Source organism: Pleurodeles waltl, chromosome 4_2, assembly GCF_031143425.1.
Source record: "Pleurodeles waltl isolate 20211129_DDA chromosome 4_2, aPleWal1.hap1.20221129, whole genome shotgun sequence".
NCBI lineage: Eukaryota > Metazoa > Chordata > Amphibia > Caudata > Salamandridae > Pleurodeles > Pleurodeles waltl.
Genome location: NC_090443.1, coordinates 313785205 through 314073562, shown reverse-complemented (window position 1 = coordinate 314073562; position 288358 = coordinate 313785205). Strand labels below are relative to the sequence as shown.

The 288358-nt window shown below is 46.8% G+C and overlaps 1 protein-coding gene across 1 annotated transcript; it reads left to right on the top strand.

Annotated features, from left to right (window-relative positions):
* Nucleotides 1–107956: 107956 nt before the first annotated feature.
* Nucleotides 107957–287103, top strand: ADSL (adenylosuccinate lyase). Its single transcript, XM_069231275.1, has 13 exons — nucleotides 107957–108173; nucleotides 175984–176187; nucleotides 176584–176628; nucleotides 183023–183102; nucleotides 239945–240116; nucleotides 267290–267336; nucleotides 269547–269637; nucleotides 270276–270345; nucleotides 270693–270840; nucleotides 272235–272325; nucleotides 285022–285111; nucleotides 286694–286870; nucleotides 286964–287103. Exons 1-13 carry the CDS (start codon nucleotides 108024–108026, stop codon nucleotides 287048–287050), a joined length of 1452 nt encoding a protein of 483 aa, XP_069087376.1. The 5' UTR covers nucleotides 107957–108023; the 3' UTR covers nucleotides 287051–287103.
* The last annotated feature ends 1255 nt before the right edge of the window (nucleotides 287104–288358 follow it).

Below are 288358 nucleotides of genomic sequence, written 5' to 3'. Positions count from 1 at the left end.
TCCATTCTGGACCCCTTGATCAAGGTGATCTTCAGATTAATTTTTATACTTTTCCCATCCGTAAAATTTTGCAGGGATAGGAATGCTGGGCGTATTCAATTGCTTCATTTTAGCCAAGCCTAAACAACTACTTTGTTGTACAGTTTAATTTTAAAATATCATTTTGATCAGGTATCAGGCATGCTCTAAATAAAGCATCCTTTCCCCTTATTTGCCAATTTTTAGTTCCCTACACACTTCTCAAGTCTATCGACTTCAGCCAGTAATCATAGCCTTCTATAGCTAACCGGGAAACAAAGGAATCAGAATAAATTAATTTTGTGCCTGCCAATAAAATATGTTGACTTTCCATCACTGGCAATTTAAAATAATATAACTCAGCATTTTTAACATTGTGCCCAGAGAAATATGCAAACTTTTCAGTATACGTTTTGGAACTCCCCATTGGTGGAGTCGGACAGTGTTCCCACTGTGTGTAATTAAAAATAATCTTTGGGGTACTTGCTCTGTGATTACAATGATGTCCATAATAATTATAACAGAACATTTCTCCATAATTTTCTTTTGGATTGATATATGTCTTTATTTTCAAATACTGTATAATACTTCAAATCAGATATCATAGAATCAACTGTTTTCACATCCCAATCATCAGAAACGTCTCCGGTGTGATTACATCGGTAATGGAAAGTTTGAATACATATGGAACTCGAATGACCTACGTCGGGCAATATATCTCAAATAATACTTTATCCCAAACAATCCCATCAGGAATTGGTATAGCAGAAATGTTCAATAGGGACAAATCTATGAGGACTTTGTGAGAAGATAAATGTGGTTTTAGGACCTCATCCACCAATTCAACTGTAGAGTGTTCAGGAAGGTAATGACCCTGTATCAGTAAGAAGAAAACAACAAACCCCAATCCAGAGGAGGACGGCAAGTACAGTTAATAAAAACCATATATAGTTCCATGGAAGAATGAAATAGTTAATTTTGAGCCAAATTATCAGCTTACGTGCTCTTGACAGTTATGTTGCAGTAGAAGCAGATGAGTCAGTGAAAGGGTCATTGATGTTGGCAAAATATGCAGTAGCAGTTTGTGCAAAAACTGGAGACGTGTTTGGATGAGGAGAACTTGCAGAAGACTCCCTCAGTGGTTTATTGTAGACTATGCCATCTGCTTGTGTAGAATTTGAATAAAATCGATCAATATTATTGGTTTTATTTGTAGTGGTAGACGTTAGTGGAACCAAAGAAAGCTCATTTGCCACCCTCCCCAAGCTCAAAGAGGTGTCAGCATTGCTGCTTTAAACCTGTAGAGGAACATCCTGGTCTGTAGTGAGAGGGATTCGGGTACTACCTAGGAGTTTCCTAGGTCTGCTGTGCAGGATTGGCTTGATATTGTCAATGGAGATGAAGTGCCGATAAAGACTTGCAAATCATTAATAACAGTTTGAGCGTCAGCCGAACATTGTGGCCAAACCCATAGAAATCTAGAGCATGAGTCAACAGTGACTAAGATGTATTTGTATGCACTATTAGGTGCTAGGGGACCACAATGGTCCAAGTACATACATTGTAATGGTTTGTCGGATATTAAGAGGGTTGTCTGCCGTGAGCATTTGACGATGAATCCTGTTATTTGCTTTTGCAGATGTCACAACAAAGGACATACTGTTTGGTCTGTTTGTAGAGACCTGGGCACCAGTAACATGCCTGTAACAATGATATCGTAGCCGCCACGCCAGCATGGGCAAGAGCAACCCCCTGATGCGATGCTTTGATCAATTCTGGTTTTTGGTCTTTATTGAGAATCACACGATTACCCACCCCTGGTATAAATGCTAGGGCTGTATTGAGGCATGATATGCAGTAGGAATATTTAGCAGGATATGATTTTGGTAAGGGTGTGCGTCAGCTGAAGCTTTAACAGCTGTCAGTGTTTCATCATCCAATTTCGTTCTAGAAGTAGTTACTGCAGCAACAGAAGCTGCAGCTACTGCTGATTTGGCTGCGTCCTCACCCAAGGTATTGCCTGCACCATGTATTCCAACACCCTGATGTGCTAGTGTGTGTACTTCATAGACATTGGGTAGCGTTTCCTTCAGATCGTCTACTTTCCCCCACAGAAGACTGTATTTAATGGTGTTTCCTTTTTGAATCTCTGAACCCATTCTGGTGCCAGTAATGCAGATATTCATTGAGGGACTGGACACAGTAGTACACGTCACTGACAATCAGCGTCATCTGCTCAGGATCCGTTTCTTCCAGTGCCATCACCAGAGCCTTGAGCTCTGCAAGTTGTGCAGTGCAGTCCCCTAGGGTCTGTGTGTAAGTATGTTGTGGATGAAACTGCCATCTTTCATGAATCCACTCATGAATGCGCAAGCAGCGGAATATTGATGTTTGGTGCCTAAAGCCGGTTGGGCTGAACCATCAGTATACAAAATTGTCTGATACTGTTCAATAGGCAATGGGTTTGCTGGAACAGGATATTCAAGTTCGTACTGCAAAAACTCTTGGGTTTGTAATTTTGAGTCAAAACTGTAGTCAACATCTGTGGCCATCAGAGACATTGCCCATTGCTTCCAACGTGGATGTAATGCTTTAGCGTTAGGAATGCTAGCTTTGGTAACAGCCTCAAGGGTTGGAATGGGGGATACGACAATTATGTGTTTCCCCTTGGCCAGTGGTCTCTCCTTGATGACAGACATCTGAACAGCAGTGATAATTTTCTCACTAGGAGCAAAGCGTTGTTCTGCTGTAGAGTACAAATGTGATTTATATGCAATCAGGACAGTCTCACCCTCGTTGAATATTACATAAGTGAGACCAATGGCACCAGCAATTACTCTGATTACTAGGTGTTTTTTGCTGTCCATTGTATGTAGGTGTTTTGCTTCAAGCATGTCTTTTTGTAATGTTCTGAGAATGCGTAAGTGTTTGACCGTCCAGTATTTGCTGGTAAAGTTAGGACGTATCAAGTCATATAATAGTTTAATGCATTGTGCATAATCTGGAATCTACGTTCTGCCAAAATGTAAAAAGCACAAGAAAGACTGGAGCTTTTTCATTGTGTTTGGAGGTTGTAAGTGTGTGCATTTTTTCAAAAATTGGGACGCAAGGCTCTTGCCTTCATCCAAAGGTTTGTATCCCAAAAACAGGACATTAAGGATGGCTATTTTTGTTTTTTTTTAAATTAAATTTGCAGCCGAATTCGTCAAATCCTACAATAATGCAGGCTACCCATCTTATATGTTGCATGAGTTTGTTGTCCGTAAGGTAGATATCATCCACAGAAACTCCAGACGAGCGTTGTGAGTCCTTTCTTGGTTTCACGTACTCTGTTTGCTGCTCTGACCGCCCACCTCTCCCACTATGTTTTCCTAGTGAGTCCTGAAAGGAACAAGATTGGCATGTATCGGTATGTTATATCTGTCAGGCGTTTTTATATTATCTCTATTTCTAAGATTATATCTATTTTGAGGCGTCTCCAAATACGGAGATTCTCTCCTTTCTTATTTAGGTGTTTGTTGTTTTTTATCCCAGCGCTTTTTGGAGCTTTCAGGTGCTTGCTTAGTAGAATCTGTATTAGATCCACCTTGTAATTGTGGTTTTATTTGTCTGCCCCCCAGACTATCTTGACCAATATTGGAGGAGGTCTCAGCGATAATCTTTGGCAGCTCACGTTCTTGATACTGTACAGGAACGTCCCAGAGCTGCATGCACACTGCTAATGCAACTGCTTCCCCTTTAAAATTACTTAGTATGATTGAGGACACAGTGGCAAAATTGACCATTAATTGCATCCCCAAGTCTAGGGCCTGGGCAGCCCTGTATGTGTCTTGAATTTGTTCCGGAAGATTGACAATTGTTGGTGTACCGTGTGCAGTAGTATAGAGCGGGGCAAATATCGTGCCCGATATCTTGCATTTATCTACTGTGGGAACCATCCCAAATGCCAAGCACATAGTGAGGGTTCTATGTTTGTCCTGAGGACCCTATGGGAAAAAACTGCTTTCAGTCCATTTATATTTTGAGCTAACCAAAATGGAATTTACTCCCGCTTGGCGGGTGCTTTACCCATGATGGAATGTACAGTTGCAGGGTTAATATCTGGCATAACTGCATGTTGTTGCGCGCTGGAGCAGCACGTGCTGGGTTAGTATTTAGTGTTTGCAGTACAAACTGTACTAACAGTCTGTATATTCCAGTAAGCTCTGAATATAAGTGGTGAGCCTCAGCTACCGCTAAGTTTGCTGCATCAGGGTCCCGTGTATATGTGGCCAATAAAGGCCAGGTTGGGCCATCATTGCTCAGAGGACCTAACCTTACGTGTGATATTGTATGTGGTAGGGCGCCATCAAGCCAATTATTATGGTCTTGATAAGATAAAGGTATTTCTAAATATGCATAACCTCTGTATTGTGCAGGTATGTTTGCAGGTATATAGTGATGACATGTAGTTGTGGTCCCAACAACTGCTGGAAAAGTGACCCAAGAATAAAATGTTTCTGTTCTGTAGGCTGGATGAGCCTCAACAGCATAATGTGACTTGACCTCCCTAGGTCGTTAGGAGTGCAGTAAGGGGCGGTCGCATATTTACTGCAATTGTTACCTGTTCCGTATTCGCCTTGTTAATGGTGTTTGCTCAGAGATAAGGGCACCAAGTGGGGACTGTTCAAGCTTGAACAACCTGCAGCTTTAGATAGGTACTACCTACTTAGTTGAGAAGGAAATCATAAATACCACAGACGTCTCCATATATAGTATTGAGGTATCTTTAGCCTTCAGTGAGACTGAGATACTTAGGAGAATCAGAAAATTAGTGCCTGACCAAACATTGACGGCGCCATGTCGCTTAGGTTCTCACTATCCTATTGAGGCTACTGGATTTGGTTTGCAGAATTGCATGGATTGTGGGGTACTAAGTACAATTACACACCATGTGACACCTGTCAGCCTAATCTGGGTGTTCCGGCTAACTAGCAGCACCTCATCTCTGCCCAAGAACAGGGATGATTGTAGCAACTGCACACATGACAAGAAAGTCTTCTCAGGGGAATCGTGGTCGATCAGATCTGGTCCCTTTTTCTCAGTTACCTCAGTCTCACATAGGCAAAGACAAACAGAGGCAGAATATATAATTAGGATGATAAAACACATTAAAAGCAAAAGGATGACAAGGAATGTGAAACACAAAAACAGTCCCACCATACTGTCACTAGGAGTGATATATATAGTTTTCCTAACTAAGCTATGTTAGATCACAGCATAATAAGCCCTAATTTGCTCTTTGGGTTCCACCCCTGTGAAAACATCATCCCTCATAGCTGAGCAAGGAAACCTGTAGTCTAAAGAGACACCATCCCCATAGAGGCCAGGGATTCGGTAGTCTAAACAAGCAGCTGTAGTGAGGCAATCAGTATGCAGTCGTGGTTATCTGGCTGGAATCTCCCTCTAACGTATATGGGACAAAGGAGAGTTTTTTATAATAAAACAGTTGACATTCTAAGAAAGGGTACCCACGTAGGAATGTGTATGTTTCTGTGAATGTTGGAGACACAGCGTACCACTTTCGCCGACAACCCTATTTGACTGCAGCCTTGAAGAAAGCACAAAGTGAAATAAATGTCCTGCTAAGAATGTAATGCTTTCGTATGCAAGAGATCAATTAGATAGAGAAAATAAAACAATACCGCAAATGTGGCTATTGCTAGGAAAATAAAGCAATACTAAATAAAATGTATCTGGGCTAAAGTGCACAACTGCAGGCCTAGTTTACTAACATAACTTGGCTAAAATATGGCTAAAATAGCTATACAACACAAGTGCAGCAGTCCATGACTGTAGAGCCTCTCTTTGCCGGTTCCACAGTGCAGCAGGGCAGTCCTTCTTTGGTCCTTCTTCCAGTCCAGTCGAGATCTGAGTTCAGGGTGCAATTGGTGCACTACTTATGCACAGAAAAGGCCCTGAGGGTAGGATGTGGTTGGTAGCTAGGTTTCTTCCCACCTGATGACCACTTCCTGCAAAGTGTGGCATCTGGGCATTCCAGAATGCACCATTCTCCCCACTTCCAGTATGGCAGGACCCCTCTCCTGGTGTGTAGAGCTCCAAACCCCAACCCAGAGGTGTGGCTACGGAGGGGCCTAAATGGCCCTCAAAAAGAGTTTTGGCCACTAGTTTCTCCTCTCCGGTCCCTAGTCCAAGCCTACCAACACAGCTCCCAGAGTCTTCCTCTCCCCGTGTTACCATGCCCACATAGGGAGGGGCGGAGTGACGCAGAGGAAAATGAGAGACGCATGACAACTTGGTCGGTCATACCCTGCACCGCGCGAGGCTGGAAAGGGACCTATGAATGGGTAAACAATTCCCTTTCTGGCTATTGGCTAACAGAAACTATGGTAAGCTGCAGATCATGTAAATCCAGCTAACTGATTCAGGTCACCTTTAAAAATGACAATCGGCAAGCCACCGTAGGCTTCCAGTCAACTGTTCCAGGAGGTTGGGGCTGGTAAAATCATCGGCGTTTCTCCTTGATAAAGTAAGTACCCCGTAATGGGGATTCCAGGGGAGGGGCAACTTTTATCAGAGTTTCATCAAGGCCACAGATAACTATCAGGGGCACGGTAACTGCTTAGTGTTACTACAGCATCCTGTAGGCTATTTTGTTTATTATCTCTTAAGGGGGCCATTCAACTTAGATGCCAGAGTTGTGTAAATCTATGTGAGCAGATACCCTCACAGTTGCTAAATGACCGGGAGTGAACAGGGGCTGCTTCTTCCTTGTCACAGTTCATTCTTATTTTTTGCCATTTTATCTAGAGTGTGACTACTGGAGATGCCCACCCTGGCAGACCATGTGGTGAGTAGGCCAGGGACTATAGGTATCCTACCCAACAAATACCTTATACATATTGTGCATGTTATGTGTCATTCACATGTATTCTTGATACCTGTCCATGCATGTGTGTGTGCTGTTTTCTTCATGTGTGTAACTCACTGATTTTAAAATGTAAAATTCAAAAGTTAAAATTAAAACTACGGTGTCTCCCAGAGTTTGAGTCGCTTCTCTCCTGTTTACCTTTAGATTGGGCAAAGGAAATGTGGATAATCAAGCTCTCTCACCCTTCCTACCATTTATCCGTTTTTCAGTTTGAACGGATTGTACTACCGCAAACTAACAAAAAGTGTCAGGTTGGTCAGCTACTTGAATATTCTATGTCCTATGTCCTCCGCCCTAACATAATTTTTAGGTGCAGGAACTACTTTGCAAGCCCTGAGGAATGCCCAAGACCTTTTTTTATCACTAAAGGGCAGAAACATGTCGGCAGGCAGTATTATGGGCTATGGGTATTATGGATATGACTGGGCATAATACCCCCCCAAAAAACCACCTTAATACCCTGTTGGTATTATTTTAATCATATCCTGGATACTACCTAATTAAAAAGGACACTCTTTGTGGTTTATCCTGGGATATTTTTACATTTACATCTGGATCCGAGATTCCTGTCCAGTTAGAACTCCCTCAAGATAGCCTCACTTGAGGTTGAGTCCACCCTGGTAGTATCATCTTACCAGGGTGGGACAAGGTGGCCGATGATGAAGCATGCCACATTACGTGAGTGAGCCCACCTTGTCCAAATCTATGGGATGTCGGAGGAGCCCTGAATAGGAAGGGCATTGGAATAGACTCTCAAAAAGAAGAGTTGTTAGGGTAAGTTATGTTGGAGAACCACACATTTTTCTGTTGGTAGTGTTTTCTTGAGGCTTGTATGGCTCTCCAAATAAAAGCTTTTTTGTCCTCCATTTCGGTTTTGAGCCTAGTGCCAGCCTGACAAATTAATTGTGAAAAGCATATGTTAATGTCATTAGGCATTTCTGTGTAGATTGTTATTATTCTTTATGAAAGCATTCAGTTATATGTTAAATGGAATTTCACAGATTACTATAGGTGACAATGGTTTTGGTGTTGGTTACCTGTTTGACAAACCATGGAGATAGGAAGTTTACTCTTAGAATCCTTGTTAGGCCCTCTTAGGAGAGATCATTTTTCGTTTAGCTAACTGTAATTTTGTATTCCTTTCTAATTTTATGACTGTGTGTCTGATGGATTCCTTGCAGAAAAGGTTATGCTCTAAACTGTGGACCTGAGCTGATTACAGTAATAAGCTATATATCTGATTGGTGCACTAGGAGTGTCTGATACCATAAATCTGGTCTGCCTATTATGAAATGTTATGACAAAGGCAGTTGTTCTAGCTTATTTAATTGTGAAAAGCATTTGTTAAAGCCAGTAAAAAATCAAAAGCAATCACATTGTGTTACAGGCTGTAGGCAGGTGTTTTGTTATATTTAACCTCAGAGATTACTGTAATAGGAAAGGGTGTTGGTATTGGGCACCCACTCTGACAAACGCTGAGGAGGTTTCACTCTGATGATTTTAGTCAGGCCCTGTTAAGAGGGGTTGTATATTGTTTGGCAAGCTGTGTTTCTCATCATATTTGTAATTGTATCATTGTATGCGTGATGGTTTCCCATGTATGTGCACTTGAATAGGCCAGTGTTGGGTAAGGTGTAAAGCAAGTGGTAAAGGGTAAAGGTTTAATTGGTTTACCGAAAAAAGTCATGCAAGATTTTATTGGTTTTATCTGTTCATTTTTTAATGGTATGACAATGCCAGTGGCATGGTCTACTTATTGTTAAAAGTAAGTGTTAAAGACAATGGGCTTTTAAGGATCAATAGTCATTACAAAGTGGTAAGCTGTAGGCAGATATTTGGTACAAGGAATTTCACAGGATATGGTAGTAGGCATGGGTTTTGGTGTTGGTGAGCCACCCCAGCAAATCAGAGAGAAGATATGCACTATAATATTCGTTGTTGTGCTCTCCTAGGACAGATAGATTTGTGTTTTGCTACCTGAACTTTTGTATTAATGTTTAACTTTTATCACTGTATACGGATAGTTGCTTTTTGGAAAGCTTACGCTCAGTATGAAAGGCTTGAGTTGGTTATGGGTATCAGCCAGTGATAAATACTGCAGGCATAAAGCACAACTCTGTTTTCCCCTCTACCTTCCCAGCACAAGCAGTGTCTCTGTGCATCACATCTGATCAGGCAAGCCAAAGTTCTCTATCAAGAGCAAAGAGTTGAGGCAACAGTGGACAGCCCTGCCTAGTACCTCTACAGATAAGTAATGGGCCAGAGAGCACACTGTTATTCTGCAGTTGGCCAGATAGGGCAGAGTAGAGAAGCTTGACATGTTGCCGAATTCGAGGTCCAATTTCCATGCGCTCTAGAACTTTGTTGAGCAAAACAACAGAAGCAAGTGCCTTTTCAAAGTCCACAAGAAGGAGAGCACAGGGGTCATGCATGCAATGAAGGTGAGCCACTGCTAACTGTAAGCACTTAATGGATTCATAGGTGCTATGGCCAGGCAGGAAGTCACATTGACCCGGGTGAATAAGAGAGGGCACCACCTGAAGGAGCCTATGAGTGAGGGCATTTGCAAAAATCTTAATTTCTGAGTTGATCAAAGAAATGGGCCTGTAAGAGGAGCATTGATCCATGGGACACCCCGTTTTATGAATGACCACTGCTAGAAAGTGGGTCTCCAGTTGGCAGAGGTATACACCCTTGTTCAAGTAGGGACCACAGTCCTAGTCAGGGTCAGTCCCAACACAGTCCAAATAATCCTGTGCTCACCCTCTGGTAGCTTGGCACAGAGCAGGCAGGATTAACTTAGAAGGCAATGTGCAAAGTATTTGAGCAATAACTCATACAGTAACACAGTGAAAACACCACAAAAGTACACCACACCACTTTGGAAAAGTAGATAATCTTTATCTGAAAACAATTAGGTCAAAATAGCAAGTATACAATGTGTACAAGACAAGATTCAATTTTTTTAAAAGATTGCATCCCAATAAAGCGCTTAGAAATGTAATAGCTCCAACATCGTTGACGGAGTTGTTTCCAACAGTCCGACACCACTGGTGCCGTTTACAGAGTTACATGGACCCCCAGACACAATACCTTTGAAAACGATGAAACAACGACGTTTCACATCGTCGGGGAAGTGTGGCGTTGCAGGAGCCAGTGCGGCATCAGTTCCTTACAGTGACTGGCGAGGTAAGGCTTCAGTTTCATCTGGTTGCAAGAAAGCTGATGCAGCATTGGTGGCGAGGCGTCGGTTCCTTGTGACCCAGCGGGGTCGATGAATACAGTTGGTCAAGACGTGATGTGTTGACTTCACAGTATTGCAATCACACCATAGGATGTCAGCGGCGACGTCGGACTTACGTTGCAGGTCGCAGTTGTTGCGTTCAGAGAGGAGCATTCAGCGGTGCGGTGTCAGCCAGTAGTATTGGTGCTGGAGTCACTGAAGTCAGTGAACTAGCTAGAAGCTAGTAGATGAAGTCTTTGTTGGCCCTGAGACTTCAGAGCAGGAAGCATCTCAATCCAAGCTCTTGGAAAGCACTTGTGGAGGAAGGCAGAGGTATTCCAGCAGAGTTAGGTGCCAACAGGCAGAAGGGCAACAAGCAGTGCAGCAATCCTTCCAGAAAAGCAGTCCAGATGAGTCCTTTGGGCAGCCAGGCAGTCCCTCTGAGAAAGTCCAGGTGTAGGTCCAAAAGTGTCCGATTTGGTGGGGTCAGAGACCCAGTATATATACACCCAAAAACGCCTTTGAAGTGGGGGTAACTTCAAAGAGTGGTTTTGAAATGCACAAGTACCCCTTTCAGCCCTGTTCTGTCTGCCAGGATCCCTGTGGGGCGTTATCAGTCCTTTGTGTGAGGGCAGGCCACTGGCCTTTGAAGTATAAGAGAGAACCCCCTTCACCCTTCCTGCTCAGGAAGACCCATTCAGTATATAGATGAATGCATATGTGACTGAGGTGGTCATTCCGAGTCTAGTGGTCTTGAGACGGCCAGACTCGGGGTGGTAGCGGACCGCCGCAGAAGTGGCAGTCCGACTGCCCCATTCTGACCGTGGCGGAGCCGCCACGGTCCAACCAACGACACCACCAAACTGCAGACAGCCTGCAGCCTGGCGGTTGTAATCCACCAGGGCAGCGCTGCCCTCCGGACTCCGAGTCCCCATCTGCCAGCCTTTCCATGGCGGTTTACACCACTGTGGAAAAGCTGGCGGAATGGGGGTGGCAGGGCTGCCCTGTGGGCCTCTGGCCTGCCCATGCACTTGGCATGGGCACTGCAGGGGACCTCATGCACATCCCCGTCACGCATTTCACTGCCAGAATTACGGGCAGTGAAATGCGGGACGGGTGCTGCTGCACCCGCTGCACTGCCACATTGGCACCGGCTTCATTCCAAGCCAGCGTCAATGTTAAGGCCCTCTTCACCGCTGGGGCCAGCGGGCGGAAACACTGTTTCCACCCGCCAGCCCTGTGGTGAAGTTGAAAGATGTCCGGCGGTGTCCTGGCTACACTAACAGTCAGGTGGGGGGAATGAGTTTGGCGGGCGGCCACCTGAGTGTCCTGTGTTTATGGCTGTCTAGGTGGAATGCACAAGGGGAGCTGTCAACCGGCACAGAGCAGACGTGGATTTGAGACCGACTGTAAGGCACAGATGGCAGTAAGTGCAGAGAAAGGCCCACTTTCTAAAAGTGGCATCTAGGAAGCTGGGTCTGTCTATACTATATCAAAATGAAATATAGTGTGTGCAGAGTCTAGGGGTTCCCCAGAGGCTTAGCAGAGGCTAAAGTAGATAATACTAATGCTCTCTTTTGTGGTTTTGTGGTGGAGCAGTTAGGCTTATCAGAGGTTAGTGCAAAGCATTTGTTGTACATACACAGACAATAGAAGAAGCACACACTCAATGACAACCCCAGACCAATGTTTTTTGTATAGCAAAAATACGTTTACTTAATGTATTTCTAGAACCACAAGATTCAAGTTGCAGGTAAGTACTTCAATAGATTTGTATTTCACACATATATCAATAATACTTTTTTGAAATCAATAAGTTATCCAGTTTTTGAAATATTGGCAATTATGGGCCTGATTTTGACCCTGGCGGACGGCGAAAGCCGTCCGCCAAGGTACCGCCGCTGAATGACCGCACCGCGGTCAAAAGACCGCGGCGGCCATTTAGACATTTCCTCTGGGCCGGCGGGCGCTCTCCAAAAGGGCGCCCGCCGGCCCAGAGGAAATGCCCCTGCAACGAGGACGCCGGCTCAGAAATGAGCCGGCGTAGTTGCAGGGGTGCGACGGGTGCAGTTTGCACCCGTCGCGTATTTCAGTGTCTGCTTAGCCCTCTTATGGGGGCCCCTGCCGTGCCCATGCCATTGGGCGAACCGCCAGGAACAGGATGGCGGTAGGGGGTGTCAGAATCCCCCATGGCGGCGCAGCAAGCTGCGCCGCCATGGGGGATTCTAAGGGCAGCGGTAAACCGGCGGGAGACCGCCGGTTTGCCTCTTCTGACCGCGGCTGAACCGCCGCGGTCAGAATGCCCTGCAGGGCACCGCCGGCCTGTCCGCGGTGCTCCCGCCGACCCTGGCCCCGGCGGTCTTAGACCGCCGGGGTCAGAATGACCCCCTATGTGTTTTAAAAGTTGACAGTGCAATTTTCAGAAATAGTTCCTGGAGGGAAGAAATGGTAGTATGATTTACAGATAAGTACTTGACTTACAGTTCCAGTCTCCGGAGGTTAGGAAGTCCACAGGTCGGGGTTCAAGTTAACCCCAAACACCCACCAGCAGCAACATGGGGTCGGCCAGGTGCAGAGGTCAAAGTTAAGGCAAATTTAACATGGGCTCCTATGGAGACTTGGGGCACTCGGAATCAGACCTGCCTGCAGGTAAGTACCCACGACTTTGGAGGGCAGACCTGGGGGGGCTTAGAGGAGCACTGGGGGACTACAAGTAGGCACCAAACATACACCCTCAGCGACATTGCGGCGGCCAGGTGCAAGGTGCAAACAAGGCGTCGGGTTTCCAAGGCTGGTCTATGAGGGGACCCCGGGGGTCACTCAGATGCTACAGGCAAGATCTAGGTGGTCAACTTGGACAAACCACAGGCTTGGCAAAGAGGAGGGTCGCCTGCAGAATGCAACTGCACCGGCGGTCGGGGTCTCCAAGGTCTGGGGGCTGCGGGTGCAGTGGTCTTTAAGGCGTCGGATATCTTCGTCCAGAGCTTTCATTGTCAGGGGGTCCACGAGATTCACACTGCAGGTGCCTTTGTGGGGGACAGGAGAGGTCAGCCCAGGGTGGGCACTTGCTTGGAATCGCCTAGGGATCCTCTCTAGTCAGTTGGGCCACCTCGACGCGCGCCGTGGGTGTTGGGTGCAGAGTAGTCAGGACTCATTCAACCGGGGTGGTGATGGAGTCCTTGGGTGTTGTTTTTCTTAAACAGGGCTGCTGTCCATGGGAGTTCTTGGTCCTTTTGAGTGCAGATTCTTTGAATCAGAAGACAGGCTGGTAGGGCTGGGGCCAAGTCCAGTTGTCGTCTCCCTTCCTCTCTGCTGGGGTTCAGCTTAGCAGTCCTTCTTCTTTCTTGTCAGGTTGCCAGAAATCTGATGACTTGGGTTCAGGGGAGCCCTTAAATCCTGGATTTAGGGGTGTGCCAGAGGGCAGTAGCCAATGGCTACTGTCCCTGAGGGTGGCTATATCCTTCCTGTGCCCACTCCCTTTGGGGAGGGGGCACATTCCTAACCCTATTGGTCCCTGTCCTCCAAACTATGATGGAGGATTCTGCAGGGAAGTGGGTCACCTCAGCTTTGGATACCTTAGGGGTGGTCCTAGCTGGGGTGGTCACCCGTCCCTGCTTTCCCTAATTTTCCCGCCGGACTTGCTGCCAAAAGTGGGGCTTTGTCCACGGGACGGGCAACTCCATTAGCTGGAGTGCCCTGTGGCACTGTAACACGAGGCTTGAGCGTTTGAGGCTCACAGCCAGGTGTTACAGTTACTTCATGGGGAAGGTGTGAAGCACCTCCACCCAGGACAGGCTTTGTTTTTGGCCACAGAGAGCACAAAGGCTCTCAATCCATGTGGTCAGAAAGTCGTCTGGAAGTGGCAGGCTTGCACAGACTAGTCAGTCCTGCACTACCAGCTTGGCTAACATACATGGGGCATCTCTAAGATGCCCTATGGGTGCATTTTTCAAAAACTACCACACTGGCATCACTGTGGGTTTATTGTGCCGAAAAGTTTGATACCAAACTTCCCAGTATTCAGTGATGCCATTATGGAGCTGTGAAGTTCATAATGATAAAACTCCCAGACCATATACTCAAATGGCTACACTGCACTTACAATGTCTAAGAATGGACTTAGACACAGTAGGGGCATATTTCTCATACAGCTATGGCCCAACTGTGGTATAGTGCATCCTGCCTTAGGGCTGTAAGGCCTGCTGGAGGGGTGACTTACCTATGCCACAGGCAGTGGTATGTGGGCATGGCACCATGAAAGGGGTGCCATGTCGACTTTGCCTTTTTCTCTTTCCCAGCACACACAAGATGCAAAGGCGGTGCTTGGTGCAGGGCATGTGCTTGGTGAGGGGTCCCACAGGGTGGCATAACATATGGTGTAGCCATATATCATAAAATACATAAAAATATAAACATACCTCTGGGCCAATGCTAAAGAACTGATCAGTAATGATCCTGGGGACTTTCCGTGGCCACAGGGCCCTTGGTCCCATGGGTACCTTTTACAAGGGACTTAACTGTGTGCCATGGGTGTGCCAGTTGTGGAAAGGTACAGATTTTGGGAAAGAACACTGGTGCTTGGGGCTGGTTAGCTGGATCCCAGCACACTTTCAATCAAAGTTGGCATCAATATGAGGCAAAAGGTATGGGGGGTAACCATGCCAACAATGGCACTTTCCTACATGACATTTCTAAAACAGTAATATTAAATCCAAATTCACCAATAAGCTGGATTTTCTATTACCAATCTGGCCATATTAAACATGACACGGCTACTCCTTTCAGATCAGAATCTACCACTTAAAAGTATATAAGAGCAGTTGTAATGCTGGCGTATGAGAGGAGCAGGCCTTACAGTAGGGGAAGACGAATTTGTGAGTTTTCCCCTACCAGGACATGTGAAACACATAAGTACATGTCCTGCCTTTTACTTACATAGTGCCCTGACCTATGGGTTACCTAGGACCTTCCTTAGGAGTGACTTATATGTAGCAAAAAGGGGAGTTTAAGGCTTGGCAAGTTGTTTTAAATGTCAAGTCGAAGTGGCAGTGCAGACTGCATAGACAGGCCTTGCAATGGCAGGCCTGAGACATGGTTAAGAGGCTACTTTTGTGGGTGACACAACCTGTGCTGCAGTTCCACCAGTAGCATTTAATTTACAGGCCCAGGACACCTCTAGTGCACTCTACTAGACACTTACAAGTAAATTAAATATGCCAATTGGGTAGGAACCAATGTTAACATGTTTAAGGGAGAGAGCACATGCACTTTAGCACTGGTCAGCAGTGGTAAAGTGTGCAGAGTCCAAAAACCAGCAAAAACAGGGTCAGAAAATTGAGGGAGGCTGTCACAAAGTTGAGGTTGACCACCCTAAAGCTGTCAGGTCTAGCAACCAGTAAGATGGCTATATGGAGTTCTGAGGGAATGCGGCTTTAGTCGCATCCTCTGTATAGAGGTCTAAAAGATGGCAAATGAGTGTATCACAAAATCTATTGTAATATTCAATGTGAAGCCATCTGTTCAAGTGTTTTGCCAGAGTTCATCTTGGTCAAACATCCCCCATTTCGTCCACTGTGAGAGATAAGTCATCTAGGATAAGGAGAGCAATGACAGGGGAATATCCACCAGAATTGTTCTAATTTGGTCTCACTGAGCTCACAATTGGTGAGCATAAAGTGAACATCAACGCACACTGGAGTGATCCATGATCTCAAGGTCTATATTGGAGGTCATCTCTCTGGTAACCAACAAGTGGGGTAATTTAGATTTTTTCCTGTGTTCATAAACCATTCTAGTAGAAGCCCTCCAGCAGGGATGGACCTCCTCAAGGGCAGGACTTTGTGAATTCCTCTCAGATAGTCACACAATAGTGGGAGTAGCAAAGCCTGAAAGGGCCATTAACTGACTTGATGGGGGTGGAGCTAAGCACAGCCCCACTTGCATCTAAATAGGCTGTGCTCTACCACCACACAATATGCTTAACAACCATGTATTGTCAGTGCAGCCAGCTAGGAGCCAAGGCAGGAGAGGCAGGAAACTCCTGGAACTTCAAAAAGCCTTTCAGGAAACTTCTTCCGCCTTCTAGGAGCAGGGCACCAGGGTAGAAATATAGAGCTCTAAGACCCACTCTTCAGTTCACTGGACCTGCAGAAAGACTCTCAGCAGACTGCCTGCTGCTGTGACCTGCTGTGCACTCTGTCAGATTGCTGATGTACCTTTGCTGCGTGGAGTCTGCCTTGAACCCTTGGAGGCCAGCACTGCTGTAGAGCCCTGCATCTTTACCTGCACCCAGGACTTCAGAAGTTACTCCAAGGGCTGGTTTTACTGGCCTCCTTTTCAGAGCCTTAGGGACATAACAAGCTCCCACCATCTTGAACCTGCACCTGGATTCAGCCTGTGTAAGACCTGACCCTCCCCCCAAGTGGTCTCCATCCACTCCTGGACCCTTGGTGTGGTGCTAAAGTGCCTAAATGGCCATTTTCTAAAACTGAGGACTTGCTATTTTGAATCTTAAACTTTAAAAATCCATAACTCAGGTTCTATTAATTAGATTTTGATGGTTTTGGTGTCAAATAATGTATTAAAATTCACTCTATTGTTTCTAAATTGGTTTTAGATGTTATTGTGTGTTTACTGTTTTTGTGTGCTGTATAAATACTTAACACATTGCCTTTAAGTTTAGCCTGACTGCGTTTTGTGCCAAGCTACCCAGGGTCAAGCACAGGTTAAATTATTGACTTTTTGAGGTTCACCCTGCAAGGGACTGTGGCTGTTGCCTGACCAGGGCTCATAACACTAGTCAACCAACTACCCATTTTCTCACATCATCCAACAAAACCCAATTACATAAAGCAACATAAGAAACACAACAGGGCATTAGTGATGGACCTCCCCATATGTGGGGTTTGGGATAATGCAACATCATAGGTGTTAGTATGTGGGATCAAAGGGAGCATGTGTATGAGTACATTCGCAGCAGTACTATGGAAATTAGCACTTTCTAATCCTCTTGGGGAGCCATGAAAGTCAACTCAAGTGTCCTGTCTAAAGCTCTCTATCAGGGTCTCTCAAATCAACTTCTGTGGAGCTTCCCTGGGCAGGGAAGTGTGAGGTTCGCCATCAGAGTCATGTTGAGAGAGACTCCTGTCAATCTCAGATGAGTCATGGAATCTCTTGAGCTAAACACGGCCTCTGCAGGATCTCTTTCTCCTCTATGATTTAGGTTGGGAAAAGCCTGGAGTTGGCCGAGTCTGCTGCTTCAACAGGTCTTGGCGAGGGGTGAAGCTGTGTAAAAGCCCCTTTTTTCAGATGCCCTTCCCAAGCCTCCTCGAGGGTCTTGAAAGTGGCCTCATGTATTATCAATCACTTTCCTTTTAGCTGGGAAAATCAGCATATATTGTAGGTTAATGGCCCGCATTCTATTTAACAGCATCAAATGATTTCCTTCCTTGTTGGACATTCTCAATATAGTCCTGTAAGATCTTGATGTGTGTGAATTGAAATGGTAGATTGCCAGTCTTGAGAATCCTTGTTATTCCCCGGTAGGAGGGATATCATTTTGCTTTGTAATGTTATACATTTGTCTGTATGCCTGATGGATGCCTTGAGGAAAAGCTTTGCTTACTACAGTAGTTCTGAGTTGGTTATGGAGTCAAGTCAATAATAAGAGCTATAGGCTTCATTGGTGTGCAGGGAAAGTTGTGCCAGACGCCATATATCTGGCCTGTTTATTATGAAAAGTTATTACAAGGGCAGTAGTCCTTTCTTATTTATTGTGAAAAGCCAATAGACCTACAAAAGGGGATTGTTATAACATTATGCTATGGGCTGTGGAAAGGCATTTGGTTACATGTAATCTCACAAATTACCATAGAAGGCAAGGGTTTTGGGAGTTGGGCACCCACTCTGATAAGCCCTGTGAGTAGGATTTCACTGTGATGATATTTGTTATTCCCTGTTGAAAGGGGTTGTATATTGTATTGTCTACTGTCTTTTTGCAGCCGTTTATAGTTGTATAAATGTATGCTTAATGTTTGTCAGTTTAAACATACTTCAGTTGACCTATGTTGTGTGCAATGTCGAGTGACTGGTGAAGTGTAGACGTGTGTGTGATTTGTTTAGAATGAAATGTAACTCCAAACAGCAAGCAGGCCTTACTTTTAAGATGTGGGTTATTACACAGTACTGAATCATGTAGGCAGGTATTTTGTCACACAGAATCTCACAGATTACTGTAGTAGGCAATTGTTTTGGTGCTGGTGACCCACTCTGCCAAATCGTGGGTATAGAAGATTTGCACTGTCAACATCCTTGTTAGGCTGCCTTATGAGAGATAATATTTTGCTTTGACAACTGTAATTTTGAATACTCTGTAATTTTATTATTGCATGCCCCCGGTTGTCTTGTGAGAAAGCTTACTCTGAGTACAGGAGACCTCTGTTTGGTTATGCTGACTAGCCACTGATAACAGCCATGGGCCTGCTTGGCTCACAGGGAAAAATATTTTCATTACCTCAGGTCTGATCTGAAAATTATGAAAAGGTATGAAAAATAGAGTAGGCCTAAAATAGCGATTGTGAAAGTTAAAGTCAATAGGCAGTCATCTGTGAATTGTTTGTTAAAGCCTACAGATTTTGTTATACGGAATTTCTCACATTATCTTTATAAAGAAGGATTTTGGTGTTGGTCACCACCCTGAGAAACCTTAGAGGGAAAAAGGTTTGCACTGTCATAATTTTTACTAGAATCTCTTTTTGCTGTCTGTCATAATCTTATAATAAAAAACATTACATATTATATACATCCATATCTATAAATTTATATCCATATAGGTACCTGGAGAGCCATTGAGTCAGCTATGTTCTACCACTGTTCTATCTGAATGTCATATACACTCTGCTTCCATCCACAACAGCGTAACTGGATGGTAGTGGCATCTTGTAATTATTAATAGTCGGGCAGGCACAGGTGCCTACACACACCCATCCATATTCTCACAAGGGTCCACACATATGCACACTCATTATTCACAAGCACACACAAGCGCACAACCTTGCACACTCATGCAATTACACATATATTCATACATGCACACAAACATGAAAAGAAAAGTCCTTAACAGGCTGAGGTGGTGACTGCAGACCCAGCAGGAGAGGATGCAGAAAGCAGTAGAAGGAGCTGAATACTTTGAGGAGAGATGGGAAAACTAAAAGATCCCTCTGCCTTCTGCCATTGGCTGACCATGTAATGAGTAAGCCAGTGAGAGGAGGACCTTCCCTAACTCATCACAGAGTGAGATGGGGTCACTGAGAGTTGCTGACCACCCCAGTCTGTGACGAGGCGTCACTGATAAACAGTCTTTCCTGGGCCACTTAGAGTTTAACCCTGCAGCTCCCTGGTGACACTCCCCTTTGTCATGAGGGGGAGGTTATTTCAAGACTTAGCCAGGCTGATGAGGTCAGGCTATGAGGGCTGTGAAATCCTCAGCCCGCAAAGCTTGGTTCAGGCTGCCAGGCACCTGTCCATTTAGCGCATTTAAAGCATCTAACACAATGAGAGTACATTATGCTTACTTTGCTCAGTCTCACAGACACTTATCATGCTTTTCAAAATTAAGGGGGGGGGTGAAGCCCCAGTGCCCATAATGACAGGCTGCCCCTGCTGTATGAGGTAATGGTTCATTCCACATCATTCAGTGGCTCTCTTGCCCTTTGAATGATGGCGGTTATTACAACCCTGGCGGTCGGTGTTAAAGCAGCGGTAAGACCGCCAACAGGCTGGCGGTAAAAAAAATGGAATTACGACCGTGGCGGAAACCACCAACAAAGACAGCCACTTTAACACTCCGACAGCCACAGCGGTACAAACAAACAGCTTGGCGGTCACCGCCAACAGACAGGCGGAGGACAATGTACCGCCCACAGTATCACAACCTACCAATCCGCAACCTTTTCCGGGGTGGATTCACTGCGAACAAAAACATGGCGGAAACAGGACTTCGAAGGGAAAACGCTCAACTCAACACACCCCACGAGGAACCAGGACGCCATGGAACCGGAACTCCAGATCCTGCCAGCCCTTATCTTCTTGCTCCTCTACCAGGAGCACGAACGCCGGCGGCGAAGACAACGGTGAGTACTGCACCTACGACACAGGTGAGGGGGGAGGGAAAAAACAGGGACACACACAAGCAACATGCAACACCCCCACCCCTACCCTCACCAACGACAACACACACACTAATACAGCATGATACATTACACCCCCCAAGCCCCCCTGGAAGAATGCAAGGACAAAAGGAAATGAGTGTAACCATTGTAACATATTAAAATCCAGTACGCAAAAATATATATACACTATAAACAAAATATACACCAAGAATAGTAGTCCAGGTAGTGCTCCGTTGAAGTCCGTGGAACACTGGGCCCACACGGTATGGGGGAGGCCCACACTCAATCCCCGAACATGACGGAGAGAACACTGCAGGGGCATCAGATAGCAATAAAACAGGCACCTCAGGGGGAATCGAAAGGGGGGGCCCCTCAGCCGGTTGAGTGCACGACGCCAAATCCACGAGGGGGCCACATGCCCACTGTTCCATCCTGGGGAGTGCAAAGCCACAGTCTCTCAAGTCTCTACAGTGGGTGGGTTGCCCACTGTTCCATCCTGGGGAGTGCAAAGCCACAGTCTCTCAAGTCTCTACAGTGGGTGGGTTGCCCACTGTTCAATCCTGGGGAGTGCAAAGCCACAGTCTCTCAAGTCTCTACAGTGGGTGGGTTGCCCACTGTTCAATCCTGGGGAGTGCAAAGCCACAGTCTCTCAAGTCTCTACAGTGGGTGGGTTGCCCACTGTTCAATCCTGGGGAGTGCAAAGCCACAGTCTCTCTAGTCTCTACAGTGGGTGGTTTGCCCACTGTACAATCTTGGGGAGTGCAAAGCCACAGTGTCTCAAGTCTCTACAGTGGGTGGTTTGCCCACTGTTCAATCCTGGGGAGTGCAAAGCCACAGTCTCTCTAGTCTCTACAGTGGGTGGTTTGCCCACTGTTCAATCCTGGGGAGTGCAAAGCCACAGTCTCTCAAGTCTCTACAGTAGGTGGTTTGCCCACTGTTCAATCCTGGGGAGTGCAAAGCCACAGTCTCTCAAGTGGATAACAGTCTCCACTGGTTCTGGAGGGGGCTTTGTGCCCAGAGTGCTTCATCCTGCCAAGGACTGAGGTAGTGGATGTGATACTCCACTGGTCCTGGAGGGGGCTTTGTGCCCAGAGTGCTTCATCCTGCCAAGGACAGAGGTAGTGGATGTGATACTTCACTGGTTCTGGAGGGAGCTTTGTGCCCAGAGTGCTTCATCCTGCCAAGGACAGAGGTAGTGGATGCTTTTCTCCACTGGTTCAGGAGGGGGCTTTGTGCCCAGAGTGCTTCATCCTGCTCGGGACGGACTCAGTAGCGTCAGTGCCCTTGGCGCTCATGGGCCAGCGGCGCTTGTTGCGGCAGTGTCATTGGCAGTGGTGCTTGTTGCGGCGGTGCCCTGTTCAGCAGTGCTTGTTGTGGCGGTGCCCTGTTCAGCGGTGCTTGTGGCGGCGGTGCCCTGTTCAGCGGTGCTTGTTGCGGCGGGGTCCTTTGCAGTGACTCAGCTGCTGGCGGTCCTGACTGGCCCAGCGGGGCTGATGCTGGCGGTCCTTCATGGCCCAGCGGGGCTGGTGCTGGCAGTCCTGTCTGGCCCAGCAGGGCTGGTGCTGGCGGTCCTGTCTGGCCCAGCAGGGCTGGTGCTGGCGGTCCTATCTGGCCCAGCGGGGCTGGTGCTGGCGGTCCTGTCCTGGGCAGCTGGGCTGGTGCTGGCCTCCTGGGCAGCGGGGATGATGGCGGTGGCCTTCTGGGCAGCAGGGATGATGGCGGTGGCCTCCTGGGCAGCAGGGCTGGTGCTGGCGGTGGCCTCTTGGGCAGCGGGTTTGATGGCGGTGGCCTCCTGGGCAGCAGGGCTGGTGCTGGCGGTGGCCTCCTGGGCAGCGGGGATGATGGCGGTCTTCTCCACCGTGCTGCTCTTACAAGACTTGCTGACTTTCTTGTGGCCCTTCCCCACCTTGGAAGGTGTCGCAGCAGACTCCACACTCCCACCTGTACCCTGGGAGCGGCTTTGGTGGCTGGAGTCTTCCCCCTCTCCCGCCGGGCACTGGCCAACTTTTGATGCTTGGCAGGTGGGGGACTGTCCGTGCTGTGGCTCCGTGCCACACTGGCTGCCCTGGTGGCCGGTGCAATCCAGATTCCGGTGACTGCAGGCACCACTGGTCCCGGAGATGTTGTGGCTGAGGTGCTAGGTTGGGACCTGGAGAGTCGGGCCCTAGGAGACGGACAGGGTGGGCAAGGTGAGGGAAAGAGGTCAAGGTTGGACAGGAAAAGTTTCTTGGGAACACTGGGACAGGTAGCTGGAGGGGGTTTGGGAGTGGAGAAAGAGGTTGTGGTTGTAGGAGGTGTTCGTTTGGTGACTTTGGGTGAAGGTGCATGCGCTGGAGGTTGTCGTGAGGTGGATGGCTGTTGGGTGGGTGGGTGCCTGCGTTTGTGTATCTTGGGAGGTGGCGTCACAGACACACTGGGAGAAGGCACAGGGGACGTGTGAATGGCAGTGGGGTGGTGACTGCACGTGAGCGGAGTGTGGTGGTGTGTGTGCTGGTGATAGAAGTAGTGGGTGTAGATGTAGTGCATGCAGGTGTGAGTGTAGACGAGACTGGGAGGGAGGAGGGAGATGACGAGGAGGGGGACACAGTGGAGGCAGTGGATGTTGGTGTGTCTGCATGTGTGTGATGCTTGATTGGGTGCCTGTGGGATGTGTGGTGCTTATGTTTGCCTGAGCTTCCCTTATTCCCTTGTGTGTTGACGTGTGTGCATGCTGGTCTGAAGGTGTGCTTGGGATAGGCTGAGGTAGAGGGGATTGGGTCTGGGTGGAGGAAGTTGGAGGGGGGAGGCTAAAGACAGGGACAATGGCTGCCATCAGTGCTGAGGCCAGAGTCTGAAAAGCTCGCTGAAGGGCCGCCTGACCAGAATGAATGCCCTCCAGGAATGCATTTGTTTGTTGCAACTGCCTTTCTACACCCTGGATGGCATTCAAAATGGTAGACTGCCCAACAGTGAGGGACCTGAGGAGGTCAATGGCCTCCTCACTGAGGGCAGCAGGGGTGACTGGGGCAGGGGCTGAGGTGCCTGGGGTGAAGGTGATGCCCACCCTCCTGGGTGAGAGGGCACGGGGCAAAAGCTGAGGGGCTGCTGGGAGGGTGGTTCTGGTAGGGGGGGGGTGGCGGCTGTACCTGTAGATGTGGGGGGCACAGATGTTGCCGCCATCACAGGGGAGCTCCCATCAGAGGGCGAATCCGTGTCAGTGGTGTCAACTCCTGTCCCCGCCGTGGAGCTCCCCTCGCCCTCTGTCCCACTGGTGAACTCCGACTCCGTTGTCTCGCCCTCCAGGGCCATGTGGGATGCAGCTCTCTCCTGCTCCGGTGCCACTGCTCCTCCGCCTGATGATGCTAATGCACACAAGAACAGGGAGACCACAAAAAGTGGGGGACGACAGAAGAAAGACATGTTGAGTGCATGCATTACCGCTACTGTTGGCGGACACAACAGACACAGAAGCCCCCTGCACTACGCCGCACACTTGGGCTCCACTGTTCAATCCCTGGGACATGGCCTACAAGGCTATGGCCGACATCTGCACACATGGATGACACAGGAGCCTGACTAGGTGTACTTGGCACTGTACACAGGTGGGGTGGGGTGCCACAGGGTCTGCCAGAACAAGGGGACCTAACTAGCACACTCGCCCTGGCCTAGGGAAACCCACAGCCCTCCTCCCCCACCCAGACACCTCCACTGCACGCAAAATCAGCAGAATGAGAGTGTACTCACCCCCTTGTGGCTGCTGTGATGCCCTCAAGCGCCCATCCAACTCCGGGTACGCCACCGCCAGGATCCTGAACATCAGGGGGGTCATGGTGCGATGGGCACCCCTCCCACGTTGGGAGGCCATCCCCAGCTGGGCCTCCGCCATCTTCTTGCTCCAGCGGCGAATGTCCTCCCATCTCTTACGGCAGTGGGTGCTCCGTCTGTGGTAGACCCCCAGGGTCCGGACGTCCTTGGCGATGGCACGCCAAATATCCTTTTTCTGATGGGCGCTGACCTACATGAATTGTACAGGGGGAAAAGAAAAGTTATTACCAACTGCACGTCACAGTCATTGGCCCCCATCCCTGCCCTTGCCATGTGGCACATGCACTCACCGTCGTTTCATGCATGCCTCAGTCTCCCCCCCCATCTTTCATCTGCCCCACTCCACACAGGCATTGCCCATACGGCATGCTCCCAGTGTACTTACCTGTTTGTCTGGAGGACCGCAAAGTAGTGTGTACTGGAGGAGGACCCCATCCACGAGTTTCTCCAACTCCTCCGATGTGAAGCAGGGGCCCTTTCCCCAGACGCACAAGCCATTGCCTCTTCCAGACCGAGGTCACAGCAGCACTTGCAGTGTAGGTCCTCTCCTGTCGAAGATCAGGTATCGAGTGATTGAACAGATAGAAAATGACGGTCATGTCCGCGGCGGTGCGTACCGTCACCGCAAGCGTACATCGTCATTGGCACCTGGGACCCATAGGGTCCAATGTTAACCAATGCAGAATTGCGCCGCGGTCTTCGACCGCCTACTGCGACGGTGTACAACGCCAGCGCAGTTATCTCAGATCCCATTGTCCCACTTTACAGGTCAGGCAGCCGCCATTTCAGGGGCCCACATGGCTTTATTTTTAACTGCGTCACACATACCTAGGCCTTGCCTCAACACTCATACAGGCCAAATTTCGGATTAGGATTCGTGTTCAGTGTAAGCTGTGGGTACATACCTCTGAGTTGGTTGACTCTGTGCTCGCTGTTGTCCTTCATAGGCACCGTCCGCTGGGACATGTGAGGAGATGGCGGCATCCTCTGGTGTGCAGACCGCTGGTGGACCTGTCGACAATGGAGGAAAGACATGTGATCATCACCTACAGGCTTGATCGTGCCACAATCCTGGAACTGTGTACCCAACTGGAGCCAGACCTGATGTCAGCTATCCGCCATCCCACAGGAATCCCCCCTCAAGTGCAGGTGCTGTCAGTACTCCATTTCCTTGCAAGTGGGTCATTTCAAACAACAGTGGCCATAGCATCAGGGATGTCCCAGCCTATGTTTTCCAACGTGTTGTCCAGAGTGTTGTCTGCCATTCTGAAACACATGCGGAGCTACACCGTTTTCCCTCAGGTGGAGGATTTGCCTACAGTGAAAGGTGACTTCTTTGCCCTGGGACATATCCCCAACATCATAGGTTCCATTGATGGGACACATGTGGCTTTGGTACCCCCCTCAGGAGTGAACAGGTGTACAGAAACCGGAAGAGTTATCATTCCATGAATGTGCAGATGGTGTGTTTGGCAGACCAGTACATCTCCCATGTTAATGCAAAATTCCCTGGCTCAGTGCATGACGCTTACATCCTGCGGAATAGCAGCATCCCTTATGTGATGGGTCAACAGAGGCACCGTGTGTGGCTATTAGGTGAGCACCTGGAAGCAAGTCAGTGGGAATGGTTGTCTGGGGATATCCCTACAGGTTAGTGTGTGTCTAACAGTTGTCCCTCGCCATTTTCAGGTGACTCTGGTTACCCCAACCTGTCATGGCTACTGATCCCAGTGAGGAATCCCAGGACAAGGGCAGAGGAACGCTACAGTGAGGCCCATGGGCGAACTCGGCGGATAATAAAGCGGACCTTCGGCCTCCTGAAGGCCAAGTTCCGGTGCCTCCATATGACAGGTGGATCCCTATTCTACTCACCAAAGAAGGTGTGCCAGATCATCGTGGCCTGCTGTATGCTTCACAACTTAGCTTTGCGACAACAGGTACCTTTTCTGCAGGAGGATGGTCCAGATGGCAGTGTTGTTGCAGCTGTGGAGCCTGTGGACAGTGAAGATGAGGAAGCAGAAGAAGAGTACATCGACAATAGGAACTCAGTGATCCTGCAATATTTCCAGTGAGACACAGGTAAGAATACAAACCTGCCTACTACATATACTTTAACACTACTACCTCTCTACTGTCTGTCGTTTTCACCCAGTGTATGGTCACTGAGTTGTCACTTTCCCTTACAATTTCACAGATGAGGGTCCCACTGTGTGATATCTGCTTTGTTTCCTCATGGACTAGAGCTGTGTGACATAGGTATATTGACATTACATTTGAAAGAGCATTTTGACACTGTAATTGCTAATACACAATTTCGAGATCACAGACTGACTCCAGATTGTTTTGTGCTTCAAGGGTGTTTATTTAAGTGCTCAATATTGGAGGGGGTTGTGAAATGGTGAGGGGTGATGGTGGAGGAATGTCCATGGCAGAGTCCAGTCTATTAGTCTCACAGGTGCATTGTTCAAAGGGGCATAGGAAGTGGAGCTGGGGCAGTTTAAGGATGGACAGGGTGACAAAGTGGGACAGAAGGATGACATTCAGGGTGGTCTCATTTCTTGGCGGGGTCTTGGCATCGTTCTCTGTCTTTGTCCTGGATCTCAGGCACCGTTTGCGGGGTGGTTCTCCCTCTGCAGGGGGTGGGGTGCTGGTGTGGTGGTCCTGTGGCAGGGCGTCCTATCCACTAGCGCCGGCGGAGGTGGTGGGCAGTTCATTGTCCAGGCTAGTGTCAGGGGCCCCTTGTTGTGCCACAGTGTCCCTCCTGGTGTTGAGTACTTTCTTCAGCACCCCTACGATGGTGCCCAGGGTGGAATTGATGGATCTGAGTTCCTCCCTGAAGCCTAAATACTGTTCCTCGTGCAGGCACTGGGTCTCCTGAAACTTGGCCATTACCGTTGCCATCGTCTCCTGGAAGTGGTGGTAGGCTCCTATGATGTTGGAGAGGGCCTCGTGGAGAGTGGGTTCCCTTGGCCTGTCCTCCCCCTGTCGCACAGCAGCACTCCCAGTTCCCCTGTGTTCCTGGGCCTCCGTCCCCTGGACCGTGTGCCCACTACCACTGCCCCCAGGTCCCTGTTGTTGTTGGGGTGGTGGGTTAGCCTGGGTTCCCTGTAGTGGTGGACACACTGCTGATTGACGTGTCCTGGGGACAGAGGTATGGGCCCGCTGGGTGGGTGCTGTGCTGGTGTTTCCAGAGGGGGGAAGCTCTGTGGTGGCCTGTGACTGTGTGAAGGGAACCGACTGTCCCGAGGTCCCCAATGGGCCGGGCTGGTCATCTAGATCCAGTAGGACAGAGCTGCTGTCATCACTGTGGGTCTCTTCTGTTGGTGGTGTGGACATGTGTGGACCCTCCTGTCCGGTGACATTGGGTAGGGGCCCTGCAGGGGTATAAAAGGATGTTTATTACATCTGTGTGTGCCATGGTGTGCAATAGGTGGGTGACCGTGTGACCGTGTACCCCAGTGCTTGCATTCCTGTGTGGGACCTTGTGTGATGGTGGTTTAGGGGGGTGTGTGGGTATTCGCAGTGGCCATGCTTTGGGGAAGGGTGTCCATGCTTTGTTGTTGCATGCATGGCTTGGTGTTAGGATGTGTGGTTTGTGATGTTGGGACATTTGTGAGGAGTTGGAGTGATGGAGGTGAGGGTGGGGGTATGTGATGGCATGCAGGTAGGGTGGGGAAAGTAATAGTAAAGATTTGACTGACCAGAGTCTATTCCTCCATCTACTCCTGCGAGGCACTCAGGATGCAGAATTGCCAAGACTTGCTCCTCCCATGTTGTTAGTTGTGGGGGAGGAGGTGGGGGTCCGCCACCAGTCCGCTGCCAGTCCGCTGAACCGCAAGGTGCTGTCTTGAGACCACGGAACGCACCTTCCCCCGTAGGTCGTTCCACCTATTCCTGATGTCATCCCTATTTCTTGGGTGCTGTCCAACTGCGTTCACCCTGTCTACTATTCTGCGCGCCATAGCTCCATCTTCCTAGCTATGGAGGTGTGATGCACCTGTGATCCGAATAACTGTGGCTCTACCTGGAAGATTTCCTCCACCATGACCATGAGCTCCTCCTCAGAGAACCTGGGGTGTCTTTGCCGTGCCATGGGGTGGTGTGGGTGATGTGTGGGGTGGTGTGTGTAGTGATAAGTGGGGTGATATTTAGTGGTGTGTTGTGTGAGGTGCGTGGAAGTTATGTGGGTGATGGTATTGTGTGCCTGTGGATGCTTGGTGGTTGTTTGTGGTGTCTCTCTCTGGCCTTCTCTCGGTTATTTTGTCGTAGGGGTTTGTGGGTGATGTGGGTGTGTGCTTTATATTGTATTGGGTGTGTGGGAGTGGTGTGTGTATGTGTATCAGGTGTGTGTATTTTGAATTGTCCAATGTGGCTGTGTTTTGTAGATGTGTGTGTATTTTGAGCGCAGCGGTGTGTACCGCCAATGGAATACCGCGGTTGAAAGACCGCCGCGTGGATTCGTGTGTCGTGATAGTGTGGGCGTATTTCTGTTGGCGTGACGGTGGAGGATTTGTTTTCGCCAGTTTATCACTGACCTTTGGTGTGGCGGACTTGTGTGGGTGCCTCAATTTTGGCGGATTCCGAGCTGTGGGTCATAATAGCTGTGGCGGATTTCTGCGGCCGCGGCGGTGTTGGCGGTAAGCGGATTTTACCACCAATGTTGTAATGATCCCCTATTTTATTACACATGCACATCCAGCTGCAAATGACTCTGTTTCAGTGTCAGGGCTAGTTGGCCATTCCTTTCATTTTCAATTTTCTCCATTTGTAGTTCCACTTTTATTTACTTGCGTCACCTCTTTTTATGTTAGTGTTTCTTAAGAGGATACTACACCTCTCCAGGCAAGGCTGACGGGTCGCTTGCCTGCTGCTCATTTAATCTGTATTGCGCAGCATTACACATGGCCACTTCTTATTAAATCAGGAAGCCATTATGGAATGCTTTTGCTCATAGTGTGTCATTAATTTACCATTTCAAGATGCTCATTACAAATGTGAATGGCATGCTGGACTTCGAAGAACAGTAGGCTATTTGCAAAACTTCTGCCAGACAGACACCCGCTGCTATGATTAGTTTTGTACTGCAAGCATATGCTGGTTGTGTTTAGTAGGCAGCATGTTATATTTTTTCAACTTATAGTCTTTTAATTTATAAGCATATGATGTTGTGTTGTTTCTATTTTGTTGTAGTTCTGTCAGAGGGTGACTGCATGCACAAGTTAGTGGATGGATAAAGGGATGCATGAGGGCATGTATGATGACGCATTGAGTGCCTAAAGCCTTCAATTACGCAAAGGTAATTTTCATTCATAAGCCACACTGTTAGAAATGGGGTCTCTAGTAGGCCTGGGCAGATTTCCATTCCGCAGAATTCCACGGAGTGGATTTAAAACTCTGTGGAATTCCATGGAGGGGGAGTTCCATGAGCCACGGATTGGCACCATCTCCTGAATGTGCCCGATCTCTGAAGCGTTAAGCAGGGTCAGCCAAACCTGACACTGCTTAGTGCTTCCGAGATCAGGCACATTCAGGAGAGGGCCATAGGTAGTGAAAGCTGCCATTTGAGGCCTCTTGTGCACCAGTGTACTGCACTGTGTTCCGTGTGTACTGCACACAGGGCAGGCAGGTGCACAAGAGGCCTGAAATGGCAGCTTTCTTTTCCTGTCTATGGCCCTGGCCTGAATTCATGGTTCTTCTTGTTTTTAGGCTAGCTTTTACTCCCAAGGGCCCAGGAACTGGAGTGGGCACCACTTGGCAAGTCGGGGTCCTCAGCAGGAGAACCCTGAGGCTGGCAGGTTAAGTCTTTGCTGTCCCTGAGGCTTCTTAACAGGTGGCAAGCTAAGTACAAACCCTTGGAAAAACTTCACAAGTGGGATACACAGCAAAATTGAGTCTTTGTCCACTCCAAAGCAGAAACAGCAACTGCAGGCCAACCCAGGAAAGCACACACAGCAATGGGGCAGTACTCCTCCTCATAGCTCTACAGCTCTTCTCCTTGGCAGAGGTTCCTCTTGGTCCAGAAGTGTTCTAAAATTGTGGGGTCAGCAGTCCAATACTTACACCCATGTCTGCCTTTGAAGTAGGCAAACTTCAAAGAAAAGACTTTGTAGTGCACAAGACCCTGCCTCTCTCTGTCCTGGCCCCAAACACACTCTAGGGTGTTGGAGACTGTATTGTGTGAGGGCAGGCACAGCCCTATTCAGGCGCAAGTGCCAGATCCTCCTACCACTTTAGCCAAGGAAGACCCATCAGGATATGAAGGACATACCTCATCTCCCTTTGTGTGAATGTCTAGAGTGAATTCACAAACTGCCTGTAGGCGGGTGTCCGACACCGCGCCTCCAGACCTACAACAGCGGCAGCGGAGGAGACTTTCTTCCGTCTCCATGACGCGTTGTCATGGAGACACATCGGAGCCACGTCTCGGGGAGAGGCCGGACTTCCGAGTTATCGGCAAGGAAAACGCCGAAACCCAGGTTAAAAAGGACGCCACGGCAAAGACGGGGAGAGAGGGCGAAAGGAGTCACGGAAAGGAGGAAGGACTCTCGACGGCAGCAGAATCAAGACGAAAGGAGCAGCACCCCTGCAGATACCTGGAGGAGGGAGAAGCACTGCAGAAAGACGAGGAATCCCGCCACGATCCAGGAGGATCGTGGCTTAACAAGGTACGGGGATATTTCAGGGCCAACTACACTAAAGGGGCAGGAGGGAGGGAAAAGGAGGGAGAAGGAACCGGGGAGGGTAGAAGGGGTACGGGCGGTTTTTGAGGGGGAACTGGGGAAGTCACACTGCCCATCCATTGCCTGGCACTACCCTGGCACCGTCCCAATAGTCAACCACCACAAAACCCCTCCCCCCCCTACCTACACCAACCCCTATCAGCTTTTCCCTCACAACCCTCCCTTCTGGTAATAAAAGACAGAAATAATACTTACCGTCCCACTTACCGTGTCTTGTCCTCTGATTCTGTCGAGGATACGTGCCCCAGGAAAAACCGCCAGTAGAACGACCCTGAAAGACAGAAGGAATCACTGAGGACCTACAGACACCATCGGACCGACACCCAGAGACTCCTCAAGAGAAAAGAAAGACAAAGAGCAGAGCAGTTGCAAGACTTTACGTTTTTTTGGGATGTCTATTTTTTTTTAATTATCTAATAAAACCCTGGCCTCGGCCTTATAAACCCCCAAACACTGGATCTAAGCCTCTGTACTAGTAAGCCCCATATCCACGCCCCGCCACAGTGGTGTCAGAAGTGGGATTTTTGTTTTGGGGTACTGAGGGGCTAAAAATGTGTTTTTTTTTCTCTTCCTCTCGGCCTGTGCAGTGGTATTACAATCATGGAAGAGAAACCCACCCTCGAAGACATGATAAAGCAATTGGCAGAGGGTCAACGCCATCTCCAACTTGTCTGGGAGGCACAACAAAGGGAGGCCAAAGAAGATAGAGAGGCTCTTCAAGCCGCACTGAAAAGTCAGGCCACTATAATGGCCAATAATCAGTTAGTTCATGAGACCGCTATGCAAAAGCTGACTGATACGATTGCTGCCAGTAAGGTACATCCTAATGTGCCAAGTTCGGTGTTACAGAAGTATCAAGAGGGAGAGGATCCCAACGCCTTTTTTACGAACTTTGAAAGGGTCGCCTCATCTGCTCAATGGCCGGAAAATCGATGGGGCCAATATATAGCTCCTCTCTTAACCGGTACTCTCCCGTCAGCTTATCAGGCCGCCAATCCGGGAGGGACCACTCCCTATTCTGAAATTAAGAAGAGTATATTAGAGCGAGTGGGACACGATACTGAGTATTATCGAACCAAGTTCCGTAAAGTAAAATGGGGACCGCAGGAAGATCCACGTACATATTACTACCGCGTAAAAGACCTAGGCCTGAAGTGGCTGGGACCCTTAGGGACTGAACGAGAAGATGTGATCAAGGCCGTTATTCTAGAACAATATCTAGACTCCTTACCCTTGAACACCCGGAACTGGATCAGACAACATCCTAAGATCGACACCGAACTAGCAGTTGATCTGGCCTGCGCCTATCATCGGTCCGTAGATGTAAAAGGCCAACCTTCCAGACCCCTAGGCAAGCCCCCTACAACTCCTCCTCAATATATACCACGACGAAACCCAGAGGAGCCAAGCTCGTACTCTCGGGGAGCAGAGAGAAGCCCCATGCAACAACCTCAATGTTTCAATTGTGGGGAGTGGGGCCACATAGCCAGAATCTGTCCCAAGAAGCGTGAGGGAATAGAACCTATGGAGATAGGGGTTACTAGAGGGAGAGTCTTGTGCATTGGGGCGGGTGATATATCCTTTAAACAACCCCTACGAATTAGTGGACAAATGGTCATGACGTTGATTGACTCTGGATGTAGTCAGTCAGTAATACGTCGAGATATACTCAAGTCAGTCGAGTCGAAGGCAGAAAACTGGGTTACAATCTGTTGCATCCATGGGGATCGAGCTCAATACCCCCTTGAAGTAGTAGAACTAGAGTGGAACAATAATCATGATTTTCTCGCCATGGGAATCATGGACAACCTGATCGAAGAATGTATTCTTGGAACTGACTATCAGAGATTTACTGACATTCTAGACCAAACTCGAAAACCCGACCCTATCGCTGACTGGTGGGGTGTAGCCCCATTTCGGAATACCCCTATTGATAGCGTCCCCGAACGGAAAAGACTAACTAGGAGGGAGAAAAGGGTTGAAAAACAGAAGTATGCTTCTTGTCCGGAACAGTTGGAAGGGGAGAAGATAGTAGCCACTATAACCAGCGCCCCAACATCGTTTAGGACAAGCCCACGCGAAGACCCCACCCTCACGCATGCATGGAGAAATGCCAAAACCGACTCTGACGGTGAGGTAGGCCCTCATTTTATTGTACATAAGGACTTACTATATCGAGTATCTAGGACTGTAAATGGGGAAAAACGACAACTAGTAGTCCCTGAACCCTACCGGACTCAGGTATTATTCCTCGCTCATAACCAACCAGGAGGAGGTCATTGCGGCCGGGAAAAGACAGAGGAGTACTTGTTGAGACGTTTTTACTTGCCCGGAGTATATGCCCAAATTCGAAGATACTGTATGCAATGTCCTAATTGCCAACTGGTAGAGCCAGGAATCACCAGAAGAGCTCCGTTATATCCGTTACCAATTATAGACACCCCATTTAAAAGAATAGGTATGGATTTAGTCGGACCTCTTTTACCGTCTTCCAAGGGCCATACCCATATTCTCGTGATAGTTGATTACGCTAGCAGATATCCGGAGGCCATTCCCCTTACCAGTACTACCACCAAGACAGTTGCACAAGCCATGATATCATTTTTCTCGAGGGTTGGTTTTCCTGAAGAAATCCTTACCGACCAGGGAACCCCATTTGTTTCTGGGCTCATGAAACAGATATGTAAGGTCCTAGGAATCACCCAGATAAAGACATCGGTATATCATCCACAAACTGATGGTTTAGTGGAACGATATAACCGCACCATTAAGACCCTTTTGCGTAAAATAGTTAATGACTCAGGTAAAGATTGGGATCAAAAACTACCACTGGTCCTGTATGCAATCAGAACACATGAACAATCATCTACTGGGCATAGTCCGTTCGAAGTGGTATTCAGAAGACAGCCTCGCAACTTGCTAGACATGGCGGCAGAATTATGGGAGGAGGAGAATGATGAGGAGAGACCCCTTTTAGATTATATTCATAACCTAAAGGCCCATCTCCAGACGGTCTGGGAAGACGTGAGACAACACTTAGAATTAGCTCAACAAAACCAAAAGGCTGTCTATGATCAGGGTACTAAATTGAGGGTTCTTCACCCCAATGACCAGGTATTGGTCATGCGACCCACCTCCGACCATAAGTTGCTAGCAAAATGGCAGGGGCCATACCGCGTAATAAAAGCAGTCACCCCCGTTACTTACCTGATCGAAACAAATAATAACCCTAAACGGACCCAGATCTACCATATCAATTTGCTAAAGAAATGGGAAACCCCGGCGGACGAGAACGACCGTCCTGCTACGGGATGCATGATAACCACAACCAACCCCCTAGGGTTGGAACTATATCCCACTTTACAGCCGTAAAAACAAAAACACCCTCATATCAATGACTCCTTAACTAGTACAGAGAAAAATCAACTTGGTACGTTAATCCGAAAACATTCTGGTTTCTTTTCAGACCTACCTGGGCGCACTACTCTAGTTCAACACCATATTAGAACCCCTGAAGGACGTACAGTACGCCTACGTCCTTACCGAATTCCAGAAGCAAGAAAGATTTTGATAGAGGAAGAGATAGCAAAGATGCTGTCCCTAAAAGTCATCGAACCGTCCAGCAGTCCGTGGTGTTCCCCGGTTGTTTTGGTCCCAAAGCCCGATGGCTCGGTCCGGTTTTGTATAGATTTCAGGAAACTAAACGAGATATCTCTTTTCGATACTTATCCTATTCCCCGAGTAGATGAAGTACTAGAGAAAATCGGACAGGCCCGTTACATGTCCACTATTGATCTTACGAAAGGATAATGGCAGATTCCCTTAGCCCCACAAGACAGAGAAAAGACAGCATTTACCACCCCATCGGGTTTATATCACTTTACAGTCCTTCCCTTTGGCCTTCACGGTGCTCCGGCTACATTCCAGCGATTAATGGACCGGCTTTTACGTCCCTTCCAGGAATATACCGCTGCTTACCTTGATGACATTGTCATCTTTAGCTCAACCTGGACAGAACACCTCTATCATTTAGACCAAGTGTTCTCCGCCTTGGCAGAAGCCGGACTCACCGCCAATCCCTCAAAATGCACCCTAGGGCAAACCCAAATCGCCTATTTAGGTTATGTCATTGGTATGGGAGTTCTACGTCCTCAAAAAGACAAAGTAGAGACCATTAGACAGATACCACTCCCCAAAACAAAGAAAGAACTCCGGTCCTTCCTGGGGTTGGTCGGGTATTATCGTAGGTTCATCCCACAATACTCAACCATGACAGCCTCTCTCACTGACCTACTAAAGAAACAATATCCAACGAACTTACCCTCTTTTTCTCCCACCCAGCTAAAAAGCTTCACATTGCTTAAAGAGGCCCTTTCAACCGAACCCGTACTGCGGTGTCCCGATTTTTCTAGACCTTTTCATCTGTTTACAGATGCTTCCAACGTCGGACTAGGCGCCGTCCTAGCCCAACCTGACGACCTGGGGTATGATCACCCCATTGTTTATGTCAGTCGCAAGCTACTGCCTCGAGAAACCCACTTTCCAACTATCGAAAAGGAATGTCTTGCCATAAAATGGGCAGTCGAATGTCTCCGGTATTATCTCTTGGGTCGTCCTTTCATACTTTATACTGATCATGCCCCGCTAACGTGGTTGGCCTCCCATAAAGATACCAATTCCCGAGTGTTGCGCTGGTTCCTTGAACTCCAGCCCTTCACCTTTCAGGTCCGTCACATCCCTGGGTCCAGCCTGTGTCCCGCCGACTTTCTCTCCCGTTGTCCGGATTCTACGGGCCTCTACCAGTCCCGTTCATGGGATGGGGTGTGTAGGCGGGTGTCCGACACCGCGCCTCCAGACCTACAACAGCGGCAGCGGAGGAGTCTTTCTTCCGTCTCCATGACGCGTTGTCATGGAGACGCATCGGAGCCATGTCTCGGGGAGAGGCCGGACTTCTGGGTTATCGCAAGGAAAACGCCGAAACCCAGGTTAAAAAGGACGCCACGGCAAAGACGGGGAGAGAGGGCGAAAGGAGTCACGGAAAGGAGGAAGGACTCTCGACGGCAGCAGAATCAAGACGAAAGGAGCAGCACCCCTGCAGATACCTGGAGGAGGGAGAAGCACTGCAGAAAGACGAGGAATCCCGCCACGATCCAGGAGGATCGTGGCTTAACAAGGTACGGGGATATTTCAGGGCCAACTACACCAAAGGGGCAGGAGGGAGGGAAAAGGAGGGAGAAGGAACCGGGGAGGGTAGAAGGGGAACGGGCGGTTTTTGAGGGGGAACTGGGGAAGTCACACTGCCCATCCATTGCCTGGCACCACCCTGGCACCGTCCCAATAGTCAACCAAGACAAAACCCCTCCCCCCCCTACCTACACCAACCCCTATCAGCTTTTCCCTCACAACCCTCCCTTCTGGTAATAAAAGACAGAAATAATACTTACCGTCCCACTTACCGTGTCTTGTCCTCTGATTCTGTCGAGGATACGTGCCCCAGGAAAAACCGCCAGTAGAACGACCCTGAAAGACAGAAGGAATCACTGAGGACCTACAGACACCATCGGACCGACACCCAGAGACTCCTCAAGGGAAAAGAAAGACAAAGAGCAGAGCAGTTGCAAGACTTTACGTTTTTTTTGGATGTCTATTTTTTTTTTTATTATCTAATAAAACCCTGGCCTCTGCCTTATAAACCCCCAAACACTTGATCTGAGCCTCTGTACTAGTAAGCCCCATATCCACGCCCCGCCACACTGCCCAAATGTCAATCTGACCTAGACGTGTATTCGGCAGCCAGACAGAAGCCCAGAATGGGTAACTAAGAACATGCCCACTTTCTAAAAGTGGCATTTTCAAACTTACAATTTAAAAACCAACTTCACTAAAAGATTTATTTTTAAATTGTGACTCCGGAGACCCTTAACTCTATATCTCTATCTGCTCCCAATAGGAAATTAGACTTAAAATGTATTTAAAGGCAATCTCATGTCAACCTATGGGAGGGATAGGTCTTGCAATAGTGAAAATCGAAGTTGGCAGTATTTCACTATCAGAACATGCAAAACACATCCGTACATATCCTACCTCTTAAATGCACTGTGCCCTACACAGGGGGCTGCATTGGTTCTACCTTAGGAGTTGCTTACAAGTAGTAAAAGGGAGGGTTTGGGCCTGGCAAGTGAGTGCACTTGTCAGGTGGAACTGACAGTTTAAAACTGCACAGACACTGCAATGGCAGGTCTGAGACATGTTTACAGGGCTACTCATGTAGGTGGCATAATCTGTGCTGCATGACATCTGGTAGCATTTGATTTACTGGCCATGGACACACGTGGTGCACTGTATTAGGGACTTACTGGTAAATCAAATATACCAATAATAGATAACCAATCATAATCACAATTTACACAGGGCACACCAGTAATTTAGCACTGGTCAGCAGTGGTAAAGTGACCAGAGTACCAAAACCAGCAAAAACGAAATCCAGCACAGTCAAAAAAACAGGAAGCAAAGGCACAAAAACAGGGGAAATCACGCCTAAGATGCCAGGTCTAACACACACCTATTGGTGTTGTCAGTGCTTGATCTCAATATTTTTTACTGGTCTGGACTTACAAATACTGCCAGGCCGGTAAAAAAAAAAACAGCCAGATATCAGCCCTCACTATAGGAAGCAAATGCCTTGTCAGTAAAGAAAGCAGTGGGAGCCAGAGAAAATGGGCTTTCTACAGACAGGCCGGTAGACGTCATTTAAGTGGGTAAAGCACGAAGAACTAACAATCAAAATAAGTAAAATGAACCAAAACCCACAATTAAATGCTAGTAGCATTCCATTTGAAACAAAAGGTACTTAAGTGACTAAGCAGCAAGAAATAGGACTTGTATGCTCCAGCTAGTGTATATATACAGAGAGATTTTCAGTGACTGGTTAGTGCTTGTAGTTTTGGTTCCAAAGCATGGTGAGAATATAGTTTGCTGTTCCTATTCTTGGTTGCCATTGTATATAAATGCACGAAAGAAAGCTAACTGGAGCCTCCACTCTTTACATAAAATCTGAAAAGGAAGGGCCTTCTCTATTCTAAGCCCTAACCACATAACTTCAGTTCATGGAAAAATCACCTCTCTTTGACCTGTTCTTTGCCTTTGTATCAGTGAGTATAAAACTGACAGGTATTGTTGAGTGTCTACAGGAACTCCAAGGAAAGAAGGAACTAATTTCGTGTAAATAATGCATTTTAGTGCTGTGATGTGGATACAAATGTGTTATCCTAACCCTTGACTTGTAGCGCTTGGTACGCTTGGTTGCTATACTTTGCTCTGCTTCCTCCAAGGCCCCTTAATGGCTAGCCAGACAGTGTTGGGCTCAATGTCCCACCCTCCTTCCTGCAGGCAAAATATATTCAAGGTTGGCAGTCTGAATGATGTTGCCTGATGACATGTTTAACAGTGAAAAATCCATACATATACTGATTGAAAGAATTCATGAACACATGAGCACCTTGATGTCAATTTCAATAGGTGACCTAAAATAGGCGTGTTGTGAGAACCTTTTATACAGAAATACAAGTTTAGACTCAGGCAGCAAAATCAAGAAAAGATCTCCAACAAAGGGCTCCTTTTCAGGGGTCTGTTGGGCTTTGCAGCACCTTTCCAAACAAGGAGGTAGCCCAATGATGAAGCATGCCACCCCTAGCTGTGGGTTAGGGTTCTTGCGCCGATATTTCCAACCCTAGACCAGTTAGGTTACACGATTGGTATTAATCTTAACTCTATATAGTAACAGCACATTGTTGTGCTAATCAATATAGATATGGAAGTGTATGTGCTGGACCTTGATTTCAGCTGGTCCCTTTTGTTATATAGTTGGTTAGTTCACATATTCAGCAGAATGTTATTTGTTGGTAAGTTAAACCTTTGGATGAAATACTTCGTTATGCAAAGTACTGCAGTGATGAATTGGAGATGAACTGAAAAAGATCAAAGAAAAGTTCATGTTGGCACAGACAAAATTATCAAAGAAGGGATTTTAGAATGGCCTGCAAATACAGGGTTTTATCCTGGTAGTGGTGCTGGAATGTAGGGAGTCAGTTTACAAGACGAAGGACAAATTATACGCAATGCGAATGGTGTCCTATAAGAAAGAGGTTGTGGTGTGCTGATGGATCTGAGTACTGGAATAGACCTGGTGACTCTTAAAAGGTTCAATCTGTGTCATTTCAGTAACAAGTTAAATCATTGGAAATGGGATTGGAGATTTAGGGCCAGATGTAGCAAACGGTTTGCGAGTCGCAAACGGCGAAAATCGCAGTTTGCGAGTCGCAAACCTGAGTTTGCTATGCAGAAATGCATTTTGCGAGTCGGGACCGACTCGCAAAATGCATTTCAGAGTCGCAAATAGGAAGGGGTGATCCCTTCCTATTTGCGACTCGCAATGCTATGCAATTTCATTTGCGACCGCGAAAGCGGTCACAAATGAAATCGCAGTTACCATCCACTTGAGGTGGATGGTAACCCAGTCGCAAACGGGAAGGGGTCCCCATGGGACCCCTTCCCCTTCGTGAATGGAATAATAAATAATTTTTCAGAGCAGGTAGTGGTCCTATGGACCACTGCCTGCTCTGAAAAATACCGAAACAAAAGGTTTCGGTTTTTTTTCTAAGTGCAGCTCGTTTTCCTTTAAGGAAAACGGGCTGAAGATAGAAAAAAAAAACTGCTTTATTAAAAAGCAGTCACGGACATGGTGGTCTGCTGTCTCCAGCAGGCCACCATCCCCGTGAGTGCCCATACTTGCAATGGGGTCGCAAACTGCCAGTGCAAAATATGAAGATGTCAAGACCTCAAAATCCAGGTTTCCCCCAAGCCCTGAAGATGCAGCAAAATATGGGAACCCCAAGGTTTAATGCAAACCAAGCTCCTAGTGCTAATCCAAGCCCCTTTACAATCCATGAGAAGTTCCAACAGTTCCTGGTCTTTTACATTTCTGGAGACCATGGGTCTGACCAGTCACAATAACGGTGCCTTAGAGGATAGGAAGATTGTATACTTGGCGCAGTTTTAGATGTAAACCAAAGTGAGATTTTTGTGGATGGTGAAGTGAATGGCCAGAGAGTGTCCTTTTTGATCAACACTGGTGCTACTTGCTCTTATGTATGGACAGTGGAAGTTCCAAACTTACTCCTCTCAGGACCTACTGAGTTGTACTCCTACTCCTGAGTTGTGGGCATTTACAATAATCAAATAGTGAACCCTGTGCATGTCATCTAAAGTTCCTGTAAGGATATTTTTTTTTTAGGAAGAACCTTCTGTTCGTGGTACGTGATTCAAGTCCAGTTAATCTCTTTGGCGGGGATTTTCTCTGCAAGCTTCAGAGCCCATGAGAATAACATTCAAACGGAATACAGAGAATCCTCGAACATCCAAGTATAATCTCTTACCAGAGACTGTGGCTGGAATTGCCCAAGTGATTGAATCTATGGAAGAGCAAGGAATTTTAAAAGAGATCTTGGGGAGTCCATGTAATTCCCAATAACTGGCATAGAGAAACCAAATTAGAAGTATAGAATTGTCCAAGACCTAAGAAAGATCAATAATATTGTTTTTCCATGTTGTCCTGTGGTACCGAATCCTGCCTTGATTTTATTTCAGATACCCTGTGAAGCCAAGTGGTTAACAATGATTGATTTGTGTCAATCATTGTTGTCCATCACATTGGACAAAGAGAGTCAATTTCCACTCCAGTTCCAAAACAAAATTAGGCATGGTGCTGAGTTCCACAAAGGTATACAAAGACTCCTTTGATCTTCAACCAGATCTTGAAATTGAATCTGGAGACCTTGAAGTTGCCATGTAACTCAGTCCTAGTTCAATATATTGACAACTTATTGGTGGTGTCAACAACTAAAGAAGCGTGCAAGTAAGGCACTATTGCCCTGTTGAATTATTTAGCTGAGAACTGACATAGAGTCCCCTAGTGGCAAAGCCTTTAACCTTTCGCATGCCTTGGACAAGGTGACCTTGTCCAAGGCAGCGGTTTCCGTGTGCCTTGGACGAGGTGACCTCGTCCAAGGCACGGGAACTGGGGGGAGCCCCTGTGCACCCCACCCGCCCCCCCAAGGCGGGGATGGAAGGGGAAGCTCTTCCCCTTCCACCCCCGACCCCCCCCGGCAATCTGCGCTGCCGGGACGCCATTTGCTTCCAGCGCGTCGAGGGAAGAGGACTTCCTTTGGTAAGTCCTTCCCTTGTTGGGGGTTTTGGGGGGGGGGAAACAGACACGGGGGAAAGGAAAGGGTTTCTCCTTTCCCCCTGTGCCTGTTTTCACTAGATTCCTGCTCCACTAGACACCAGGGATTTTTGGGGGTATGTTTTATTTGGGGGCGACCCCTTGGGCAAGGGTCTATTTTATTTAGTGTTTCGCCCTCCCCCCCCGGGGGCAGATCGCCGATTTTTCGGCTGATCTGCCCCCGTGGGGGGGTGAAATCCACTAGACACCAGGGATTTCTTTATTATAAGTTTATTTTGGGGGCGACCCCTTGGGCAAGGGTCGCCCCCCCTGGGGGCTATTTTATTTAGTATTTCGCCCCCCCCCCCCCCCCGGGGCAGATTGCCGATTTTACTTTTATATGTTTATTTTGGGGGCGACCCCTTGGGCAAGGGTCGCTCCCCTGGGGGGCTATATATTTTTTTCTGTTTCGGCCCCCCCGAGGGCAGATCAGCCATGTTTTTGGATGATCTGGCCCCCGGGGGCCGAAGCACACTAGGCGCCAGGGATTGTGTGGTGTGTGTTTGGGCAAGGGTCGCCCCCCCAAAGTGGGGAAAGTTCGTATTGGCCATCTCTGCCCCCTTTGGGGGCAGATGGGCCTGTTTTTGTAGGCCCATCTGCCCTCAAGGAGGGCAGAAACCACCAATACGCCAGGGATTTATTTTTTTTCCCTTTTTTTTGTTTTGTGCTGGGGGTGCCCCCTTTGGGAAGGGTCGCCCCCTAAAGGGGGCACAGAGCTGTTGCCCATTTCTACCCCCCTTAGGGGCAGATCGGCCAATTTTGTTTACGCCCATCTGCCCCCAAGGGGGGCAGAATCCACTTAGGTACCAGGGACAATTTCTAAGTTCTTGGTGGTGGGGTGTTTGTCAACTGGCGAAGTATTTGTGATTATAACAATTTATTTCTTATTTTTCTTCCAGTTAAACGCTTTTGCTTCCTTTGCTGTGGATCCTTGCGGTTTTGGCAGTAGTTGTCATGTGGTTTGCATAGTTGCATGTTTTAGGTAAGTGAAAGCAATTTACTCCAAAGGAGTATTGTTGACATGCATGAATGACATGTTTGTAGGTGGTGTACTAAATGCAGTATTGTGTGTGAAATTGTCCTTAGATTTGAGCACAATGATATTTGTGTTGTCATATGTCTAATTTGCTTTTTTCTTTTTAGTGGGATATCATTGGTGATTGCTGTGTCTGTGCAGAGTAGTTGCTTGGTGAGTAGCTTTTTCAGGCAAGTGAGTGGTATAGTTTTTTAGTACATAACTCTTTGTGATAAAGCTACACTTTGTTTATTACTTATTTTAGTGCTAGTTGTTGTTGGCAATCCATTTGTTGTTACTGAGGATCATGGCTAGCCGCAGAGTGACCGCTCAGCAGGTTGTTGGCATGCTCTTTGAGTTGTCTTCAGACCATGATTACGAGACTGACTCTGCATCTGAGGCAGAGGAGGAAGTGGGAGATTCTGGAAGTGAGTTTTCTGTCCGAGAGTATACTTCTGATGAGGAAGCTACTCTCAGTGCAGATGAAGGGCCTGTTATAGAGGAGGACATTGATGTGCCAAGGGTGCAGCAGCCTGGGGCTGAAGGGTTTCCCATTAGAAGACCTGACACCTGGATTGCCCCAAACATGGAGCAGCCACAGTTACCTGCATTTACTGGTCTCCCAGGGTGTAGAGTCAATACGGAAAACTTTTTGCCTGTCCATTTCTTTCATTTGTTTATGGACAATGTATTTTTGGAAGAGATTGTGGAGCAGACTAATTTGTATGCAGAGCAATATTTGAGGGACAACGCTGCCAGACTTAAGCCTCAGTCTAGAGCTACTCAGTGGGTTCCCACATATCTGGAAGAGATGAAAAGGTTTTTAGGTTTGACTTTTTTGATGGGGTTGATCAGGAAGCCATCACTGGCTTCTTATTGGTCTACTAGTCCCTTGATGGCAACGGCTATATTTCCTGCAACTATGACACGTAATCGGTATTTGCTTCTTCTTCGTATGCTGCATTTGGTAGACAATGCTTAAGCCTTGCCACGAGATCACCCTGATTGTGACAGTCTTTTTAAGATTAGGCCTGTCCTTGATCATCTTGTAGATCGGTTTTCAGAGGTCTATGTTCCAGGCAAAGAGATAAGTGTGGACGAGTCTTTGGTCCTTTTCAAGGGGCGTTTAGTTTTTAAGCAGTACATTCCTAGTAAGAGGGCATGGTATGGGATTATATTGTATATGCTGTCAGAAAGCAGTACAGGATATGTGTATAATTTCCGGGTCTACACTGGTAGGGATTCCAGTATTGACCCTCCTGGTTGTCCGGCCACTTTTGGAGTTAGCGAAAAAATTGTGTGGGAACTTGGTAGACGGCTGTTTAACAAAGGTCACCATTTGTACGTAGATAATTTCTACACTGGAGTGCAGTTGTTCAAGGAGTTGTTTAGAGTGGACACTGTTGCTTGTGGCACAATCCGTTCTAACCGGAAAGGCTATCCAAGGGAGCTTGTCTGTAAAAAACTTGAGAGGGGACAGTGCAGTGCCTTGCGGAATAATGAGCTGCTAGCTCTGACATTTTCAGACAGGAGGGATGTGTACATGCTGCCTACCATCCATGATGAGAGTACTTCCCCTGTGACTGTTTGGGGTCAGGTTGCGGAAGTGCGCAAACCTGCGTGCATTTTGGACTACAATAGGCACATGGGTGTTGTTGATAGAGTAGATCAGAGGTTGGAACCTTACACTGCTCTTCGTAAGTCTTACGTGTGGTATAAAAAGTTGGCCCTACATTTATTTCATTTGGCAACTTTTAATGCTTTTATTGTATTCAAGGATTGTTCACCTGAGTCAAGGATGACATTTGTTAAATTTCAGGAGTCGGTGATAGAAAGCCTTATCGTGGTGGAACAGGCAAGAGTTCCTAGAGTAGAAGTGGTGGAGGATGTGGCTAGATTGAAAGATCGGCACTTTCCAGATCACATTCCTCCCACTCCCAAAAAAGACTTGCCCACAAAAAATGTAGAGTATGTGCCCGGAGATTAATCCGGAGGGAGAGCCGGATGTACTGCCCCGAATGCCCTTCAAAGCCTGGGCTGTGTGTGCCCAGCTGTTATAGAAGTTACCACACAAGGAAAAACTTTTGGGAAATACAGTGAGCGTAAACTGTCTGTTTTATATTTTCATATGTTGAGTTTCACGGTTGGCATCACTGTCATGTATTTAGTTAGAGCTTTTGTGTTTGTAGTTTTGTACTTATTTTATAATTAGTTAGTGGTTTCTTTGTTGTTTATAAACCAAAAAAAAGTGATGGCGGTGTGCGTAGGGTGGCGCTTGGCTGGCGGTGTGCTTGGGGTGGCGCTTGGCGGGCGGTATGGGTGGGGTGGCGCTTGGCTGGCGGTGTGGGTGGGGTGGCGCTTGGCTGGCAGTGTGCGTGGGGTGGGGCTTGGGGTGGCACCAGCCAAACGCCAGTCCACACACTCATCAGCTGGTGTGATTGCTGAATCAGGCATGTGGGCGTATGAAAGTGATGGGCCCTTGACTGGCGCTGTCTGTCGATGCGAGTCTTGTAATGTGCTGGGCCCGTGGCTGGCAGCGTGAATGGTCTTGTGCATGTCATGTATGAAAGGTGTGTGAATGGACTGTAAAGCGGTTGGTGCCTTGTCGTGGCTTTACAGCTCACGAGCTGTGAGTCATTGGTTCAGTTTTTTGGCCTTTCAGTTATTACCAGTGCATTTCACTCTTATGAAATCTCTTGTTAATAAAATTTGATCTACTGAACCATCACTCACCCTCATGCCAAATCCAACCAGTATGTGTGGTACAAATGACAAAACCTGCTCCGCTGGAATCAGGCGTCGCAGCACACTTGAGACACGCTAGGTGTCTAAGGTGGGACCCCGATGATGAAGCATGCCACCAACTTGGTTGGTGGGTGAGGGGTCTTTTTCACATAACCTAAGTGCGTTTCTTTTCACAATTTTAGTGTTTGGCACATCACAGACATATGTGGACACATCAAAATGATATATTACAAAACTACCTGTGTTTGGGGGGGAGGGGCCACCTATGTTTTTGGTCCTGGGTGCGGGCTTCATCTAGGGAAACCTACCAAACCCAGACATTTTTAAAAACTAAACACCCCAAGGAGTGCAGGGAGAGGTGGCTTGCGTGGATCCCCCAAAATTTTATTACCCAGACGCCTCTGCAAACCGCGAAATTTGCTTAAAAAGGCATATTTTCCTGACTTTTGTTTGTACGATCACCGCTCCAGCACAAAATTCCTACTCCCCAGCGTTCCCCTCAGTCTCCCAAGTAAAATGACACCTCACTTGTGTGGGTCCCCAAAGCAGAGTCAGCCTAAAGATGTATAAAAGAAGAATATGTCCTTATCAACTCGCTGTGCTATCCCCTCTACAAGTTTTTGGCCTTATTCTGTTGCAGGCACCTGGCCCACCCACACAAGTGAGGTATCATTTTTATCGGGAGACTTGGGGGAACGCTAGGTGGAAGGAAATTTGTGGCTCCGCTCTGATTCTGGAACTTTCTGTCACCAAAATGTGTTTTTTTTAGCTAAATTTTGAGGTTTGCAAAGGATTCTGGGTAACAGAACCTGGTCAGAGCCCCACAAGTCACCCCATCTTGGATTCCCCTAGGTCTCTAGTTTTAAAAAATGCACAGGTTTGGTAGGTTTCCCTAGGTGCTGGCTGAGCTAGAGGCCAAAATCTACAGGTAGGCACTTTGCAAAAAACACCTCTGTTTTCTTTCAGAAAATGTGATGTGTGCACGTTGCGTTTTGGGGTATTTCCTGTCGCGGGCGCTAGGCCTACCCACACAAGTGAGGTATCATTTTTATCGGGAGACTTAGGGTAACGCTGGGTGGAAGGAAGTGTGTGGCTCCTCTCTGATTCCAGAACTTTCTGTCACCAAAATGTGAGGAAAATGTGTTTTTTAGCCACATTTTGAGGTTTGCAAATGATTCTGGGTAGCAGAACCTGGTCAGAGCCCCTTAAGTCACCCCATCTTGGATTCCCCTAGGTCTCTAGTTTTAAAAAATGCACAGGTTTGGTAGGTTTCCCTAGGTGCCGGCTGAGCTAGAGGCCAAAATCTACAGGTAGGCTCTTTGCAAAAAACACTTCTGTTTTCTTTCAAAAAATGTGATGTGTCCACGTTGCGTTTTGGGGCATTTCCTGTCGCGGGCGCTAGGCCTACCCACACAAGTGAGGTATCATGTTTATCGGGAGACTTGGGGGAACGCTGGGTGGAAGGAAATGTGTGGCTCCTCTCTGATTCCGGAACTTTCTGTCACCAAAATGTGAGGAAAATGTGTTTTTTTAGCCAAATTGTGAGGTTTGCAAAGGATTCTGGGTAACAGAACCTGGTCAGAGCCCCACAAGTCACCCCATCTTGGATTTCCCTAGGTCTCTAGTTTTCAAAAATACTCAGGTTTGGTAGGTTTCCCTAGGTGCTGGCTGAGCTAGAGGCCAAAATCTACAGGTAGGCACTTTGCAAAAAACACCTCAGTTTTCTTTAAAAAAATGTGATGTGTCCACGTTGCGTTTTGGGACATTTCCTGTCGCGGGCGCTAGGCCTACCCACACAAGTGAGGTATCATTTTTATCGGGAGACTTGGGGGAACGCTGGGTGGAAGGAAATGTGTGGCTCCTCTCTGATTCCGGAACTTTCTGTCACCAAAATGTGAGGAAAATGTGTTTTTTTAGCCAAATTGTGAGGTTTGCAAAGGATTCTGGGTAACAGAACCTGGTCAGAGCACCACAAGTCACCCCATCTTGGATTCCCCTAGGTCTCTAGTTTTCAAAAATGAACAGGTTTGGTAGGTTTCCCTAGGTGCCGGCTGAGCTAGAGGCCATAATCTACAGGTAGGCACTTTGCAAAAAACACCTCTGTTTTCTTTAAAAAAAATTGATGTGTCCACGTTGCGTTTTGGGGCATTTCCTGTCGCGGGCGCTAGGCCTACCCACACAAGTGAGGTATAATTTTTATCTGGAGACTTGGGGGAACGCTGGGTGGAAGGAAATTTGTGGCTCCTCTCTGATTCCAGAACTTTCTGTCACCAAAATGTGAGGAAAATGTGTTTTTTTAGCCAAATTATGAGGTTTGCAAAGGATTCTGGGTAACAGAACCTGGTCAGAGCCCCACAAGTCACCCCATCTTGGATTCCCCTAGGTCTCTAGTTTTCAAAAATACACAGGTTTGGTAGGTTTCCCTGGTGCCGGCTGAGCTAGAGGCCAAAATCTACAGGTAGGCACTTTGCAAAAAACACCTCTGTTTTCTTTCAAAAATGTGATGTGTCCACGTTGCGTTTTGGGGCATTTCCTGTGGCGGGCGCTAGCCTACCCACACAAGTGAGGTATCATTTTTATTGGGAGACTTGGGGGAACGCTGGGTGGAAGGAAATTTGTGGCTCCTCTCTGATTCCGGAACTTTCTGTCACCAAAATGTGAGGAAAACTTGTTTTTTTATCCAAAATTTGAGGTTTGCAAAGGATTCTGGGTAACAGAACCTGGTCAGAGCCCCACAACTCACCCCATCTTGGATTCCCCTAGTTCTCTAGTTTTCAAAAATGCACAGGTTTGGTAGCTTTCCCTAGGTGCCGGCTGAGCTAGAGGGCAAAATCTACAGGTAGGCACTTTGCAAAAAACACTTCTGTTTTCTTTCAAAAAATTTGATGTGTCCACGTTGCGTTTTGAGGCATTTCTTGTCGCGGGCGCTAGGCCTACCCTCACAAGTGAGGTATCATTTTTATCGGGAGACTTGGGGTAACGCTGGGTGGAAGGAAATGTGTGGCTCCTCTCTGATTCCAGAACTTTCTGTCACCAAAATGTGAGGAAAATGTGTTTTTTTAGCCAGATTTTGAGGTTTGCAAAGGATTCTGGGTAACAGAACCTGGTCAGAGCCCCACAAGTCACCCCATCTTGGATTCCCCTAGGTCTCTAGTTTTCAGAAATACACAGGTGTGGTAGGTTTCCCTAGGTGCCGGCTGAGCTAGAGGCCAAAATCTACAGGTATGCACTTTGCAAAAAACACCTGTTTTCTTTAAAAAAATGTGATGTGTCCACGTTGCGTTTTGGGTCATTTCCTGTCGCGGGCGCTAGGCCTACCCACACAAGTGAGGTATCATGTTTATCGGGAGACTTGGGGGAACGCTGGGTGGAAGGAAATTTGTGGCTCCTCTCTGATTCCGGAACTTTCTGTCACCAAAATGTGAGGAAAATGTGTTTTTTTAGCCAAATTATGAGGTTTGCAAAGGATTCTGGGTAACAGAACCTGGTCAGAGCCCCACAAGTCACCCCATCTTGGATTCCCCTAGGTCTCTAGTTTTCAAAAATACACAGGTTTGGTAGGTTTCCCTGGTGCCGGCTGAGCTAGAGGCCAAAATCTACAGGTAGGCACTTTGCAAAAAACACCTCTGTTTTCTTTCAAAAATGTGATGTGTCCACGTTGCGTTTTGGGGCATTTCCTGTGGCGGGCGCTAGCCTACCCACACAAGTGAGGTATCATTTTTATTGGGAGACTTGGGGGAACGCTGGGTGGAAGGAAATTTGTGGCTCCTCTCTGATTCCGGAACTTTCTGTCACCAAAATGTGAGGAAAACTTGTTTTTTTATCCAAAATTTGAGGTTTGCAAAGGATTCTGGGTAACAGAACCTGGTCAGAGCCCCACAACTCACCCCATCTTGGATTCCCCTAGTTCTCTAGTTTTCAAAAATGCACAGGTTTGGTAGCTTTCCCTAGGTGCCGGCTGAGCTAGAGGGCAAAATCTACAGGTAGGCACTTTGCAAAAAACACTTCTGTTTTCTTTAAAAAAATTTGATGTGTCCACGTTGCGTTTTGAGGCATTTCTTGTCGCGGGCGCTAGGCCTACCCTCACAAGTGAGGTATCATTTTTATCGGGAGACTTGGGGGAACGCTGGGTGGAAGGAAATGTGTGGCTCCTCTCTGATTCCAGAACTTTCTGTCACCAAAATGTGAGGAAAATGTGTTTTTTTAGCCAGATTTTGAGGTTTGCAAAGGATTCTGGGTAACAGAACCTGGTCAGAGCCCCACAAGTCACCCCATCTTGGATTCCCCTAGGTCTCTAGTTTTCAGAAATGCACAGGTGTGGTAGGTTTCCCTAGGTGCCGGCTGAGCTAGAGGCCAAAATCTACAGGTATGCACTTTGCAAAAAACACCTGTTTTCTTTAAAAAAATTTGATGTGTCCACGTTGCGTTTTGGGTCATTTCCTGTCGCGGGCGCTAGGCCTACCCACACAAGTGAGGTATCATGTTTATCGGGAGACTTGGGGGAACGCTGGGTGGAAGGAAATTTGTGGCTCCTCTCTGATTCCGGATCTTTCTGTCACCAAAATGTGAGGAAAATGTGTTTTTTTTAGCCAAATTTTGAGGTTTGCAAAGGATTCTGGGTAACAGAACCTGGTCAGAGCCACACAAGTCACCCCATCTTGGATTCCCCTAGGTCTCTAGTTTTCAAAAATGCACATGTTTGGTAGGTTTCCCTAGGTGCCGGCTGAGCTAGAGGCCAAAATCTACAGGTAGGCACTTTGCAAAAAACACCTCTGTTTTCTTTCAAAAAATGTGATGTGTCCACGTTGCGTTTTGGGGCATTTCCTGTCGCGGGCGCTAGGCCTACCCTCACAAGTGAGGTATCATTTTTATCGGGAGACTTGGGGGAACGCTGGGTGGAAGGAAATTTGTGGCTCCTCTCTGATTCCGGATCTTTCTGTCACCAAAATGTGAGGAAAATGTGTTTTTTTTAGCCAAATTTTGAGGTTTGCAAAGGCTTCTGGGTAACAGAACCTGGTCAGAGCCCCACAAGTCACCCCATCTTGGATTCCCCTAGGTCTCTAGTTTTAAAAAATGCACAGGTTTAGTAGCCTTCCCTAGGTGCCGGCTGAGCTAGAGGCCAAAATCTACAGGTAGGCACTTTGCAAAAAACAGCTCTGTTTTCTTTCAAAAAATGTGATGTGTCCACGTTGCGTTTTGGGGCATTTCCTGTCGCAGGCGCTAGGCCTACCCACACAAGTGAGGTATCATTTTTATCGGGAGACTTGGGGGAACGCTGGGTGGGAGGAAATTTGTGGCTCCGCTCTGATTCCAGAACTTTCTGTCACCAAAATGTGAGGAAAATGTGTTTTTTAGCCACATTTTGAGGTTTGCAAAGGATTCTGGGTAACAGAACCTGGTCAGAGCCCCACAAGTCACCCCATCTTGGATTCCCCTAGGTCTCTAGTTTTCAAAAATGCACAGGTTTGGTAGGTTTCCCTAGGTGCCGGCTGAGCTAGAGGCCAAAATCTACAGGTAGGCACTTTGCAAGAAACACCTCTGTTTTCTTTAAAAGAATTTGATGTGTCCACGTTGCGTTTTGAGGCATTTCCTGTCGCGGGCGCTAGGCCTACCCTCACAAGTGAGGTATCATTTTTATCGGGAGACTTGGGGTAACGCTGGGTGGAAGGAAATCAAATCAAATCAAATCATTAACATTTATAAAGCGCGCTACTCACCCGTGCGGGTCTCAAGGCGCTAGGGGAAAAAGGGGGGGTTATCACTGCTCGAACAGCCAGGTCTTTAGGAGTCTCCGGAAAGCGGAGTGGTCCTGGGTGGTCCTGAGGCTGGTGGGGAGGGAGTTTCAGGTCTTGGCCGCCAGGAAGGAGAAAGATCTCCCACCCGCCGTGGAGCGGCGGATGCGAGGGACAGCAGCGAGTGCGAGGCCAGAGGAGCGGAGGAGGCGGTGGGGACGTAGAAGCTGAGGCGTCTGTTGAGGTATTACGGTCCCTTGTCGTGGAGGGCTTTGTGTGCGTGGGTGAGAAGTCGGAAGGTGAGCCTTTTGCTGACTGGGAGCCAGTGCAGGTGTCTCAGGTGTGCGGAGATGTGGCTGCTGCGGGGTATGTCGAGGATGAGGCGGGCCGAGGCGTTTTGAATGCGTTGCAGGCGATTTTGGAGTTTGGCTGTGGTCCCGGCGTAGAGGGTGTTGCCGTAGTCCAGGCGGCTCGTGACGAGGGCGTGGGTCACGGTTTTTCTGGTGTCGGCGGGGATCCAGCGGAAGATCTTGCGGAGCATGCGGAGGGTGAGGAAGCAGGCGGAGGACACGGCATTGACTTGCTTGGTCATGGTGAGAAGAGGGTCCAAGATGAAGCTGAGGTTGCGGGCGTGGTCTGTGGGGGTCGGTGCGGTGCCGAGGGCCGTGGGCCACCAGGAGTCGTCCCAGGCGGACGGGGTGTTGCCGAGGATGAGGACTTCCGTTTTTTCAGAGTTCAGCTTTAGGCGGCTGAGCCTCATCCAATCTGCGACGTCCTTCATGCCCTCTTGTAGGTTGGTCTTGGCGCTGGCGGGGTCCTTGGTGAGGGAGAGTATAAGTTGCGTGTGGTCGGCGTAGGAGGTGATGATGATGTTGTGCTTGCGTATGGTGTTGGCGAGGGGGCTCATGTAGACATTGAAGAGTGTCGGGCTGAGTGATGAGCCTTGGGGTACGCCGCAGATGATCTCGGTGGGTTCTGAGCGAAACGGAGGGAGGTAAACTCTTTGGGAACGGTTTGAGAGGAAGGAGGTGATCCAGTCCAGGGCCTGGCCTTGGATTCCGGTGGAGCGGAGGCGGGTGATTAGGGTGCGGTGACAGACGGTGTCAAAGGCAGCCGAGAGGTCGAGCAGAATGAGGGCGACTGTTTCACCGTTGTCCATCAGGGTTCTGATGTCGTCAGTGACTGAGATGAGGGCGGTTTCAGTGCTGTGGTTGGTTCGGAATCCGGTTTGTGAGGGGTCGAGCAGGTTGTTGTCTTCCAGGAAGGTGGTCAGCTGTTTGTTGACGGTCTTCTCTATTACTTTGGCTGGGAAAGGCAGAAGAGAGATGGGGCGGAAGTTTTTCAGGTCGCTCGGGTCAGCCGTAGGTTTCTTTAGTAGGGCGTTGACTTCGGCGTGTTTCCAGCATTCGGGGAAGGTAGCAGAAGAAAAAGAAGAGTTGATGACGGTCTGGAGGTGCGGGGCGATGATGTCGTCGGCTTTGTTAATGTGTGGCTCCTGTCTGATTCCAGAACTTTCTGTCACCAAAATGTGAGGAAAATGTGTTTTTTTAGCCAAATTTTGAGGTTTGCAAAGGATTCTGGGTAACAGAACCTGGTCAGAGCCCCACAAGTCACCCCATCTTGGATTCCCCTAGGTCTCTAGTTTTCAGAAATGCACAGGTTTGGTAGGTTTCCCTAGGTGCCGGCTGAGTTAGAGGCCAAAATCTACAGGTAGGCACTTTGCAAGAAACACCTCTGTTTTCTTTAAAAAAAATTGATGTGTCCACGTTGAGTTTTGAGGCATTTCCTGTCGCGGGCACTAGGCCTACCCTCACAAGTGAGGTATCATTTTTATCGGGAGACTTGGGGTAACGCTGGGTGGAAGGAAATGTGTGGCTCCTCTCTGATTCCAGAACTTTCTGTCACCACAATGTGAGGAAAATGTGTTTTTTTAGCCAAATTTTGAGGTTTGCAAAGGATTCTGGGTAACAGAACCTGGTCAGAGCCCCACAAGTCACCCCATCTTGTATTCCCCTAGGTCTCTAGTTTTCAGAAATGCACAGGTTTGGTAGGTTTCCCTAAGTGCCGGCTGAGCTAGAGGCCAAAATCTACAGGTATGCACTTTGCAAAAAACACCTCTGTTTTCTTTCAAAAAATGTGATGTGTCCACGTTGCGTTTTGGGGCATTTGCTGTCGCGGGCGCTAGGCCTACCCACACAAGTGAGGTATCATTTTTATCGGGAGACTTGGGGGAACGCTGGGTGGAAGGAAATTTGTGGCTCCTCTCTGATTCCAGACCTTTCTGTCACCAAAATGTGAGGAAAATGTGTTTTTTTAGCCAAATTATGAGGTTTGCAAAGGATTCTGGGTAACAGAACCTGGTCAGAGCCCCACAAGTCACCCCATCTTGGATTCCCCTAGGTCTCTAGTTTTCAGAAATGCACAGGTTTGGTAGGTTTCCCTAGGTGCCGGCTGAGCTAGAGGCCAAAATCTACAGGTAGGCACTTTGCAAGAAACACCTCTGTTTTCTTTAAAAGAATTTGATGTGTCCACGTTGCGTTTTGAGGCATTTCCTGTCGCGGGCGCTAGGCCTACCCTCACAAGTGAGGTATCATTTTTATCGGGAGACTTGGGGTAATGCTGGGTGGAAGGAAATCAAATCAAATCAAATCATTAACATTTATAAAGCGCACTACTCACCCGTACGGGTCTCAAGGCGCTAGGGGAAAAAGGGGGGGTTATCACTGCTCGAACAGCCAGGTCTTTAGGAGTCTCCGGAAAGCGGAGTGGTCCTGGGTGGTCCTGAGGCTGGTGGGGAGGGAGTTTCAGGTCTTGGCCGCCAGGAAGGAAAAAGATCTCCCACCCGCCGTGGAGCGGCGGATGCGAGGGACAGCAGCGAGTGCGAGGCCAGAGGAGCGGAGGAGGCGGGTGGGGACGTAGAAGCTGAGGCGTCTGTTGAGGTATTCCGGTCCCTTGTCGTGGAGGGCTTTGTGTGCGTGGGTGAGAAGTCGGAAGGTGAGCCTTTTGCTGACTGGGAGCCAGTGCAGGTGTCTCAGGTGTGCGGAGATGTGGCTGCTGCGGGGTATGTCGAGGATGAGGCGGGCCGAGGCGTTTTGAATGCGTTGCAGGCGATTTTGGAGTTTGGCTGTGGTCCCGGCGTAGAGGGTGTTGCCGTAGTCCAGGCGGCTCGTGACGAGGGTGTGGGTCACGGTTTTTCTGGTGTCGGCGGGGATCCAGCGGAAGATCTTGCGGAGCATGCGGAGGGTGAGGAAGCAGGCGGAGGACACGGCATTGACTTGCTTGGTCATGGTGAGAAGAGGGTCCAAGATGAAGCCGAGGTTGCGGGCGTGGTCTGTGGGGGTCGGTGCGGTGCCGAGGGCCGTGGGCCACCAGGAGTCGTCCCAGGCGGACGGGGTGTTGCCGAGGATGAGGACTTCCGTTTTTTCAGAGTTCAGCTTTAGGCGGCTGAGCCTCATCCAATCTGCGACGTCCTTCATGCCCTCTTGTAGGTTGGTCTTGGCGCTGGCGGGGTCCTTGGTGAGGGAGAGTATAAGTTGCGTGTCGTCGGCGTAGGAGGTGATGATGATGTTGTGCTTGCGTACGATGTTGGCGAGGGGGCTCATGTAGACATTGAAGAGTGTCGGGCTGAGTGATGAGCCTTGGGGTACGCCGCAGATGATCTCGGTGGGTTCTGAGCGAAACGGAGGGAGGTAAACTCTTTGGGAACGGTTTGAGAGGAAGGAGGTGATCCAGTCCAGGGCCTGGCCTTGGATTCCGGTGGAGCGGAGGCGGGTGATTAGGGTGCGGTGACAGACGGTGTCAAAGGCAGCCGAGAGGTCGAGCAGAATGAGGGCGACTGTTTCACCGTTGTCCATCAGGGTTCTGATGTCGTCAGTGACTGAGATGAGGGCGGTTTCAGTGCTGTGATTGTTCGGAATCCGGTTTGTGAGGGGTCGAGCAGGTTGTTGTCTTCCAGGAAGGTGGTCAGCTGTTTGTTGACGGTCTTCTCTATTACTTTGGCTGGGAAAGGCAGAAGAGAGATGGGGCGGAAGTTTTTCAGGTCGCTCGGGTCAGCCGTAGGTTTCTTTAGTAGGACGTTGACTTCGGCGTGTTTCCAGCATTCGGGGAAGGTAGCAGAAGAAAAAGAAGAGTTGATGACGGTCTGGAGGTGCGGGGCGATGATGTCGTCGGCTTTGTTAATGTGTGGCTCCTGTCTGATTCCAGAACTTTCTGTCACCAAAATGTGAGGAAAATGTGTTTTTTTAGCCAAATTATGAGGTTTGCAAAGGATTCTGGGTAACAGAACCTGGTCAGAGCCACACAAGTCACCCCATCTTGGATTCCCCTAGGTCTCTAGTTTTCAAAAATGCACAGGTTTGGTAGGTTTCCCTAGGTGCCGGCTGAGCTAGAGGCCAAAATCTACAGGTAGGCACTTTGCAAAAAACACCTCTGTTATCTTTCAAAAAATGTGATGTGTCCACGTTGCGTTTTGGGGCATTTCCTGTCGCGGGCGCTAGGCCTACCCTCACAAGTGAGGTATCATTTTTATCGGGAGACTTGGGGTAACGCTGGGTGGAAGGAAATGTGTGGCTCCTCTCTGATTCCAGAACTTTCTGTCACCAAAATGTGAGGAAAATGTGTTTTTTTAGCCAAATTTTGAGGTTTGCAAAGGATTCTGGGTAACAGAACCTGGTCAGAGCCCCACAAGTCACCCCATCTTGGATTCCCCTAGGTCTCTAGTTTTCAGAAATGCACAGGTTTGGTAGGTTTCCCTAGGTGCCGGCTGAGCTAGAAGCCAAAATCTACAGGTATGCACTTTGCAAAAAACACCTCTGTTTTGTTTAAAAAAATGTGATGTGTCCACGTTGCGTTTTGGGGCATTTCCTGTCGCGGGCGCTAGGCCTACCCACACAAGTGAGGTATCATGTTTATCGGGAGACTTGGGGGAACGCTGGGTGGAAGGAAATTTGTGGCTCCTCTCTGATTCCGGATCTTTCTGTCACCAAAATGTGAGGAAAATGTGTTTTTTTTAGCCAAATTTTGAGGTTTGCAAAGGCTTCTGGGTAACAGAACCTGGTCAGAGCCCCACAAGTCACCCCATCTTGGATTCCCCTAGGTCTCTAGTTTTAAAAAATGCACAGGTTTGGTAGCTTTCCCTAGGTGCCGGCTGAGCTAGAGGCCAAAATCTACAGGTAGGCACTTTGCAAAAAACACCTCTGTTTTCTTTAAAAAAATGTGATGTGTCCACGTTGCGTTTTGGGGCATTTCCTGTCGCGGGCGCTAGGCCTACCCACACAAGTGAGGTATCATTTTTATCGGGAGACTTGGGGGAACGCTGAGTGGAAGGAAATTTGTGGCTCCGCTCTGATTCCAGAACTTTCTGTCACCAAAATGTGAGGAAAATGTGTTTTTTTAGCCAGATTTTGAGGTTTGCAAAGGATTCTGGGTAACAGAACCTGGTCAGAGCCCCACAAGTCACCCCATCTTGGATTCCCCTAGGTCTCTAGTTTAAAAAAATGCACAGGTTTGGTAGGTTTCCCTAGGTGCCGGCTGAGCTAGAGGCCAAAATCTACAGGTAGGCACTTTGCAAAAAACACCTCTGTTTTCTTTAAAAAAAATTGATGTGTCCACGTTGCGTTTTGGGGCATTTCCTGTCGCGGGCGCTAGGCCTACCCACACAAGTGAAGTATCATTTTCATCGGGAGACTTGGGGGAACGCTGGGTGGAAGGAAATGTGTGGCTCCTCTCTGATTCCAGAACTTTCTGTCACCAAAATGTGAGGAAAATGTGTTTTTTTAGCCAAATTTTGAGGTTTGCAAAGGATTCTGGGTAACAGAACCTGGTCAGAGCCCCACAAGTCACCCCATCTTGGATTCCCCTAGGTCTCTAGTTTTAAAAAATGCACAGGTTTGGTAGCTTTCCCTAGGTGCCGGCTGAGCTAGAGGCCAAAATCTACAGGTAGGCACTTTGCAAAAAACACCTCTGTTTTCTTTCAAAAAATTTGATGTGTGCATGTTGCGTTTTGGGGCATTTCCTGTCGCGGGCGCTAGGCCTACCCACACAAGTGAGGTATCATGTTTATCTGGAGACTTGGGGGAACGCTGGGTGGAAGGAAATTTGGGGCTCCTCTCTGATTACGGAACTTTCTGCCACCAAAATGTGAGGAAAATTTGTTTTTTTAGCCACATTTTGAGGTTTGCAAAGGATTCTGGGTAACAGAACCTGGTCAGAGCCCCACAAGTCACCCCATCTTGAATTCCCCTAGGTCTCTAGTTTTCAAAAATGCACAGGTTTGGTAGGTTTCCCTAGGTGCCGGCTGAGCTAGAGGCCAAAATCTACAGGTAGGCACTTTGCAAAAAATACCTCTGTTTTCTTTCAAAAAATGTGATGTGACCACGTTGCATTTTAGGGTGTTTCCTGTCGCGGGCGCTAGACCTACCCACACAAGTGAGGTATCATTTTTATCAGGAGACTTGCGGGAACATAGATTAGCAAAACAAGTGTTATTGCCCCTTGTCTTTCTCTACATTTTTCCTTCCAAATATAAGAGAGTGTGTAAAAAAGACATCTATTTGAGAAATGCCCTGTAATTCACATGCTAGTATGGTCACCCCGAAATTCAGAGATGTGCAAATAACCACTGCTCCTCAACACCTTATCTTGTGCCCATTTTGGAAATACAAAGGTTTTCTTGATAGCTGTTTTTCACTCTTTATATTTCAGAAAATGAATTGCTGTATACGCGGTATAGAATGAAACCGCACTGCAGGGTGCAGCTCATTTATTGGCTCTGGGTACCTAGGGTTCTTGATGAACCTACAAGCCCTATATATCCCCGCAACCAGAGCGGTCCAGCAGATGTAACGGTATATTGCTTTCGAAAATCTGACATTGCAGGAAAAAGTTACAGAGTAAAACGTAGAGATAAAATGATTTTTTTTTCACCTCAATTTCAATATTTTTCTTTTTCAGTTGTTATTTTCTGTAGGAAACCCTTGTAAGATCTACACAAATGACCCCTTGATGAATTCAGAATTTTGTCTACTTTTCAGAAATGTTTAGGTTTCTGGGATCCAGCATTGGTTTCACGCCCATTTCTGTCACTGACTGGAAGGAGGCTGAAAGCACAATTTTTTTTTAAAATGGGGTATGTCCCAGTAAAATGCCAAATCTGTGTTGAAAAATTGAGTTTTCTGATTCAAGTCTGCCTGTTCCTGAAAGCTGGGAAGCTGGTGATTTTAGCACCGCAAACCCTTTGTTGATGCCATTTTCAGGGAAAAAACCACAAGCCTTCTTCTGCAGCCACTTTTTCCCATTTGTTTTTAAAAAACGACATTTTCACTGTATTTTGGCTAATTTCTTGGCCTCCTTCAGGGGAACCCACAAAGTCTGGGTACCTCTAGAATCCCTAGGATGTTGGAAAAAAAGGACGCAAATTTGGCTTGGCTAGCTTATGTGGACAAAACGTTATGAGGGCCTAAGCGCGAACTGCCCCAAATAGCCAAAAAAAAGGCCTGGCACAGGAGGGGGAAAAGGCCTGGCAGCGAAGGGGTTAAAGAGACTTACGCACAAAGATGTGTCTGATCTGCTACCCTGAGAGAACGAAAGCAAGAATGTCTTCCTTGAGCTATGTGAAAGTCTCTGCTGTGCCCCAGCTTGAGGAACGCCAAATTATAGTAAAGAGTTCATTCTATTTTGCAATGAGAAAGAAGGGTGCGCTCACACAAACTCATTGTGATTCAAAGAGGTCGGTGGCTTACTTCTCAGCCACTCTTGACCCAGTAGCTGCTGGGTTGCCTCAGTTTGTGGCAGCATTCAACAATGTGAAGGAATTGTGATACAGTAACTTTTCACAGTGACGCTACCCCACTCTGTAGAAATCCTATTGAGTGGATTTAGAATGCAGCACATGAACAACAGACGTCTTTCCAAGTATGAGCAAGTCATACTGGCAACTGAAACCACTGCATTGAGAAGATGTTCATCTCTCAATCCTGCTATGCTGTTACTGTTGCCTTATGCTGAAAATGATGAGGAGGGATTTCACCATGACTCCCTAGATGTGATAGAACTGTGTACCAAACCAAGGCCCGACATCAAAGATGACCCTCTTGAACAGCCTGATTGTGTACTGTTTGCAAACAGCTCTTGTTTGAGAGATGAAAAAGGGAACTTGAGAGCAGCCTATGCCTTTTGCACCTTAGAATATGTAGTGGAAGCCTCCTGGTTGCATTATGTAACCTCTGCCCAGGTGGCTGAATTGTTTCCTCTTACTAAAGCTTGCTATTTGTCTGACTAATTAAGAGTCATCATTTACACGAATAGCCAGTATGGCTTTGATGTGGGGCACAATTTTGGCCAACTGTGGTCACAGGGGGTTTGTGACATCTTCTGGGTCACCTATACCAAAAAGTAGCTATGTTATGCAACTGCTTGAAGCCTTGCAAATGCCCATGAAAGTAGTGGTTGTCAAATGCACAGCACACAGGAGCTGAACTGATTTTGCCTTTACCGGCAATTAGCATGCTGACAAATGTGCCTGATATTGCACTCATGGGTCCTGACCATTCAATGGAGATTTCACACATGAATCTGTATGTGAGGCTGCCATGAACTTGTTGTTGACAGTTGCAGATATGTGGGAGGAGCTTAAGGTGTTGTAGGAAGAAGCACCAGAAAGTGAGCAACAAGGTTGGGTCAGAGCAGGGTGAGTGTAGAATCAGGGTGAGATTTGGTTTTCAGTAGATGAAATACTTTTCCTGACAGATGGCTTACTGTCACTCATGGTCAGACACTTTAATGGTCCCACGCATACAGGGACACCAAGGTCTGCTTGTCCAGGCAGAACCAGTTTAATCCTTGTTTCAGAGTGATGGATGAGAATCTTTGCCACAGATGTGTGACTTGTCAACTGTTAAATGTTGGAAGAAGTACAGCAATAAAACTGAGTCATATGGGGAGATTAGGTGCTTTTAACCGCATGCAGCATGATTTTCTTGGAATGCCTGTTTACAATGGGCTGCTGTATATTTTAGTTGTGGTGTGTATCTCCTTCTTTTGGGTGGAAGCATACCCTACTCACAGAAATGAGAGCCTTACTGTAGACAAAGTATTGCGTTGTCAATTAATTCCACGTTTTAGGTTTCCACTTTCTCTTGAGTCAGACCATAGAACTCATTTCATAATGAGGTCCTTAAAATGCTGTGTGTAGCCTTCCAAGTGGACCAGAGGCTGTTCTGTAGTTACTGGCTTGAAGCATCAGGGACTGTTGAACAGACCAATGGTACACTGAAATCCTGTCTTGCCAAAGTATCTGTGTCTACATCACTTAAGTGGATGGATGCATTGCCTTTAATTCTGATAAATCTCTGAAGTAACACTGACTGGAGGACAAGATTGTCTCCAAACAAGAGCCTCATGGGGAGAGCCATGATAATGCCCGCTGTGCCTGTTGATGTGCATGTGAATATTTCACATGATATGGTTCTCGATTACTGGAAAGGACTGGCTGATGTGGTGCGTTCTCTCTCTCACTATGTCGTAGCAGCAACTGCCCTTTGGAGCAAGCAGCAGCACCCCAACCTTGGTACTGGCAACTGTGTACAGATGAAGAAGGATGTCAGAACACTGTGCCTGGAATCGGACACTGGTGTGGCCCCATTCAGGCCATCCTAGTTACCAACATTGTTGTGAAATATGGCAGTCACCTAATTGGGTGCATGCATCTCACATTCAACGAATGAGACAAGCTAGTGAAGATGTGGAGACCACAACCACTTATTCGCCGAGTTGAACTCCTGATCGCCCTGAAGGAGTGGGGTAGAAGAGTGCACCCAAGCATCTCAAAGTCAAGACGAGGCGAGTGCCAAACCTGTGGTAAATGAACCAAGAGTAACCACTGTAGGAGGATGGCCCTCTATGTAGTGTGCAAAGCTAGGCATACTGTGTAGGGGGTCCAGGCAACCACACGTTAATTTACAGGGGTATAAACTAGACAACCTAATGCTCTAATTTTTACTGTAGTTTGGTCGGGCAGTTGGGCCAGTCTTGGAGAAGGGCAAAGCATTTGTTGTACTCACAGCATCAATCTTGTAAGTCAGACACTCAAAGGAATAATTTGAGACCAATTTATAAAAATACTCCAGATTTTTATGTAATTTTTAAAACCAAGATCATCAAAATTGGTTAAGTGCTTTTTGAGATATGAATTTCTAAAGTTTAATAAAAAAGTATTTTTTGTAATTACGCACCATAGGAATCAAAGGAAGATAACCTTTAAAAATGCATATAAAATTGTACAGTATGTTTATCAAGTTCTTCTTATGCAGGTTGGTGGAGGCTGTCGGTGGGCACACTGTGCCAGCTGAAGAAGTTCAGGCGGCTCCTGGTTCCGGCGGGAGCAACAGGGAAAGGTCTCTGGAGCTGGTGCAGGGCCACTGCGGGGGTACCACTTGGAAAAGCACTGCACAGGCAAGTTTAAAGGTAAATCCTGGGGGTCCCCTTGGAGTGTCAAGGTTGCAAGGGTTGGGGGACCTTTAGGGCACAGATGGTTCTTTGGTGAAGGGCACAGGGTGGCCGGGTGCAGAGTGAATCTGTGAGGCAGGAGCTGTGCGCAAGGATTCCTTCAGAAGCAGGAGGTAGGTCGGTTCAAGGGTCGATTATAGGACAACGGGGGCACTCTGGTTGGAGGTCCAGGTTCTTTCTGAAGCCCCTCAACCGGGTCTTTCTCCTGGTCCTTTTACAGTCCCAAGTGGGCTGTCTTTCTTGGTGTCTAAAGTCAGGTGAGCAATACCCAGAACATTAGTATGATTCAGCCGCTAGAGGGCGCAATGTCACCAATCTTGGCACACTGACAGGGTTTGTCCTTGCGGTCATTAGTGTGAAGTTTGGTCCAGCCGCAGTATCGGGTTCCGGAGTTAGCATCCTGTCAGTAAAGTGGACCTCAATGGCTTGTTGGTTCCTTGTGGTTTTAGAGTGGTATCTCCACTCTGGAGGGAGTTCTCTGGTGATTTGCAAAGCCTGGAGGTCCTCTGGGGTTCTTTTAGCATTTTTCCAGTTGCCCAGCAGCTCCTCAGTGGTGATTGCCGGGTCCTGGGTGTAGCAGGCAGGGTTTGGCACCTTTTTTTGGTGCAGCAGGTCCACAGTTCTCATGCCTTGGATCTTCTTGGTGCTGGTCTTCTTCTGTCAGTCAAATCTGTTTTCTTGGTCTATGGATGCCCACTAAATACTGTATTTAGTGGGCGTTTGGTCATCTACCTTCGGGTGGCTAAACCCAGTAAGTAACTACTTCCGGTGGGCAGAGATCACTTCCCTACACCTATTCTGCTATTTTCCTTCCATCGAAGATGGATGAAAATGAAATGGAGAGTCCACCTTGTATTCATCACCTTAGGGGTGGTGCATGCCAGGTAGAGCCACTCCCCCTGTCCTTTGTTTGAATTGCCCACTGTTGCTCCTGCCAAAAGTAGGGGTTTGCAATGGTGACGACCATTGGCTGCAAGCAGCAGGCTTGGAGGTCGAGTTTTCCAGGCAGTAAGCCCTTTAAAGCTCGCCAACAGGGCAGTGCACATTCCTGAGGCAGGGGGTGTTAGCACCTCCACCTAGCAAAGGCTTTGTTCTACATCCCAGAGACCAGAGGCCCTTAACCAAGGGGTGCAGATTTGTGTCTGGAGGTGGCAGGCTGGGTGTGGCTTGCCAGCAACCATGTCAGCGTAGTTAGCTTTTGCAGGGGGTACCTCTAAGGTGACCCCTGGGTACATTTGGTAATAAATTCAATACTAGACCAGTTTGGATTTCATTCTGAGTTGTTTGACACCAAACAACCCAGGGTTCAGAATGGCCATCATGTAGCTGTGAAACTTGTATTGACCAGTGTCCCGCACATGTATTAAAATGGCTGCTCTGTTTACTCGTTATGTTGCGGTCTTGGCTAGGACACATTGGGGGCATATTGTTCATGCAGCTATGCCCTCTCAGATAGTATTGTGCACCCTGCCTTAGGGCTGGAAGACTTGCCAGAGTGGTGTCTTACCCATAGTGCATGCAGTGTATAGTGGGCAGGACATACAGGCAGTGTGACATGTCTAGTTTGCATTTTAGGTTTGCATCAGGACACTCAGCCTGTATATGGCAGTGATGGGTGCACCTGAACACATGGCAGTACTGCTGCCCTCCAGGGACTACCCTTAGTACGTCCTGCTCTGGGTACCTAAATACCATTTACTTGGGACATATGGGGGCAGCTAAAGGTGTCTCCAATTGTGCCAATGCATCATAACAGTTTAGGGGAAGAACTCTGACCCAGGGAACCTAGTTAGCATGGGCCCTGGGCATTAACATCCTCTAGACTACATCACATCCAGGCAAAAAGTGTGGGCTAACCATTTGAAAAAGAGGCGTTTTCTCACAACCACATTGAATCAAGCTAGTGAATTGGTAAATGACAGTTCAAATACAGGAGAAAATCAAAACAGTGTTACCAGAGGAGATCTCAGAGGAGAAAGGTGGCCATGGAACAGTGAGAAACTGAGAACAAGTGTGTCAGATGAACGCATCCTGGAGACTGTCAATAAAGAACCTAGGCCAGGCTAGCAGAGTGACAGTGAAGATGAGCAGCCAGTAGCCCAGAGATCAAGGAGAATAATGGTGCCTAGTTGAAGGTACTTAGCCCCTGAATGGACATACTTTGTTGAAAGTGAATTTGACTTGGACTTTGATGGATTTGGGGGTCAACAAACAGTGCCTGGATAACCCTCATGAATAAGGCTACCACAGTGAAGACTGTTTGATTTTTTTATTTTCGTGGTAATTCCCACTACAAGCGAACTGTACACATGAACTGAGCATTTATTGCCTTTCTGACATTTTCTCTTGGGCCAAGGCTCCTGCAGAAGAGTAGAAGCTTTAGAAGATAACATAGGTTTAGGGATAATTCATGAAGTCAGTTGTGTAAAAATGTACTTGTATGGGAAATGACAGGGTTAATGAACTTTGCACAAGTAGAAATCATTTTGCTTTAAGTTTTGTGTTCTTTTTAATGTCTGACTTTGGAGAAATTATGTTGATCTTTCGAAAAATCAATGTAAAAGTAACGGTGGCTATAGTGTTTATTGTCATAATAATTTTTATGATTAACTTACTAATAGCTAGGACTACCCCTGCAGAAGTAGCTCCTGTTAAATTCAATCCTGATCCCACATCTACCACTTCACACATAGTGGAGCAGCATAGATGTGACTCCATGATTTTGCATTGAGATGCTTCAAAGGGAAATTTTACAAGTAACGTATTTTTTAAAATTTGTTTCACAAGTACAGTAGCTTAATGAAAGGCAGGGATTACTACATCTGCACACATTTACCAGCATCCGTGGCGGAGTTTATGACCTACCACCACATTTTCCTTGCTTAAGAAATTTATTATAGTAGTACAGTTAAGACCACAGCACCCATAAAAGTCAATATCATATAGTGTGACAGTAAGAGCTGGTGTAGAAGGTCCGAAGTGTATATTACAGGAGTCTTCTTGATGTTCCAAAGGATGATTTATTTGAGTTCAGTAAAACACAGCCAACACGTGTTTTGTCACACAGTGACTTTTTCAATGCTGTAGAAAGATATATTATACATAAGCGAAATGTAGGTCGCAAAGCTTATTTGTACAGAAACGTAGATGCCACACAAATTTTGCCATGTTAAAGATGATGAGATGGATGGATTATAGGTAAGGAAAGGTAGACATAACCTCAGTGGTTCGGGTACGAAGAAACAAAAAAACACCCGTAGATACGAAATATAGTGAAAATTTCAGGTTAACTGTTTCAAAACATAGCCAGATATAGGCCCTCATTCTGACCCTGGCGGTTTGAAACCGCCAGGGCAGAGGGCCGCGGAAGCACCGCCAACAGGCTGGCGGTGCTTCATGGGCAATTCTGACCGCGGCGGTAAAGCCGTGGTCAGAAAAGGGCAACCGGCGGTTTCCCGGCGGTTTACCCCTGGCCCAGGGAATCCTCCATGGCGGCGCTGCTTGCAGTGCCGCCATGGGGATTCCGACCCCCTTCCCGCCAGCCTGTTCCTGGCGGTTTACACCGCCAGGAAGAGGCTGGCGGTAACGGGTGTCGTGGGGCCCCTGGGGGCCCCTGCACTGCCCATGCCACTGGCATGGGCAATGCAGGGGCCCCCTAACAGGGCCCCATAATGATTTTCAGTGTCTGCTTTGCAGACACTGAAAATCGCGACGGGTGCAACTGCACCCGTCGCACCCCTGCAAATCCGCCGGCTCCATTCGGAGCCGGCTTCCTCTTTGCAGGGGCTTTCCCGCTGGGCCGGCGGGCGATCTTCTTGAGATCGCCCGCTGGCCCAGCGGGAAAGTTAGAATCACCGCCGCGGTCATTTGACCGCGGTGCGGTGTTTGGACGGTTTCCGCCCGGAGGGCGGCGCCCGCCGGGGTCGGAATGACCCCCATAGTGTATAAATCACCAAACCGTGTGAGAAGGGCACAGTGCCTGGATAGTCAGACATATAGGGATGCAAGAACCGTGAAGAGTTAAAGGAGATGCACAGTGTGTAAGATAATCACCCCATATTTGCAAGACCTACCTATATAATGCATGAACATTTACCATGTCCATCTGAATAGTGGTGTAGTAAACTGTAAAAAAGTAAAAAAGGAAAAAGAGGAAGGAAAGAAGGGGGAGACAAAATGTGATGAGTAGTGGTCAGAAATGTTGGATAAAACTGAGTAATATTAATATCCATAGATTTTGGATATACAAATATATATTAATGTCCTGATGAATACCTGTTATCTAGTCACATTGGACTAAGAGACCCATATGTGGGTAGAGCACGAAAAGTAATGGTAGTTCTAGTGAGTATATCTTCTGTAAGTTGAGTCAAATGGTAGTTCAGTAAGGTGTAGATCAGCGGGCCATGATAAGTCCTATTTTAAGAGCAGAAAATATAATATATATTTTTTAAATGGAATTTGTAAAAATGTATGTAGAGCTAGTTTAATAAGCTAATATTTTGTTATTGCTTGGATAAGGTTTAACAAATGTTGGTGATCAATAAAGTCATTTAGGAACAGGAGTCTGAATTAGGGGTATAGCGAGCTCCGGTATCACATATGTATCAACAGAAAAATAAAAATAAAAACCAAATAGTGTTCTCCTATTTCAAAAACTGTGACAGGTGTAGTTTGCCAGAGAACAGAAATCTGTTTAAGGAATTTAGCAAAAGCCAGTAACAATTATGTATCGGCTTATTTAGTTTAGAGTGTTAGGAACACCCCTATATCTATCCAAGGATAAAAAGAATTCTAGCATTCGCGCTAAGAATTTTTCAATTCTATTAAGGACACGGAGGCGAGGATTATGCTTCTCTTTCCATGCTTTATTTTTAACAGCAGCCAATGAACATCATGGAAAGTAAAAAACTACATGACCCAATATTAGTCATAACACGTGATCAACCATAGAGGAGGAAGCCTATAAAGTGTTGAATCACACCAAGCCACTCCTCTTTCTTTGTCTAAAATTCAAAATTCAAAATCAAAATCCAAATTTCGCAACAGAAAAAACCAAAGTCTTAATCAAAAACTTGTAAACGAAATCTCAAAACGCAGACGAACTTGACTGGAAGAAGAACAAAATCGCGGCAGATCGCATTACTTCTCATCATTTCCTAGAAAAAATGAAAAAATCCAGGCCATAAAAACTGAATAACATAAGAAATACTTATATTACTAAACAATAGGGTGGGATAGCACTGACGTACAGTAATTTGTACATAATATCAACAAAATACCATGACATTCCGACATCATATATATACAGTGCGGTGGGATAATCCTCGCCTCTGTGTCCTTAATAGAATTGAAAAATTCTTAGCACGAATGCTAGAATTTTTTTTATTCTATGTCAGGACCGGAGGCTCAGATTATGCTTGTTCAAAGCTGATTCACAACTACAGATGCTATATCAGCAATAGGTTTATAATAAAAAGTTTTAAACGTAGAAGGTGAAGACCAATCTGCTGCTTTTAAAATGTCCTCTAAACGAGAACCTAAAGCCAAAGACTTCGATGCCATAGCACTTCTTTCAGAATGCGCACCAAACTTAGAAACATCAATACCTGCTTCACTCAGCAACCAACGCATCCACCTAGCGAGAGTGGCTGAGGAAACAGGATGATATGGTTTAACTAATGAATTGAGTAATTGACCCCCCATATCAGAACAAAATTCTTCTGTACTTACCTCGTAAGCTTTAAGACATTGTACCACACAAAGCTTGGGGTTGTCCACAAAATAGGGGTAAGTCACGGACTTCAAATTGCATTTAGTCCTACGCGAAATGGCGAAAGAGACTCCTTCAGAAGAAAAAAACTCTCCCCGCCAAATCTAGAGCTCTAACATCTGAGACTCTCTTACATGATATCAAACACAATAACATGGAGAGTTTAGCTGATAATTGTTTCCTAGACAAAAATCTATTAGCAGGCCAGGATTCTAAAAATCTAAGAACAACATTAACATCCCAAAGGGACGAATAACGGGGGCGAGGGGGATTAGCTAACCTGATACCCCTCATTAATTTACACACAATAGGGGACTCACCAATGGGTTTACCCTCTACTGGTAAATGCCCTGTTGAAATAGCGGACCTGTAATTATTAATAGAACGGTATGCCAAACCTGACGCTGCTAAGGAGGAGAGGAAATTCAGGACCAGACAGCTACCTGCTGAAGAAGGATCTGCACTCCTAGAACTACACCAAGCACTCCATCGCTTCCACGCCGAGGCGTATCTCCTGTGAGTACTGGAGGACCAGGAACCTGCAATGAAGTCGGAAGACTCCTGCGAAAGTCCTGGGATGACCCATCTTTGCCTGAAAGACGCCAAGCCATCAGGGATAGCTTGCCTGCCAGGATCAATGGATGTAACAAGCCCTGAGGGTCCTGGAGGAGATTCTCCCGGAAGGGAAGAAGGATCGGATGGTCGCAACTCAGTTCCATTGCTATCGGAAACCAAGCTTGCGATCTCCAAAGGGGCGTCACTAGAACTAACTCTGCTTGCTGACGCCTGATCTGGGCCAAAACCCTGGGAATCATCAAGAAAGGAGGAAATGCATAACTCAGCTCTTGAGACCAGTCCTGAAGAAACGCATCCGTCTTTGATGCCTCTGGATCTGGCCTCCAACTGAAAAAACGTTTCATCTGCCGATTGAGGCGAGATGCAAACAGATCGATCGAAAAAGGACCCCACTTCGCAGACAGAGTTTGGAAAACTCTGGGATGTAACCTCCAATCGCTGAAATCTCTCAGGTCACGAGAGTTCCAATCAGCCACTAAGTTGCTGGCCCCAGGGAGGTACTCCGCCACCACACAAATCCTGTGCTGAAGACAGAAGTGCCATAATTCCTTGGCTATTTCCGCCAGAATGCGGTAACGAGTTCCCCCCAACTTGTTGACATATCTCACTGCCGAGATATTGTCCATGCGAAGAAGAATGCAACAATTCGCTCTGATGGGGGAAAGACTCTTGATTGCAAAAGAGCCTGCTAGGAGTTCCAAGCAATTTATGTGGAGACTCAACTCCGAGCTGGACCATCTGCCTCCGGTGGACACTGAGCCGCACCGGGCTCCCCAGCCCCAACGACTGGTGTCGGACTCTATCACTACATCCGGGAGAGAGCTGAATATGGCTCTGCCGTTCCAGGCTTCCATATGATCGAGCCACCAATGCATCTCCGCACGGGACTCCTCCGACAAGGGAACTTGATCTGCATAACTGAGACCCTTCTGAAGATGCGAAATCTTCAAACGTTGAAGGTCTCGGTAATGCAAAGGACCTGGGAAAATCGCCTGAATCGAAGAAGATAGCAGGCCCACCATGCGAGCAATCGCTCTCAGGGAAACAGTCTGTTTGGATAATAGAGACTTCAATTCTCTCTTGATTGACCGGATCTTCCCCGAAGGAAGAATCAGAAGAGCCCGTAAAGAGTCTATCTGGAACCCCAGAAAGTCTATCTGATGCAAGGGAACCAGAACGGATTTTTGGGCATTGATTATGAAACCCAGACTCTGAAGTAGAGACACCGACCAATTGAGGTGGTCTAACAGAAGGTCTCGATCTTGAGCCATGATTAAGATGTCGTCTAGGTACACAATAAGCCTGACCCCTTGGGAGCGAAGGAATTCTACTACTGGACGCATAACCTTTGTGAAACACTGAGGGGCGGAGGACAGGCCAAAGGGGAGGATCTTGTACTCGTAATATTCGGTCTCCCAACAGAACTGAAGGAACCTCCGATGTGGAGGAAAAATAGGAATGGTCAAGTAAGCATCCTTTAGATCTAGGCGAACTAACCAGTCTCCCTCTTGGAGAACATCTCTTAGTAAATGGATACCTTCCATTTTGAAATGACGATATAGCAAAAAAACGTTGAAGTCTTTTAAATTTAGAACTAGGCGCGAGCCGCCCCCTTTCTTGTCTACCAGAAATATTGGACTGACAAACCCTGAAGGGTGAAGGGGAACTCTGATAACGGCACCCTTCTTGAGCAGAGCCGCAATTTCTGCGGAAATAAGACTGTGTTCTTGATGGGAAAAATATCCCTGCCTGGGAAGGCATGTTTGATAAGGGGTCTCGTAAAATTCTAGTTTGTACCCCTGTACGGTCTCTAAGACCCAAGCATCCGATGAAATTAGATGCCAATTCTCCAAAAACTTCTGAGTTCTGCCCCCCAAAATTACTTCTGAACTCAAGACCAATCTCACCTGTGGATCCCGACTCCTGGGAGAAAGATTGTTGTCCTTTGGCTCTTCCTCTGCGGAATCTGCCTCGACCATACCTACGTCTAGATGGGTAGAAGGTGGACGAGGAGGGGTCGTAACCCTGATAACCCCCTCTTCCTTGTTGGAAGGATCCACGATGGGGGCCTTGCTGATTGAAACGGGCGAAGGCTCGCCCTCTGTAGCGTCCGGCCCCTCGAAAAAGTGGACGCAGCACTCTCCGGATGGATCCTTGTGCCTTGTCCAGACTGGCATAGGTGGATACGAACTTAGCAAGTTCTTTCATGAAGGGCGAACCAAATAGTAAACCCTGGGCCACAGGGCCTGATTCCGATGCAGCAAGGCCCGCCAGTTTGGGATCTAATTTCATCAAAACCGATCTGCGTCGTTCAGATGAGATAGCGCAATTAGCATTGCCCAAGAAACATAGTGCTCTCTGAGCCCAGCCTACCAGAATATCCGGATTAATGGGGTCACCCGATTCCTTGGCTTGAAAGGCCAATTACAGAATCTTAGTTAGAGGACCGGAAATGTCTAAAAGTTTATCTTGACATCCACGCCAAGCGCGATCGATACCCTTCTTAGGATCCTTAGCCGATTTTTTGAGGAACGTAACAAGGGTAGGATCTAACTCTGGAGTCTCTGTAACCTTGGATGGAAAATCAGGTCTGGGACACTCAGACATTAATCTAGATCGAATATCCTTATCAAACCCGTGTCTGATATGGGCTTCTACATAATCTGCCACCTCAGGGGGTGGTAACCACAGGGAGGATCTGGGGTGTACGATGTCCTCTGGCTCGAAAGTCAACACCTTAGGGGTAGGGGCCTCCTGGTGGTGGGCTTTCTTCTTGCATTTACGAGGAGGCGCTTACTCCTGCTCGGAAGAGTGGTCAGATGACGAAGAAGAAGAAGCTGGATCATCCACAGCCTTCTTTTGCGATCCCGCATTGTAATCATGCTCTTTAGCCATATTCCTTATAAGGGATTGGAAATCCGCAGCATGTGGATTAGAAGGCTGTTTTGATGGTTGTGGGCCTGCCGCAAAGGAAGGATCTTCCAAGGAAGGGGCGCCCACGGGCGCTGACCAAGCTTGTTGATCAACCAAACCTAAGAGGTGATGCTTAATGGAATGAATGGCCTGAACCAAGGCCTGATTAACTGAATGACGCACACCCGCATCTAAAGCATACATTAAATCCTGGTCAAAAGAGCCAGCAGTATCATCAATATAGTATAAGTCCTCGGCTTAGTCATCATAGCCAGCCATACTGATGGAGAAAAACAGTATAATCAGTATATAATAAATCAGAGCAGTAACCAATTATCAGAATTTTAAGATGTGGAGGGAGCAGCCCTGAAGGGGTTAAAGACCCTTAAGCCAGGCACAGCCTGAGTTAGAATTATTTCAACCCCAGTGTTCAAGCACTGGGGCGTAAGTGGGAGCTGAGCCGGTGGAGGAACTTCAAAGGGCTTAAAAGCGCTAAAAACGCTTTGAATTTTATGAGGCAGGGCCTCTAATAAAGTCCTCGTAATGAGGGGGTTAATAGCGCATATGCGCTCAAGTCGCCCGAGGCAGAGCCTGTAGAATTTGCCCTCGAGTGGAAAAAGGGAAGGAAAATAATTAATGAATTATGCCCCAGCCGCGCTCCGGTATGAGCGCTGTAAGTCGGGCCCCCTGGGGAATACACAAAAGACACGGGCAGCGCTCCGATCGAGCGTGTGGAGAAGGGAGGATTAATGCTCCGATATGAGCGTAGAATAATAGGCGTCCCGGGGAGGCGGAATTCAAAGAACGGTCTAGCAAGACCGGAACAGGATTGCTGAAGGCTTTTTACTCGCGCTGTGGCCACGCGAATAAGAGAGGAAACAAAAGTAACGTAGACCCATAAAACGCGCTCACGTTGAGCGCGGGTCATAAAATTAAATCGAAAGAAGTGAAAGGAAGAAAAGAACCTCACCGGCATAAAAGGGCTGTGCAGAAAGCGCTAGCCCTCGCTCCATTGCTCCCACTCCACTGCTGAAAAGCGTTCCAAAGGACGCTTGTAAGGAGGGGAAAAGCCCGCTCCAATACGTTAAAATGTAACAGTAAGAAAAAACGAAAATCACACTTATCTGGCTGCGAAGCAGCAAAGAAAGAGGAGTGGCTTGGTGTGATTCAACACTTTATAGGCTTCCTCCTCTATGGTTGATCACGTTTTATGACTAATATTGGGTCATGTAGTTTTTTACTTTCCATGATGTTCATTGGCTGCTGTTAAAAATAAAGCATGGAAAGAGAAGCATAATCTGAGCCTCCGGTCCTGACATAGAATAAGGAGCAAGTCAATTTCCTTACCTGCGTCATCGTAACACCTTCGTAGCAGTAAATGGTAAAAAACGCCGTGAATTGCGGGGTTATTTAAATGGTTTCTCGTAAACTAAATAGAGAACGGACTCCGCATACGTGACCGGAACGTTGCGATTGACGCCAGCCGTTTGTTGTGATATCGAGCTTTTGCTCATGTTTATTATAGTATAATCCTTAGTTTTTACATCATGAAGGTCATTTTGAATGTTACTTTTCAAATTATGATTCGGTTTTGTCTGAAGTTCCTATGTATAAACATTTGAATTCTCGTTCTAATGCCAAATATATGGACTCTGTGTGGTACTTTTGCAGACCTCCGATTAAGCTTGATACTTCCCATGCCCATTGGCAGATTTTTTTTATTTTTTATAAAAGACTTAATTGAGTTTTGTATAGAATGAAACAACCCCAAATTAAACCACCAGCATGTAGCTTCCAACCACTATAGCTTACAAACAATTGGTCGTGCTCTCCTCCTCACCTGATTCAAGAAGTTCAGGGGGGAGGGTCCACCCCGCTCAGTAGTTAATAATGGAGCCCAGCTCCATGAGTATGGAGCCTCTGATCCGGCCCTGAACACTGCCTCTTTTGACAACCTCCTTGAAGGGGAAGGCCTCTGAGTCCGGCAGGCCCCGGCTGACTGATTAGCGAGGCAGCCCCTGTCAAACGAGTATGGCATCCCACAAAGCAGCGCCATGGGGGGGCATGTGGAGGAACCAAAACCCTGATGTGATCTCCTCAGTGGGAGAGCTCCTCTGGGCTCAAGGATGATTAAGGATGGGTCGGAAGATCAGGAGCTCTGATGAAGATGACTTTGGCCATGCCCCCTCCCAAAGACAGGATTTAACATTCAAGTTAATTGAGATTGAAAATAATTTTATGGATGATTTAGAGGACAGGAGAGAAGAGATTGATTTGAAGGTGAAAAGTTAGTAAACTGATTCAAAGGGTGCTTGGGGAAAGGAAGAGGAGAAATACAAGACACCTGAATGACAACCCATATGAGGATAGAAGAGAATGCTTATAATTTCCAGGGGATGTGGTGGAATGAATATCCTAACAGATTTGATGTTTTGGGTTACACATATCATTTTTTGCAAGAAATTCTCCTAACATTCCTGGAGTTTAATACTCATGTGGAAATAATGCTTATTTCAAGCTTCCTGTAAATTGGATAGGGAGGTGCTATTTAGCTTTAGGTTTCCTAAAGTATAGCATGCAACTAATTTAAATAATTGTGGAATTACACTTCCTGGGAGAACTAAACGTAGTAGTGCTTCACAGATAGCAGAGAGATATCTTTGGTGCTATGTTTCCTTCTGTAGGGGTAGTTTTCAATGGCCTGAAGATTAGAAAGCTTTCTACTTTAGTTGATAGGCGTGCCACCAACACTGCCAAAGTATATGAGAAATGTCACAGGGTTGCCATAAGAACTGAAAGAACTGGAAGTGACAGGTGACTGGGAGGTGACTGGGAAACAGTTTTCTGCTATAGGTAGTTGGCTTAGTAATATTTCTGGTGGCCTTCTGGAGGCTATCTCAAGACCTGTTTGTGTGATTTGTTCTTTTGCAATGGTGAAGAAATTTAGACTGATGAAGGCAAAGAAGACACTAGAAGAAAGTAAGGGTACAAAGGGGAAGAGGGAAGAAGTAAAGTTGCAGGATGAGCAATGTAAGATTTATGATGCGTTGATTAGATTTATGAGAGTTGAAGAACTCCAAGCATAAACAGCAGTGGATAACAACGAAGTTGTGATGCAGAAACAAAGGTGATTCAATGTATTATGCGATGGCTAGTCTAGCCAATAGAGGGGGAAGTGAAGATGCAGAATTTTATATATTTTAATTTAGACTAACTATTTGATGATCCGTTTGTTAACATGTGGCTATATATGTATACTGAAGGTGCACTTCATATTGCCAAAGTATAACATTTTGTTTTACAGTACATTCATCTTTAACAAAATGTATTTTCCCAATCTTATCTTGAGTGTGAGTAGGCTTCGAATGGCTTTCACTCTTAAAGTAAATGTTTCTTGCAGAATGTTTTCATGTTTTTCTTTTAATTTCAGGTGCAAGATGTCATGTGCTAGCTACTTAGAAGAGTAGTTCACTGTTTGCCTTTGGAGAATGTTAGAGTGGATAGTACTACCTGACAGTTGTTTGTGATTTACACTCTTCATGGGAATGAGAAGGATCCTTCTGTACCAGACTGTTTGGACCGCCGATACATTTAAGATCATGCAGCTGTGTGTGCCTTTGTTCGACAAAGGGAATGAGGGGAGTTTACCTGATCGAAGAAGACAACGCATTGTGGTTTGTCCCTGCAGTTGGGGAGCTGGTTGGAAGGAGTTTTGAGTGAAAGAGAATGTATTAATTTTTTGTTCTTTTAACAGACAGGTCAGATTCTATGTCAGGACCAGAGGCTTCGGATTATGCTCATCTCTCTCTTTACTGCAACACACAGCAGCCAATAAAAACACAGTAAAACAAAAACTACATTTCCCACAATAACAGAGCCTCACAATGACCCTATAATCAGGCTCTACTCTCCAATATATAACATAAAGCAAGCAAAGTCCGTCCTCTTTCTTTGCTGCTTCGCACAAGACATAAGTGCCACAATCTGTTCACTATTATTGTTGAAGGTTATCCTTTTTACGGTGATTGTATTTCGAGGCGCAGCAATTTGTCTTCAGGCACCCTGTTTGCTTTGTGTTCGGCGGCATTTGCCACGTTGCCGAGGAAACAGTCCTTTCGACCGTGACGGCAAAAACCAGTGGGGGGCCTCAGGGGAAGCGTGGCCTCTGCTGAGCAGTCTGCTTTCTGCCGCCGCGCTCGCACCTAACTTGGGTTTTCGAGTTTGTGAGTGCGCGATCGTCAGCAGTGGCAATTTAGGAATCCTGTTGCTCCCGCGCTCCCCATTTTACGCCTGTAGGTGGCTGTAATAATACTAGACAGAGCTTTGCTCGAGTGGAAAGTGGTGTCAGGCCCCCTATTCCCCTATATTTCCAAATAATTCACCGGCAAAGGTCTCCTTGATCTTTTTGACACCAGGGTTTTCCCCCCCTTGTTTGATTTGGCAGCAGTGTACTGTATACTGGGACCTCAGATTGATTATTACACTGCCATCATGGCCCATACAGATGATTATTATGGGGACTATGCTGAACAGCCTGGCCAGCACATGGAGGAACGCCTAGTGGAGGCCCTAGATTTTCATGTGCAGGACTCTGTAAATAAGGCGTTAGTGAAGGCCTTACGTCCTTTTGTGCAGCCTATATTTAATTTTGGCCTCAGATGATTTCGCGCAGGCTTGGGGAACCCCACCCCAAATGAGGTCAATTTAAATGAACCTGGCCAGTCAGATTTTGACCCTTTTGAGCACACCATAAACGCGGTGTTAAACAACAATGAATATAGTGCTTTTTTTAGTCAGGGAGCTGATCCAATGACGCATTCAGTGCGCAATTCCACTGACACATCTTCAACTTCAGATTCTGAGGACAAATCACCTTCTGATAAACACAGGGACAAGCTCAAATGCAAAATGCGCCATTCTGAGAACTTAGATCCTTTTCCCCCTCCAGCAAAAAATCTCCTATTTGATCCAGATTATATAATACATCCCAGGTCCTCAGAGTTGACTCCTTGTCCTGAGGTGGCTGCTTACGTGCAATCCCCACTCAGAAAAAGTTTTGAAAAAGACATTCGTAGCACTCTACGCTCAGAGTGTCCACGCCCAGCTCTCGAGGGGAAAGTAGCAGAGACCCCTGAATTAGACCCGCACATGAAGACTTTTCTTAAGAAATTTTCTAAGGATCCGAAGAAGGGTATTGACAGGCCCTGGCGGGGATGCCAGGATAAACTACTGGATATTTCCGGCCCTCTAACCAAAATTCTTCATTTGGCAGTCCAGGCCAAGGAATCGCAAGAACCCATTGACCCAAACATTTTGCTAGAATGGGCTCAAAGGGCCATTTGCCTGTTAGGTAACGCTAACTGCTCGAAGTCCACGGAACGCAGGAAGTCGTTTTTATTGCGCATTGACCCAAAACTTGCAGAGGTGACCCCAGCGGATGCTGGACCAGCTGCTAAAAGCCTTTTGTTTGGCAACAGGTTCATCAAGGACCTTGCTAAATATGTCGCTACCTTTTTGGCATTGGACAAGGCTCAGACTTCAATTAAAAAAGTGTTCAACAGTGGCCTTTTTCACACGACCAGGCATTTCAGGGGTCAAGCGTCCGGCCGTTTCACTTCCCAGACCTCTCGCCCATACCAGAGAGGTCGAGGAGAGTCCAATTACCAAGCTAATTCCAACTTCTATCCAGACAAAGGTCGTGAATACAGAGGCCGCAACCCTAGAGGACCTCACAGAGGAGGATACTACAGTCAAAACGCCTCTCAAACAGGTAAAACTCATATCTTCCAGGGATGTTGTTCTGGGGGGGAAGAGTGAGTCTATTTGCTCAAAATTGTCTTTTGATTATGCAAGACGCTGGGGTGTTAGACACAATTTCAGGTTATCATCTAGAGTTTTATTCAGAACCCCAACAAACCAAGATCCCTCCTCCTCTCAGTTTTCCCCATCAAGAGACAGTTTTCATAGATCAAGAAATAGAGACCCTTTTTCAAAAAGGCGCGATTGTTGCTTCTCATCATCATCTAAGAGGTTTCATAAATACGATTTTTCTGGTCCAGAAGAAGGGAGTTGGGGGTCACGTTTAGTTCTCAACCTGAGACATTTCAACTAATGGATCTTTTACCACCATTTCAAGATGGAGGGCATCCATCTTCTCAGGGATCTCTCAATGGAAAGATACTGGATGGTCCGTCTGGACCTCAAACATGCGTATTTGACCATTCCTATAGTTGCCCCACATCGCAGATTCCTTAAAGTTTTTTGGAGAGACCAATGTTAAGAGTTTTCCGCTCTTCCTTTCTGCCTTTCTTCAGCCCCCTGGTGCTTCACCAAGGTAATGCAACCGGTAATGCAATGGTTAAGGGAAAAAGGGGTTCATCTGAGTTTATTTAGACGACATCCTCATCATGGCTCAAGAGGAGCGTCTTGCTCGTCTCCATCTTTCATGGACAATGCAGCTCCTGCAGGATCTAGGGTTTATAATCAATGTGGAGAAGTCTCAGTTACAACCAGTCCAGAATATAGAATTCTTGGGCTTCCGGATAGACTCAGTCTCAACTCTGTTGAAACTTCCCTTAACCAAGAGACTAGCTATAAAGAAGGAGTTGAAGAAAGCTTTGTCTGCTCATTCGATTTCCTTGAGGGTACTTGCCCGATTGGTGGGCCACCTAGCATCATCTATTCAAGCCATTTCTCTGGGGCCTCTACATTATCGTGCTCTTCAGAGGTTTAAGATTCTTCACCTTCGCAGGGATCTGACTTACTCCGAACTGATTGTTCTGTCTCAAGAAGTCCAGACGGAGCTTTAATGGTGGCTGAATCATATGGACGCTGTAAGGAAATGCCTCCTTGGCATGGTTAACCCCTGACTTTTTGCCTTTGCTGATGCTAAGTTTTGATTTGAAAGTGTGCTGAGACCTGCTAATCAGGTTCCAGCACCAGTGTTCTTTCCCTAATCTGTACTTTTGTTTCCACAATTGGCACACACTGGCATCCAGATAAGTCCCTTGTAACTGGTACCCCTGGTACCAAGGGCCCTGATGCCAGGGAAGGTCTCTAAGGGCTGCAGCATATCTTATGCCACCCTGGGGACCCCTCACTCAGCACAGACACACTGCTTGCCAGCTTGTGTGGGCTAGTGGGGATAAAAAGACTAAGTCGACATGGCACTCCCCTCAGGGTGCCTTGCCAACCTCACACTGCCTACAGGTATAGATAAGTCACCCCTCTAGCAGGCCTTACAGCCCTAAGGCAGGGTGCACTATACCATAGGTGAGGGCATAAGTGCATGAGCACTATGGCCCTACAGTGTCTAAGCAAAACCTTAGACATTGTAAGTGCAGGGTAGCCATAAGAGTATATGGTCTGGGAGTCTGTCATGCACGAACTCCACAGCACCATAATGGCTACACTGAAAACTGTGAAGTTTGGTATCAAACTTCTCAGCACAATAAATGCACACTGATGCCAGTGTACATTTTATTGTAACATACACCCCAGAGGGCACCTTAGAGGTGCCCCCTGAAACCTTAACCGACTACCCGTGTAGGCTGACTGGTTTTAGCAGCCTGCCACACACCAGACATGTTGCTGGCCACATGGGAAGAGTGCCTTTGTCACTCTGTGGCTAGTAACAAAGCCTGTACTGGGTGGAGATGCTTCTCACCTCCCCCTGCAGGAACTGTAACACCTGGCGGTGAGCCTCAAAGGCTCACCCCCTTTGTTACAGCACCCCAGGGCACTCCAGCTAGTGGAGTTGCCCGCCCCTCCGGCCACGGCCCCACTTTTGGTGGCAAGGCCGGAGGAGATAATGAGAAAAACAAGGAGGAGTCACTGGCCAGTCAGGACAGCCCCTAAGGCATCCTGAGCTGAGGTGACTCTGACTTTTAGAAATTCTCCATCTTGCAGATGGAGGATTCCCCCAATAGGGATAGGAATGTGCCCCCCTCCCCTCAGGGAGGAGGCACAAAGAGGGTGTAGCCACCCTCAGGGCTAGTAGCCGTTGGCTACTAACCCCCCAGACCTAAACACACCCCTAAATTCAGTATTTAGGGGCTCCCCAGAACCTAGGAACTCAGATTCCTGCAACCTAAGAAGAAGAGGACTGCTGAACTGAAAAACCCTGCAGAGAAGACGGAGACACCAACTGCTTTGGCCCCAGCTCTACCGGCCTGTCTCCCCACTTCTAAAGACACTGCACCAGCTACGCGTTCCACAGGGACCAACGACCTCTGAAGCCTCAGAGGACTGCCCTGCATCTAGAAGGACCAAGAACTCCCGAGGCCAGCGGCTCTGTTCCACAAAGACTGCAACAAAGGAGCAACTTTGAAACAACACGCGTTTCCCGCCAGAAGCGTGAGACTTGGCACTCTGCACCCGACGCCCCCGGCTCGACTTGTGGAGAGCAATCATTTTAGGGAGGACTCCCCGGTGACTGCGAGACCGTGAGTAGCCAGAGTTGACCCCCCTGAGCCCCCACAGCGACGCCTGCAGAGGGAATCCCGAGGCTCCCCCTGACCGCGACTGCCTGCTTCAAAGACCCGACACCTGGTAAAGGCACTGCATCCGCAGCCCCCAGGACCTGAAGGATCCGACCTCCAGTGCAAGAGCGACCCCCAGGTGGCCCTCTCCCTTGCCCAGGTGGTGGGTACCCCGAGGAGCCCCCCCTTGCCTGCCTGCATCGCTGAAGAGACCCCTTGGTCTCCCATTGATTTCTATTGCGAACCCAACGCTTGTTTGCACACTGCACCCGGCTGCCCCCGTGCCGCTGAGGGTGTACTTTCTGTGTGGACTTGTGTCCCCCCGGTGCCCTACAAAACCCCCCTGGCCTGCCCTCCGAAGACGCGGGTACTTACCTGCTGGCAGACTGGAACCGGGGCACCCCCTTCTCCATTGAAGCCTATGCGTTTTGGGCACCACTTTGACCTCTGCACCTGACCGGCCCTGAGCTGCTGGTGTGGTAACTTTGGGGTTGCCCTGAACCCCCGACAGTGGGCTACCTTGGACCCAAATTTGAACCTTGTAGGTTATTTACTTACCTGCAAAAACTAACAAACACTTACCTCCCCCAGGAACTGTTGAAAATTGCACTGTCTACTTTTAAAATAGCTATATGTCATTTATGTGAAAACTGTATATGCTATTTTGCTATTTCAAAGTTCCTACATGAAATACCTTTCATTTGAAGTATTACTTGTAAATCTTGAACCTGTGGTTCTTAACCTGTTGGGTGCGGGAGTCGGCCACTGGTCGACGCCCACACACCCTCCCTGGTGCGGGTCACGACCAGTGCCCGACACCAGGAAGGGTATTAATAAATCCTCGGGTGCATCGCACCCGAGGATTTATTTTTTTTAAAAACCTTCCCCCGGGAGACACGGAAGCTTCCGTGTCTCAACCCCGCCCCCCACCCGCCCCTTTGTGACGTCAAAGCGCCGCGAGGCGCGCTGACGTTTCAAAGGTGTTTTCCCCATCAAAGCAGGAAGCAGCCTTGCGGCCGCTTCCTGCTTTGATGGGGAAAACGGCCTTTCCCACGTTCGGGAAGGCCTCGTAAGAAAGGGGAGACACTCCCCTTTCTTACGAGGCCTTCCTGAAAGTGTTTCCTGGCCCCCGGTCGCAGCTCTGCTGCGATCGGGGGCCAGGAAACACTTTCAGGTTTCCTGGACCCCCGATCGCAGCACAGCTGCGATCGGGGGGCCAGGAAACACTTTGAAAAGGCCTCGTAAGAAAGGGGAGACTCTCCCCTTTCTTACGAGGCCTTCTGAAACTGTTTCTGGCCCCCAATCGCAGCACAGCTGCGATCGGGGGCCAGAAACAGTTTCAGAAGGCCTCGTAAGAAAGGGGAGAGTCTCCCCTTTCTTACGAGGCCTTCTGAAAGTGTTTCCTGGCCCCCGATCGCAGCACAGCTGCGATCGGGGGCCAGGAAACACCACTAGACGCCAGGGATTTCACTTTGGGGGGGCGGCCCCCTCGGAAAACAGGCCGCCCCCCCCGGCATAATTTTTATTTTTAAAAAAAAAGGTAGGTGCCCCCCCAGGGGATTTTTTTTTTTTTTTTAAATAAATAAATAAAATTACAGGGGGTCGCCCGTGGGCAGGGTGACCCCCTGTGGGGGCAATATTTTTTTTTTAGATGTTGTAGGGTTTCCCTGGGGGCCATTTTGGCCCCAAGGAAACCATACAACAACTAAAAAAAAATAGATATATATAGATCTATATATATCTATGTAGATATATATCTAGGTACATGGATATATCTATAGATATATCTATGTAGATAGATATATATATATATAGAGGTAGATCTATATCAATCAGAGAGATTTATAAAGCGCGCTACTCACCCGTGAGGGTCTCAAGGCGCTGGGGGGGGGGTGGGGGGAGGGAAAGGGGCTGGGAGGTTCACTGTTCGAAAAGCCAGGTTTTGAGGCCCTTCCTAAAAAGAAGTAGGTTTTGGGTCTTGCGAAGGTGGGTTGTGAGGGCGTTCCAGGTTTTGGGTGCAAGGTAGGAGAAGGATCTGCCCCCGGTGGTGGTGTGTTTGATGCGGGGGACAGAGGCGAGAGAGAGGTCAGCTGAGCGGACGTTTCGTGTGGGGGTGTGGAAGGTGACTCTCGTTGAGGTAGGCAGGGCCTGTGTTGTGGAGTGATTTGTGTGCGAGGATGAGGATCTTGAAGGTGATCCTTTTGTCAATGGGGAGCCAGTGGAGGGATTTGAGGTGTGGAGAGATGTGTTCGTGTCGGCGGAGGTCGAGGATGAGTCGTGCTGCTGAGTTCTGGATGCGTGTAGTTTGCGCTTGAGTTTTAGAGTGGTGCCAGCGTAGAGGGCGTTTCCGTAATCAAGCTTGCTGCTGATGAGTGCGTGAGTGACAGTTTTTCTGGTCTCTGTGGGGATCCATTTGAATGTTTTTCAGTATACGGAGTGTGTTGAAGCATGAGGAGGTGAGAGCGTTGATTTGTTGGGTCATCGAGAGGGAGGAGTCTAGGATGATGCTGAGGTTGCGTGCGTGGTTGGCGGGGGTGGGTGCAGGGCCTAACGTGGTGGTCCACCATGAGGGGTCCCAGGTGTTTTTGTGTGGGCCAAAGAGGATTATTTCGGTTTTGCTTGAGTTGAGTTTCAGGTGGTTGGCTGTCATATATATATCACTTTTGTCAATATGTGTGTGGTTTCCCTGGGGGGAAAAGGGTCCGACTTGTCTAGTGGCAGTTTTAGTGCCATAAAGAAGTGCAGAAGGTTTATATGCCTACTGCAAAGAGCAAATCTGTATTTTATGTAAATAGCGGAGTACATTAGTAAAGTCTATGGAGAGATGAAGGGCACTTTTGCTGGGTGGTAATGAGGGAATCCGAGGAGGAGGGAGTGGGAGCACCAATAATGATTGTTGGACTGGGCGCAGGAGGTGCTAAAGACTGTGACGAATGGTATGTGACAAGGTGTTTTTTGAGTGTCTTGAAAGTACGTGCTGATTGAGGGAAGAAGCGCAGGTAAGGTGGCCTCTATTGTTGCACGTATCTCACACACCATCGATTTTGTGACTGTCTACGTAGGCTAGTGTTTTAGAGCAACAGTTTAGCCAATAGCAGAGATGGCATCTTGATGGATGACTGCTGCCTGCACTCGGGTTATAGAGGACCGCTCTGACATAGGATCAGGGACTGAGACATCAGATACTGAGACAGCATCTGAGGGATAGGACAATGGCGCAGACTCTGGGAGTGATTTTTCAGTCAGAGGAGTCCCATTCGATAACTCCTCTTCCAGTACATTATGAGGGAGGTGATGAGGACAGTCCTGCTGTCCCTTCGCAAGCTGTTCGTGCAACTGGGTAATAGTGGGTTAGGCCAACCCAGAGAGCAGGTGAATGCGGCGGCAAGCAGAGAGAGAGTGCTCTCTTGGGAGCTCCCCAATTTAGTTCAGCCCCAAATTCCACCACCCAAATCATATTGTGGAGATATCAAAATTATCTATGGCAAAACAAACTGGTTTTGTAAGGCAGGCACCTGTGTTTTTGGTCCTGGATTCGGCGGCCATATAGAGAAACACACTAAACCCAAACATTTCTGGAAACTAGACATTCGGGGGAGTCCACAGAGGTGTGACTTGTGTGGATTCCCCAAAGTTTTCTTACCCAGAATACCCTGCAAAGCTGAAATGTTGAAAAAAAACTCAATTTTTCTCGCATTTCGGTCACACAAACTACAGGAATATGCTGGGATCCACAACATTCCTACCACCCAGTGACTCCTCACCTGTCCTTATAAAAACACTACCCCACTTGAGTGCCTACACCTAGTGCCTGTGTCAGGAATGGATCACCCCAGGGTCAACAGCTGCCTCACGTAAGGACCAACATTGACCGTTGTGTGATCTATTCATGTCGCAGGCACCAGGCCTAACCACACAAGTGAGGTATCATATTTATCGGGAGACTTGGGGGAACGCTGGGTGGAAGGAAATTTGTGGCTCCTCTCAGATTCCAGAACTTTCTGTCACCGAAATGTGAGGAAAACTTGTTATTTTAGCCACATTTTGAGGTTTGCAAAGGATTCTGGGTAACAGAACCTGGTCCGAGCCCCACAAGTCACCTCATCTTGGATTCCCCTGGGTTTCTAGTTTTCAAAAATGTGCTGGTTTGCTAGGTTTCCCCAGGTGCCGGCTGAGCAAGAGGCCAAAATCCACAGGTAGGCACTGTTTTCTATGAAAAAATGTGATGTGTCCACGTTGTGTTTTGGGGCATTTCCTGTCGCGGGCGCTAGGCCTACCCACACAAGTGAGGTATCATTTTTATCGGGAGACTTGGGGGAACGCTGGGTGGAAGGAAATTTGTGGCTCCTCTCAGATTCCAGAACTTTCTGTCACCGAAATGTGAGGAAAACTTGTTTTTTTAGCCACTTTTTGAGGTTTGCAAAGGATTCTGGGTAACAGAACCTGGTCCGAGCCCCGCAAGTCACCCCTCCTTGGATTCCCCTAGGTCTCTAGTTTTCAGAAATGCACAGGTTTGGTAGGTTTCCCTAGGTGCCGGCTGAGCTAGAGGCCAAAATCTACAGGTAGGCACTTCGCAAAAAACACCTCTGTTTTCTTCAAAAAATTTGTATGTGTCCACGTTGCGCTTTGGGGCGTTTCCTGTCGCAGGCGCTAGGCCTACCCACACAAGTGAGGTATCATTTTTATCGGGAGACTTGGGGGAACGCTGGGTGGAAGGAAATTTGTGGCTCCTCTCAGATTCCAGAACTTTCTGCCACAGAAATGTGAGGAACATGTGTTTTTTTAGCCAAATTTTGAGGTTTGCAAAGGATTCTGGGTAACAGAACCTGGTCCGAGCCCTGCAAGTCACCCCTCCTTGGATTCCCCTAGGTCTCTAGTTTTCAGAAATGCACAGGTTTGGTAGGTTTCCCTAGGTGCCGGCTGAGCTAGAGGCCAAAATCTACAGGTAGGCACTTCGCAAAAAACACCTCTGTTTTCTTCCAAAAATTTGGATGTGTCCACGTTGCGCTTTGGGGCGTTTCCTGTCCCAGGCGCTAGGCCTACCCACACAAGTGAGGTATCATTTTTATCGGGAGACTTGGGGGAACGCTGCGTGGAAGGAAATTTGAGGCTCCTCTCAGATTCCAGAACTTTCTGTCACCGAAATGTGAGGAAAACTTGTTTTTTTACCACTTTTTGAGGTTTGCAAAGGATTCTGGGTAACATAACCTGGTCAGAGCCCCACGAGTCACCCCATCTTGGATTCCCCTAGGTCTCTAGTTTTCAAAAAGGCACAGGTTTGGTAGGTTTCCCTATGTGCCGGCTGAGCTAGAGGCCAAAATCTACAGGTAGGCACTTTGGAAAAAACAGCTGAGTTTTCTATAAAAAAAATAGGATGTGTCCATGTTGTGTTTTGGGGCATTTCCTGTCGCGGGCACTAGGCCTACCCACACAAGTGAGGTATCATTTTTATCGGGAGACTTGGGGGAACATAGAATAGCAAAACAAGTGTTATTGCCCCTTATCTTTCTCTACATTTTTTCCTTCCAAATATAAGAGAGTGTGTAAAAAAGACGTCTATTTGAGAAATGCCCTGCAATTCACATGCTAGTATGGGCACCTCGGAATTCAGCGATGTGCAAATAACCACTGCTCCTCAAAACCTTATCTTGATCACATTTTGGAAATGCAAAGGTTTTCTTGATACCTCTTTTTCACTCTTCATATTTCATCAAATGAATTGCTGCATACCCAGTATAGAATGAAAACCAACTGCAGGGTGCAGCTCATTTATTGGCTCTGGGTACCTAGGGTTCTTGATGAACCTACAAGCCCTTTATATCCCCGCAACCAGAAGAGTCCAGCACACAAAACGGTATATTGCTTTCAGAAATCTGACATCGCAGGAAAAAGTTACAGAGTCAAACATAAAGAAAAATGGCTGTTGTTTTCAGCTCAATTTCAATATTTATTTATTTCAGCTGTTATTTTCTGTAGGAAAACCTTGTAGGATCTACACAAATGACCCCTTGCTGAATTCAGAATTTTGTCTAGTTTTCAGAAATGTTTAGCATTCCGGGATCCAGCATTGGTTTCACACCCATTCCTGTCACTAACTGGAAGGAGGCTGAAAGCACCAAATATAGTAAAAATGGGGTATGTCCCTGTAAAATGCCAAATTTGTGTTGAAAAATTTGGTTTTCTGATTCAAGTCTGCCCGTTCCTGAAAGGTGGGAAGATAGTGAGTTCAGCACCAGAAACCCTTTGTTGATGGCATTTTCAGGGAAAAAAACACAAGCCTTCTTCGGCAGCCCTTTTTTCCCATTTTTTGGGAAAAAACTAAATTTTCACTGTATTTTGGCTTTTTTCTTGGTCTCCTCCAGGGGAAACCACAAACTCTGGGTACCATTAGAATCCCTAGGATGTTGGAAAAAAAGGACGCAAATTTGGCGTGGTTAGCTTATGTGAAGTTATGAAGCCCTAAGCGCGAACTACCCCAAATAGCCAAAAAAGGGCTCAGCACTGGGGGGGAAAAGGCCCAGCAGCTAAGGGGTTAAAATAAACTAAGAAAATATATTTTTCTATACAAAAACCTATTGGCCTGGAATTGTCTCTGAGTGTGTGTTCCTCATTTATTGCCTGTGTGTGTACAACAAATGCTTAACACTACTCCTCTGATAAGCCTACTGCTCGACCACACTACCACAAAATAGAGCATTAGAATTATCTCTTTTTGCCACTATCTTACCTCTAAGGGGAACCCTTGGACTCTGTGCATACTATTCCTTACTTTGAAATAGTGCATACAGAGCCAACTTCCTACAGACGCATAGAATGGCAAGGCGGTTTTTGCCTCACTTCCGGAAGTGGTCATAGAATCAGATGCCAGCAGATGGGGCTGGGGAGCCAGATTTGGTCAGATAGAGACAGGGGGACGGTGGTCCCCAGAGGAACTTTAATTGCACATCAATTGCTTGGAACGTCTGGCAGGTTCTTTTGCAGTGACGTTGTCCCCTTTCAAATCGAAGTGTTGCATTCTTCTGAAAATGGACAACATTTCAGTGGTTCGATACATCAACCGTTGATTGGACTCAGTTTTCAAGGAGATTGGTTCGTTATTATGTTCTCTTGCCATGGACGTGCAAAGAAAGAGGATGGACTTTGCTTGCTTTATGTTATTTATTGGAGAGTAGAGCCTAATTGGAGGGTCATTGTGAGGCTCTGTTATTGTGGAAAATGTAGTTTTTGTTTTACTGTGTTTTTATTGGCTGCTGTGTGTTGCAATAAAGAGAGAAATAGGCATAATCCTCGCCTCCGTGTCGCGAAAGCTAGAAAATTTTAGATCCTTTCCTGACTTTACGAGGAGAGACCCTTTCTCCAAATCTGCAGACCTCTTTTACTTGAGACTTCATATTGCTTGTTCTTGAGTTACACTTTTGAGTGCAAATGCGTTCTCATTGTTCTGAACCTTCACTTGGTTCAAAATTAGAATTTAATAAACTGACATCTTCTGCTTAGAATTTTCTGCATTTCACTTTAGGTGCTCTTAGTCTAATTTTAGGGATGTTCCTTTAAGCAATTGAATTTTTCTCTGTTTTGCATTTGGCATTACTCATATAATCTATGCTCAAATATTAATTTGTACTCTGTTGGATTGATTAATCATACTGAAGTTGAACGATTTAATAACAAATGATTAACTAATTTAATAAAATTGTAACTTGACTAACCTGCTAATAAAACTCTATGGTTTGATACCCATCCTCTTTGTCGTTCTTGTGAAACCACACTGTATTTTTAAATTAACTGAAGTGATGCAAGCACCCATATTATATTCTCAGCTGAAATCTTAAGGGAAGAACGTTTAGGCCTTCATTTTGACTGGCCACCTAATCTCAATGGTGCAGGAAACTGCTTTTACTGGTTCCATAGGAATTGTAAGATCTGCTGAAACAGTGTTGATCACTTTACTTTCATGTGGAGATTTCAGATGCTGAAAGCAGCTGCAGTCCCCAAATGACAATACAGGAGAAATGCTGCATTGCTTGGGGCACTGAACCCAGTTTTTCTGATTCCCTTGTAATTTCTGATTTCTTAGTGGTCCCTCAGGGTCCAACTCATAAAGGACTGGATTTCCCCACATCTAGAAGTTACTCATACTCCCAGTATCAGGAACACCAGGGTTGGGGAAATTTCGGCTCTGTTTTTGTGCCATTTGCAATGGTCAAGTGGCCCAAGCTGTGTTAGAAAAGGAACAGGTTGTACTTTAGGAGTGTTGGAGCAGTTAATACACACTCTATGTTGTTGGTATCATAAAATGCCTTCACACAATTTAAAATCCTCTTTTTTGCTGCTTATTCAATCATCTAAGTAGCATTAATTTACTCTTACTGTACTATTGTAAAAAAAAAAAAAAAACTTTATTATGATTTTATGGTGATTTCCATAATCCCTTTGGGCTCACCACTTCAATTCTCGACACCCAAAGGGAGCGTTCTAGATGTTGGGAAGCAGAGCCCTCTGCCGCTTCAGGACAATTCCTGTCCTCTCTCTACCTCGTCACCCGTATGCGGCACATGCATCAAGAAACTCAACTTTTATCAGGAAGGCAAGCCATGCTAACTTAGCAGGAAAGAGTGTTTCCTTTGCCTGCATTCGTTAGCCGACTGCCTGAGGAACTAAAATGTGTTTCCTGTATGCCCTACAAGCTGGGCAAGTAAAAACATTAATACAACTGCTACCTGAGGGGCTATTGAAATTCTGTCACTCAAGTTTAAATGTCTGTGATTCCGAGACTCACCTGACTGCAGCCTGTTTTTTGAGGTTGCACCACCATTGTGCTCCACAAGAGTGATAGTGGTGAACTTTTTCCACCCATAGCTGAAAGTAGCCGCCCCTCCGGATATGTACTACAACCAAGAAATTGAAGAATACCTCCTTAGATTCCTCAGTTACCCACTCCATGAGTAGACCCTTCAACCTTTTATGTGCAAGCTGCAGAATTATGTCCTACACATGCCCCTGACTGTTCTTCCACTTGACCCAGCACTCACACCCAAAGACGTCCCTCATAAAAGTGGCTAAGCCGTAGTGCAGTTGGGCAAATAGCCACACACAGCGGCAATGGCACACATCTCCTAGGCCCTGGCCATGCTTTCAGCCCTAGACCCTTCCACCAGTGGGTCTGCTACCTCATGACACCACAAGATGATGATACAGATGAAACCCACACATTGGACTCAGGTGATTCTCATGTTCAACATCCAAAACAACGTAAACAGAACTCTCTGGGCCTTTCAAGCCCATTCTCCTCTCAGTACCCTCCTGTAGGAAAGTACCATCTTACCAGGCATGTTACCCCATTTTTACATGTATGTCAGTTTGTTTTTGCCTGTCTCACTGGGATCCTGCTAGCCAGGGCCCCAGTGCTCATAGTTTGTGGCCTGAATGTGTGTACCTGTGTAGTGACTAACTGTGTGACTGAGGCTCTGCTACTCAGAACCTCAGTGCTTATGCTCTCTCTGCCTTTAAAATTGTGACACTAGGCTGGTGACCATTTTCACCAATTCTAATTGGCACACTGGAACACCCTTATAATTCCCTAGTATATGGTACCTAGGTACCCAGGGTATTGGGTTTCCAGGAGATCCCTATGGGCTGCAGCATTTCTTTTGCCACCCATAGGGAGCTCAGACAAATCTTACACAGGTCTGCCACTGCAGCCTGAGTGACATAACGCACACTTTATTTCACAGCCATTTTACACTGCACTTTAGTAACTTATAAGTCACCTATATGTCTAACCTTCACTTAGTGAATGTTAGGTGCAAAGTTACTACGTGTGAGGGCACCCTGGCACTAGCCAAGGTGCCCCCACATAGTTCAAGGCAATTTCCCCGGACTTTGTGAGTGCGGGGACACCATTACACGCGTGCACTACATATAGGTCAATACCTATATGTAGCTTCACAATGGTAACTCTGAATATGGCCATGTAACATGTCTAAGATCATGGAACTGTCCCCCCATGCCAAATCTGGTATTGGGGTGCCAATCCCATGCATCCCCGGGGCTCCACTATGGACCCCTGGTACTGCCCAACCATCTCTTTGGGCTTTTCTCTGCAGCTACCGCTGCTTCCACCCCACAGACAAGGTTCTGCCCTCCTGGTGTCTGGGCAGCCTAGTCCCAGGAAGGCAGAACAAAGGATTTCCTCTGAGAGAGGGTGTTACACCCTCTCCCTTTGAAAATAGGTGTTAAAGGCTGGGGAGGAGTAGGCTCCCACAGCCTCTGGAAATGCTTTGAAGGGCACAGGTGGTGCCCTCCTTGCATAAGCCAGTCTACACCGGTTCAGGGAACCCCCAGTCCCTGCTCTGGCGCGAAAATGGACAAAGGAAAGGGGAGTGACCTCTCCCCTGTCCATCACAACCCCAGGGGTGGTGCCAAGAGCTCCTCCAGTGTGTCCCAGACCACAGCCATCTTGAATCCAGAGGTGTGAGGGCACAATGGAGGCCTCTGAGTGGCCAGTGCCAGCAGGCGACATCAGAGACCCCTCCTGATAGGTGCTCACCTCACTAGGTGGCCAATCCTCCTCTGAGGGCTATTTAGGGTCTCTCCTGTGGGCTTTTCCTCAGATAACGACTTGCAAGAATTCACCACAGTTCCTCTACACCTCTCTCTTCGACTTCTGCCAAGGGTCGACCGCTGACTGCTCCAGGACGCCTGCAAAACTGCAACAAAGTAGCAAGAAGACCACTAGCGAAATTGTAGCGCCTAATCCTGCTGGCTTTCTCGACTGTTTCCTGGTGGTGCATGCTTTGGGGGCTGCCTGCCTTCATCCTGCACTCGAAGCCACAAAGAAATCTCCTGGGGGTCGACGGAATCTTCCCCCTGCTCCAGCAGGCACCAAACTTCAGCGTCACCAGTACTCTGGGACCCCTCTTATCCTGACGAGCGTGGCCCCTGGAACACAGTGACCCACACTGTCCAGTGGTCCAACTGTCCAAATTTGGAGGAGGTAAGTCCTTGCCTCCCCTCTCCAGACAGTAATCCTGTGCACCGCGTGAACTGCAGCTGCTAGGGCTTCTGTGCACTTTTGCAAGGAATTCCCCGTGCACAGTCTAGTCCAGGTCCCCAGCACTCTGTCCTGCACTGCTCAACTCGCTGAGTTGACCTCTGGCTTCGTGGGACCCTCTTTTGTAGTGTTGAGATGAACACCGTGCTCAGTCTTCTTGAACCCGTGTTCAAGGACTTCTGCGGGTGCTGCCTTCTTGTGCGTGGGCTCTCTGTGTTGCTGAAGGCCCCCTCTGTCTCCTCTCCCAAGTGGCGACATCCTGGTCCTTCCTGGGCCCGGGCAGCACCCTTTTTCTTCAACTGCGACTTTTGCAGCTAGCAAGGCTTGTTTGCGGTCTTTCTCCAAGGAAACAACTCTGCACCCTCCAGCACTCAGTGGGACATCTTCTGCACAAAGGAGAAGTTCCTAGCACCTTTCGTTGTTGCTGAATCTTCAGCTTCTTCCATCTGGAGGCAGCCATTTTACACCTTCAGCCGGGGTTTAGTCGGCTCCTGCCCCCCCCCCCCCCCCGGACACTTTTGTCACTCTTGGACTTGGTCTCCTTCCTTTGCAGGTCCTCAGGTACAGGAATCCGTCTTCAGTGCTTTGCAGTCTGTTGTGGTCTTTGCAGAATCCTCTATCACGAGAATAGTATGTTTCTGGATAAGTAGTAGCATTTTACTCCTACTTTTCAAGGTCTTGGGGTGGGGTATCTGGGACACCCTTAGTGTTTACTTACACTCCCAGCGACCCTCTACACACTACACTAGCCTAGGGGTCCATTCATGGTTTGCATTACACTTTCTTAGTATATGGTTTGTGTTGCCCCTAGGCCTATTGCCTATTGTGTTCTACAGTGTTTGCACTACTTTCTTACTGTTTTACTTACCTGATTTTGGTTTGTGTGTATATTTTGTGTATTTTACGTACCTCCTAAGGGAGTATATCCTCTGAGATATTTTTGGCACATTGTCACTAAAATAAAGTACCTTTATTTTTGAGTAACTATGAGTATTGTGTTTCTTATGATATAGTACCTATATGATATAAGTGGTAAAGTAGGAGCTTTGCATGTCTCCTAGTTCAGCCTACGCTGCTCTGCTATAGCTACCTCTATCAGCCTAAGCTGCTAGAACACTTCTAATCTACTAATAAGGGATAACTGGACCTGGCACAAGGTGTAAGTACCACCAGGTACCCACTATAAGCCAGGCCAGCCTCCTACACCTCCTAACCCCATAACATTCCTGGATTTCAACCTAAAACAGTTGAACTCCCTTGCTTTACCAACTGGGCCTCACTTCCCCCTGTTGCTATATTCACGTCCGAATCAGAAAGAGCTATTATAGAGATGTGCACAATTGTCTCTGTTCTGAGAGTCCCCCGACCTGATATTCCTGACAAAGTGGTGGAAACACCTGAACTACATCCAAACCGGGCAACCTCTAAAGATCCTAAAAAAAGGGATTGAAAGCTCCTGGAAGGCTTGTCAAGAAAAAGACCTCGACCTGCCCCGGCCTCTATGCAAAATACAAGAAATGGCTATACTGGGCAGAGACACTAGCTGGTCTGTGGACCCAGACACCTTAGCGGGCATAGTGTTTACTAGGGAATGCAAATTGCACTCTATCACTTGAACGCCAGACATCTGTCCTTATAAGGATAGACCCTAAACTAGCTGAACTGGACACCGCAGATGCAGGCCCTTTTGCCCAACAGACTACTCTTAAGGGACACGTCTGTAAAGACAAATTTGTCCATACTTTTACTGCCCTCAACAAGGCTCAGTCCTCACTCTCACTCCACCAGGTCTTTCACAATTACAACCTTTATGGCCAGGCCAGCCGTTATAGTGGGCAATCATCTGGCCATGCACATCTACAAAGCTCTTCCAGACCATTCCATGCCAGAGGCTGCGGTTCTGCAGATTCCCCGAGAAACACCTTCTATCCCGCCAAAGCTCGCAGAGGACACTACCTATACAGAAGGGGATTCTTACATTCCAAAGGAACTTAACATGCCGGATGGAGTACCCAAGGTAAGCCTCATTTAACCATTGTCAGTTATTTTTGGGGGCAGGACAGGACTCTTCGTGTGTAACTGGCAGTCCCTCCTAAATTACCTCTAGGTATTAGAGACAGTAACAGGCTGCAAGATCGAGTACTATGTACTCCCCATCAAACCAACCCCCTCATCCTATTCTTTTTTTCCAACAAGATCAGAGCTTTATTTCAGGAGGAGGTCCCCCAGCTTCTACGGAAAGTGGCCATTTGCCCCTCTCAACCCAAACCATAAGGGTTTTGCAGTAATATTTTTATAGTGACCAAAAAGAGCCAAGGTTCTTGTCTAATCAACCACCTGAAGGAATTAAATGGTTGGATCCTCTACCGCCATTTCAAAATAGAGGAGTTCGACCTCCTCAGAAACAAGGATTGGATGGTATGTCTTGATCTGAAGTATGTATAATTCTCTATCCTCATTTTCCTCCCTCAACGAAAATTCCTCCAGTATGTCTGGGACGGAAATTGGTACAAATTCAAAGTCTTTCCTTTTGGTCTGTCTTCCGCCACTTGGTGCTTCACCAAGGTGCTGTGTCCCGTTGTTGAAAACTTACATGCCAGGGGAGTAAGACTCATCATCTATCTCAACAATATTCTTCTGATAGCTCAGAAAAGGCTCTGGTTGTTTACACACAGGAGTAGGATGATACAACTGCTCCAAGAGCTAGGTTTTCTAGTGAACAAACAAAATAATATTTTTTCTACATCACAGCGTATAGAATTTGTACGTCTTCAGATTAACTCCTCAGTGGCGCTCCTATTGCTCCCTCAACAGAAGTGGAAGGTGGTTCAGAAATGTTCGGAATATATGGTGTGGTTGTGCGACCACATCAAGTAATATACTTGTCAACTCCTTTAGGTCCAGTAGGTTTTGTCTCTAAAACCCTCAGCTCAACTCTGGGTAGCTGTGGCACTGAGCAGGAAGGCCTATTCAGAGGAATAAGTGTTAAGCATATAAACAGCACCAAAACAATTGAAGAAGAAATCAACACAACGCTTAAGAAATCGAACACTAATTTATAAAAAGAGACAGTATTTTTATAGGAATTTAGACACTAGAATGAAAACAATCCACTGGATGGTTCTCAAACATAGATTTGACAAGCAATAATAAATCAAAGGAATTTCACTCAACCTTAAACAAACCTTGGCAATGCCAATAAATTGGTCACAAAAACATTTTCAAAGAAAACATAGGCAAGTAACAATGCGGTCAGTTAAAAGTACTTGGGGCAACAACCTTGGCAGGGAGCTAGTCATGGAGACCAGCAAGGTCCTCAAGAACAGTTACCTTCATAAGAGAAGCAGTTCTTTAGCAGTTCTAGGAACTTTATCCGCATTGAAATGGATTTCTATGGGCTGGTCCTGATGCAAGGGATGCAGAAAATGCTGTAAGGATGCTGTGGATGGTGTACAGTCAATGGGGATCTTCCGGTAGGGATTCCTCATCCACAAAGATGGTGAGAACTTCCTGATTTTAGGGTTGACGTCCCATAAGTCCTCTTCAGTTTGGCCGAAGTCCAGTCAACAATGGATAAGTGATTACCTGGTGTCGCGGTCACAGGAAAATTATTCCTGGGTCAATAACTACTCTTCTGAAAGTCCTAGTAACTCTCAGACAGCACCCTCCGGCTCAGCGAACTCAGGTGCAGTTCTATGCTGGGCCTTGGTCCTTCGTGCTACATGGCTGGGGTGGTAGTGACTTGAAGACTTTGAACTACCAACTTGTCCCAGCAGGCTTCGTAAGCTGTTGTGTCCCTGTGCTGCGAACAGGAGGTCAGTCAGCTGGTCCTTGCAATTTTCTTGGCTTGACTGGGCTCTAGGAGGCGACTTATCCTTGAGCAGGAAATGGCAGGCACAGTCTCTCTCTCTTTGCTAGCCACCAGGTGCAGTAGGTGTAGTCCTTGTCAGTGCAGCCTTTCTTAAATGGTCCTTCAGTGCAGCAGCGCAGTCTTTCTTCCAAGTCGGTTGAGATCTGAGGTCTGGGTGCCAAGTGTATCCCCTAAACGCTCAGAAAGTACCCTTGGGGCAGGATGAGGTTGGTAGCCAATGCGCTACCAGGTTCCTTCCCACCTGGTGACCACTTCCTGTGGAGAGTGGCATCTGGCTATACTGGGTTGCACCTTTCTGCCCACTCTCAAGATGGCAAAACCCCTCTCTTGGTGTTCAGACATCCCTAGCCCACCCCTAGTGTGTGGCTACCTCGGCACTACCCGCCCCTGGGGAAAACGGTTTGGCAACTGGCTTCCCCGCTCTGCTTTCTATGCCAGCCTGTCTATCTCAAATATGGGGCAGCCCTCCCGCCTGGTGTTACACATCCACTCTTCAAAGGCAGCTTCACCTTTGAAGCCTGCCTTTTGGGGCTAACACCCAAGCGGCTTCCTGTAGGAGGAAGGTAATACCTTCCTGACCTGCAATCCCTCATTGTTCTCTCTCCTGAGAGTTGTTGGCATGTCTTGTGGAGTAAGCTCCATGTGTGACTGTGAAGGCACAGGAGTTTTGAAGCCAACAAAGTGGCAGCTATGCTAGAGGTGCACACTGCAACAAGTTGCATTAATTTCAACTTCAGCTACAAGTGGGGCTTAATGTAACAAGTTGTTTGATACATTGGAGTACCAAATTTGATTGCACCATTCAGGAGTTTGCACAGATGAGGGGTCACCATTTACCCTGTCCTCACCATTTGGGCAACCAAGTCTTTCCACAGAAAAAAATGCAGTTTTGCATGTTTTACTGACAGGACATGAAAAGTATATGTCCTGCCTGTGTCATGTGTTGCACCCTGCCTTTAGGGCTCGGTAAAGCAGCAAGAGTGGTGACTTGCACACATGTCAAGAGGAAGTGGTTGTTTTGCCTTTGCTCTCAGTGGCAAAGCCGGGCTAGCAGTGCACGACTGCTCTACTAGTCTGCAGTGTCCGACTTGTTTTACTTGGGGGGCCCCAGGGTGGCACAACCAGTAATGCAAGCCCTGAGGTACCCTGCTAACTTACCTGCCCTGGGTACCAGGGTACCATTTATTAAGGACTTACAGGTAAGTTAGCCATTTCCAGTTGGGTACAGCCAATTAGACATACACTTTAAGGCTAGGGCACTGGCACTAAGGTCTGGTTAGCAGGCCTCAGCAGACTCTCAGAGTCGAGAAATCAGCAGCCTCAGTCAAAAAACTAAGAGGCGCTTTCTTACAAGAAGGAAATTTGATCAGCTCTCCACAAGAACAAAGTCTTGAGAGTTCTTGCTAGTGGATCTACTAGCATTGTCAATACAAATGGTTTATCCTTCCATGTTACACTACAGAGTTCTCCAGCAACTGCAGCATCTTCAGGGAGGTATCTCTTTTTCATACATAGTAAATCTGACTTCGGAGGCCAAGTCGGAGCTACAGTGGTGGCTAGATGACATGGCTGCTTATAGGCAGGGGCATCTTCAGCTCCTGTCCAGACATATGTCCACTGGAGGGCGTTGGGCTCCAGAGGAAATGGGTCTACACATAAACCGCCTGGAACTCCTTGCAGGTTCATTTGTGATACGAACACTAGCTTCTCACAAATCCAGTAGCTATATCTTGCTGAGAATGGACAATATCTCAGCAGTCCAATACATAAATAGACTGGGAGGGACCAGATCCAAAGACCTATTAGAAATTTTGAAGGGCTTCTGGCACTACTGCCTCCTCCACCGCATCTTGGTAACAGTGGAGTACCCCCCAGGCCAGAACAATATAGCAACCAAATTGAACTCGAGGTATTGCTGAGATTCCACTGAGTGGATGCTACATCTGACAATCTTCCATGTTCTTCAGGATCGATGGAATCCGTGCTATACGAATCATTTTGCATCTTGCCTGTCCACTCAGTTGAAGAGGGTCTTCTTTTGGAGGCTGGATCCAATGGTCCAAGTTACGGATGCCTTTCGCCAGGATTGGAATAGACCACTACATTATGCTTTTCCCCCATTCCTACTGATCCCCAGATTATCAGCCCAGACTCATAATCAGAAAATGGAACTAATCCTGATCACCCAACTGTGGAAAGCTCAGCCATGGCTCCCTGTTCTTCTGGCGATGTCTTGCGACTTTCCAGTCCGGCTTCCTCTACTTCTGGATCTCCTCTTAGACCCAATAGGCCTTCAACATCCCTTGATACTGCAAGACTCTACATCTCATAGCTTACCACATTTTAGGAGCTGCTGGTTCTTGCCAGGCCTTTCAGAAAAATCAGAATATTTCCTATTCCGTCCTTGGTCCAACGCCACTCTTAAATGATACTCCTCAGCATGGCTGAGATGATTTAGGTGATGTAACGAATGGGTCTGGATCACCTTTGGGACCCCATTACCTTTGTCATAAAATTCTTGACCTAGACACCTTCCATGGATGTGAAAGCCCTGTACTAAACAGGTAGGGTATTTCCCTGAACAAAAGCCTTTTCAAAGCAGATCACGTACCTGTTTCCCTGGCAACCCCAAACTCTGCAATGTACAATGTCTGAAAGAATATGAAGGCCGCGCAAGAGAACTGAGACAATCCAATGGCGGTCAACTATTAATCTCTCTTCAGAAACCTTTCAACCCAATGCCATCGGCCACATGGTCATTATGTGTAAAATGGCTGATGGCGGAAGCTGGTATGGACACCAGTAATTTTGGCCCTTAGTCAGTAAGAGGAGCTACAGCCTCAAAGTCATACCTTTTATGGTCCCAGCTACATTACATAATGAGAGCAGCAGAGTGGTCTACAGATTCCACTTTGGAGACGCTCTATTACAAGCCAATATTAGATGCTGCCTTAGTAGTGTTGGAACAGCTTTGAACAAGCATAATTTGAAACCTTTGGTCCTGACATAGAATAAACAATCTCTGCCTAACATGTCCAGAATTTTCAATTCTAATAAGAACTCAGAGGGGAGGATTATCCCACCCTGAGGATTTGATTCAAACTGCTATTATAGTTTGTATTAATGCTATGACCCACCCTGATACTGTTATGCAGTAATAACTGCAGTCTGCTACTTTTAATTGTTTGGGAATTGTGCATTTTACTTTTGCTTCTTCTGGGCAGTGACCAGAAGCAATGACAGAGGCCAGCAGAAAGGCTAACCGCAATCAGAGTCTGATATCCTGTGGGTGAGTCCAATTCTGTGTCGGGACCGGAGGCTTCAGAATATGCTTTCTCTTTCCTTTACTCACAAAACAGCAGCCAATAAAAACACAGGCAACACGAACTGCGCCATGTACAATGAACATCGGCGCTCGTTCCTCATGGGCTTAGACCCTAAGTTAGCTGATTCAGCAACAAATGAGGCTTGGCCCCTAGCTAATGGTATGCTATTTGGTGACAAGTTCGTCCTGGGCACATATGTGGCAACACTCACAGCACTGGACAAGACTCAATCATCTATAAAGAAAGTTTTTGACAATGGTGTTTTTGCCCCTGCTGGACGCTTCAGGGGTCGAGCGCCTGCCTGAAGTTTCCAGGCCTTACGAATTCCACATCACAGAGGCAGAGGAGATTACTATGGTTCCTCAAATGTCTACCTCAACGGCTACAGAGGTCTTGGCCGTGACTCTAGGTGGTTCCGCGGAGGCGGTTCCAATCAAGATGCCAATTCCACAGGTAAGAATTATTCCCTTTTCAGAAGTAATTTTGGGGGACAGGATTCAGCATTTTCTTGAGGCATGGCAGAGGATCACACAAATTCCATAGGTGTTAGACTGTTCATGGTTTCCACCTAGAGTTTTATGCTATGCCAGTTCAGAAGGTCCTCCCCCCGTTCTTTTTTTCACTCGAAGATCGTTATTTCATAGACTAAGAGATTTCTGCACACCTGCAGAAAGGAGCTGTGGTAGAGACTTCACCTCATCTTCATGGGTTCATGAGTACCATATTTTTGGTGCAAATGAAAGGGGGTGGGTCTCGTCTTGTGTTGACCCTCAAACAGTTCAATTCTTGGATTGTATACCGCCATTTCAAGATGGAGGGTATACATCGTCTAAGAGATTTATTAAGAAATGGCGATTGGTTGGTTCAGTTGGACCTCAAAGATACCTACCTTTCAGTGCCAGTGTTCAGACCTCACAGATGATTTCTTCAATTCCAATGGGGGCTCCTATGGTTCGAGTTCACCGCGCTGTCCTCTGGCCTGTCCTCAGCACCTTGGTGTTTCACCAAGATTCTGCACCCGGTGGTCCAGTATCTGAGGGAAAGAGGTGTAAGACTTATTGTTTATGGCACAAGAAAGAGACATGGTCATCTCAGTTGGAAGCTGCAGTTAATACAAGATCTCTGGTTTATCATCAACGCCGAGAAATCCAGCATAGTGCCATCACAAAATATCGAATTTTCTGGTTTTCATATAGACCCGGTCAAAGCCCTGTTATTGCTTCCTCTAGCCAAGTGAATAGCGATCAAGAAAGAGTTTAGGAGAGCCCTTGTCTCTCTGACTGTATCATTGAGGAAGTTAGTACGGTTAGTGGGTCTTCTTGCATCCTCAATTCAGACCTTATTTCCAGGGTCTTTACATTACAGAGTGCTTCAGAGGCTGAAGATTTTGCATCTTCAGAAGCAGCTACAATACTCGAAGTTGATCTTGATTTCGGAAGAAGCCAAGACCGAGATCTCTTGGTGGCTCTTCCACATGGATGCATGGAATAGCAGGGCGATTTTTTCCTCAGTCCCAGACATTTGTGATAGAGTCAGATGCCAGCCGATGGGGCTGGAGAGCACGTTGTGGCTCAATGGAGACGGAAGGTCATTGGTCCCCAGGAGAACTGAATTACTACATCAATTGTTTGCGATCAGATCACTCTCTCCACGCAGAACACATTGTTGTGTTCTCCTTCGGATGGACAATGTGTCAGCAGCCAGGTATTTAAATCCCCTCAGGGGGACCAGATCTCGTCTACTGGTGGAAATCACAAAGGATTTTTGGCATTATTTTCTGCATCACCAAATTACGGTGATAGAGGAATATATCCCGGGTCGTATCAATATGACAGCAGATTGGAATTCTCGATTCCTTTGGGACTTCGGTGACTGGAAGCTCAATCTACAGATTTTCCGAGCTCTTCAACAGCAATGGGGAAGTTGTCAAATAGACTTGTTGCCTCCTGGATGAACAATCAAATTCTGACTTTCTACAGTTGAAGGCCGGATCCTCTTGCAGCTGGGACGGATGCGTTTCTTCAACCTTGTTTAAAGGGCCTTCTATATGCCTTTCCCCTATTCTCCATGATTCCGCAAGTCCTGGCCCAAGTACTACGCCAATCGGCGGGATGATTTTGGTGATTCCATACTTGGGTAAATGTTCCGCATTTTAAGGTTGTTATGATTCTGCATAAAATTGAAGGGTACCAATGTATTATTTTTTCAATCTTATGAGACTGGATATTGCTTTCAGGGACCGACATGATTCTGCTGTATTGGTAGTGTGATTAGATCTGGATGTGGGCTATGCTGCTGAAATGTTTTGTGAATGGTGCCTTGTATATTTTTTTATGTATTTTAATCTGACTTGTATAATATGTTTTGTGCTTTTATGGCATTTTGCCGAATAAAGAATCTCTGACTAACTGACTGACTCCATATTGGAGAGCACAACCTTGGTTCCCTTTAGCAATGACTCTCTCGTGTAAATTCTCAGTGCTGTTGCCAGTTGGCGAGGATCTTCTGTTGAACCCAGCAGAGCACATCCTCTTATTCTGCAGGGTCAATTTTCTAGCTGACTTGGCATCACAGGGTTTAGCTTACAGGACAGTTAATAACTGTAGTTCAGCTATCTCAGATGGTCATCCTCATATTCAGGGCAAACCAGTGGGAAAACATCCATTTGTTTGTAAACTTCTAAGGGGTATTCGGATGGTTCAACTCCCTTAACAAAGTATTCTTCTTTATGGGATGTTAATGTGGTCTTACGTTTTATCAAAAGTTGGCCTTGTAATGAGGATCTTTCCTGCAAATAACTTTTGGCGAAGCTCACAATGTTGCTCTGTTTACTTTCTTGTAGAAGTGTTTCGGATGTCGGAGCCTTGGATCTAACAGGTAGAGTATTTACTCCCTCAGGGGTTTCCTTTGCCATTACCAGACGTAAAAAAACATCTTCACGTTGTATTGCATACCTGTCTTTTCCCCATGACAAAAAGTTATGTGTTGTACAATGCATTAAAACTTATGAAGATTGTACGCCAGAATTCAGACAGGATGTTTCTGGTCAATTACTAATTTCTTTACAGAAACCTTTTAGACCAGTTACTGAAGCAACCTTGGCTCGTTGGGTCAGATGGTTATTGGTTGAAATGGGTATAGATAGTTCTATATTTGGAGCTCACTCTGTTAGAGGGGTTATGGCTTCTAAAGCTTTTTCAACTGGGGCGAGATTGGGGGATATTATGGCTGCAGCTGATTGGTCAAGTGATTCTACTTTTAAAGTGTTTTATCACAAACCAATTGTAGGTGTGGTGACAGAGGTGGTCAATAAACTTTCAACTAGCATAATCCGAAGCCTCCGATCCTGACATAGAATTAAAAAAATTCTGACTAGCGTGTGAAGAATTTTAGATTCTATTAAGGACACAGAGGCGAGGATTATCCCACCCTAGATATTTATGCTATACATGCAATGTATATGTATGTTGTGTGCAATGAAAGTCATAGTATTGATGGATTTACCCATCCCGTTATAAGTGTGGATGTTAGCTTTGTTTTTTAATTTCAACAGGGGTGAACACATCTGCTTCGTGAGATCAATTCAGCTGGGTCACTTTGTCTGAGTTCAAGAATCCTGATCTTCGATGGAGTTTGGTGGAAGAAACTGGATTTGTTTTTCTGGCAGTGTTTCCGGAATCAGATGATTGGATCAGCTGTCTGCAAGTTGTTGAATAGTGACTTTCTGTTCTTATCGTTAAGGCAAAGAAAGAGGACGGACGTTGTGGCTGAGACTTTATGTATCATTAGGAGAAGGGCCCTGATTGGTCGGCATTAGGTTATCATGGGACATGTAGTTTAAAGTTTTCTGTGTTTTTCTTGGCTGCTGTTTTGTCAGTAAAGGAACGAGAAAGCATAAGTCTTACCTCTGTGTCCTTAATAGAATATGAAATTCTTGATGCGCTAGCTAGAAAACGTTTAATTCCTAGGCACTGCTGCAGGAGGACATGTTGTTGTTATCCTGTTGTGACGGTTGATTACAGTTCAATGGACTATGGTTCTGTTATAGCAGTTCAGCCGATAAGGCACAGAAAGTAGATTCAAAATGGTGTTGAGGCATTTTATGATACCCAAGACATGATGATTGGTGGAGAGTGTGTGATGCCATACAGGAATGATGGAAAATGTAGTTTTTGTTGAAGTTCTTTTAATTGGCTGCTGTGAAAAGTACAATAAACAGCGAAGAAAGAGAAGCCTAATCCTTGCATATGACTCCTTAATAGAATTGAGCATTTTTGAAGCATTAGCTAGAAAAAATTTATTCTAGACCATTACACACAACAAAATAGCTAATTTCTGATATTGCTGTCATCAGATGTCATCCCTATTTTGTTCTACTCACTAATAAAACGTCACTCGTCACACACAATGTTTTGAAATGTTACACATAAGTACATTAAACATGGAAATGTCATACATAAGCAGTCTGAAAACGTGACAGGTGAGGACGGTTTGTCGCTCTGGCTTTTAGGCCACATCTCCTTTAATGTATTTGGTATTTGACTTTCAACTAAGCGACAATATATAACCAAAACAACAAAGGAAGGCATAATAAAAAATGTTCCAGCCATCGCGTTTAGAATTTTAACTTCTATTAAGGACACCGAGGCAAGGATTATGCTTCTCTTTCTATGCTTTAATAAATTTTAGGAGCCAATAAGAAAGACTTCTTTATAAGAACTACAAATCCCATGAACCCACCATAACACATGAACAACCATAGAGACCAGCCCTATAAAACTTTCACGAATAAACGTCTTTCTTTTCACTCTTTTCACATAGACACAGTTAATGCACTGATGAAGTAAGTGTCACACAAAATAAACCTCAAGTCCAGAAAAAACAACGAAACTTCCGAACCAGGACGAAGAACGTCTCATCAACGAAGTGGAAGAGGAAGAAATTCCAAGAAGAGATCCAGGCGATGAAAAGTCAATCATTTGTCCTCTTGATCTAAACCAAGAATGAAGAAAAGAAATATAGCCATAAACACTGTCTTATGTACAAATAAACAGAGTTAAATTACACTTTCTTTTTTTTTTTTTATAAAATATAATGTTAATATCAGGGTGGGAAATAAATTGCAAGAACCACATCAATCATTATGCAAATATATATACAAGGAATCAGGAAAGATGTAATGATGAAATTTCAAACAATGGGTGGGATAATCCTCACCTCCATGTCATTAATAGAATTGAAAATTCTAAAAGCAATAGCTAGACATTTTTTCATTTTATGTCAGGACCGGAGGCTCTGATTATGCTAGTTTAAAGTCTTGCCATTACTATTGATGACACATCCAAAATAGGTTTATAATAGAACTTTTTAAAAGTGGAATCAGAAGACCAATCGGCTGCGCTCAAAATGTCTTCTAAACGAGAACCAAGGGCCAAAGATTTTGATACAATAGCACCTCTCACAGAATGTGCGCCAAATTTGGATACATCAAAGCCAACCTCTGACAAAATCCATTTCACCCATCTAGCTAGAGTTGCCGAAGAAACTGGTCGAAATGGTTTCTCAAGCGAAATAAACAGTTGCCCCAACATATTGGACTGAAATTCAGCAGTACTTACTTCAGAATCCTTCAAGCTTTATACCACGCAGAGCTTGCTATTATCTGGAAATGCTGGCTAAGATACCAACCTGGTATTGCACTTAGTTCTTCTAGATATGACAAATTAAACACCTTCAGGGGAGAAGCGTCTCCCTGCTAAATCCAGAGCTTTAACATCAGACACACGTTCACAAGATATGAGACAAAGTAGAATGGTAAGCTTAGCAGAAAGCTGTTTCTTGGAGAGATATTTATTGGAAGGCCAGGAATCCAAAAACCGCAGAAAAATATTAACGTCCCAGAGTTCTGAATATTTGGGTAAAAGGGGGTTTAATATCCTAATGCCCCAAATTAATTTACAAACAACAGGTAACTGACCTACAGGTCTACCGTCAATGAAGACATGGCCGGCCGAAATGGCTGAGCGAAAATTGTTAATAGAATTATAAGCCATCCCTGAGGTGGGCAAAGAAGCTAGGAAATTCAAGATCAAGTTGCAATCGGCATTAGAGGGATCTGAACCCCGTGAAGTACACCAACGACACCAGTGTTTCTAAGCTGAGGCATAATGTTTATTTGTGTTGGGGGCCCAGGTTTGATTGATGAATCCTGAACTTCGCTCGAAAGGCCTGGGAGACTCCAGTTTTGCCTGAAAGTCACCAAGCTAGAAGAGACAGTTGACCTGATAGGATCAAATGATGAGGAGATCCCACCGGATCCAGAAGGAGGTTCCAACACCAGGGCAAGAGACTGGGAGGAGCACAGGCCAGCTCCATAATGATGGGGAACCAAGGTTGGGCTCTCCAATATGAGGAGATCAACACCATTTTGGCTTCTTGTCTCTGGGTGTGCTAGGACCCTGTGAATCATTACAAATGGAGGAAATGCATAGGAGAGGAATGGAGGCCAATCCTGGAGGAAAGCATCTGTTGCTCTCGCTCCGGGATACGGACGCCAACTTAAGTACGCTGGGAGTTGAGTGTTCAGGCTTGAAGCGAAGAGATTGATGGTGCACGGACCCCACTTCCGCATGACAGTCCTGAAAACTCGAGGGTGCAATCTCCAATCGCTGGCATCCCTCAAATGACGGGAGTGCCAGTCCTCTATCACATTCCATTGACCTGGAAATGTGATTCTGTAGACAATATTGCCAAAAGTCTTTGTCATGTGTTCCTCACAATTTGTTCACATACCGAACCGCTGAAACATTGTCCATCCTGAGAAGAATGCAACATCTCGCTTTGCCCACTGTGAAGCTGTGAACTGCAAAGGAACCTGCTAAGAGCTCCAGGCAATTGATATGTAGTGAAAGCTCCTCCTGGGACCAGCGACCCCCAGTGGAGATTTGGCCGCAACGAGCACCCCAACCCTATAGGCTGGCATCCGCCTCTATGACTAGGTCCGAGGAACAAGGGAAGATGGCTCTGCCGTTTCATGCTTCCATGTGAGTTAACCGCCAAGAGATTTTGATTCTCGCCTCTTCTGACAGGGGAACAGACTGGGAATAAGACAAGCCCTTGTTCAGGTGCATGATCTTCAGACATTGAAGAGACCTGTAGTGCAGGGGGCCTGGAAAAATCGTCTGAATAGAAGAGGTTAGCAGTCCCACCAGACAAGCCAGGGACCTCAAGTATACAGTCATCTTGGACAAAGCTAGTCTCAATTCTCTCTTGATGTTCCTCACCTTCACTTGGTGAAGAATCAATTGAGCCAAAGGCAAATCCACCAAAAAACCTAGGAATTCTATAGATTGTGAAGGGGTTAGAATGGATTTTTGGACGTTGATAACAAAACCTAACTCCTGAAGGCAAGAGATCGCCCATTCCAGGTGAAGCATTACCGTTTGGCGAGACTGGGACATAATTATTATGTTGTCCAGATAAATGATCAGACGAACACCTCTGGCTCTCAGACATTCCACCACCGGTCTCATCAGTTTCATGAAACACCACGGAGCTGACGACAGACTAAAGGGAAGAACCTTGAATTTGTAAATCCTTCTTTCCCACTGAAAGTGGAGGAAGCATCTGTGGGGAGGAACAATAGGAATGGACAGGTACGCGTCCTTCAGATCCAGACGGGCCATCCAATCTCCCATCAGAAGGACGTCCCATAGTAAATGGATCCCCTCCATTTTGAAATGCCGATAAAGAATCCACTGGTTGAATTCTTTCAAACTGAGAACCAATCTTGAGCCGCCACCTTTTTTGTCTACCAGAAAGATGGGGCTCACAAATCCTCAAAATGCAGATCTGTTTCCTCTATCGCATTCTTCGATAGAAGAGCAAGAATTTATTTTTTAATGAAAATCTGATCTGAGGGGGAAAAATACAGCATGCTGGGGGGAGTTAGATTTCTTTCAGTCCCCCCATCAACTATCTTGAATCCCAGAATGGACTCTAAAACCCAAGGATCGTTTGAGAGTTTTTGCCAATAGTGGTAGAAAGGTTTAGTGCGATCCCCTAAAGAAGCCTCTTCCCACAGAATAATTCTCACCTGCAGGAGAGGAATCCTGGATGGCAGCAGCTGTACCACTGAACCTTCCTCTACTAAAGCAGCCTCTGAAGGACCATCTTGAAGGGTAGAAGGTGGAGGCTTGGTCTTGATGGCCACCTCTACCCCTGTGGCCTTGGAAGCTGTCTCCGGTTGTATTTTGATAACCGCTGCTGAACGATCGCCCCCTGAAGCGTCCGGCCCAGGAAAAAAGAGGTTGAAGGGCTCTCTTGATCAAACTCTGAGCTTTATCCAAGCTGGAAAAGGTGGCGACTAATTTAGACCGCTCTTTAAGAAACTGGGCTCCAAATAAAAGACCCTGAGCTGTAGGGCCCCCTTCTGAGGATGCAAGATCTGCTAATTTAGGGTCCAGTTTCATCAGGATAGAACGGCGACGTTCATTTGAAATAACGCAGTTGGTATTGCCCAGCAGGCAAATTGCACGTTGTGACCAGCCAGTAAGGGTATCGGTATCTACTGGAGTGTTAGATTCTTTCGCTTAATACGCTAGTTCCAGGATCTTTGTCAAGGGTCCTGACAAGTCTAAGAGTTTATCCTGGCAGAATTTCCACGCTCTATTGATTCCCTTCTTACGGTCTTTTGTATACTTCTTCAGGTAAGTCACCATGGATGGGTCTACTTCCGGAGTCTCTGCTACCTTGTCAGTGAAATCCGGTCTGGGGCATTCAGAGTGTAAACGTGCACGCACCTCCTTATCAAACTCTTGTCTAATGTGATCTTTCACATTGTCTGGTACTTCAGGGGGAGGTATCCAAGCAGTAGATCTGGGATGGATAATTTCTCCCGGTTCAAAAGTCAAAAGTTTTGCCTGTTTATTGGCAGAGGTATGATGGGTTTTTGCCTTGCGTTTGCGTGGTGGTTGCGAGTCGCCTTTGGACGAGCTTAGAGATGAGGCAGCGTCGGAATCATCCATTAACCCATCTGTACTGGGTTCTACAGGCATACTTTAGGGGTGTTCAATAGTCAAAGAAGCTGCTAGTCAATCATGCCCCCGGCGGGGGGAAGCCAGTGCTTAATTTGTGCTTGTTGTTTCCGGTGCTGAGCACCGGCACTTATTTGTGAGGGCTGGGGCTTATTCTTCAGCCTCAGGCATTTGCTGCGAGCAAAAGACACATATGGGAAAGATGGAGGAGCGGAAAAATGAAAAAGCGTCACAAAGGGAGAAATTAGAAAGCTGCAGGAGTGAGATGAAGGGGCAGTGAGTGGCTGTAAATGGATTGAAGAGGCCAGATCTGGCTTCAGGATTATGCCAACTCAGTATACTGTGCTCGCACATTCAATTGCTGCAGCCGTGAGTTTAAGAGGAGGGCTTTGGGCATGGCACCTTTTTATTTACAAATTAAGCACTGGGGGAAGCCAGCCTTGTTGTTGAGCAAACCTGGGAAGGTGATTCTTTAAGGGGGTTATAGCCTTAGCTAATGCATCATTAATGGTCTGGCCACACCTGCGTCCAGCGCCTGCACACGATCTTGTTCAAACAAACTAGTGTGCATTTCTTCAAAATAATAGTTCTCATCCCCCTCTTGATATTCTTCATACATGGTTGGTAAAAGATTACTCAATCTGTCCCAGATTAAAATGATGATCACCACTGTGGAAAATGGGAAGGCTTAAAAGGGGGAGCCTATAATATAGAACCGCAAATCAGGTGAACAAATTTGATAGAATGTGGAGGAAGTACCTGAAAATAGCTCTAGGCCAAAGCCTCTAATAATTGTACAACCCTGACAGGTCAGTCTGTTAGGGCGTTCAGTGGGAGCAGGGAGGGGAGGGGTTGGGAGGGGAGAGCCCCATATGGTGTAAGTGCCTTCAGGGAGGTAGGTAGGCACAGGGGTACACTTGTGTCCGGTCGCACTGGGGAAACTCGGAACGTGCGAGTCAGCAAACCCTCAATAAAGAGGAAAACGCTCGCTGCGTCGCACGTACTCCGAAACGAGTCCTGCCCCTATGAACATGAAAATAGGACTGTGCAACAAGGCTGCGCGGTCCCAGCTCCCATAAATGAACCTTCTGCTCCACAAAAAACGCGGGCGGCACGCCGCAACTGAAGCGTCTGTCAAATAAGCAAAGATAAGGAAATAAGCAGCGCGCAATTATAAAGACAAACACCAGCAAAAACGAATATATAGATATCGCGCTAAGGCAAAATGACAACTGGCTGTGGAGCAGCATAGAAAGAGGAAGAGACTTTTATTCATGAAGGTTTTATAGGGCTGGTCTCTATGGTTGTTCATGTGTTATGGTGGATTCGTGGGATTTGTAGTTCTTATAAAAAAGTATTTCTTATTGGCTGCTGAAATTTATAAAAGCATAGAGAAGCATAATCAGAGCCTTCGGTCCTGATATAGAATCCATGCCTCCGTACTTAAGATAATTAATACTGAGTAGTAGAAACTAAGAAATCTTGTATTCTGATCAACGCTCAAATTGGGAAGTATAATGGAAAGCAATTTCAAGATGGCTTTCAACGCAGCAGTTTTTATGATGGTTTAATTTTTATTGTTCAGTCCAGTTTTGCTCAATAGAAGAGTCGCGAGAAGCATGTGTGAAGATTACCGCCCCTACAGTTCCTACCATGTTTCTGCAGCCCTAACAAAGATGGCCGAAAGTAAGCAGTACCTTCGCTCTCACGATCATCTTGGATCAGGTTGCGCGAGTCCCTGGCAGACACTTTGCGGAGACACGCCCTTTTTCAGAGATGGTGGGGGCGTGGCACATACTGCCCCTATCGTGGTTGTCCGTGCACATTGCCTTCTACCATGGCGGCCCAGGAGGACGATGAACTGAGCCGGTACCGGTCTCCTCTAGTGTCCCGCTATGCGAGTCGGGACATGGCCTTCAATTTCAGCGAGAGGCGTAAACATCGCGCATGGCGTGTACTCTGGGCACAGCTGGCGAGGGCACAACGGGTAACTAACCAAAGCTAAGGGATTTGTTTTTGGGATCGGAAACATCGGATGGGTGCCGAATCTGGGTGTTCATAAGCACATGTGTTAAGGTCTCCCCACTTATACTCCTTTGCTTTATAGACAGCTGCAAGTTGCATTCTATAACATGTAGTTTCAGTCCTATGTGGCAGTGCAATGGGCCGTTACAAGGCTGCTTGATGTTCTGCTTAAGTGGCTTTTAAGTAATGGCTGTGACTTGGAGTCCGTCATGCGTCCCCTCCACTTTCGCCAGTATCTGAATGCAAGATGGAACCTAAATGTTCACAGGCGTGATCGTCCCCCCCCCAGCAGCAACTACCAAACTAAGTTTATTGTCCATTTATTGTATAAGGGCCGGCTTTGTGCACATGTATGTTTGGCAGGCTGTCTCGGCAGAGACTCCCACTCTGCGTTGGAGCGCCCTGGCTTGGCGCTCCGACCAATCTGAACGCTGCTGTTATGCTGGCGTTGATTCAGGTAAGTGTGTGTGTGTTTTTTTTTTTTTTACATTAAAATATTTTTTCTCCTCCCCGTGATTCCCGGCTCCCTTAAACGCGCTGCGAGCCGCTCCTGTATGTCCATTCTCAAAAGGAGAATTCAGCACTTAAAAAAAATATTAAAATGTTACCTAGCGACTTGAATAATCCATTGGACCTAAACACAATGCACGTGACCCATAAACTGGACTCCAATGGTGTAATCCTAAGCAAATATTTTATTCAGTCTCCTTTTTCGTAACTACCACGTATGCAAGCACCTTGAAATATGTGACTTCAGCATGTGTGCTGTTAAAAACTCTTTTGTTTGATTTAATAGACTAAGCTTTTGCACCATGTATAAAAGCAGCCCACATATAGGCAAGGTCATTGGAATTATGTGGTGAGAGTGACTAAATTAGGCGGCATGAAAAGTTAAATTATGCTGCATATTTTTAAATGGTATTACTTCATTATTTTGTAATGTTTGCACGTGATGATAGTGTCCGGGATACGTTTTACCTCATGAGTACCAGTATAACAACCAAATACATAAATAAGCAACTGGAAGATGGACAGTTAACCACCTTTGCTAAGGGTTTTCTAATACATGCAAACACATATTGCCATGTTTCTCGTAACGTTCTCAGTTAATATTTAAAAAGTCTCACTTTTAATATATTACCAAAGCAGGATATGGCAGCCCACTCTTGAAGAAAAGTGTCCCTTTTTGACAGGGTCACCCCTCCTTTTTGCCTGGTATGTGATGCAGTTTTGACCGCAAGTGCACTGGGTTCCTGCTAACCAAGCCCCAGTGCCAGATGTCTTTCCCTAAAACTGTACAATTAATCCCCAATTGGCAACATCTTTGGAGCCCTGTAAGTCCCTAGTAAATGGTGCTCTTAGTACCTAGGGCATTGGCACCCTCATGGTTCCCCAAGGGCTGCAGCATGTATTGTGCCACCCTCAAGGATCCCTCACCTAGCACACACCGACTGCCATTGCAAGCTCTGTGTCTTGGTGCAGCTAAAAGTGAAAACACGACATGGCACACCGCCTGTGCACCTTGCACCCTAACACTGCATGCAATATATGTAAGTCAACCCTAGCACAGGCCTTACAGCCCTGAGGAAGGGTGCATTAATTTGCATGTGAGGACATATCTGCGCGAGCAAATATGCCCCTGTTATGTCTGTCGATTCTTAGGCATAGTGAGTGAAGAGGGATGCCATTAGTACATGTGCTGGACACTGGTCATTACGAGTTCCCCAGCTACCTACATGAGCAGATATGTCCCTGCTATATCTTTGTCAATTCTCAGACATAGTAAGTGACCAGGAAAGCCATTTTAAATGCATGTGCTGGACACTGGTCAATATGAGTTCCCCAGCTACATGATAGCTTAACTGAAGATAGGAATGTTTGGTATCAAACAGCTCATATTAATAAACCCTCACTGATGCCAGTAACTGATTTATTAATACAGGCACCTTAGAGGTGCCCCCTGAAAATCTACCAACTACCAGAGTAGGGACTGACCAGTTTTAGCCAATCTGACACCGTTAGATACAAGTTTGATCTCTTAGAGTGTTGACCTGTGCTCTTGGGTGGTCAGTCACAAAGCCTGCTCTAGGAGAGGTGTTTTACACACCCAAACCAACATGATGGGCTGTAAATCTGCATTCCAAAGCAGATGGTTTTAAAGAGGCCTACTGTTCTTGGTATGCAGATCTAGATTCAGTCCTAGGAGAGATGCAGACCCCCTGCCCCACGGCCCATTTGGCACCTGGACAGGTGGGAAATCTAGTATTCAGGGCGGTGTCTCCACCCCTCATGTCAGTCCCTCCCCTAAGGTGCACTGCCTGATGTGGACACAACTTTTAACAAGCATTTGCAATGCAATGGACCTCACGTTTGCTTGAGTTAGAGCTATTATCGTTGTAAACTCCTAACCAGACTTTTCTTGCCATATAAACTGAAAATGAAAAGATAAACAGTTTCACATAGGCGAGCCGAAGGACGTGAAGCAAACACACAAAAGGAAACAGAAGTTAGCTTGCAACTTATTGGCAAAAGTGCAATTATCCATGTTACCGGCAAAAGTGCAATTATCTATGTAACAGGATCAATGTCATGCAAAGCGTACGAGAACGCGCTACCTACCAAACAAAGTAGTCCAGAAACCATACGGAAAACATGGAGCCTGGTATATTTTCAGTAGTTGGCCGGTGCGCTCGAGTAGGGCTAAACACCGGAAACGGCATGCCGTATGCATGCCTTTCACTAATCAAATGAAGTGAATTTTAAAAGGCAAGTCCACGAACCAACCAAAGTGATGGGTGTGGTTACAAGCCTGTAGAAAGATAACAACAGGGGCAGAGCGCTTTGCGCGCTCGACCCTAAAAATCAGCCTTCTTGGTGTTGTCCGATTTAGGAACTCTGTGGCAAGGTTATACCCACCTCTCACAAGAAGTTGCCATATAGGGGTGTGTAGTGACCCCAGGGGTAAGTAGCCCATTGGCTACTAACCTACACTTCCCGAAACAGCCCTAAATGCAGTATTTAGGGGAGCCCCTGGCACCAGGAAAGCAGATTCCTGCTGATCTATGAAAAAGGACCGTCAGGAGACAGTGAAACAAAGAAGCACCTGACTTGGCCCCAGCCCTGCTGACCTGTCTGCTTTTCCTGCAGATTTGTGCCAAAGTAGACTCGTCCTGTAAGCTGCTGTGCTTTGAAAAGCCTAGGAGGCCTGCATGCCTTCAGCAATGACCAGGACCTCTATCCCTGCTGCTTCCCAGCATCTTGCAGGCACCCCAAGACAACTGCAAGGACTCCATTCCACAGAAAACCCGACACCTAAAAGCACCACTGCAGCCGTGCTGCCTAGGCCAAGTTGAACTGGAACAGCGGTGCGCAGGTGATACCCCCAGCTTTCGAGAGACAAACCCCACCTTCGACTTGCCCTCTGTGGACTCACCGGCCCCACCTGCAGCCTCTATCCGCAGGCCCCATTGATTGCGAGTGCTCCCAGTGGCCCTTGGTTCCTACTGACTGGATCCCCAGTCCTCACTTGCACCATCTTTTTGGCTGGACCGATCCCCGTTGACTAACATTGGGCACCTTACAATGTATTACACATCTGCAGCCTGCCGCCTGGTTTGACTGGTTGATGTGGTTTTGAGCCTTGCCCAATACTCACAGTAAGTCCAGGAGATTGGTCCTGTAAGTCACTGTACTATACCTGAATGCAGTACTTGTTTGTCTCACCATAGGATAACATTGCAGCTTTTCAGAAATTGCACTGTCGACTTTTCAAAACTGTTAAGATTTTTCTTGCAAAACTTACTTACCTGAACTTGTTGAGTCTGGTGCCAAAACAGATAGATATAAAGATACTTATTTTTTTTGTCAGTTGGTGTGGTTTTTTTGATTGAGCTGTGTGTTTCATTCATTGACCGTGCGGATATTTGCAGATGTCTAACACTCATCTCTGGTAAGCTTAAGGCTGCTCGACCACACTACCCTGAAAAAGAACACAATGGGATTGCTAGATCAAGCCCCGTCCACTAGTAAGGGAACCCCTGGACTCTTTGCACAATATATCTAATTTTGATACATCATATAAAGAGCTGACTTCCTACAACTGTCATTTGGAGAAAGCACATTTTCCAGTCAAATGGTCACAAGCTTTCCCGCTAACATGCAGGTTTACTGATAAAACTACGTAGCGTACAAACAGAAAAGTTTAGGGTTTCAGCAAATATTCATCATTTGCAATTCACCAGGTAAAGTGTTTTGATTTGTTTTGATACTATTAAAATATTTGTTTCTATATTACTTCAGAGTTACAAAAAATGTACTTTCCTACCTACTGATCTAATCTGAAACATTTGTATAGTTAATTAACAAGCTATTTAAATGTTGTCTGTTAGGAAAATAACTGACATGCTGCAGTGGACCCAGCTGGCATTCATAGATGGTACTGCAGGAGCCAGCATTTTTTTTCTTACGTCGGTGCGATGGGCACCCACATTTCAGCTTTTTTGGGGGCCACAGTGGGAGCCCCAGCACCCCATGGCTCTCCTGACGAGCTGTAGCACTTAAAAAAAATTCTGGTAGGCACCAACACTGCTGGCTCTGTCGTGGGTCCTCAAGCTGCACCATTCTGGGTGTTGGTGGGAGCCGGCAACATTCCTTGGCTCCTGACCGAGTGGAAGCAGCATTTTTTACTACTCCCACCATATGGGAGCCAAGTTGAATCCCCTATCATGAAGAATGAGTGCAGGGTGTGACCCTTGGGTATGCTCCTCAGGACACTGTACAGTATCCAGCTTCAGGGGATGGGGTCCCTGGTGCCGATATCGCCAAGGGTAGGGGAGGCAAGTTGCCCTCCACCATTTCACTTTTAAAATAAATTCGGCCCTGGAGGACGGGGTCCCCTGGCTGTGTGAATTCTCAAGGGAGGGGGGCCCATGGCCCTCTCCCCTTTTACTATAATTTGGCCTCAGGAGGAGATAGGGTCCCCAGGGCCTCTAGAGTCTCAGAGAAGAGGGCTTCACTCCCACCCCCCTTCAAATGTATATCGGTCCCAGGGGATGGGGTTCCTGGGGCCTCAGGGAGGCTGAGGGAAGGTGGCCGCATGCCCCCTCACCCCTGATTATTGATTCAGCACTGTGTAATGGGGTCCCCTGTGGCAGCAGAAGGCTCGGGGAGCGGGGCCTTGCATCCCTGCCCTTTGTATTAAATTGCAGGCCACAGGAGATTCGGTCTCCAGTGTCAAAATCCCCTAGGGGAGGTGGGGCTCCACGCGCACTACTCACCCCAAATAACTATATGTATTGACCCCCGGATCCTGGTCCAACTCAGGGGTCATATAAAAAGAACTGTAAGGATTATTATTTTTTTAAAAACATTTTTGTAATTTATTTTTTTGCTACAACCCCACTGGATTAAAGCAGGATCATGGGCAGAAGAAACATTTTTAAAAACAAATTTGGCCCCAGACCTCACAACAAGGGTTTGGGAGGCAGGGCATCACTACAGTGCCACCGTATCCTATTTTTATTTTTTTAACATTTTCAGGACATGGGACTAAGTCCCTGAATCCTGTAATGTCTGCTGCAACTTTTTTGTCATCTTGTTGCCGGGCAATCAGATTGTTGCTCCGTCAGTACCCTCACTCTTGTGGGAGTAAGATGGCGTTGCGGGCAGAAAAACCTATGTTTGTTGTTGCTTGGTGGGAGCATTTTTTTATTTTTCGCCAAGCTGGAACAAACACAAAGTCTGCTCCATGGCGCAGAGTGCCTTGGCATCAAATGCAGAGGCACGAGTACAGTCGGACTTCTAATCTGTTTCCCTGCTGTACTGATGCTAGAAGGGAAAAAGATCGAACTTTTGCTGCCGCTGGCTGCAGCAGCGTTAGTAGCTGCTCCCTGTGGGTGGGAGCAATACCAGCTCTCACTACATGCGGGGGCCTCAGGGTTCCCTCTCACAACCTCCTACAAGGGTACAGTCCATGAGTGATATCATACGTGAGGTCATAAGATGTGCATGGTGGGGATGCAAGTTGTAGTTCACTTTGGCAATTATAACTGGTCAATGTTTTTTTTTTTCCAGTTCAAAACGGTTGATGTCACTGACAGATTCACCTAACTACACAGTTACTGTAACCTTTGTTTTTTTCAGTGAATTTCTAAGGTTTTCTTTTAAAATAAAAGATAAAACATCTTTTTATCACACCTAACTATAATGTTACTGGAAAGGCTAGTAAGGGAACCTGTCAGGTGACTGATTTGGTCCTTTTAGAAATTGCTAAGAAACCTCCTTCTGTAGTAAATTACGTACCAGCCAGGTCTAGATCTTGCACATCTGAGAATGGTTAACAGGAAACCAAACAAAGTTACAAGCCCAGTTTTGCAGAAAGTTTTTCCATAGCAGGAGAAAGTAATCAGACCAGGATTAGAGGCATTTAAATACTACAGATTTATCCTACAATGTTGAGTATCTGGGTTTAGGAGGAGCAGAACATCTGATGCCACAGACCTGTTGGCTATTGTAAGATAGACCTTCATAGGCTAAAAAGGCTAGAACATTTAAAATGCATATTAAATCTGTTGCCACAGGATCCAGATCTTGTTCCAGGCACCTGCCAGATCACCTCTTCCAGGCCCATTTTGTATTGTCTGTGAGTCGAGTCTGACCAAGCTGTGTCAGTGAGGATGAGAGCCTGTCTGAAATGCCTAGACACTTGCCAAAGTCTCTGAAAAATCTGCATGCTTCCAGTTGCAATTAGTGAACAATGACTTTTGAATGAGGTTGTCCCAGAGGGTCCAAAAGCAGATCCAGAATCTGAGGAAGGAGTATTGGTGATTTGCAAGATAATTCCAGAAGAAAAGGAAAGAAACTTTGAGTAAGGTCAAGATCAAGAGTAGTTCTGCTTGTTGTGGTCTGACCATGATGGCTATCTTTCAAAAGCAGGGAAAAGTGGGAAAGGCATTGTTCAGTCCTCTCCGACTCTGGCGAAATGCATCCATTGTTGTTACTAGAGCAGGGGTATAGAATTTAATCAAATACCTATTTGTCCGTGGGACAGGTTGCTTCTTAAATCTACTTGTCCTGTAAAAAAAAGCTACTTGTCCCTTTGGTGCTATCTAGTTTGGCGACAAATTATGGGAGCAATCTCATTACGTAAGAGCTCTGATAATAGCCTCTCTGATTATGCCAGGGCTACTACTATAGTAGTGCTTGAATAGTAGCAATTTCAATCCCTACAATAGCAATTTCCTTATTTTTCCACCTTTTCGTAGATCCACATACTGGGGCTGGAGGAAGCAGTAAGCAATAGTTCCAGGGTTGGAATGCCCTTGAGTCAGCAAACCTACTAACTTGCATGTTTTAAGGATTTTCACCAGCTCTTCTCTAATCTTTTCCCATCCTGAGAAAGGTTGGAAATTTACTCCTGACAATGGCAGAAGTAGAGGTTCTTCCAGGGTTGGTAAAAAAAAAAAAGTGGTTGGAGGGAAAGTGAACTTGTAAACGATCAAAAGATTTTCACTTGAGCAAATCTACACATGCTTATTTGCTAGTGCTAAAATACAGTTGACAAATTATTTTCTAGGAGTACGATTTCCTGGTCTACTTCAGTAAGTTCTTGTCAATTCATGAAAGCCACTAATTCAAAGACATATGCCATTGGTGTACTTTTGTGACTTTCCTTAAGAATTGGGTCGCTAATTAGGTCTGGGGTTAACCAAGACATTTTGTTTTTATTAAACTTCTATTTCTCTCTATCCTTGGGTTGGCTTTACTGTGAATGATCATATTCTGCTCTTCCACCAGGAGCTTATTGGCACACAAAGTAGTTTTGTTCAGTGCCAGGAACTACTGTGGCAATCAGTGGTGTAACAAAACTGGAGAGGGCCTCCCTACAAAGAACATGGAGCCCCCCCACCTTCAGATTCATTTAGGGCAGGTGCTGTGTTGAGTGGGCCCCCTTGGAGGGGTCCCCCCACACCACAGGGGTTGTGGGGCCTTTGTTACACCAAAGGCGGCAGTGTATGCTTTTTGAGACCAAAAATGTTTTTTTGGTTTTTGCCAGTGTTCGTTACAATGGTGAGAGCCATGTCAAACCAAGACTCGCATTGACGAAACTAAAAGATTCGCAACAAATGTCAGATTGGCTGGCTTTGCCAGAGCTTGTATATTTTCATGCTTCCCATAATCTTGTTGAAACTGGTTACACTGAATTTTCATTAGGAATACATTTTGGCAATACTAGCGTGCATCAACACATTTTACTAAATGACGATTTAAAGAAATCACACCTTAAATTTCATAGTAGCGAAATGTTTTTTTTCCTACTTGCATTTTTTCTTGAACGTTTCATTTTGAAAGCAAAGAATCATCACTCTTGCTTACAAGCTTTTGCAAACATTTGCATCTAATAGGGAGCTTTCTGGGAGCATTATACTTTGCCTCATATTATTTTTTTCAAAACAAATGTGTACACTTCTCTTTTTTTTTTTTTAAACTGGGGTTACTGTCAGCAGTGCAGTATGACCCTTAAATGTTTATGTACAAAGCTCACCCTAATAAGACTTTTAATTAATGAACCATAAATACAAGTTCAAACAGCATTAAGATATGAACATGCATATTACCTCAACTGTAGACAGTTACATTATCTGTGAAGTGGCAGCCAAAGGGTTTATGCTGCAGGGGGTTGGGCCTTCTTATCACAAGGGTTTGTTGCCCTTGAACCCAAACAATATGTCCCGGGTGTTTGGCTATAGGAATTCCACATCCATGTAGAGGATCCACTTCTAACTATAAAACAAGGCTAACTGGAACACCAGACATGATGCATTGTATATAAGGCTCACAGTTTTCAGTTTTTACAGATTTTTGCAGATAAATATTTATTTTTAAAAGCAGAAAAATACAGACAATTGTGATTCTTGTTACTCTCCATGCTGTCAATCATGTACTCGAGGCCAACAGCTGAGCAGATACAAGCATGAGAAGTTAAAAACGAGATGACATTTCCTTACATACAGAGACATGTTCGTCTATATATTTGTATATAATGTTAATATTTATCTGTGGGTGTAGTATTTTGTTGTATTTGAGTGCTTAATTTGCTAAAACGCGATAGGCGTCAAATTATGTGTGAATGCTGGTCAGTTAAGTAAGTGTGGAAATATACAATTGTTCGACTACATTTATTCTTAAAACACAAAATAATTATGGATAAATATAAACAAGATGGCCAAAAAAACAAATATTGATAAATACAGATGTAAATGCTTAAAAAATGTATACCATAAAACGAGGAGCCCTAATTATCTTGGAGAATAAAGATGAATTCAGTTTCCGTTCTCTTGAATCTCTAAGGAATTGAGAGTTCCAGTCTGCTATTGAATTGTTTGCCTAGAAAGTGCATGACTGTCACTGAGGTGTTCGGGGTCGAACAGTAGTGCCAAAAATCCTTAGCAATCTCTGCTAGAAGGCGTGATCTCGCCCTGCCAGGACAGTTGACATATCAACTGCTGAAATGTCAATTTTTAAAAGAGTACAGCAACTGACGTGCTAAAGGGTGAATGAATGGATCACGAAGAATCGTGTCAAAAGTTCTAGACATTTGATATGGAGGTTCCATTTGTCTTTAGACCATCTGCCCTCTGTTGATAGTTTGCCCCTTTTTCCACCCCAGCCAGGGTGATTGGCATCTGAGTCTATAACCATGTCCGAAACAAGGCGGAAAATGGCCCTCCCATTCCATGCGCCCAGGTGATCAAGGCATCACTGTATCTTTTGGCAGTCCTCTGGCATTAAAAGCATCTGCTGTGAGTAAGACAGACCCTGTTAGAAGTGACAGACCTTGAATCTGCAGGGCTCTGCAACGATTTAGGCCCCTTAAGACTATTTCGATTAAGGAAGCTAGCTGGCTGACAAGTCTTGCTAGCCAGCGAAGGGTTATGAATCTTTCTTTAGGACTTTGAGAATCTCCTGGTTTTTGTTGTTGTTTTTTTTAAAATAGCTCTGGCCTTGTGACCTAGAAGGGTAGCTGCAATAGTTTATTCTGAATTCCAGAAAGGTCATTGGTCTGGGTGAGCTCAGTAACGATTTGGGATAGTTCAAGTCTAAACATAGAGACTCTGAGAAAGATATAGTCAAGTTCAACTGCTGTTTCAAAAGGAGTTGGTCTGAGGACATGAAAAGATGTTCCTTAGGTATATAACCAGATGAAGCCCTTTGGCCCACAAGAAATCTATAACCAACTTGAGTAGCTTGATAGAGTACCAAGGCGCTGATGAAAGTTCACAGGGCAATGCCAGAAACTCTGAAATAATCTGTTGCCACTGAATTGAAGGAAGAAGCAATGAGGAGGTAAAATGGGAACCAATTGATAGGCGTCGTTCAGGTCTGACCAGACCATGAACTTGCCTTCTCTTGGGAGGTCCCTTAACCAGATTATTACCTCTACTTTGAAGTGCCTGTACAGGATCCAGGTGTTTAATTCCCAGAAACTGATAATTAGGCCAGAACCTTCACTTTTTTTGTCCACGAGAAAGACATGGCTGAAGAAACCTTGAGGGCAACTGGGTGCTATAGCTGTTTTCTTGAGTAAGTAATCCTTATGTACATGAGGCATGTCAATGCAGATGGGAAAATAATTTGCCTGGGTGGGAAAGTTGGAACCAGGAAAGCATTAAATTTGGACTGCTTGGAGAATCCATGTGTTCTGTGTTATTTGCTCCCAGACGTGGAGAAAAAAACCTGATTCTGTCCCGAGGTCTTGAGTGAAAGAAGTGGGGAAGCTTATCTTGGAAGTCACTTATTGAAGGCTAGCTTCGGAAGCCTCCACTTTGGAATCTGCCTCTGTCATTGCTGGCTCATGAAGGAATGAAGGGGGTACCCCTCTGGTTTTCATTCCATAAAAGCTGTATCAAGTTCCTTCAGTAGGCTAGAGCCTGGTAGGTGAAACAGCTGGTGGAGCGGCTCCTGCCTCTGCCAACCCTGGTTAAAAAGCAAGGCTGGAACACTTTTTTTCAAAGCTGATTGAGCTCTGTCCAAGGAGGTGAATGTGTTTATGAAACTGGACACCTCCGTGATGAGTTGGTTGCTAAATAAAAGACCATCTAGATAGGCCCGCCTCACTGTTTCCAGGTCATGTAATTACTGTACAGGGTAAGGAGGATGGACAGACAGGTTCTGATGATGAGGCACAATCACGTCCTCGGATGGGATAATCCCCACCCCTGTGTCCTTAATAGAATTCGAACTTTCTGTTACAAAAGCTAGGACATTTTATATTCAGTGTCTGGACCAGAGACGAGTATTATGCTTCTTCAAAGTGCATTAACCCAAAGATGCCATGGAATAAAGTGGCTTAAAGTAAAAGCTCTTAAAGACAGAGTCTGAAGACCAATCTGCTGCATTCATAATATCTTCCGCTGGGCACTCAAAGTTAAAGTTTTTGGGGCCCTAGCCCCTCTAGTGGAGTGGGCGCTGAACTCCTTAGTGTTAATTAATGCCAGCTCCTTGCATGACCCACCTCACCCACCTGGGGATCGTCGGAGAAGAGACCGCTCTGTGAGGTTTTGTAAGCACAATGAGAACCTGACATTCCCCAATGGGCTATAACTCCTCCACCATAGTCTCATAGGATTTAAGGCATTTAACCACACACAGCCTCAGGTAACTCTGAAAAGCTGGATAAGAAATTATTCTGGAATCTGTTTTTGTCTTCCTTGACAGATAAAAGGTAACCCTCTCCAAGGTGAAGACCCTGCCCATAATATCCAGAACTCTGACATTGGAGACTCTGCAAGCAAGATATCAAGCATAAGAGAGAAGCCGATAATTGTTTACAGGAACAATGCCTATGACTCGTCCATGAGAGGAAAGATTCAGCAGAGTTTTCACGTCCCAGAGAGACGAGTTGTGAGAAAAGGCCTTTTTTTGATATGGTTAGCGCCCTACTTTTTGCCTGATGTATGATGTAGCCTACAAATTGTAGTGCCCAGGGCCCCTGCTAACCATGCTCCCTGGGCCAGAGCTTTTTCCCTAAAACTGTTGTGATGCATTGGCACAATTGGATACACCATTAGCTACCACTATAAGTCCCTAGTAAAAGGATACTTGGGTACCCAGGGCAGGTAGGCCGCTGAGGGCAGCAACACTGATTGTGCCACCCTCTAGGGCAGGGGTCTTCTAACTGGGGAGCGGGCCACCCTAGGGGGGCCTCCACTGATCCCGGGGGAGGGGCAGGCCCTGGGCAAAAGAAGCATTATGCAGATAACAGTGCTTTCGTTGTAAGCAGAAAATCGTTTATTGCATTTTTTAAATGGTAACAGAACTTAACTGAAATGTTTCAATAAGCCTATACAAATTTAAACAATGGCAACTTAATTGAACATTGTGAAATATTCTGAGGGGGGGCTGACAACTTCCGCCCACCCCACCCCACTGAGGGGGGCGTGGCATTAACAAGTTTGAAAACCACTGCTCTAGGGCCATGCATCCAGATGCACCCAGCACTGCCACTGCAGGCTGAGTGTCCTGGTCAAAAAACCTAAAACACAATCTTGACATGGCACACTGCCTTTGTGCCCTGTACACCGTACACTGTATTTACTATGGGTAAGATAGCCCTAAGGCAGGGTGCACTATATTATATGTGAGGGCATAGCTGCATGACCAATATGCCCCCACTGTGTCCTTGCCAAATCTGGGACACAGTGAGTGAGCAGAGCAGCTATTTTAATACATGTGCTGGACACTAGTCAACACGAGTTTCCCAGCTACATGATGGTAAATCTGAATCCTGTGTTGTTTGGAATCAAACAACTCAGAATGATAAATCCAAACTGGTACCAGTATTAGATTTATCCCTAAATGTACCCAGGGGTCATTTTAGAGGTGCCCCCTGCAAAAGCTGAATACCCTGGCAAGGTTCCTGACTGGTTCTATCCAGCCTACCACCTCCGGACACCAGGGCACTCATTATGACTTTGATGTGTGGCCCGCGTCGGGATGACAGTCTATGCGGCCACCCATCCATGGGCCCTATTACGAGTTTCCCGCTGGACCAGTGGAAGGCTCACCACAACATTGACACCGGCTCGTAATCAAGCCAGCAGCAATGTTGCGGTGCATAGGGTGCGTAATTCGGGCAGTGAAAAGCGTACCGGGGCTGTCCTTGGGGTGGCCCGTGCACTGCCCATGCCAAGTGCATGGGCAGAGCAAGGTCCCCCATTTGGCCCCGACACCCCGTTTGCACCAGCCTTTGCATGGCGATCTAACCGCCATATAAAGACAGGTGGAATGGAGATTCGTAATCTGGATGACAGCGCTACCCTGATGGATTGAGGCTGTCGACTGGCGGTTCTGGGGGTCGGACCGTGGCGATACTGCCACAGTCGTAATGTAGCGGTCCAGCTGCCACCGGGATTGTCAGTCTTAAAACCACCACACTCGTAATGAGGGCCCCAATCTGCAGACCTTGGGGGAGAGCTCTGTCCCTCCGGTTTGTAGAACAATTCCCTTCCTGGGTGGAGGTGCTAACACCCATCCCTCAGGAATATGCACTGCACTGGAGGCGAGCTTCAAAGAGCTTGCCGCCTTGGAAACTCGACCCCCAGCCTGCTGCTAGCAGCAGCAGATGGTCGACCCCCTTTCGCAGACCCCCACTTCTGGTGGGAGCAAAGGCGGGAAACCACACAAAGGGTAGAAGGAGTGGCCCCACTTGGCATGTACTACCCCTGAGGTGTTGCCTGCGAGTTGGAAACTCCATTTAATTTTCCCCATTCTTAGATGGAAGGAAAATAGCCGATCAAGGATAGGGAAGTGACCCTTCCCACAGGAAGTGGCCACTATAGTGGGTGTAGCCACCCAAAGGTAAGTGTCCCATTGGACACTACCAGGTTCCCCCTAAAGCAAGCACTAAATACAGTATTTAGTGGGCACCCCTAGACCAGGTAATCGAATTCAAAGGATACAAAGAAGACCAGCACCAAGAAGATCCAAGGCACAAGAACTGTGGACCTGCTGCACAAAGAAAAGGCGCCAAACCCTGCCTGCTGCACCTAAGACCCGCCACTGAGGAGAAACTGGACAACTGGACTGACCTCAAGAACCCCAGAGGACCTCCAAAGTTTGCCAATCGCCCAGAGTGCCTCCGTTGTCCTGCAAGCGACCCTTGAAATCATTTACCTCCAGCTCCAAAGGGCATCTTTGCGCACAGCTCCAGACTCACCGTTTTGCTCGGCCGCCAGGTGCCCTGCAACAAAGAACCTGCTTTGCCCTAAGGGTCCCTCACCCCTTGCGACCTCAACCCTCCAAAGGGACCCCAAGGAACCACCTCCAAACTTACCTGCACGGCCCTTTTGCAAGTGGTCCCCCACAGTGTCCCTGCATCAGCCGCCTGAACTTCTCCAGCTGGCACAGTGTGCCCTCAGACGACCTTGACCAACTTGCAAAAGAAGAATTTGGAAAAGCAACTGTGTGATTTTTAAATGTATTTTTAAAGGTGACTCACCATTGATTCCAGTGGAGCGTAGTTACGCACAAAAAGACTATTTTTATTAAACTTCAAAAATCCTTATCCCAAAAAGTACTTAACCAATTTTGATAATCTTGGTCTTAAACATTATACAAAAATCTGAGGTATTTTTATAAATTGGTCTCATGTTATTCCTTTTAAATGTGTTGAGTTGCATGGTTGATACTGTGAGTAAAACAGATGCTTTTCACTTCTCCAAGATTGGCCTAACTACTTGACCAAGCTACCTTAGAAATTAAAGCATTAGGTGATCTAGTTTTTACCTCTGTAAGCCGTGTGGTTGCCTGGACACCCTGCACAGTGTGCCTAGCTTTGCACACTACATAGAGGGCCAACCTCCTACATGAGTAACCTGGATCGGGGGGAGAGGAGAGACTAACTCCAAAAAGGAGCTTCAGATTGAGCTGATGTTCACCCACCGGGTGACCAATCGAAGGATGACCCTCTGATGACTACTTCCATAATGCAGGGTAGCTCACAGAAAAATTGATAAACCGAGGTAACCCCAAAAAACTGGTGAAATCAGCTGCTAAAAGAGCCTGGTTTACACCCAGAGACACTTCTAGTCCCAAAAGTCAAAACAAAAGAAACCCCTCTGTGTCATTACATACGGCCTGAAGGCCAACAAAATCCGGTCAATAATAGAAAGGAACTGGAAAATTGTCAAAGACTTAGGTGTCACAAAACCCCTTTTTGTGTTAAAAAAAAAAAAGCACGCAGTCTGAAAGACCAATGGGTTAGAGCAGCCATTACACAAACAGAACTGAAAGGGTTGAGAACAATGTTACAGCTACCAGCCGTTCAAGGCCGCTATAGATGTTGCAAATGCCTAGCATGTAAATATACACAAGACTCTAAAGAAGTGACAATAAAGGTACATATTCAGAGAGATCTTTCCAATTGCAATACTAAAACTGTCATTTATTGCATATGATGTCCTTGCAACAAAATCTATATTGGACAAACCTCCCAACAGGTCAAAACTTGCATTCTGCAACATCGATCAAGGATTAAATGTGCAATTAAAGGAGCTCCGTTGGTGGAACACATCGTATATAAACACACAACAGAGGATATTCGTTGGACAGTATTGGCTGTGGTACGATCCAAACCAGATGGACAAGCAACACCGGACAAACTTCTTAAACTGGAAGCAAGACTGATAGAAAAGTATCAAACAGCCCGCCAAGGGCTCAATGACATTGACGAAATATGGACATTGATCTAATAATAGGAATACAAAGCTTTCTTTCCCTGTCGTCTTATCCTAAACATGTTGGCATTACAATGGAAAAGCACAATGTATCATTCATGCATTGAGTGTACAATATATATGAATGTAACTGTCACATTTTTGATGATGTTTTTCTCCACTTTTTGACGTTTAACCCTGGAGCAATACCACTGTCCAGTTTCAGTAGTCACATGCCAGTAATGCACCAAGTCACACATCTTATAACAATAGACACACCCCCTGGGACACGCATATAATGCAAACACCGGTATGTCGTTACAGAGAAGACATTTCACAGAATAGCGGGCCAACCTGGCAGGCTCTAGCGACTCATGTGTCTATTTGATTTCTATAGACATTTGTTCACTGTCCCATAGGCAGGCATCCCATGATAATTTCACCGTGATCGTGCGCAGGGCCACATATTAACCTGACCAACTGGGGATACGTTACGACCCCCTCCAAGATGGCCTCCATCTGGGGCCGCACATTAGTTTCCCCATAATTTTGCGCGCGCCGGTCTAGGCGGCAGCTACTTAATGAGCAGTGCACTCGACCGGCAGACGCGCTTCACTGAAAGACGCCGACTAGCCAAGACAACACGCTGTCTCAGTCGGCCCCCTCTGGGAAGTAGAATACACGCGGACAAGTGCTGCTGATCCCAGCGAGGATCGCCTGTGACAAGTAAGTTTCAGTTCCCCCGACGCCCCTTACAATTCCCGACAATGTGCTTTGATGCCAAGACGCCCAAGAGTTCATACATGTTTTCCTACACTAGGGCTATTGAATCGAAACGGTCGTGCCTAAGTTAATGACGCATCGCAATAACAGCCGCCGCTTCCCGCGGTGAGAACCACCTATAACTTTTCCGGTTTAGTGAGTAGAAACACTTTCTTTTTCCGACGTCTGCTCCATATAGAAGTGCCTTCAAGTTACTAAACAATTCTTTTTTTATAAAACAGGGCATTATAAGACGCTGCGTTTCCCTGCCTGGAGACTGGCTGTAGCCATGTCAAGGAACCCACCCATGCATGTCCTCCTCACATTCACATAGTTTGCATGATTCCGGCCAGCATGTATACCCCCCACGTGTTGCACAGTTAGCACCACGCCTATCCGTAAAAGGTTTTCCGTCACAATTTTACACAAGACAATACTGCGTGTCCCACGAGGTGCTGCAGCACTGTTAATAGGGAGATAAAGGTGTTACCCTAACACATAGTGTACATAATAGAGCCATTTAGCGTTTTTTAAAATTTGGAGTCTAGCAATTCCCTTGTTTTTAGCTTGTTGTCCTTTTTTCAATCTTTGTAGAGGCCACGTTGTCCCTTGAGAGTCCTGATGAGGCCCAGATTGGAGAGGCCGAAATGCGTCGACACACACCTTGGCGAGATTGGGTTCTTGATTTGTACTCAATCCTAAAAAGAATTTGCCTCACATGGATAGATACCTCTAAAAAATACACAGGTATTCTAAAGAGGCGTATACACGAACCTTCAATCATCACACTGTAGTGGATTACAAGCACAAATACTAGCTGTAACCACTATTTCCTGCCAAAGAAATTGAGTTGGGGACAGTCCCTGTTTGACAGTCCATTTTGCTTCCTAGGCTCCAACAAGTCTGTTGTTGCCCTCAAAAAATATATTAGGCTATATGTAATGTTATGTTTGTGCTATGTGTTGTTATTTGAACAGGTATTGTCATAAAATAATTGTTTTATGAGTCACTATGGTCCTTGCAAAAGTTATTCGTAATACATTTTGGAAAGTAATTGAACCACAAAGGAAGTACTTATCACGTTTCTTTGAAAAAATTCAGAAAATGTATCCGACCTTTTTGACCAACCCTTTGTTGCTCTATGTTATTGAACCCAGGTAAGGGTTATTGGGTTTTCCTCTTTTGTAGACAAACACCTCTGATAGCGCAGAGCAGAAAGTGTTGATCGCTCTGTAGGCCATGCCCTCTGTGGCTAGAGAGATGTGAAAGTTCAGGATATAGTCCATGAAAGACCCCACGGGATCCAAGTTTTGGTGATGACACCAGCACATCTATCTGAACCAAGCTGATTGATACCGCTTAACTATGTAACCTGCCCACGCTTTGGGCAGGAGGGCCGCAGCTTGGCTCAAAAGGCCCGAGACATGCCAACATCCCCTGTAATCCCCCATGCCATTAGGGACAGGGACCCCTCCAGTTCTAGGTGGTGGGGATTCCCAGACGGATCCCTGAGAAGATCTGGAAACAGTGGTAGACAGATTGGTGAATCCCAGGAAAGTTCCATCAGAACTGGAAACCATGCTTGAGATCTCCAAAGAGGGGTGATCACCACAACCACCGCCAGCTGGCTGCGCACATGGGTCAGTAATTTCATTATCACGAAGGGAGGAAAGGTGGAGCCTTTCCCCAAGATTGCTGGAATACGTCCATAGCCAGTGCTAGGAGATCCAGTCTCCAGCTGAAGAACCTGTCTAGTTGGTGGTCCAGGCGAGAAGCGAATAGGTCCATCAAAATGGGGCCCCACCGAGAATTCAACACCCGGAAGACAGATCCAATTTTCTCGCAGGTTACGGGACTGCCAGTCTGCCACCAATTTGACTGAACCTGGGAGGTGTTCTGCTGTCACTGAGATCTGGTGCTCCAGACAATACTTCCGGGTAAGTCTGACAGAGTCTTGGAGCGCATCCAACCCCCCCCCCCCCCCCCCCACCCCCAGGCGATTGATGTAACGGACCGCTGCAGCATTGTCCATCTTGAGGAGGGCATGGCAATGAACCTGGTTCTTCGTCCAGCACTGGACTGCAAAGGAGCCGGCCAGGAGCACAATTGATGACCAGAGAGCCCTAGATGTCGGACCATTTTCTGTCGGTGGAGAACTCCCTGCACCCTATCCAATGCCGCTGGCATCTGACTCTGTAACAAGATTGGGATAGGACCCGAAAATGGTGCGACAGTTCCACAACTCTAAATGCTTTGGCCACAACTGAATTTCTGCTCTCGTCCATAAGAGGGATGCTCTAAGAGTAAGTCACCCCCTTCCGCACTTGAGGCGCTGAAGAGCCGATGATGCAAGGGACCGGGAAAGAAAGCCTTAATGGAAGACGAAAGGAGGCCTAGCACCTGGGCTATCTGTTGAAGAGATGTCATTAGCCTGTTCAGGACAGGAGTGAGCGCATGTTGAATCTTGGGCACCTATAAGGAGGGAAGGGAAGGGAGGCTTGGACTGAATCAACCACAAACCCTAGGAGTACAAGGGACTGTGAGGGGAACAGCACCAACTTCTGTGCATTGACGAGAAACCTCAAGGATTTGAGAAGGGAAACAACCCACTGGAGAGGGAATGTCAAGATTCTCTGATCTTGGTGCATCAAGAGGATATCGTCCAGGTAGACGATCAGACGGACGCCCCCGGGCCAGAGGAGTTCCAGCACTGGGCGAAGAAGTATGGTGAAACACCACATGGTGGAAGATCACCCAAAGGGAAGGATCATGAACTAGTAGTATATGTGGTGCCATAGGAACTGGAGGAAGCACCGAATAGGGACTGTAAGTTAGGCATACTTTTAAATCCAAATGCACAAGCCAGTCGGGAAGGAGGAGGTTGCGTAGGAGGTGAATGCCCTCCATTTTGCAGTGGCAATACACCACCGATTTGTTGGAAGTGTTTCAGGTTGATGACCAGGTGCTTTTCCCCATCGGGTTTGTCCACCACAAACAGGCTGCTGAGAAACCTGTGAGGATGGGGAGAGGTAGGGACGATGGCCCCTTTGGACAACAACTTCCAAACCTCGACCAAAGATGATTAGTCTTTGGAGAAGAGAAGTGGAGGAGGTGCTTTCTATTTGGTCAGGGAGTCAGTGAACTCTGTCCGAAGCCCCTGGACTGTCTGCAAGATCTAAGCATTGGAGGTCAAGGATTGCCAATTGTCAAGAAACTGCCATCCTGACCACCACCCCCGCCTTACATCGGAAAATGGAAGTACACTCACCATGTGAGACTCCTGGTTGATGCCCACTGCAGGAACCCCCTCTAGAACCTCTCTGCCTGTGGTACCCACAGATAGATTAAAATCCTTCGAACCTGGTGGAATTCTGGTGATGCTTGTGTCGAGGGGATGAGGCTTTGGGAGAGACCTGTTTTGTTGCCCGCGGCAAGCCGAGTGCCCTCTTCCATGACTGGCCCCGGCAAAAACTTAGGGAGTAAAGATCTTTTTTTATTGACGATTGAGCTTTATCCAATGAATTTAATGTGGCAACGAATTTACTAAGCTCCTTAATGAATGGGTCGCCAAACAGGACCTGCCTCCGAGGTAGCCAAGTCCCCCAGCTTGAGGTCGATTTTAATCAGGAGAGATTGTCTCCTTTCTGTGGAGAGGACAGAATTGGCATTGCCAAGAAATATAATGGCCCTCTGTGCCCAGCCCGAAAGGGTTTCAGGAGAGATCAGTGCCCCAGACGCTTTGGCATCCTCTGCCATGTCCAGGATTTTTGTGAGAGGTCCTGCTAAATCCAGGAGTTTGTCCTAACAGGAGCACCAGGACTGGTCGATCCCTTTGATGGAGTCCCTAATGTATTTTTCTAGAAAGATTGCCATGAGTGGATCTATGTCCGTAGTCACTGCCACTTTGGAAGCAATGAGCGCGGAGACTCCGCTGTAAGACGGTTGTGAACCTCCTTGTCAAGAGTCTTCCTTAAGCGCCCCGACACGTAAGTGGCCACCTTCTCTGCCGGAACCCAATCTGAAGGGCGTGGGGGGAGGAGCCGATCCGGATCCTACATGTTGGAGTCTGGAGGTGTTGAGGGCTAAAAGCCATCCACGTGACGGAGAGGGAGTGAGTCAGACTGTGGACACCAGGGTTTGTGGGCTCCAGATGCCCGTCTGAGGCTAGGGAATCATCTGCGTGAGGGGATTGAGAGGAAGAAGGCGGATTCTGGGCAGGTATGGGAGGGAGAGAAGGGCCCGCCTTATCTGTGGTTGGTTGTTCAAGGAAGGTACACTTAAGACAGGCAAAGGCATCGAGATCGACGCTGGCGTGCTTCTGTGAAGGTAAGGGTTTCTCGGGTACACGCGCAGGCTGGAGGGGAATAAGCCCCTTTGGGTCTGCCCTCTGGTCGAGGGGTCTAAGGCATTGCGCCGCAAGATTTATCAACTTGCGCTCCAACAGCGCCCTTGCTTCCGAGACAGCCTTGTGGAAGGAAGCATCCATGATGTTGCAGAAATGTTTGTCAGTGGGGAGGTAAGTAATGGCTTCCTCCTCTGAACATAAATCATGAATTTCTTGCATAGTGAGGGCGTATGTAAATAGCGGCAGAGCCAAATATGGGGGCCCATGGGCAACAATACTTGAGGGAAGCACTGCTGTCCTAGTGTCATAGGGCCCAAAGTAAACACTGGAGGCAGGCAGAACTGACCAATAGGCACGAGAGAGGCCTGAGTGGTGTCCCCCCTAAAGAGAAAGGGCTAAAATGCTCCAAGCACAAGGCACTTTGAGATACCGACCCTGGCTGGAGTGTAGATACGTGGACTGGGGCCGCAGAACCCTTGGTAGGCGGCTTGCTGCAACCAGGCACAAGGCCATAAGCCTCAATATACAGACCCCTAGATGAGAGTGGAGCAGCCAATGATAAGGGTCTCCAACCCAGTTACGTAGCCTGAGAAGGCATATGCCAACACGCACACTTGTGCGAACAAAAGAAAACAAGTGAAAGGCCCACACGGGCAAATACTGACCCTGTTAAGGGCTTCATAATGCAGTCCGACAGGGCAGTCTAGAGAGTGGCTGTGGGCGTCTCTACAGGCAGGTTGGTATAATGACTCTCCATGCAAGAGTGTGAGTGTCTCCGCAGAGACGTGTCTGTACCCCACATCGGTTTGAGGCCTGCACTGCACAGCCCCGATTTGTCGCAGGGAGACGTGACCACTGTGTAGAAGCAGTCCCACTTTTGCGGGGAGACGAGCAAGAAAAGTATGCAGTACAGAAAAAAATAGTATCACGCAATAGCAATAACGATGGGGTCGGAGTCCAGTGGTTATCTCATGGCTAGGAGGAACAGCGAAGAATGAGGAAGGATCTGGAATGACGAGGATCCATATGGACTTGGGACATTCTGATTGGTGGATTTGTTCTGATAAAATCTAGCTTGATATTCATGGGAGTTCTAGTTTGTTTATGTTATAGCTTCGGTTGAATTAAAGCGAGGAAAGAAAGCATAATCTTCGCCTCCGGTCCTGACATAGAATCAACATCTGCCTCAACAGCCCCAGAAAGGATGTCACACTTTCTGCAGTAGCTTTCTCTTCATCCGAGACTTCAGCCAGAGATTCTAGGTCCTTTTTTTTCATATTTTCCAGAGCATCTTGCTTTGTCTGTGGCATCTTTCTTTTCTGCGGGCTGAAGCAGAGGCTCCGTTTGACAAAGTGGAAAGGGGTTCATGAAGGAATGCAAAAAAAGTTTTTTTTTAGTTGATGGACTATAGGGCCCAGAGAGGTGCTGATAAATTGTTGGGCATACTTTTGCAGATCTTGATCAAGCACTGGATGGTCTGAGCCATAGAAGTTGTCTTGCGCATTATCCTAAGTGAGTTCAGCAGGCACATTTATAGGAATGCTTTATGTGACGTAGTGATCCTCTGAGATTTTGGCCAATTCAGGTGAAGTCTCTGGTTGATACACACTAATTATTCCCAGGGCAGGGCTCACTTCTGCCTCAGATGCCACTGAACAATAAGAGGGGGTTTCCCTTAGCAAAGCACAATAACTGCAGGTACGTATGATTTATAGATTCACTGAAAAAAATAAAGGTTACAAGGACGTTATAGATATGTTGATGTTTTACCCATACTAAACCATAGAAATTCTGCAGTTAAGCTTATAGCTATACTTTTGTTAAGAAACTAACTTGTGGCCTAAAGTTACATAAGAGCATGAGTTATAGTTTCTTTAGATGAGTGTAGCTGTAAGTATAACACTACCTGCTGACTTTCTATGGTTTTGTATGGGTGAAACGTCAACCTAAGTATAAGTCCCTGCAACCTTTGTTTTTTTCTCAGTGAACTATTTTTTTTTTTAAACAAAGTAATATCTAATTACCGCTTGTTAATACAACCAACACTGTGCAAGGTCTTTGGCTGTGTGCTGAAGGGAATGGCCACATGCACCCAACTCCATGCCATGCATGGCCTTTAGCTGTGCGCAGTGGATTTTAGTGTGTGTGTGTGTGGGGGGGGGGGGGGGGGTAGGGTCTTTTTTTCCATTGTTTTTTGGATCCGCTAACCCTTCCATGTTTACATGGAGGGTTGCATTGGGTGCTGCGATGGATCTGCGGATTGTGACCCCAAAAAAAATAATTTGGCCAGTTTTTCTCATTGAGGGGTCCCTCCGGGCCCCTCCATCTCTGCTATGGGCGCAGGGTACCTGTGTCCTGACTCCTTAGGTCAGTTTCTTTATATGTTGTTTTTACTCCTGAGTGCAAGAAAGAAAATGGTGGCAGCATCTTTACTTTCAGGTTGCGGCCAGCCAGTCTGTAGCATACTAGTTTTGAAAATTTCATGAAGATTCGTCAAATGGCGCCCACGTTATTAGCAAAACAAAAAACGTACTACAAAATGGCAGCGGCAAGGATTTGGGGAAGCGCAGCAAAACAAATAAAGTACCAGATAAGGCTCGCCGACTGGTCTGTCCAGGTGAGCAAGCTCAAAACAAAACTCAGCAACTGGTTAGCACAATTGCAGTACTGATATACATCAGTAAAGCTGTCAAAATAGAGATAAATAAGAAAAAATAAATAATATGGTTGCCAAGAAGCAAAGAGGGAAGATTATATAAGCATAGGCCTGTTGACTGCATTAAAACTATTGGAGAGCTGCTGGTGGTATTGGAAGTTGTAGTGTTATACAAGAAACTTTGGGAAGAGTAATTCTGTGACTTACTGTACCATTTTAATTTTTTAAAATTATATTTATTTGTAATTTTCAGAAAACATAGAACAAACAACAAAAAAGCCCATTAGGACGGTGCATACAGACTTGAAAACAGTATAAAGTCCCACATCAACAGGTGAAAGGTCCAAACCGCGCCCCCTGCATAAAAGTTCATTGTAGCAGGGACACAAGCCCTACGTCATCCAGCCGGCTCGACCAGGACCTCTCCATAGAAGAGGAATTCAAGGATCAAAAATCCGAAGATAAAGGGAACAATAATGCACATCCATGGGCCCAAAAATATCCATAACCAACTGCAGGAAGAAAGCAATACAAACAGAGGGGAAAAAGAAGGAAGGCAGGGCAGTAACCAAATCACACGTAACAGCCATGATGCATGTGAAGTCGACAGTATCCGAACCATCTCACACGCGGCCCATCAGCACATATCCAAGTGGCTCTATTCCAGGGATTACAGATAAGTATGCAGTGCCCCCAGATATCCCGCGGCCGGGCACCCCCAGGGGTCAGCTCCCAGAAAATCATCAATTGTTCATGGCAAAATGAGACATCAATGCAGCCAATCAGATCCACGGGCAGCCCTTCCACAGCCGCACCACATCTCAACCCTGCGCTTCGCAAGCAACAGCACTAGGCCCACCAATCGCCTGTGAGCTGACGGCACCTCTTCGACATATCCTAGCAAAGCAAGTTTAGGGGAGAAGGGCAGCCGTAACCTGGTTATCTCCTCAACCATAGTCATTACCTCGATCCAGTAATTGCATACCTCCCCTCAGGTCCACGCAAGGTGTATAAAATCAGCATTCGGAGCGCGGCACCGCTCACAGCTCGCATCCACGCGCAAGCCCATGGCGTAAAGGCCCTTTGGAGTATAGTATATGCGATGAAGAAATTTGAAATGTATAAGCCATAGTCTGTAATTAGGAGACAAGGTCCTCATATGCGCACAGCATTTCCACCACATTTCCTCTGTAATAGTCTCCCCCACATCTGCCTCCCAGCGAGCCTTAGCAGCCAAACCAGCGCCGCCCTTCTAATCCTGTATACAATTGTATAAATTAGTAAAGAGCTTACGTGGCGACTGCACCCGGCACACCACCTCCAAAGCCGGACAAACCGGCGGAGTCTCAGGAAGACCAGCGAAGCGCGCGCAAACACGCAGCACATACAGCCTGTGCAAAGCAGTGTCGCGACCCTCCCCCAGCACAGTCTCTGAAGAGACCAAGCGCCCATCCGCAAACCAATTCCCCAGCTCCGAAAGATACGACTCTCGGAGGAAGTCACGTATTTTCGCATCTCTGAACATCCTTTAATCCGGGACATCCAGTACCGACATAGAGGGAGCAAACGGTGCACCCTCACCAGACCGTCGCAGTACCGCGATCCACGCCCTGATAGTGCACTGCACCGTGCTCACGTTGCACACCCTGCGACTGGGAAGGGCCCCAAACACTCTGGACAGGCAATCAGGCCACACTGCATCGCTTTCAGGCGCCAGTTGTGGTAAATACCGCACAGGATGCAACCAGTAATATGCAAAATGGGCCTGAGCGCAGTAATAATAAAGCTCCAAGTCAGGGGCGGCAAGTCCACCCAGCTCAAAGGGTAGCGTCAGTGTCTCCCAGGAAATCCTGGGCTGCCTGCTCGCCCAAACCAGTCATATCAGAGCAGACCGAAGGCGCCGCAAAAAACTTGCAGTAAGAATAAGAGGCAGATTCACAAACGGGTATAGAAATTTAGGCAGCACCACCTTTTTCAAAATCGCAATGCGCCCCATAAGTGAGAGCGGCAACGAGCGCCACACCTCCGCCCTGTCCTCCAACTATGCTATCGCCTTGCCGTAGTTAGCCATCCAGAGTGTCTCAACGTCCCGGCTGAGCCAGACTCCCAAATAACCCACCGGGCCATCTGCCCGTCCGATCAGATACCGGGAGACAAATTCCGCTGCCCCCCCCCCCCCCCGAGAGGGGCAGCACCACTGACTTAGACCAATTGATTGTACGATTTGGTGCTTTCTGCGGTATTACAATCTCATCAAGGAGCACATCCAGATTTCTCTGCAGCTCGCGCATGTACAGCGCAATATTATCAGCATACAAGGACAGCAAAATGGGCCGCTGTCGAAACGGCAGCCCCCTCTGATTATGATGTTGCCGCAGATACACCGCGAATGGCTCCATCGCTACCGCAAAGAGCTGCGGGGAAAGAGGGCACCCCTGGCGGGTCCCCCGAGCAATCCTGAAGGGGTCCGAGACAGTTCCATTGAGCCGCAATCTAGCAGTGGGTTCTGAATACAGCAGCCGGATCAGTTGTACAAAACGCACACTCATGCCCACTCTTGCAAGCAGCGCAAACATATACTCCCATGCTAGTGAGTTGAAGGCCTTAGTAGCATCCAAAAACACCACCACAGCATCATCCTCAACATCAGTCGTACTCGCAATCGCAAAATACGTGCGCAAATTGTGAGAAGTGGATCTACCTGGCACAAACCCAGACTGGTCCGGCAATACCAACTTCGGCAGCAACGGCTGGAACCATGCCGCAATCTTAGCCAGGATTTTATTATCAATATTATTCATGGAAAGCGGGCGATAGGAGTCACAGCAGTGTGGATCCTTACCCAGCTTTAGAATCGTTACAATCAGAGCCTCGCGCAGAGTGGCAGGGAGAACCCCAGTCTCCATAGACTCCGCATAAACCTCCAGAAGATGAGGAGCCAAAAGATCAGCATACTCCTTATAAAACGCAGGGGTCAGACCATCCGAGCCAGGGGCCTTATCTCCAGGCAGACTGCGGATCGCCGCCAGAACCTCCTCGGCAGAGAAGGGGGCATCAAAATAAGCCATATGCACATCATCAAACCAGAGTAAGGCGATCTCAGAGAAGTAATCCCGAGCCGTGTTAATATCCAGCCCGGAAGGCTCGGCATTTAGATTCACAAAGAATTCAGTAAACACCCGCTCCATGCCCACTGCCCACTACCCTCACACCCCCTCCGCACTATCAGTCTCAGTAATTGTAATTGTAATCGTATTTATATAGCGCTTACTACCCCTGACGAGGCGTCGAATCGCTTTTCGATGAGTAGCACGCTACTCCGGTACACAACAAGAATTAGTGATGGATTAGTATAATTTAAATAAGGAGTACAGTTTTAGTATTATTATGAGTTAATTTGAGTTGCGGATATGAGAGTTTGTTAGTTAGATTGACTGGAGTAATGGAGGGGTGGAGGAGGAAAGAAATCCAGAAGTGTTAGTTGGGAGTTTATCCTTCATTTACTCAATCCAAAGGCTTGAGATGAATAAAAGGGGAGCGGAGGAGAAAGAGGATGTGGAAGGGTTAGGGAGAGCATAGTAGCAGGGTGAGATGAATGCAGGAGAATTTAGTAGGGTTGTGTGGGAGGTCACAGAGGTAGAGTGAGGTTTGGTGAGTTGGAGGTGGAGGGAAGAGCTTAGGCAGAGATATTTAGGAGATGAAAGTGGTCGAAGGGATTTGGGATGAGTCAGAGTGAGAATGGAGGATAGTTTGATAGAGACATGACATAAGAGTGATGAGTAGATAAGTGTGATAAAAAGAGAGCAGAAATTCATAGATATCTAGTATAACAACCCATGCAATGATCCACAAACATGCCAGGCACAGAAACAACATATACACATACATACATATATATATATTTATACACACACACACATGAATACACACACATATGCACATACAATACATAATTAGAATCATGGGTAAAAAATACTTAGTCAGACAGGTTTAAAAAGAGTGTGTGTGTATTTTATTGTTATTGGTTTAGTTTCTGTAAAATGAGCATTGTGGCCTAACCAACCGGAGTATTTTCTACGAGTATGTCAGTAAGCGTTACCTAGCATGTTTTATATGCCCCGTTTATATTGTACACTAAGGGTACGTGATGGGCCACAGGGTAAGCGTCTCCAGCAACCTTGTGTACCTTTGGCAATGTGATTGTTACTAGTGCATCTTTGTGGAGATGTCCTTGTGCTTCTGAGCATCAACAACGCACCACCGGAATCGGCGGTAAACGCATTGGGGTCGTTTTGGAAAGCTGTCCATCATCCTGGTAAAAGGCGGGAATTCCTTTACCTACTTCGAGGGTGGACGGGGCGTGGCTTAGCGGGCGGAGCTTACAGGTGCTTTATAAAGGGAGAACCTTCTACTCTGTGTCTCCAGCAGAGGAAGATAGAACCCGAGCTTCACAGTCAGATACAGATTACGCTCCAGTACATCATCAGTTCACCTCCAGGAAGGATTCTAGATCTTTTCTGCTATGGGATCTCTGAGCGTACAGCCTTGCTTTATCTTTGCCAAGCCCAAGAGTTAGGGTGGCTTGTCCTTTCCAGATGCTGAGCTTCAACTGCGGCACCTGCTACGTTTATATTTCTAAGTGCTTCCTGTTGAGGTTTAGTTTCTGTAAAATGAGCATCGTGGTCTACCCAACCGGAGTATTTTCTATGAGTATGTCCGTAATCGTTACCTATCATGTTTTATACGCCCTATTTATATTGTACACTAGGGGTACGTGATGGGCCACAGGGTAAACGTCTCCAGCAACCTTGTGTGCCTTTGGCAATGTTATTGTTACTAGTGCGTCTTTGTGGAGATGTCCTCGTGCTTCTGAGCATCAACAACGCACCACCGGAATCGGCGGTAAACGCATTGGGGTCGTTTTAGAAAGCTGTCCATCATCCTGGTAAAAGGCGGGAATTCCTTTACCTACTTCGAGGGTGGACGGGGCGTGGCTCAGCGGGCGGAGCTTACAGGTGCTTTATAAAGGGAGAACCTTCTACTCTGTGTCTCCAGCAGAGGAAGATAGAACCCGCGCGTCACAGTCAGATACAGATTACGCTCCAGTACATCATTAGTTCACCTCCAGGAAGGATTCTAGGTCTTTTTCTGCTATGGGATCTCGGAGCGCACAGCCTTGCTTTATCTTTGCCAAGCCCAAGAGTTAGGGTAATGTAATTGCTGGCCCAGGGTCTACGCAACATATGCGCCAATGTACGCCCGGCTCTCTCGCCTTCACCATACCGACGCGCCCTGGTGTATTTCCCCAGGAAGCAGATTTCCCGAAGTGAGGCCTCCTCGTACCGCGACACGGCCTCCCGCAAAGCAGCCAGAGTGGTCCCCGACCAGTCCGTCACCAGACTACGCTCAAGAGTGGCAATCCGGTCCTCCAAGTCAGCCAGTTCCCTTCGCAACAACTTTAGTACACTGTGCTGCTTCTCAAGGCAGACACCTCGGATCACCACCTTAAAGGCCTCCCACAAGGTGCCCGCCGAACTCATGGAATCGCGATTTTCCGTAAAATTATGGATAATGTCCTCACGGACCTCCGCACGGAATACATCATCTCTCAGCGCCCCTTGGGGGAGGCGCCACAGACCCGCACGCCCAGGCCCACCAGGCAACGCCAGCACCAACTTAACTGGCGAATTCTCTGACAAGGTTCTCACCATATGCTCCACCAACTGCGCCCAGAGCTCCACATCCCTGGAGCCAACCCAGCGGTCAATGCAGGACCAACTATTATGAGCATGATTGATGCATGTGCCCTCCCGAACAGTCGCATGCTTAGCCCGCCAGATGTCCACCAGGGCTCCCTCCATAATAACAGACAACAGAGCCCTAGCAGCAGACACATGCTGCACCCTGGCCTGGCTTTCACGGTCCATCGCAGAATCCAGAACAACATTGAAGTCGCCCCCCAGATCACCGCGCCGCTGCCCAGCGAATCAACCAAATGCCACACCTCCCAGAAGAATTCGGGGTTGTCTGTCTTCGGGCCATATACCGAGACAAGCCTACAAACTCTATCCAGCAGCATGCCATGTACCAAACCAGAACGGCCATTTGGATCTGTAAAAACCCTCTGTGTGCGCCACTGCGTACCCCTATGGATCAGAATCGCCACTCCACGAGCGTAATTCGAGAATACCGCACTATAACATTCTCCAATCCAGCCAGCCTTTAGTCGATGCTGCATATCTGCCACTAAATGAGTCTCCTGCAACATACATATATCTATTGCCTGGCGCTTAATGTAAGCTGACATAAATCGCACCCCCAACCGGGGCAAAGCCGATAAACACCCCCGAAACCCCCCCCCCCCCCCCCCGAAAATCAGAAATCCCATTTCCAAAATACATCAGATAAACAGGACTCATCCAAGGGGCGAGGCTGAGCCAATCCTCCCGCCACTACAAACAAGACAGGGGGAGGAGGGCAAAGGGCCATCCAAAAGCAAAACAATGGGGCGATCAATAGGGCAGCACCACAGTGACAGTACAGTGACGCCCAGCCATTATCAAGAAAAATTAGCAACCCCAGGAGGCTACACCCCTTCCCATTCTAGTCAGTGTCACTAAGTCTGCATGTTCAGGCCCAGAGGTACCCGGGAGCGTCACCGCCGACTTCCTAGGCACCTTTCTGGCAAACTTAGCCGCAAGCTTGGGGTCTTTGAAAAAGAAGAATTTACCACCATGTTGCACCTTCAATTTTGCCGGGTAAATGAGGGAGAATTTTGCGTCAGTTTGGCTCAGGGTGCGTTTAACTGATAGAAACGCTCGGCTTGCAGCCTGCACAGTGGGGGTATAATCCGGAAAAATATTCAGCTCGGTGTTCTTGTAGACCACTGGTCTCCGCTCCCTGGACAGTCTAAGGACAGTGTCTCTATCCCGGTAGTTTAGTAGATGTGTAATGATTGGATGTGGCGGAGTGCCAGGTGGGGGCCGAGGGCCCAAGGACCTATGCGCCCGCTCCACCACCAGCATCCGGGAAAGTTCTCTGGGAAAGAGCTCCGTCAACATTGCCTCCACAAAATCTTCCATTCTGCGCATAGCTGTAGATTCCGGAAGAACCACTATGCGAATGTTGTTGCGGCGTTTTTATTTTGTATAACTTCATGCACCCGCTCCATTTGTAGCATTTGCTCCTGATCACTGGTGCGTTGATTACCCCAGCTCCTAGGTGCACGCTTCCAAATGGTCAAGCAGAGTATCGTGATTGTCCACCCGGGCTTTAATTCTATTGAGCTGCGCCGTCAGATGGTCCAGCTTAATATCAATGCCTACAAGGCTGCTTTCAAGGTCAAGGAACATAGCCTTAATCAAGGTCTCCGAGGCACCTTCTTCAGCAGGCACTTCGCCAAGTGAAGGAGCAGAGGTACCACCCCTCTTCTTCCCTCCGTCAAAAGTGAGCTTGGCTTGCCTCTGCTCCGATTTGCCCATGATCAGACTGCCAGCAGATCACGGGTTAAACACAAGCTCCGTTTCACCATGCAAAAGATATCCGGTCAGGAGAAAGTCACATGCAAGGCAGCTCCAGGTACCCAGAAGCAACATAAGTCACCTGTCTAGGTCACCTGGTCCATCCCAAACACTCCAGATATCTCTGCCAATCAGCGCCGCATCCTCCCAAGCGACTCACCACCACAGCGACTCGTGGGGAGCAAACAGTGGACCAGCTCCTCAGCGCCACCCAGCTCTGCAAGCCAGGTGGACTCTCGCCCAGGCACCGCACTCAATAAGACCGCGCAGTCTCCTGCAGAATATCAGCAGCCAGGTGTAAGTGTCTGAGGTGTGCCCCGTTGTCTGCAGCCTCTGTCTCCCCCGCCCCCCCCCCGCCCGGCCCGACCCAGCTGGTGAAAGTCACACTCTACAGTCTGGACCAAGGGGGAGAACCCCCCTGCGGCCCCAGGCCCGACAGACTCCGGATCCACAAGGCGGCCCCCGCCGCACACCTTCTCTGCCTGCCGCACAGGAGAGCGCCCGACCAGCACTCAGTCCAATGGCGGCCAGACCATCGCCCGCCTCAGAGAGAGCCGGCCCGCCAAGCCAGGAACACCAACAGGCCCGCCAAAGGCCAGGGCGGGCCAGGCCCCGGCAGCCCAGACAAAGGGACCGCAGCCCAAATCAGTTGCCGATCTGAAACCGAGAGGGGAAAGCACCACGCTGTCCCCCAATCTTCAGGCGCCACAGCTCCAACTGAACCGCGCCCCCGAAGGCCCGCCAACAACACCGAGCAGCCCCCACCGACGCGCCCAGACGCCGCAGGCCGCGCCCAGACAGAGGCCCAGCTCAGTGGGTCGTGGCGGCCAGCCCTGGCCCCCACAGGATACTGCCAGCCGCAGACGTCCTCCAGCAGCTCACCGGTCCGTAAGGGGCCCCAGGGCTGGAATTCGACTCATCCACGTCGCCCCAGTAGGATAAATCAATAAAAAAAGGCCCGATGCAGAGCAGAGCCTCACACTATGACGCCCATCTTACTCGGAGGCCAGGCCACGCCCCCTGTACCATGTTTTAATTAAAGCAGAGAAAAGAATGCACAATCAGAATCTGTAATGTGAGCCATGACCGCCTGAAATTTTCTTAGTCATGGCGCAACATGGCAGCTAAGCATGTACGTAGATGGTCATCTGCCCTTGGGTTGAAGTTGACTTCAGTCACTGGTCTTATTTGAAATGGTAAAAATAAAACTACAACCCCCAGAAAGTTCAGTGTTCCTAGTATATGGTATCTAGGTACCTTGGGCATTGGGGTTCCAGGAGATCTGTATGGGCTGCAGCATTTCTTTTGCAACCCATAAGGAGCTCATACAAACCTTTCATTCGGAGTGCCACTGCAGCCTGAGTGAAATAGTTCACACCCTATTCCACAGCCGTTTTTCACTGCACTAGGTAACTTTTAATTCACTTATATGTCTAACCTTCATTTACTGTAGGCTAGGTGCAGAGTTGTTGTGTGTGAGGGCACCCTTGCACCAGCAAAGGTGCCCCCCCGTTGTCCAAGGCCAATTCCCCGAACTTCGTGAGTGCGGGGACACTATTATAAGCGTGCAGTACATATATGTCAATACATATATTTAGCTTCACCATGGAATCTCTGAATATGGCCATGTGAGGTGTCTAAGATTGTGGAATTGAACACCCAATCCAAATCTGATATTGGGGGGCCAATTCCATGCACCCTAGGGGCTCCACCATGGACCCCCAGTACTGCCAAACCAGCTCTCTGAGGTTTCCACTTCAGCCCCAGCTGCTGCCACCTCACAGAAAGGTTTCTTCCCTCCTGGGGATTGAGCAACTCAATCCCAAGAAGGCAGAACAATGCATTTCTTTTAGGAGAGGGGTGTTGCACCCTTTAGGATTGGAAATAGGTGTTAAAGGCATGGGAGGGGTATCCTCCCTGAGCCTCTGGAAATGCTTTGAAGGGCACCAGTGGTGCCCTCCTTGCATAATCCAGTCTACACCGGTTCAGGGACCCCCAGTCCCTGCTCTGGCGCACAACTGGACAAAGGAAAGGGGAATGACCACTCCCCTCTCCATCACGGCCCCAGGGGTGGTGCCCAGAGCTCCTCCAGAGTGTCCCTGATGTTAGCCATCTTGGATTCCAAGGTGTGGGGACCCTCTGGAGACATCTGAGTGGCCAGTGCCAGCAGGTGATGTCAGAGACCCCTCCTGATAGGTGCATACCTGGGTAGGTAACCAATCCCCCTCTCAGGGCTATTTAGGGTCTCTTCTCTGGGTGTTTCCTCTGATTCCGTTTGCAAGATTCCTCCAGGGCTCCTCTGCATACTCTGCTTCATCTTCTGACCGTCTGATCAACTGCAGACTGCTCCAGGAACCATTGTAACTGCAACAAAGTATCCAGCAAGACCCCTGTGACCCTGCAATGTCAGCTCCAGCCAGCAACTGCAACAGTTACCAAGGTGTGCACTCTCTGAGGACTGCCTGTCTTCACCCTGCACCAGAAGAACTGAAGGAATCTCCCTTGGAGTGACAGTCACTTCCCTGCTCTAGCAGGCACCTCTCTGCGATGACAACTGGTACTCTTGGACTCCTCTCATGTCAACAAGCGTGATCCCTGGAACACAGATGGTGGACCGAAGTGACCCACACTGTCCAAGGGTCCAGCTGTCCAAATTTGGTGGAGTTAAGAACTCTTCTCCCTGTGCAGCGACAGTACCCCTGTGCACCGCGTCTTCTGCAGCTCCCTGGGCTTCAGTGCACTTCTTCCAAAAGTTCTTCGTGCACAGCGTAGCACAAGTCCCCAGCACTCCATCCTGCGACACGCAGCTCTCTGAGTAGTTCTCCGGCGGCGTGGGATCCTCCAGTGTAGTGCTGCGATGACCGCACTTTGCAACTCCTTTGTCCCTGTGTTCTGAGACTCTTGTGGGCGCTTCCTGGTCTTCTGAGGGCTCTCCGAAGTGGTGAGAGCCCCGTCTGTCTCCTCAGTCTGAGTTGAGACCCCCCGGTCACTCCTGGGTCCGGGAAGCTCCTCTTTGGCTCAAACCGCGTACTGGCGTGAACCAAGGCTTGTTGGCGGAAAACAGCGACGCAAACAGCCTGCATCCAACAACTTGACGTAGGACATCTTGCACCAAGCAGGAACCCACAGCTATCTTCTTTGGTGCATTTCTGTACTTGTCTTCCAACTGGGGAATCCACTTTTGCACCTTCTTCTAGGTGGGCAGGGGCTCCTGTTTTTCCTGGACTCTTCTTCGACTTCAGGACTTAGTCTCCTCTCTCCATAGGTCTTCAGGTCCAGGAATCCACTGTTGGTTGCTTGCAGTCTTGCTTGGTCCTTGCATAATTCTTCATCACGACTTGTAGTGTGTTCTGAGGAAACTTGCAGTACTTTACTCCTGCTTTCCTGGGCTCTGTGGTGGGGTACTTTACTTAACTTTGGTGTTTTCCTACACTCCCAGCAGCCCTCTACACACTACACTTGCCTAGGGGGGGAATTCAACATTCACATTCCACTATTTTAGTATATTGTTTGTGTTGCCCCTGGACACATTGCAATCTATTGTATTTTCTCCTTTTTGCACTATTCTATGACTGTTTACTTAACTGACTTTGGTCACTAGTATATATATATTGTGTATAATACTTACCTCCAGAGGAAGTATTGCCTCTAAGATATTTTTGGCCTTGTGTCACTAAAATAAAGTACTTTTATTTTTTGGTAACACTTAGTATTGTATTTTATTGTGTATAAGAACTGTGTGACTATAGTGGTATTGCAAGAGCTTTGCATGTCTCCTAGTTCAGCCTTGTCTGCTCTTCTACAGCTACCCCTAGACAGCCTAAGCTGCTAGACACTGCCTACATTTCACTAATAAGGATAACTGGACCTGGAATAAGGTGTAAGTACCTTAGGTACCCACCACAAACCAGGCTATCCCCCTACACTTTATTTTAGGAAACGGGCCATCATTTGTAGCACTGGATTACCTAGAGTTGTTCTTAACCTTTTGACTTCCGTAGACTGCCACTTAATCATTTCTGAGACCCCCACTGAGTCATTATTTTGATCCGTGGACCCTCATTTGTCATTACTAGAAGCCGGAGACCCCAACACATCAATTTGAAGATGTGAACTTAGGGGTGTGGAATGTAGTAAAATATCGACTTGTCCAGGGGACAGGTAGCTTCTTAAATCTACTTGTCCTGTAAATAAATCTGCTTGTCCCTCTGGTGCCATGTAGTGGACAACGAGTTATGGCAGCAATCTCATTCTGTAAGAGCTCTGCGTAGGAGGCTGGCCTGTCTTGTAGTGGGTACCAGTGTTACTTAAACCGTATGCCAGGTTGTAGGAAAGTACCATCTTGCCTGGCATGTTACCCCCATATTTCACTGTATATATGTTGTTTTAGTCTGTGTCACTGGGACCCTGCCAGGCAGGGCCCCAGTGCTCATAAGTATGTGCCCTGTATGTGTTCCCTGTGTGATGCCTAACTGTCTCACTGAGGCTCTGCTAACCAGAACCTCAGTGATTATGCTCTCTCTGCTTTCCAAATTTGTCACTAACAGGCTAGTGACTAAATTTACCAATTCACATTGGCATACTCGTACACCCATATGATTCCATTGTATATAGTACTGAGGTACCCAGGGTATTGGGGTTCCAGGAGATCCCTATGGGCTGCAGCATTTCTTTTGCCACCCATAAGGAGCTCTGACAATTCTTACACAGGCCTGCCACTGCAGCCTGCGTGAAATAACGTCCACGTTATTTCACAGCCATTTACCACTGCACTTAAGTAACTTATAAGTCACCTATATGTCTAACCTTCACCTGGTGAAGGTTGGGTGCAAAGTTACTTAGTGTGTGGGCACCCTGGCACTAGCCAAGGTGCCCCCACATCGTTCAGGGCAAATTCCCCGGACTTTGTGAGTGCGGGGACACCATTACACGCGTGCACTATACATAGGTCACTACCTATGTATAGCGTCACAATGGTGACAATGGCCATGTAACGTCTAAGATCATGGAATTGTCACTCCAATACCATTCTGGTATTGAGGGGACAATTCCATGATCCCCCGGGTCTCTAGCACAGTACCCGGGGTACTGCCAAACTGCCTTTCCGGGGTCTCCACTGCAGCTGCTGCCAACCCCTCAGACAGGTTTCTGCCCTCCTGGGGTCCAGGCAGCCCTGGCCCAGGAAGGCAGAACAAAAGATTTCCTCTGAGAGAGGGTGTTACACCCTCTCCCTTTGGAAATAGGTGTGAAGGGCTGGGGAGGAGTAGCCTCCCCCAGCTTCTGGAAATGCTTTGATGGGCACAGATGGTGCCCATCTCTGCATAAGCCAGTCTACACCGGTTCAGGAATCCCCCAGCCCTGCTCTGGCGCGAAACTGGACAAAGGAAAGGGGAGTGACCACTCCCCTGACCAGTACCTCCCAGGGGAGGTGCCCAGAGCTCCTCCAGTGTGTCCCAGACCTCTGCCATCTTGGAAACAGAGGTGTTGGGGGCACACTGGACTGCTCTGAGTAGTCCGTGCCAGCAGGTGACGTCAGAGGCTCCTTCTGATAGGCTCTTACCTCTCTTGGTAGCCAATCCTCCCTCCTTGGTAGCCAAACCTTCTTTTCTGGCTATTTAGGGTCTCTGCTTTGGGGAATTCTTCAGATAATTAATGCAAGAGCTCACCAGAGTTCCTCTGCATCTCCCTCTTCACCTTCTACCAAAGGATCGACCGCTGACTGCTCAGGATGCCTGCAAAACCACAACAAAGTAGCAAGACGACTACCAGCAACATTGTAGCGCCTAATCTTGCCGGCTTTCTCAACTGTTTTCAGGTGGTGCATGCTCTGGGGTAGCCTGCCTTCACCCTGCACCAGGAGCTCTGAAGAAGTCTCCCGTGGGTCGACTGAATCTTCCCCATGCTAATGCAGGCACCAAAAGACTGCAACACTGGTCCTCTGGGTCCCCTCTCATCCTGACGAGCGTGGTCCCTGGAACACAGCAACTCTGTCCAAGTGACTCCCACAGTCCAGTGACTCTTCAGTCCAAGTTTGGTGGAGGTAAGTCCTTGCCTCCCCACGCTAGACTGCATTTCTGTGTACCGCGTGGTTTGCAGCTGCTCCGGCTCCTGTGCACTCTTCCAGGATTTCCTTCGTCCACAGCCAAACCTGGGTCCCCGGCACTCCTTCCTGCAGTGTACAACCTTCTGAGTTGTCCTCCGGCGTCGTGGGACTTCCTTTTGTGACTTCGCGTGGACTCCGGTTCACTTCGCTTCTAAGTGCTTGGGGGGGGGTGGGGGGGGATGGGGGGGCAGGAGCCCACTAAACCCCGGATGAAGGTGCAAAATGGCTGCCTTCGGTTGGAAGAAGCTGCAGGTTTTGCAACAACAAAAGGAGATAGGAAGTTCTTCTTCGTGCAGAAGATGTCCTACGGCGCGCTGGAGGATGCAGAGTTGTTTCCTTGGCAAAATACCACAAACAAGCCTTGCTAGCTGCGAGAGTCGCGGTTGGAGAAAAAGGTTGCTGCCCGGGCCCAGGAAGTACCAGGATTTCGCCACTTGGGAGAGAAGACAGAGGGGGCCCTCAGCAACGTAGAGAGAGCACGCACAGACAGGAAGCACCCGCAGAAGACCTTGAACACGGGTTCAAGAAGTCTGAACACGGCGGTAGTCTCAACACTGCAAAGAGAGGTCCCACGACACCGGAGATCAACTCAGGGGGCTGAGCATTGCAGGACGGAGTGCTGGGGACCTAGGCTCGGCTGTGCATGCAGGATTTCTTGGAAGTATGCACAGAAGCCCTTGTAGCTGCAGAACACACGATGCACAGGATTACTGTCTAGGGAGGGGAGGCAAGGACTTACCTCCTCCAAATTGGGACAGTTGGACCACTGGACAGTCTGGGTCACTTAGGTCCACCACCTGTGTTCCAGGGGCCACGCTCGTCAGGATGAGAGGGGACCCAGAGTACCGGTGAAGCTGAAGTTTGGTGCCTGCGTTGGCAGTGGGGCGATTCTGTCGACCCACTGGAGATTTCTTTGTGGCTTCCAGTGCAGGGTGAAGACAGGCAGCCCCTAGAGCATGCACCAACAGGAAACAGTAGAGAAAGCCGGCAGGATTAGGCGCTACAATGTCACTGATAGTCTTCTTGCTACTTTGTTGCAGTTTTGCAGGCGTCCTGGAGCAGTCAGCGGTCAATCCTTGGCAGAAGTTGAAGAGAGAAGTGCAGAGGAACCCTGATGAATTCTAGCAAGTCGTAATCTGAGGAAAACCCCACTGGAGAGGTTAGGTATGCATCTATCAGGAGGGGTCTCTGACGTTACCTGCTGGCACTGGCCACTCAGAGGCCTCCATTGTGCCCTCACATCTCTGGAAACAAGATGGCAGAGGTCTGGGACACACTGGAGGAGCTCTGGGCCCCACCCCTGGGATGGTTATGGACAGGGGAGTGGTCACTCCCCTTTCCTTTGTCCAGTTTCATGCCAGAAGAGGGACTGGGGGTTCCCTAAACCGTTGTAGACTGGCTTATGCAAGGAGGGCACCATCTGTGCCCTTCAAAGCATTTCCAGAAGCTGGGAGAGGCTACCCCTCCCCTGCCTTTAACACCTATTTCCAAAGAGAGAGGGTGTAACACCCTGCTCTCAGAGGAAATGCTTTGTTCTGCCTTCCTGGGAATGGGCTGCCTAGGCCCCAGGAGGGCAGAACCCGGTCTGTGGGTTGACAGCAGCTGTAGCTGCAGAGAAAACACCAGAGAGCTGGTTTGGCAGTACTCTGGGTCCATAGTGGAGCCCCCAGGATGCATGGAATTGACTCCCCAATACCAGATTTGGAATGGGGGGACAATTCCATGATCTTAGACATGTTACATGGCCATATTCGGAGTTACCGTTGTGAAGTTACTTATAGGTATTTACCTATATGTAGTGCACGTGTGTAATGGTGTCCCCGCGCTCACAAAGTCCGAGGAAATGGCCATGAACTATGTGGGGGCACCTTTGCTAGTGCAAGGGTGCCCTCACACTTAGTAACTTTGCACCCCTAGCCTTCAGGAAGTGAAGGTTAGACATATAGGTGACTTATAAGTTACTTAAGTGCAGTGAAAATGACTGTGAAATAACGTGCATTATTTCACTCAGGCTGCAATGGCAGTCCTGTGTAAAGGTTTGTCTGAGCTCCCTATGAGTGGCAAAAGAAATGCTGCAGCCCATATGGATCTCCTGGAACCCCAATACCCTGGGTACCTAGGTGCACTATACTAGGGAATTATAAAGGTGTTCCAGTATGCCAATTGAAATAGGTAAAAGTGGTCATTGGCCTATAGTGACAAATTTAAAGGCAGAGCGAGCATGAGCACTGAGGTTCTGATTAGGAGAGCGTGAGTGACACAGTTAGGCACTACATAGGTATGCACATTTAGGCCACAAACTATGAGCACTGGGGTCCTGGCTAGCAGGATCCCAGTGAGACATGCAAAAACATCCTGATATACCTGTAAACATGGGGGTAACATGCCAAGAAAGATGGTACTTCCCACACTCCGATAATAACCTCTCTGATCATGTCCGGGCAAATGCTATTACAGGGCTGGAATACTTGCAATTTCAATCCCTATTATAGCAATTGCTTTATTTTGCTACTTTTCCGCAGGTCTGCGTACCAGTCCTGGAGGAAGCAGTAAGCAATAGTTCCAGGGCTGGAATGCCTTTGAGTCTGCACACCAACTAACTTGCATGTTTTAAAAATGTTCACTAGCTGTTCTCTAATCTTTCCCCATTCTGTGAAAGGTTGGACATTTACTCCTGACAATGGCAGAAGTAGAAGTTCTTCCAGGATTGAGGGAAAAAAAGTGGTTGGAGTCAATGTGAACTTGTAAACGCTCAGTAGATTTTCGCATGAGCAAATCTACACATGCATAAGTGCTTGTGCTAAAATACAGTTCACAGATGTTTTCTAGGAGTGCGATTTCCTTGTCTAGTTCTGTAAGTTCTTGTGAATTCATTGGGGGGGGGGGAAGCGCCAGCCATACCCCCACCCCAAATAAATGGGGCCAAAGTTGTTCTGCCCACCGGTGGACAGATGGGGCAATTACCCCTGATTCACTCCCCAGGGGAGCAGAATACCTAAATGCCAAAGAATTAAAAAAAATAAAAAATTATAAATTGTGGGGTAGTGGCTACCAACCAGTATGGGCATGGTTATGCCCCCACCCCAACTGAAGGTGGTAAGTCTTTCAGCTCTCCCCCCGCACACTAAAACATCTTATCCCACGGCAAGCAAGGGGACACTTGATTATTTTGGGTTCTGGTTTTACATTTGGGCCATGAGAGCTTGTTTAATTCACAAAATCGTCCCACTTGGAATGGTGAGGGCTGCACTTTTTGGATTTAGGGACGCTGCCATGTAGAAAAATCCACAAGACCTAGACACCATGAAAACTAAACATCTGGGTGAGTCCAGGGTGTTGTGCTTCACATGCACCCTGCACCATTTTCTTACCTACAATGCTCATCAAACCTGGAACTTTGCTGGAAATCACACATTTTCCCCACATTTTTGTAATGGAACCGTCCGGAATCTGCAGGAATCCACAAAATTCCTACCACCCAGCATTGTCTCATCTATACCGTTAAAAATACTGCTCCACTTGTTAGCCTAAAAATGTTTTTTTTTCAAACTGCCCTTTTAGACCCTCTTTGGTTCCCCCTCAATTTCAACATGTTTTTGGCTCTCCCTGTCACCGGCACTTGGCCCACCTACACAAGTGAGGAATAATTTTTACTGAGAGGAACGTTGGGTGGTAGGAAATGTGTCCCGGTGTGGTGATCCCACGCAGAAATGTGGGAAAAATGTGATATATATATATATTTTTTTTAAAGCTGAATTTGAGGTTTGCGGAGGATTCTGGGTAAGAAAACACTGGGGGAATCCACGCAAGTCACACCTCCCTGGACTCCCTCGGGAGTCTAGTTTTCAGAAATGTTTGGGTTTGAGAGGTTTCCCTATATGGCTGCTGAGCCCAGGACCAAAAACACAGGTGCCCCTCCCACCCTGCAAAAACAGGTCGTTTTGTGTTTGATCATTTTGATGTCAACATAGTGTTTTGGGGCATTTCCTTTTGCGGACACTAGGCCTACCCACAGAAGTGAGGTACCATTTTTATCTGGAGACTTGAGAACGCGGGGTGGAAGGAAATTTGTGGCTCATCTCAAATTCCAGAACTTTCTGTCTCCGAAATGTGAGGAAAACAGGTTTTTTTTGGGGCCAAATTTTGAGGTTTGCAAAGGATTCTGGGGAACAGAACCAGGTGAGAGCCCCACAAGTCACCCCATCCTGGGTTCCCCAGGTGTCTAGTTTTAAAAAAAAATGCACAGGTTTGGTAGGTTTCCCTAGGTGCCAGCTGAACTAGAGGTCAAAATCCACAGCTAGGCACTTTTCAGATTTCAATGTAAAAATGTGATGCGTCCATGTTGTGTTTCCTGCTGCGGGCACTAGGCCTACCCATGCAAGGTGGTACCATTTTTATCGGGAGAGTTGGGGGAACACAGCAGAGACGAACAAGTGTTATTGTCCCTTTTCTTTCTCTAAATTTTTGCCTTCCAAATGTAAGACGGTGTGTTAAAAATGAAGTCTAGTTGAGAAATGCACTGTAATTCACATGCTACTATGGGGACCCCAGAATTCAGTGATGTGCGAATAACCACTGCTTCTCAACACCTTATCTTTTTCACCTCAATTTCAATATTTGTTTAGCTGTTATTTTCTGTAGGAAAACCTTGTAGGATCTACAGAAATGACCCCTTGGTGAATTCAGAATTTTGCCTGCTTTTCAGAAATGTTTAGCTTTCCGGGATCCAGCATTGGATTCACACCCATTTGTCACTAACTGGAAGGAGGCTAAAAGCACAAACCAAATAGTAAAAATGGGGTATGTCCCAGTAAAACGCCAAAATTGTGTTGAAAAATGTGGTTTTCTGATTCAAGTCTGCCTGTTCCTGAGAGCTGGGAAGATGGTGATTTTAGCACCGCAAACCCTTTGTTGATGCCATTTTCAGGGAAAAAACCACAAGCCGCCTTCTGCAGCCCTTCTTTCCCATTTTCTTTTTTTAAACAACATTTTGCTGTATTTTGGCTACTTTATTGGCCTCCCTTGGGAGCCCACAAACTCTGGGTACCTCTAGAATCCTTAGGATGTTGGAAAAAAAGGATGCAAATTTGGCGTGGGTAGCTTATATAGACAAAAAGTTATAAGAGCCTAAGCGCAAACTGCCTCAAATAGCCAAATAAAGGCCTGGCAGCGAAGAGGTTAATGGGAAGGACTGAGCTCCTCTAACTTAAATTGAGGCCACTCATCCATTCTATATTAATTTTGATACACTTAGACTGCTCCCACGTATCAATCTGAGAATACCAACTTAATTTTCAGCCTTTAATTTCTAAATTCTTCACATTTAAAGAACGTTTTTAAATGTTCAATTTTACATTATGTTCTTTATTTATAAACACTTTTATGAACCTGCTAATATTTCGTTTTCTAAGAAGCCAGGGGTGCCCACAGTAGGCTTCCAAGCCCCCACGGGTCCCCAGGCCACAGGTTAAGAACCCCTATGACCTAAGTTGTGTAAATGAGAAAATGGCATTTGTTGGAGAAACAATCTCCTGCAAACAACCCCTTCATAAAAAATTAAAAAAACATTGATTTTTGTACCATTCTATAATTGCACGATGTACACAAATAGAACAAACTATTTAGCCCCAAGTAGTCTGTCTCTTATGTTTGAAAAACAGAGGTCTGGTGAAGTTGCTTCTTATCCAAGCACTGCAAAAATTGTAAAGGATGTTTGTGGTGTTTTTTAGGATTCCCTCTGCTCGAGCCTAGGCCTACCAGTGTTCCCCCGTATAAAAGTGCAGGGCTGAGTTCAGCCTCCACCGCTCTCGCTAGGACGGCGCCCCTTCTGCTTCAGAGGCCGGCCCAGCGCCGACGTCGGGATCACAACCAGTGGGGCTGCCAACACAAAAGCTGCATCAAAACTTCCCTGACAGACTACGGCACCATACACCAAGGCATCAGACTTTTGTTTTCAGATAACTCTTACTTGGCTTGTTGTCTCCCAGGCTAGGAGTCAACTTTCAGCCCTGATGAAGTCCGTGAGAGGGATCTCTCATTGGACGAAACACGTGTTGGCTGTGGAGGCTAATTGTACATGATTTCAAGGACATTTCCCTATTATGATTGAACTACTTCAAGAAATACATTTATCCTGAACCAGAGCCTGGCGTGATTGCCTTTCACACAGAGGATTTATTACATCACCATACTCTTAAAACTTTACTCTTGTGAGTGCTCTGACAGCTGTTTGTTGTTTTTTAGGTTGAGCCTAGCAACACATAAGTGCTGCTTTTCCGACATGTTGGTATTTATGTGGGCTTTTAACCACACCCACCTCATACCCATCACTTGTAGGCTTGCCTTTCAAAAATCCTATGTTATCATTGGAAAATGCTTTGTTTGTCCCTCCTTGGGGCGGTTTTGTTACCGTCTTGGGGGACTGACCCTGTTACATGCATAATTGCATGTTTGCTGATGTTTGACTGCGAGTGAACTTCTTTTTCCTTTTGTGTGTCTCCACGGTCACGGTGGCTGTGGCGCTTTGAATAGACTCACTTGTGTCCACTGTTTTACTTTTCATTTTTTCTCTTGAGTGTCTCCTGAAGCAACGTGCGCCATTCAGTTCAATGACAAATACATTTATATACGAGACAAGCCAGCCTTTGACCCTCAATTAGTTGATAAGCGGAAGATGAAAGCATTCATTAAACCATCTGCTCATTCACTTCAACTGTAAACAGGAGGACTTGTAACTGGGTAAATGGGATTCAAACCAGGGGTCTAATCATTGCTTCATGAATGGCCGGTAATCATATAAAGTAGTTAATTATGTAGTGCATAATTACTACACACACAAACACCACACAGAGCTTAAAATATAAAAAGATTGCCACCAGACCAGTAATTTGGGGATCGCCATGAAGTTACTCGACCATGAGATTGCCGTTTGACCTTGTTTGTTTCAAGTAAGAATAAAATTTATTTTGAGGGCGTTCATACAAATGGACATTTCCAAATTGTGGGTATTTACTGCATCAAATTATTGCATACATAATTTTCACCATGTAAGAGAGCAGGCAGAGTCACTCCGGTTCTACCCTTTAGGACTTCCCGATATGATACTGACACACAATCCATTGTCCCATACCCTATTAACTTTTCATTCACCGGTCTACCCTTTGACTCAGTCTAAACGAGTCGTACCAGCCTTTCAGTAACATGTCACATGACAGACCTTTACCCAGCACTATCTGGGTTGACCCATATGTGAATGGCTGTGGATCATTTGTACCAGCTTTTTTATGGGATGCTGAGATATCAGCACGTATTAGTATAACTGCATTTCATTACAATTTTTACTTGTTTGTTGTTATTTTAGCTGCATAGACATTTTTATATAATAATTGTCAAACTTGTGTGCCCGAGTATCATTATTACTGTGCAAGTTAATTGATTTTTTTTTTTTTTTTCAATTTCATTTGGGAAATCTTTTTGATTTTATATTATTTCTTATTCGTTTTCATCATGTCTTGAGTTCATTTCAATATTGTAAAAAGCTTCTCAAGATCAGTATATTTAATTTACAATCTCACAAATTGAAGTACTTTTAACCTTACATTAGCCGACGTGTTACACCCAGAAATTTACATCAGCACAAGGATTACATTGCTGACATGGATTGCTTTTTATGAAACCTTGCCTCAACATTGAGGATATGAAAGTAAAAAATGTGCAACATTTTGAAAAAAAAAAACAATTTTAAAATATGCATATGAGTGTTAACGTGCACTGACTCCTCTCTAAATATTATATGATGGACATTTGGTGGGGCAGGTAGGCAAGCACTTCCAGGACATGCTGTCTGACAGTTATCGATTTAGAAAGTGCTTTCTGTGATCACTGTAGGCTTTTTAGGTCAAACCTACCAGAGAGCGCAATCTGTCTAATTGCAAATGACCTATTGTTGGCTTACTAAGCATGACGCTCCCAATTATTTGCTTCTTAATGGATTTTCTTGTCTCGGCTTGTCCATCTTGGGTATGTCCCTCCTCTGGCCCATAGTCTCTTCAGCATCTCTCTGAGTGGCTAGTTTCTGTCCTTTAACTGCTCTCTTTTGGGGTACTATTTTTTTTCTTTTTGCAAAGGCACTTCATGAGATTGAAATGTCCAGCTGTCTCCCTCTTGTAGTTCTCTCCCCCACACATTTCTGACTCTTCGCTCTGTTGCTGTCTCGGTGTTACAAACTCTCTCTTTTATGCTCATCCTTCTGCCAAACTCACCTTTATGCGTGTGCTCTATGTTGGCTGTCTTTCACATGCTTCTCTCACTGCCCACAAGTGTTGCTGTCCCTGGCATGCTGATTTGCCCCAAAAGTGTCCTGTTGCACCCACACCTACAACATGACATAGTCCCTGCAACTGTAATATTGCACCTTTTTAGGTCGTGCACGCAAGAGGTTTGACCTGATGTAAGTATTGTGGGCTTTTAACCACGCCCGCCTCATGCCCATCACTTTCACTCGTTCGTGGACTTGCCTTTCAAAAATCACTTGATGTCATTGGTAAACGCTTTACGTTTGTCCCGCCTTGAGCCTGTTTTTGTCACACCTTGCAGACTGCGCCTGTTAAATCGATTATTACACGATTGCTGATATACTGCAGTGATGTATAACTTTTTTTTCTTTTTCTTTTATATCTGCCCTTTGCACTCACAGTGCGATCAGGCAGTACAGTGTGAACTCGATCTGCGGTATTGGAGCTCTGGTCACATTGTTCACAGTTACTTAATCAGAGTAATTTCTTGTGGCTCTCCCCTTATAACACTTGAAATTGGTGAATGCTTTATGTAAAACAGAAAGCCAGGAAAGCTGATAATACAACATTCACTGCACTTGGGAAAACTCGATCCTTAATGCTTTGCAGGGCATTACTTTTACAAGACATTTTTACTCATAATGCAGCCTGTGGTGGTCCTAGGACAATGGGACCACCATCAAAATGTTCATGGCAACTTGCTATTTCTGTTTACATCATCTTTTGGTCCCCACACTAGGTTCTTGGGGACCCCAAAATAATAACCCCTCCCGCCGTTCAGTGTCTTTTTAAGCTTACTCATGGCTGGAACTTTTGTTTTACAGTTGAGGGTAGCTTGTGTTTAAAGGGCCTTGTTTGTAATATAATTGCTATAGGCCTGCTATCCCTGAATATATGTAATGCACTATTGTAGGACAAAAATGCCACTGTTGGCATGGTTACCCCCTAATGTTTTGCCTTTTGTTGATGCTAGTTATGATTGAAAGTGTGCTGGGACCCTGCTGACCAGGCCCCAGCACCAGTGATCTTTCCCTAAACTGTACCTTTGTCTCCACAATTGGCACAGCCTTGGCACACAGATAAGTCCCTTGTAAATGGTACCAAGGGCCCTGTGGCTAGGCAAGGTCTCTAAGGGCTGCAGCATGTATTATGCCACCCTGGGGACCCCTCACTCAGCACATGCACACTGCCTCATAGCTTGTGTGCGCTGGTGGGGAGAAAAAGACTAAGTCGACATGGCACTCCCCTCAGGGTGCCATGCCCACAACCCACTGCCTGTGGTATAGGTAAGTCACCCCTCTAGCAGGCCTTACAGCCCTAAGGCAGGGTGCACTATACCACAGGTGAGGGCATAGCTGCATGAGCACTATGCCCCTACAGTGTCTAAGCCAATTCTTAAACACTGTAAGTGCAGGGTAGCCATAAAGAGTATATGGTCTGGGAGTTTGTCATACACAAACTCCACAGTTCCATAATGGCTTCACTGAATACTGGGAAGTTTGGTATCAAACTTCTCAGCACAATAAATCCTCACTGATGCCAGTGTGGGCTTTATTGAGAAATGCACACAGAGGGCATCTTAGAGATAGCCGTTGCATACCAGCCCAACTATTGGTGCTAGGCTGACCAGTTTCTGCCATATATTGGGTGAAATAAAATAATGTTCTGCTTAATTCTCTTCTCCTGCCTCGCTTCTCGGCCCTTCCTTTCTTTCTCTAGTTTGACAGTAAGCTCCTCCTCTGCTGAGTAAGCAAAATGAAAAGGACAGAGAAGTAATAAGAATGTTCCAGTGAAATGTAGAGGGAGAAGGGGGGGGGGTAAAACTGAGATGATACAGAGAGATGGGTGAGATGAGGACACACAGGTAGGAAGAGAATGATAAGGAGGCCAGAAAAAGATATGAAGAGGTAAATGGGAAAAGGGATGTAGAATGATAGGTAAGATTTTGGAGTGAGTTGGAGAGGTAGGTACATATAGAAGGAACTAAGAATAATGAAAGGCAAGTAAGAGTGTGGGGTACACAGAGGGGTGAAGTAGAGGGAAATGTAATGTAGTTAGAGGGTTGCTGCAGTAGTACCCAGGCAAAAATATGAGGCAGAAATATACTGAAATGCAAGATAGAGACAGCTCTGAGTTAGAGAGAGGGCCAATATGATAATTAATGTACAGAAAGATTGGTTAGGCAAAGTGGGCTGTTGGGTAGAGAGAAAGGTAGGTTGAGAGGGTGAACGTAAGAAAAGGAGATTATTTGTAATAAAGGGAAGTGAAGCAGAGACATAGGTGAGGTGGAGAAAAAGAGTGGGAATTGAGATAGTGAAAGTATGAAGACGAGCCAGAGAGGTGAAGTAGATGAATATAAAAAGAACGAGCCAAAGATATGAAGCACAGTAGGTGTGTTTAAAGGTGGGCCAGAGAGAAAGAGATGGCAGACAGAGAGAAAAGCAATGATAGTTTAAAAAGATGGCTAGAGATGGAGAAAGTTATAGTGATAAAAGAGTAAGGTTGTGAGAGAAGCAATGCAGTGGGATTAGAGCTAGAAAGAAGTGAGGGAGTGGTCAAATGATTAGGGAAATTGAGAGGTTGGGGAAGTGTGAGAGTAGGAGAAATATGTGGGGCGAAAGATGAAATGTAGAGAGTGAGATGGGGAGAGAGATAAGTGAGAAAGGTAGAGCTGAGACATACAGATAGTGGTAAGGTAAATAGATGAAAAATATGCGGTAAAGACAGAGGCAAAGCAGGTGGGAGGAGAAAGGCAGTGCAGTAATATGAAAAGGACTGCCAGGTGGTGAGAAAAGTGGTGAGGTAATGACAGGGTGGGGGGGTGGAGTTAGACACAGAGTAGGGGACGGATAGAGACAGGTGGGATTCAGAGAGGTGTATTTGGAAGAAAGGGGTGTGGTGGACAGAAATATGGTTGAAAGGGGTGAAATAGAGATTTGGAGTCAGTACATAAAGTCTAGATATCGGTGAAGAGAGAGAAAAAGTAAAGGTTTGTGGTAGAAGAGCAAGGGAAGAGATCTGAAACAGAAAGATAGGTGAGGCAGAGTTGTAAAAAGGTGATGGGGTATGCAGAGAGAGTGGGTTTTTAGCAGGGTTTTGGTGACCGATGAGGTAGAAAGAAATGAAGCACAGAAACACAGGTAGAAAGAGGGAGGAGGAGAGAGAGGAAGGTGCCCAGCTATAGGGAGGAGAGTGCAGAGGATGCCAAGCTATAGTGAGGAGAATGCGGAGGGTGCCCAGCTATAGGGAGGAGAGAAGAAAGTGCCCAGCTGTAGGTAGAAGAGAGGAAGGAGGCCAACCTATAGGGAGGAGAGTGCGGAAGGTGCCCAGCTATAGGGAGGAGAGTGCAGAGGTTGCACAGATATTGAGGAGAGAGGAATGTGCCCAGCTGTATGGAGGAGAGAAAGGGAGTGCCCAGCTATAGGTAGGAGAGAGAGGAAGGAGGACCACCTATAGGGCGGAGAGTGCAGAAGGTGCCCAGCCAATGGGAGCAGAGTGTGGGGGTGCCCTCTATAGGAAGGAGAGATAGGAATATGCCCAGCCATAGGGAGGACAGAGGAAGGTGCCCAGATATAGGGAGGAGAGAAAGGAAGGTGCACAGCTATAGGGAGGAGAGAGAGGAAGATGTGCAGCTATAGGGAGAAGAGAGAGTAGGTACCCAGCTATAGGGAGGTGAGAGAAAAGTGACCAGCCATAGGGACGAAAGTGCAGAGTGTGCCCAGCTATATTTTCAGGCATACAAAATTCTCTACCTCTCTCACACTCGATCTCTCTACTTCTCATTCTTGTCTTTCACTGTCTCTAATCTTTCAATCCCTCTTCCACTCACTTCTGTTTCTATTTCTTCTGTAACTTTAGTTTTCCCTCCTGTAGCACAGCTGTACTCTCTTCCTACACAGCACTTTATTTTTCTAATATTGTATCTTCCTATCTTTCTTTGCCTCTCTTACTCTTTCCATAGCTCTGTCTCTTTTCCATCTATTCCATAGCTCTCCCCCTCTGCCTGTCTATCTCTCCCCCTTTAGCTTGTCTTCTACCCTTTCTTCGCCCCATCAATCGTAAAAGCCTCCCTCCATCTGCCTTCCTCCAGGGAGTCCCAATCTCCACAGCTTTGCAGGGACAAACAACGCTGCCTTCGTCATCGTCGTCGTCGTCCCCCCCCCCCCCCTCCGTTGTGCAAGTGTATAGAACCTGGCAGGGCAGGGAATCAGGGCAGTGCAAAGCCAGGCTCTTAAGGGAAGGTGACTGCGTGAAATGGCCCACCTCACCCAGGCTCCAGGGAGGCTGCTTAGGACCGCCTGCCCCTCCACCACGATGCCCTTCATGTGGAGCTAGGCAAGGGATATGTAGGACACTGCCGGCCTCCTACAGAGAGGTGTGAGGGGTGATAATAGCTCTTCACACCTGTGCTTCAGTGAGGCGGCTCTTCTTCTCTGCTCTTCTCTCACCGGAATCAATCTGCACTCAAGTGTGGCCGTAGCCCTACACACTAAATGGCAGACCCAGCAAGGGACGGGTAGGGACAGTGCCGCAGGGTATGGGGAGGAGACCGTTTGTCCCTGCTGCAGGGGGCGCTTAGCCCCCTTAGAGTCACCGCCTCGGCAATGCCATACAACACAGCTGACCTCAAAACTGGTATCATCATTGCACCCAAAAAAAAATAATCGGCCCAGAAGTGGGCCTCAGGCACTGGCCTACCTACCGCCCGATGCCCGCTTTACCAATCCGACCCTGGGTTGGGACATTCGCTTATTTCAGACACCTCACATACACCAAATGCATGGTGGTGCTAGTAATGTGTGTGTAGGGACTTAGCATTAGTGAGTTTGAGGCAAACGGATGTAGTCAGTAAATTGCAGCGCTTTGCGTCGGTATGGCTTTTGTGATTAAGTGCAGCAGACAAACAGTGCAACCCCACTTTATGGAGCACAGAGCGGCAGGCATGTGGCTACATGTTGGGACCTTGCAATAATGGGAGTGTAGAGGTCCAGATACTCATATACACATACTGACGGAGCCCTAAGAGAATAATCTGTGGTAAGTCAGGGTTTGAGAGGGCGAATGACTGGTCCTAGTGCTGTGGCCGTTTCTGGAGGGTGGTTCCAGACGCAGGGCCACAGTGAATCCGAGCCCGCGACGCCCCCGCCTTGGAATGTTCCCGCGTATTTTTAGCTCCGGTGCCCTTTCGGCAGCACCTGCTGTAGCGCGTTGACTCCTTCCTGCAGGAATAGTCGATAGATTTACCGTCGTGGCTGCCCCTCTTAAAGCAACCCATTAGACTGGTATGACTCAAACCCCACCATTCTTAATCCGCACCCATGCTTTTCTGGCAGCATCCCACTGACCTACCCCCTCCATCCAGCAACCACTGCCACCACACCCCCTCATGCAGCACCCACAAGACGGCTCCCTGAGCCTCCGGCAACACCCCACAGGACTCTCCTCCCTCCCATGCAAACACCTACAGGGACTCCCTTCTTTTATTCAGCAACACCACATAGAACTCCCGTCCACCTGCAACACCCCAAGAAGACAACACTGCCCTCCAGCACCCAACTGGACTGCCCTCGGCATGTCACACCCCACGGCTACGAGCTCTCATTCTGTAACTCCCGAAGTCTGCTCGCCCTCTTCAATTCTCCATAGGACTCTTTCGCCCCGACCCTCCTACATAGACTTCGCTGTACAGGCCTAGTCAGTAAAGACTTCTCCACTTCATACAACACTGCAGAGCCCTGACTTACCGACCGCGCCTCGCAGCCATGTCATACAAGACCCAGCAGCCCGACGCACTCCTCCTGTAACATGAAAGAACCCAGATTTCCTCTGCTATCTTGGAACACCGCTATCATCTCTGCTATAATACCCTGCGGTATGCCTCCCAGCTTCCACGCCCTCAGGAGCCAGAACACCGTCCTCGGGTCCCTTAAGGTCCATAGCACAGCTCATATCTTCCTAGCATCTCGCAGCCCCGTTCATCACAATCCATTTCCAAAAAAGCCCTGCGCCTCCTATTACATTGTTGTTCCCCTTTTACCTTTTGCACTTGTTAGTCCTTCGACATAGTAAAGGATGGAGAGCCAGCGCCAACTCATCCATTGTCAATTCTCCACCTGGAAGTTTTATTTGAAGCTATACATAATGTATACATCAGGTGTCCTAGAGAATAAGTCAAATGCTCAGTGTGAACTTTGTGGCTGTTAGGGTATTTTGGGGGGAGAAAGCCATATGGATACACCTGCAAATCCCATTCATTTTGTAAAGATGTCGGTGAAGGTTTTTTAGAGGCTGGCCTTCCTTCAGCACCCCATTCTTTCTCTGTTCTCGTGGACAAACGTAACCCTGCCGCTGGATTCTGAACAAGACAACATTAAACCATTTACAGTTCCAAACATAAAGTAATGGTGGCATGATCAACAGGAGTATGTGAGTTCAGTATCTGCTCTGAGAGTCTGCTGTGCTCTGGCATGCACCTGCAAATGACAGCGCACCGTCTTTTGATGCTCCGTTAAAGTTTCATCCAGAATAGGTCTGAACGAATTCCTAATTAAAGTGGCAACGTTCACGTAATTTACAAATGGATTTTACATATTTTTTTTTATTTTTTTGCACATATGAAGCACATTCACTCAGATAATGTCTCACTGAGAGCCATTTTCGCCTCGAACCAGTGTCTTGTTGTTATCTTGTGCGATGTTGTTACCAAAGTCCACGCTCTTTTTTTGTGAATAGAAAAATGTCAAGGCATACGTGCAAATCGAATTAGATTTTTTCAAACATAACTTTGACCAACTTTTATGGAACTTTGCAGAATTTAACTAAAATAAGATATGTTTTTGTGAACCATAATCCAGCATTGTTTTCTATTTTTTTTTTTTTTTTAACTAAGCATTTAAATTCTACTCAGAACATTGTGTTTTATTTATTTATTTCGGTGTGGAATATTTCAGATTTCTGTCACTTGCTAATGTTAAAATCTCTGCACGTGGAACCTGTGGCATCAGTTCTGATTTGCTGTGCGAAATGCAGCTTTTCAAGTTCATCAATCTGCAGTAGGGTGACCACCTGGCATTGAGGCAAATTCTGGACAGGACTGTAAAAAAATTCAGGACAAAGGGTCAAAATTCAGGACAAAAATTCAGGACAAAGGGTCAAAATTCAGGACAAAAATGCAAGAACAAACGCCATTTTTAAAGACACATGCAAGAGAGGCCATGACTCACTATGTTGTCAGTGTATTTATTCACTCTTTTTTAACATAGCACTATTTATTCACTGTGGCCTTTTTGTGATTGCCTCCTGGTATGCTACATTCAGGTGTCACATTACGTCCTTTTTCAGTAGTAAATTAATGCCCTTCAGTACTGCAGCAAGGCCATCACCCCTACCCAATTCTACCAGATCTTTCCTGAAGAGAAAGTAACAGCAACATTTTGAATATGTTTCTGAACATTTTAAAACCCCTGGCAAACAGTTTGGGAAACATTAAGGTAATTAACCTTATGCTAGTTTAAACAAATTGAACAAAAACATCTGGCTTACCCCAACCGCCCATGGACTTTCAACCTTATTTTTTTTTAAAAGAGGCAGGGCAGATGGTGTGGGCGACAGTCTCACACCTAATGTCAGGATGTGATGTACCCATAACTTGTCTGTAGTCTCACTGCACTAGAGTGTATGCCTGGGACTCTATATTTATCTCAGAAATGGGAGCCCGGACTACCAATCAAAAATAATAAAAGAGGATGAAATTGAGAGCAAATTGGAGATCCACGGCAAGTAATTCAAAGGGTTGTTGCTAAAAACTGGATAAATAAAGAAGAGAAGAACAAGGTGGGACAATTCCTAAAATCAGACAAGATGGGTCCACCAAGACTATTGGAAGGTATTGGGTACCTTGGGAGTTGTCTCTGCACACAGGAGCGAAACAGAAGGGGCACTGTCAAGTGGTTGAACAAGCAACACCCATCTACCTTGGCAAACTCTTTTGGTGCAATGGTCCGCTGTTAGTGCTTTTGAAGGGTGAGCAGGGGCCAAACCCCTTGCAAGGTTGTGCAAGGCAATTGCCCGCTTTGTCCATGACTTTATATGGTTTTGAAATTGAGCAAAAGCCAAACTAGGGATCTGGGTTATCCCTAAGTGTCAAGTACACATAGGATTTTCAAAATATTTGGTATGTAAGTTGCACAAACAAAATTTACAAATTTTAAAATGTTATTAGTGTTTCTTTAACATATGGCACTGCTTTTGCCTTTACATACAACTGGATCTCAGATTGAACCGGGAACCAGTTACCCTTTGATACCTAATGATTAATATATACCATTCTTACACTGGTTTCCAGGATGAAAATCTCAGCAGAGCGAACGGTCCCCCCAAGCCCAGTTTGCTTTTTGGTCTTCTCTTCTGCTTTCTGTAGAGGCCATGTGGCACTAGTGAAGATGGTGTACTACCCCAATGATAGTATTATTTTGCAAACCTTCCCCTGGTCATCCTTCTTCAGACAGGCCACACATCTGATTTGGTCACTGTGGCGCCATCGGGAGCTCTTTCCACTCTAAAGCTAACTGTGACTGCGGGTGGATTAGGTCTTCTGGACTTAAAATGCTATTATTCAGCTGCACAACTCCACTCTCTGTCACTCTGCAGCACTGTACGCCACTGCACTCTAAGCTAATACACTCTATGCTGATGCACTTTACTCTGTAACACTCAACTCTATGCCCCTGCACTCTAGATCAATACACTGTACTTCACTAAAATCTACTCTGCACCTCTGCACTCTATGCCACGGCACTCTACACTACTTTACTCTATGCCATCACACTCTATGCCACTTTATGCAATTCCACTCTACCCTATACCTCTCCACTCTAGGCCACCTCACTCTACTGTGAAATAATCTACTTTATGCCACTGCATTCTATGCCACTGCACTCTACCCTGCACCTCTCTACTCTATGCCACTGCTCTCTACTGTGAAACAATATATTCTACGCCACTGTACTCTATACCACTCTGACCACTGCATTCTAGTTCAATGCACTCTACACCACTGCAAGCTGACACACTGCAACACTGCACTGGCCGCCACTATACTCTACACCACTCTTCTCTGTACTACTGCACTCTGCACCAATATACTCTATTCCACTGCATTCTATGCCACTCTACTCTGCCCAATGCCACTCTATGCAACTGCACTCTACACCAGTGCACTCTAAACAGCTGCACTGTATGCCACTGCCCTTTACTCTGCACCACTGTACTCTATGCCACTGTTCTCTGTACCACTCTACACCACTGCACTGACACTCTACTCTGCAACTCTGCACTCTCCACCACTACACCACTCTAGTCTATGCCAATGCACTGCACTCTATAATCTACTCTACACCACTCTACAATACTCCACTCTGCACCACTCTACACCACTGCACTCTATGCCACATGAGTCTACTCTGCACTCTGACACTGCACCTCTCTGCATTACTGCATTCTCTGTCACTCTATTGTATGCCACACTACTCCACTGCACTCTATGTAACTCTACCCTGTGCCACTCTATGCCACTGCACTCTGCACCAATGCACTCTAAACAACTGCACTGTAGGCCACTGCCCCATACTCTGTACCACTGTACTCTACGCCACTGCTCTATGTGCCACTCTACTCCACTCTACATCACTGAACTGACACTCTGTAGGAGGCTGGACTGGCTTGTAGTGAGTACCAAGGGGTACTTACACCTTGGACCATGCCCAGGTATCCCTTATTAGTGTATAGGGTGTCTAGCAGCTTAGGCTGATAGATAATGGTAGCTTAGCAGAGCAGCTTAGGCTGAACTAGGAGACGAGTGAAGCTCCTACAGTACCACTAGTGTCATATGCACAATATCATAAGAAAACACAATACACAGATATACTAAAAATAAAGGTACTTTATTTTTATGACAATATGCCAAAAGTATCTCAGTGAGTACCCTCAGTATGAGGATAGCAAATATACACAAGATATATGTACACAATACCCAAAATATGCAGTATAGTATTAGAAAACAGTGCAAACAATGTATAGTTACAATAGGATGCAATGGGGACACATAGGGATAGGGGCAACACAAACCATATACTCCAAAAGTGGAATGCGAACCACGAATGGACCCCAAACCTATGTGACCTTGTAGAGGGTCGCTGGGACTGTAAGAAAACAGTGAGGGTTAGAAAAATAGCCCACCCCAAGACCCTGAAAAGTGAGTGCAAAGTGCACTAAAGTTCCCCAAAGAGCACAGAAGTCGTGATAGAGGAATTCTGCAGGAAAGACACAAATCAGCAATGCAACAACAATGGATTTCCAAACGAGGGTACCTGTGGAACAAGGGGACCAAGTCCAAAAGTCACAAGCAAGTCGGAGATGGGCAGATGCCCAGGAAATGCCAGCTGTGGGTGCAAAGAAGCTGCTACTGGACAGTAGAAGCTGAAGATTCTGCAGGAACGACAAGGGCTAGAAACTTCCCTTTTGGAGGATGGATGCCCCACGCCGTGGAGAGTCGTGCAGAAGTGTTTTCCTGAAGAAAGACCGCAAACAAGCCTTGCTAGCTGCAAGTCGTGCGGTTAGGGTTTTTGGACGCTGCTGTGGCCCAGGAGGGACCAGGATGTCGCCAATTGCGTCAGGGGACAGAGGGGGCGCCCAGCAGGACGAGGAGCCCTCTCAGAAGCAGGCAGCACCCGCAGAAGTGCCAGAACAGGCACTACGAAGAGGAGTGAAACGGTGCTCACCCGAAGTTACACAAAGGAGTCCCACGTCACCGGAGGACAACTCAGGAGGTCGTGCAATGCAGGTTAGAGTGCCGTGGACCCAGGCTTGGCTGTGCACAAAGGGTTTCTGCCGGAAGTGCACAGAGGCCGGAGTAGCTGCAAAAGTCGCGGTTCCCAGCAATGCAGTCTGGCGTGGGGAGGCAAGGACTTACCTCCACCAAACTTGGACTGAAGAGTCACTGGACTGTGGGAGTCACTTGGACAGAGTTGCTGGATGCAAGGGACCTCGCTCGTCGTGCTGAGAGGAGACCCAGGGTACCAGTGATGCAGTTCTTTGGTGCCTGCGGTTGCAGGGGGAAGATTCCGTCGACCCACGGGAGATTTCTTCGGAACTTCTAGTGCAGAGAGGAGGCAGACTACCCCCACAGCATGCACCACCAGGAAAACAGTCGAGAAGGCGGCAGGATCAGCGTTACAGAGTTGCAGTAGTCGTCTTCGCTACTTTGTTGCAGTTTTGCAGGCTTCCAGCGCGGTCAGCAGTCGATTCCTTGGCAGAAGGTGAAGAGAGAGATGCAGAGGAACTCTGATGAGCTCTTGCATTCGTTATCTAAGGAAATCCCCAAAGCAGAGACCCTAAATAGCCAGAAAAGAGGGTTTGGCTACCTAGGCGAGAGGATAGGCTAGCAACACCTGAAGGAGCCTATCAGAAGGAGTCTCTGACGTCACCTGCTGGCACTGGCCACTCAGAGCAGTCCAGTGTGCCAGCAGCACCTCTGTTTCCAAGATGGCAGAGGTCTGGAGCACACTGGAGGAGCTCTGGGCACCTCCCAGGGGAGTTGCAGGTCAGGGGAGTGGTCACTCCCCTTTCCTTTGTCCAGTTTCGCGCCAGAGCAGGGCTGAGGGGTCCCTGAACTGGTGTAGACTGGCTTATGCAGAAATGGGCACCATCTGTGCCCATGAAAGCATTTCCAGAGGCTGGGGGAGGCTACTCCTCCCCTGCCTGAACACCTTTTTCCAAAGGGAGAGGGTGTAACACCCTCTCTCTGAGGAAGTCCTTTGTTCTGCCTTCCTGGGCCAAGCCTGGCTGGACACCAGGAGGGCAGAAACCTGTCTGAGGGGTTGGCAGCAGCTGCAGTGAAACCCCTGAAAAGGCAGTTTGGCAGTACCCGGGTCTGTGCTACAGACCCGTGGGATCATGGGATTGTACCAACAATGCCAGGATGGCATAGAGGGGGCAATTCCATGATCTTAGACATGTTACATGGCCATATTCGGAGTTACCATTGTGAAGCTACACATAGGTAGTGACCTATATGTAGTGCACGTGTGTAATGGTGTCCCGCACTCACAAAGTCCGGGGAATTGGCCCTGAACAATGTGGGGGCACCTTGGCTAGTGCCAGGGTGCCCACACACTAAGTAACTTAGCACCCAACCTTTACCAGGTAAAGGTTAGACATATAGGTGACTTATAAGTTACTTAAGTGCAGTGTAAAATGGCTGTGAAATAACGTGGACGTTATTTCACTCAGGCTGCAGTGGTAGGCCTGTGTAAGAATTGTCAGAGCTCCCTATGGGTGGCAAAAGAAATGCTGCAGCCCATAGGGATCTCCTGGAACCCCAATACCCTGGGTACCTCAGTACCATATACTAGGGAATTATAAGGGTGTTCCAGTATGCCAATGTAAATTGGTAAAATTGGTCACTAGCCTGTTAGTGACAATTTGTACAGAGAGAGCATAACCACTGAGGTTCTGAATAGCAGAGCCTCAGTGAGACAGTTAGGCACCACACAGGGAACACATACATATAGGTCACAAACTTATGAGCACTGGGGTCCTGGCTAGCAGGGTCCCAGTGACACATAACAAACATACTGAAAACATAGGGTTTTCACTATGAGCACTGGGCCCTGGCTAGCAGGATCCCAGTGAGACAGTGAAAACGCCCTGACATACACTCACAAACAGGCCAAAAGTGGGGGTAACAAGGCTAGAAAAGAGGCTACTTTCTCACACACTCTACTCTGCAGCATTGCACTCTCCACCACTGTAATATACACCAATGTACTATGTACTACTGCATTCTATGCCACTGCGCTCTATGCCACTCTACTCTGCATCACTCCACAGCACTTTTCTCTACTCTGCACCACTCTACACTATGCCACTGCACTCCCTGCAACATGAGTGTACTCTGCAATCTATGCCACTGCACCACTCTACACTACTGCTCTCTCTGCTACTCCATTGTATGCCACTCTACTCCACTGCACTCTATGCCACTCTACTCTGTCCCACACCGCTCCATGCCACTGCACTCTAAATGACTACACTCTATGCTAATGCACTCTAAACAACTGCACTGTACCCCACTGCACTGTAGTTTGTAGCACTGGGCTCTAAGCCACTGCTCCTATGCCACTCTACTCCACTCCACACAATTATGCCACTAACTTTAAGCCATGCTGAACAGCAGCTACTCTGGTGTATAACATGGCTAGTGGCTAAAACACATTAACAAAGCCAATAACTTTCATAGATGAGACCTATTGGCTTTGCCAATGTTTGTTAGTACTATGAGGTACTGAGGTACCTGAAAGAACTGTGAAAAATACAATTACATCATAATAAAGGCTGCTACAAAATGCGCAAATACATTTCGGTTAGATAAAAAAAAAGTGCTTCTCAAATACAGATTTTAATAATACACAGTTTATACTTAGTACTAAAAAAATGTATAGCACTCCATTATAACCACTGTAAAGAAATGGCTCCCTGTTGCAGTTACCCCCCACTTTTTGCCTGATACTGATGCTGACTTGACTGAGAAGTGTGCTGGGACCCTGCTAACCAGGCCCCAGCACCAGTGTTCTTTCACCTAAAATGTACCATTGTTTCCACAATTGGCACAACCCTGGCACCTAGGTAAGTCCCTTGTAACTGGTACCCCTGGTACCAAGGGCCCTGATGCCAGGGAAGGTCTCTAAGGGCTGCAGCATGTCTTATGCCACCCTAGGGACCCCTTACTCAGCACAGACACACTGCTTGCCAGCTTGTGTGTGCGGATGGGGAGAAAATGACTAAGTCGACATGGCACTCCCCTCAGGGTGCCATGCCAACCTCCCACTGCCTGTGGCATAGGTAAGTCACCCCTCTAGTAGGCCTTACAGCCCTAAGGCAGGGTGCACTATACCACAGGTGAGGGCATATGTGCATGAGCACTATGCCCCTACAGTGTCTAAGCAAAACCTTAGACATTGTAAGTGCAGGGTAGCCATAAGAGTATATGGGCTGGGAGTCTGTCAAAAACGAACTCCACAGCTCCATAATGGCTACACTGAATACTGGGAAGTTTAGTATCAAACTTCTCAGAATAATAAACCCACACTGATGCCAGTGTTGGATTTATTAAAAAATGCACACAGAGGGCATCTTAGAGATACCCCCTGTATTTTACCCAATTGTTCAGTGCAGGACTGACTGGTCTGTGCCAGCCTGCTGCTGAGAGACGAGTGTCTGACCTCATGCGGTGAGAGCCTTTGTGCTCTCTGAGGACAGAAACAAAGCCTGCTCTGGGTGGAGGTGCTTCACACCTCCCCCCTGCAGGAACTGTAACACCTAGCAGTGAGCTTCAAAGGCTCAAGCTTCGTGTTACAATGCCCCAGGGCACTCCAGCTAGTGGAGATGCCCGCCTCCTGGACCCAGCCCCCACTTTTGGCGGCAAGTCCAGGAGAGATAATGAGAAAAACAAGGAGGAGTCACTGGCCAGTCAGGACAGCCCCTAAGGTGTCCTGAGCTGAGGTGACTCTGACTTTTAGAAATCCTCCATCTTGTAGAAGGAGGATTCCCCCAATAGGGATAGGAATGTGACCCCCTCCCCTTGGGAGGAGGCACAAAGAGGGTGTACCCACCCTCAGGGCTAGTAGCCATTGGCTACTAACCCCCCAGACCTAAACACGCCCTTAAATTTAGTATTTAAGGGCTTCCCTGAACCTAAAGATTTAGATTCCTGCAACAACAAGAAGAAGGACTGCCTAGCTGAAAACCCCTGCAGAGGAAGACCAGAAGACAACAACTGCCTTGGCTCCAGAAACTCACCGGCCTGTCTCCTGCCTTCCAAAGAACTCTGCTCCAGCGACGCCTTCCAAAGGGACCAGTGACCTCTGAATCCTCTGAGGACTGCCCTGCTTCGACGACGACAAGAAACTCCCGAGGACAGCGGACCTGCTCCAAAAAGACTGCAACTTTATCCAAAGAAGCAGCTTTAAAGAACCCTGCAATCTCCCCGCAAGAAGCGTGAGACTTGCAACACTGCACCCGGCGACCCCGACTCGGCTGGTGGAGAACCAACACCTCAGGGAGGACCCCCGGACTACTCTACGACTGTGAGTACCAAAACCTGTCCCCCCTGAGCCCCCACAGCGCCGCCTGCAGAGGGAATCCCGAGGCTTCCCCTGACCGCGACTCTCTGAAACCTAAGTCCCGACGCCTGGAAAAGACCCTGCACCCGCAGCCCCCAGGACCTGAAGGACCGGACTTTCACTGCAGAAGTGACCCCCAGGAGTCCCTCTCCCTTGCCCAAGTGGAGGTTTCCCCGAGGAAGCCCCCCCTTGCCTGCCTGCAGCGCTGAAGAGATCCCTTGATCTCTCATTGACTTCCATTGCGAACCCGACGCTTGTTCTAACACTGCACCCGGCCGCCCCCGCGCCGCTGAGGGTGAAATTTCTGTGTGGGCTTGTGTCCCCCCCGGTGCCCTACAAAACCCCCCTGGTCTGCCCTCCGAAGACGCGGGTACTTACCTGCTGGCAGACTGGAACCGGGGCACCCCCTTCTCTCCATTGAAGCCTATGCGTTTTGGGCACCACTTTGAACTCTGCACCTGACCGGCCCTGAGCTGCTGGTGTGGTAACTTTGGGGTTGCTCTGAACCCCCAACGGTGGGCTACCTTGGACCAAGAACTGAACCCTGTAAGTGTCTTACTTACCTGGTAAAACTAACAAAAACTTACCTACCCCAGGAACTGTGAAAATTGCACTGTGTCCACTTTTAAAATAGCTATTTGTGAATAACTTGAAAAGTATACATGCAATTGAAATGATTCAAAGTTCCTAATGTACTTACCTGCAATACCTTTCAAACAAGATATTACATGTTAAATTTGAACCTGTGGTTCTTAAAATAAACTAAGAAAAGATATTTTTCTATACAAAACCTATTGGCTGGATTTGTCTCTGAGTGTGTGTACCTCATTTATTGTCTGTGTATGTACAACAAATGCTTAACACTACTCCTTGGATAAGCCTACTGCTCGAACACACTACCACAAAATAGAGCATTAGTATTATCTATTTTTACCACTATTTTACCTCTAAGGGGAATCCTTGGACTCTGTGCATGCTATTCCTTACTTTGAAATAGCACATACAGAGCCAACTTCCTACATTGGTGGATCAGCGGTGGGGTACAAGACTTTGCATTTGCTGGACTACTCAGCCAATACCTGATCACACGACAAATTCCAAAATTGTCATTAGAAATTGATTTTTGCAATTTGAAAAGTTTTCTAAATTCTTTAAAGTCCTGCTAGGGCCTTGTGTTAGTCCCTGTTAGCATTTCTTTTAGAGTTTAAAAAGTTTGTAAAAGTTTGAATTAGATTCTAGAACCAGTTTAGTTTCTTAAAAAGTATTCCAACTTTTAGAAGCATAATGTCTAGCACAGATGTGAATGTGGTGGAACTCGACACCACACCTTACCTCCATCTCCAGATGAGAGAGCTAAGGTCACTCTGTAACATAAGAAAAATAACAATGGGCTCCAGACCTACCAAAGCACAGCTCCAGGAGCTGTTGGCAGAGTATGATAGAGCCAACCCCTATGTGGATAACACAGAGGAGGATGATAGTGAACTGGAGGAAGAATCCCCTCCACCAGTCCTATCTAGGGAGAACAGGGCTTCTCAAGCCCTGACTCCAAAAATAATAGTCAGAGATGCTGGCTCCCTCACAGGAGGGTCCAGCCTCTCTGAAATCACTGAGGATAACTCCAGTGAAGAGGACATCCAGTTAGCCAGGATGGCCAAAAGATTGGCTTTGGAAAAACAGATCCTAGCCATAGAAAGGGAAAGACAAGAGATGGGCCTAGGACCCATCAATGGTGGCAGCAACATAAATAGGGTCAGAGATTCTCCTGACATGTTGAAAATCCCCAGAGGGATTGTAACTAAATATGAAGATGGTGATGACATCACCAAATGGTTCACAGCTTTTGAGAGGGCTTGTGAAACCAGAAAAGTGAACAAATCTCACTGGGGTGCTCTCCTTTGGGAAATGTTCACAGGAAAGTGTAGGGATAGACTCCTCACACTCTCTAAAAAAAGATGCAGAATCTTATGACCTCATGAAGGGTACCCTGATTGAGGGCTTTGGATTCTCCACTGAGGAGTATAGAATTAGATTCAGGGGGGCTCAAAAATCCTCGAGCCAGACCTGGGTTGATTATGTTGACTACTCAGTGAAAACACTGGATGGTTGGGTAACTGGAAATGAAGTGTATGACTATGTTGGGCTTTATAATTTGTTTATGAAAGAACACATTTTAAGTAACTGCTTCAATGAAAAGTTGCATCAGTATCTGGTAGACCTAGGTCCAATTTCTCCCCAAGAATTGGGAAAGAAGGCAGACCACTGGGTCAAGACTAGGGTAACCAAAACTTCCACTGGGGGTGACCAAAAGAAAGGGGTTACAAAGCCTCCCCAGGAGAAAGTGGGTGACACTAGAAACAAAGAAAAAGAGTCCCCTGTAGGCCCCCAAAAACCAGACCAGGTGGGTGGGCCCAGAGACACAACCCAAAACAAAGGTGGGTACCAGGGTAAGAGCTGGGATGCCACTAAGGCATGGTGCCATAACTGTAAACAGACAGGGCACCACACCAAGGACACTTCTTGTCCCAAAAACAAACCCCCTAGCAAAATCCCAGGGGTGACCAGTGTAGCCATTGGGGATGACTCCTCAGATGAGGAGGTCTTCATAGCCTTCAACTGGAAAAAGGGCCCAACAGGTGAGTTGGAGATTCCAGAGGGAAGTAGACACTTCCACCACCTACTGGTGAATGGAATCCCAGCCACTGCCCTGAGAGACACTTGTGCCAGTCACACTATTGTGCATGACAGGCTGGTGTTCTCAAACCAGTACATCCCAGGTGAGATGGCCAGAGTAAGAGTTAGCCCAGACAGGGTCACTGATAGGCCTGTGGCTTTTGTGCCCATAGAAGTGGGTGGGACTTTTAGCTGGAGAAGGGTGGTAGTCAGTACAGACCTCCCCCTTGATTGTCTCCTTGGAAATGACTACCCAGAGGTTAGTCAGAGCCCAAGAGAGGAACTGGTCCAGTGCCAGTCCTCTCCCAAGGATTCTGGAGTGCCTGCCTCTGCAGTAAATGCAAGTAGGCCCCAGAAGAAAAAGAAAAGGAAACAGAGTAGGAAAGGTGGACAACCTTTAGCCAAGGTTCCAGCAAGCCAAGGAGATTCTGCTCCAGTAGAGGAGAACTCCAAAAGTGGCTCTGATAAAGTCCAAAATGACCCACAAGAAGTCCTGGCTAGTCAGGCAACTGTTAAGCCTGAGTGGGTGGCTCCTCAGCTAACAGAAGAAAGAGTGGAAGAAGGGTGTTTACTACAAGATGTGGTAACCCCCCACTCTAATACAGCAGACAGGCACCCTGAACCCAAAGAAGCCTGTAACTTAGCCCCTTCCCTTGTAGGTGAAGAGCTAAAGGTGTGGTTCTGGGCACTGACAGCTGTCAGTGGCCTCTGCTGGGTGTTAGCCTTTATGGCTGCACTATCCTTGGCATGGTGGTCTGACCCCATGCCAAATAGCAAGTTAGGCCCCCTGACCCTGTTGGTCATGGTGGGGTTACTCCAGCTCTGGGTAACCTCTTTGGGTAAGCTAGGGGTGACCCTGGCTAAGATAAGATTAGCAGAGGTGGATACCTCTAACCCCAAAATAGAGAGAATGGGTGAAGACCTAAAAAGCACAGAAAAGAGGCAGTTCAGACTAGGTCCTATCACTGTGGAAGTGGGTCAGTTCCCCAGAGGGAATGACCTGAACAGGAGGATGTAAGGCAGAGTAGGCCCTGCAACAAACCAGCCTATTTCCTCTACTCTTCCTCGCCTGACAGACTAGGAAGACTCTCCCAGCTTTGGCTGAGTCTCCTGGCCTGTGGGCTGGGGGGGGCTTGTGTAAAGAAATGGCTCCCTGTTGCAGTTACCCCCCACTTTTTGCCTGATACTGATGCTGACTTGACTGAGAAGTGTGCTGGGACCCTGCTAACCAAGCACCAGTGTTCTTTCACCTAAAATGTACCATTGTTTCCACAATTGGCACAACCCTGGCACCTAGGTAAGTCCCTTGTAACTGGTACCCCTGGTACCAAGGGCCCTGATGCCAGGGAAGGTCTCTAAGGGCTGCAGCATGTCTTATGCCACCCTAGGGACCCCTTACTCAGCACAGACACACTGCTTGCCAGCTTGTGTGTGCGGATGGGGAGAAAATGACTAAGTCGACATGGCACTCCCCTCAGGGTGCCATGCCAACCTCCCACTGCCTGTGGCATAGGTAAGTCACCCCTCTAGTAGGCCTTACAGCCCTAAGGCAGGGTGCACTATACCACAGGTGAGGGCATATGTGCATGAGCACTATGCCCCTACAGTGTCTAAGCAAAACCTTAGACATTGTAAGTGCAGGGTAGCCATAAGAGTATATGGGCTGGGAGTCTGTCAAAAACGAACTCCACAGCTCCATAATGGCTACACTGAATACTGGGAAGTTTAGTATCAAACTTCTCAGAATAATAAACCCACACTGATGCCAGTGTTGGATTTATTAAAAAATGCACACAGAGGGCATCTTAGAGATACCCCCTGTATTTTACCCAATTGTTCAGTGCAGGACTGACTGGTCTGTGCCAGCCTGCTGCTGAGAGACGAGTGTCTGACCTCATGCGGTGAGAGCCTTTGTGCTCTCTGAGGACAGAAACAAAGCCTGCTCTGGGTGGAGGTGCTTCACACCTCCCCCCTGCAGGAACTGTAACACCTAGCAGTGAGCTTCAAAGGCTCAAGCTTCGTGTTACAATGCCCCAGGGCACTCCAGCTAGTGGAGATGCCCGCCTCCTGGACCCAGCCCCCACTTTTGGCGGCAAGTCCAGGAGAGATAATGAGAAAAACAAGGAGTCACCACTGGCCAGTCAGGACAGCCCCTAAGGTGTCCTGAGCTGAGGTGACTCTGACTTTTAGAAATCCTCCATCTTGTAGAAGGAGGATTCCCCCAATAGGGATAGGAATGTGACCCCCTCCCCTTGGGAGGAGGCACAAAGAGGGTGTACCCACCCTCAGGGCTAGTAGCCATTGGCTACTAACCCCCCAGACCTAAACACGCCCTTAAATTTAGTATTTAAGGGCTTCCCTGAACCTAAAGATTTAGATTCCTGCAACAACAAGAAGAAGGACTGCCTAGCTGAAAACCCCTGCAGAGGAAGACCAGAAGACCGCAACTGCCTTGGCTCCAGAAACTCACCGGCCTGTCTCCTGCCTTCCAAAGAACTCTGCTCCAGCGACGCCTTCCAAAGGGACCAGCGACCTCTGAATCCTCTGAGGACTGCCCTGCTTCGACGACGACAAGAAACTCCCGAGGACAGCAGGCCTGCTCCAAAAAGACTGCAACTTTATCCAAAGAAGCAGCTTTAAAGAACCCTGCAATCTCCCCGCAAGAAGCGTGAGACTTGCAACACTGCACCCGGCGACCCCGACTCGGCTGGTGGAGAACCAACACCTCAGGGAGGACCCCCGGACTACTCTACGACTGTGAGTACCAAAACCTGTCCCCCCTAAGCCCCCACAGCGCCGCCTGCAGAGGGAATCCCGAGGCTTCCCCTGACCGCGACTCTCTGAAACCTAAGTCCCGACGCCTGGAAAAGACCCTGCACCCGCAGCCCCCAGGACCTGAAGGACCGGACTTTCACTGCAGAAGTGACCCCCAGGAGTCCCTCTCCCTTGCCCAAGTGGAGGTTTCCCCGAGGAAGCCCCCCCTTGCCTGCCTGCAGCGCTGAAGAGATCCTTTGATCTCTCATTGACTTCCATTGCGAACCCGACGCTTGTTCTAACACTGCACCCGGCCGCCCCCGCGCCGCTGAGGGTGAAATTTCTGTGTGGGCTTGTGTCCCCCCCGGTGCCCTACAAAACCCCCCTGGTCTGCCCTCCGAAGACGCGGGTACTTACCTGCTGGCAGACTGGAACCCGGGCACCCCCTTCTCTCCATTGAAGCCTATGCGTTTTGGGCACCACTTTGAACTCTGCACCTGACCGGCCCTGAGCTGCTGGTGTGGTAACTTTGGGGTTGCTCTGAACCCCCAACGGTGGGCTACCTTGGACCAAGAACTGAACCCTGTAAGTGTCTTACTTACCTGGTAAAACTAACAAAAACTTACCTACCCCAGGAACTGTGAAAATTGCACTGTGTCCACTTTTAAAATAGCTATTTGTGAATAACTTGAAAAGTATACATGCAATTGAAATGATTCAAAGTTCCTAATGTACTTACCTGCAATACCTTTCAAACAAGATATTACATGTTAAATTTGAACCTGTGGTTCTTAAAATAAACTAAGAAAAGATATTTTTCTATACAAAACCTATTGGCTGGATTTGTCTCTGGGTGTGTGTACCTCATTTATTGTCTATGTGTATGTACAACAAATGCTTAACACTACTCCTTGGATAAGCCTAATGCTCGAACACACTACCACAAAATAGAGCATTAGTATTATCTATTTTTACCACTATTTTACCTCTAAGGGGAACCCTTGGACTCTGTGCATGCTATTCCTTACTTTGAAATAGCACATACAGAGCCAACTTCCTACAACCACACACTCCACAGCTCACCTTGGAACACCATTACAATACCTCTCTAAAAGAAATATCTTTGCCACCAGAAAACTTCAAGTGACGCCTTTTAGTAAAGTCAATGAAGGTTTTCAAGCCCCTTTGTATTTGCAGATTTACCAGTTGGGCACATTTGCATGTCTTTAGGGAAGGAGACCCCCTGGCAAGAAGGTCTGATTCTTATCTGTCTGCCCCTCCCTCAGAGCACAGGAGACCCCCTGCCTTCCAGCCCAGCTGGGGAAACTGATCTGCCCGTAATTTCGCCCTGCCTCCGTTGCCCTTTAGGTGAAAGGCTAAAATAACGGACAAATGCCATCCGTTAAAGCTTTCATAACGGACAGCAGGGCGAAATTACGGACAGTCCGTGAAATTTACGGACGGGTGGTCACCCTAATCTGCAGTGGGCACTCTACATGGAAACATGTCAGTCAGTCGAGCTCACAAAGTTCAGCAGATCAGTACCACTGATTATTTCCTGCTGGCTTGACCCTTCAATCTCAATTCAGGGTGCCACGATCTAGGTCTCTAACTGACTGTGATCCTTGTCTGTTACTAAACTACTTGTTATATCAGCCTGGCAGTGCCCCAGTTCACTCTTAGAGTGCATTCATTTAGGTCTGCGTTTCTCCAGGTGTAGGGTGTGAAGGCTGGACTCAGCTGGTAACCTTGTCATCTATATTGCTTTCCCAGATCCTCGGCCTTCCCATCACCGAGGAGCAGATCCAGGAGATGGAGTCGAACCTTGACAACATCGATTTCAAGATGGCAGCCGAGGAAGAGAAGAAGCTGCGGCACGATGTCATGGCACACGTGCACACATTTGCTCACTGCTGTCCCAAAGCTGCCCCCATCATCCACCTGGGTGCCACCTCCTGCTATGTGGGTGATAACACGGTGAGTGGGGCCAGGGTACATCTTTTATAATGCTTCTCAGTCCTTAGTTACACTGTTCCTTGAACTTCGTGCTTAGAAACTCACACGCAATTCGGGCAGTACACCTCACCCATATTCTGCGTATTTTCTTCCACTCAAGCTGTGGAACACCTGTACACAGTACTGCCACTGCAGTACTTCAGCACACCCTGCTAATTCTGTACTGGACCAAACACGCTGCTGTGTCGTTGCTCCGGCTTCAAGTTTGACCTGCAGCACTTCCTGTCCTTTAGGAAAAGGTGCCCCATTGCAGGCTCATTTTTCACTAATTGAACCTAGTATCAAATGTACCCTGATTAACTTGTTGTGCCTAGTCTAGATTGCCTGCTAATGCCTCCTCTTCTAATCTTTCCCCAGGATTTGATTGTAATGCGGGATGGGTTTGACTTGCTGCTTCCCAAGGTAAGAAAGTTTCAGGTTTTGCACCTGTATTTCCTCTCCTCCGAATTACTTCTCTCTCAAATCATCCTCGGACGCCCTATTCCTCTTTTGTCCTCCGCAGTCCCACTTATTGGTCTCACTCTCTGATCCTACTTTGATGTCATGTGACTCTTTCCATCTCTGTCAATTCCCACCCTCTAAGGACTTTTATCGCAGTTTCCACTTTTCAAACCCTCATCCTTTCAAAATTATTGATGCTCTTTCTCTGGTCTTCCCAGTAAATCTTTTCTTCTCTCTCTGTCCTTTAAAGTCTTCTCCATGCCCTCGTAGGGTCTTGAATCCCAAGGGTAATCAGGCGGAAAAGAGGAACAAACCACAGACGCTCGTTGTAAGGGATAAAAGGCCGCTTTAATAGAACAGGTCTAGTATAAAACAATAACTTTGGCTTTTGCCTCACAAAACTACCAACCTCACTATACAATATTTCTCTCATAACCCCTCCCCCACCCTCTAAACTTTCCACTCCCCAAATCGCCCTTGAACAATCCCTTCCCCATCTGTCCCTTGTGCCCCTTGCTAAAACCTCCCTGCCCTCAAATCTTTGGCATCATCCCCTTCCCCCCCAAAGCCTTTCTGTGTAAATCCCCCGCCACCCAGGAAAACCCGCCAGGCGTTTTCCTGCCCCACCCCCCAAATTAACGATCCCAAAGCTTCTCCCCAACAAATCCGCAATCATAATCCTGAGATCCAATAAATAGAGCTTGTTACCCATAAACGTCAAATGAACTCCATCTTGCCGAAACAACTCAACCTACGATATAACCAAATTTTCATGTAACAAAAAGGAAAACCCCTTATCCTGACAGAATTTCCTCATCTCCCTACTCACCTTTCTCCTTTGCTTTTCTATGCCTGAAAAAGAATATGCTCTTCTCCACACCCTCCTAGGTACCATACCAGTCCAAACTATATGCGTACCAGCCCAACGTTCCTTAATCCGTACCAGATCCATCTTCATTGTCTTCAACAATCCTATGCCTGACAAGGAAACTAAATCATTCTCCCCCAGATGGATAACTAAAAGATCTGGGCAAATCCCTCTCTCAATCCTTCTCGAAAGAACCGACGACAACTCACCCCATCTCATGCCGCTCTTACCCATCCAAAGAACCTTAATTCTCGCCCCATCTAAACCTAATTGCTTCCCAAAATGCCTGGATGCCGCTTGCTTCTCCGCCCACCGCACAAAAGAGTGCCCAAATATCCAGACGGAACAGCCTCCATCAGGTCCCCCGACACAACCTACAAGAAAACAGCGAAAAAACACATGAGAAAAACCTCACAATACCCACTTAAAAAGGAAGAAAGAAAGAACAGCTGCAGGAAATTGGGAAAGGAAAATAAGAAAGAAAAAACACAGCAATCTAAGTAACAAGATAGAAACCGACCACCCCAACAACCTACCTGTATTATGCTAACGAACATAGCGCTTAAAACATTGCGACTTCCATCTCCCCAAACCCATGATAAAACCATCAGATTTACCCAAAGCCCTGGCTTCCGTTGCCGCTCCGATCCGAAATGAATGTGTACCATAACACCGCGGATCCAAGCCCAACAGAACCAAAGACCTTCTCAAAACAACTATCAACTGATTAGCTGATAAACTTGACCCATCCTCATGAATAAAAACCAACCTGGAAGACGTCTGCAAAAACCTTACAAACAACTCCCACCACTTGACCGGACAAATGGAAGAACCATTACCACCCAAAACTACTTCCTGCCCCCTCCCCAATTCATCAGTCTTACATGCTCATAGCCAAAGAACAGCCCCCTGTCTTACCTGCACATCAGACTGTAAAATACCATCCTGCCCCTTGAGCACCAAAAGTACCCCTTATATACCCCACCCTTAACACCCACCCCATCCTGTCAACTTGCCCAATCGTGCCCCGATCTCCCCGTTCCACCCACCCGATAAGCCCGGGGGAGACCGGGTTAACCTCTGTCCCCCCAAGCCCCCATAGTCCTGCACTGATTATTTCCTCTTTTTTTTGCAAAGGACACACGTGTTGTGAATTCCTTGATGGGTTCGCTGCAGAATTTTGGAGCGTGTTCATAAATAGAGTTCTAAACTCTGTTGGCCGATAGTCTACACCCAAGTAGTATTACTATTATCAGGTCACAACACAGTTATTGGTTGGTGGCAACTGATCTACACCTGTGTGGTACATCAGTTTTTACCAGCATCCCTGTGGGGAGACTGGCCTATTGTCTCTCTGTGTGTTAAACTTTTTAGTCATCATGACAGGCTCCTCTGAGTGAGCTGTGTCCGTTTTTTTTGCTTTGACTGTTTATGGCATTTTCACTGTAGGTGTCAGGTTTTGGAGAAAGCTTTAAGTCCTGATTTTTTAAAGAGATGTTTATTTTTGGGCCAAGGTTCTCACTCCATTGTTCAATCAGTGTCTCTTTAAACTCCATACCAGAATCCTGGAGAAGCACTGTTCTTCATCCAGTATTAGAGAATGGCTCCCTGGGAAACCCAGCTAACTACAGGCTAATCCCCTTAATAGATATTGAAGCCAAATTCTTTGCAACCTTACTTCTGGAGGATGTGAGGATCTGGGCTGAGCAGCTCAGTTTTCTGCCGACAGACCAAAAGGGATTTCGACCAGGAAGTGGTAAACAGCCAGCCTCCTAGCTCTAACTATATTGATAGAGAAATCACTTTCACAAAAACCCTCTTCTTTGTAGATTTAAAACCCGCCCTTAACAGTGTTTCAGGACAATGTTTATTAAGCTTAAACAATGGTTCATACCAATAACGTTCTCACGTACGATTGAAATGCTCTACTCAGACACCTGGGTTGTCACAAAACTGGGTGACTTAGCCGCTATTTTATAGAAAAGTAGGGCGAAGTATGGACTAAAACAATAATGTGTGTTAGCCCCCTTGTTATTTAACGTATACATTGCTGACCTAAATAAGTCAATGAAAAGAGTTTTATCCCTCCCTGTCTTGATTACAAGTTCTTTGCAAGCCTTCAATATGCAGATGATATAGTGCTTCTAAGTAAGACCTCTATTGACCTGCAGACCTTTGCTGCATACATCAAAAGAAACAAAATGGAGATAAATATGAACAAGACTAAGCTGCTAACCCTTGTCAAGCAACCCAAAATTCTGCAATTTGCCATTTACAAATAAAACCTGCAATTACTACTCAATATACTTTCCTTGGGGTAATATTTGACATCCATGTTAACTCCAAGTCTCATCTGCAATCACTAAGGCTGAAAGCAAGATCCCTGGTATTTACTTTGATTTTTTTTAATTGTATTTTTTAACAAAGAAACGTATGTAGTCTTTCCCTGGAACCTATTAAAAATATGAATAGCGAATTACATCAGAAGGAATTAAGGTTCTGAAATCTTCTGAGAGAGTGACGCAAAGACGGTGGACATTGTACAGGGTTCCACCTACAGCATCCGTTTAAACTACAGAATAACCATGCACACGCCCAGGTACGATTGGAGTTTGGCTTAGTATCCTAGCAACTAGCTCGACAAGAGGCATATATAAAAAACTGAAAGAAAATGCGAGATGCCCCTAGTCACCAAATATGGTTTGAAATAATACAAACTAAATTAAACAATCCATTCTGGATTTACTGTGACACCACTTTAATGTTGTTAAATCTTAAGGATTCGTGGAATGTAACGCCTCATTCCTGGCAGTCAAAAGGTTAATGTGTAAAACGAACCTCATACATTTGCGATAAAGAGAAAATGCCAAAAAGCCACACTCTTCGATGGTGCTAAGCTCCTATGTGCCCCAACATATAACTAAATGTCAAAACTAACTTCTCGTTCAGCATGAAGATGAAGTTAAGATGAAGTTTCCGTCGTATAGGACCACCATTTTCCCACAAAGGAGTTTGTTCTTAAGTGGAAAAGACATGGTCTGACTGACGCTGCAAACAATCTGGACACAAAGAAGAGACACTTGCTCATTTTATGCATGTGCCCAGCCTTGATCGTTGGCTGAAAAAAGATGTTGCGTGAACATTTAAATCAGTTGCAAATAAAAACTTGGAGTCCGGTCCTGGTCCAGTGTTTGAATGGTCAAAATATTCAGTTAACTTTCAAGTTTTTCAAATTCACGGACATTGATTTAAAACTACTGTTCGACAATGAATTAATTTTAGTCAAACCTATGCTTTGTAAAGCCCAAAATATAGCAAATAACGTTTATTCTGTTCTATTGTAGAGGTGAAAGAAAACCTTGGGGTATGTCTTACGATCTTGTAGCTTGATCAGTGAACAGCTGACTTAGAAGAAACTATCCCACACAACTGAAATAAAAACATGATAGATTCTGGATTATTCTTATTAATTTGAGAGAATTTAGGCCTGTTTGTCCTCCTTTGACTTGCTTATGCATTATCTGATTTGGGTATCCTTGCCTCACATTCTGGTACTAGCTCAGGTTTGGGATTGCAATGAAGAAAGTGACTTAAGCATCTTTTTCTGATAATGGGCAGGACTTGCACATGCAGTGAAGCCATCCATGCTTGTTTAGATTGTAACCATTTATTATTTTTGGGTAGATTTGTTAAATTAATATCGAAGTCAACAAAATAAAGCAAGGAATTGGTATAGCACGGTAACTTAAAAAAACAAAACTTTTCATGTCCTAAATATGCTTCTGAAAGGCTAAATGGAAAGCTAAATGATTTTAATGTAATCTGTGTTATAGCATGTCTGCTACAATTGTCTTTTATTTTTAGTAAAGGTGAGAGCATTGCATGATGATTATATATTTTATTTTTATGTAATGGCGGTCTTTTGCCTTTATTAATCATTAATCATTTTTAGCTTCTGTCAGTGCAAAGACCTGCCATTATGAATAATTGTATTTTAATTTTAATCTTGTGGAATTGTATATTGGTTTGATACTAATTAATTAACAGTAAAGATTTGCTTATGCACATGTTATAATTATATGGATAATTTGAGTAAACAAAGTATGCATTTTATACAGTTCATATATTTGAAGAGTATAACCACAACCAAAATGCTAATTGGCTCCAAGACTTTGCATACCTTGGCAGAAGGGTTAAACTCAGTGGAGCTGAAGCATCTATCACAAATTACATTGTCAGACTATCAAGCAGTTGACCTACCTGACCATCACAAATTCCAGGTCTGCTCAACTCACTGATTACCTGATTACTCCAGGGTATAGGTTTGTGCAAGTTGTGCTGAGGTACCAAAGATTTATGGTACCTTCAGTTTGGGGTCCTCTTGCATGTTTCCTCTCTGAGGATCCTGCTGGACCTGGTACCCTATCTCCGCCTCCATTTCTCTCCCTTGCTTTTGCCGTGCCCACTCCAGTGAAGATAGGCAGCAGGGATTGTCTGTGAGTGTGTTGGGACTCAGTTTCAGAAGGCAGAGGGAGTGTTGCAGCTCTCCAGGGGGTCTGCCCCTCACTCCAGCTTTTTGGGGAGGGGGTAGAGTAGATTACACCATTTAAATAGTCCTGATTGTGCAGATTCTCCATGCTTTCGCCCTGGGCCAAAGGCAAGGCCAACTGCAGCTGATAAGACTGAGAAAGCTGTACCTCCGGAGTCCTGATTTATCGAATTGTATTGGGGTTTTCATAGCTGTAACTGTTGGCACAGCTACCCAGCCAATCGCTCTGTGAGTATTTGTTTGTAGTTAAACAGGTTTTAATTAATAAATGGTTAGGTAAATCAAGTGATGTGAAGTCCCTTAGAAAATTTGGACGACAATATAAGGTTAGGAAAAATAATGTTGATACCATTGACAGACATGATGCATTAATTGGGGAAGTAGAGTCATCACCGGCAAGCAAACGTTTATCCTGAGAGCATAGAAATCCTCCTAAAGAACTGCGGGCATTGGTGGTGAAACCAAATGTGTTGGCCACCGTCAACTGGTCAGATTCATTCAACATAAAATTAATTTTCCAAAGATAATATTTCTTTAATGGCGGGTGATGCAACTCCAATCCTTGTTAACTGTAGACTGAGACAGCGTCTTTCATCTGCAGTAATACATCATAGAGCACATGTGGTGAATTGTACTACAGCTGAAAACAATAGAGAATTGAGAAGTCCCGATTCCCCGAAGAACATAGTCTCCCTAAAGAAAAAGAATACTCTTCAGTGTGTTCCACAGTTAAGATTTCTGTGGGTTTTGGGAGGTCGGAGGGTGTTACTTTGTTGTAAGAGCAGACATTCTGGACTCTTCCTTTAAAGTCTTTCTTCTCCCCTTCTCTATGGCTCTACTTTGAGGGATTTTGCCTCTCTTAGACCCTCAAATGTAGTATGATTTGTTTTGCTCCACCATTTTATTTCTGCCCTACCTCTTTTCTCCCCCTTTTTTAGCTTGCCCGAGTGATAAGCCGGCTAGCTGAATTCGCAGAGAAGTATGCTGATCTGCCCACCTTGGGCTTCACCCATTACCAGTAAGTATATTGAATTTGCAAAGGTTTTGATCCTGGATCAGAAAGCTTAATGGTTAATGCTGAAAGGCTAAAGCTTAAATATGGTTAGAGGGGAAAGATTTTTAGAGTGGTGTCTGGATTTCTCTTACCATGTTTGGTTTTCTCTTATGCCGGCCTTGTCCTCTGTAGCAGGAAATGTTGCTTGTGTGTATCGATGTTGGCATTTCGTCTAACCCATCTGGCATTTAGTGTTGTCCTCTGATTTGGTGTTGTGACACTGAGACATGTTCTGTTTGTTCTTGAGTGTGCTCAGCGCTCCAGGATAGGGTAACAGTGCTGTGTGTTTGTATCTAATATTACTACCAGATCTGATCTGTGCTGACGCATGTTTGGTTTTGCAGTTTATTGCCTTCTTTCACCTTGATGGGACTGTGATGTTTTTTGTGTTGGCGTTTGACTGTGATGCGAGAATGGCTGGAGTATGTTTGTCATTCCAGGCAACCTGAGTGCCCAAACCCTGCCTTCAAACACACCATCTACAAACACTCTTCCTCTCTCCTCACCAATTACACACAACCATACAATCCCCACATTTCACTTCACCACACATATTACCTCTTCCAGTCATCTCAACTACTACTAACTCCCCTGTCACACACCCATCACCTCTTACACACCTCGTACAATCATCTCCAAAACACATCAACACCCCATCTAACACTCAAATTCCACTTACCAGCACTAACTCACATACAAATCCCTCACCAAAAACAACTACACCAATATCCCCTCTCACTATTCCACAAAACCAGTACCGACCACAAACATCAGCACATCAAAGCAACACAAACTTACATTACAGATACAGAATACAAATTCCATCCTATCTCCACCCCTACTTTCTCACTCTTCACAAACACCTACCACAAGCACCCCAACCCAGCAACTTTCATTCACACGCCTCTCCTCCATTGCACAATTTAGAGCCTTACATCATGACCCACATGCTCCGCCACCACCCCTAACCCATACTCCATCCACACTAAACAAACGCAAACAAAATAAAAAACATGCCACTCATAGCAACCTCGCATCCCCTTGTCTGTTACATAATAAAACTACCCTACAAAAAACAGTACACTCCTGTCTCTCTCAGCCACCAAGTCCACCGCCCACACACACAGACCCAACAAAATGCCTCCTTAACCTGCTGAAAGAGGAACACTATATTGAAAAGCAAGACTATTGTGAGCCTCAAACAGTTATCACAACTAGCAACACTCCTGCTTCAAGCTCACATTATACTACTTACCCTTCTCCTAAACAAAACAATACTACCACTAACACACCTTTTCTAAACTGCCAGCTCATAAATGCTCGATCACTCTCAAAAAACAAGCACCACATCTACGACCTGCTCACAGCCACACAACCTGACTTACTATTCATAACTGAATCCTGGTTGGGAGATGACATGGCACTAGTGTTGCACAAAGCCGTTCCTCCGGGCTATCAAACATCACTCAAAACCGTATAGGCAAGAGAGGAGGTGAACTAGCTATTATATTCAAACAGGCAATGAACCTCAGTAAAACAGACATCTCCATACAAGGTTGTGAAGCCCTCTTTACCAGATGCCACCCTACTCCAACTTCCTCCTGTAACTTTCTCCTCCTTTACAGACCTCCACCTAACAACTCCACATCCCCAGATGCTTTTCTAGACACAGTCCCAAACCTTATTACACTATACTCCAATCTATGCATTCTTGGGGATCTAAACATTTGGTTTGACAAACCCAATATGCCCCATCCAAAAGCTAACACCACTGGCCTAGTCGCATTGAACCTACATCAGATTGTACACAATCCCACACACATCGCTGGTCACATCCTAGATGTCATTTTTGCTAAGCCTGAACTAGTTACTATGCATAGCATCACGCCAATCACTTGGTCAGACCACCATATAACTTTCCGACATACAACTCCACAAATCAACACACCCCACAACTACTTACATACATACACCTATCGACCATGGAGCAAACTCAATTTGGATCACTTAGAAACACAACTAACAGCAAACACAGATCTAGATACAATTAATTCTGTGCCAAAACTTTGAGTGGCTACAGGAAGCTTTTGATATCCTAATACCACTCAGAAAAACTAAACACGACAAAAGAAAACCAACACCTTGGAGAAACACAGAACTTAAAAAGATAAAGCAACAAATCAGAAAGTTGCAGCGGACCTGGCTCAAAACAAACAGTCAAGACAAACTGCAGCTACACAAACTTAACAGCATATACAAATCATCAATCAAAAAAGCTAAAAAAGATACTACTCAGACAGAATTCATAATGCTCAATCTACAACCAAGGAATTTTATAAAATTCTCAATGAATTTCGAAAACCTACAAGCATTGAAGGAAGTCATCCCACTACTCAAGATTTCACAAACAAATTGGCAACTCACTACACAACCAAGGCAGACGCATTGGACTCCTATTTAAAACAGAAGAAAACCATCAGCACCAACCCCTTTCCTAAAATACCCTTTAAGAATCAACCAACCCAACCTCTACAGTCCTTCAAACAAATATCCCAGGATGAATTTATGGATTTGGTCAAAGCAAGCAGACCTTCTGGTTGCCCGTCTGACCCTTGCCCACCACAAATCTTCAAGAACATTCTTCTATCTACTTCTGCTGCCACACCTGTAAGAAGAATCATCAACAACTCTTTAATTTCAGGAACTTTTCCTGTAGACCTGAAAAAGGCATACATATGACCTTTATTAAAGAAAACAAACCTAGACCCGCAAGACCCCAACAACTACAGACTAATCACAAATGGACCTTTCCTGGGCAAATTGATAGAAAGAGCAGCATTCGTCCCAGATGTCACAAGTCATTGAAGACAATTCTATACTTTCAGACTTCCAAACTGGATTCCGCCCAGGAAGAAGCACTGAATCTGCACTCATAGCAATCTGGGATGATATTAAAAACAGTCGACCACAATGGAGTTGCTGCACTACTTCTCTTGGACCTCTCGGCTGCCTTTGATACGGTTGACCATGACACCCTAACTCAGACTCCACAAGGGATTGCTCTCGACTGGATTACTTCCTATGTTCAAAAAAGATCTAATATCATCCACTCGCCCCCCTTCTCATCCAAACCCTACCTCACAAAAGCAGGGGTCCCCCAAGGTCAATCATCTCACCTTTGCTTTTCAACATCTACATGATATCTTTACCAGAACTGATCAATGATTTCCATCTCACATGCTACAACTATGCAGATGACACAAAAATACTACTTAAATTAGAATGCCCCAAAAACATTGAAAACTTGCAATCTTCAGTTGCCTCAGAGCCGTTGATCAGTGGATGACCTGGAGCCATCTCAAACTAAATACCTCCAAAACAGAAATACTCATATGTGGTGACTGGAAAAGTTATGACCCTCTGTGCATCTGGCCTGACGATCTCGGACCACCTCTCAATTATCCAAGGAAGTTAAAAACCTAGGAATCACCATGGATTCCAAGTTAACTATGAATGCCCAAGTGGACAAATTAGCACGAACAAGCTTCATCACCTTGAAGACTTTACAACGCATCTTCCCCCACCTCGGATTTCCACACAAGGTGCAAGCTACTATCTCACTTGTACTATCCAAACTGGATTATGCCAATGGCCTCTACCATGAATCATCTCTATCTGTTATGAAAAAACTACAACGTATCCAGAATTCTGGAGCCAGGCTACTATTACCTGTAAAGCCGCAAGCCCACATCTCCCCTGCCTTGAGAGCACTACACTGGTTACACGTTGCCAGAAGATGCACTTTCAAGCTGCTTTGTATCACCCACAAAGCTATACATGGAACAGGACCGCTTTTTATCAGAAAGAAAATTACCAAATACATCCAACAAAGAAACCTCCGCTCAAGATTGGCGCCCCGCCTTAGAACACCACCATACAAGAAAAAGACTATAGGTGGTACATCCTTCTCCGTCCAAGCAGCCAAACTATGGAATTCATTAACCCAACTATAAGAGCCACAAATAACATTCTTGTCGTCAGAAAACTACTCCAGAGTTGGCTCTTTCCTTCATAACCACCATATTCAAACAACTATGAACTGCATATGCCTATGTTGATGAATATTTTTTCAGATTATGTGTATATTTCTATTTATTTATAGTTTCTTTAGAAAATATGTTTCGCTACTATGTCATAACAATAAAATACACACACACTCTTTAAACCTGTTTGACTAAGTATTTTTTACCCATGGTTCTAATTATGTATTGTATGTGCCTATGTGTGTGTATTTGTGTGTGTGTGTGTGTGTGTGTGTGTGTATATATATATATATATATATGTATGTATATTTTGTTTCTGTGCTTGGCATGTTCGTGGATAATTGCATGGCCCGGGTGGGTTGTTATACTACATAACTATGAATTCCTGCTCTCATCTTATCACACTTATCTACTCATCATCATATGTCATGTCTCTATCAAACTATCCTCCATTCTCACTCTGACTCATCCCAAATCCCTTCTACTACTTTAATCTCCTAAATAACTCTGCCTAAGCTCTTCCTCCGCTTCCACATCTAACTCACCAAACCTCACTCTACTACTATGACCTCCCACACAACCCTACTAAATTCTCCCGCATTTATCTCACCCTGCTACTGTGCTCTCCCTAACCTTTCCACATACTCTTCCCTCCTCCACCCCCCTTTACTCATCCCAAGCCTTTGGGTTGAGTAAATGAAGGATATACTCCCAATGAACACTTCTGGATTTCTCTCCTCCTCCACCCTCCATTACTCCAGTCAATCTAACTAACAAACTCCCATATCCACGGCTCAAATTTACTCATAATAATACTAAAACTGTACTCAATATTTCCCGATACTAACCCATCATTAATTCTTGTTGGGTTCCAGAGTAGCGTGCTACTCATCGAAAAGCGCTTCAACGCTTCATCAGGGGTAGTAAGCGCTATATAAATATTATTACAGTACAATACAATCTGTGCCACAGTGGTGGTATTTATTATATGAGCTGTTACTGACACCTAATTGCAAGTCTAGCCCAGCCAACCTTAGCGACCTTGTGAATGTCTGTGGACTGGTGGGAACGCTTATCGCTTTTATTGTCGGACCTACTTGTGCCAAAAGTCATGGGGAGCAATGCTTTGCCAGCAACTTAAAATAACATGAAAAGGAAAGAAAAAAACAAGCACTGGTAAAGCCAATAGTTCTGCTTTGGCTAACAACTTTAGACTTCGCCAATGTTTGTGAATGTGTTTTGTAAAGCTGTGAAAGGGGGTTAACTTTTATATGTAAGTGCACATTGTGCAGTACCAGAGTGCCATCACGCAGAGATTTAAGTTAGTGGCTAAAGTGGGTTGACCCTGTGCCCTGTGATGTATGCTTTGGTGAGTGGATGCGAATGACACACTGACTGACCACTGGATGAAGGGAGCTGGCTGAAACGCCCGAAAAGGAAATATTCTATATGTTTATTAAAAATGAAAAGGTTGTGGCTTACTCTAGGCTTAAAAATAAGAAGATACATGTCTCAAGACAGTCATTTGCTTCCACAGCTGAAGATTAAATATGATTTTTCAGGGGGCATATAGTACTCTGATCACAAAAAGGCCATAACAGACTTTAGAGGTAGAAGAATTGTGATCAGAGAAAGAATCACATGTGAAACATCTTTTGTTGTATGTTTTGGAATGTCGATGTGGTCTTAGATACGTGGGTGTAAAAGCGTATTTTAGAACACATAAGGGCGGTGCAAAATGAGGACACTACGTACGCTATGACCAAACATTTGAAAACTCATTCAGAATTGGATTGGCTGTCCATGAAATATTATGGTATTGCAACAATACAAAAACATGAACGGGGAGGTGATAGGGTTCAGAGATTGAGACGTTTGGAGTCCAGATATATCATTAGGTTGAAGACCAAGATGCCATTTGGGATTAACTACAATGAAGAATTGTATTGTCATCTTTAAGTTTGAGTGTACAATATGAACTAGATTTCACTGTCGCCGCAAAAACCAATGTAGTATAGTAACTGAAATAAATGAAACAGCTATAGTTTAGAATAGTGGGGAGAAGTATCCCTATAGTTAAAGGATGAAACATAAGTTGAAATATTGTTGTTTAAAAATGTAAAAAATGGTTATTGAAATTTCTGAGGTGGGAATGTAAATAGTAAGGACAGTGTAATATTATAACAAATGGTAATGATGAGTAGAGTAGCTGTTGTGTTCATGACATTTTGCCTTATTGTCTGTTTGTACAAAGGTTTTGTATTTTTATTTTTTTAGTCTTTCTTTTGTGTCAGTAGTATACACTGGGGTTAAGAAGGTTATTGGTGTGATGTGTAGAATGGTATATACTATAAAGACTACATATCCCAGAGGGTCACATAAGGGCATGGTTTAAAGGATTAGTATAAATAGTGCACGTAATGGATTGAATAATTACAGTGATCAAGACCGGGAAGGTCGAAACGCGTTGGTGTTAGTTTGTTGGGGATCTTTTCATGTAATAAAAGAAGTTTGACGGAATCCTGTGAATGCCGCATCCTTAATTGTCAAACTGGTGTGAAGATTATTGATGGGAGTAGGTCCTTCCCTGATGCAGGCACCAACAGGAAATGAGCACGCCTTTCCTGGACCTGTTGAAGCTGATATATTGATTGATATATATATATATATATATATATATATATATATATATATATATATATATGTTCGATGGCATGTGTAGCTGCAGATACACATCCCGCCATCTAGTGTTGGGCTCTGAGTGTTACAAGTTGTTTTTCTTCGAAGAAGTCTTTTTCGAGTCATGAGATCGAGGGACTCCTCCCCTTTCGGCTCCATTGCGCATGGGCGTCGACTCTATCTTAGATTGTTTTCTTTCTGCGTTTCAGTTCGGAAAGTTAGTTAGAATCTCAGAAAATGTGACGGTATTGTTTGCGTTCGGTATCGGGTTAGTTACAACAGATCGACACCGAATTTTGAAGAGCTCCTGTGGTCTTTCGGGGTTTTCGATTCCCCGGCGGGGCCTGGTCGGCCCGACCACGTGCGACTTCAAGGCTAATGGAACGGACCCCATTCCGCTTCTGCCCCGAATGTCATAACAAGTATCCTTATACAGATCAGCATCTGGTCTGTAATTTGTGTTTGTCTCCAGAACACAAAGAGGATACTTGTGAGGCTTGTCGAGCATTTCGGTCGAGGAAGACGTTAAGAGACCGAAGAGCAAGAAGACTACAAATGGCATCAGTGCCGACAGGACAAAAACACTTGGAAGAGGAAGAAGAAACCTTCTCCATCGAGGACTCAGACGAAGTCGATCCCGAACAGACGCCGAAAACCGTGAGTAAGACGTCAATACACAAAACTCACGTAAAAACCACTAAAGCCCAGGGGACGCCACCGCCAGCAGGCCATGGCTTAACCCAAAAAATAGGTGACCGACCATTGGCACCGAAAAAGGGCACGCATGTGTCGAAGTCATCCGACTCCGGTCGAGATACCGGCACAGAGCAGACTCGACCCCGAGACACTGGGTCAGAGCAACCTCGGCACCGAGAGGGCGGCACCGAAAAGAGTCGGCACCGAGAAATCAGTACGCCGAAGATTAAAAAAGTGTCGTCGGAACCGAAAAAGACAGCTGAAAGAGTTTCCATAACGAAACATCCGGCCTCTGAACTGAAATCAAGTTCCTATACAGAGGAACAGGGCCTGTCCTCACAAATGCAAGGACGCAAATTCGGACAAGAACTAGAGACAATAGAGCCAGATTACACTCAAAGAAGGCTCCACATTCAGAAAGACACAGGGAAGATCAGTACTCTTCCCCCAATTCGAATGAAAAGAAAACATGCCTTCCAAGAGAAAGACAAGCAGCCACAGGCAAAGGTGGCAAGACAAGTAACCCCGCCACCATCGCCACAACGCTCACCACAACCATCACCGGTAGCCACTCCACCAATGATGCAGTCCCCAACTCATACTGGAATGAGTCAGGATGATCCCGATGCATGGGATCTTTATGATGCGCCGCTATCCGATAACAGTCCCGACTGTTATCCAGCGAGACCGTTACCACCTGAGGACAGTACAGCCTACACACAGGTGGTGTCAAGAGCAGCGGCGTTTCATAATGTCACCCTGCATGCAGAACCTATCGAGGATGACTTTTTATTTACCACACTATCGTCCCACATAGCCAGTACCAAAGTCTCCCTATGCTACCAGGAACGCTGAAACACAGGTGTTTCAGGAGCCTGTGAAGGGCAGGGCCATTACTCCAAGGGTGGAGAAGAAGTACAAACCTCCCCCAACAGATCCTGTGTACATCACGCAGCAACTAACACCAGACTCTGTGGTAGTAGGGGCAGCTCGCAAGAGAGTGAACTCACACACCTCAGGAGACGCACCACCTCCAGACAAGGAGAGTCGCAAGTTTGACGCTGCGGGGAAAAGGGTTTTGGCACAAGCAGCCAACCAATGGTGCATTGCTAACTCACAGGCCTTGCTGGCTAGATATGATAGGGCTCATTGGGACGAAATGCAACATTTCATAGAACACTTGCCCAAAGAGTTCCAAAAGAGAGCACAACAAGTGGTGGAGGAATGACCGAGTATCTCGAACAATCCGATACGATCAGCAATGGATGCAGCGGACACAGCTGCTAGGACTGTAAATACAGCAGTGACCATACGGAGACGCGCATGGCTGCGTACATCAGGGTTCAAGCCGGAAATACAACAAGCCGTGCTGAATATGCCATTTAACGGACAGCAGTTGTTTGGGCCGGAGGTGGACACTGCTATCAAAAAACTAAAAAAAAAGACACAGATACGGCCAAAGCCATGGGCGCACTCTACTCCCCACAGAGCAGAGGCACTTTTCGAAAATCACAGTTTCGAGGGGGGTTTCGGGGACAGAGCACAGAACCCTCAACCTCACAAACAAGGCCCACTAATCAGAGTCGATATCAGCGGGGAAGTTTTCGGGGACAATACAGAGGGGGACAGTTCCCAAAGAGTAGAGGGAAGTTCCAGAGTCCCAAAACTCCACAGAATAAACAGTGACTTCAACGTCACAAATCCCCAACACATAACATCAGTGGGGGGGAGACTAAGCAAGTTCTACAAACACTGGGAAGAAATAAGACACGTGGGTCCTAGCCATTATCCAGCATGGTTATTGCATAGAATTTCTACAATTCCCTCCAAATGTCTCACCGAAAACACACAACATGTCCAAACAACACATGGAACTCTTACAACTAGAGATCCAAGTGTTGTTGCAAAAAGATGCTATAGAGATAGTACCATTTCAACAAAGAGGAACAGGAGTTTACTCCCTGTACTTTCTCATACCCAAAAAAGGCAAAACTCTAAGACCTATATTAGATCTCAGAACACTAAACATCTACATCAAATCAGATCACTTTCACATGGTGACACTGCAAGACGTGATCCCACTTCTCAAACAACAAGACTACATGACAACACTAGACCTAAAGGATGCATATTTCCATATACCTATACATACTTCCCACAGAAAGTACTTAACGTTTGTATTCCAATGAGTACATTACCAGTTCAAAGTGTTGCCATTCGGGATAACAACAGCGCCAAGAGTTTTTACAAAATGCCTGGCAGTAGTGGCTGCTCATATCAGAAGGCAGCAAATACATGTGTTCCCGTACCTAGATGATTGGTTAATCAAAACCAATACGCAACAACGGTGTTCACAACACACAGTTTGTCATAGAAACCCTTCACAAACTAGGGTTCTCACTCAACTACAACAAGTCGCACCTACACCCGTATCAAATACAACAATACTTAGGAGCAACAATCAACACAACAAAAGGGATTGCCACTCCAAGTCCACAAAGGGTACAGGCATTTCAAAACGTAATACAAGCCATGCACCCAAAACAAGAGATACAGGTAAAATTAGTGAGGAAACTACTAAGCATGATGTCCTCATGCAAAGCCATTGTCCCAAACGCAAGATTGCACATGCAGCCCTTGCAACAGTGCCTAGCATCACAGTGGTCACAGGCACAGGGTCAACTTCAAGATCTAGTGTTGATAGACCGCCAAACATACACCTCGCTTCAATGGTGGAACACTATAAATTTAAACAAAGGGCGGCCTTTTCAAGACTCAGTGCCTCAATACGTAATAACAACGGATGCCTCCATGACAGGGTGGGGAGCACACCTCAACCCACACAGCATGGATGAGTTGGTCAGGGATATTTGCATACGCTTTCCCCCCTCTCCCACTCCTTCCATACCTAGTAAAGAAATTGAGTCAAAACAAACTCAAACTCATACTAATAGCACCAACTTGGGCAAGACAACCCTGGTACACAACACTACTAGACCTTTCAGTAGTGCCTCATGTCAAACTGCCAAACAGACCAGATCTGTTAACTCAATACAAACAGATCAGACACCCAAATCCAGCATCACTGAATCTAGCAATTTGGCTCCTGAAATCTTAGAATTCGGACATCTAGACCTTTCACATGAATGTATGGAGGTCATAAAACAAGCTAGAAAACCTACAACAAGACATTGCTATGCAAATAAATGGAAACGATTTGTTTATTACTGCCATAGTAATCAAATTCAACCCTTACACGCATCTGCTAAAGACATCGTAAGCTACTTACTGCACTTACAAAAGTCAAAACTAGCTTTTTCATCCATTAAAATACATCTCACCGCAATTTCAGCTTATCTGCAAATTACGCATTCAACTTCACTCTTTAGGATCCCAGTCATAAAGGCTTTTATGGAGGGACTAAAAAATGATCCCACCAAGAACACCACCAGTTCCTTCGTGGAACCTCAACATTGTCTTAACACGGCTCATGGGTCCACCGTTTGAACCCATGCACTCATGTGAGATACAATATTTAACATGGAAAGTAGCATTTCTCATTGCCATCACATCTCTAAGAAGAGTAAGTGAAATACAGGTATTTACCATACAAGAACCCTTTATTCAGATACACAAGCATAAAGTAGTTTTACAAACTAATCCAAAGTTCTTACCAAAAGTCATATCACCGTTTCACTTAAATCAAACCGTAGAACTACCAGTGTTCTTTCCAGAACCAGATTCTGTAGCGGAAAGAGCACTACATACATTAGACATCAAAAGAGCTTTAATGTACTACATTGATAGAACAAAACAAATACGGAAAACAAAACAACTGTTTTATGCTTTTCAAAAACCTCATACAGGGAATCCAATATCCAAACAAGGCATTGCCAGATGGATTTTTAAATGTATTCAAACCTGTTATCTCAGAGCAAAAAGAGAACTGCCTATAACACCAAAGACACATTCAACTAGGAAGAAAGGTGCTACTATGGCCTTTCTAGGAAACATTCCAATGACTGAAATATGTTAGGCAGCCACATGGTCTACGCCTCATACGTTTACCAAACATTACTGCGTGGATGTGTTAACAAAACAACAAGCCACGGTAGGACAAGCAGTACTACGAACTTTATTTCAAACAACTTTAACTCCTACAGGCTGAGCCACCGCTTTTGGGGAGATAACTGCTTACTAGTCTATGCAAAGCATGTGTATCTGCAGCTACACATGCCATTGAACAGAAAATGTCACTTACCCAGTGTACATCCGTTCGTGGCATGAGACGCTGCAGATTCACATGCGCCCACCCTCCTCCCCGGGAGCCTGTAGCCGTTTCGAAGTTGATCTTCAACATTTGTAAATTTGTAAATATATCACTTTAAACCACATTGTGTACATACATATTTACTCCATTGCATGGGCACTATTACTATAATACACAACTCCTACCTCACCCTCTGCTGGGAAAACAATCTAAGATGGAGTCGACATCCATGCGCAATGGAGCCAAAAGGGGAGGAGTCCCTCGATCTCGTGACTCGAAAAGACTTCTTCGAAGAAAAACAATTTGTAACACTCCGAGCCCAACACTAGATGGCGGGATGTGCAAAGCATGTGAATCTGCAGCGTCTCATGCCACGAACAGATGTACACTGGGTAAGTGACATTTTCTATATATATATATATATATATATATATATATATATATATATATATATATATTCGATGGCATGTGTAGCTGCAGATACACATGCTGTGCACATCCCGCCATCTGGTGTTGGGCTCGGAGTGTTACAAATTGTTTTTCTTCGAAGAAGTCTTTTCGAGTCACGAGACCGAGGGACTCCTCCCATTTCGACTCCATTGCGCATGGGCGTCGACTCCATCTTAGATTGTTTTTTTTCCGCCATCGGGCTCGGACGTGTTCCTTTTCGCTCCGTGTTTCTGGTCGGAAAGTTAGTTAGAATCTCGGAAAAATCGTCGGTATTGTTTGCGTTCGGTATCGGGTTAGTTAGAACAGATCGACACCGAATTAAGAAGAGCTCTGGTGGCCCTTCGGGGTTTTCTTCCATCCCCGTCGGGGCCTGGTCGGCCCGGCCACGTGTCTCTTCAAGGCTGATGGAACGGACCCCATTCCGCTTCTGTCCAGAATGCCATAACAAGTATCCATATACAGCTCAACATCTGGTCTGTAACTTGTGTTTGTCACCAGAACACAAGGAGGATACTTGTGAGGCCTGTCGAGCGTTTCGGTCCAGGAAGACACTCAGGGACCGAAGAGCAGGAAGACTGCAAATGGCGTCGGCGCCGACAGGACAAGAGCGTTTCGAGGAGGAGGAAGAAACATTCTCCACCCAGGAGTCGGACTCTGAGGAGATCTATCCCGAGGAAACACCGAAAACCGCGAGTAAGACGTCGAAAACAAAAACTCATGAGAAAAGCGCTAAAGCCCAGGGGACGCCACCGCCAACAGGCCATGGCTTAACCCGAAAAGTAGGTGACCGTTCATTGGCACCGAAAAAGGGCGAGCTGGTGTCGAAGTCATCCGACTCCGGTCGAGATACCGGCACACAGCAATCTCGGGCCCGAGATAGTGGCTCAGAGAAGATTCGGCACCGAGACACCGGCACCGAAACGGGTCGGCACCGAGAGAGCATGACGCCAAAAGTAAAAAAGGTTTAGTCGGAGCCGAAAAAAGCAGCCGAAAAGGTTTCGGTACCGAAATATCCAGCCTCGGAACCGAAAACAAGTTCCTACATTGAGGAACAAGGACTGTCCACACAAATATAGACACATAGATTTGGACAGGAATTACAGGCAATAGAGCCAGATCACACACAAAGACGGCTCTTTATTCAAAAAGATACAGGGAAGATCAGCACTCTTCCTCCAGTCAAAATGAAACGCAAGCTTGCCTTCCAAGACAAAGACAAACAGCCACACGCAAAGGTGGCTAAACAAGTAACACCACCACCATCCCCACATCACTCTCCGCGACCATCACCGGTAGCCACTCCACCAATGATGCAATCTCCAACTCATTCAGGAATGAGTCAAGATGACCCTGACGCATGGGACCTTTGACGCACCAGTGTCAGACAATAGTCCAGAATGCTATCCAGCTAAACCATCGCCACCAGAGGGTAGTACAGGCTACGCACAAGTGGTGTCAAGAGCAGCTGCATTTCATAATGTCAGCCTTCATTCAGAGCCCATTGAAGACGACTTTCTTTTTAATACACTGTCGTCCACACACAGCCAATATCAGAGTCTTCCTATGCTACCCGGAATGCTAAAACACTCCAAACAAGTGTTTGAGGAGCCTGTTAAAGGGAGAGCCATTACTCCAAGAGTAGATACAAAATATAAACCGCCACCAACAGACCCAGTGTACATTACACAACAGCTAACACCAGACTCTGTTGTAGTGGGAGCAGCGCGCAAAAGAGCCAACTCTTATACTTCAGGAGATGCACCACCTCCAGATAAAGAAAGTCAAAAATTCGATGCTGCAGGCAAAAGGGTGGTGGCACAGGCAGCAAACCAGTGGCGTATTGCAAATTCGCAAGCTTTGCTAGCCAGATATGATAGGGCCCATTGGGATGAGATGCAACACCTTATTGAACATTTACCCAAGGAGTTCCAAAAAAGAGTGCAGCAAGTAGTAGAGGGACAGGGTATCTCAAATAATCAGATACGGTCAGCAATGGATGCTGCAGACACAACTGCTAGAACTGTCAACAAAGCTGTAACAATAAGGAGACATGCATGGCTGCGTACATCAGGATTTAAACCAGAGATACAGCAAGCTGTGCTGAATATGCCATTCAACGGACAGCAGTTGTTTGGGCCGGAGGTGGACACTGCAATCGAAAAACTTAAAAAAGACACTGACACGGCCAAAGCCATGGGCGCACTCTACTCCCCACAGAGCAGAGGCACATTTCGAAAGGCACAATTTCGAGGGGGGTTTCAAGGGCAAACCACAGAAGCCACAACCTCACAAACAAAGCCCACTTACCAGAGCCAGTATCAGCGGGGAGGTTTTCGGGGACAATATAGAGGGGGACAATTTCAAAGGAACAGAGGAAAGTTCCAAAGTCCCAAAACTCCTCCAAACAAGCAGTGACTTCAAGGTCACAAATCCCCAACACAACACCTGTGGGGGGGGAAGACTAACCAAGTTTTACAAACATTGGGAGGAAATAACAACAGACACTTGGGTCTTAGCAATTATCCAGCATGGTTATTGCATAGAATTTATCAAATTCCCTCCAAACATTCCACCGAAAACACACAATATGTCAAAACAACATATAGATCTTCTAGGACTAGAAGTTCAGGCATTGCTACAAAAAGAAGCAATAGAGTTAGTACCAAAACAACAAATAAACACAGGAGTTTACTCCCTGTACTTTCTAATACCCAAAAGACAAGAGTCTGAGACCTATACTAGATCTCAGAATATTAAATACCTAATTCAAATCAGATCACTTTCACATGGTTACATTACAAGACGTAATCCCACTGCTCAAACAACAAGACTACATGACAACACTAGACTTAAAGGATGCATATTTCCATATACCAATACATCCTTCACACAGAAAGTACCTAAGGTTTGTATTCCAAGGGATACATTACCAATTCAAAGTGTTGCCATTCAGAATAACAACTGCACCAAGAGTTTTTACAAAATGCCTAGCAGTAGTGGCTGCACATATCAGAAGGCAGCAAATACATGTGTTCCCGTACCTAGACGATTGGTTAATCAAAACCAACACGCTAAGACGGTGTTCACAACATACAAAATATGTCATAGAAATCCTCCACAAACTAGGTTTCTCAATCAATTACACAAAGTCACACCTTCTGCCGTGTCACACAGCAATACTTAGGAGCAACAATCAACACAGCAAAAGGGATTGCCACTCCAAGTCCTCAGAGTTCACACATTTCACAATGTGATACAGACCATGTATCCAAATCAAAAGATACAAGTCAAACTGGTGATGAAACTACTAGGCATGATGTCTTCATGCATAGCCATTGTCCCAAACGCAAGGTTGCACATGCGGCCCTTACAACAGTGCCTAGGATCACAATGGTCACAAGCACAGGGTCATCTTCTAGATCTGGTGTTGATAGACCGCCAAACATACATCTCGCTTCAATGGTGGAACAGTATAAATTTAAACCAAGGGTGGCCTTTCCAAGACCCAGTGCCAGAATACGTAATAACAACAGATGCTTCCATGATAGGGTGGGGAGCACACCTCAATCAACACAGCATCCAAGGACAATGAGACATACAGCAAAAACAGTTTCACATAAATCACTTAGAACTGTTAGAGGTATTTCTAGCGCTCAAAGCATTTCAACCCATAATAAGACACAAACACATTCTTGTCAAAACAGACAACATGACAACAATGTATTACCTAAACAAACAGGGAGGCACACACTCAACACAGTTGTGTCTCCTAACACAAAAAATATGGCATTGGGCGATTCACAACCACATTCGCCTAATAGCACAATTTATTCCAGGAATTCAGAACCAGTTAGCAGACAATCTCTCTCGGGATCACCAACAGATCCACGAATGGGAGATTCACCCCCAAATACTAAACACTTACTTCCAAATGTGGGGAATACCACAAATAGATCTATTTGCAACAAAAGAAAACTCAAAATGCCAAAACTTCGCATCCAGGTACCCACAACATCAGTCTCAGGGCAATGCACTATGGATGAACTGGTCAGGGATATTTGCGTACGCTTTTCCCCCTTTCCCACTTCTTCCATATCTAGTAAACAAGTTGAGTCAAAACAAACTCAAACTAATACTAATAGCACCAACATGGGCAAGGCAACCTTGGTACACAACACTACTAGACCTTTCAGTAGTACCTCATGTCAAACTGCCAAACAGACCAGATCTGTTAACACAACACAAACAGATCAGACATCCAAATCCAGCATCGTTGAATCTAGCAATTTGGCTCCTGAAATCCTAGAATTCGGGCACTTAGACCTCACACAGGAATGTATGGAGTTCATAAAACAACCTAGAAAACCTACCACTAGACACTGCTATGCAAATAAGTGGAAAAGATTTGTTTATTACTGCCATAATAATCAAATTCAACCTTTACACGCATCTGCAAAAGAAATAGTAGGATACTTACTACATTTGCAAAAATCTAACCTAGCTTTCTCTTCCATTAAAATACATCTTACGGCAATTTCTGCTTACCTACAAATTACGCACTCAATTTCATTGTTTAGGATACCAGTCATAAAGGCGTTTATGGAAGGCCTAAAGAGAATTATACCACCAAGAACACCACCAGTTCCTTAACGGAACCTCAACATTGTCCTAACACGACTCATGGGTCCACCTTTTGAGCCCATGCACTCTTGTGAAATGCAATACTTAACGTGGAAAGTTGCATTTTTAATTGCCATCACATCTCTAAGAAGAGTGAGTGAAATTCAAGCATTTACCATTCAAGAACCGTTTATTCAAATACACAAAAATAAAGTTGTTCTACGGACGAATCCTAAATTTTTACCAAAAGTAATCTCACCGTTCCACTTAAATCAAACGGTAGAATTACCAGTGTTCTTCCCACAGCCAGATTCTGTAGCCGAAAGAGCACTACATACATTAGACATCAAAAGAGCACTAATGTACTACATTGACAGAACAAAACTAATTCGAAAGACAAAACAACTATTTATCGCCTTTCAAAAACCTCATACAGGAAATCCAATTTCAAAACAAGGCATTGCTAGATGGATAGTTAAGTGCATTCAAACCTGCTATCTTAAAGCTAAAAGAGAACTGCCTATTACACCAAAGGCACACTCAACCAGAAAGAAGGGTGCTACCATGGCCTTTCTAGGAAATATTCCAATGAACGAAATATGCAAGGCAGCAACATGGTATACGCCTCATACATTTACCAAGCACTACTGTGTAGATGTGCTAACTGCACAACAAGCAACAGTAGGTCAAGCTGTATTAAGAACATTATTTCAAACTACTTCAACTCCTACAGGCTGAACCACGCTTTTGGGGAGATAACTGCTTACTAGTCTATGCACAGCATGTGTATCTGCAGCTACACATGCCATCGAACGGAAAATGTCACTTACCCAGTGTACATCTGTTCGTGGCATTAGTCGCTGCAGATTCACATGCGCCCACCCGCCTCCCCGGGAGCCTGTAGCCGTTTAGAAGTAGATCTTAAACATTTGTACATTTGTAAATATATTACTTAAAACTTTATTATATACATACGCATTCACCCCATTGCATGGGCACTATTACTAGCATACACAACTCCTACCTCACCCTCTGCGGGCAAAACAATCTAAGATGGAGTCGACGCCCATGCGCAATGGAGTCGAAATGGGAGGAGTCCCTCGGTCTCGTGACTCGAAAAGACTTCTTCGAAGAAAAACAACTTGTAACACTCCGAGCCCAACACCAGATGCCGGGAAAATATATATATATATATATATATATATATATATATATATATATATATATATATATATATGTATATATATATATATATATATAGTGTGTTCAATGGCATGTGTAGCTCTTCCGACATATAGCGTTGGGCTTGGAGTGTTACAAGTTGTTTTTGTTCAAATGAGTCTTTTTGGAGTCACAGGATCGAGTGACTCCTCCTCTCTGTTACAGTGCGCATGGGCATCAACTCCATTGTTAGATTGTTTTCTTTCCGCTGTCTGGTTCAGACGTGTTTCCTCTCACTCGGAGATTTCAAATCGGAAAACCCATTTAATTGTCAGTATTGTTTCGATTGCGTTTTCCACCTAGCATCGAACCGATAGTACCGTTGGAATCTAGATTAAGCCCTTCTGGGCGCATGCGCCCAACTCTGGCTTGTTTGGGTCTACCGCATGGAAGCATGATGGATCGGATTTCATTTCTGCCCTCAGTGCCACGTGAAGTTCCCATATACAGACCAACATATGGTTTGTAATTTTTGCCTTTCTCTGGACCAAGGAGAAGAAGATTGCGAAGCCTGTCGATCATTTCAATCCAAGAAGACCTTGAGAGATCGCAGAGCCCGAAGATTAGAAATGGTGTCAAAGTACAGAACATCTCCACGTCATGGAAGAAGAGCAGGCACAGACAGCAGTCTCCATCCGAGATACCGACTCAGAGCAGGAATCGGAAGAAGATAGGCCTATCACAGCTGGCTGGCACGTGAGTACGTCTGCCCCTACACCCATATATAAAAAAACTACTGAAAGCCTTGGGTACACCACTGCCGGAAGGCCATGGATCGGCCCGAAACAAGACTGTTGTCGACCGACCTTCGGATTTGGTGCCGAAAAAGCCCACTCCTCTGTCCACTTGGGAGTCGAGCAAGTTGGTTAAAAGTTCCACCTTGGACTCCAGTAATCGTCCTCGGAGTCGAAGATTCGACGTCCTGCTTCGGAGCTGAAACAGTCGACTTCATTTTCGAGACCGAAAAAGATTCAAACTTTGGAACCGAAAAGATCCTCATACACAGAGGAACATGGACTTTTGAGCAAACTTAAACAAATCTCTAAGCCGATGCAAGAATCTTACAGACCCTCTGATGAGGAAACTGAGATTCAGCCAATATTGGAAGTTATGGACGAAAGACAATCTAGAATCTATATGGATAAAGAGATTGGCAGAATTCTGACTACACCTCCTTTAAAGACTAAAAGAAAGCTGGCTTTTCAAGAGAAATTGGACTTTGCTCAACCACCGGCAAAAGTAAAAAAAACAAACGGAGAAACCAGCACCTCTCCCTACTTCTCCTCCTCATTCTTCACAGCTTTCTTTTTCACCTCCACTCCATAGTCAATAACCATTGCCTTCTCCAACACACTCACAATATTCCCATGGAGATAAAGTGGACCCTTGGGATCTGCATGACCCTGATCCTATTCCAGACAATAATCCTGACCTATACCCCTCCAAGCCTTTTCCACCAGAGGACACTACTGCCTACACTAGGGTAGTCTCTAGGGCAGCTGCTTACCATGGGGTGCTTATGCACACTGAGCCGTGGAGGAGGACTTTTTGTTCAATACTCTGTCTTCCACTCACTCTAGATACCAGTGTCTCCCTATGTTGCCTGGAATGGTCAAACATGCCCACCAAATCTTTAGTGACCCTGTCAAACCTAGAGTAATTACTCCTAGAATTGACAAAGAATAGGAGGCTGGCCTGGCTTACAGTGGGAACCTGATAGTACTTACACCTTGTGCCAGGTCCAGTTATCCCTTATTAGTAGATTAGTGTTCTAGCAGCTTAGGCTGATAGAGGTAGCTATAGCAGAGCAGCTTAGGCTGAACTAGGAGACATGCAATGCTCCTAACATACCACTTATATCATATAGGTACTATATCATAAGAAACACAATACTCAGGGTTAGTAAAAATAAAGGTACTTTATTTTAGTGACAATGTGCCAAAAATATCTCTGAGGATATACTCCCTAAGGAGGTAAGTAAAATACACAAAATATACACACAAACCAAAATCAGGTAAGTAAAACAGTCAGAAAGTAGTTCAAACACTGTAGAAAACAGTATAGGCCTAGGGGCAACACAACCATATACTAAGAAAGTGGAATGCGAACCACAAATGGACCCCAAGGCTAGTGTAGTGTGTAGAGGGTTGCTGGGAGTGTAGGAAAACACTAAGGGTGTCTCAGATAACCCACCCCAAGACCCTGGAAAGTAGGAGTAAAGTACTACTATTTCCCCAGAAACACACTAAACTCATGATAGAGGATTTTGCAAAGACCACAACAGACTGCAAAGCACTGAAGACGGATTCCTGGACCTGCAAAGAAAAGGGACCAAGTCCAAGAGTCGTGAAAGTGTCCAGAGGGGGCAGGAGCCCACTAAACCCCGGATGAAGGTGCAAAAGGGCTGCCTTCAGATGGAAGAAGCTGAAGATTCTGCATCAACAAAAGGTGCTAGGAACTTCTCCTTTGTGCAGAAGATGTCCCACGGAGTGCTGGAGGATGCAGAGTTGTTTCTTTGGCAAAAGACCACAAACAAGCCTTGCTAGCTGCAAGAGTCACGGTTGAAGAAAAAGGGTGCTGCCTGGGCCCAGGAAGGACCTAGATGTCACCACTTGGGAGAGGAGACAGAGGGGGCCCTCAACAATGTAGAGAGCCCACGCACAAGAAGGTAGCACACACAAAAGTCCTTGAACACCGGTTCAAAAAGTCTGAGCTCAGCGGTTGTCTCAGCACTACAAAAGAGGGTCCCACGAAGCCGGAGGTCAACTCAGGGAGTTGAGCAGTGCAGGGCGGAGTGCTGGGCTTGGCTGTGCACGAAGGATTCCTTGGAAAGGTGCACAGAAGCCCTAGCAGCTGCAGTTCACGCAGTGCACAGTATTACTGTCTGGAGAGGGGAGGCAAGGACTTACCTCCTCCAAATTTGGACAGTTGGACCACTGAACAGTCTGGGTCACTTGGGTCCACCACCTGTGTTCCAGGGGCCACGCTTGTCAGGATGAGAGGGGTCCCAGAGTACCGGTGACACTGAAGTTTGGCACCTGATGAAGCAGGGGGAAGATTCTGTCAACCCACGGGAGATTTCTTCGTGGCTTCCAGTGCAGGATGAAGGCAGGCAGCCTCCAAAGCATGCACCACCAGGAAACAGTCGAGAAAGCCGGCAGGATTAGGTGCTACAATGTTGCTGGTAGACTTCTTGCTACTTTTTTGCAGTTTTGCAGGCATCCTGGAGCAGTCAACGGTCGATCCTTGGCAGAAGTCGAAGAGAGAGGTTGTAGGAAGTTGGCTCTGTATATACTATTTCAAAGTAAGAAATAGTGTGCACAGAGTCCAAGGGTTCCCCTTAGAGGTAAGATAGTGGCAAAAGTAGATAATTCTAATGCTCTATTTTGTGGTAGTGTGGTCGAGCAGTAGGCTTATCAAAGGGTAGTGTTAAGCATTTGTTGTACACACACAGGTAATAAATGAGGAACACACACTCGAAGACTTACTCCAGGCCAATAGGTTTTTATATTGAAAAAATATATTTTTATTTTAAGAACCACAGGTTCAAGATTTACAGTAAACACTTTAAATGTAAGGTACTTCACTTAGATACTTTAGGAACTTTGAATAAAAGCAATATCACATACATTCTTTGTCAAAATGGCAATAAGCTATTTTCAAAATGGACACAGTGCAAAAATCAACAGTTCCTGGGGAGGTAAGTAAAGGTTAGATTAGGAGGTAAGTAAACACTTACAAGTCTCAGTCCTGGGGCATAGGCAGCCCACCGTTGGGGGTTCAAGGCAACCCCAAAGTTACCACACCAGCAGCTCAGGGCCGGTCAGGTGCAGAGGTCAAAGAGGTGCCCAAAACACATAGGTGCCTATTGAGAACAGGGGTGCTCCGGTTCCAGTCTGCCAGCAGGTAAGTACCTGCGTCCTCGGGGGGCAGACCAGGGAGGTTATGTAGAGCACTGGGGGGGACACAAGTAGGCACACAGAATACACCCTCAGTGGCACAGGGGCGGCCGGCTGCAGTGTGCAAAGCAGGCATCAGGTCTCCGGTAGAAAATAATGGAGGGACCCGGGGGTCACTCTAGCGGTGCAGGCAGGCACATGGGGGGGGGCTTCTCGAGACAGCCACCACCTGGGCAAGGCAGAAGGTCGCCTGGGGGTCACTCCTACACTGAGGTTCGGTTCCTTCAGGTCCTGGGGGCTGCGGGTGCAGTGTTGGTTCCAGGCATCGGGTCCCTGGTTACAGGCAGTCGCGGTCCGGGGGAGCCTCTGGATTCTCTCTGCAGGCGTCGCTGTGGGGATTCAGGGGGGTCGTCTCTGGCTACCCACGGGCTTGCAGTCGCCAGGGAGTCTTCCCTGTGGTGTTTGTTCTCTGAACCTCGAGCGGGGGGCGTCGGGTGCAGTGTGTGAAGTCTGACACTTCCGGCGGGAGACGTGCAGTCTTTGAAAGTTGCTTCTTTGTTGCAAAGAAGTAGCTGGTTTTGAACAGGGCCGCTGTTCACGGGAGTTTCTTGGTCCTTTAGTCCAGGGCAGTCCTCTGAGGCTTCAGAGGTCGCTGGTCCCTGTCGGATGCGTCGCTGGAGCAGGTTTTCAAAGTTGGAGACAGGCCGGTAGAGCTGGGGCCAAAGCAGTTGTCGTCTTCCTCCTTCTCTGCAGGCTTGTAGGTCAGAAGTCCTTCTTGTTTCTTCAGGTTACAGGAATCTAGTTTCCTGGGGAGTCCCTAAATACTGAATTTAGGGGTGTGTTGAGGTCTGGGAGGGTGGCTACACCCTCTTTGTGCCTCCTCCCTGTGGGGAGGGGGGCACATCCCTAATCCTATTGGGGGAATCCTCCTTCTACAAGATGGAGGATTTCTCAAGGCAGGGGTCACCTCAGCTCAGGACACCTTAAGGGCTGTCCTGACTGGTGCGTGATTCCTCCTTGTTTTTCTCATTATCTCCTCCAACCTTGCCGCCAAAAGTGGGGGCAGTGGCCGGAGGGGGCGGGCATCTCCACTAACTTGGATGCCCTGGGGCACTGTAACAAAAGGGGTGAGCCTTTGAGGCTCACAGCCAAGTGTTACAGTTCCTGCAGGGGGAGGTGAGAAGCGCCTCCACCCAGTACAGGCTTTGTTCCTGGCCACAGAGTGATGAAGGCACTCTCCCTATGTGGCCAGCAACATGTCTGGTGTGTGGCAGGCTGGCAGAAACTGGTCAGCCTACAATAGAAGTCGGGTAGGTATTCAGGGGGCATTTCTACGATGCCCTCTGGGTGTATGTTACAATAAATTGCACTCTGGCATCAGTGTGCATTTATTGTGCTGAGAAGTTTGATACCAAACTTCCCGGTTTTGAGTGGAACTGTGGAGTTAGTGTTTGACAAACTCCCAGACCATATATTCTTATGGCTACCCCGCACTTACAATGTATAAGGTTTTGCTTAGACACTGTAGGGGCATGGTGCTCATGCACATATGCCCTCACCGGTGGTATAGTGCACCCTGCCTTAGGGCTGTAAGGCCTGCTAGAGGGGTGACTTATCTATACTGCATAGGCAGTGGGAGGTTGGCATGGCACTCTGAGGGGAGTGCCATGTCGACTTAGTCATTTTCTCCCCACCAGCACACACAAGCTGTGAGGCAGTGTGCATGTGCTGAGTGAGGGGTGCCCAGGGTGGCATAAGACATGCTGCAGACCTTAGAAACCTTCCCTGGCATCAGGGCCCTTGGTACCAGGGGTACCAGTTACAAGGGTCTTACCTGAGTGCCAGGGTTGTGCCAATTGTGGAGACAAAGGTACAGTTTAGGGAAAGAACACTGGTGCTGGGGACCTGGTTAGCAGGGTCCCTATACACTTTCAAATCAAAAATTAGCATCAGCAAAGGCAAAAAGTTAGGGGGTAACCATGCCAAGGAGGCATTTCCTTACACAACCCCTCCCTCCCCCCTCACCTCCCCTCCCCAAATGAAAGAGGATGAGACTAACCTTTCCCAAGAGAGTCCATTTTCTAAGTGGAAGAACCTTGAAAGGCCATCTGCATTGGCATGGGCAGTCCCAGGTCTGTGTTCCACTATAAAGTCCATTCCCTGTAAGGGATATGGACCACCTCAACAGTTTAGGGTTTTCTCCTTTCATTTGCATTAGCCATCTGAGAGGTCTGTGGTCAGTTTGAACTATGAAGTGAGTACCAAAGAGGTGTGGTATCAACTTCTTCAGAGACCAAACCACAGCAAAGGCCTCCTTCTCAATGGCACTCCAACACTGCTCCCTGGGGAGTAACCTCCTGCTAATAAGAGCAACAGGCTGGTCAAGGCCATCATTTGTTTGGGACAGGACTGCTCCTATCCCATGTTCAGAGGCATCTGTCTGCACAATGAACTGCTTAGAGTAATCTGTAGCTTTCAAAACTGGTGCTGTGCACATTGCTTGCTTCAGGGTGTCAAAGGCCTTTTGACAGTCCACGGTCCAGTTAACTTTCTTGGGCATTTTCTTGGAGGTCAGTTCTGTGAGGGGTGTCACTTTTGATCCATATCCCTTCACAAACCTCCTATAGTACCCAATCAGGCCAAGGAATGCCCTAACTTGAGTCTGTTTTTTTGGAGCTACCCAGTCCAGAATAGTCTAGATTTTGGGTTGGAGTGGCTGAACTTGGCCTCCACCTACAAGGCGTCCCAAGTAAACCACAGTACCCTGCCCTAGCTGACACTTAGATGCCTTGATACAGAGGCCTGCTGCTTGCAGGCCCTGCAAAACCTTCTTCAGGTGGACCAGGTGATCCTGCCAGCTGGAGCTAAAGACAGCAATATCATCAAGATAAGCTGCACTAAAGGACTCCAAGCCAGCAAGGACTTGATTCACCAACCTTTGGAAGGTGGCAGGGGCATTCTTTAAGCCAAAGGGCATCACAGTAAACTGGTAGTGCCCATCAGGTGTAGAGAATGCGGTTTTCTCTTTTGCTCCTGGTGCCATTCTTATTTGCTAGTACCCTGCTGTCAAGTCAAAGGTACTTACATATTTGGCAGCACCCAGTTTATCAATCAGCTCATCTGCCCTTGGAATGGGGTGAGCATCTGTCTTGGTGACAGAATTAAGCCCTCTGTAGTCCACACAGAACCTCATCTCTCTCTTGCCATCTTTGGTGTGAGGTTTGGGGACCAAGACCACTGGGCTAGCTCAAGGACTGTCAGATTGCTCAATCACTCCCAACTCCAGCATCTTGTGGAATTCCACTTTGATGCTTTCCTCACCTTGGTCAGATTGTCTGAATATTTTGTTTTTGCCAGGCATGCTGTCTCCTGTGTCCACATCATGGGTACACAGGTGTGTCTGACCAGGGGTTAGGGAAAAGAGCTCAGCAAACTGCTGGAGGACTTGCCTGCAGTCAGCTTGCTGTTGGCCAGAGAGGGTGTCTGAATAGATCACTCCATCTACTGTGCCATCTTTAGGGTCAGTGGAGAGGATATCAGGGAGAGGTTCACTCGCTGCTTTCTGGTCCTCATCTGTAACCATTAACATGTTTACATCTGCCCTGTCATGGAAAAGTTTTAGGCGGTTAACATGGATCACCCTCTTGGGGGTCCTGCTAGTGCCTAGGTCCACCATGTAGGTGACATGACTCTTTTTCTCTAGCACTGGGTAAGGGCCACTCCATTTGTTCTGAAGTGCCCTGGGAACCACAGGCTCCAGAACCCAGACTTTCTGCCCTGGCTGAAACTCAACCATACCAGCCTTTTGGTCCTACCACATCTTCTGGAGTTGTTGGCTGGCCTCAAGGTTTTTACTTGCCTTTTCCATGTACTCTGCCATCCTTGAACGTTGGCCTAGTACATAGTCCACTATATCTTGTTTAGGCTCATGGAGAGGTCTCTCACAGCCTTCTTTTACAAGGGCTAGTGGTCCCCTAACAGGATGGCCAAACAGAAGTTCAAAGGGGGAAAACCCTACTCCCTTCTGAGGCACCTCTCTGTAGGCGAAAAGCAGGCATGGCAAGAGGACATCCATCTCCTTTTGAGTTTTTCAGTGAGCCCCATGATCATGCCCTTCAATGTCTTGTTAAATCTCTCAACAAGACCATTGGTTTGTGGATGGTATGGTGTGGTGAATTTGTAAGTCACCCCACACTCATTCCACATATGTTTCAGGTATTCTGACATAAAGTTGGTACCTCTGTCAGAAACTACCTCCTTAGGAAATCCCACTCTGGTAAACATACCAATGAGTGCTTTGGCCACAACAGGGGCAGTAGTGAACCCAAGGGGAATTGCCTCAGGGTACCTAGTAGCATGATCCACTACTACTAGGATATACTGATTCCCTGATGCTGTGGGAGGTTCAAGTGGACCCACTATATCCACTCCCACTCTTTCAAAGGGGACCCCCACCACTGGAAGTGGAATGAGGGTGGCCACCTGCCTTACCACTGGCTTGACAGGTGGCACAAGAGGCACAAAACTCCTTTACCTTCTGTGACATATTGGGCCAATAGAAATGGTTGACTAACCTCTCCCATGTCTTGGTTTGTCCCAAATGCCCAGCAAGGGGAATGTCATGGGCTAAGGTCAGAATGAACTCCCTAAACTCCTGAGGCACCACCACTCTCCTAGTGGCACCATGTAAAGAAATGGCTCCCTGTTGCAGTTACCCCCCACTTTTTCCCTGATACTGATGCTGACTTGACTGAGAAGTGTGCTGGGACCCTGCTAACCAGGCCCCAGCACCAGTGTTCTTTCACCTAAAATGTACCATTGTCTCCACAATTGGCACAACCCTGGCACCCAGGTAAGTCCCTTGTAACTGGTACCCCTGGTACCAAGGGCCCTGATGCCAGGGAAGGTCTCTAAGGGCTGCAGCATGACTTATGCCACCCTAGGGACCCCTCACTCAGCACATGCACACTGCTTGCCAGCTTGTGTGTGCTGGTGGGGAGAAAATGACTATGTCGACATGGCACTCCCCTCAGGGTGCCATGCCAACCTCACACTGCCTGTGGCATAGGTAAGTCACCCCTCTAGCAGGCCTTACAGCCCTAAGGAAGGGTGCACTACACCACAGGTGAGGGCATATGTGCATGAGCACTATGCCCCTACAGTGTCTAAGCAAAACCTTAGACATTGTAAGTGCAGGGTAGCTATAAGAGTATATGGTCTGGGAGTCTGTCAAAAACGAACTCCACAGCTCCATAATGGCTACACTGAATACTGGGCAGTTTAGTATCAAACTTCTCAGAATAATAAACCCACACTGATGCCAGTGTTGGATTTATTAAATAATGCACACAGAGGGCATCTTAGAGATGCCCCCTGTATTTTACCCAATTGTTCAGTGCAGGACTGACTGGTCTGTGCCAGCCTGCTGCTGAGAGACGAGTTTCTGACCCCATGTGGTGAGGGCCTTTGTGCTCTCGGAGGACAAACAAAAGCCTGCTCTGGGTGGAGGTGCTTCACACCTCCCCCTGCAGGAACTGTAACACCTAGCAGTGAGCTTCAAAGGCTCAAGCTTCGTGTGACAATGCCACAGGGCACTCCAGCTAGTGGAGATGCCCGCCCCCTAGACACAGCCCCCACTTTTGGCGGCAAGTCCAGGAGAGAAAATGAGAAAAACAAGGAGGAGTCACTGGCCAGTCATGACAGCCCCTAAGGTGTCCTGAGCTGAGGTGACTCTGACTTTTAGAAATCCTCCATCTTGCAGATGGAGGATTCCCCCAATAGGAATAGGGATGTGCCCCCCTCCCCTCAGGGAGGAGGCACAAAGAGGGTGTAGCCACCCTAAAGGACAGTAGCCATTGGCTACTGCCCTCCCAGACCTAAACACACCCCTGAATTCAGTATTTAGGGGCTCCCCAGAACCTAGGAACTCAGATTCCTGCAACTTACCGAAGAAGAAGACTGCTGAGCTGAAAACCTCTGCAGAAGAAGAAAGAAGACACCAACTGCTTTGGCCCCAGTCCTACCAGCCTGTCTCCTGCCTTCTAAAGAAGCCTGCTCCAGCGACGCTTTCTCCAGGACCAGCGACCTCTGAATCCTCAGAGGACTGCCCTGCTTCAAGAGGAACAAGAAACTCCCGAGGACAGCGGCCCTGTTCCAAAAAGACTGCAACTTTGTTTCAGAGGAGCAGATTTAAAGACCCCTGCAATCCCCGCAAGAAGCGTGAGACTTGCAACACTGCACCCGGCGACCCCGACTCGACTGGTGGAGAACCAACACCTCAGGGAGGACCCTCCGGCGACTCCGAGACTGTGAGTAACCAAAGTTGTCCCCCCTGAGCCCCCACAGCGCGCCTGCAGAGGGAATCCCGAGGCTCCCTCTGACCGCGACTGCCTGACTCTAAAATCCCGACGGCTGGAAAAGACCCTGCACCCGCAGCCCCCAGCACCTGAAGGATCGAAACTCCAGTGCAGGAGTGACCCCCAGGAGGCCCTCTCCCTTGCCCAGGTGGTTGCTACCCCGAGGAGCCCCCCACTTGCCTGCCTGCACCGCTAAAGAGACCCCTTGGTCTCTCATTGAAATCCATTGGAAACCCGACGCGTGTTTGCACACTGCATCCGGCCGCCCCAGTGCTGCTGAGGGTGTACTTTTTGTGTGAGCTTGTGTCCCCCCCGGTGCCCTACAAAACCCCCCTGGTCTGCCCTCCGAAGACGCGGGTACTTACCTGCTGGCAGACTGGAACCGGGGCACCCCCTTCTCTCCATTGAAGCCTATGCGTTTTGGGCACCACTTTGAACTCTGCACCTGACCGGCCCTGAGCTGCTGGTGTGGTAACTTTGGGGTTGCTCTGAACCCCCAACGGTGGGCTACCTTGGACCCCAATTTGAACCCCGTAGGTGGTTTACTTACCTGCAAGAACTAACATTACTTACCTCCCCTAGGAACTGTGAAAATTGCACTGTCTAGTTTTAAAATAGCTATATGTGTTTTATTTGAAAAGTATATATGCTATTGTGATTATTCAAAGTTCCTAAAGTACTTACCTGCAATACCTTTCATGCAAAGTATTACATGTAAAATTTGAACCTGTGGTTCTTAAAATAAACTAAGAAAAGATATTTTTCTATACAAAAACCTATTGGCCTGGAATTGTCTGAGTGTGTGTTCCTCATTTATTGCTTGTGTATGTACAACAGATGCTTAACACTACTCCTTTGATAAGCCTACTGCTCGACCACACTACCACAAAATAGAGCATTAGTATTATCTCTTTTTGCCACTATCTTACCTCTAAGGGGAACCCTTGGACTCTGTGCATACTATTCCTTACTTTGAAATAGTGCATACAGAGCCATCTTCCTACACACCAGGTTTGGGATCTCTTGCCTCAGTGTAAAGGAGTCCATCTTCCCAATAGACCCTGTGTGTTCCACTGACAATTCCTTTTTCTTGTTCAGCAGCTTGCTGTCTTAAGCCTTCAAGAGAGGGACAAGTTTCTTGTCCCTTGCACAGCTGTTCCATTGAGGGTCCCCCTGGGCCCAAGAGCTCAACCTGATAAGGTTCTAACTCCATGGACTCAGTTCCCTCAGGGGATAGAACTTTTTCCTGAGAAGAGAGGTTCTGTTTCTTTTTCTGTGCTGAAGCTGGTTCCACAGCCTTCTTTCCTTTTCCCCTTGGAAGGTTGGGCCATTATTCCAGGCTCTAACACGTCTTTTTCACCCCGAGCTCTGCACTATGCCCTAGTCTTGACACACACCAGTCCAGGGATACCCAGCATGGCTGCATGGGTTTTGAGTTCTACCTCAGCCTATGCTGAGGACTCCAGATCATTTCCAAGCAGACATTCTACTGGTATAGCAGAAGAGACTACCACCTGTTTCAGGCCAGTGACCCCTCCCCATTCTGAAGTTACCACAGCCATGGGATGTACTTTAGTCTGATTGTCAGCAGTGGTGACTGGATAAGTTTGTCCAGTCGGGTATTGTCCTAGGGAATCCAGTTTTTCTGTCACCATAGTCACACTGGCACCTGTATCCCTCAGGGCTTCTACTCTAGTCCCATTCATATAGAGCTGGTGCCTGTATTTTTGCATATTAGGTGGCCAGGCAGCTAGTGTGGCTAAGTCCACCCCACCCTCAGAGACTAATGTTGCTTCAGTGTGGACCCTGATTTGCTCTGGGCGCACTGTTGATACCACCTGGAGACTGGCTATTCCAGTGCTAACTGGAGTAGTAGTTGAAGTGGAACCTTTCTTGGGACAGGCCCTGTCTCCAGTTTGGTGTCCATGCTGATTACAGCTGCGACACCAGGCCTTCTTGGGATCAAAGTTTTTACCCTTGTACCCAAACGAGGCTTGTGAAGAGGCTTTGGACCCACCCTCCTGAGCAGGTTTTTGGGGCCCTGTAGAAGACTCTTTACTTTTTCCCTTGGATGTCTCAACACTCTTCCCCTGGGGAGGCTTTGTGGCCCCTTTCGTTTGGTTACCCCCTGTGGGTGGAAGTCTTGGTCACCCTTGTCTTGACCCAGTGGTCTGCCTTCTCTCCCAATTCTTGGGGAGAAATTGGACGTAGGTCTACCAGATGCTGATGCAGTTTATCATTGAAACAATTAATTAAAAGTTGTTCCTTCATAAACAAGTTATACAGCCCTTCATAATAATTTACACCACTGCCATTAATCCAACCATCCAGCGTTTTGACTGAGAAGTCAACAAAATCAACCCAGGTCTGGCTCGAGGATTTTTGAGCCCCCCTGAACCTAATCCTGTACTCCTCAGTTGAGAATCCAAAGCCCTCAATCAGGGTAGCCTTCATGAGGTCATAGGATTTTGCATCTTTACCAGAGAGTGTGAGGAGTCTATCCCTACACTTTCCAGTGAACATTTCCCAAAAGAGAGCCCCCCAGTGAGATATGTTTACTTTTCTGGTTGCACAAGCCCTCTCAAAAGCTGTGAACCATTTGGTGATGTCATCACCATCTTCACATTTTGATACAATCCCTTTGGGGATTTTTAGCATGTCAGTACTTTCTCTGACCCTAATTATGTTGCTGCCACCATTGATGGGAGCTAAACCCATCTCTTGTCTTTCCCTCTCTATGGCTAGGAGCTTTTCTCTCCAAAGCCAGCCTTTTGGCCATCCTGGCTAACAGGAGGTCATCTTCATTGAGGCTGCCCTTAATGCTTCCAGAGTTACTGGACTCCCCTGTGGAAGAACCAGTATCTCCGACTAACACTTGTGGAGTCAGGGTTTGAGGGACACTGGCCTCCCTAACTAGGACAGGAGGGAGGGAAATATCCTCCAGGTCACTAGTTTCCCCCTCTGTAGGGTTATCCTCCGAGGGGTGGTCTCTTGCAAATTCTGCCAAAAGCTCCTGGAGCTTCACTTTGGTAGGGTTTGACCCAGTCTTTATATGTTTTAGCTTACAGAGAGTTCTTAACTCTGACATCCCTAGGTGCAGGTAAGGGGTGAGGTTGAGTTCCACCACCATCTCTTCTGTGCTAGACATCATTTTTCTAAAAGTTGGGATACTTTTTAAGAATCTAAAACTATTTCTAGAACTTAATCCAAACTTATAAAACTTTTAAACTCCAAAAGAAATGCTAACGGGGACTTACACAAGGCCCTAGCAGGACTTTAACATTTTTTAGAAAAATAGCTCAAGTTGCAAAAATCAGTTTCTAAGGACAATTTTTGGAATTGAATTGTGTGATCAGGTATTGGCTGAGTAGTCCAGCAAATGCAAAGTCTTAGACCCCACTGCTGATCCACCAATATAGTAAGTTGGCTCTGTATATACTATTTCAAAGTAAGAAATAGTGTGCACAGAGTCCAAGGGTTCCCCTTAGAGGTAAGATAATGGCAGAAGTAGATAATTCTAGTGCTCTATTTTGTGGTAGTGTGGTTGAGAAGTAGGCTTATCAGAGGGTAGTGTTAAGCATTTGTTGTACACACACAGGCAATAAATGAGGAGCACACACTCACTTACTCCAGGCCAATAGGTTTTTATATTGAAAAATATATTTTCTTAGTTTATTTTAAGAACCACAGGTTCAAGATTTACAATAAACACTTTAAATGTAAGGTACTTCACTTAGATACTTTAGGAACTTTGAATAAAAGCAATATCACATACAGTCTTTGTCAAAATGGCAATAAGCTATTTTCAAAGTGGACACAGTGCAACAATCAACAGTTCCTGGGGGAGGTAAGTAAAGGTTAGATTAGGAGGTAAGTAAAACACTTACAAGTCTCAGTCCTGGGGCATAGGCAGCCACCGTTGGGGGTTCAAGGCAACCCCAAAGGTACCACATCAGCAGCTCAGGGCCGGTCAGCTGCAGAGGTCAAAGAGGTGCCCAAAACACATAGGCGCCTATGGAGAACAGGGGTGCTCCGGTTCCAGTCTGCCAGCAGGTAAGTACCTGCGTCCTCGGGGAGCAGACCAAGGGGGTTTTGTAGAGCACCGGGGGGGGGACACAAGTAGGCACACAAAACACACCCTCAGCGGCACAGGGGCGACCGGGTGCAGTGTGCAAAGCAAGCATCGGGTTTCAGGTAGAAACAATGGAGGGAGCCCGGGGTCACTCTAGCTGTGCAGGCAGGCACAGAGGGGGCTTCTCAGGACAGCCACCACCTGGGCAAGGCAGAGGGTCGCCTGGGGGTCACTTCTGTGTTGAAGTTCGGTCCCTTCAGGTCCTGGCGGCTGCGGCTGCGGTGTTGGTTCCAGGCGTCGGGTCCCTTGTTACAGGCAGTCGCGGTCAGGGGGAGCCTCTGGATTCTCTCTGCAGGCGTCGCTGTGGGGGCTCAGGGGGGTCGTCTCTGGTTACTCACGGGCTCGCAGTTGCCGGGGAGTCCTCCCCGAGGTGTTTGTTCTCTGGATCTTGAGCTGGGGACGTCGGGTGCAGAGTGTGAAGTCTCACGCTTCCGGCAGGAGACATGCATTCTTTAAAAGTTGCTTTTTTGTTGCAAAGAAGTAGCTGGTTTTGAACAGAGCCGCTGTTCAATGGAGTTTCTTGGTCCTTTAGTCCAGGGCAGTTCTCTGAGGCTTCAGAGGTCGCTGGTCCCTGTCTGATGTGTCGCTGGAGCAGATTTTTGAAGTTGAAGACAGGCCGGTAGGGCTGGGGCCAAAGCAGTTGTCGTCTTCCTCCTTCTCTGCAGGCTTGTAGGTCAGCAGTCCTTGTTCCTTCAGGTTGCAGGAATCTAGTTTCCTAGGTTCTGGGGAGCCCCTAAATACTGAATTGAGGGGTGTGTTGAGGTCTGGGAGGGTAGTAGCCAATGGTTACTGTCCTTGAGGGTGGCTACACCCTCTTTGTGCCTCCTCCCTGTGGGGAGGGGGGCACATCCCTAATCCTGTTGGGGGAATCCTTCAAACTCGAGATGAAGGATTTCTCAAGGTAGGGATCACCTCAGCTCAGGATACCTTAGGGGCTGTCCTGACTGGTGGGTGACTCCTCCTTGTTTTTCTCATTATCTCCTCCAGCCTTGCCGACAAAAGTGGGGGCAGTGGCCGGAGGGGAGGGCATCTCCACTAACTGGGATACCCTGGGGCACTGTAACAAAAGGGGTGAGCCTTTGAGGCTCACCACCAAGTGTTACAGGTCCTGCATTGGGAGGTGAGAACCACCTCCACCCAGTACAGGCTTTGTCACTGGCCACAGAGTGACAAAGGCACTCTCCCCATGTGGCCAGCAACATGTCTGGTGTGTGGCAGGCTGGCAGATACTGGTCAGCCTACACTAGAATTCGGGTAGGTATTCAGGGGTTATCTCGAAGATGCCCTCTGGTTGTATGTTACAATAAATTGCACACTGGCATCAGTGTGCATTTATTGTGCTGAGAAGTTTGATACCAAACCTCCCAGTTTTCAGTGTAGCCATTATGGAACTGTGGAGTTCGTGGTTGACAAACTCCCAGACCATATACTCTTATGGCTACCCTGCACTTACAATGTCTAATGTTTTGCTTAGACACTGTAGGGGCATGGTGCTCATGCACATATGCCCTCACCTGTGGTATAGTGCACCCTGTCTTAGGGCTGTAAGGCATGCTAGAGGGGTAACTTACCTATGCCACAGGCAGTGGGAGGTTGACATGGCACTCTGAGGGGAGTGTCATGTCGACTTAGTCATTTTCTCCCCACTAGCACACACAAGCTGTAAGGCAGTGTGCATGTGCTGAGTGAGGGGTCCCCCGGGTGGCATAAGACATTCTGCAGCCCTTAGAGACCTTCCTTGGCATCACGGCCCTTGGTACCAGGGGTACCTGTTACAAGGGACTTACCGGAGTGCCAGTGTTGTGCCAATTGTGGAGACAAAGGTACAGTTTAGGGAAAGAACACTGGTGCTGGGGCCTGGTTAGCAGGTTCCCGGCACACTTTCAAATCATAACTTAGCATCAGCAAAAGCAAAAAGTTAGGGGGTAACCATGCCAAGGAGGCATTTCCTTACAGAGGTGCAGAGGAACTCTGGTGAATTTTTGCAAGTCGTTATCTGAGTAAAAGCCCGCAGGAGAGACCCTAAATAGCCCTCAGTGGAGGATTGGCCACCTACTCAGGTAAGCACCTATCAGGAGGGGTCTCTGAAGTCACCTGCTGGCACTGGCCACTCAAAGGACCCCAGAGAGCCCTCACACCTCTGGATCCAAGATGGCAGAGGTCTGGGACACTGGAGGGGCTCTGGGCACCACCCATGGGGGTGGTAATGGACAGGGGAGTAGTCACTCCCCTTTTCTTTGTCCAGTTTCGCGGCAGAGCAGGCAGGCCTGAACCAGTGTAGACTGGCTTATGCAAGGAGAGCACCATCTGTGCCCTTCAAAGCATTTCCAGAGGCTGGGGGAGGCTACTCCTCCCCAGCCCTTAACACCTATTTCCAAAGGGAGAGGGTGTAACACCCTTTCTCAGAGGAAATTCCTTGTTCTGGCTTCCTGGGACTGGGCTGCTCAGACCCCAGGAGGGCAGAACCCTGTCTGTGGGTTGGCAGCAGCGGTAACTGCAGGGAAAACCCCAGAGAGCTGGTTTGGCAGTACCCGGGGTCCATAGTGGAGCCCCGGGGATGCATGGGATTGGCACCCCAATACCAGATTTGGCATGGGGGGACAATTCCATGATCTTAGACATGTTACGTGGCCATATTTGGAGTTACCACTGTGAAGCTACATATAGGTATTGACCTATATGTAGTGCACGCGTGTAATAGTGTCCCCGCACTCAAAGTCCAGAGAAATGGCCCTGAACTATGTGAGGGCACCTTTGCTAGTGCAAGGGTGCCCTCACACTTAGTAACTTTCCACCCCTAGCCTTCAGGAAGTGAAGGTTAGACATATAGGTGACTTATAAGTTACCTAAGTGCAGTAAAAATGGATGTGAAATAACGTGTGCGTTATTTGACTCAGGCCGCAATGGCAGTCCTGTGTAAAGGTTTGTCTGAGCTCCCTATGGGTGGCAATAGAAATGCTGCAGCCCATAGGGATCTCCTGGAACCCCAATACCCTGGGTACCTTGGTACCATATACTAGGGAATTATAAAGGTGTTCCAGTATGCCAATTGAAATTGGTAAAAGTGGTCACTAGCCTATAGTGAGAAATTTAAAGGCCTGAGAGAGCAAAAGCACAGAGGTTTTGATTAGCAGAGCCTCAGTGACACAGTTAGGCACTACACGGGTATACACATTCAGGACACAAACTAAGAGCACTGGGGTCCTGGCTAGCAGTGTCCCAGTGAAACAGATAAAACACACTGACATATACTCACAAACAGACCAAAAGTGGGGGTAACCATGCTAGAAACAGGCTACCTTCTCACAATCACACATCAAGTTCCTCCAGACTCAGTAGTGGTGAGTGCGGCTAGGAAAAGAGCTAACAACCAATCATCAGGAGATGCTCCTCCACCTGATAAGGAGAGTAGAAAGTTTGATGCTGCTGGCAAGAGAGTAGCCACGCAAGCGGCTAACCAATGTTGAATTGCAAATTCGCAAGCACTTCTTGCCAGATATGATAGAGCCCACTGGGATGAAGAATTCATACAGCACCTCCCCAAAGAGCATCAAAAGAGAACACAACAGGTTGTAGAAGAGGGACAGGCCATAGGTAACAACCAGATAAGGTCTGCCCTCGATGCTGCTGATGCAGCCGCAAGGAGTGGAAATACTGCCATTACGATAAGAAGGCATGCATGGTTACGCTTTTCTGGTTTTAAACCAGAAATTCAACAGGCAGTACTTAACATGCCTTTTGATAAACACTTATTTGGGCCTGGAGTGGATACCACCATGGAAAAACTGAGAAAGGACTCAGATACTGCAAATGCAATGGGAGCACTATACACCACACCATATAGAGGCTTCTTTTGCAGGTCACAGTTTAGAGGAGGATTCAAACCACAATCCTCTGAAGCTTCTACCTCCCAGACAAAACGCGGACAACAGACACAATATCAAAGAGGGGGGTTTCGAGGGTCCTATAGAGGACAATATTTCAGAAACAGAGGCTAGTTCCAAGCCTCAAAACAAGCCACTACACCATCCAAACAGTGACTTCTTGCACAACCCTCCGGCACGCACATCTCCTGTGGGGGAAAGACTTCAGCAATTTCACTCTCATTGGCAAAATATCACCACAGACATTTGGGTGTTATTAATTATCCTCATTGGCTATTGCCTAGAACTAATTTCCACCCTTCCAAACATTCCACTACGTTACCTCAAATTGTCCCCAGAACACAACATTCTGTTACAACGGGAGGTACAATACCTACTACTAAAACAAGCAATAGAATTGGTCCCACATTCTCAACAGGGAACAGGAGTAGACTCACTATACTTCCTCATTCCCAAAAAAGATGGCACTCTAAGGGCTATCCTAGACCTCATGCCTCTCAATCTGTACATTCTGTCAGAACATTTTCACATGGTAACTCTACAGGATGTCATTTCACTACTACAGAAACAAGATTACATGACTGCTTTAGACCTCAAAGATGCATATTTCCACATACCCATCTATCCAGCTCACAGAAAATACCTCAGGTTCGTCATAGCAGGAAAACATTACCAGTTCAAAGTTTTGCAATTCGGCATAACAGCTTCAAGAGTGTTCTCACAACGTCTAGCAGTAGTAGCATCCTACTTAAGAAGACAACACATTCATGTCTTTCCATATCTAGACGATTTGTTAAAAAAATCAAGCAATTTTATACAATGCCAACAACACACACAGTATCTAATACAAACCCTGCATGCACTAGGGTTCACTCTAAATTATCAGAAATCACACCATCAACCAACACAGTTACAACCTTACCTAGGTGCTATTCTAAATATTCAAAAAGCCCTAGCATGTCCAAATACACAAAGGATACAGGCTTTCCAAAATCTCATCCCACACATACAGCCAAATCAACAATACACTAAGATTTATCATGAAAATTCTAGGAATGATGGCATCTTGCATAGCCATAGTTCCACATGCAAGACTACATTTGAGACCCTCACAACAATGGTCTCAAGCACACGGTCATCTTCAAGATCGACTGCCAACACACATCCTTTCATTACTGGAATCTCAGCAATCTGATGAAGGGGCGGTCATTCCAAGACCGTGTGCCTCAGACCATAATAACAGATGCATCAATGATAGGTTGGGGAGCTCATTTCAACAATCATACCATTCAAGAGGAATGGGATCCCATACAGAAACAACTTCACATAAACCACCTAGAATTATTGGCTGTATTTTTTGCCCTAAAAGCGTTTCAACCCCTTCTGAAACAGAAGACTGTTCTCATAAAAACAGACAACATGACCACCATGTTTTACCTAACAAAACGGGTAGGACACATTCATCTGAACTGTCCCTGCTAGCCCAAACGATATGGAAATAGGCAATTCACAATCATATTCATCTATTAGCAGAATCCATTCCAGGAATACAGAATCTGGTAGCGGATCTCCTAAGAAGGAATCACCAACAAACTCACAAATGGAAGATCCACTCCCAAGTACTTTCAAAAGTGGGGAACACCAGGCATAGACCTATTCGCAACAAATGAAAACGCAAGATGCCAAAACTTTGCATCCAGACACCCACATCCACTATCCAAGGGCATTGCTCTATGGATCAATTGGTCAGGGATATTTGCTTACGCTTTTCTCCCACTCCTTCCCTTTCTGGTCCGCAAACTACGTTAGACAACTCTGACCATGATACTCATAGCCCCAACATGGGCACGTCAACATTGGTACACAACACTCCTAGATCTGTCTGTAGTACCTCATTCAAAACTCCCAAACAGACAAGACTTGTTAACGCAAAACAAAGGTCAAATCAGGCACCCAAACCCCAATGCTCCCAATTTAGCTATTTGGCTCCTGAAGTCATAGAATTTGGTTATCTAAAACTACCATCTGAATCTATGGAAGTGATTAGGCAGGCACATAAACCTACTACTAGACAATGTTATGCTAACAAACGGAAAAGATTTGTCTACTACTGTCAATCTAAAAGCACCGACCCACTTAAAGCATCTATGCAAGATATTGTATGCTACTTACTTCATTTTCAAAAATCAAACTTAGCTGTCTCATCAATCAACATCCACCTTACTGCAATATCTGCGTATTTACAAAATAATCAGCACACTTCTCTATTCAGAGTTCCTGTGATTAACGCCTTCATGGAAGTATTAAAACGTATTATTCCACCTAGAACACCACCTATTCCTTCCTGGAATTCAAATATTGTACTTACCAGACTCATGGACCCACCTTTTGAACCCATTCATTCTTGTCAAATTCAATTTTTAACATGGAAAGTTGCCTTCCTTGTAGCTATTACTTCTTTACAAAGTTAGTGAAATACAGGCGTTCACTCTTAAGGAATCTTTTTTCCAAGTACACAAACATAAAGTTGTACTTAGGACAAATCCAAAATTTCTACCAGAAGTAGTATCTCCTTTTCACATCAACCAAACAGTGGAATTGCAAGTCTTCTTTCCACAGCCAGACTCTGTAGCAGAAAGAGCTCTTCATACTCAAGATTTTAGGAAAACAAAACAACTTTTTGTTGCCTTTTAACAACCATATAAAGGTAATCCTATAGGGGGGCGTGGCCACGGAGCTGAGCATGGCGCACGCTTAACCGCTCGGCTCCGGAGGGGCCGACTTCAAACGTATGCCTAGACGCGCTGGGGCGGGCAGTGTCGCGCTCAAAGTGGAGCGTAACGACTGCTGAAGACGTGGGGAGACGGTGGCGGCGCGGCTGCGGCCTAGCTGACGGGCGGGGCCGCCCCGCGCTGAATTGAGGTGCCGCTGGCTCGGAGCGAAGGAGGAGGTGAGCGGCGATTGCGGGTGGGGCCACTGGCGAGGGGCCGTTGCCCCGGGGGTGGCCCCCTGCGGATTCGTGTGGCCCGGCGGGGATCGTGCCCGGGGGCCTGCTGGCGGGCTGCGGCCGCGGTCCTGGGACGTGCGGCGTGCCGCGCCGGGCGCGGAGGCTGTGCGCGGGCCCGCCCCGAGGTGTGAGGGGCAGATCGGAGTGCCGAGTGGGGACGCCGGACGGAGTGAAGTCGGCCTCCCACCCGGGAGGCGGGGCCTGGTGCTTCCCGGCTGCGGGGGCACGGACGGTGAGGAGACAAGGGGACAAGAGGCGCCCGAGGAGGACTGATAGGGATCCCGCTTCTCCTGTGCCCCCTGGGGGCCGTACGACTGCGGTGCCGGTGGTCGTTGCCCGGGTGCCCCCTGTATGGTGGCGGGGGGGCCCCCTGCGCCTAGGACGGTTCAAGTTGGACACTGATCGCCCGTCGCGGGGTGTGGCGGCGAGGGTCCGCCCCGTGCTGATTGCTGTTATCATCCGAAATTTGAGACTGCGCACCATTGTTGCCCGGGGTTGGGGTCCCTCCTGGCTGCTGGAGACGGCGCGGTCTTGGGGGAGGCGCCACCCCCGACCCGATCCAAACCACCTTGTTTCCGGCTGGTGGGGACGCTCGGCGGAGGCGAGCTACACGGCGACATCGAGGATCCTGGGCGCACCTGCTTACTGTGGCCCAACGAGCTGGGGATGACTGGCATGGTGTCTGAGACTCCTCCTAGAGCGACCAGAACCTGAGATCTTGACGGCAACAGATTGGGTGAACGGGCAGGCCAACAGCAGGCAGTATAATTACCTGCACAGCGCGCCGGCCTCGCTGAGACGCCCTCATCTGCATATCCAATGCCCTCCAAGGGCAGACACAAGAACAAAGCCATGGAACCCATGACACTGATACCAATGGCGGACAACGAGCTGACCACACAGAGCCAGTCACAAACCAAGGTTCAGGACACCCTGGACAAGATACTGGGTGCCATTGAGGACCCCAAATCCACTCTACAGCGTGACATTAATCAGGTGGCGATAGAGGTGGGGCTATTGAGAGCCGACCACCACAAATTGGCCGACAGAGTAAAGGAGGCAGAAGCAACACTAGAGGAAGTTGTCCCAAAACAAGCAGAAGTATCAGCGGAGGTGACCTCTCTGGCAGACAGAGTGGCGAAGCTCGAACGGCGAGCTGAGGACGCAGAGGGCAGAAACAGGAGAAACAATATTCGCGTGATGGGTCTCCCTGAGGGGGTCGAGGGGACTAACATGGTGGAGTTTCTGGAGAAATGGCTAAGTACGGTTGTGGCACCAGGATGCCTGACCCCCTTTTATTCATTGGAACGTGCACACCGGGTGCCGGCTAGACCGCTTGCCCCTGGCAGACCGCCCCGGGCTGTAATTGCTAAACTCCTGCACTATAGAGACAGAGACATCCTCCTGCAGAAAGCCAGGGAATTGGGTCCGTTTAAAGTGGCCAATGGCGAAGCAACACTGTTCCCTGACTTCACCTTGGAGGTCCAAAACAAGCGTGCCTCCTTCCTGGCCGTTAAAAGAACTTTACGAGAAGAAGGGATACAGTACTCATTGCTCTATCCAGCAAGACTACGAGTGATTGTGGAGGGGAAAACCACTTTCCTCCAGACTCCGGAGGAGGCATGGGAGTGGCTTGAGAGCTCGGGGTCGGGCCCGGCGCGGCCTGCGCCGGGGGGCCGCGGTGGGGGAGGGTCCCGGCGGGCCCTGAGAGGGAGAAGGCCAGGGGGCGGCCGACGGCTAGCACCCAAGCAGGCACAAAGGGAGACTGGAAAGAGAGAAGCCCTAAAAACGGCAGCCAAGATGGGAGTGGAATCGTCTCCGCCGGCGGTCTCTGAAGAGGAATCAGAAGACATAGTGGTGTCCTCGCCCGAGGGCTCTGGGGGATCGGCTAGTGCACCGGAGGTAACCCCACAAACGGCTGATGAACTGATCTAAACAGAACCCGCACCGGCGCTGAAAGGCGAGTCAAGATAAGAAGTACGGTGGCCCCTCCGGACCTGGCCGCCCCCCCGGACCTGTTTCTCGCCTGTCAACCCTGACCGGCGAGTATTGACTTGATGTGTTTGTGTGATCTGCAGTGTTGTAGGACTTATTGGGCAGCCTACAGTTTTGGAGGCGCCCTGGGGAAGGGGAGTTGGGTTTTTTTGTTATTAGTTATACCGGCTATATGTGCGATGTGGGCTGATCATAATGAAGGTGCAAGCTTCTGGGGGGCTTGGCCGGGGCCGGGGGCGTGTAGACTCCATGTACAACGGGTTCTAAGAATACGATGGGGGGCTACAACACTATGACCTGGAACGTTAGGGGGATGGGCACTCCGAGTAAGCGACATAGAATTCTTTCCTTTTTAAAAAGAAGAGGGGTGCATATAGCTATGCTACAGGAGACTCACCTCGCGCCCGGAGAGGGGGAGAAATTACGGAGGAGATGGAGGGGTCAGGTATTTGCCACAGAATATTCAGCTTACGCAAGAGGAACCCTAATTTGGATTAGAGCGGGAGTTCCATTTGTGCTAGATTCCTCCAACATAGACAGGGAGGGAAGATTTGTCATTCTAGAAGGGAAACTACAGGGGCTCCAGTTGACCCTGAGTTGTATATACGCCCCCAACCAGGAACAAGCATTATTCATGACGGGCCTGTCTGGGCATCTCACTCGTCAATGCACGGGGGAAGTACTAATAGGAGGAGACTTTAACGCAGTGCTTGATATCGACCTAGATAGGTCTAACCCCCCACTGCAGGGAGCAACATCAATTAAAGCAGCAAAAAAACTAGCAGAGTGGCTGGACGCCTGGGGACTGGTGGATGCTTGGCGGCTACAACACCCTGTTGCCAGGGATTATTCGTTTTACTCGGGCCTCCACCAGGTACATACTAGAATCGACAGAATAGTTTGCACAGCAGGGCTGGCCCGAAATATGACCCACGCGGAGTACCTTGCCCGCACAATATCTGATCATAATCCTCTATTGATGACATTGAATGTATCTCGGGACAGACCTCCTATACCGGCATGGAGAATGCTTCCGTCGGCCTTGGAGGACCAAGCGTACAGGGAGGGGGTACAAAGCTACTTAGAGGAACACATAGAGGATAACCGGGGATCCACTTCCTCCAGAGGCATAGAGTGGGAGACACTCAAGGTGGGGACGCGGGGTCATTGTCTGGGACAGTCAGTGGGGATAAAACGTACACTTGAGAGAGAATTAAACGCACTGGAGAAGGTCATCCACGAGGGGGAGTTGAGACAGGGCCCCACAAGACAAGCGGATGAAGAGTACGAGAGTGCGCGTAGGGAGCACTCCCGAATAGAAGAGCGTCTTAGATGCCACAGTGTGCAAAGATACTTGGTATCCATGCAATAAGAGGAGGGGAGATCCGGTAGACTTTTGGCATGGCTAGTGCGCCCGAATGGTGATAGTGGTCCTATTGCAAGTGTATTGGACAGGGCTGGGACACGCAGAATTAGTCCAGAATCCATTAACGACGCATTCAAAGATTATTATACGTACTTGTATAGGAAGCCCACAGACTTGGAGGTGGGGATCCTTGATGGTTTCCTAACTCGGATGTCTCTGCCGGCTTTGAGCCCGGAGGACGGGGCCGGCCTGGGGGGTCCAGTGACTGCAGAAGAGATAAACGAAGCAATCACGCAGCTGGCTCCTGGGAAGACCCCGGGCACAGATGGTCTTCCGATGGATTTTTATAAAAAGTATAAATCCTTATTAACTCCCAGACTGAAGGAAATGTAAATGGAGGCGGTAAAGAATGGGGTGCTCCCTTCCACGCTCCGTGAAGCATTGGTTGTGCCGCTCCCAAAAACAAACATTAGTGATCCATCGGTAACAGAATTTAGACCACTATCAATGCTAAATAGCGACTTTAAGATCTTGAGTAAGATACTAGCTAATCGGTTACTGCCCCTTATGCCGACCCTGGTGCACCCTGACCAGAACGGTTTTATTCCCGGTCGCAGCACCTCCTTGAATCTTAGGCGGATTTTCTCTATAATGCATATGCCTGATGAGGCGAAGCCACCAGCCGGGACCTTGCTAGCTGTGGACTTTGAAAAGGCCTTCGACTCGATCAGATGGGATTACTTGAGGGCGACAATGTTAAAAATGGCCTGGGTGGTGGCTGGGTTGCCTGGGTGGACCTGTTATATTCGTCCCCATTGGCAAGGGTCAAGACGGGTAGGACGGTCTCAGCTGCTTACCCAGTGTATCGGGGAACTAGACAGGGATGCCCCCTGTCTCCATTGTTGTTCGCTTTGGCGATGGAACCCTTAGCGGCGTGGGTGCGAGGTGAAGGAGCGGGCAGAGGGATTCGGTGGGGACCAGGGGATCACATTATCTCGCTATATGCAGACGACATTTTGATATACCTTAGAGACGGGGCGAGTGGACTCCCCTGGGCCCTGAACGTACTTGAGGAATTTGGTTTAGTATCAGGATTAAGACTTAACCGTAATAAAACATATGTGTTCCCCCTGACGTCTGCATATGGTCGCCCCATAGCGTGCCCGGTGGACCTGAAATGGGCTCCGCGTACATTTAGATACTTGGGGATCCAGATCTACCATGGTATGGCTGACCTAAGAGAGGGTAACCTAGGTGGAGCGCTTCGTTCGCTGAGATCATCAGTAACATTCTGGCGCTCTTTAAAATTGTCAGTGATGGCTTGAGAGGCGCTATCCAAAATGATCATGCTCCCCGACTGCTCTATTACTTTGCCAATTTACCGCTGCTAATACCCCGGGCATGGTTCCGTGATCTGAACACATTGCTTAGAGAACTAATTTGGGATAGTGGGCGAAGACGTACCACTCTCGTGACCATCTGCAGGCCTCCCCAAGCGGGAGGCCTGGGGGCACCTGACTTTGAGGCATATTACCTTGCATCCCAATTGCAGTGGATAGCTGGGTGGCTTACGGGTCGGGGCCAATTGGATTTATATACGGCCCAGGGAGTGATTGATACGGCGTGGATTGCGGCAAACATGGCAAACAGGAAGATAACTCTCCCTGGGAACAACATAATGATAAAAGTGGCAATAGGATGTTGGAAAAGATGCACGAAAAGAGTAGGAGTTGGTCACCCGTATTCTCCAGCTCTGCCGCTGGCAGTACTTGCTATAGAACCCAGGGGGAGGGGGCCGGGAAGTATGGGACTCAGTCATTGGCTAGCAGCGGGAATAGAAGTAGTGGGAGGACTTTTCAAAGAGGGAGTCCTGAGGGGATTTGTTGACTTGATGGAGGAGGGTGTTCCCGGTGGACAGTTTCTACTGTACGGGAGACTGGTACATACCCTTAGGGCTCACTGGGACACGGCAAATGCGGAACCTGACACACACGGGGTCTTGCACTCACTGATGACATTAGGTGAGGAAACACGTCTCATCACCAAGATATATCGGTCCCAGGTTGAGGCAGCTTTAGACCCCCTACATTCACTGAGAGGAGGCTGGGAGGGCACGGTTGGTCGAGAACTCAGACTCAGAGTGGAAAAAGATACTGGCTTACCCCCGGATGGTGTCCCGTAATACACGCTTAAGGTACCTTCAATATAATTACCTGCATAGAACATACCTCACACCCCACAGGCTGTTCCGTATATACGGTGGATCTCCAGCGACCTGCCCGAGGTGCGGGGGGGGTGGGGCGAATTTCGACCACATGGTTTGGACTTGCCCGGTGATCCAGACTGGCTGGAAGGAAATGTTGACTACCTTAACTGAATTGCTTGAGATTGAGTTAAGACCCAGCCCCGAGATGTGCTTGCTGGGCCTTGGACCAACGGCACTCCGTGGAAAAGTGAAGGGGCGCTTTTTGGACCTCACCCTGGCACTATATAAGAGACTAATCTCGAGGGGCTGGAAAGCTGCGGGTTGTCCTTTACTGACTGTCTGGGAGAATGATACATTAACGTGGGCTAGAGCTGAATTACAGGTCCTAAAAGCAGAAGAAGCCAGGAGTATCCGCCGGGTTCCCATAGCTCCGGGGTGGGAGAACTTAGTGACGAATTGGGAGAGTATAATTAGGAGATTGGTGAACCCAGCAAGAGAAACCAGCGACTCCCAACCCACGCCGAGGTCGGAGCCAGGCGATTGTAGCACATAGATAGGCGCCCAGAACAAACCCGACCTCCACGTGGCTTTCATTAAGTGTAGAGGCCTGAAGGCAGCTGGGCCGTGGATCCCCACCTCGCCATCGAACATGATAGGCAGTGTGCGTGCCCCTCCGTCTACACGGCGCGTCCCTGCGCCCTGGGTCGATATCACCCCCTGCTTAAAATTAAAATAAATAAAAAATAAAATAAAATGGATCTGACATAGCACCTTCAGTTCAACAACTATAAAAATCATTTGCACATAGCCGCATGGTTGGCCCTGTGTGGCCTGTTCTTTTTTATTCCCGCCTCTTCCTCCTTCCTCCCACACCCAATTGGGTGGCACCTAACCCTCTATATCATTATTCCAAGTTACAAGGAAGAAGGGGTTTAAACCTGTTGCTTGACTATTGCTTATGCAGAACAAAGAGCTGTAACAAAGAAAAGTGATTGAATAAGTAAAAGAGTAACTGGTTGAATAAAGAGAAATAAAACGACTGTTAATAAAGATCGAGCAATAAGCGAAAAAGTACAAAATAAGAAGCAGATATAAAAGTGCATGTGAAATGAATAAATATGTAACGTTGTAATAGCAAAATGTTAATAAAAATATATTTAAAAAAAATAAAATAAAGGTAATCCTATATCTAAACAAGGTTTAGCAAGGTGGATTGTTAGATGTATACAAACATGCTACATCGAAGCAAAGACACAACTTTTAATCACTCCTAGAGCATATTCTACAAGAAAGAAAGGTGTGTCAATGGCATTTTTAGGAAACATACCAATGACTGATATATGTAAAGCTGCCACATGGTCAACTCATACATTTACAAAACATTATTGTGTTGGTGTTTTCTCACAGCAACAGGCTACTGTAGGCCAGGCCGTCTTAAGAACACCATTTCAAACCACTCCAACTCCTACAGGCTAGCCACCGCTATTTTTTGGGAGGAGTAACTGCTTTGTAGTCTATGTATAGCAAGTTTATCTGCAGCTACACATGCCATCGAATGGAAAATGTCACTTACCCAGTGTACATCTGTTCGTGGCATGTAGTCCTGCAGATTCACATGCACCCTCCCTCCTCCCCGGAAGCTTGTAGTTGTTCAAGTTTAACATTTGTACATATGTAGATACATTAACATTTGCATGGACATATCTTTATGTTCGGTGGCATGTGTAGCTGCAGATACACATGTTGTGCATAGTCCGCCGTCTGGTGTTGGGTCGGAGTGTTACAAGTTGTTTTTGTTCGAAGAAGTCTTTTTGAGTCCCGAGACCGAGGGACTCCTCCTCCTTTGTTCCATTGCGCATGGGCGTCGACTCCATGTTAGATTGTTTTTTTTTCCGCCATCGTGTTCAGTCGTGTTCCTTTTCGCTCCGGGTCTCGGGACGGAAAGATAGTCTTAACTTCGGAAAACTACGTCGGTATTGTTTCGCTCGGTATCGGGTAAGAATAGAATCGACACCGAATCGTGAAGAGCTCCGGTAGCCCTTCGGGGTAATTTCGATCCCCCGTCGGTGCCTGGGCGGTCCGACCGCGTGTAACATCGACTCTGATGGAACGGACCCCGTTCCGATTCTGTCCTAAATGCCACAATAAATATCCATATACAGACCAACATTTGGTCTGTAACTTGTGCCTGTCGCCCGAGCACAAGGAAGAAACGTGCGAGGCCTGTCGTGCGTTTCGGTCCCGAAAAACGCTCCGTGACCGGCGAGCCAGAAGATTGCAGATGGCGTCCACGCCGACAGGACACCGAGAGTTCGAGGGACAAGGAGAAGAAGAGGAAGCCTTCTCCATCCATGAATCGGACTCGGAGGAATTCGACGTCGAAGAAACCGTGAGTAAGACGTCGAAGCAAGCACCACACAAGAAAACAGACAAGGCCCAGGGGACTCCACTGCCAACAGGCCATGGCTCAACCCATAAAGTAGGTGACCGTCCATCGGCACCGAAAAAGGCCAAACTGGTGCCGAGATCGTCCGACTCGGGTCGAGACACGGGAACGCAGCAATCTCGGGACCGAGAAAGTGCTGCCGAAAAAGATCGACGCCGAGACAGCGGAACCGAAGCTGCTCGACGCAGAGACAGCGGCATCGAGGAAGATCGACGCTGAGAAAGCTCGACGCCGAAAAAGAAAAAATTCTCCTCTGAGCCGAAAACAAGCAGAGACACAGTTTCGGTGCCAAAACGACCAGCAACCGAACCAACTGCCAGCTCATATACAGAGGAACAATCACTGTCCTCTCAAATGCGCAAACACAGATTTGAAGAAGAGTTACAGACCACTGATGTAGACCACACACAAAAGCGGATCTTCATACAAAGTGGGACAGGGAAGATCAGCACTCTTCCCCCAATCAGGAGAAAAAGGAGACTCGAGTTCCAAACACAAGAACTAACACCACAAAAAATGGTGAAGAAGGTAACTCCGCCACCCTCTCCTCCACCTGTAACTCACACATCACCGGCACAGACTCCGTCACATTCACCGGCTCATACCACCATGAGCCAAGACGACCAGGACGCTTGGGACCTATACGACGCCCCAGTATCAGACAATAGTCCTGAGTCGTACCCTACCAAGCCCTCACCACCTGAGGACAGCACAGCGTATGCACAGGTGGTAGCTAGGGCAGCAGAATTCCATAACGTGTCGTTACACGCAGAACCTGTCGAGGATGACTTCCTTTTCAACACCCTCTCCTCCACCCATAGCTCCTACCAAAGCCTACCTATGCTTCCAGGAATGCTAAGGCACGCAAAGCAGATCTTCAAAGAACCTGTCAAAAGTAGAGCGATTACTCCAAGGGTGGAGAAAAAATATAAAGCACTGCCCACGGACCCTGCTTTTATCACCTCACAACTGCCACCAGATTCAGTCGTGGTAGGGGCAGCCCGCAAGAGAGCCAACTCGCACACATCAGGCGATGCACCACCTCCAGATAAAGAGAGCCGCAAGTTCGACGCAGCTGGGAAAAGGGTCGCAGTACAAGCTGCAAACCAATGGCGCATCGCGAACTCAGGCGCTCCTAGCGCGATATGATAGAGCCCATTGGGACGAGATGCAGCATCTCATCGAGCATCTACCCAAAGAATTTCAAAAACGGGCAAAACAAGTGGTTGAGGAGGGACAAAACATCTCCAATAACCAAATACGCTCCTCTATGGATGCAGCAGACACAGCGGCAAGAACAATAAATACCGCAGTAACCATAAGAAGGCACGCATGGTTGCGCACATCTGGCTTTAAACCGGAAATACAGCAAGCGGTGCTCAATATGCCGTTCAATGAACAACAATTGTTTGGACCCGAAGTGGACACGGCAATTGAGAAATTGAAAAAGGACACGGACACAGCCAAGGCCATGGGCGCACTCTATTCCCCGCAGGGCAGAGGCACTTTCGGCACCTTCCGCAAAACAACCTTCAGAGGGGGGTTTCGAGGTCAAGCCACACAAGCCAGCACCTCACAATCTACACCGTCTACCTACCAGGGACAGTACTAAAGGGGAGGCTTTCGGGGCCAGTATAGAGGAGGACAATTCCCTAGAAACCGGGGAAAATTTCAAAGTACAAAAACCCCTGCAACCAAACAGTGACTCACAAGTCACTCAACCCCTTCACACAACATCAGTGGGGGGAAGACTAAGTCAGTTTTACAAATCTTGGGAGGAGATAACAACAGACACTTGGGTCTTAGCAATTATCCGACATGGTTATTGCATAGAAATTCTCCAACTCCCTCCAAATGTCCCACCAAAAACACAGAATATGTCAAAACAGCATTTAGACCTTCTAGAACTAGAAGTTCAAGCATTACGGCTAAAGGACGCAATAGAATTGGTACCATGTACACAAATAAACACAGGAGTTTACTCACTGTACTTTCTAATACCAAAAAAGGACAAAACACTGAGACCAATCCTAGATCTCAGAACACTAAACACCTACATCAAATCAGAACACTTTCACATGGTCACGCTACAAGACGTGTTACCACTGCTAAAGCAACAAGACTACATGACAACCTTAGATCTAAAGGACGCATATTTCCATATACCGATACATCCCTCGCACAGGAAATACCTAAGGTTCGTATTCAAGGGAATACATTACCAATTCAAAATGTTGCTGTTCGGTATCACAACCGCACCAAGAGTATTTACAAAATGCCTAGCAATAGTAGCTGCACACATCAGAAGGCAGCATATACACGTATTCCCGTACCTAGACGATTGGCTAATCAAGACCAACTCCCTCACAAAGTGTTCACACCACACAGATTATGTCATACAAACCCTCTACAAACTTGGTTTCTCCATCAACTATACAAAATCTCACATTTTGCCGTGCAAAACACAGCAATACTTAGGAGCGACAATCAACACAACAAAGGGAATAGCCACTCCAAGTCCACAAAGGGTTAAAAATGTTCACAAGGTTATACAAGCCATGTATCCAACACAAAAGATACAGGCAAAGACGGTATTAAAACTCCTAGGCATGATGTCCTCATGCATAGCCATTGTCCCAAACGCAAGACTGCACATGAGGCCCTTACAACAGTGCCTAGCATCACAGTGGTCACATGCACAGGGTCACCTTCTAGATCTGGTGTTGATAGACCGCCAAACATACATCTCGCTTCTATGGTGGAACAGTATAAATTTAAACAAAGGGCGGCCTTTCCAAGACCCAGTGCCACAATACGTGATAACAACAGATGTTCCATGACAGGGTGGGGTGCACACCTCAATCAACACAGCATCCAAGGACAATGGGACGTACATCAAACAAAGTTGCATATAAATCACCTAGAATTGTTAGCAGTATTCCTAGCGTTGAAAGCATTTCAACCCATCATAACCCACAAATACATTCTTGTCAAAACAGACAACATGACAACAATGTATTATCTAAAGAAACAGGGGGGAACACACTCGACACAGCTGTGCCTCCTGGCACAAAAGATATGGCAATGGGCAATTCACAACCACATTCGCCTAATAGCACAATTTATTCCAGGGATCCAAAATCAACTAGCAGACAATCTCTCTCGAGATCACCAACAGGTCCACGAATGGGAGATTCACCCCCAAATTCTAAACACTTACTTCAGAATTTGGGGGACACCTCAAATAGCCCTATTTGCAACAAAGGAGAACGCAAAATGCCAAAACTTCGCATCCAGGTACCCACACAGGCAGTCTCAACGCAATGCTCTATGGATGAACTGGTCAGGGATATTTGCGTACGCTTTTCCCTCTCTCCCTCTCCTTCCATATCTAGTAAACAAATTGAGTCAAAACAAACTCAAACTCCTACTAATAGCACCAAAATGGGCAAGACAACCTTGGTACACAACACTACTAGACCTGTCAGTAGTACCCCATGTCAGGTTGCCCAACAGACCAGATCTGTTAACACAACACAAACAACAGATCAGGCATCCAAACCCAGCATCGCTGAATCTAGCAATCTGGCTCCTGAGATCCTAGAATTCGGACATTTAAACCTCACCCAAGAATGTATGGAAGTCATAAAACAAGCTAGAAGACCATCCACTAGACACTGCTATGCAAGCAAATGGAAAAGATTTGTTTGCTACTGCCATAATAATCAAGTTAAACCATTACATGCATCTCCAAAGGATATAGTGGGATACTTGCTACATTTACAAAAATCAAATCTAGCCTTCTCTTCCATAAAGATACACTTCGCAGCAATATCTGCATACCTGCAAATTACCCATTCAACTTCACTATTTAGGATACCTGTCATTAAAGCGTTTATGGAAGGCCTGAAAAGAATTATACCACCAAGAACACCACCTGTTCCTTCATGGAACCTCAACATCGTCTTAACAAGACTCATGGGCCCACCTTTTGAACCCATGCACTCTTGCAAAATGCAATTCTTAACGTGGAAGGTTGCATTTCTCATTGCCATCACATCTCTAAGAAGAGTAAGTGAAATTCAGGCGTTTACTATACAAGAACCTTTTATTCAAATACACAAAAATAAGGTGGTCCTAAGAACCAATCCAAATTTTTTACCAAAAGTTATTTCACGTTCCACTTAAATCAAACGGTAGAACTACCAGTGTTCTTCCCACAGCCAGACTCGGTAGCTGAAAGGGCACTACATACATTAGACATCAGAAGAGCACTAATGTACTACATTGACAGAACAAAAGAAATTAGGAAAACAAAACAACTGTTTATTGCATTTCAAAAACCTCATACAGGAAACCCAATATCAAAACAGGGTATAGCCAGATGGATAGTTAAGTGCATCCAAACCTGCTACCTTAAAGCAAAGAGAGAACTACCCATTACACCAAGGGCACATTCAACCAGAAAGAAAGGCGCTACCATGGCCTTTCTAGGAAACATCCCAATGCAAGAAATATGTAAGGCAGCCACATGGTCTACGCCTCACACATTTACTAAGCACTACTGTGTGGACGTGTTATCCGCACAACAAGCCACAGTAGGTCAAGCCGTATTAAGAACATTGTTTCAGACTACTCCCACTCCTACAGGCTGAGCCACCGCTTTGGGGAGATAACTGCTTACTAGTCTATGCAAAACATGCGTATCTACAGCGACAGATGCCATCGAACTGAAAATGTCACTTACCCAGTGTACATCTGTTCGTGGCATCAGTCGCTGTAGATTCGCATGTGCCCACCCGCCTCCCCGGGAGCCTGTAGCAGTTAGGAAGGTACCTTCAACTATTTGTATATATATTATTTTAACCTTAAATAGGTACATACTTAGTCACTCCATTGCATGGCCACTATTACTACAATACAACTCCTACCTCACCCTCTGCGGGGAAAAACAATCGAAGATGGAGTTGACGCCCATGCGCAATGGAGACAAAAGGAGGAGTCACTCGGTCCTGTGACTCGAAAGACTTCTTCGAAGAAAAACAACTTGTAACACTCCGACCCAACACCAGATGGCGAGCTATGCAAAACATGCGAATCTACAGCGACTGATGCCACGAACAGATGTACACTGGGTAAGTGACATTTTCATACTTAAACCTTAGTTGGTACATACTTATTCATTCCATTGCATGGGCACTATTACTAACATACACAACTCCTACCTCACCCTCTGCGGGAAAAACAATCTAACATGGAGTCGACGCCCATGCGCAATGGAACAAAGGAGGAGGAGTCCCTCGGTCTCGGGACTTGAAAAGACTTCTTCGAACAAAAACAACTTGTAACACTCCGACCCAACACCAGACGGCGGACTATGCACAACATGTGAATCTGCAGCGACTAATGCCACGAACAGATGTACACTGGGTAAGTGACATTTTCCATTCTTATACTCTCACTCCTTCCTTCACCCTTTGCGGGAAAACAGTCTAACAATGGAGATGATGCCCATGCGCACTGTAACCTAGAGGAGGAATCACTCAATCCTGTGACTCCAAAAAGACTTCTTTGAACAAAAACAACTTGTAACACTCCGAGCCCAACACTAGATGTCGGAAGAGCTATGCATAGCATGTGAATCTGCAGCACTACATGCCACGAACAGATGTACACTGGGTAAGTGACATTTTCCATATAAATACATATATATATTCTCGCTGCCACTGGCGTCCCAAGAGACTGATCCTCGACTGCTAAAAGTTGCACCAAGCCCACATTCGTTGCCAGAGAGGGACACCAGCCTCCACCAAAGGGTACTGTCTAAAAGAGGACTTTGAGGATCCAAGTCCTCTGTGGCCAAAGTTGCTCACCTGCCCCATGAACTGAGGAATAACGCAAAGGCACCCCTATCGACCGCACAGCACTCAGAGCATCCTTCAGCATATTCTATCTTCTGCAGCATCAGGATCACTTCATTGAAGTCTATGGCGGTTGTGCTGTAAAGTTTGTAACTGGACTGGGAAACACTGTGAGTGGCCAGGTAACTGTCCAAAACTTTCTTATTACTTGCAAACCTAATCCTTCCACCGCCACAGACCTTCTCCCAGTCGGATTTGGATACCCATGCCAGGCCGGAGTCACCAAACTCGATTCTTACAAACTTTGTAAACATTTTCAAACATTAGGTTATCAATGCTTGTTTGCAGTTGAACTCAAAATAAAGATTTCTTAAAAAATCTGTATCTCCAGAACCCTGCAGTGGATTTTGCTCATCTTTGACTCTAAAAATTCATAATATAAATATGAAATATATTTGAATTCCATAAATTGGTGTTGTTCGTTCATGATGTGTGGCTTTCTTATTTTGTTGTTTGGTACTGTTAAATGCTTTACAATGGTGCCTTTGTTTAAGCCTCACTACTCGAACCCGTAGCTACCCAGGGTTTAGCTTAAGGTTTATACAGATGAGCCGAACTGGACCCAAGACAGCTTTTGTGAGTGTATTACATGGTAAGTGTGCAGATCCATACCATATAATACACCCAGATCCTTACAAATGTATTTTCTATTAGTGGCCAAAGTGACCCAGCTCACCACAGGCAATGTGCAATACATGTATGTGGTGTTTTAATTCGTATCATGCACAACACCACTGACCCAGAAAGTGTGACTGTGTCACTAGATATCGAGAAGGCGTTTGATACGCTAGGCTGGGAATATCTATTTAGCACCCTCAAGATGTTCGGATTCCGGAGCGGCTTCATCAATTGGATCACAACACTATATTCCAAACCAACAGCCCGAGTTAAAACAGGCCAGGTAGTGTCAGAAACCTTTCCTGTGAGCAGAGGAACCAGACAAGGCTGCCCGCTATCACCATTGCTATTCGCAATCGCTATGGAACCACTTGCAATTAAGATCAGGAGGTACGCACATAAATGGGGAATAAGGGAGTTCGAAGCATATCATATAATTTCTTTGTATGCAGATGATGCCCTGGTATATTTACGCAACCACTCTGACTCCCTGCCCAAGATAATGCATATACTGGATAGCTTCGCTCTTGTATCTGGCTTACGTGTGAACTGGTCTAAATCCTGTATCTATCCCCTCACTCGTTTGCCCCCTGAACGACAAACATCATCCCCCATACATCAATTACCATGGTCGTACCAAACCTTCAAGTACCTGGGTGTCCAAGTGTACCACTCTATGGCAGATCTAAGAGAAGGTAACCTAGATAGGCTTCTCCGCTCCACCCGAGGCTCCTTGGCATTCTGGAGTTCCTTGCCCCTATCGCCCATGGGCCGGATAGCAATAGTCAAGATGCTAATATTACCGAGATTCTTGTATTATTTCTCTGCACTCCCGTTGGCCTTACCGTGCTCGTTTTTCCATAAAGCACATTCACTACTAACTGACTTACTCTGGGGCAGAGACAGACGCAGAGTAGCTCTAAACACCACGCAATACCCACAAGAGGAAGGTGGCTTGGGTATGCCGAACCTTGAGCTATATTATACAGCAGCCCAACTTCAATGGGTCACCAAATGGCTAAACGAGCCGTCCAACACAGAGGTTACAGCAATAATGGACTACATAACCCCTACACAGATATTGGCATGGTTACTAACAGGTCTCCCTCATTTACGACATAATACCCCCCTGCTTAGCTCAGCCAGGCATTGTTGGAAGAGATATGTACAAGGCAAAATGTCACCCCTCCCCTATTCTCCCTTAATCCCAGTACCACAGCTCCCGGGCTTCCACGCCTTATCCTCTCATCATGACTTACGAACGGTTAATACCCTCTATACAGGAGACCTATATAATGAATCCAGAGCAATCAAGTTCGCAGATCTGACGGCTGCGGGGGCAATGCAGCCACAAGCCTTTCTGACATTCAATGCCATTAATAATCTCCTACGCAACATATGGGGCTGTGGACAAAACGAACCAAACGATTCCCTCCTACTTTCTGCAATACTTTCTATGGGAGAGGCAAAACATACTGTTACTAAATTATACAAAATACTCCTATCAAGAAGTTGTAAAGCTCTAACCCAGGTCAAACTTCGATGGGATTCCGCTCTTCCTACACCAATAGCACAAAAATCCTGGGACACAGCCCTCACTTCGATCAAGTCTGTATCACGCAACTTTAGACTAAGATACACGCAATTTAATTATGTGCATCAGGCTTATCTCTCCCCAGCTCATATTCATAAAATATATCCAGGAGCTAACTCCATATGTCCAAGATGCGCTGCCCCCGCAGCAACCTTCTATCATATGGTCTGGGAATGTCGCACGATCAACACTGGCTGGAACCAAATCGTCAACACAACCATAGACCTATCAGGCCAACCGCTTACCCAGACTCCAGAATCCTGTCTACTCAATATACGATACCGAAAAAAAAAAGATAAACATACCCACAAGTTTGTAGATTTAGCATTTGTGACATACAAACGCCTGATAGCCACACATTGGAAGGCCCCAAATGCCCCTCCCCATTCCATCTGGCTACGTGACCTGCACGATTACACATTGGCTGAAGCTCAAACTCTGAGGCAATCACAGCATAGAGGTCAGATACAAGGTGGGATTGAAAATTGGGATCTCTTTGTAGTTAGAATTGAATCTAGAGATGACAAATACCCCCCATGAACTATACCCTTTAATAACCTTAAAATACGCTATCCCTAGATCTACACACATTAACTGAATCTGCCAAGAATAGATCCAAATTATTGCATCACTAGGCCTAGCCCACACCACATTTATCCAACGACCGACCCATGACACAACTATCCCCCTATACTAAAGAGCACACACAGAAATGTAGCCCTCGGAGCCTGTACAACTTCACGCTCCCACTATCATAATGGACGCCAAAGGACATACCTAAGAATATTAATCATCATGTCATATGTTATTAGTTATAGAATGTTTATGGAAAGCCAGTACACTGAAATGTACCTAAGCTGTGTAACGTATAAACGTTGGTAGATAGGTGACTTTTCACCAAAATATATGTAGTGTACTGCTATGTCCAGACCTTGTTTGACTTTAAGTTTAATAAACAGATTTAAAAAAAAAAATGTATGTGGTGTTTGTGGTAGGATGCTGTTGGTCTTGGTGGCCTACAGTTGGCTTACTGGTGGGCCAAGGTGGACCAGGCAGTATGTGGACTACTGTTAGTTTCGGTGGACAGCATGTAATGTGGGTGCTCTAAATACCTTAAATTTGTTCTCTGTTCTGTTGCGTGTGCTACTGAATAGCTGCCATGCTTTGTGCTTTCATGGTCAGCTGGAATTATTGTGCTTTGCAGCCCCATGATGTTTAAGATGCTACTGGCACTTGTTTGGTCTGTCAGTCTAGATCAGCATAGAATGTGAGATGTGCTGCATCGATATCCCTTCTGAGCGCACATTTTCTGGCCATTGCCAGGTAGGCCAAGCTCGCTCTGGTGCTGATCTGCTGTTTTCCATGAAGGTTCAGGATTTACTACATTTTTCCTCTTTCGTCAGGCCAGCTCAGCTCACCACGGTAGGGAAACGTTGCTGTCTCTGGATACAAGACCTGTGCATGGACCTGGGCAACTTGGAGAGAATGCGAAGTGAGCTGCGATTCAGAGGGGTAAAGGGCACCACAGGCACACAGGCCAGCTTCCTTCAGCTCTTCGAGGGTGACCATGACAAGGTAACAGATTCACTTTGCCTCTTTGAGAAAAGTGCGGGTGCTTGGTACTCTTGTATAGTAAGTTCATATAAACCTTCTTGTGTTTCTTATTATATTCTATTATTATATTCTGTTAGCGTTTGGGGAACTAGCTTCTCACTGCTGGAGTCCTCTCAAATCCTCACTTTTTATAGATATCTTAAACTTTGAAAGCTTTTGGAATAGCCAGTCATGGTATACCAGTACTGAGGCTAACCCCACAACATGGATGAAATCCTAATTTCCCTACACTCTGCACATTGCTCTTCTTTCCGGATACCTAGGAGATGAGCATGTCGTCATTAAAAAATAAAAGGAAAAGAAAACTTGCAGCACATCACATAGACTCTAAATTACATTGCAATAGGTTAATGCCTACTGAGGTGTGGATGGGTGTGGGTAAGCACCATGCTAGGCTATTCCAACCTTCAGCAAATAAAATGATGCTTTCTTGTGCCCTTATTTCACTGTGTATATATTTTTCAGATTTTCCATTGACTTTTTCTAAGGTAACTATGCTATTGTCTAATTTGGATGGTCTTGTATTACAACTATTGGCGTACGAAGACTACAAAATTATTTTAACTTCTTTCCCAATGTATAGTGCTGGGTGCACATCTCATACCAACTAACTAGATCAACCAATTTGGATAATTATTTAAAGTTTGAAATATCAGGTTTTGGATGACCGCGGTTCTCATGAGAATTAACATTTACAATAGGATTTCTTTTTTGCTGAACAAGAGAAACCCTCTCTATGCTTAACGATTAGCAGTTCGTAGCTGGTTTACTTCTCTATAGATTGTTAGACTAGAGCGTTCAGTCCCCAGGTGAGTGTCATACCATGTACAAGCCTGAGTCTTTTGGTTGCCGCTGTTGGCCATGAGACTGGTGCATATGTTCTTTCATTACTAGCATGTGTGGGAGTGGAATGAAACCGGTAGATGAAAGCTCTGTTATTTAATATTTGCGATAATGTGTGTAGGGCTACTTATTTGGAATATTTTAGTCTTAAAATATTGGAGGCTGTTTAACCTCTTGGTCTTTGATCAGACTGTTGGTAATCCTTGTAAATCAGCAGTAAAGAGCTGTCTAGAATGTGCATCTGCTAAAGTGACCTCATAGTGGCTGGTATTTCTGGTAATTTGAAGTTAGCTCTGAGATATTAGACTGAAATTCCACCTCACCATTCAAGAAGGTGGTTCCCATTTTTAATTCTTATCAGTTGGCAGTACTCCTCGTTGAGAGACTCCTTTTTGTAGTTTTGCCCTGAAACACTCCAAAATAGTATTTATTTTAACAAAGCCAGAGTGGTTGCTTGTGGCTAAAAATATCCACTCAACTCTTGGGGACCAAATATTTAAATACAGAAGCCCAGAAAGGCGACTGCTATGCAGTACTGCCTTATTTAAATTTGTAAAGGTCATTTGTGATGCTTGTTTTTACATTTTTACTGAAACGTTAACATATATGTAACTTTTAAAACGGTTATAAAATAAAGCACAAAATGATCAAGCATTGGCCAAGCCAATAGGTCTTGCCTTTGGGATCTATAGTTTTTGCCAGTTGTTTTTTAAAGTGCTGTATTGCGTTGAGACACTCTGCAGCATTGTCAACATAAAAAATGTTTAAAAACGGGCAATCTTGACATTCCACCAACGTAGGCATGCATCAGAAAACATGCATTGGTCAGCAGAATGACGTAGGTGCCATTTGCTTTTATTTTTATTTCCAGAACCCACGGTTATGGAGCCCACTTGGAACAGTAAATAAAAATAATGCATTTCTTGAGTGCAAAAGTGCCAATTAAAAAAATGAGCCTTGGCAAAGTCTGTAGAACTTGCCAGTAGGATATCTATTGGCTTTGTCAAAAGTTTTTTTTTAGCCATGTTTTACAATAGTGCGGCTGCTGTGTATTGTTTAGTATGGTATGGCCTGTCATTGTATAGCATGGTATGGCTTGTCATTGTATAGTATGGTACGCTATGGTCTCCCGTTGTATAGAATGGAATGGTGTGGTCTGTTTTATGTTATGGCCCATCATTGTATAGTGTAGTATGGTATACTATAGCCTGTCGTTCTATAGTATAATGTGGTATGACCTCTCATTGTATGTTATGGTATGGTATGACCTGTCATTGTATGGTATGACCTGTCATTGTGTAGTATGAAATGGCCAGTCATTGTATTGTATGTTATGGTAAAGGATAGAGGAGTCAAAAGCCACAGAGATGAAAGGTTGGGAGAAGGGGAGGGTACAGGTAAGGAGGGAGCAGCTAAGGGCAATACAGAGGGAGAGAGGGCATCACAAAGGGATATTGTGTGCCACACAACTAAAACAAGTCAGAAAAATTTTACACATGCACTCCGAATGGTATTGATCTCTCATTGTATGGTGTGGTTTGCCATTCTGTAGTATGGTGTGGCCTGTCATGGTATGGTATGGTATAGTATAGTTTGGTATGGCTTAGTACAGCCTGTCACTGTATAGTATGGTATACAGGCCTTGCACAATCATAGATAGGTTACGAGACCTGCTGTTCTAGTGACTTAATCTACTCCACCAAACTATAATGCTCCTGGCCCTAAACTTAAATTGTTTGATCCTTGGCAAATATTTTATTTCAGAATCACCTTTTCTTCATTAGCACATATGAGAGCAACTTCAAATATTTAATTTCAGAATATCTGCTGCACAAACGAAACCGCTTTGGTTTGATTGAATAGACTAAACTTTTGTTCCATGTATAATAAGAATCTATCCCACATATAGGGTACTCGTGACTTCTGACTTGCCTCTTAGTTAACTAATAGCATTGACTTAAGGTTGGGGTCAAGAATGTTTCTTAGTTCATGTTTAAAAACTCTTACTTTAAAAAAATATATTACTTAAGCATGATGTGTTACCGCATAGTCATTTACAGACAGCACATTTTCCATTTACATGGTTTTAAACTTCCTGACAAGCAGTTTTACTGGTAAAACTATATAGTGTGCAAACTACAATTAGTGGAAATTGGGTTTCAACAAATATTTACCTTTGTACACCACCAACTAAACTGTTCTAATTTTATTTTATTTTTTTATTTTTGTATTTGTATCTTTGCTTGTCACACTTTATAATTACAAAAATTTGCTTTCTTAACTACTGAGATTCTTTTTAAGTATTTGTAGAATTCATTTGCAAGCTATTTAAATGTTGTGTGGTAGAAAAAACTGGCATCCTACAGCCTTTCATTTCACACTTCCTGTACCCCATCACGATTCTTACAGTTCACTTAACTAAATCATCTAACTTTGCAGTCCCAGAAAGAAAAGGAAACACCACTCTCCAGGATAAAATAAGCTACAATTTGTAAGACATTAGACCGCTGTCTTTGAGTGCACAACAAACGTGACAACATTTATACAAGGTTTAAAGGCATCTTTATGGCTCATTAACTTTCTGAATGAACAGAACACCTGTTGAGAGCTGGCAAAGAACAGAACGGGCCAGTAGGCCCTAAAAATAACTCTCCCTAAAAAAATCTGGCTCGCCATAGTGATTGGGCGCAAATCTGGCTTGCCATAGTGATTGGGCGCACATATTTTCTGAAGATCTGGCATAGTATGGCTTGTCATTGTATAGTAGGGTATGGTATAGTATGGCTTGTTGTAGTGTCGTATTGCATGGTATGGCCTGTCATTTTATATTTTGGTGTGGTATGACCTAGCATGGTATGGTATGGCCTCCCTTTGTATGGCCTGGTATGTCATTGTATAGTATGGAATTGCAAGGCCTGCCATATGGTTTGGTAATGGAGAGAGGGGTCAAAAGCCACAGGTACCAAAGGTGGGAGGATTGGGGGCAAAGACCAAAAGGATGGACAGATGGGTGGAGAGTGGGCAACACAAAGGAATAAACAACTAAAACATAAGTAAATCATGTAAGTGACACACACTCTGAAAATAAACTTTCTGTAGTGGGTTGAAGCAGTAACAAAGGAGATAGAGAGGGGTCAAAAGCTGCAGGGACAGGGGGTGGGAAGGACAGGGGAGAAAGGCAGCACAGACAGACGGAAGTAAGGTTGGATGGCAGCGGGTAAAGGCAACACTGGCAGATAGGAAAGAAGGCAACATAAAGGAATATCATATCTGCAATACAAGTAAACTAACAGTGTCAGAATAAGTATAGTGACACATGCACTCCGTATGGTTTGGCCTGCCATTGTATGAAATGGTATGGCCTGCTATTGGTATGGTATGGACTATCACTGGTATGGTATGGCCTGCCACTGCATGGATTTTTATGGAATGGTATGGCCTGTGTTCCACCCTGATGGCGTACCATGTAGGGAAAATATCCACCTCAACTATTTTGGATTCTCACCCATAATTTGAACCCAAGGGGCCTCTGGTCAGTCTGAATCCGGAAGTGAGTGCCAAATGGGTATGGCCTCAACTTCTTCAGTGCCCAAACTATTGCACTTAACCCTTGTTCCTTGGGTATTAACCCCTTGGAGATGAAGGCTGCAGGTTGGTCTAGGCCTTCTTCGTGAAGTTGTGAAAGTACTGCTCCTACACCATCCTCAGAGGCATCTGTCTGAACGATAAAATCCTTGGAAAGGTCTGGGGCCTTGAGCACAGAGACTGTGCACATGGCCTGCTCAAGGGATTTAAATGCTTTTAGGCATGCCTCTATCCAAATCACATTTCTGGGCTGATTCTTAAGTCACCTCTGTCAAGGAGGCAACAATGGTGCCATATACCCTTGACAAATCTCCTGTGGTACTCAATGAGGCATAAGAATGCTCTGACCTCAGACTGGGTTTTGGGGAGCTCCCAGGCCGTGATAGTCTCGATCTTGGCCTTGGGGTGCTGCACCATGCCCCTGCCTACCAGCTGCCCCATGTACACCGCAGACCTCCGCCCTATCTGACACTTACTGGTCTTGATAGGCAGGCCTGCCTGTTGCAACGCCTGAAGTACTTCCTGGAGGTGAAAGAGGTGGTCCTCCCAGCTGCTACTGATGGCAGCTGTCATCCAAATATGCAGCTGAGAAGGCCTGAATATCAGCAATTACCTGGTTCTCTGACCTCTGGAAGGTAGCACAGGCATTCTTGAGTCCAAAAGGCATCACTCTAAACTGGCAGTGGCCCTCTGAATGGAGAAAGCTGACCTCCCCTTAGCACGCTCTTTTACGGCAATCTGCCAGTAACCTGATGTAAGCTCAAAGGTACTTAAGAACAGGGCAGCCCCTAACCGATCAATAAGCTAATCCTTGGTGACTGCGGTTAGCCTTCTATAATAAACACAGAACCTGAGTTCAGGTGTGGTGCCCGGTCAGGCAACTTTTGGTACCTGAACCACAGGACTGGAGGGTTCTATCACATCCAATTCCAGCACTTTAGAGACTTCACTCTTAATACTGACCCTCACCTTATCAGACAACCTTTAAAATGTATTCTTGACATAGAGGTTGTCCCCTGTGTCCACATCATGGGTACACAGGTGGATAGTCCCAGGAATGAGGGAGAACAGTTAGGAGTACTGTCCCAACACTTGGCCGCAGTCTCTGATTTTAAGGAATTAGACTGGGGGAAAAGATTACTCCCTCCACAGATCCATCTTTCTTAATATACTCCAAAAATCAATAGAGGTCCACTCTCCTCTTCACTGTCTGTCACCAACAACATGGTGAGCTCAGATCTCTCAAAGTAGGGTTTGAGGAAATTGATGTGCAGCACCCTGTGGGGTTGCCTAGAGGTCTTGAGGTCCACAAGCTAGGTGGCCTTATCCTTTCTCTGTTACCTCCTTAAGGCCCAGACCAACGGTCCTGAAGGGCCCGGGTTCCACAGGTTCCATAACCCACACTTTCTAACTGGCTGTAATTCCGTAAAAGTAAAAGGTTGGTCATACAAGCCTGGCCGGCTTCTAAGTTGTCTGAAACTTGCTTCCACAATGTAACCATTTGGCTGCTGAAGGCCAGTATGTACCTTACTACATCCTGGGGAACTTTACGGGGAGCATGCTTCCATCCTTCCTTGACCGAACTCGGACATCCTCTGACTGGGTGTCCATAGGGAAGCTCGATTGGACTGAAGCCCAATCCTTTCTGTGGCACCTCTCTGTATGCAAACAGAAGGCATGACAATAGGATATTCCACTTTTTCCTCAAGGCCTCAGGGAGGACTCTATTCATGTCCTTCAGAGTCTTGATGACCCTTCTCAACAAGCCCATTTGGTTGTGGGTGATAAGGGATTGAGAACTTGTAGGTTACCCCAAGGTCCTTCCACATTGACTGCATATAAGCAGACATGAACTTGATGCCCCTGTCAGACACCTCATCATTGGGGAAAACCCACTCGGGTAAAAATCCCTATCAGGGACTTTGCTATTGCAGGTGCAGTTGTGGTCCTCAGATGAATGGCCTCTGGGTACCTACTGGGTGTGATCCACCATGAACCATGATGAACATGCTGCCTGGACCAGTCTTGGATCCATAGGCCCAACAATGTCCATGCCCACCCTCTCAAATGGTGCACTAATGACAGGCAGGGAATTAAGGGGGGCTTTAAGCCTCTGCAATGCCTTCCCACTGGCCTGGAAAGTCACACAAGTCCTACATAACAAATCTGAGGCATTCTTAATCCTGGGCAAATAAATGTAGGGGACAGGCCTTGCAAAGGTCTGGTCTTGGCCCAGGAGTCTGGCCAAGGGAATCTCATAAGCCAGCTCCAGTTGGAAGGCCATGTAGCACTGGGGGACCTCCTTGGCCTAGAGGGCATGAGGGAACATGCTGAAGCCCAAGCAGCAGACGATGCTTCTATAGTGATCACATTTACTTGGAGGAAAATCTTCTTTACAGTGATCCTAAGGCTCCTGTGCATGGGAAGATTGACAGGTCAGCAAGGGGAGCAATGTCCTCTTCAGTGTGGTCTGGGGTGGGCAGACGATCTGTTGTCAGCCACCACAACTTGGTAAAATGTATTTATCATCACATGCTCTTGCTCTGGGTACACCATCGGACTCCTTAGTTATGCTGGCACCTGTGTCCCTCAGAGACTCCACACCTTGCCTGTTGAAGGTGGCTCATCACCTATACTTGGTAGTATTAGAGGGCACATGGATCTTAAGAACCATCAGACTGTCACCCAGGGACGCTAGGGTAACCTGACTAAACTACCTCCCTCCCTCCCACTAACTGGGACAAACTCCTCCCCAAGCACCACACTGACAACCCCTGGGACCTTTCCTCCAGTGGGAGGTTGTGCTCTTTTTGGACACTTAGGATACCCTATGTAATGTCCATTCTCACCGCACTCATAGCACTTGTGGGTTTGGGCTGCTGACTTTTGTCAGGGTAGCTTTGCTTCTGGTATTTGGGTTGAAAATGAGAACCAGACCTTTTCCCCTGTGAGTTGTTTTGGGAGACTTTAGAGATCTGTCTTTTGATCTCCCCTCCTTCTTCTGGTGGGGACCCTGACCACCCTTTTGGGAGTTCCCTCCTAACCGCCCGCCCATCCTGATATGATACCTTTTTGGACACTCTGGTGCTGACTCAGATGTCTGCCTCCTCAGCAAGCTTCCTGGGGTCAGAAAACTTGCTATCCAATAGTTGCTGGTGCAGCTCTGTAACACAAAGCTCAACCATGTGCTCCTTCAAAATTAGCTTGTAGACCCCTGTATAATCTTCTGCCGTGCTGTCCCTCACCCAGCCCTTCAGTGCTAGCATAGTCTAAGCAGTCCACCCAGCTTTGTGATGCAATTGTGTGACTGGCCTTGGACCTCTGTCGGTATGTCTCAGGTGTCAACCCAAACTTGTTAACTAGTATGGCCTTCATAGCAGTATAGCATGTCTAGTCACTACCCGCCCCCCCATCCCCCCCCACCCCCATCTAGTGTGAGAAGTGTATACCTCCCCACTGTAGGCATGTACCTCCATAAACTACCACCCCAGGATTTGTCTGTGACCTGGTGCACTCTTAGAGCCACTTCTTAGCCTGCGAGCCATTTGTCTATTCCCCCACTACATACGGTATCATATCCTTGGGTATCTGGCCTCTTGACTCACCATTGGACACTGAAGGTGTACTGCCACCTCCACTGCTGCTGGACTCCACTTGTAGGGCTCTTATGTCTAGCTCTCTGAGGCTCAGCTCATGGGTCATCTTCCTCTCCTCCATGACCAGCCTCTTTTCCTCTAGGGCCTGCTTTTTCTCAGACAAAGTACATTTCTGAGTCTGCTCCAGCTTAGCATGGTTCAGCTTCAGTTTTCTCTCGTCCCTCCCACCAGTTTCTCTGAGAAGAGGTTCCTTGATGAAATGTTGCTCTCTGGTTTTGGAACCACGGTTGCTTCCAGCAAGTTGTAGGCCTCCTTCCACAGGTAGTGTCGGATCCACATCAGACTCTAGGATCAGCTGATCCTCCTCCTGAATTTTCTGGCTCCTCCTCCCCTGGGATCTCCGCCCCTGCATCGTGGGCCTCTGCCCAGGCCCTCAAAGCCTTCTGCAGCTCCATCTTCAAGGTGAAGGCTCTCAGGAAAATCTGAAACTCCTTGTAAAAGCTCTTTAGCTGGACCACAGTGTAAGACTCTAACTTGGCCAGCTCAATATCAATGACTTCAGGTGCAGATGTTGCTTCTCCATAGTGAAACATATTTCAGCAGAAAAAGAAATCGAAAGGCTGATCAGCAAAATGAAAAAGGCTTGAATTGGTCTTAGTATGGGGTTGTAGTGAACAATGAGTTACTATATGGTATTGCACAAACACAAGTCCTATCCTCACCGCCGATCACCAGTGTTAGAAATGGGGTTTCTTTTTGTCAGAGTATGCATCATGTATAAGCAGGAACCACCATTCTAGTCCAGTTAAGCTAGATGCATACTTAGAGATAACCTGTGCTCAGGCTTATCTAAAGAAGCAATATGTAAAGTACTTATGCAACACACACACAGTAACACAATGAAAACAACACAAAAAGACTCCACACAGGTTTAGAAAAATAGACAGTACTTGTATAAATAATTCAAGACTAATATGACAAAAATCCAATAGGTAGAAGTCGAGTTATGAATTTTAGAAGAATAAGTGTAAAAATAGCGAGCTATGGGTTACTTTAGGTCGCGTTGGACCGATGCAGAGTCAGAGTTTGGGCCGACCTTGATGGAGCGGAAGACAGCTAAAGGACCCACTTAGGCCTCAGTGAACAAAGTACCTTACCTGGTCGCAACAGCAAGATGCATGGTGAGACATCGATTGGGCCCTAGCAGGGATGGAGATGCGTTGATCTGTCCCACATAGTGAAGATGCTGCTTCGGTTCTGAAGACAAGCGCTGGAGTCGAGATGGGATGGTTCTGAAGTCCAGTGCGCTGGGTTTTTCTATGTAGTCAAGGGATGCATCAATCTTCGTAGACTGCTGTGGCGGCAACGCATGGTTCCGATGCGTTGGGCACTCAAAGCAAAACATTGGTTCCAAGAGTGATGCGCCCATTCAGAATGCAGATGAGTGCTGAGACACACCTACCATTTCTGTGTTTATGGCTGTCTAAAGGGAATGCACAAAGTGTAGCTGTCACCCACCCCAGATGTGTATTGGAGACAGGCTGCAAGGCACACAAAGCAGTAAGAGCAGAGATATGCCTACTTTCTGAAAATGGCATTTCTAAAATAGCAATGTTAAATCCAACTTTACCATTAAAGAGGATTTATCATTATCATTCCAAAGATATGAAACATGATGCATCTAGTCCTTCCTAATCGAGAAATACAGTTTAAAAGTGTATTAAGAAATTCCCAATGCCATCCTGTGAAAGGAGTAGGCCTCCCAGTAATGAAAAATGACTTTGGGAGTTTTTCACTACCAGGACATGTAAAACGTAAGCATACATGCCCTACCTTACAGAGCATCCTCCCCTTAGGGCTACCTAGGCCCTACTTTACGGGGCAACTTGTGTATAATAAAAGGGGGCATTAAGGTTTGGCAATCGGTTTTTAAGCGCCATGTCGAAATGGCAGTCAGACTGTACACACAGGCTCTGCAGTGGCAGCCCTGAGGCATGTTTAAAGATCTACTTAAGTGGATGGCACAGTCAGCACTGTAGGCCCAGTAGTACCACTTAACTTACAGGCTCTGGGTATATGGTATTACCCTTTACAAGGGACTTAAAGCTAAATTAAATTTGCCAATTGTGTATACAATAGTGTTAGAAGGTTTACGGGAGATGCACTTTAGCACTGATCAGTAGTGGTAAAGTGTTCAGAGTCCTATGGACAACAAAAAGCATGAGCACAAATAAGAGGCAAGCAGGCAAAATGTTAGAGGTAAGACCACCCTAAAGCTAACAGGTCTGACAAACTGCCATTATATCCTATGGCATGAAATGGCCTGTCTTTGTAAAATATGGTATAATATGGCCTGTCGTTGTATAGTAGGTTGTGTTTTGGTATGGCCTGTCATGCTGTAGTATAGCATGGTGTGAGCTGTCATTGTATTGTATGATATGGTATGGTAAAGGAAAGAGGTGTCAAAAGCCAAAAGGACACAGGGTGGGAGGTGAACGCAGGTAAAAGCAACACGGATGGAAGGGGAGAGGTTAACACGAAGGAATATCATGTTTGCAATACATCTAAAACAAAAAAAGTTTGAAAAATGTAAGTGACAGACTTTGAAAATAAACTTTCTTAATTATGATGTTGTGTTTGAAGCAGCAACAAAGACAGAGATATGAAGAGAAAGGCTAAGGACCAATAGGACGGGTCGTGAAAAGGAGGGGTCAAAGGCAACATGGAAAGACATGTCGGTCATACAACAAAAACAAAATCAGAAAAATATAATGAAATGCGCAATCTGAAAATAACATTTCTCTGCCACAGGGGACCATGTTTTGAAGCAGGAGAGGGAGCAAAAAGGTAATAGACAGCCCCAGACAGATGCATTAGTGTAGGAAAGTCCTCCTTTTTGCCCTAGTCACCCCCACACTTTTTGGACAGGTACTGGTGGTTACTGACTCTTAGCCAGTGCTCTGTTTAAAATGGATATGCAAATTAGGCTAATTATAATTGGCTAAGTTAACCTACATATAAGTCCCTAGTATATGGTAGGGCATGTAGGTTTAGGACCACAGCATAGGTAGTGCACCCATAGGTGCACTGCTGAGGTGCCCAGTGTCATTTTAAAGGCAGGCCTGCCTTGCTGGCTGCTTTTAAATTAAAGTTATATGCAAATTCGACTTTGGAATTAAAAGTAGTTCCAAAGTCTTAAACTACCTTATTTTTACATAGAAGTCACCCCTAAGGTGTTCCCCTAGGGCTGGGTGCCATGTAACTATAAGCAGGGACCTTATAAAAATAGTTTTAAAAGCCCTGGTGAGGTAAAAACAGCCAAATTAGTTTTTCCCTCATTGTAGTAAATGGCCTTCATAGGCTAGAATGGGGAGACTTCATTTTAATTTTTAAAGTCTCCTTAAATGATGGGTACCAAGAGTTTGGTATCAAATTAATTGTTGAAATAAATCCCACAACTTCCAGTTGTTGGATTTAATATAACTTGTTCAGGTAAAGAGTTTTAAACTTTACCTGAAAAGTTGCCAATTTCAGCCCTGCATTGTTTATGCTGCTGTGCTCTGATTGGCCAGCCTCTAGCAGCCTGGCCAGGCTGCCTTGATGAGGTGTGAAGTGGCCTGGCTTCACACAAAGGAATGTGCTTGTGGGAGGGAATCTCCCCTCAGCACATGGTGAGGCAGGAAGGGGGAGGGCTGCCAAACTGGTCTTCAAAGGCAGAGAAGGACATTTGGAGCAACCAGCACCACCCCCACATCCTGCAACCCCAGACAACTAGGTGCCCCCTTGATTAGATTAGGAGAGGGCAGGAGAGGGGTGTGTTTATGATTTTTAGCCACATCAGTGGGTGGGCTCAGCCAAATGTAACCTCCAAAAATCAGATTCAGCCATGATGGATTTTTGGATAATGTTGCCTCCGGGGATTGATTTTTGCCACACTTCCCAGGAAGTGGTCATCACAGGGGGAAGGACCCTGCACCTGATTGGAGAACCAGGACCCCCCCTGCTTTTCACCCAGGAGCAAGGATTAAACTGGCAGACCTGCACCCACACCTCAGATCCCCATCAAATTCCAACAAGGAAGAACCAAAGGAGAAGGACTGCCCTGCTGGACCCCTGGCCTGCACCTGGAACCTGCACTCAGAAGGACTGCACCAGCTGCTCACTTGGGCTTCACCACAAGAAGGACTTTGCCTGGCTTCAGCTGGTTCAGGGAGGGACTCCCTGTTTGCTACAGGTGAAAAATTGCTAACCAGAGTCCCCTGCACCAACTCCTGAAGAAATCAACCAGCTGGCCACTGCCCAGTGGCCAAAAAGGAGTTTGCGCCAGGTGCATTCTGGAAGTTGTAGTCCGCACCCCCAAGGACCATCTCAGAACTTCTGGACCCTTGGGGTGAGCTGTGGACCTCAAAAGAACTTTAAAAGGACATCTGGGAGAAGCCCCAGAAGTTTGGAGAACTTTTGTAAAAAAGCTCCATAGAGGGACCGACCCGCCACGGCAACTCTAGCCAGCTTGCCTCAACCGCGACCCGGCCTGATTTGCTGGTTCGTCCCGGTAAAGAAAATCTCCGAAAAAGAGACTAAGTCCAAAGGTAAAAAGTTGACCGGGACCTCCCAGCCAGCGTATCCGAGGAGGGCTCCAGGGACGTCGGATCAAGATCCAGGTTTACCCCGGTCGAAGGATTTTCACCTCGAAAAAAACGACTAAGTCCGAAGGTAAAAATCTACACCGAGGATTCCTGCATCGCGTATCCGGAGAAGGGCTCCAGAAGGTCGGATTGGACTGGCAGGTTTGTCCCGCTGAAGAAAATCTTTGAAAAAGAGACTAAGTGTGAAGGTAAACTTTTAACCGAGGCCTCACACGGCCTGTAGCCGAGCAGGGCTCCATCGCGGTCGGCCTTAAACTTTGACTTTGCCCCGGTCGAAGTGCAACCAGATGACCCGATTGGCGCTTTTTGTTTCTAGGCGCTAAAAAACAATAATTCTTTACAAAATGCATATCTCTGGTTCCCCTTATCCGATTTCATTCGTTTTTGTGTCATTTTAAAGATAAAAATATAATCTATTTTTAATAAATTGTTTTTTGATTTTTAAACTGTTTACTGTGTTTTATTTAATTACTGTTTTGTGATATGTGAATGCTTTACACTGTGTCTCCTAAGTCAAGCCTTGACTCTCATTGCCAAGCTACCAAGGGTTGAGCTGGGTTTAATTTACTGAGACCTAACTGACCTTAGTGGAGGTTAGTGGCCTATTGCTAAGTGTTGGTACCTACCTGCCCTTACCAATAACCCATTTTCCAACATTTTTGGTGAGCAGTGGTGGGATCCTGTACTTGTGTTCAGTATCACATTACAGTTTTAAGTAAAACAAATTAAAAATCCTTTAAATTGTCCTAGTGCAAAAATTGTTTTTAATATTTAATTTGGATTAATTTCAATTATTGAATTTTTGTGATTTTTCTAAATTCTTGTTTCTAATTTTTGCAAAACGTTTTTGTTGACACAAAACTAGGGAACCATGGAGCTTGATCTGGCTAGCCTACCCACACTGACAGTAGTCCAGCTTAGGGGGTTGTGTACTGAAAGAGGGTTGCCTGCAACCACTGACCTCAGGAAGCATGTCCTGATCAAATCCCTGACAGCATGGGCTGAGGCCCAAGAGGTAGACTCAGAAGAAGCTCCAAGGAGGGAGAAGTAGGGGAGGATGCTAGCTCCAACCACTCAGGGGAGGGAGGGCATCTGAGCCTAAGTGAGGATTAGGAAGACCGGTCCTCATTACATACAGTCACTAGGGGCAGACCCAAAGCTAGTTGGGGGAAGGGGGTCCTTTCAGGAGGAGAGAACCTGTCCCTCAGGGAAAGAGAGCTGGAGGCCCAGCTAGCGTTCATAGCTTTGGAGTCAGAGAAGCTGGCCCTAGAAAAGACAAAGTGGGCAAGGGAAGATAAAAGAGATGGTGGCAGCGTCAAAGATGCTGAGATGTCCATGGGTGGGCGGTTTTGCCCCAGATTACCCAAGGGGGTGGTTCCTGCCTATGTAGAGGGGGATGATATAGATAAGTGGCTGGGGGCCTTTGAGAGGGCCCTCCAGATGAGGAGAATCAAGCCTTAGTACTGGGGTTCACGTCTTTGGGAGTTGGTTCCCAACTCTGGGAGCGATAGGCTCCTAACCTTGAGGGGGGAGGAGGCAGACTCATATCCCACTATGAAGAGATGCTTGACTAAAAAGTTTGGTCTGACCCCAGAGCAGTATAGGCTCAAGTTTAGGGACACCCAAAAGACAAGCACCCAGTCTTGGGTGGACTTTGTGGACATTTCAGTAAAAGCACTAGAGGGCTGGATACAGGGCAACAAGGTAAGTACCTTTGAGGGGCTGTACAATTTGATTATGAGGGAGCACCTTCTAACCCGACGTTACTCAAAGTACGGCCCGCGGGCTGCCAGCGGCCCCACGGACCTACCTTGGCGGCCCGCGAGACGCACAACAAACACACTGAGCCTTGAAATGAGCAAAGCGCCCACTTGGCTGTAGCGTTTATTTTGCTTAGCATGGAGGATCAGAGGGGAATAATTGATGTTCCCGGAGGGAGGGATGAGTTTGGTGCACGCGGAACTGCAGGGGGTTTCGATATTCGAGCCGTCAGTCCATCAGGGTGACCGGAGCAAGCAGTCTATCCGCGCCAGATATCACTAATTGCTAAAGTTAGCCCCTCTTAGCCCCGCCCCCTCTAAGTGCCCCCCCCGCTGTCACTTCAGTGCGGCCCTCGGCCGCAAACCATACTGCAATTTTGGCCCCCGAGAAAAAGTTTGTGAGTACCCATGTTCTAACCAATTGTGTCCAAGAGAAGCTCCGCCAGTATCTAGTTGACTCTAAGTTGACCAACCCCAGAGAGCTGGGGGAGGCTGCAGATGACTGGTTAAGAACTAGGGTTAACCAGAAACCCCCAGGGGGTGATCAGAAAAAGGGAGGACATGGTCCTTCTCAGGGGAAGAACCAAGGGAAAGATGATAAAAAGCCCAAGGAGTCCTCACAAGAGTCCCCAAAAACTTCTCAGGGTGGGGGAGCCCCGAGCCATTCCACTTCTAAGGGGAAAGGGTATCAGGGAAAGAATTATGATCCTGCTAAAGCAGGAAAGTTTCAGGAGCTTGCTAAGGCCGGCAAGTGTTTTGAGTGTCATCAACCTGGACACAAAAGAGGAGATGCTATCTGCTCATTGATAGGTTGGGGGCTCCAAGAAGCCCCCCACTGGTGGGCAATCCCAGAGGATTGCTAGTGTAGGGCTGGGATCAGGGTACACAGAGATCACCTTAGTATCCGTGGGTGGGGTGGACATTGCAACTATGGCCACCTTCCCTCCCAGCATGGAGAGGTATAGGCAGAGGCCTAAAGTCAATGGGACTGAGGTGGAAGCTCTGAGAGATACAGGAGCCAGTGTGACAATGGTCACAGAGAAGCTAGTTTCTCCAGAACAGGTCTTACCTGGTGTCTTCCACCAAGTGACTTATGCAGATAGCAGAACCAAACTCCATCCCATGGCCATGGTGAGTCTGGAATGGGGAGGTGTGACTGGCCCTAAGAGGGTAGCTGTAGCTCCTGCCCTCCCAGTAGAGTGTCTGCTGGGAAATGATCTTGAAGCATCTGAATGGTCAGAGGTGGAGAGAAGGGTCCATGCACAGATGCTGGACCTCCCTGAATGGGTGTGTGCTGTGACCAGGTCACAGGCAGCACAACAGGGAAGTGCTGGACACTTGGACCCTGGAACAATGGGCCAAGCCTCCAAGAAAGAGAAAGGGCACTGGGTCTGGCTTTCCAGCCCCTACAACTACGGAGGGTCAGGAGGAATCCAACCCTGGGATGGGGGGGGGAGGATCTGACCTCTGAGGGAGGGACACTTCCCCTGCAAGCTCTGCCTGACTTGGCAGAACTGCAAGGGGCAGGTGGGCCCACCAGAGAAGAGTTGTGCCAGGGACAAAGAGTGTCCCACTCTTGAGGGCCTGGGGCAGACTGCTGCCAGGCAAGAACAAGGGGATACCAGTGGGACCCACAAGGTTTACTGGGAGGATGGAGTTCTCTACACTGAGGCAAGGGCCCTCAAACCAGGGGCCACCAGGAGAGTAGTGGTCCCCCAGAAGTATAGAGAATTCCTCCTTACCTTAAGCCATGATATCCCCTTAGCTGGACATTTGGGACAGACCAAGACCTGGAACAGGCTGGTCAACCATTTTTATTGGCCCCAAATATCAGAAAAAGTCAAGGAGTTTTGCAGCTCCTGTGTCACCTGCCAAGCCAGTGGCAAGATAGGGGGCAAGCCAAAGGCTCCCTTGATACCACTGCCAGTGGTTGGGACTCCCTTTGAGCGGGTGGGGATTGACCTCGTTGGTCCCCTAGACCCACCAACTGCCTCAGGTAACAGGTACATTTTGGTGGTTGTGGACCATGCCTCCAGGTACCCTGAGGCAATACCCCTCCGGACAGTCACTGCTCCCACAGTGGCTAGGGCCCTACTTGGTGTGTTCACCAGAGTGGGGTTCCCAAAGGAGGTGGTCTCAGATAGGCTGACATAAAGTTTGTGCCCCTATCTGAAAGCCATGTGGGATGAGTGTGGTGTTACTTATAAGTTCACCACCCCCTATCATCCACAGACCAATGGTCTGATGGAAAGATTTAATAAGCCCCTGAAGGGCATAATCATGGGTTTGTCTGACAAACTCAGGAGGAGATGGGATGTTCTCCTCCCATGCCTGCTGTTTGCCTACAGAGAGGTGCCACAGAAGGGGGTTGGATTCAGCGCCTTTGAGTAACTGTTTGGGCACCCTGTAAGAGGCCCATTGTGCTTGGTGAGAGAGTCTTGGGAAAAGCCTCTCAGAGAGTCCAAGGAGAATGTGCTAGATTATGTGCTGGGCCTGCGGTCACGCATGGCTGAGTATACATGAAGAAGGCAAGCAGAAACCTGGAGGCCAGCCAGGAGCTCATGAAGCTCTGGCATGATCAGAAGGCTACCATGCCTGAGTATCACCCAGGACAGCTGGTTTGGGTTTTGGAGCCCATGGCTCCTAGGGCACTTCAGGCCAAATGGACTGGGCCCTATCAAATTCTGGAGAAAAAGGGTGAGGTCACCTACTTGGGGGACCTTGGCACCCCCAGGAATCCTCATAGGATCCTGCATGTTAACAGGCTGAAACCCCACCAGGGCAGGGCAGACATGACCATGCTAATGGTCACTGATGAAGGGAAGGGGGAGGAGAGTGAACCTCTGCCAGACCTCCTGCCCTCAAATGCACAAGATGGGTCAGTGGAGGGAGTGGTACTCTCTCCCAAGTTGACAGACCAGAAACAAAAGACTGCAAACAGGTTTTGGAACAGTTTGCTAGTCTGTTCTCCCTGGACTCACCAATTGGTGTGTCCCTGACGTTGACACTGGTCACAGCTTGCCTCTCAAGAACCAGCTATACAGGCTGTCTGACCAGGTCAAGGCCAACATCAAAGCTGAAGTGGCTAAGATGTTGGAGCTCAAGGTAATTGAGCCCTCTGACAGTCCTTGGTCCAGTCCAGTGGTACTGGAGCCCAAACCTAATCCCCAAGGTGGGAAGAAGGAACTGAGATTTTTTGTGGACTACAGAGATCTAAACGCAGTCACTAGGACTGATGCTCACCCCATACCTAGAGCTGATGAGCTCATTGATAGGTTGGGGGCTGCCAAATTCCTGAGCACATTTGATCTGACCCCAGGAGCTAAGGAGAGGTCAGCATTTTCCACACCAGAGGGCCACTTTCAGTTCAAGGTGATGCCCTTTGGCCTGAAAAATGCTCCTGCCACCTTCCAATGGTTGGTGAATAGAATCCTGTCTGGGTTGGAATCTTTCAGTGCAGCTTATCTGGATGATATAGCTGTATTTAGTTCCACCTGGGAGGACCACCTGGTCCACCTGAAGGAAGTGCTTCAGGCCCTGCTTCAAGCAGGCCTGACTATCAAGGCAAGCAAGTGCCAGATAGGGCAAAGCTCAGTTGTGTACCTGGGCCACCTTGTTGGTGGAGGCCATGTACAACCTCTCCAGCCCAAGATCCAGACTATCCTGGATTGGGAGGCTCCTAAAACCCAGACTCCGGTCAGGGCCTTTCTTGGCCTGACTGGGTACTACAGGAAGTTTGTTCAGAATTATGGGACCATAGTGGCCTCTCTGACTGAGCTTACCTCCAAAAAACAGCCCAAGAAGGTCATTTGGACCCCAGAGTGTCAGAAAGCTTTTGACACCCTAAAACAGGCTATGTGTTCAGCACCAGTGTTAATGGCCACTGACTATAGCAAGGAGTTTATAGTGCAAACAGATGCTTCAGAGGAAGGGATTGGGGCAGTGTTAGCACAAGTTAATGAAGAGGGCCAAGATCAACCAGTTGCCTTCATCAGCAGGCGACTACTCTCCAGAGAGAAAAGATGGAGTGCCATTGAGAGGGAGGCCTTTGCTGTGGTCTGGTCCCTGAAGAAGTTGAGGCCATCCTTGTTTGGCGCTCACTTCCGTGTACAAACTGACCAGAGACCTCTCAGATGGTTGATGCAGATGAGGGGGGAGAACCCAGAACTGTTAAGGTGGTCCATTTCCCTACAGGGGATGGACTTCACAGTGGAGCACAGACCTGGGACTGCCCATGCCAATGCAGATGGCCTTTCCAGGTTTTTCCACTTAGCTGATGAGGACTACCAGGGTGTAGGTTAGTACCCATCACCTTTCATCGGGGGGGCAGTGTAGGAAAGTCCTCCTTTTTGCCCTATTCACCCCCCACACTTTGTGGACAGGTACTTGTGGTTACTGACTCTTGGCTGTGCCCTTGGTACTGCTTACCAGTCCCAGGGCCAGTGCTCTGTGTAAAATGGATATGCAAATTAGGCTAATTATAATTGGCTAAGTTAACCTACCTATAAGTCCATAGTATATTGTAGGGCATGTAGGTTTAGGGACCACAGCATAGGTAGTGCACCCATAGGTGCACTGCTGAGGTGCCCAGTGTCATTTTAAAGGCAGGCCTGCCTTGCTGGCTGCTTTTAAATTAAAGTTATATGCAAATTTGACTTTGGAATTAAAAGGAGTTCCAAAGTCTTAAACTACCTTATTTTTACATAGAAGTCACCCCTAAGGTGTGCCTGTGCCCTATGTGCCCCTAGGGCTGGGTGCCATGTAACTATAAGCAGGGACCTTATACAAATAGTTTTATAAGCCCTGGTGAGGTAAAAACAGCCACATTCGTTTTTCCCTCATTGTAGTAAATGGCCTTCATAGGCTAGAATGGGGAGACTTTATTTTAATTTTTAAAGTCTCCTTAAATGATGGGTACCAAGAGTTTGGTATCAAATTAATTGTTGAAATAAATTCCACAACTTCCAGTTGTTGGATTTAATATAACTTGTTCAGGTAAAGAGTTTTAAACATTACCTGAAAAGTTGCCAATTTCAGCCCTGCATTGTTTTTGCTGCTGTGCTCTGATTGGCCAGCCTCTAGCAGCCTGGCCAGGATGCCTTGATGAGGTGTGAAGTGGCCTGGCTTCACACAAAGGAATGTGCCTGTGGGAGGGACTCTCCCCTCAGCAGATGGTGAGGCAGGAAGGGGGAGGGCTGCCAAACTGGTCTTCAAAGGCAGAGAAGGACATTTGGAGCACCCAGCACCACCCCCACATCCTGCAACCCCAGACAACTAGGTGCCCCCTTGATTAGATTAGGAGAGGGCAGGAGAGGGGTATGATTTTTAGCCACACCAGTGGGTGGGCTCAGCCAGGTGTAACCTCCAAAAATCAGATTCAGCCATGATGGATTTTTGGATAATGTTGCCTCCTGGGATTGATTTTTGCCACACTTCCCAGGAAGTGGTCATCACAGGGGGAAGGACCCTGCACCTGATTGGAGACCCAGGACCCCCCTGCTTTTCACCCAGGAGCAAGGATTAAACTGGCAGACCTGCACCCACACCTCAGATCCCCATAAAATTCCATCAAGGAAGGACTAAAGGAGAAGGACTGCCCTGCTGGACCCCTGGCCTGCACCTGGAACCTGCACTCAGAAGGACTGCACCAGCTGCACACTTGGGCTTCACCACAAGAAGGACTTTGCCTGGCTTCAGCTGGTTCAGGGAGGGACTCCGTTTGCTATAGGTGAAAAATTGCTAACCAGAGTCCCCTGCATCAACTCCTGAAGAAATCAACCAGCTGGCCACTGCCCAGTGGCCAAAAAGGAGTTTGCGCCCGGTGCATTCTGGGAGTTGTAGTCCGCTCACCCAAGGACCATCTCAGAACTTCTGGACCCTTGGGGTGAGCTGTGGACCTCAAAAGAACCTTAAAAGGACATCTGGGAGAAGCCCCAGAAGTTTGGAGAACTTTTGTAAAAAAGCTCCATAGAGGGACCGACCCGCCGCGGCAACTCTAGCCAGCTTCCCTCAACCGTGACCCGTCCTGATTTGCTGGCTCGTCCCAGTAAAGAAAATCTCCGAAAAAGAGACTAAGTCCGAAGGTAAAAAGTTGACCGGGACCTCCCAGCCAGTGTATCCAAGGAGGGCTCCAGGGACGTCGGATCAAGATCCAGGTTTACCCCGGTCGAAGGATTTTCACCTCGAAAAAAACGACTAAGTCCGAAGGTAAAAATCTCCACTGCGGATTCCCGCATCGTGTATCCGGAGAAGGGCTCCAGGAGGTCGGATTGGACTGGCAGGTTCGTCCCGCTGAAGGAAATCTTCGAAAAAGAGACTAAGTGTGAAGGTAAACTTTTAACCCAGGCCTCCCACGGCCTGTAGCCGAGCAGGGCTCCATCGCGGTCGGCCTTAAACTTTGACTTTGCCCCGGTCGAGGTGCAACCAGATGACCCGATTGGCGCTTTTTGTTTCTAGGTGCCAAAAAACAATAATTCTTTAAAAATTCATATCTCCGGTTCCCCTTATCCGATTTTATTCGTTTGTGTGTCATTTTAAAGATAAAAATATAATCTATTTTTATGAATTGGTTTTTGATTTTTAAACTGTTTCCTGTGTTTTATTTAATTACTGTTTTGTGATATGTGAATGCTTTACACTCTGTCTCCTAAGTCAAGCCTTGACGCTCGTTGCCAAGCTACCAAGGGTTGAGCTGGGTTTAATTTACTGAGACCTAACTGGACCTTAGTGGAGGTTAGTGGCCTATTGCTAAGTGTAGGTACCTACCTGCCCTTACCAATAACCCATTTTCCAATATTTATTAGTATTGAGTGCTTCCTCAGAGATTAAGAATCATGGGGTGATGTTTCTTCCAAAAGTAAGAAACCGGGGAAACATCAAAGCGTGAGCAGCTGAAGGACACTCGGTGTGAACAAAAGCAGTACTTTGGCAATACACCACAGAGGGAACAAGCACACAAAGGAAAAGAAAACAGCTAACCAAACAAAAGCCCAGAAATAAGAGTGACGATGAAGCCATTCAGTGTGTGGGCTCTAAACCCCCTTTAATCTAACAAAATATCTTGCAAGTGTCACAGCGAATGAGCCACCTCAAGCGAAACCTAAAAAGGACTGCAGGTACTGTGAATAATGGAGGAATGCGAGGGAGGAAGAAGAGAAAACGCAGCACCAAGAGAGAAGAAACAAGAGACCACATCAGAAGTGAAGTGCAGGGTGGTGGGGAGAGAAGTGCACAGATGTGGTAGAGCAACATGGTGCTGGAGGGACAGAGAAGCACCCTAGAAATACAGCAGGAAAACACATGCACTCATGAAATGCTTATACAGAAAGGAATTTGAGATATTAGCACAGAAGAAAAGCACACTGATTACAGAGAGCAATACTGAGTGGGAGGGAAAGAAGCACACGAGGTAGCCGGCCAGAAAACACATGCACTCTTGTGAAGTGCTTAAGCAAAATGCAAAAAAAGTTCCCTGAAAGTATGCAGTTGAATGACTCAAGTAAGGAGGTCATGCGCCAGGTGAAGAACAAGCACATGATGAACTCGGCAAGCCATTGAATAAGAAGCAAGCAAATGAGATTGACCATATTGCCAACTAATAGTGAGCAATGGTTGGGCTTTAAGATCTCTGTAAGGTGTTGGTCTGACAATAGGTCTGGTTTTTTTTTTTGCGGCCTGGTAGGCTTGACTTAATATGGTTTGATTTCCTCTGTTACTGACTCAATTAAAACTAATAGAGCAAAGAATAAAAAAACTTTTCTCGCGTGCCTAAGGACAAATAACTGTTTCTGTCCACTCAAAGTATAGGGCAGTCTCCTTGCTCTGGGCCCACCAGAGGTGAAGCTTTTCAAAAACTTAGCACAGACATGGGATGTACAATGTGAGAGAAAGTAGCCTCTTTCTAACATGGTTACCCCTATTTTTGGCCTGTTTGTCAGTGTGTTTTTACTGTGTCACTGGGATCGTGCTAGTCAGGACCCCAGTGCTTATGGTTTGTGCTCTACATGCCTGTCTGTTTCACTGTTTTCGTCAGTATGCTTGACTACATCACTGGGGTCCTACTGATCAGACCTCCAGTGCTTATGCTCTCTCTGGTTCCAAATTTGTACTTACATACTGGTAACCCAGTATTCCACTCCAAATTGGTATACTGGACCCCCCCCTTATCAGTCCCTAGTGTATGGTATCTAGGTACCCAGGGTGTTGGGGTTCCAGGAGATCCTTATAGGCTGCAGCATTTCTTTTGCCACCCATAAGGAACTCACACAAACACTTTTTCAGGACTGCCATTGCAGCCTGAGTGAAATAGTGTAAGCACTACTTTATAGACATTTTCACTGCACCAGGTCACTTATAAGTCACCTATATGTCTAACCTTCAGACCATGAAGGCTAGGTGCATAGTACCTGTGTGTGAGGGCACCCCTGTAATAGCAGAGGTGCTCCCACGTCATCCATGCCCATTTTCCCAGACTTTGTGAGTGCAGGACGCCATTATAAGTGTGCACTATTTATAGGTCAATCCCTATATTTAGCTTCACAGTGGTAATTCCGAATATGGCCATGTAAGGTGTCCAACAACTGGTACCCCAATACTTATTGCAGTAATGGTTGCACAATCCCATGCACTCTGGGGGCTCCACCATGGCCCTCCAGTACTGCCGGCCATATCAGTCTTCTGAGGTTTTTATTGCAGCTCCAGCTGCTGCCACCTCAGACGGGCTTCTGCCCTCCTAGGACTTGAGCTGCCCAATCCCAGGAAGACAGAACAAAGCATTTCCTTTGGGACAGGGGTGTTACACCCTCGCCTTTTGGAAATAGGTGTTACAGGCATGGGGGAGGTTCTTCCCACAGCTTCTGGAAGTACTTTGAAGGGCACAGATGGTGCCCTCCTTGCATAATCCAGTCTACACCGGTTCAGGGACCCCAGTCCCTGCTCTGTCGCAAAACTGGACAAAGGAAAGGGGAGTGACCACTACCCTGTCCATCACCACCCAACCCAGAGCTCCTCCAGAGTGTCCCTGAGTTTTGCCATCTTGGATTCCAAGGAGGTGGGATACTCTGGGAGCATCTGAGTGGCCAGTGCCAGCAGGTGACGTCAGAGTCCCCTCCTGATGGGTCCATACCTGGTTAGGTGACCAATCCCCCTCTGAGGGCTATTTAGGGTCTCTCCTGAGGGTGTTTTCTCAGATTTGGATTGCAGGACTCCTCTGCATCCTTTGCTTCACCTTCTACCATCGGATCAACTGCAGAACTGCTCCAGGAACTCTACAACTTGCAACAAAGTATCCAAGGTGACTACTGCAACTCTGTAAATTCAGCAACTGCAACAGTTTCCAGGTTGTGCATGCCTGGAGTACTGCCTGTCTTCCTCCTGCACCAGACGAACTGAAGGAAGTCACTTCCCTGCTTCAGCAGGCACCTCTCTGCAGGGTCGAGCCTGGATCCAGGTGGTGGACTAAAGTGACCTTGACTGTCCAAAGGTCCAGCTGTCCATATTTGGGGGAAGTAAGAGCTTGCGTCCCCGTGCCAGATAGTACCCCTGTGCATGGCGTGTTTTGCAGCTCCTGGGGCTTCTGTGCGCTTTTCCAAGAATTCATTTGTGCACAGCCTAGCCCAACTCCCCAGCACTCTATCCTGCGATGCTCGGCTCCTGAGTTGTTCGCCGCCGTGGGTTCCCTCTTGTGTAGTGCTGCCACTACTGCCATTTGCAACTCCTTTGTCCCTGTGTCCTGGGACTCCTGTGGGTGCTGCCTGGTCCTCTGAGAGCTCTTTGAAGTGCTTCAAACTCCCTCTGTCTCCTCATCCTGAGTTGAGACTCCCAGGTCCCTCCTGGGCCCGGGCATCGCCTTTCCCCGCCAAACGCGTTTCTTGCATGCACCAAGGCTTGTTGGCGGAATCCAGCGACAAAAACCAGCCTGCATTTATCTACTTGATGTGGGACATCTCCTGCACCAAGCAGGACCCCACAGCTGTCTTCTTTGGTGCATTCTGACTTTTTCTTCAAACCAGAGGTTTCACTTTTGCTCCTTCATCCGGGTTAGCAGGGGTTCCTGTCCTCCCTGGACTCTTCAGCAGTTCTTGGGCTTGGTCTCCTCTTTCCGCAGGTCTTAAGGTCCGGGACTCAATTGTTGGTGTCTTGCAGTCATGCTTGGTTTTTGCATTATTCTTTATCACGGCTTCTATTGTGTTTTTAGGAAACTTGCTGTGCTTTACTTCTGCTTTCCTGGGCTCTGGGGTGGAGTATTTTACTTATCTTTAGTGTTTAACACTCCGAGCACCCCTCTACACACTACACTTGCCTAGGTGGGAAACCGACATTCGCATTCCACTATTTTAGTATACGGTCGGTGTTCCCCCTAGGCCCATTGCCAGCTATTGTGATTTTCACTGTGTGCACTATTTTATGACTGTTTACTTACCTGATTTTGGTTACTAGTGTATATTTTGTGTATAATACTTACCTCCTAAGGGAGTATAGCCTCTAAGATACATTTGGCTTTGTGTCACTAAAATAAAGTACCTTTATTTTTGGTAACACTGAGTATTGTCTTTCTTGTGTATCAGTACTGTGTGAGTATAGTGGTATTGCAAGAGCTTTGCATGTCTCCTAGTTCAGCCTTGGCTGCTCTACCTACAGCTACCTTTAGACAGCCTAAGCTTCTATGCACTGATGACATTTCACTAATAAGGGATAACTGGACCTGGTATAAGGTGTAAGTACCTGTGGTACCCACTACAAACCAGGCCAGCCTCCTACACAATGCACATGAAATGTTTAGTGGCACACTAATTTATACTGGCAAACATACAGAGACCCTCAGGCAGCCCACTGTACAAGTTATGTCCAATATATTTTCGTACCCCTCCACTGAAGTACAAACATAAGTTGCCCCAGAGATCCAGATCCGTTTGTTCAAGCCCAAAGTACCTTATCTACTTCTGGCTTTAGTCTTTTCATGATCGTGCTTGTAGTAGTTTTTTAACATGATAAATGGCAGGTTGAATGCAGAGCGCCGTGGAGTAGCCACTCATACATGATTAGTGGTTTTACTTGCTACCCCTTGTTACCCAAGGCGAACTCAACCGAATTAGAAAAGTACCCTCTGGGCGTCGGTAGTGGCTCTCTGATCTAGGCTAAAGGAAATGTACTTTCCAAAACTATAAAATATATAGAAAACACTACATTAGAAAGATTAGAGCTGTGGGAAAGAAAATGAGAGGCCTTGCCTTTAAAGATGACCTGAAATAAAACCGAATCAAAAAGGGATTAAATTCAACTTCTTGCGATTGGCAGACTTCTTGCAGAAGAGGGAATGGGTTCATAAGAGCTATAACAGTTTCCCATTTCTGGTGCGTGTTATGAAATGTGCTGTTCCCATTTCTAGTGCATGGAATGAAATGTGCTGGTCTGAAAAAGCGCTCTGTGTACTGAAAATGACTGAAATGTTTAGTGAAAGCCTTACAATTTAGCACAATCCTTCACACGTATGCTCTTGTCTTAGTGCACTTACATAGTATTGCATTAGGAAGTGTGAAAAGGCAACAGAATCGAAACCAAGCCATATTGTTGGAAACATGGAGAACACGATTATGATGCGCTGGTTCGCTTGTTAATGCGTAGAGTCTTCCTGTTACCTAAAGCGTTAAACATGCCACACGTAGCATGCTGCCCATGTAGGCAAGGGGTTTAGTGCCCCACGGAGGGGTAGTAAGCGCTAAATAAATGTTGCAGTACAGTACTATCTTCGCAGAGGGCCACCATTGTCTGTTTACAGAACTCGCATCTTTGCAGCATGGGGCAGTGCTCCCAGTAATGCAGATCTACCCCTACCTTAGTGAAAGTCTAATTCCTCTCCCTGTAGCAAATGCACAAGCTGCAGCGTAACGGAAAATACATGATTACCATTGGATGCAAAACACCGCACTGATGTCCAAATTGAAGCTTTAAATCAGATCACCTTTTTCCCAGCAGGACAAGCAGTGCGTGTTTCCGCTTTCCTCGAGTGCGGGTCCCTGCCCCCAAACAGCCACAGAGCTATGCTGGAGAGCTTCCAGACATGTACCGTGCCAGATGTCAGTTTCTTTTAGTGGTGCTCATAGGCGACAGAGTGGCGATGGGAGCGAAGCATGCGTACAAGAGAGAGCATCACGGGAAGGGCGGGTGGAGAGAAGCACACAAGGGAGACAGTTGGAAAACATATGCATTCTTATCACTCCCGTTAAGTGCTTGGAAGAACTCAAACGCAAGAAAGCGATGGTGGGAGAGAAGCAGATGGACGAGAGTGAACAACACAGTGAGGGCTAAAGAGACTCACGGAAAAGAGACCGCTAGAAAATGCATGCAATCTTGTGGAGTGCATAAGCAAAAAGAAGAATGTAATTCCCTAAAAGCGAGCAGTGGAAGAACTGTGAACTTGTGATGCTGCTGTAAGGTCTCAGCATGGGATAGGAAGTTAAAGGTAGCATACAGAATCCTCCCAAGTGATACCAGGAATCTGTAACTGCCGCCCATATCTTTAAAAAAAAAAAGGGGTGCTATGCAGATAGTATCATCGCAGAGCATTCTTCCACAGAGGTAGAGACTAGCAGTTTTACTGAAAAGACAGTACTCTTCTAATTTCTTGCTTGCGTGGGGCTGTCAGGTGCTTCTGCTTATAAGCCATAAATTAGAATATTAGTCCTGCCTTTCTTTTATTCCTCCAGGTGGAAGAACTGGACCGTCTGGTGACTGAGCTGGCGGGTTTTAAAAGGTAAGGGTGAAAAAATAAGTTGTTTTATTTCGCAAAAGTAAGGGAAATGTTCTTTGCTCGCCAGGCCTCCTCTGCTGACTGTGGATAGACTTGTTGTGTTCTTGTGTTTACCATTACAGTGGTAAGGTAAAGAGCTGAAGCACCTGATGACTCTAACATAGTGATTGGCAAAAGTAGATTGCAGTGAGCACAACACTAAAAAGAAGACTTACTGTTAGGGCATCAGGAACAGTGACAAAAGAATGTTCACCAGGATCTGCACCTCCTTACATTAATCTGGTCTTTTACATTGGCATGTTGCCACTCAAGGGTTTCAAGATTAACTGTTGAGGTTTAGCCATTTCTCATTTACGGTTACCCTCACTGGACATTGAAAGGTACTACTGGCAACGGGTAGGGGCATTCCGTTCCCACCCACTACCAAGATATCTCAGGGTACACTCGTACCACATGCAACTGTTCTCTCAATTGCTGTTTTGCTCTTTGCATTCTGCCTATGCCATTTCACTCAGGTCTGTTTCACTGGCGCTTCATCTCTAATTTTCTTTGATCACATTGCGGCATGTGTTTTGAGCATGCAACCCCACCGTGCATGCAGCCAGCTGCAGTACTCTACTGCCCAAATCATTTTCAAAAGGTGTTGAACGTTTAGGACAACCAGTCCCTTCACATGTGATGCAAACAGATTGCAAACCTCACGCTGCTGTTGCTAATCATCATAGTACCTCCTATTCATTGACTGCTTTTTGTGAGCTACTTCTAAAATGATTTAAGTTCCGTAAGATATTTGTACTTTCTCTAGACGTCAATACAGTTGTTAATTGGCTATATGAGATTTCATGTCCTCTTCAAACTCTTAAAAACAGCCTTTAGCGGTTTCTCATAGAGGTTGATTGTAAAGAGTGCGAGACTTAGGCCCACAGGCTGGAGTCTCACTCATTGATGTCCCTGCAGTCTCACCCTGGTACCTGTTGAATACCCCGTGTATTATTCCCTCACTTGTTGCTATCCCTTATGGTCTGAATCCATTGCTCTATGCATTCTCAGGTATCAGAGACATATGCCTGCCCCCTTTTCCCGGGATCTGAGTCTCGCACATTGCATTCCTGAGGGTCCAAGTGCTTCCCCGTTGCTTTTACTGAGGTCTAAGCGTCTAGCTTAATCCCTCACCTGGGATCCTGAGTTCCCTACTCCTTGCTTTTCTACTCCTTGCTTTTCCTGGGATCTTAAATTCTGTAACACTGGTTTCCCCAACTTTGCCTGTTGCTTTCTCTTGGTGTGGAGTCCCCAAATTGAATCTTTTGGTTATTAGTCCCCATAATTAATCTCTTGTCTTTTACTTTTTTCCAGGATTAGTTTCTTGCTCGTTGCTTCCCATAGTCCCTCACACATTGCTTTTTGCAGAGCAAATATGCTTCTTTGTAAGTAGATGCATATTTTGTAGTGCAAATCTGGCTATGGGCAGCAGAGCTCTATATAGGGCCAAATGCAAAATGAGTACAACTGGTGAATGTTTCCAGTATGGAGGTTGTTGAGTTCAGTGAGGGCATTTTACGACATCTAGAGGCAGTATCCTTTGAAGAGGTGTCAGTTATTTCCTGCATTGAGAAAATATTGGGACTGTCCTGATCGAGACAGAGCCGATGTTCCAGATTCTCCGTGTATACATGGGGATGGGTACACAGGGGTGCTGTTCATGATGCTGTTGTAAATAGTGCAGCTGGTCCTGAAGAGGGTGTGAGCTATGAAGGGAATCAGTGGATTGCTATCACGGTGTGGTGATGTACAAAAAAATCTTTATGCTCTTGATGAGATGTGCTGCGCAGTGTAGGATGCCTTTCATTGTGCAGGTACTGCAGTGCACTGTCACCACCAGATGCAAGACCATGAGAGGCTGGATAACAGTTCTGAAGTGGCTCTCCAGAATTGAAAGATTTCACTTTTTATTGTGGAGTAGGATTTCCAGGAGCTGCATGTTGAAGTTGACGAAGCCTAGGGAAAGAGAGGATCTATAAGGGACTTCAGAGGTGATGGGGGCTACTGACATCTGGTGCAGGTGCATAGACATGTGCATTTCCTTGTTACTCTCCCATCATTTGTTGCTTTATCCCGGCGTCAGGTTCTTGCTCGTTGCTTTCCCCAAGTCCACAATCCTTTGTTCTTTGCTTTACTTTTTGTTTAATCCTTTAACTGTTGCTTTCCCTTGGCAGGTCATACTTGGTGACTGGACAGACATATAGCCGTAAAGTAGACATTGAAGTTCTCTCAGTTCTGGCAAGCCTGGGTGCTTCTGTACACAAGGTAAGTACTTTCTCAAACTTCTCCAGGTAAATGGAAGGCTGGGTCATTTTTGGGTACTGTAGGATTTCTTTAGGGCTTACACGATTCTCCAGAAACTATTTTATAGTCTGTGGCCTAGAGCAGATGATACATTTGTCGGTGCTTCAAAAGCCTGAGAGAGCTGTCCAAAGTCTGCTACATTTTGGGCTCAGCTGACTGCTCCCAGCTCTGCCACCATATCTGGTCCAAAGACATTGTATGTGGTGAACCCCTGGAAGACCGTTACTAATATTTAGTAAAACTGATTCTATCCACGGTGCCTGGGAGTTTAAGAACGAACGGCTTGGTAAAGTGTAGTTCGGCATATGGGGGAGGGGGAGATTGTGCAATTCTAAGTATATCAGATGATATTCGTTGGGGGGAGGACGTGGGCTGGGTGGGAACCTTACTCTCTGCCTTTCCTTTCCTGTAGTCGAGAAAATTAACAAGTCAATCAATTATTCTTACCTGTTTTATGGTGATGTGATTTTCAGACTTGCAAGTGACCGTCTGTTCATGCTTCTTTCTTCCTGTTGTGTTCCCTTCTGCCCCATTCTTACTTTCTTTTCCCCGTCTCCATCCTCCCCTCCCTTTCCTACCACACCCTATCCCTGAAAAAGATCTGCACGGATATCAGGTTGTTGGCGAACCTAAAGGAGATTGAGGAGCCTTTTGAAAAGGAGCAGATTGGTGAGGAGGAAATCTGGGCTGGAGGGTGAATGGTGTTAGGTGAGATTTGGCCCTGAACAAATCCCATTCCCTTTTCGACCACACATTAGAATGACAGTCTTAAAAGTCCCAGCTATTTAAATCTACCACCAAAACCTCTTGGGTGAAGCAGCAGAACTGCCTCCTCGATTTGCACAAATTTTACACATTAAGACCCCATATAGCAAAACTATCTCCAGGTAAAACGCGTCTTGCAGGCTCAGGCCTCAGAAAAGAGCTATCCATTTGACAAAGATAGTCTCATGAACTTGATTGGTTCACCCAACGCCGGTGATGTCCTATTTTTATTGTCTCCATCTCCCTGCCAGGCTCCAGCGCCATGCCATACAAGCGGAACCCCATGCGTTCAGAGCGCTGTTGCAGCCTCTCGCGACACCTCATGACGCTGGTGATGGACCCACTGCAGACGGCAGCCGTGCAGTGGCTTGAACGTACCCTGGACGATAGCGCCAACAGGTACTGGCAGAGATGCATTTTGTTTATACTGCGCTGATAAGTTTGTGTCTACAGTAGGCTGGTGTGTTCAGAGGGAGAATGTGTCACGAGCAACAATGCTTTTCCCAAATTATTTTCAGGCTTTTGAGGTTGTGTGCATTGTTTGGCTTTGAGGCCATCACTTGAGACTTCAGGACACTAAGATCAGATTTGGAATAGTAGCATATGTGTATAAAGCATGGCAAGTTTCATGTTAACTTGTTGAAACCTGGGATTTGAAATTGAGGCACAAGCTTGAACCAGGCAAGGTATCTGAGCAGCTATGAATTTTGTACCAACAAACAATGTGTTATAATGGAAACAAGTCTGCCTAGTGCTTATAGTATCAATACCTGACATCTACATGGAAATGAATGAAAGCAGTGAATGTTTTGGGGAAGAAGTTGGCTCTGGATTGGTATGATATTATGATGGTCAGTGAAGGGCAGATTCTCACTGAAGTCTCATGTGAAAAAGCGAAATCTGAGTTTATTGGGATCGTCTCCCATTTCTCCTAAATGTGGGCACCATGATCAGTCCTGGGCACAGCTTCTTAAACTGGAACTACCAGCTGTGCCACATACACCTACCACAAAACACATTATCACTGAATTGGGAATGTTCTGTAAAGTAGCTTTGGACATGTTTAAATGGTCTTTGAGTTGCTTCCGTGAGTCCACTTTAGGAACGGTTTCAGCTACCTTGTGGCATTAACTCAGCCTTTGGGTGTGTTCGATTCCCTCAGCACAGGCATCTGTGCATGTTTTGGACATGCTTGGGTTTGGCTTTGGGTTTATTCAACTCCCCTCTTTGAGTCAATATTAATTTGTGTGATTGTGCAGGCCTTAGTGGGATCCTTCCCTACTCTCCTTCAAGGATGGTAAGCACAAGCACATGTGCAGCTATCTCTCATTTTCATTTAATTAATTTCATGCAGAGATTCAACATGAGCAGCATTTGCCCTATATGCACGTTACACCATTTCGCCCACGGGCCACACTGCGCTCACACACCTGTCCATCCATACACTAGCTCTTTATAAGGTTAAGCACCCTGTCTCTCCTTTCACTTCACTACACACCATATGCCCAGGGACACATACAGTGTAAGAGCACAACTCTGATCCTCACGTGGGTATTTCAAGGGTAAAGCATTATATCAATGCAAATACAGTATAGCGCAAGACAATGAACCAGTGGTGTATGCCTTGGGTGGTGGGTGCCAAGCAATGTTTATGACTTTGGAGATGGGCAGCTGGTTGGGGGTAGGCAGTGTTTGTGTTTTTGAGGGTGTGTGGGTGGCTGCCTATGTTTTCATGGCTAAAAATCATCACTGGTGGATCTTCGGAGTGCTCAAAACTGCCTCTCTCTCTCCAGGCGCATCTGTCTAGCCGAAGGATTCTTGACGGCAGATATCATTCTGAGCACCCTGCAGAACATTAGCGAGGGGCTGGTGGTGTACCCTAAGGTAAGAGCCAACACTATCATACTGAAAGGGGGCTGCAGTGGGCTCAAGATGGCACTGGGTACTGCTGGCAGAGATCAGCTTCCCGGTACATGGAGAGTATAGAGGTCGCAGGTTGAGATTGAGGTGCACTGTCAGAGCTTTATAGGTCCCAGTACTCCGATAGTAAGGAGTATTGCATAGCAGGATTGAATTCTGTAGGAAAGTATCATCTTGCCTGGCACGTTACCCCCATTTTTACTTGTGTGTCAGTTTGTTTTTGCCTGTCTCACTGGGATCCTGCTAGTCAGGACCCCAGTGCTCATAGTTTGTGGCCTAAGTGGTGGTGCCTAACTGTGTCACTGAGGCTCTGCTAACCAGAACCTCAGTGTTTATGCTCTCTCTGCTTTTAAAACTGTCACTGCAGGCTAGTGACCATTTTCAGCAATTCTGATTGGAACACTGGAACACCCTTATATTTCCCTAGAATATGGTACCTAGGTACCCAGGGTATTAGGGTTCCAGGAGATCCCTATGGGCTGCAGCATTTCTTTCATTGCTCAGACAAATCTTACACAGGACTGCCACTGCAGCATGAGTGAAATAACGTCCACGTTATTTTACAGCCATTTTACACTGCCGTTAAGTAACTTATAAGTCACCTATATGTCTAACCCTCACCTAGTGAAGGTTAGGTGCAACGTTACTAAGTGTGAGGGCACCCTGGCACCAGCCAAGGTGCCCCCCACATTGTTCAGGGCCATTTCACCAGACTTTGTGAGTGCGGGGACACCATTAAATGCATGCTCTACATATAGGTCATACCTATATCTAGCTTCACAATGGTAACTCTGAATATGGCCATGTAACATGTCTAGGATCATGGAATTGTCCACCCATGCCAAATCTGGTATTGGGGTGCCAATCCCATGCATCCCCGGGGCTCCAGCATGGACCCCGAGTACTGCCAAACTAGCTCTCTGGGGTTTTCACTGCAGCTACCGCTGCTGCCAACCCACGGACAGGTTTCTGCCCTCCTGGGGTCTGGGCAGCCCAGTCCCAGGAAGGCAGAACAAAGGATTTCCTCAGAGAGAGAGTGTTACATCCTCTCCCTTTGGAAGTAGGTGTTAAGGGCCTGAGAGGAGTAACCTCTCCTGGCCTCTGGGAATGCTTTGAAGGGCACAGATGGTGCCCTCCTTGCATAAACCAGTCTGAACCGGGGCAGGGATCCCCCAGCCCCTGCTCTGGTGTGAAACTGGACAAAGGAAAGAGAGTGACCACTCCCCTGTCCATCACTACCTCAGGGGTGGTGCCCAGAGCTCCTCCAGTGTGTCCCAGAGCTCTGCCATCTTGAATGCAGAGATGTGAGGGCACAATGGAGGCCTCTGAGTGGCCAGTGCCAGCAGGTGACGTCAGAGATCCCTCCTGATAGGTGCTTACCTGGTTAGGTGGCCAATCCTCCTCTGAGGTCTATTTAGGGTGTCTCCTGTGGGTTTCTCTTCAGATAACGAATGCAAGAGCTCACCAGAGTTCCTCTGCATCTCTCTTTGACTTCTGCCAAGGATCGACTGCTGACTGCTCCAGGACACCTGCAAAACCGCAACAAAGTAGCAAGATGACTACCAGCAACATTGTAACGCCTAATCCTGCCGGCTTTCTCGACTGCTTCCTGGTGGTGCATGCTCCGAGGGCTGTCTGCCTTCACCCTGCACTGGAAGCCAAGAAGAAATCTCCTGTGGGTCGATGGAATCTTCCCCCTGCTAACACAGGCACCAAACTTCTGCTTCTGCAAACCTCTCATCTCGACGAGCGTGGTCCCTGGAACACAGGAGCTGGATCCAAGTGACCCCGACAGTCCAGTGGTCCTTCTGTCCAAATTTGGTGGAGGTAAGTCCTTGCCTCCCCACGCCAGGCAGTAATCCTGTGTACTGCGTGAACTGCAGCTGCTAGGGCTTCTGTGCACTTTTGCTAGGAATCCTTCGTGCACAGCATAGCCCAGGTCCCCAGCACTCCATCCTGCATTGCTCAACTCGCCGAGTTGACCACCGACTTCGTAGGGCCCTCTTTTGTAGTGTTGGGATGACCGCCATGCTCAGATTTCTTGAACGCCCGTTCAAGTGCTTCTGCGGGTGCCGCCTGCTTCTGCGTGGGCTCTCTGTGCTGCTGAGTGGCCCCCTCTGTCTCCTCCTCCAAGGGGCGACCTCCTGGTCCTTCCTGGGCCCAGGCAGCACCCATTTTCTTCAGCCACGGCCTTTGCAGCTAGCAAGGCTTGTTTGCGGTCTTTCTGCGTGGAAACAACTCTGCATCCTCCAGCACGCCGTGGGACATCTTCTATGCGAAGGAGAAGTTCTGGCATCTTGCGTTGTTGAAGAATCTTCAGCTTCTTCCACCCTGAAGCAGCCATTTTGCACCTTCATCCGGGGTTTAGTGGGCTCTTGCCCCCCCCCTGGACACTTTCGTGACTCTTGGACTTGTTCCCCTTCCTTTACAGGTCCTCAGGTCCAGGAATCCGTCTTCAGTGCTTTGCAGTCAGTTGTCTTTGCAGAATCTCCTATCACGACTTTAGTGTGTTTCTGGAGAAGTAGGGTAACTTTACTCCTACTTTTCAGGGTCTTGGGGTGGGGTATCTTGGACACCCTTAGTGTTTTCTTACACTCCCAGCGACTCTACACACTACACTAGGCCTGGGGGTCCCTAAGTGGTTCGCATTCCACTTTCTTATTAAATGGTTTGTGTTGCCCCTAGGCCTATTGCATCCTATTGTATTCTACAGTGTTTTCACTACTCTTCTAACTGTTTACTTACCTGATTTTGGTTTGTGTGTATATTTTGTATATTTTACTTACCTTCTAAGGGAGTATATCCTCTGAGATATTTTTGGCACATTGTCACTAAAATAAAGTACCTTTATTTTTAGTAACACTGAGTATTGTGATTCTTATGATATAGTGCTATATGATATAAGTGGTATAGTAGGAGCTTTACATGTCTCCTAGTTCAGCCTAAGCTGCTCTGCTGTAGCTACCCCTATCAGCCTAAGCTGTTAGAACACTACTAATCTACTAATAAGGGATAACTGGACCTGGCACAAGGTGTAAGTACCATCAGGTACCCACTATACGCCAGGCCAGCCTCTTACAAGGTACACTTGGGGAGCTTTATCTGGGCCTGTGGTCTGGAATAGGGCAAGGTACTACAAGTGGTGTCTAAGGTGCACAGGCAGAGCTCTCTGCTGGCATAGCAAGGAGTGCACTGTTCAGGGGCACTAGAAGAGTTGTGTGTTAGTCCCATTGCAGAGTGGCAAGGAATGTGGCAGATAAAGATGGAGGCCCGTTGGCATAGCTGTGTCTTGACTCCAGGTACTCAAATAAAGGGATTTTGTGGGTCTGCTTTGGTGAGTTAGTAGAACTGTGTGAACCCTGGTACATGGAAAGTGTGCAGTGACATAGCAGAGGTGTCATGGCCCTAATATAAACAAGAAAAACGTTCCCCTTTTCCTCTGTGGTGGATATTAAAAATAGAAAGGATTGAGGCATTGGACTCTTGCTTACCTTTGCACCAGTGCTACTACACTAATGTCCCTTCTTATTGGGCTCCAGGATCCCCATTCTACCCATCTTCTATCTTTCTCCTCTGTAGCTTCTTTCCTTTCTCCTCTTTTCACCTCCCCCTTTCATTCTCTCTCCTCTCTATCCCCTTCCACTGTCTCCATCATCCTCTTTCACCTTTTGCTTCTTTGTTCTCTTTCGTTCTTTCTCTTTGTCATCCTACTCTTTTCTGCTCCTTCCCTTGCAACCATTGAAGCGCTCCTTTTTAGGGTCGGGCCTGGGTTACATGCGCTCGCGCATGCGTATCGCAGCAAGACTCTTTTGTATTTAGAAAAGGGCTCGGAGCCCTGTCAACTTCACGTCAGTGTTTTTTTATTGGTTCGTGGGCTTGCCTAATAAAATCTGCTTGCTTTCATTAGTCGAAGGCAGGCATAGCTCATTCCTTTTCCGGTGGCTAGCCCTCCTCGAGCGCAGCGACCAAGTACAGAAAACATGCGAGGCTCGCTGTTTTCCATCGGGCTCGTGGACTTCTTTTTCTCTAATTTACCAGCGCGATCTCGCTTGGCAGAAGTCGAGCGCTTTACATAGTTACTTTCACTTTTACGGGTTATGTACATAAATGCACTTTTGCCCGATAAGTGAAAAGTCGGGTTAGGAGTTTACAACGCGATCAGCTCTAACATGAGCAAACGCGAGACCCATTGCATTGTAAATGCTTGTTTATAGCCTGTACTCCTTCTCCATTTTGCTCTTGTGATTTCCTTTTTTCATCTTTATTCTTCCCCTTTTCTCTCTCGTGATAGTTTGTTTTCTTTTCTCTAAAGCTATCTTCCTCTGCCCTCACCATGTCTGCTGTCCCTTTCTCTCACTTCTTCCTCCAGAGGCAGGCATGCGACTACAGTCTGACTTTTTGCCTTTCAACACGTCTGGGGTTCCCAAGAGGACTGTTTACTGTTTCTTTCAGTCTCTACATCCTTTTTTAGGTTTCGCCTCCACAGCGCTTGCATTGTGCTTGCAAAGTCTTTTGTTTTCAATAAAAACAATTATAAAAGGGCTTATGTCCTCCCCACAGGCCACACATTACTTAACATTTGTAGGCTTCACCAGTTACTCCCCTTTTCTTGATTGGTCAGCAGCCGCTTCTAACGCCATCAGGCAGAACGTATTTCTTCTTTCTTTGGCATTGGCTGTTCCCTGGCACTTGGATCAAGTACCCCTTTCAGTTGGCGGTCAGTGACTGCCATCCTTCCACTGGCCGTGCGCACTTCAGAGGTCCTATGTTATTTATTTATTTTTAATTATTTTGTCCCCCACTCCACAGAGTGCGTTTGTTCAGCACAAACTCGACAGAAGGTAACGGAGCACTTTACTTGAACACAAGTTGTATTTCAGTCAGACAGGTAGAAATTAAGTGATTTGTCCAGAATCGTAGCATGTTGATCCAAGGCTCAAACCCGGTTCCCCAGCTTAAAAATGCTGCTGTTCTATGCTTTTGTTGATTTCACGTGTCACTAGTAATACAAATACGAACACTATTTGCTAAATATTTTATACCGAGCGGAGTCCGTCCGCTTATGCATGGCATGGTCATTTATTTCTCTTCAGTAAACCCATAATATTTTGTCCTTTTGCTCATTTTAACCCCTTCTGTGCCGAGGACGTAGTGGTTACGTCCTTTGGCACAGTGCTGCTGTGCCGAGGACGTAACCACTACGTCCTCGGCACCCAGCCCAGAGGGAGTGCTCTCGCTCCCTCTATGTGCTTCCACCTCACCCCCCCAAGTCAGGGATGAAAGGGGAAGCCCTTCCCCTTCCACCCCGACACCCCCCCCCCGTGACGTCAGCGCACAGGATCTCCCCCATCGCGCTGGAAGCTCTGCTTCCAGCACGATTGAAAGAGAAATGCTCAGCATTTCTCTTTCAATCACGTGGGGGAGGCCCGGAGAGGCTTCAAAGGGAAGGAAATGTATTTCCTTCCCTTTGAAGTCTCTCCCAGGGTTTCAAAAGCCGGATTGCTTGCAATCCGGCTTTTGAAACCCCACTAGACACCAGGGATTTTTTATTTATTTTTTGGAAATGGACATAAGGGAGCGACCCCTTGGGCAAGGGTCGCTCCCAGGGGGGGCATTTTTTTGGGAAGGCCTTTTCTGCCCCCCCCCCCCCCCCCCCCCGGGGGCAGATCGGCGTATTATTTTTTTCTTTTTGTTTTGTTTTGGTTCTTTTTTATGTGGGGAGCGACCCCTTAGGCAAGGGTCTCTCCCCTAGGGGGCAAATTATATTTAGGCCATTTCTGCCCCCCTTGGGGGCAGATTGGCCTATTTTGATGAGGCCAATCTGCCCCCAAGGGGGGCAGAAACCACTAGACACCAGGGATTTATTTATTTTTTTGAAATTGACATAAGGGAGAGACCCCTTGGGCAAGGGTCGCTCCCAGGGGGGACATTTTTTGGGAAGGCCTTTTCTGCCCCCCCCTGGGGGCAGAAAGGGGGGGCCCCCCAGAGGTGCCCCAGGGATATATATTTTTTCGCGCAAGGGGAGCGACCCCTTAGGCAAGGGTCGCTCCTGGGGGGGGGGAATTATTTTAGGCCATTTCTGCCCCTCTGGGGGGGTAGATCAGCCCCAAGGGGGGCAGAAACCACTAGGCACCGGGGATTTTTTGTTTTACAGATGGGGAGCGACCCCTTGGACAAGGGTCGCTCCCCTGGAGGGGAAAATTGTATTTAGGACATTTCTGCCCCCTTTGGGGGCAGATCGGCTGATTTTTGCTGAAACCACTAGGCACCGGAGATTTTTTTTTTTGCGCTAATGTCACGCAGGGTGAGCGACCCCCGTAGGCAAGGGTTGCTCCCGGGGGGGGTGGGGGACAAATTTATTTTAGTCCATTTCTGCCCCCCCTGGGGCCGGCTGAGCTAGAGGCCAAAATCCACAGGTAGGCACTGTTTTCTATGAAAAAATGTGAAGTGTCCATGTTGTGTTTTGGGCCATTTCCTGTGGCGGGCGCTAGGCCTACCCACACAAGTGAGGTATCATTTTTTTCGGGAGACTTGGGGGAACGCTGGGTGGAAGGAAATTTGTGGCTCCTCTCAGATTCCAGAACTTTTTGTCACCGAAATGTGAGGAAAATGTGTTTTTTTTTTTTTTTTTTTAGCCAAAGTTTGAGGTTTGCAAAGGATTCTGGGTAACAGAACCTGGTCAGAGCCCCACAAGTCACCCCATCTTGGATTCCCCTAGGTCTCTAGTTTTCAAAAATGCACAGGTTTGGTAGGTTTCCCTAGGTGCCAGCTGAGCTAGAGGCCAAAATCTACAGGTAGGCACTTTGCAAAAAACACCTCTGTTTTCTTTCAAAAAAGTGCGCTACCCACACAAGTGAGGTATCATTTTTATTGGGAGACTTGGGGGAACATAGATTAGCAAAACAAGTGTTATTGCCCCTTGTCTTTCTCTACATTTTTCCTTCCAAATATAAGAGAGTGTGTAAAAAAGACATCTATTTGAGAAATGCCCTGTAATTCACATGCTAGTATGGTCACGCCGGAATTCAGAGATGTGCAAATAACCCCTGCTCCTTAACACCTTATCTTGTGCCCTTTTTGGAAATACAAAGGTTTTCTTGATAGCTATTTTTCACTCTTTATATTTCAGCAAATGAATTGCTGTATACCCGGTATAGAGTGAAAACGCACTGCAGGGTGCAGCTCATTTATTGGCTCTTGGTACCTAGGGTTCTTGATGAACCTACAAGCCCTATATATCCCCGCAACCAGAGGAGTCCAGCAGACGTAACGGTATATTGCTTTCGAAAATCTGACATTGCAGGAAAAAGTTAGAGTAAAACGTAGAGAAAAAGTGATGTTTTTTTACCTCAATTTCAATATTTTTCTTTTTCAGTTGTTGTTTTCTGTAGGAAACCCTTGTAGGATCTACACAAATGACCCCTTGCTGAATTCAGAATTTTGTCTACCTTTCAGAAATGTTTAGGTTTCCGGGATCCAGCATTGGTTTCACGCCAATTTCTGTCACTGACTGGAAGGAGGCTGAACGCACAAAAAATTGAAAAAATGGGATATGTCCCAGTAAAATGCCAAATTTGTGTTGAAAAATTGGGTTTTCTGATTCAAGTCTGCCTGTTCCTGAAAGCTGGGAAGCTGGTGATTTTAGCACCGCAAACCCTTTGTTGATGCCATTTTCAGGGGAAAAATTACAAGCCTTCTTCTGCAGCCACTTTTTCCCATTTTGTTAAAAAAAAAAAACGAAAGTTTCACTGTATTTTGGCTAATTTCTTGGCCTCCTTCAAGGGAACCCACAAAGTCTGGGTACCTCTAGAATCCCTAGGATGTTGGAAAAAAAAGGACGCAAATTTGGCTTGGCTAGCTTATGTGGACAAAAGGTTATGAGGGCCTAAGCGCGAACTGCCCCAAATAGCCAAAAAAGGCTCGGCACAGGAGGGGGGGAAAGGCCTGGCAGCGAAGGGGTTAATCTCCATGCAATGAAAGTAACATTGTTGCAAAATGGCGGTCATGTTCATCACCTGTACGGAAAATGAACGACATAGACGAAGGGCTAACACTGTGTGGACTGCGAGAGCTTGCAAGTTATGCAGTGAAAGCGGAGCTGCTTTCTATTTCAAAACAGGACGTTCTCGGATAGAGGAAAGGAATGTGTATAGTAAAATGATTGAATTACGCAGGGTATTTAATCTTTTTCCTTTATTTATGATGGTTAATTATTAGATGCTTAATTGCAAAATGTACTTTTGAACGGTCACAGGTTTTTAATATCATATAATATATAATTTACCATTACTTTGACCCCATTTAGAATACCAGTAAGGTAATTGGAGATTCTGCCTTTCCGAAGTTGCTGGTTTTGTATTCTAGACCCGGAGATGCTTACATGAATGATGCCTGTTGTCTATTTCCATGTACACACCAGGCACAAATATGCATCTAGGTGTAAGGGGTCAAAGGGGACATAGAGCAGGGAATTCATAAACTATTTTACAGAAAGTTGGAGTTAGTGAGGAAACAGCGCAGCAGGTAATTAGGTGTGACCTGATACTAGCAATTATATGGGCATGCATCATTTATGTAGCATAGTTGTATTGGTTTGGGAAGGGGACAACCAGTTGGGACTAGGAGTTGGAGAATAGTAAGGCGATTGTATCCCACTTGGCTCCAAAAACCACAAATTAGTGATGCAAAACTTGCAAGCTCTAAAATGTTTAGGTTTCACCTGCACAGCGCTTGCACCGTGCTTGCAAAGTCTTTTTATTTTTAATATAAAAAAATATCCTAAAAGGTCTTACATCCCGCCCACAGGCTGTGCATTACTTACCAATTGTAGGCTTCACTGCTCACTCTCCTTTTCTTGCTTCTGACTGGCCAGCAGCCGCTTCTGAGATCATCAGGCAGAACTTCCTCTTTTCTTTCTTTGGCGTCAGCTGTTCCCTGGCGCTTGGACCCAATACCTCTTCTGGTTGGTGGTCAGTGGCTGCTAGCTGGTGTATTTTCACCAGCTGCATGCACTTCAGAGGTCTGCTTTTTAAAAACTTTTGTCCCCCCACTCCATAGAGTGCGTGTGTTTAGCACAAACTCGACTGAAGGTAACAGAGCACTTTACTTGAGCACCTGTTGTATTTCAGGCAGACATGGAGAGATTAAGTGATGTGGCCAGAATCACAGCATGTTGAGCAGACGCAGAGACTCAAACCTGGTTCACTAGCTTCAAAGTCAGCAGCTCTGGTTGGTATGCCACATCCTCTCCCTTCGCTTCATTGCCCTGCAAATGGGTCACGTCACAATTACTTCTGTTTGGTACATGACTTAGCCATCTGTTCCTTTTACGTTTGTTTCTGATTTCTCTTTCATACCCCACTTCATTTTTTGACAATATATGGATTTTTTAAATAAATGTTCCTTTGCTTCTGTTATATTTTGTGACAAAGGAGGGGGGGGGGGTCTGATTGAGAGACAGCTGCTGCAAGGCCGAGGTGTCCTGCCTCTGTCTTCATGACACTTCACTGTGGTCTTGTTTCTTTGTCTCATGCGGTGATGTTGAGCAGATTACAAACCCGAAGAGAAATGGAGCCCCTAGACAGGGTGGGGGGGGGCACAGGGGATTGTGAACGGTGAGGAAATGGGGTTATGATAATGGTATGGCGGCAGTGGGCAACTGGAAGTGCGAGCATGAATGGGGGAGGGGGCAACAGATGCGTTGCAAGGGAGAGGATTTGCCCTTCTCTTTACATCCTCCCTCGCACATTCCACGTTGTCCACTTTAATCATAGTTTTCTTACAACAGAGACATAAAGAATGGTGGTTGTTCATAGCTGTGCAGCGTGCCCTGTTGAAAAATACTATAACTAGTCACAATTAGAATACCAGTAAGGTATGTTGTGCCCCTATTAACTGATGTGTTTACTCAATCCAAAACAGCAGACACCATCTTACTGTAAGGAAGTGAACTAAAACAATTAGACCCAGATTTATGGTGGCCTAGCGCCATTCCACATCCACATTAGCGTCATTTTTTAAAGTTAATGTGGCATTGGAAGGGCAAAAACACCGCACCATATCCACAAAGTGGTGCAATGCTTGTATTGCGCCACTTTGTAACCCCTTGCGCCAGGCATAATGTATGCCAGGGGGCATTCCGGCCCTGGGGAGGAGCATAAAAAGAGCACAAAGGGATCTATGAGATTACTCTGAGCCATTTTTTGCTGCATTTTTAATACCTGCTAAGTGCAGGCGTTAAAAAGAGGCTCCCATTGTGTTCAATGGGCCTCTGAGTGCTTTGCAGGATTAGCATCATAATTTTTTACACTAATCCCAAAAAATTGACGCTAGTCTCCCTTACTACTGCCATGGTGCGCCAGATTTTGAATACAGTACACACACAGCGGCATTAGGGTGGCACTAAGGGGCTCAGGAAAAGTGGTGCTGCACTAGGTGCAGCGCCATTTTTCATAAATCTGCCCCCTTAGTCCGCAGTGTGTTTCGGTGATGTCACCCACACTAATAGCCCGTCAAAATACTTCAGCTAAGTGGCGGTGCTCACTAGTGGCAGGTTGGCTGAGCCGTCTTTTTTTCTCAAATATTTTCAGATTTAATTTGCTTTTTACATTCTCCTAGGAGTTTCTCTGCCTGCAGTCCCTTTCCTAGGTCCTCTGCCCCTGTTCCTGCTCCGTTATTGCTTTCTCCGCTGCTGGAGATGTATTCGGATTATGAAAAGTGAAATAAGTGTACTGTCCTCTTTTGTGCTTTAGAAACGGCTTGTTTCTGCACTGTTAGCTCTTTTGGGTGGGTTCCCTATGCACAGTGGCTGCGCCAGCGTTTACCTTTTTTAACGGATTGCGGCTTTCGGTGAGAGATGCGCGGGTGTTATTTCTGACGTGACTAAAAAGCCAGAGTGCTAACATTTTCGGGGTCGGGGATTGGCTGTGATATTTATGGCGTGAAGCTGAAATAAGTGTTAATAGTCTGCAACTCGGAAGCAGCCTTTGTTTGTGCTAGATGTTCACATGCCAGACTGCTTGTTATTGAGCGAGACTACTTTTAAGATTTGTGAATTATGAATATTGAATCATTTTTTTGTTTGCCTGCACTGCCCCATTGTTCCAGTGCAAGCCTGCTGCCAAATAAGTTTTTCTGAAATTATGCCCCAACATCATTTATCCAGTTGTTTCCGGATGCTGTCATGTCTGAGCATGATATGTGTCATCTACTGTGTTCGCATTGTTGGGTGCCTAGTATGACGCCAGTTATTTTTCAGGTGCGGTAGGCGAGATGACAGTGTGGCTTATTTACCTAGTGCTTGTATGGTGTTTACACTTAACATTTAAGAGCCTGGGTGGTTGCTGGTTGCATCATGTCAAAGGCTCACTGTAGAGGAAACAGTAATGGCTGCAATCGTGCCTGAACACTATACTCGTGTAAACGAGGATGCACCCTTGTCATACAGAAAGAGTAATTGCGCGACCCATTAAAAAAAAAGGTAAGAGTTCAAAATATCCCACTCCATATATACGTGATTTAAGAGTTTTTCCAGTTCTTCTACTGGTCGTTGGTAATGGTGCTTTAGGTCGAGCAGTTGCTTGCCTGCTTTATAGGCAGGAGCTACTATTTCAATCCCAAGTTATGCTCAAAGCGCAGTTTTGTCTGTGCTTATTTTCCAGCCCATCATTCAGGATTTTGGTTAGTTACGGAGGAAATACTCCTTCAAAGCTGGGAAGGAAACCATGTTTATTTGGCCTGGCAGAACGGCAAACGTGATAGAAATGTACTTGAGTGTTGTTCCTTAAATATCGTTCGACAAAATTGGAAAATCAGTAACCTGCATCCAGTTGGGAGAAGCACAACCAAGAGGTTTCGTCCTAACATAATCTATTGGCTTTGTCAATGTTTATTAGCCATGTTGCTGTGCAACATAGCTTAAAGTAAAAAAAAAAAACTGCTATAAGGCTTCCAGGGTTAACCGCGTCACTCGCTTTTTTTTCCCATTTAAGCCGTGTTGTATAGCAGCCAGCACTGCTGTGCAGTGTTCTAAAAAAAAAAAAAAAAAAAAAAATGACAAAACAAATGCATTTTGCATAAGCAAAACCTATTGGGTTTTCCAGTGTTTGTCCTACTGCACTGCTATGCCACAGACGAGCACCCTAGCAGGGAAACTCAAACCCAAAGCCCGGCTCAATAGGGTCTTGTAACAAAATAAATTAGCTGGAAGATACATAAACTGTTCTCGGTGAAAGGGATCAAGGGATCTGTCCCTCTCAGCCCCTGTGCCCCAGAGCTACTTCACTGGCTGTGGCACTGATAGTTACGCCCCTGCAAGTGTCAGGGTTACAGATCAGGATTGGGGTGCAGTAGCTAAGCACAAGCACTCGAGTAGGATGGGTGTTGAAGGTCAGTTCTGAGCTCCACTTGCAGATCTTTGTGGGTTCCGGTGCCAGAATCCCAGTGTCTGCTACGATTCTGCTTTGGTGGAGCTGCATTTGGACTACAAGTAGGAAAAGTAAAGGAGTTGCAGAGTGACTTTGAGTGAACCAGAGCAGTTGTCTTGTTTCAGTAACAGAAATTCAGTGAGTACCTAAAGCCAAGTTTAGTTGCATCTCAAGAGCTGTGTGAATATTCTAGTGTTGAATGTCTGACAACTTGCTTTTTTCTCCACCACTCCAGGTGATCGAACGAAGAATCCGCCAAGAACTGCCATTCATGGCCACTGAGAATGTAATCATGGCCATGGTGAAATCAGGAGGCAACCGACAGGTAGGGCTTACTAGCTGCCCAAACGCTCTATAAGAGGCCTTTACACAAGCTGTCCCTTGGCTACCACTACTCATTGCAAGTTCAGCGTGACATCTAGAAAGATTGACTGGATTTGACTCCAAGTCTGTCACACCAGCTCTGTCTGTCTGGCAGGCTGCTGGATATTTTGTGTGCTCCTGTTATAAATGGAGGCACAGACTTATAAAGACAAGGGATTTATCTCTGCATGCACATCATGTGACTGACCACAGGACTCTCAAAGTAAGCCAATTATAGAGTGGCTTTAGGGATTTAACATCACCCCATCTAAAATACTGTACAACAATCCTCTCTGTAAAATCTGTCCGGTGCAATTCATGCTAACACCCGCCCTAATCTAGTCGCTAGCAGCAGTTACATTAAAAAAACATTGGCAAATCCAGCAGGTCTGGCTTGCGTTTTGAGTCCTGACTGAAAAACATTAAAGCTGGAAAGTGAAAAAGAGCAATACAAACATGATTGTTTTCATGTATATAATGGATCTGGAGATAAAGAATTTAGTATGTGCCAATTCAGGGTACTTTCAAGATGTAAAATAGTCCCTCATGGAGTGTAAACACTCCCTAGGAGGCAAACAACCAATAACATGAGGTGAGGGAGGAACACCCCTATGGGTGCAGCCAAAGCCCACTCTAGGCATATTTTAAATAATTAAATTATTAATTAAATAATTAAGACAGCAGTACTGCCAAGCTCGACCTAAAATGAGTAAGAGAAGACCTAGCATGCTATCTAAATATTTTAAAAAATGTACAATGGTACAATTTGGGCCTGTTCTTAAAAGTTTGATACAACACTGTATCCCACCGGAATATTTTCGGCGCTTATCAGAGCCAGTGCCTTATGAATTTCACATTTATTTAGAACAATTTTGAGACACTCCGATTCATTTACTTTGACAATCAACAATGGGACAGAACCTGAGCATCCACGTCTAAGGAGATGTTATCCCACTCACAGCTACTTTGAAGTAGCCCAGGTTGTTCCTCACTCACTCACCCCTTCTGTATTGTTTGGTTTTATGCAAGAGGAGCATTAGTTTGAGAGACGTTAAATGTAGAAACCATCTAACATCAATTCATCAATTGCTACTTTGTTAGAACAGATTCAGCTCTTGAATTTAGTTAAAATGGTTTCCAGTGTTTGATCTACATATATGTGCCTGACATTAAGTGCCATGCGGGACTCCCCCCCCCCCCCCCCCCCCACATTTCCACAGCTGCCTTCCATAACCCTTCACCTATTTGAAATTCTAGGCAATACCAGAATTCTGGTCAGAGCTTTGCTGTGGAAGGCTACTGTGAATTACATTTTGCATTGTGCTGGGAACTTGGGTCTGGGTGACAGTTCTCTTGAGCCCAGCTCGCCTAAGCTGCAATCCCCCTCACATCCCATTGCTCCCTTGTGTGTGTGTGTCCCGCCTGCTTGTTATTCTCTGGTATTTCAAAGTTGAATCTTCTCCAACTGATTTAATCTCTTATATTTCTTTTCTCTCCTTCACTGCTCACCTTTGTTCTTCTCCGTTGCCTTCCATTCTCCATAGGACTGTCATGAGCGGATCCGTGTGCTCTCGCAGGAAGCCGCTTCTGTCGTGAAACAGGAAGGTGGCGACAATGACCTCATCGTCCGCATCCGTGCTGACCCTTACTTCACACCCATACTGGGTCAGCTGGACAGCCTCCTGGACCCCAAGTCGTTCACAGGCCGGGCTCCTCAGCAGGTGAGAAGAAAGGGTGCAGGGGATACATGATGACTCCCAAAAGACAATAATAATAGAACTGGTAGGTCTGACAACTCTCGTCTCTCCTGGCAGGTAACCCGCTTCCTGAAGGAGGAGGTCTTTCCCATGCTCACCCCGTACCAGGGCAAAATTGATGTGAAGGTTGAGCTGGAACTATAGATTTGCTGCTGCAAGACATTAATATATATTGGAAATAAAGATATGAAAGTGCATGCCATGTAGCATCAGGAGTCTTTTTTTCAGTCCTGTCCCAGTTTGAAAGGAAATAGTACCTGTATTTGCAGAAAGCCACAAAAAAACGTTCTTCGAATATTGCTACAAGTTAAGTGTTTTTACCACTCTCATCCTTTCTTCAAAACAGGTGTAATCTCCTTCCGGATATCAGAATTGACACTATTGAAAAATTTAGGATTGGCGAGTTTGTGTTAGCACGAGGACAGTAACAAGGAACATGCCACAATTAAGGATGAAAGGTGTGCTCATAGCTGTAGAGAAAGCAAAGAACTGCTGTAGACTGTATACCTGTCAACCGTTGAAAGACAGAAACTCCCTTGTTTGTCATAAAACGTTAGCTGGCGCCAGTAGCATGGCAAGGGGCCCACAGACCTCCAAATTGAAAGGCTGCTCCTACTAGGCCTTTTGCAGGATCCTTTCTTGAAAGCAAGGCCTAACCTGATTGCTTTGAAAGGCTGTGAAAAGTAGTGGAAGAAGTAAACCTATTTGAATTGTTCAAAGCTGGCATTTCCACTTCGAACACAGCAAAACGTTGCTAATTCAGACATTTAATACCCAAAAATGTGAACTAAAAAGTGCAATAAAACATACATCACAACAGAAACGATTCTAAAACTCAAAATGCTGTGATACGAGGTCCAACTAGCCTCTGTAATGGCACAGAACTGTCCAAGGGGACCTGGCTAACAAGTGAAAATGGTTCTGGGCAAAATGTTGCAGGGAATCTGTGCTCAACTCACAAAATAAGAGTGGAGAATAAAACCAATCCCGAGGAAACCAGGAAATAGAACCTTCTGTAAGGGATTTCGAGTAAATACATTATTCAAAGCATACATTTAAGTGAGTTGAATTGTTGAGTGGTGGTCTCAACAGCCAGGAATTGATTTTCCAGAAATCAGTAAGACAGCCATCTAGACTGTCCTAAACACAGCTGTGTGCATAGCAAAGTATGTACACAAGGTAGCTGGGAGGTGGCCAGTGAAGTGGAATGTGACAAAGGACTTTGGGTGCCACTAGTGTGACCCTAGGAATTCAAGAAGAGGGGGTGTTTAAGTTGATTCAGGTAAATAGTCCCCTAGAGATAAGACACTAAAGCGAAATTCTCCTGTAAATAAAAACAATCTTGTGTGTCTGGCATGGTAAGCATTCCTTTTCAGGGACCTGTTGGTGAGCAGCCTTGATCCTTTCTCACATGTGCTACTCGCCTATACTTGCATGACCTCCAGACTTTCA

Coding starts and splice junctions, on each gene's coding strand:
- ADSL (XM_069231275.1), top strand. CDS start 108,024: ATGGCGGCCCAGGAGGACGATGAACTGAGCCGGTACCGGTCTCCTCTA. Junction 176,629..183,022: donor TTGACTTGCTGCTTCCCAAG/GTAAGAAAGTTT, acceptor CCCCTTTTTTAG/CTTGCCCGAGTGATAAGCCG. Junction 270,841..272,234: donor CTGGACGATAGCGCCAACAG/GTACTGGCAGAG, acceptor CTCTCTCTCCAG/GCGCATCTGTCTAGCCGAAG.